The 241,527-nt window shown below is 35.2% G+C and overlaps 3 protein-coding genes and 3 long non-coding RNA genes across 18 annotated transcripts; 3 read left to right on the forward strand and 3 right to left on the reverse strand.

Annotated features, from left to right (window-relative positions):
- Positions 1–218: 218 nt before the first annotated feature.
- On the forward strand, positions 219–162,862 carry slc24a3 (solute carrier family 24 member 3). 5 transcript variants are annotated; one of them, XM_087279479.1, is made up of 18 exons: positions 219–306; positions 3,358–3,493; positions 49,380–49,520; positions 128,861–128,937; positions 137,674–137,748; positions 138,236–138,320; positions 139,766–139,869; positions 148,207–148,281; positions 149,077–149,102; positions 149,200–149,253; positions 149,388–149,515; positions 149,640–149,800; positions 152,622–152,892; positions 154,625–154,791; positions 154,885–154,999; positions 155,934–156,046; positions 158,103–158,168; positions 158,253–160,124. In XM_087279479.1, the coding sequence occupies exons 5-18, from the start codon at positions 137,677–137,679 to the stop codon at positions 158,400–158,402; spliced, it is 1,587 nt and encodes a 528-aa protein (XP_087135605.1). In that variant the 5' UTR covers positions 219–306; positions 3,358–3,493; positions 49,380–49,520; positions 128,861–128,937; positions 137,674–137,676; the 3' UTR covers positions 158,403–160,124. The 5 variants fall into 5 exon arrangements, 4 of the variants coding, with proteins under 4 accessions (XP_087135605.1, XP_087135606.1, XP_087135603.1 ...); XM_087279480.1 differs by having other exon boundaries at positions 219–286; XR_015506009.1 differs by lacking the exons at positions 219–306; positions 3,358–3,493 and adding an exon at positions 15,507–16,070 and having other exon boundaries at positions 149,640–150,194; positions 152,434–152,892.
- Positions 151,604–153,808, reverse strand: LOC147841089 (uncharacterized). Its single transcript, XR_015506049.1, has 2 exons — positions 153,573–153,808; positions 151,604–153,504 (listed from the first exon to the last, which is right to left on the reverse strand). It is a non-coding gene; the product is annotated as an uncharacterized LOC147841089 (long non-coding RNA).
- A 2,114-nt stretch (positions 162,863–164,976) lies between the features above and the next one.
- si:dkey-187a12.4 lies at positions 164,977–172,906 on the forward strand. Of its 2 annotated transcripts, XM_087279484.1 has the most exons (4): positions 164,977–165,382; positions 166,974–167,191; positions 171,619–171,778; positions 171,892–172,906. In XM_087279484.1, the coding sequence occupies exons 1-4, from the start codon at positions 165,118–165,120 to the stop codon at positions 172,107–172,109; spliced, it is 861 nt and encodes a 286-aa protein (XP_087135610.1). In that variant the 5' UTR covers positions 164,977–165,117; the 3' UTR covers positions 172,110–172,906. The 2 variants fall into 2 exon arrangements, 1 of the variants encoding a protein (XP_087135610.1); XR_015506011.1 differs by lacking the exons at positions 171,619–171,778; positions 171,892–172,906 and adding an exon at positions 169,081–170,846 and having other exon boundaries at positions 166,974–168,006.
- Positions 172,907–173,123: 217 nt separating this feature from the next.
- rin2a (Ras and Rab interactor 2a) lies at positions 173,124–240,168 on the forward strand. 6 transcript variants are annotated; one of them, XR_015506006.1, is made up of 14 exons: positions 173,124–173,331; positions 181,813–181,899; positions 199,532–199,630; positions 210,189–210,277; positions 211,324–211,522; positions 211,639–211,747; positions 214,129–214,201; positions 215,218–215,309; positions 221,030–222,301; positions 232,175–232,483; positions 233,765–233,896; positions 233,986–234,149; positions 236,633–237,698; positions 237,864–240,168. XR_015506006.1 is itself a non-coding variant. In XM_087279469.1 (13 exons), exons 3-13 carry the CDS (start codon positions 199,571–199,573, stop codon positions 236,948–236,950), a joined length of 2,817 nt encoding a protein of 938 aa, XP_087135595.1. In that variant the 5' UTR covers positions 173,124–173,331; positions 181,813–181,899; positions 199,532–199,570; the 3' UTR covers positions 236,951–240,168. The 6 variants fall into 6 exon arrangements, 5 of the variants coding, with proteins under 5 accessions (XP_087135595.1, XP_087135597.1, XP_087135596.1 ...); XM_087279469.1 differs by having other exon boundaries at positions 236,633–240,168; XM_087279471.1 differs by having other exon boundaries at positions 236,790–240,168.
- On the reverse strand, positions 173,927–177,523 carry LOC147841090 (uncharacterized). The gene is made up of 4 exons (XR_015506025.1): positions 177,483–177,523; positions 177,061–177,124; positions 176,662–176,788; positions 173,927–175,699 (listed from the first exon to the last, which is right to left on the reverse strand). It is a non-coding gene; the product is annotated as an uncharacterized LOC147841090 (long non-coding RNA).
- Positions 216,142–221,972, reverse strand: LOC137487403 (uncharacterized). 3 transcript variants are annotated; one of them, XR_015506037.1, is made up of 4 exons: positions 219,206–220,555; positions 218,987–219,080; positions 218,743–218,914; positions 216,142–217,417 (listed from the first exon to the last, which is right to left on the reverse strand). It is a non-coding gene; the product is annotated as an uncharacterized LOC137487403 (long non-coding RNA). The 3 variants fall into 3 exon arrangements; XR_015506038.1 differs by lacking the exon at positions 218,743–218,914 and having other exon boundaries at positions 218,915–219,080; positions 219,216–221,972; XR_015506036.1 differs by lacking the exon at positions 218,743–218,914 and having other exon boundaries at positions 218,915–219,080; positions 219,206–221,817.
- Positions 240,169–241,527: the final 1,359 nt, after the last annotated feature.

Below are 241,527 nucleotides of genomic sequence, written 5' to 3' on the forward strand. Positions count from 1 at the left end.
TGGCTCCATCAGACAGTCCTTCTGCGCATGTCTGGCTCCAATTTCAGCAGTCTTTTGCGACAGTTTGTGCCCGTCAAGCAGGCGTTTTGCCCTCAAGGCGTTCAATGGGAAAAAGGGCTGTCGCGTCGTCCATATTTTTTACAGTCATTGATGACAAATGAATGCTGCTGTGGTGAAAGTTGAAATCATTTTAGCTTCAGACGCAGTGCCGCACAAGCACGAGTGCCTAATGGGCACGCACCTCCATCAAACAATGGAAATATAAGATGTCTCATCTTGTGAGCTTGTAAGTCCGTCTATGAATAAGTGAGTGGCTTCTACACACACACACACACACACACACACACACACACAATGTTCAACGGTTATGGACACATTGCAAATTTCATTAAAAGAGATTTCAAGTTATGAAGCTTGAATCTTAAATCGCAATTATTATCTGCTATTTTAGGAGAGCGTTGAGCTCGTTTGACGTTTAATACACAGTTTCCACCTGTAATTATAAAGATTTGTCTTTCATTATTGTGTTTATTTTGTAGATCGCATCACAAGAAACTCTTCAGTTCTGTTGCTGATTGTAACAAAATATTTCTCTATGTTCAAAATAAACAGAAAAAGTGACTACTGCAGATTGTTTTTTCTTTGTTGTACCGTAACCCCAAGACACTCTTACATGGCTGCCATGCCACAAATCTCACTGATTTACAACTTAAAACACTTATAAATATTGTGTTTTACATCTGTTAGCCTCAAGGCCTTATGATATCCTCCACACAGTGCACTTGAACAAAGTTGATGATTAGCTCTCTCATCGAATTTTGAATATTTTAATCAACCTGGTTACACCTGTGGTGTTTGTTCCTGGTCAAAAGTGATCGCTATAGGTAATTAATGGGTATCCAGAGTATATTCATCCATTAGAAAGAAACATCCCTGTACATGATGCCGCCCCAACTCACTCACTCACTCACTCACTCACTCATTTCAGACTGAACAACGTTTTGGTTTTCAACTTTTGCAGACATCTCTTTTCTGTGCGTATGTGCCAATCCTCAAGCGTGATCTCACAAGGAAACTTTAGTATTTTACGTTTTTTAAATTTAGTTGCTAATTCGTACAAGTTCAGTTATACAAAAATGTTTGATTTTAAAAAGATGGTGTGGGCCCCAACCCCACCCCTAAACTTTCATTGGGGTTAAGCAAATCATACTAAATTGTATGAATGAGATTGTACAAATTCATAAGGATTAGCCACTAAATCAGTAAGTTATGAATTGCCGTGAGATAGCGTTGGATCCTCCCACATGAATCAACTTCTTGATAAAACAATTATATCTTCACACAGACTAGACAGGTGTCTGTTATGTGAACCAGTTTCTTTCTTTCTTTCTTTCTTTCTTTCTTTCTTTCTTTCTTTCTTTCTTTCTTTCTTTCTTTCTTTCTTTCTTTCTTTCTTTCTTTGTTCTGCCTATCTCAGGGTCTAGCAGGAGCATGTTCAGCTCAGCATCAATTATTTTATTGGATTAGACCATTAGCATCTCGCTCAAAAATGACCAAAGTATAACTAGTGCTTGTTCTGTGTCCATGCTCGCCTTTTATACCCTCAATCGCTTTTCCTTTTATTAGTACACTAATATAGCACTCAGTACACAGGAAAGCATATTGTTTTGATTGTGCTTTGCTGGTAGATAAATCATTCAGATGGATGAAAATTTCAATTTCTTTGGTCAGATACAATGATAGTTATTTTTGCGAGTTATCTATTAATAATGAAATAAAGTATTTTGACTTCTGTCATCTATTGTTCATTTTGTAATACAGTTTCAGTGCCTATTTGTATTTTCACTACAGTTATTTTATGTCTAATTCTATAAATTTATGTTAAACACTACTCAGAGACATTGTTCACAGCTAAAGAATGTTGAATGAAATTTGGTGTTGAAAAATGTTTTTTGTGCTAATATAAGAGCAGTTAAACAGACCGGTCAATTTTGACCGGGAACACTAAAGTAAGGGGCGGGATGTGAACATGACACGAGGGTTAAAAAAAAAATGAAAGGGAGGCTGCGGTGGAAAAAACCCCCTGAAAATACAGGATCAGCACTGTAAATATTGCAGCAACATGCTTTGGACTACAAACCTTCAGCTGTTGCCGCGATTTCAAAGGGAAGATGTTAATAGTATTACGTTAATTACATTCAGATAAGTTGAATTTTAAGAATTAAAAGCATATTAGGGATCAAACAAAATCACAGAGTACAGAAATATGCTTAGGTGTCCTCTTAGGCTTCAGTTCATGGCACCAGATAAACACCGTGGGGACACTTCCCTGCATCAGCCTATGTAACCTAGTGAGCGATAAAACAATGCATTCCAGCACACCCTTGTGTCATCTGTAATAGTTTTGTCTCAGTGTTGAACTATTAAAAAAACATCCATTTCCCACTAACCTTTAAGCGCCATTGAGCGTGTTCTTAAACACCGCTGACTTGCCATCGTATTCACCAGTGCTTATCAGAAATGACTTTTCAGTTCACTGCTCTTCAACAAGTGCTTCACCAAGTCATTTTTTCCCCCACTGCAACCTGTTTCGTTTTTTAAAAATGGCGGCCGCGTGAAATGCGCATATACAGAGACCATGGCTGCGTCCGAAACCGCCTACTACTCAGTAGGTACTGCATTTGAATGTAAATGTACTACTCGGCCGTTACAACAGTACGTTCTATACAGTATGAATGTGAAAATTATGAATGGAATTCGGACGTACCACATCCGCCATTTTGTCATGGTCACGCGACCTACTTGCGTCATTTGCGTCGCTTCACTCCCATTCATGAATTCGCTCGCGGGGCATCATGGGATAGCGCAGCGTGCATGGGATGCGCACTCCAGAATCTCGCCGGAAGTAGTAAGTCATCCGGGTACTTTTCGCATACTGATTTTTGAATTCTATGAATTCGGACATACTACTCGGCTTGCATACTGATTTTAGCGTACTATATAGTAAGGAAGTATGCGGTTGCGGACGCAGCGCATGTCTCCAGTGTACCGTTACACCCCTATGTGCAGTATATGTATATGTTCTGTGCCTAATGAAGAAAACTACATTCAAATTTAGGTATAGATTTTTTCAGTGACTCACTCAGCAGTTATCAAGATTGCTCAAAGAGATATGTAATCATAAATGTGCTAACACAATTAGTTTTGTTATATGTGCTCTACATGACACATTACCTTGCCAGTCAGTGTTGCATTTCCCCAAAACAGGTCACCTACTCAAATGCAAGTGACATCACCCCTGTGCATTTGCCTTACCTTTCTATTTCCATCTGTCTGTCCTACTTGTCTTTCCTCCAGGTGAAGTGTCTAATTGAGAGCCGTCGAGGGGCAGCTCAAGCACCGTCCCTTTCTTATCTGGGGGGCAAATGCTGGTTTCTGTTCCTGCTAGTCCTCTGCCGCCCGCTGTCTGTCCTTGGCTTGACTTTGGTCCGAGGTAATGTATCCTTTTCCTAATATAGAGAAACCAAAGACAATAAGACACTCTTAGAATAGAGCCTGAATTGTGGAGTCCCCGTAGACAAGTGTCTGTGCTGGTTTGTGGAAAAGCACATCATTGGGTGTAGTTGTAGTATACTCTTCTCCAAATCAATATCTCTTGTGCAGAACATACTTGTGCAACTTTGTTCGCACTCTCATAAATCCATTGATATGAATTCTGGCTTTGTAAAAATCAATGTATCTGTTATCATGCCAAAAGTGTTTGTATGTCTATATGTGGAAATGTTCGGTTCAAATTAGCCCAGATACAATATAACATGACTTGTACAGTAGATCTTGAGATGATCCTCATAGAAAGCTCATTACATGTTGATGGAGGATTTAATTAAGTTGATGATGATGATGATGATGATGATCAATAACTGTAGATTTGCACAGTAACATCACATATAAATGGCAGGAAATTCTAAGCGGTATGTTTGGTAAAGGGGGGTGTTTGTGCTACATCTCTAAATACATGAGAAATGTCTCTATTGTGCTTTGACCAACACTATGTTATCAGCATGTACTCAAATTCATGTGTTTCTACAGTTAGTATAGAAATAATACAGGAATCCGCTGTGCCTCCATCTTCACTGAGTTTGTTTTCATTTTATAACAAAGGATGAAGCTGATTGGGTGGTTGTAATTTGAGATTTGAAGATTTGAACTTTTATATGAGTGCATGAATGCTGCGACAGCTTCTATTTTGAGTGCATCGTTATTGTGCATCTACATTTAAATAAACAGGCTTGTGTGGGTCTGCGCAATATAGTCTTTTTCAGCATCGATACTGCAAAGTGCTCGTCACAGGATGAGTTCACTCTTTATACTTTGGCTTAGTTCCTGATTTATCAGGGGTAGTCACAGCGGAATGAACCGCCGATTACTTTGGCATGTTTTATGCAGCAAATGCCCTTTCGGACAAAATCTAGCACTGGGAAATACCCATACACTCTCTCAATCACACACACTCATAAAATCTGGCCAATTTAGGGCCTACTCACACTATGCCATCCGTACCGTGCTCAGGCCCGTTTCCCGGATCGTTTGAGAAGTGTGAGTGCGCTGAATCAGGCTCAAGCACAGTTTACTTGGCCGGCCCTGGCCCGGTTGGAAGAGGTGTGCCTGAACGCGGTTCACTTGGGCTTTGGCACGGTACGCTTGTGTGTGAGTGCAAAACGCGCCAAAGCCCGAAACTGAAAGCGAGACGTGACTTTTAAGGGGCTGTTTCATATGGATTTATTAATCAATCTTACTGTTCAGTGAACGCAAACTGCCGTAGTTTATTAAAGACGAGAACTCCTTACTGCACGACAGCTGCGCGGCTTCAGCAGACCTCCTCATTCCTGCAGCACGAGAGCTTTATGATTGTTTATGAGCGCCAAAAGAGGCGGATCTGTTCGGCGAAACATCTGACTGCGTGTCACCGCATCCCTAAGGACTGTTTGCCGAAATATTTGACTGCATGTCACTGCATAACAAACGACTGAAACGATATAACTAGAGAAATTTCCACTCTGCTGCTGAGTGAGAAAGCGCTTCTCAGCAGCGATGACGTAAGCGTGCCGAGGCATGTTTGTGGTGTGAGTGCGGGCCATCGGGGGAGACGGGAGGGAGGACAAGCGTGCTTTGCCCCGGTTTGAGAGAACTGTACCTAGTGTGAGTACGGCCTTAATGTACACAAATCACCTACGCCACTGAGCCACTGTGCTGCCCCGCACTGCAATGTTGAGTCTGGAATCTGGATTGTAGTTGACCAGGAGCCACAGTTCAGAGCCCATGAGATTTATGGAGTCACTGCAAAGTTTAACCATATTAGAGTGAAAGTTCATCCTTTACGTGAGTTTTATAGGCCTGTGACTGTTTGAGCATTTCAAGAGAGTTTGAAGCTTTTGGAGTTTAACAAAGCTTAATTGGTGTAGACACTGTTAGCACACTTTGATTAAACACAATTTGAAGATAAGAAACTACATATATGAAACATTTATGTCAAAAAGTTTGATGATTTCAGGGTCAACATTTATTGTAATGTACTATTCACAATAGTAACACATCATAGACTTTTTACCTTAATAAACTACGAAGTAGCTGCTTGTTTAATAGGAAGATAGTAGCTGGGTTAAGGTATTGTGCAGGATGTGATGTAAAATAAGCAATAAACAAAATCTCAAATGCACAGCTTTTCCATTCCCCGCAGAACTGCGCAACTGGAAGATTCAGCACTCATCCATCCATATCTTATTACTGGTTATTCTTACTTTTTTACATTTATTGCATCATCTATTATTGCTTAATATATTTGTAAACTAATGTGATGCATTGAAATTTGTTCACGTGTAATGTAAAAATATTCAAATATCTCACTGGACACTTTATTGGGTACACCTTTCCAACCGTTCGCAAATTTCTAAGCCCGTCACATGACAGCAACTCAATGCATTTAGGCATGTAGACATGGTCAACATGATTTGCTGCCGTTCAAACTGACAATAGAATGGTTAATAAAACAAAAAAATTAAGTGACTGAACATGGCATGGTTGTTGGTGCCAGACTGGCCTGTCTGAGTATTTCAGAAAATGCTGATCTACTGGAATTTTCACACCAAACAATCTCTTGGGGTTACAGAGAATAGTCCAAAAAAGTGAAAATATCCAGTGAGTGGCAGTTCTGAGGGTGCAAATGCCTTGTTGATGTCAGAGGAGAATGGCCAGACTGGTTTGAGCTGATAGAAAGGCAACAGCAACTTAAATAACTACTTGTTACAATCGAGGTATGCAGAAGAACATCTCTGAACGCACAACACATTGAACGTTAAGGCGAAAGGGCTACAGCAGCAGATGACCACACCGGGTGCCACTCCTGTCAGCTAAGAACAGGAAACTGAGGCTACAATTTGCAAAGGCTCACAAAAATTGCACAATAGAAGAGAAGATTGAAAAAACATTGCCTGGTCTGTTGAGCTTCGAACTCTGCTACGACAATCGGATGGTAGGGCCAGAATTTGTTGTCAACAACATGAAAGCATGGATCCATCCTGCCTACAGACTACCTGAGTATTGTTGCTGATCATGTCCATCCCTTTATGACCACAGTGTACCCATCTTCCGATGGCTACTTCTAGCTGGACAACGCACCATGTCATAAAGAATGAATCATTTCAGACTGGTTTCTTGAACATGACAATGTGTTCACTGTACTTAAATGGCCACCAGAGTCACCAGAATCAATCCAATAGACCACCTTAGGGATGTGGTGGAACAAGAGATTAGCATCATAGATGTGCAGACAACAAATTTGCAGCACTTGTGTGATACTATGTTGTCAATATGGACCAAAATCTTTGAGGAATATTTCCAGTACCTTGTTGAATCTATGCCATAAAGGAATTAGATAATTAAGAATTTAATTGTCAACATCAAGAGAAGAGATCAAGGCCCTATAATAAACTTAAATGAACAGAAAACATATGTGAATCTGAAAATACTGAAACTGTTAATAAACATATTTCTACAGTAGGAGAACAATGGTGGTTCTTCCTTTTTTTTTTTTTTTTTGAAGTTCAATAATAGGCCTTCTGCGGTAGTACTACTGACCATCTGTATTGACATTGCAAATGATGTATACGTCAATAGGTGTCTTTTGTCTGCCACTGGAGACAGGCATGAGTTACAGTAATCACCACAGATCTCTGATGTGTTAAGGGTATTGATAACTTAAACGTGAAAAATTGAGGCTTGTTTAAAAGGAAAGCAAGGCTCTTTTTCAGAAACAGAATACTTTAATGCACTCTTGAAGAAAAAAAAATGTAAATAAACTTGACAGTGAAAACTTGAAGTGGTTTGGCAGACGATGAGAGGATTTAGATGACAGTGTTATGAGACTGAACCAGGCCGAATAGAACTGAAACAAGATTCTCGATTAGGGCTATTAAGCTCAAGTTTAACAGAAATGAGAGCTGTTTTGGGAACGGTGTGGATAGAATGTTATTGATCATTTTGGAAACATCGAAATGAATCACTTGCTAATTGCTAAAGCTTTGATTGGGTATGCATGCGTGTGGGCATATTCTAAATAATAAGCAGGATATATAGACACAAAATGCTTCCATGTTTTGAATGAATTTTGTGAGGCGAGACAACAGAGGGATGAATGTGCTAGATAACGATAACTGAGTCAACGACAAAGCACCAGAGAGAGAGAGAGAAAGAGAGAATAATCCCTCAAAGCCCAGGAGGATTAAGCATCCAGAGAGCATCACACCATATTACAGAGAGATGTTTTTAACCTCAGGTCAACTACCCAGAATCCACCTCTCACTAATTTCAACACAGTAGGAGGAAGTGAAAAAGGTGTCAATTTCTGAGCAAGTACAAATAGCTGCAGTGGATTAGCTTTAAGAATGAAAAAAAATATAAAAAATAGAGACAGTTGAAAAATGTGGCGGCGTGCATATTTTTAAGACTATAATCCCAACCGTTCATTAAGAATTATTTTTCTCATCTCTTTCCATTCATGTTTTGAAATGTCTCCTTCTTGCTGCTAGTTTATGTTGGGATAGGCATATGAAGAAAGAAAGGTAATGGTTCTTATTTTACCCATTTTACAAGATGTACAGTAAGTCTTTGGTGTCTCCAGAATGTGTCTAAAGTTTCAGCTCAAAGTAATCAGATCATTTATTATACCCTGCTGAATATCTGAATTTTAGTGGAAAATTACAAAGATATTGTCGCTATTTTGCGGCCTGTGTCTTTAAATGCAAATGAGCTAGTTCTCTCTGCACAGCGTTTCCACATGCATGTCTGTTACTTGTGCTCTTTCATGCTATAAACAGCAATTAGTGACAGAGACAGGAATTAAACAAATGAAGCAGATATTAAGTTCAGAGTCAAAATATCAAGTAAGGATTTGTTGTAGAGTTTAGTTAAGCCTTTCTGCAATGATAAGTCACACAAAAATACCATACACATGTTTAACAATGCACTGGTCTCATTGAGACAAATATGATAGAATACAAGCTAAAATACACTGCTATATACCAAAGTCCCTTTAGGGCAAGTCATTTCACTTAGAAATGCATCTCGGGCAGTATGCTCAGGTATTCAGAATGGTAAACATTAAATTCTCCAAAACTGTTTACCAAGCTTTTTATAAAACGATAAAATTAAACAACAATCGTCTCATAAGTTTAGATTCTAAACTTTCAAATCAAACAAAATCTGCATTTTTTTTTTAGGTTGCCCAAGCTAATGCGCATGTGCACTTAAAAGGAACGAGATCACAACACCAACCTCATTTATGACAATGTTACACATGATAAATTTTACATTTTCTTTTCAGCTTAGTCCCTTTATTATTCTATAGCCACAGCGGAATAAACCGCCAACTTATCAGCGGATGCCCTTTCAGCTGCAACCCATCACTGGAAAACACCATACACATTCATTCACACACATATACTATGGAAAATTTAGCTTGTGTCTCTGGACTTTGGGGGAAACCAGAGCACCCGGAGGAAACCCACACAAACACGGGGAGAACATGCAAACTCCACACAGAAATGCCAACTAACCCAGCCGAGGCTCGAACCAGCAACCTTTTTGTTGTGAGGTGATTGTGCTACAAACTGCACCACCTTGATGCACATTATCATCCTCTTATTAATGATTGTCTGATTGCGCTGATCTTTGATGGCAAAACTTTTGTTTTCAAGTGTAGTTTGTTTATTTAAAAGTAGAGATTTCAAGCTTTATGTCGATATATTTCTTATGTCTGTGAAGCAAGTATTTGCTGAGATTCATGAAAACACATGTCTAATCTCAGCTTTCCCCCAGTAGAAACATCAGCCTATAGCCAATGGTTGGCTCATGTACTAGTATGTTGGGCTTCATTTGCCATATTCAAAACTTTTCCCCATTCAAAACTATACAAGTCTTTGATTGTGTGAGGGGGGGAAAACCGCACTCATACCGTATGTCATATTGCGCTGGGCCTCAAAATCACTGGGATTTAGATTCTATTTTAATGTCAGGAAATTAAAAAAAAGACACTTGTGTTTATACCACTCAAATTTTACAGTGGACACACAATACTACACACTCTGTTGAAGTTTTGTTCAAACTTCAACTTCCAAAAGTAGATTTTGCATCATAGGTGCCTTATGAAATATATTATCCTGCAATTCATGTACTAAAGTAAAACTGTTTTAAAGTGATAAAACTGAATTGCGCAAAGACCTGTGCAGAGTTTGATAGTTCTCTATCTCTATCTCTATCAGATAATCTGCCTTGTTGCCATGTAAGTATTATTTTAGCCACATAAATATTAGTGAGAGTATCATAGCTGTCATCATGTGCTCCTGTTTTCTTTCATAAACCACCAGTCAGTTCCTCCTCTGGGCACTAGATCAGAGGCAGGTGCTTCCTGAAACCTTTGCAAACAACTTTCATCTTCATCATTCTCAATGGGAAACATCTGCTATTCAATTATTTAAAATCAAGCCCTTAAATTGAAAATGACAATGACCTTATATGTTTATTACATAATGTGAATTTTAAAGGCAGACATGGAACATTCTGTAACTGCTTATATCAAAAGAGGGCCCATCAAACAACATCAAAGACAAACAGAAATTGACACTTTCTGTGGACATCACAGTGGAAATCAATACAATGCATTTGAAGTATTTGTTCTTTTAAAGGCCAAAGCAAAAACTGAACATCAAGGAGGAGAATATTGCTGAATGACATATAGCTTAGTTTTCATACACATTATTCATAACCCCTTATCAAACATATTGTATTTAATATGTATATATTTAAGTTAGCAAATAAATAAATTATCATTTGATTTGTCAACTTGCATGCAGGCATACACTGAAAATTCATTTCTGTGGCCTTTTCTCTTTGTCCTTGATGGTGATTTAGAGCACCTCTGTCTGTCCTTGGGTAATTGGTCTCAGTCTCTGTGACTTTGCCTGAATATACTGTATGTATATCCAGCAGCAGAGAGCAAAGTACCTTACAAATTGGAGCATGCTAGTAATAATATTCTTGTTGAAACACTGTTAGAATGAACGTGTTTTTCCTTAAAAGTATGTGGCCTATGCAATTCAGTCTTTTTTAAAAAGCTATTGACACTACAGTATGAGAAATCCCACAGGTGTTGTCACTAGAATATTTGACAATTCTTATTCACAATGCTTGTCTTGTTTATTAATAAAATGATGTCAGTTTGTTTTCATTATGCTTACAAGCTGATATCATTTTGCTGCCAGGCTCAGACTTCATTACTGTGAAGCAAAACTGCAGTAAATTGATAAATCCTGACCTGAAGCATGTGAAGGAACTAAAGGGATTTATAACAGTGCAGATTTTGATATATTTTGTAAAACTGAAAGCAGACAAATGAGCAAATGCATTAATAATGTTGACTCCAACATCTAATAGATGTTACCATCTGACTATAAAGACAAAGACGGAGTTGCTGAGCCATTTTTGGCAAGGGATAGAAAAGTCTGGATTGTCCTTGAAATGTGCTTTTAGTCATTTTGCTTTATAAACCACTTATTTCAATCATTGTAACTTGAAAAGACTAGAAAGTATGAGATAGTAAAGAGATAGCTATATGTTTACAAATTGAATTTAACTACCTTTGCTCTTACAAAACAACAATTTGTGTTAAAAAATTATATTTAATTTAATTTTATTAAATGTACATCTATATAGTATAGAGTGCTATTGAAAGTACATGTATTTTAATGTTAATAGTATATATTAACTTTATTTAGTAAATAAAAAGCTTCCTTTTATAATAAATATACTCTACACTGTAACACAGAATCACATTAGTCTGCATATTATGATAAAATTCAGAAAACAACAACAGCCTGTTTATTTTAACATGACTATAACACACTGTAACATAGACATATTAAAATAATGCATTACTACGAGTACTTTCTCACATATCCATTAAAGATGGTGCAACATGATCTCAGACATTTTCCTAAAGGTTAACCACATACAGAATGCAGAAAGACACTTTGAACAGTCCAAAAACGTATGCTTTTTCCAAGACTGTTAAAAGTTGACTGAATTACACAACTGTTTCTGATCATAAGACATGCACTGTTTCAAAAGTCATATACATATTAACTGTTTTAAAGAGCCATACCTAAGACAGTTAAACTATTTTAAAGAATCATACTCAAAATATTAACTGTTTCAGAGAACCACACAAGCACTGTGGACTGTTTTAGACAGCCAGAATTAACTGTTAACCATTTTAACAGTTTTAGTGAACCTTACTCATGCAAGGGTTTTTTAGACTTATTTAAAACTTAAAGGATCTGTCACAATTACAACCATAATATAGAACATAATAATGGATTGCTGTGTGTTAGTCATCTCACGTCTCTTTAAAGATGTTGCAAAGGGATCTCAAACAATAATCTTATGTTTATTCCCATTTAAAATGTTGAAGTGTACAGTTTCCGTTGGTAAATCATTGCATATTCCATTCACTGAGCCATTAAGCTGACAGACAGACAGACACACACACAGAGAGAGAGAGAGAGAGAGAGAGAGAGAGAGTAACTTTTATTGCTTTCAAATATTCTCACAAATATAGCCATACCAGTAAATATTTTTATGTCCCCATGTGGAAAAACGACTCAAATTACAAAGAATAAAGTATTTTGAAAATGTTAAAATGCAGATTGTTTCCTGTGAGGGTTGAGTTTTTGGATAAGGTTAGGGTAGAAGGATAGATTATACAGTTTATACAGTAAAAAAGTGTAAGTGAGTACAGGCCCGTGGCCAGGGGGGTTCGGGTTGTTCAGAAGACCCACTCCTCACTGACAAAAGTGCAGAATTTGCCCCATACATATCATTTGTCTTATTTTGATTGCTATGCCATCATGGTGAAAATAACATGTTGAAAAGGCTTTAAGACCAAGCAGAATCCTCTGTTGGCTGTGGCTTCGGTGTGACTTCAGCTAATCAGTTTTGGCCATTGCTAATAAATATTTTACGTAAGTCCAACATCAAGCTGTGCAAGAAAACACACAATCTGATATCAAAGAAGTCATCTTTCGCTACTGTATTGTTTGGAAAACATTTTAAAAGTAACTTTTATTTAATATCTTGGACCTTATTCTTGAAACAAAAAATGACCAATAAAAAGATGTGAAGCACCAAAAACAGCCCATAATAAAATTTATTTGAATACTAAGTCACTAAAATAATGTCACTAAAATGCAATATTTAAATTTCATAATTAAATAGAAAATGAGGCATATAATTTCAAAAAGGTCCACTTTTCAAGAAAAAAAGAACCACTCCTTTGGCCAGGATGGCTACAGGCCTGGTGTACATAGATCGAAAAACATATAGATCTGTCTCTTATTCTATACAGGCCTACTTTGTTCCTCCATGCTACTCCATTTAGCAGCATGTTCTCACTAGCATTTCTTTCTTCACATTCTTACTCTAGCCAACAGATTGTGAAGAGAAAGCTGTTATTTACCACTCATCCCATTAAAGCTTGATTATTTAGAGAGCGAGGTATTCATGCAAACGTTTAAAAAAACACAAAACTGACCATATCTGTGAATTGGAATGGAATGAATATATGTACAAAACTAATAACTATGATTCTGGCGTAGGTCATGGGGGGTTTGATCAATGGGTTTTCCATCAAAGAAATTTAACAAGACTTTAAACAGATCATCACAGTGAGTCACTCGTTTCATTATGGAAATCCACCTAAGGCATCTAACAGTCCTCATGAAACACATGCGATATTTACATAGTGATTCTGCCTGCTGCATTCAGACCTTTTAAAAATGCATACTAAAGAACTGACCATAGTGATCAAAGGTGTGGGAAAAAAATCTTTTATTTGTTGACAATTACTACACAGGTGGATATGGAACATCAAGACAATATGAGGCTAATAGCACATCAAAAGACAAACTGAATTACACACAGATTCATACCAGAGAGAAAGAGAGAGGGGGAGAGAAACAGGTGAAGCTCAGATCACAAGCTATAGATGAAAGTGCCAGAAGAAGGGGGGCTAGAAGAGCACTGATGTCGCACGGACTGGGTAAACAGTGGCTAAAGAGCTTACACTACCTTTATTTGATCCACCATCTTGAGTAAATGGTAAAATAAGCAAACAATATTTTCACACTGACTCTGCAAATAGATTGCACAACCTCACTTCATCATCCGGCTCGCTCCATTGGAGAATCTGCAAGTCTTCGGCTGGATAGAGATTACACCCAATCTGTCAGTATGTGCAGTCCAGTTTAATCCAATAGGCTCATCGCCCACTCTTTGCTTTCCTCCATGAAAAGTGCATTGTTGTCCTAGCAGTGGCATTAGGCACGCAAGCCATGCGGTCAGTGGGAGCCGGCCCAGCTGCTGACACAGTGCTCAGTATTTGACGATGGGAACACGGAGCACCAAGCGGCTCTTTGCCTGCAGTGTTTAACATATTTCAGGGAGGGGAACAAATGATTTGTGCTGTTTGAATCTATATCAAAGACAATAGCTGCAAGATTTGCAGCTGTGTGGTGTTGTGGTTTGTATGGTTGAGACATATTTGAAGAGTGTGTATTATTTTGCATTAACAGAAAAATCTGATCAGGTGCAAGGAATTGCTGTGATTTTAAAATGGTATTAAGCGGCCTGCAGTGACCTTGGTTGTCAGTTTGTTTACTGTCACAATGGAAAAAGTGACAGTAAACATTCAATTTTTGTTAATTTTCAGTGGTAAAAATGTTAAACAAAGTACTAAATATAAACCCATTGGCCTATAATTAACAAACTGTATAAATGTTTCACATTTTAAAGAAAGATGACCAATACAAACGAGACAACTTGAAAGATAATCTGAAAGATAACCTTGTCCTTAGAGCACAGTTCAACTTTTGGATGAAAATTAACTTCATTGATAACTCAGTGACATCTGAATACATTCTAGCTTCATATTACATATTCCTTATCCGACAGGAGGAATAAACAATATATCTATATATGATCAATTCCAGCATTATGGATGTAACATATGTAAAATAACTTAAAATATAAATTCACAGAGTTAACATTATATTGATACATCTGTTTATATTTTCAAGAACAACTGACCACAGAGTTAAGGGACCAAAAAAATAGCAATCTATAAACATGTCTTGTACTTTAAATGAGGAAAATAAACAAGCGTTATGAACTAGACCAAAAAAGTATGCGAGTTTACAGTATACATCATACTTTGTTGAAATTCTGTGAAATAAGCTGCTCAACCCAAAAGAAATAATGCTCATCAAAAGGATAAAACCTGTCTCTGTGGTTTTTATTTTATTTTATTTGACATTTTTGCACTTATGAGGATAAAATGTTGTTATGGATGTGTGACATCTCTTTGTTATGGATGTGACCGATGTGAAATTGGCACTTGTGTGACTTTGGTAAATCAAATATAATAGTTTAAATACATGGACAGACATTTTTTGAGAATTTCTCATCTATTGTAAAATACTTCCTTACTCAAACAAATGTAGAAACAGTTTCCATTTTTTCACGGCAAGGTTGACATTTGCATGGATTTGCTCATTTGTCTATATTAATTTTTTTAAACATTTTTATCTAAGCAGGTTTTGAACTGGACGTTGTAAACCAAATAAATACATTAGTCATTTAGTGTCATTTTAAAATGGCGTCAATGAAATAATATGTTATAAGGAGATACTTTAGTAGCCTATGTACTATTAGCTAATAATAAAACCAGCGTAATGTTACCAATAGAGGGTGGCGATGAGCAGAGTTTTGTTTGCTGTAAATCAGACTGTAGCGTAGCTCCTCCTTTGAAACCCACCAACAACTGCCCGTCGTTCCAGTCCATCTCTCTCTCTCTCTCTCTCTCTCTCTCTCTCTCTCTCTCTCTCTCTCTCTCTCTCTCTGTCAATGCGTGGACTTCATCCTAGGTAGTTCACCATTAAACCAGCGTTCCCGTTTATCCGTCTCTCTCTCTCTCTCTCAGACACTGCGTTCACTTCCTTACTTTCACCCCTCCCTCCCTCTCTCACTCTCCCTCTCTCTCCTCCACTACATCTTCAATCTCTCAGCAGCAGCAGTTTGTGTCCTGAGAGAACTGGCACCAAACTGACGCATCCATGGGGCGCGCGCAGCATCTTTATTTCAGCACATTACAATTTGAAGTCATATAGGGGGAATATTCGCGTCAACGCAACAAACACACTTCAGTCGTTTCATCTCCAAGCTTTAAACTCTCAGTCGCGCCGCATCTGTCTGTATTTTGTCTCATTTGTAGCCGTGTCGAGCTGTGGTGATGGATGGGGATGCGTGTGTTCGCGTGTGGACTCGACCGCTGCAAGTGATGCTCCAGCAAAAGAAGATCAAAGCGCGGAGGAAAAAGCGTAAGGAGTTGTTCGGGGGACAGATGTGCTTCATGGGGCTGCTGCTGCTGGCAGTGTCGGGCTTGTCCAGTTTGGCCGAGAATTCCGGTGAGTTTCGGTTCAGGATTTGTCAGGAATGTGTGTTTGTGAAAAGGCGAGGGGGGTAATGGAAAGTTTTAGGGGAGAATCATACTCGCACTCGGCACTGTTTTACTGGGGAACCGCTCTCGCAGAATTGCGCTGTTAAAGGAACACATGCAGAACCACACTCTAAACTGTTCTGTTGTTTTCTCAAACTGTCAAGAATTACACATCTGTTTTAGATCATAGTGCACGTATTTATATTAATCATATGTGTAAGTCTTAGCATGTATTTATTTTAAAGAATACTCAAACTGTGGACTATAGAGCTAAACTTCATTAACCGTTGTAGACCACCGGACTCAAACCTCTAAACCATTGTGGTCAACATTTCACATACACTGTTCTAGCTGTTCTCAGTTTAAAGAACACTGACAATCTCACTCTTTTCTGAAAACCATACTAGCATTGTTTTAGAAAAATGTTAAAGCTTTGAGTTAACGTCTATTAAGAAATGCTTTAATGTACATTAAAGACATGCATTAATCATTTTAGTGAATGACATTCATCAATTGACTTTAGAGAGGTATTCTTCAGACAAAATATTTTATAGAAATACAATCACTATATTATTCATTTTGGATAATGTTACTAGCTAAATTTAATTTAGCCAAAAAGAAAAAAAATGATAATCATTAACTGTTGTAGACGCTTATAATTATTTAAGTAAGCCTTATTACACAATAAACTTGTAGACATCCACTCTGACTGTTGTTTTTAAAGTACCTCACAATATACTCATTATGGCAATCAATTCTGAGAACAACACTAGACAGATTTGAAAAACTGAAAAAATAAAATATACTATTAAAAACTATAAAATAAATACTATAATTAAGACTGTTAACTATTTTACAGAAACATTCTCACAATATTATCAATTCAGAATTGTATTAGAAATCTAACCTGATTATGAGAACTGCTAATCTTTTGAGGGAACCATACAATTAACAGTTTTAGAGAGTCAGACCTAATAATGTTAAGTATTTTACCAAAACGCGCTAATAATATTATATATATATATATATATATATATATATATATATATATATATATATATATATATATATATATATATTGGAAAAACATAATAACACTAAACCATTTAGGAGATCTACCATTTAAGTGAGCCAGATTCTACCATAACCATTTTAGATAGTACTATTAGTTAAAGTGTTTAGACAGTCACGCTTAAAACTCTTTACTTACTCAGGAACATGTATTGTGGATAATGGGCTTTATGCACACAGGCTTTTAATTTTCAGCCAGCCAGCCTCAGCACTTCCGGTGAACTGCCTTTCCATTATAAAATTGGCATTTTTAAGGTCTGATTTCTTTAAAAAATCAGGGACCGGACAAGAAGCACTGCATTACATTGCATTTCCCTCTGCCATGTATTTAAAATATGACAGTATATTTTACTTCAATATTTTCAATTGAGCGCTCGCCTGCTGATCCTGATGTCACTATTGGTTACTCAGTCTTTCATCTTGTTTTACGCTAGAACAACTGAATTAATGCTAAAGTCTTTTTAACTGAATTTATTGTAATTACATTACAATATCGATGCTGTAAAAGGAACCTTATGAATTTGAAAATAGTCACATTAAGCTTTCGCCAAAAGTTTATCATTGGCTGATAAACACTAGCTATGCATATAGCCCATTGTAACGTTAAAAATATCCTCATACAATTAACAGTTGAGACATGTAGTCACACTTTTAGTTCACTTTTGTTTTCATTGTGAGGAGTTTAACAGGTAAAAGTTTGTGAGTATGATTTACATTCATTTTTTATTTACTATAACAACAATCATGTTATGTTGATGAAGCGAGTGGTGTGCTCTGAACATCTGTGTTTAATAATAGACTGATCTGTTGCAGGCAGTTTTCCCCAACAATTTTGATAAAGTTTTTTTTTTTTTTTGTTCCTAAACTGTCTCCCTGTAGTGGTTTACTTTCCGACTCAACAGTAAAGCAATTCATTAAGACTGAACATCAATGATTTCCATCTGACATAGCGAGCCTTGATGTTGAGTTAGTCATCTACAAATATAATATGCATCACTAATTATTAAAACTCGGACGAGGAGAATATGTCAGCCACTTTCGAAAACAGTAACAAGTGCCTGTACCTGTTTTCACTGGCTAATCTGTTAAAAGCAGATTAGCTTCCATGGTGGTGTTTCTCTAAACGTTGGCAAATTGTAGCATAAAGGCTTTTCTTATCAACTTGTGTAGATTTGTCCACTCTCTGATCCATGATACCATGCAATCTGAGTTCGTCCACATACCCTCCATATGGCCATTCATATCCCTGCAGCTCAGCACCAAAATAATGGCCCTTCATAGTAATCTAACTATTAAATGCATCACTTTAAAAGCCATTCCGTATGTGTGCATCTGTCACAGAACGCTGACATCATATAAAACAAAAGATGTTTTCATATAATGCTTTGCATGTTCACTTAAGGGCACTGTATTCGAAGATAATCTTGTTGTATAATATAATCTTGACAACTGTGCATTAAATTAAGGCTGTTGGTTGAGATGGATAGCGCATTTCATTTGCCACTACAGTGTTTTAATACATAGGAAGCTGCTCTTTTGCAAATGCCATTCGGGTGAGAAAGCAATGAGGTAGATTTGGAGGGAAGAAAAGGGATTGATGAAGGCAGGGAGAACTGTGCCGAGTGGCTTGCCATTCGGTACAGACACTGATAAGAAGTGACTGCGCTGTCAGTTGCTGACTGGCTCTGACATACATGCTTCTGGGCCAGCTATAGCCAAACCTCTGAGATTCTTTATTGTTTTCTAAACTTATTTATTTATTTGCTCTTTCTTTTCATCATTTCTCATGTTCCGCTCTTGTTCTGTGATTCTCACTACCCTTATCTCTCTTTTGCACTGTTTGAACAGGATTAGTTTTGCAAACGGCTTGAGTCAAAATATTAACGGAGGACATCTGTGATGTCATGTAGTGATTCGGACAGGATTTGGATCGTGTTTTTTATTGGAATGCTGTCATTTTACCCAGAAGGTCATACCAGAAAATCCATACTAAAGGTGTACCAGGCAGTGTCATAAGGAATTTATAATTTAGCTGTGATAAATGATATGATAATTTTTAATAAATTAATGCTGGCCAAAAATGAATCATCAATTGTGTCCAAAATGAAGTTTGTCTTGACTTAAAATATGTGTGTGTACTGTGTATATGTATTATGTATATGTACATACACATATGCATGCATATATTCTGAAAAAAAATATGTATATTTAGATATGAAACATACATGTATTGACCTTATTCTTCAATGCAGAGGTGTGCTCGTTTTTGCGGTTGTTTTAGAATTCATTGTTTCCCTATTTATTTACCTATGGAAGAAATGACTAGGAATAACAAACCGCAGAAATTAGTCAAAATGCTTTCTCTACAAACAAGTGGGCTTATATATCATTTCAATGTGGTCATGTTATTGGTCCATGAACATTTACTGCTCTTCATCAAACTATTTCATAACTGTAATTCAATCATAACTTAATGTTAAAACAGCTATCATAACATTATTTATCAATATGTGTCTCTTTTGGAATTCTCGGATCCTATAGAAAGTAAAAATGTAAAACAAGAAATATATTGGGACATTTTTTTTTGTTTACATCCCTCAAAATGGTCTATACAGACAAAGCAGAATAATATAATAAAAAATATCAGTTTGCAACTTCAAGCAGCTTAACAAGCTGTTTTAAACATCTAAAAATGATAGAAAATGAACGGGACTGAAGATCTCGAGCCAAAAAGATTCAAATAGCTGCGCAAGATTGTAAGCAAAGAATAAGTTTAAAATGACCCACATTATGCATACATTTACGGACACACAGTGTGTGTATATATATATATATATATATATATATATATATATATATATATATATATATATATATATATATATATATATATATATATATATATATATATATATATATATATATATATAAAACAATTTTTAAAAATAATTGAGTTCTTATGCATGCATGTGTTTCACACATAACTCTTATTTTGGATGCGATCAATTGCGATTAATATTTTTAATATATAATGTGTTAAATCTTTCTATTGTCTGGGATGATTTTGGCCAATACTGAAAAGTGGTTTAGCATGTTTTGAGTCAAATTTCACAAAACATTCTGTAACAAGTTGAAGAAACTAACAGAACTGGATTAACCTAATACTTTGAAGATCTAGTCATTTCCCCCAATTGCAGACTAATATGTAATGTTTGTGAGCCAGTATTAATTTATTTAGTTTTATAAATTTTGTAAGGGTATGAAAACCTGTGTAGAATCCTTTTTTTTTTTCTAAAGAAAAAAAAGAAAAAGAGAGTGCATGCTCAATTTTAAGCAATTATTTAATAAAAAATGAATTGGGACATAAACACTACCATTATTCAATATATATTTTTTTCATGATATTCTGATATTGCTTCATATTTAAAACAATTCCATCTATCACTTTTCCTCGACATTGATTCATGAAACTGAATCTTCAGTCATTCTGAATATATATGGTCAATAGATAATTAGTCTGCAACATTACTGAATTATGTTCAAATTAATGAAAGCCTTGAATGATAATCACTGTGCCACGATAAGCGATGACTTTACAGAGAAACTGTGGAGCTTTCATTTGAAACAGCCTGCTAGTCTGGGATAGCTTACTCAATTTAAAATATTTTAGAGACAGTATCAGTAAACAGTAAAGAACTCTGTTATGACCATTAGTTTTTCAGACTATAGTTGACAGAGATAGTTATAATTTGTACTTTAGTTACGTTTTCAAGCCAATACTGCATTCTCAGTAAATCTTGCAATTGTTTATTCTTGTGTAATAGCTTGGAGGTTGCCAAATGTGTGAATCAGTTCAAATTGGTTAAGAAAAATCTCATTGTGTCTCATAAAACATGTTTTTGGTTGTTTGGTATTTTTAATGTTCTTATGAATGAATGAATGAATGAATGAATGAATGAATGAATGAATGAATGAATGAATGAATGAAACTCCACAATCCTTGTAGTCTTGCTAATATTATGAACACCGTCTTTTTACATATTAGCTAATACACATGACATAACACTGTTGTTTTTGTGTTACACTACTACATCCACAAGTTAATTATTTGCAATGCACAAATATCACTATTGCTAATAACATTGGTTCAACAGGTTAATGATGTTGTACTGCTATTTTTTTCTGAACTCAGCTGCATTCAATGTGTCATTTAAAGTTAAAGTTAATTAATATAAAATGGATTTTTATTGTTATAAGTCCTGTTTCATTTAACTATTTCTTCTATTATTTAGAACTAATTATTCCACTCATAACATTATTATAACCAAACATTGTGTTTGTGTATGTTGGAATTAGCATTACTATTTTAAAGTGCTTTAACAAGTAATTTAATGTTAACTAATGCAACATTAATAAACATTTCATAACATAATTATAACCAAACATTGTGTTTGTGTATGATGGGACTAACATTACTATTTAAAAGTGCTTTAACAACTAATTTAATGTTAACTAATGCCACAAGTACTAATTAATAGTACTTTAAGTACTATTAATGAAATACTATATTAAAAATAAATACCAATAAACCAGAACTTCAGAAAATCAATAAAACTTAGGCTTGTGTAGATTTGATTTCAGCAGCTCTAATCTGGTTTCCACAAATACTGTATATATCATCTAGTTTCTGACCACAGTTTATTACACCAAAAACAACTTCATATGCAAAACATCCAGACTTTACCCCACAACTCTCACAGGGTTAAGTTCATCCCAGTCTAACTCATGCATAATAAAATCTCCAAATTTATAACACAGACAGTGTCTCCTTTCTATGGGTGACCTTGCTGCTTAATTGATTTTTCTTTCCTTCTTGTTGTTCTTAACTCTTCTCTCTCTTTCGTTCTCTTCAGACCAGCTCATTTATCATCCAAACTGGCCCACACCTTGCCTAGTCTCTGTTTGCAGCAGAGCGGTTCATTATTTTAGCTAGTTTTACAGCACGCTGGGCCACAATCCTGACAGCACACGCTAGTCCCAGATGGATGACTTGAGATGGATCAGTCTCGTAATTGTAATTCTATACTGCAGAGACAAATTGAGGGTTTGGACAATGTGTGACATATCAGAGGTCTACCGGTGTTCAGGTTACAGATTTGTGGCCACTGAAGCCCATGCGCAGGTTATTGGGTGTCACTGAAACAAAGGTGTAAATTAAGTCTTCAAGGGATTAGTGGTACTGTATATTTGGGGCATTACTGTATCAGTTATCGTCCAGTTTATTGGTAGGGGTCATAGTGTAATATGGGAGAGGAGCAAAAAGCTCCTAAAAAGCTATTTTACATCAATAGCATGGAGGAACTAAGGTCAATTTGTATGCAAAAACCCGGAAGCAAGTTAGCATTTTAGCAGTTTTTATTTATTTATTTATTTATTTTGTTTATTTGGCAGGGACAGTGTACATTAAATACTATTTCTGCAAATGCACCAGAAATAGCCAGAAGGCTAGTTTTCATCTGTTGTCCCTTGACAACCTAAAAAAAAAAAACAATACAAGAATTATACAATCAACCAAACATAGTTAAAAAGTACTAAAATAGACATGGTTATGTAGATGTTAATAATAAAAAAAGAATCTTTACAAATGAAACTAAAAAAACAACATTTTATATTAGAGATAAAAATAGCTGAAACACATTTAAACAACAGATAATTAAGATGGTAGGCACAAATGGAAACATACTAGTTTCAATCTAATAGGAATGATGACCCGTCTGATTCTCCATAAACCAGATTTTTAAATGTTTTTTAAATATATTAAAGGCGAAGTTATTAACCTTGTTTCAAAGTCAATGTTTTTTTTTTTTATGGGATTTTACTGCTTAAAAAAAGATCATTAAATTTAAAGCTTGTATTTGGCATTTGGATTAGCTTGTTATTTTGTTCAGTATTTTGATAAGTATTTTTCAGTTTGTAGTATTTTTCTAATTGGGCATTCATATTGTGTGCAGATAATGCGTTCACTCTCATGGCAGATTCTTTTGTTTTAATAAAGCTATTTTATGAAGATACTGTATTTAATAGTGCATCCTGTCTGTTTCCTGCTCTCAGCAATACAAATGCTTGAATATATTTGTAAAATATAAATAAATATTAACTAACATTTCACGTGAATGTTTTACATTAACATACAGTTCTCAGCATATATATTACACCCCTCACAAATCTCTCTTTTAAATAATGTTTTCTATAGGAAGATTTACAGTATTATATTTGTGCATACTTTATATTGGTCAGTACTGAACCCAAATCTAGAGATAATCGAACAATTTGTACATCCAAATTTATATGTTAGGGAAAAACATTAAATAAAAGATCTAAAACAAAAGAGCAAAATTCAACAAAAACAACAAAAAATATATAAAATTTTGTTGAAAGTTTGTAATTTTTCCCCAAAATTGTGCAGGAATTGAAATGTATTATCTCTTAATTTCTAAAGATGTTCAATGACTAAAATATTTGAATAAATATATCAGTTTAATAAATCTGCTTTGTTTAAATGCACCGACATATATAACAGATATTTACTGAGAAACAAATAAAAATATTCGTATAATAATATATAAAAATAATAATATATGAAATGGGGTGTGCTAAGTTATGCTGAGCACTGTCCATCTATTAATTTTTCGTCTTTTCATCTTTTTCTTCATCTGAACAAATTTAACTGTATATCTTAACTGCAATATTCACACTCCTCCTTAAATTCCTTTACAATACCTTAAAATGTATAGGTGACTGTATGGGCTACTTTTCGCTGTATTTTGTGACAAAAAAACAACATTAAATGTTGTTCTCTATCCATGATGGGACTTGCAGGCATTTGGGACTTGTACCTCATTTCTAACGTCTATGAAAAAAATATGGGATTTTTAATTGACAGCCAGTTTTTACTAAGGTAAATGGGCTGTATATGCTCGCGAGCGATACACTTATTAGGCACATTTATAAAACATACAGTATGTGCTTTAAAACTTTTACAACAACTGTAAAGCAAAACAAATGCATTTACCACAAGAAACTATGCAAAATGTAAATAATGATGCATGTTTAATACCTGTAATAATACTAAAAATACTATATTATTTTTTTACATATTTGTTTATATAGCATGGAGTATAATATAATAAATAGAGAGAGTAAATCTTTGTCATGAAACATATTTCTAAAAATAAGCCTGAAAAGTTGACAGTAGTAGGATGGTTGTGACGTAACAACCGACCACCCTGAAGTTTGTGTAGTCTGTTTATAACCTAAAGTCAGCTTCAGTTCTTGTGCTTGCATTTAGGATCCAAAAGTGATAAATATTATATTATCATGTGAGGATTATTGAGTTGGACAAAACGTGTTAGTGTAACGAACTGTGTTTGAACACAGAGCTTATTATTTGCAATCTTCGAAAAGTCTATGGGGAAATGAAGATTTTATGGGAACCAGTTTTATGCTAGCATCCGATTGGCCTATAAGGTGACATCATAGTCCTTCCACTTTATTACTGCACTAATTTATAGTACTGCATTACAGCGACGATTTAAGCTTTTAAGTTTTGTTTTGTGCAGGTTCCACAGGTTTTTTTTTTACACTTAGTACAGTATTTTATGTGTATTTCACACTGCAAACTAAAATGTTGAATTCACTTAAGAATAACACAGTTTATTTAATTAAGAGGGAATATTTGTTTTTATTGTATGTAAATTATTCATTTTATCAATTTATTCAAAAAAATTACATTTCAGCTATCATTATTGGTGTTTAACTATGAATTAACTTACTATTGATTTGCCTCTGACAAATACAATTAATAAAAAGATAATAAATACATGTATTTATATCAATAGTATCTGGATGCAGCCTTGATGATGCAAGCTGAGATTATTTCACTCAGCGATGCAATGTCAGACTCAATGGATCAAGTGACTTTACTGTGATGGGTGGGGTTGGGGTGCAGATTGCACTGCACCGAGTCTGCAGCCAGACCCCTCTCATTTATATTATATTATTTGTATTATTAATATTGTTGTTGTTATTATCATCATCATTTGTAGTTTTTTTCTAAATATGTCCTTAAGTTTTTGTCACTTATCACTTATCACTTTTTGTTAACTTTTAAACAATGAAAATACAAATAAATTTTGCCCACTTTGTAATCAGTACTTTAACTTCCGATTTGAACGTTATCACTGGATTGAATGGGCGTTATCAGTGGTTATCAGCTGATAGATATGGCCAGTAGGGGCCTTCTGCGCCTACTAGTCATCTCAGAAGGCTGTTAACATCCATCCACATGGTTAATCAGATATAGATCACATACGGCTGCATCCTGAAGTCAATGCAAATTATTTATATTATTTATTAAATTTAAAACATGTAAAACAGAAATCTGGATGTAGAGTCATTTGTATTAGTATAGCTGAAAAACCACAATGATTATTTATATTATTTATTAAATTTACCATTAATTGTATTTTATTAACGTCTACCCCAACCATAAACCCAACCATCACAGTCATGTAAAAACTGGATCTGGAGTCTTTACTATTAGTATTGCTGATTAACCATGTGGATGGATGATGACAGCCTTTTGAGCCGACTAGTAGTCGCAGAAGGCCCCTACTGGCCCATATCTACCAGTTGATAACCACTGATAACGCCCATTTAATCAAGTGATAACTTTTGAAGTGGGGGACTTTTGCTGCTAAAGGAATTTGATTCATCAGCACTTAATTATCTTTTTTTTGCTATTGCTTTTACCGTCACTGCGATGTACTGACATACACTAAATCTTTTCTGCCAGCTGTAAATACACTGACATTGTGTTTGAGCTCTCTTTCTCTTGGGCTGATGAATAGATCCAGTGATGTTGTTGTGTGGTTCACCGTCCGTCGCCTATAAGGCCATGATGCTTACACACACCATACTGGCCTCGTTCTACATGCCTTTGACAGCTAATCATTCACAATTCTGTTTGAAACACGGCTGTAAGCGTTAAAGCAGAGGCCGGCTCTAAATATACTGTCAGCAGTACAGGCTGACGTTTCTCTGAGAATTTCTGAGACGTGTTCACAGTGAATAAAAATCACCCAGTCATTTGATCAAGTGTGAAGAGCAAATAATGGCTCATCTTTCAGTACATCACAGTTGGCAATTAAGCTCCCCGTTCAAACACTGATTACAAAAATCATCTCAATGCACGCTAAATGTACAGCGGGAGGCTCGATAATGCGAATCTTTCAAGCTTAAAGATGAGGCACGACACATATTTCAAAGACTAAAATATGTTAAAAACATAAAAGCAAGCCTGTAAAAATATGACACGTAAATGCACTCAGGTCTTGTTATTTCTTAGTATTCCGTTTATATCATGAGGTGTTGGTACACTGATAAAAAGCAAAATCAACACCATCGCTAGATGCTTTGTAAAAGAAAAACAAAGTAACCATATACAGTACACTGTAAAAAAAATCTGTTAATTAAATGTTCATATCTTGTGATTGAGTTTTCCGTTTATTTATGGTTATGAATTATGTTATGGCACCTTGATCTCTTCTCTGTTGACTTTTGATGTTGAAAATTTAACTCTACAGTTTAACAAAATGACCTTTAATGACAGTTTGAAATATTATAATGCATAATAAGTAATATATAGGTTATATATGTTATATATATATATATATATATATATATATATATATATATATATATATATATATATATATATATATATATATATATATATATATATATATATATATATAAAACAAAATTTAATGGCAGTTTATTACACCACCCAGACCCAGTCTATTACACCCAGTATATTAGAACACTAACCCAGACAATAAATTGCTTTAATAAAAGTCACTTTTTCAGAATTTTTCAAGGTTAAACATTGTTTCAAGAAAGATAAAGGTTCCATACTGCAATTCAAAAGCATAAATAAAAGAGGAAAAAGAAAAGCATGAATCACAAGATAAGAAAAACTGCTACTTACGAATATTTTTACGGTGTGTCTAGTGACTTTGTAAGTATTTAGACATGCAATCCACACTGTAAAAAAACTAAAGCCATTTCAGTATAGAACAAAATGTCAAAACAAAAAATTAAGTAATTTAATTTAATATGATGTAGGAGAAACGGTTAAGATGTCTATTTAAGATATAGGTGATAAACTATTTTTATTTTTAGTTTTCTGTTTGGTCTGTTCTACAATAATTTTATTAGACACTTTTTTCAGTTATGTAGTTCTCTGACATTGAGTATAGTTTTTCTCTTTTATACTTGTATACTTACAGGTTTCTTTATGCATATATTTGTTGAACCAAGTCAATGTTGAGGAATTCTGTTATCACATGTTATCACTATTGTTGATAACCATGTTTACTAAAAGCACAATAAAGTTTAAGTCAAAAAATAAAGTCAAATGTATTTGTTTGTAAAGAAATGTAGTGCAGGCACACTCTACAAGCGGGAAACGTCTCTGCAAGGAAAACTCCAGCGTCATATGTTTTGTAGATGCCACCTGGTCTCATATTTAACAGGCTAAAGTCTTTAAATTGTAGAAATGTTTTGCTAAAAAAAATCCAAATATGGGAAATGTATATTACAGAACATCAGCGTGATAAAGTGCTGTTGTTATTGCCTATGATGAATTGTTTAGAGAAGCTAACATAAACCTTAAACAAGATGAATGCTAACAGATTTGCCTCTCTGTCAGAGATGGGCTCTATCACAACTAGACTGTTTCATTATTTAATATATATTTAAAATAGATAGGAATAAAATTGTAGTTGAAACAGTGGAGCGATTGATGGAATTGTAAAAGGCATGAAGTCAACAGGCAGTTATTTGTATCACATTTACATTGCAATATGAAATATTAGATAAATCTTTCTGCATGAAACGTCCATCTTTATTTTTACAATTTTTACATCTTTATTTTCTACTGTCTATAATCAATCAAAAAGCCCACAAATGTCATTCAGCCTTTGTTAAATTGATACATTTCAGGATTTATAAAAGTCTTTAATCTTTGAATGTTTAGCAGTACTTTTTAATATAATGTGTATTAAAAAGCATTTTACTTCTATAATGTGGCATATTTTGGAGTGAACAGATATCCATCAATTAAAAAATTTACACAAGGGCTTATGGGTTTTTAAGTTTTATTGGTACTGAACGTATTGTGTTTGGAAAAGCGGATATTACACTTTCAGAAATAAAGGTACGAGAGCTGTCACTCTGGTGGTGTCTTTTTAAAAGCTACTCATTTGTACCTAAAGGTTCCCTATTAATACCTCAAGGGTACATATATAGTACCTAAAAAGTAATCTCTTAAAATGTTTAGGTTCAAATTTAAGCTTTTGAGGTACCATTATGACCCTTTAAGTACAAATGTGTGTCTTCTGAAAAGGTACCACCCCAGTGACAGCTCTTGTACCTTTATTTCTGAGAGTGTACATAACAGAATGGAGACAGACCTGCATGAGAGTTATGGCTAAATATATTTGGTTTTGCTTAATCTAATACACGTATTTTTCAAGCAAAGTAAATTCAGAGGTAGTTTTTTGTGTTACTTTGTGTTACATCACATTATGTTATGTTATGTTATGTATCGGATAGCATTATCTAACAACTAATATCCAGTAGCAGTAACTGATATTAGCAAAATGGCAAGGTAATTTTAGAGGCAGTTATTTATTTATTTATTTATTTATTTATTTATTTATTTATTCATTCATTCGTTCGTTTGTTCGTTTGTTTTTTGTTTGTTTGTTTAATTGTTTATTTATTTATTATTCTTTATAATTGTTTGCATTGTTCAGTAAAAAATATACAGTAGTGTTATTCAAAGTGACATAAGAGAAAGTTATTTCAGATGAAGATATTTTATTCAGATCAGTGTATTTTTTACATCAGTTTTTTATGTTATTTTATGCTATACATTTAAGTTATGGAAGGGATAGCATTATCTAATAATATAAAAATCCATTATTTAAAGTGACATCAGCAAAATTTTATTTTTAAATGGATTAATTTAAAATTAATGATTAATTATATTAATTAATTATTTTATATACTTTTGTATTTTGTATTAGATACAAATAAAAATAGGTAAAAACAAGTAAAAAATCTGAGAAAGTAATTTCAGTAATTTTATTTTATTTATTAATCATTATGCAGATGAATATATTAATAGACCTGAAAGGTTTCATTTGCAAAAAAACCCAGACATCTCCTTCGATGTGTAAAATAAAAATCACATTAATGTGAAATCCAATTTTCATTTCATTCCTGTAAAGCAATCCGTCATGAACAAGATAACATCTATCTGCAAAGTAAATATACTCGGTGTCATATTTTATTTGCACTTAGTATTTAGACACTTGCACAATTTCCTCAATAACCAGTAAGAAAACGTCTCAGTAGCTTTTCAGTAATTAATGACAAGGTATTGAGTCCCCCAATAGAACGTCCCTAATTAATACAGTGGCTTTATTTTAGGCTTGCGATCTATTTTGGAATACACAAGACAATTTAGTCAGGACGGAGGCAGCTGCCGCCCTGGAGCGTATGACGAGGTGAAAAGGGGATGAAGAGAGAAAGAAAGAATAGAGAGAGAGAAAAAGCAACTCCACATGTTGCCCTCACGTGTAGCGCAGGTCATTAATTCAGAGAGGAGGGGGTGTCCTACATACCTTTTCTCCCTCTAAATATATATATATATATATATATATATATATATATATATATATATATATATATATATATATATATATATATATATATATATATATATATATATATATGGTGTGTGTGTGAGTGGGTATGGATAAAGATATATAAATATATGGCATGCTCTAAATGTCCTCATTAGAAGTGTGATTTATGATACCCCTACACTCCACCTTCTTTACGTTTGTGCTGCGGTAAGAGTGGATCATGGCCTGCTCTGCATCTGTTTTTAGGGTTTGCCAAAGCCAAAACAGCTCAGAATGGTTAAATCATATGCAATGTACAGTTCGCCAGACCACTGAACATCTCCTAGAGAGGCTTTGGCCTGCCAGAGAGCGAGTGGATGGATTGCACACAGATGTTTGAAATACTTTAGACATACCGAAATGAAAACCAGCTATGCATTGTAATGTAGCAAGGACAAGCATGTTGCAAACCTGTCAGAAAAGTTTTACACTGGACATAAAGTTCTGCAGTTATTACTTATTTATCAGCATGCTGTTTGTCAGGTATTAAATGTTTCGCTGCTGTTTTTCAATGTGATCAACTTTGCGCGGTTTCATTATGCTTGCAGACATGAACTGAGAAGACATTCCCTTGTTTCCTCTTTTTCTGTAGTTGTTGAGCACGTCACGTATGTAATGGGAAAGCATTTGAACATTTGTTGAAGTTACTCTTCTTTAATGGCATTGGTGTGCTTTAACTAAAGCTCAGTTGCTATAAACAATTTCTGTTTTGAGTTTGTCTGGAGTCAGGTAACAGATTGCTTAAGAAACGTTTTGCAAACATACAGCTGTGGATACGATATAATGATGCACTTTTTGCATCTCTTTTTGTGTCTATACATAAAACATTAGAAATGTATATTGTTTTAGGATGTTCTGGTCCTGATTTTTGTTTATCACAAGTGTAAGTTTAAATTTGATTATTATATTTTTAACCATAATGGAAAGTAAAAAAGGTAATTCGACCAGTCTGCTGATATTACTGTATGTGTTGCTGTCATTTTGTAAACAAACAAACCATACTGTGGAGTTAGTAGATTGGTGTTGGTGGAGTTGTTACAACCAGTGTTGGGGGTAAATCATTACAAGTAATGCAAGTTATGTAATAATATTACTTTTGGCCTTCGGATATTTATTTACTGTCTGTTCCTAAAGTGCGGAATGAGATTTTGAATGAGGCTTTTAAATATGCAGCACCTTTTGCATGGAATAATCTACAAACAAAGTTGCAGTTTAAAGAATTAATTTCACTAAATGCTTTTAAAAAGAGTATAACATATTTAGAAATTAAAAAACACAGGCTTGTAGACGTTTTAAATAATTTGTTTTGTCAATGTGTGATTCATGTTAATTGTTAACTTTTTTTTGTTTGATGTCTATTAGATCTATGTGACATTTATACTGCCTAATCTTGGCCAGGACGCTCTTGTAAAACAGATTTTTAATCTCAATGTGTCTTTCCTGGTAAAATAAAGGTTAAAATAATAATAACCTTTCTACTTAACAAGTAAAGTAACAGAATAATACTTGAGTTACTTTTTTGAAAATGTAATAAAACGTTATTAAATAAATAAATTGGTGAATTAAAATTAACTTAATCACAATGAATCACGCAGTCACTGAGAGGATGTTCATTGTTTTGAACGCACTGAGAAAAAAAAAAGAGAAAAGGGGTTTGTCTCAATGGACAGTAAATTTACTTCAGACAAAAAGTACAAAAGTAGCGAGCACATTGCTTTAAACTTTTACAAAGTTCTCAGATACCATCCTCAAATACATTTATGATTAAATGTGTACAAAATTTTTAAATTGCTTTTAATAGGAACTTTCCACAACACTTGGCACACCTGTTGTTATTGTTTAGCAGGTGATGTGGTACTTCATTTTTACTATTTAATCTACAGTCTAACTTCAATCCTTATTTAGTTTACTTCATATTAGGTGACTTTTATGATATGAAAGTCATCATGATCACAATATGAATATATTGTATGCTTTTCTGTCTGCTTCTGTCTGAAATTAGCATGTTTTTTAATTTTAATTTTAACTGTTTTATTTTAAAAATCTGACCCTGGATGGCAAAACATACTGCATATATGATAGAAATTCCCTAAACTATCAAAATTATATATTTTTTCTTTTAATGCCAGAAATCATTAGAATATTAAGTAAAGCTCATGTTTCATAAAGATTGTTGTACATTTTCTACTGTAAAAAAATAAATAAAAAATGTACCGATGTACAGCATTTATTAATCATAATTGAACATTTACTAATGCATTATTAACATTTAAGTCCATGCTTGTTAACATTAGTTAACATGAACTAACAATGAACTACTGTATTTTCATTAACTAACGTTAACTAACTTGAACAACTACAGTAGTAAATGTATTGTTCATTGTTTGTTCATGTTAGTAAATGCATTGATTAACATTTACTAATGGGCCTTATTGTAAAGTGTGACCATATATATATAAAACTTTTTTGCAATTGTATTGCTATTAGCATTTGTATTTTAAAAGTGATTTTCTCAGAATTATTTTTTTTTTTTATGATTCCAGATTTTCTAAAAGTTGGTACATATTGTCTTATCATAAGAAACCAGAAATCAATGGAAAGCTTACAGCTTTCAGGTTTTGAATAAATCTCAATTTCCAAAGAAATTGCACTTATGACTGCTTCTGTAATTGTGAATGATTCATTAATTCCCCAGAGGAGTGCATTAATTGGCTGTGGGAGCCATCATTTCATGATTAAAATTCAAAGATTAAAAAACTGCAATCACCTTTATTTACACATATTCATAACAGAAATAAGCTTATCATGCATCCAGCATTTGGGTTTAAATAAAATAAGTGGTTTGAAATTAAGTGTAGGTGAGTGACTTATTTATTGTCAACAAATGTTTGCTGTAACTTGAGTTTTAAGTGTTCTGAATGATGATACAGCACATTTCAAATAGCTAATACCACTACACCGTCAGCGATTAGCATAGAAGCCCATCACACACTGTGAGTGCTAGCAACTTCAGATAGCCTTTCACCTGCGCTAAGAGGAGAAGAAGAACTGATTATTTTTTTAATTGTCTGATTTAGATCAAGCGTGTGCTGACTATCATGCAGTGCACTGCAAATTATGAGAGAAGGTAGCTCATTACTTCTCACACAGGATAACCTTTCATTCAAATAAGCGTTTCTGCTTTGTTAAAAAAAGACAAATATGCTTAAAATATTAAAATCCACTATGAAAGAATAATGAGTTCTAAGCTTTTAATCTTTTGACTGCTTTGAATTTATATAAGCCCTTGTTTGATATTCTGTCTGATTACATAAAGCCGCCGTTGAAACATATTTGAAGGTGGTATGTTAGTTTAGTGTAACCTGCTGAGAATGAGAGTACCCAAAAGAGATATCAAAACTGGGGGAGATAGTTGTGTTTGCTGTCATCTCAAGAGGAACCTAGAGGCATTCACACTATTTTCAGCTAAAAACAGAAAACTGCTTATGTATTCTGGTAGTTCTATTACGCAACTGCTGAATTTTGAAAATGATTGAAGTGATTTTAGTACTGATTCTATTCTATTAGGATCTCACTCAGAAAGAGCTATTTTCCTATTTAAAGCTTGACTCTTATGTTTTCTACATCGTGTAAAACCAATACAAAATAATAAAAATTGCTTTGTCAGAACCTTTGCTGCAGGAACTTTCAATGTGACCATGTGCTTGACTTGCACAGGGAGAACGTGCCAGTCTAGCTGCCTAAGATCATTGCAGCCGCTGCACCCTTACTACAGCAGTAGAGTTTCTTGATTATTATGCCGGAATGAGAGTATAGTTCCTAACCATATCAACCTAGAAAATTGCTACTTTTCATTTTCCGTTGTTCTTAGTATACTGTGTGCATATAACTACAGAAGCATCAAGCTTTACATAGGAAAATAATTGAAACTCTTTGGTCATGTTTGAGCTAGATGCTAATGGTCTAATCAGATTAATTGATTTATGCTAAGCTAAATGATCTGCTGAATGTATAAAAAAATGGTAAATGCATTTCTACTTGTTTTTGTAAAACAATAATCTTTGTGATAATGTTGTTTCTGTAAGCAAAATGGCATCATTTTGTACTTTTTTGTCATGTAAACTTACCTTATAGCGCATTCCAAGAGTTCACACTTAGCTGATGATTTATAATAAAGTTTAATTGGCATGCTGCCCCTGGAGAGAGCCCTTAGCTCATAAGATCCTTGAGCCCAGGGCTCCCTCCCATTTGCAAGGCAAGAGGGAAGTTTGAGCTCAGGTAGATCTCAAGAACTCCCCTGCTGTAGTAGCTAATGAATAGATAGTGATTGCTCTTAAGCGATAACTACTTGCTAGAACATGTCTATGGTGCCGATTTGGATTAGTCAATTAACTTAAGTTGCATGTTTTTAGAAGGTGGGAGGAAACCAGGAAACCCACGTGAGCACGGGGAGAACGTGTAAAACCCCGCACAGAAACATCGGCTGGCTTGGTAAGGGATAGAACCAATGATGTTGGTTCTGTGAGGCTACAGTGCTAACCACTGGGCCACCATACCACCCATCTAGGAAAGGAGGAGGAGTAGGGGTGGAAGGGGGGATTCTTTAAAACGAAAATGGCTGTTATGTGGTATTTATAGTGGCTTAGAAATCATCTTAATGGTGAATCATAAATTGGATAATGCGGGGCCGGCTGCAAGCAATCATAAGCACGTAATCCTCTCGAAATTAGTTTATAAATAAATTTCACTTACGGGCCATCACCCCTAAAGAACAATGTGAGAATTTGGATAAAACAGATTGATGCAGCTGTGATGTACTGTTGGATGAGATGTTGTGCCCTAGTGCTACAGTAGCTAAAATACATTCTGTAGGCCAAAAGGACTACTTAAGTTTTGTGTGTCCTGTCAAACACTACTTTTGTACAAAAAAAGACAATAAAATATGTGACCCTGGACCTCAAAATCAGGCATAAGGTACTATTTTTTTGGAAATTAAGATGTTATATAACCTAAAAGTGGAATAAAGTTACTATTTGTTGATATATGTTAGGATAGTACAACGTTTGGCTGAGATATAACGATTAGAAGATCTTGAATTAAAACATAAATAAATAGAGATAAACTGTCCAAATTAAGTTCATAGCAATGCATATTATTGATCAAAAAAGGTTTTGATATATTTATGAAAGAACAATCACAAAATATATTATCTAATTTAGAAAACCTTCAGTCCTAAACATTTAAGACGAGACAAAAATTGTGTGAAATAATTAAACCAAAACCACATTTGAACGCTGTGTGAAGCTAGTAAATACTTGTCAAGGTTTAAATATATGGCACCTGAAATATATGAAATAGCAGGAATTAAAGTTAATATATATGGTTGTTATAAATAAAATGTTAATATGATACTCCATTGTTTATCCTATGGACTTTGACTCTCTTACTACTGGAAATAGATTGGAAACTTCAGTTTATCCTTATTGATGAAGTGATTATTATGTCTGATCAAATAAAAACTTAAACCCTTATTGTAGCAAGTACATACTGATGTGAAAATCTACTCTCAAAGTGTGGTCTTGTCTTGTATAATTAGGTTTTGCTATCACCACAATATATTTAAAAGTAAATCAAGGATTGAAAAGCAATTCCAAAAGACTTTATATATGCTTCATTCTAAGGGTGCTTTCACACCTGTGAATCGATTCAGTTGTTCCGAAACAGGGATTAAAATTGTTACAATGTTGCTCTTTGTTCTTGGTGCGGTTTGCTTTCACACAGCAAAGTTTCTAAACAGACCAAAAGAGCTAAAACAAGTCAGGTGTGAGTAAACTCTCTTCACATTGGTCAGTTTCACGGCTTATTTTGCAGAGTCCCACTCAGCTGTCAGGGGGGTGGTAGTGGTTTGGTGGTGTTTGACAGGGTGCGCGCGAAGTGTCTGAAGAGCGGGGACGGATGCGATGGGGAGGGGTGAGAAGGGTGCGCAACGTATTTGAGGACCGGGAGGGAGACGCGCGATTTCCGGTAGGCTACCACTCGTTTGCGGGCACCCGGGAGTCTCTGTGCATTTGGGATGTCTGGAATGACCTCCCGCCCTACTCATAATTCTCTCTTCATATAGCCGTATGCCTATTACATATCCATAATACACTGTGATATAACCGGGCTCGGATCGTATAGCTTTCTCACTACAATCGATTCGCTCCAGAGTTTGTTTCAATCGAGCCGAGACCACCTCATTCGAGCGATCTTGGAGTGATTGTTTTGGCGCAGATCTGAAAGCCAAATGAATCGCGCTAACTGGGCGAACGAGACAGGTTCCGAAACAAAAGTCTAGGTGTGAAAGCACCCTAAGACAATTTCATTGAGAAGTGTGCAGCACATATTTACACATTCATTGGACATTTGTGATGCTTTCTAAACAACAATGCTTTGGATTTTTTTTATGTTTTCCACTCATTTGATAAGAACCAAAGTATATAAAAATTACTATATTTAAAATGTTAGTAGTAAAAACAGCAACAACTACAACAATCATTTGACCTAAATTTGCTACTCTAGATTTCTATTTTTATTTTTTTTGTCAATTCAGCATGCGTCTGTGAATGCCCTATATAATATATCAGATGGCTTGAAAAAAATATACTCTGAAATTATATGTAAAAAGGTTGGGGAGATATTACACTGAGTATCATTCCAGAAAGCAACTGGTTTACCCAGAGCCTCAAAGCTCCATGACTGACCCTGCAGTCCTTTGAAGCCTGATTGGTTTAGATGAGGCTCTTGTCCAGCTCTTCTGGCTGACAGCAGACTTGAACAGCAGGAGTCACACCGCCAGCAGTCACTAATGAGACTATTAATGGCCTGTCACATCCATAAATGACCCATTACTGATACCCAATCACTGACTTTATATATAACCACCTTACATTCACTCCTGATTGTTTGTTTAATAATTTACCTGATAGTCTGATCATTAACTACACTGTACGATTATCTGACAAGCTCATTCCCAATGATCCATAGACTTTTTGACAAACTGCCATCAAAAATTATGATTTCCAGAGTTTATTTGGAGTTTGTGTTGATTCTCTGTTATTTTAAATGAAACAAAGCAGATAAGCTTTACTATAACTGCAGACTGTCATCTTTAATTTGAGGGTATTTACATGCAAATCGGGCAAACGGTGTAGGAAACACAACAGTTTTCATACAGTTGAAGTCAGAATTATTAGCCCCCCTGAATTATTAGACCACTTGTTTATTTTTTTCAATTTCTGTTTAACAGAGAGAAGATTTTTTTCAACACATTTCTAAACATAATAGTTTTAATAACTCATTTCTAATAATGGATTTATTTTCTCTTTACCATGATGACAGTAAATAATATTTTACTAGATATTTTTCAAGACACTTCTATACAGCTTAAAGTGACATTTAAAGGCTTAACTAGGTTAATTAAGGTAACTAGGCAGGTTAGGGTAATTAGGCAAGTTATCGTATAACACTGGTTTGTTCTGTAGGTTATCGAGAAAAAATATAGCTTAAAGGGGCTAATAATTTTGTCCCTAAAAATGGTGTTTTAAAAATATAAAACTGCTTTTATTCTAGCCGAAATATAACAAATAAGACTTTTTCCAGAAGAAAAAATAATAACAGACATACTGTGAAAATTTCTTTGCTCTGTTAAACACCATTTGGAAAGATATACTTTAAAAAAAAATAAAAATTGAAGGGGGCTAATAATTCTGACTTCAACTGTAGGTGCCGCCCACTTGTTAAGGGTCCAAAAGAAATTATTTATGAATTTGCTTTTTTTCTGGTAACATTGCATAAAAAGAACATTATGTTGTCAAATACACATTTATTTTCAAAAACAGTGGTAATAAATTTAATTTATAAAACTAAATTAGGTAATCAAATTAAATGCGAGTTTAAATGAATAAAATATAAAAAAAAGCAATTATAAACAAATGAGTATTTTATGCTGAAATTTTCTTTCTAAATGATTAATGATACTAATAATAATTGTATATGTTATTGTATATTATCATTATATCATTATCTTTATTTTGATCAATAATGTTATGATTGTTATTGCTGCTGCATCAAGACGTACAAGAAAAAGTCTTTATGCAATATTAATGGATTTCTTTTATGACCTTTTAAAGTTTTAATACAAATTTGGATTTTAGTTATAAATGTTGTTGAGTTTATGCTTGTTAAGTTTAATTATTTAAAATTACGCAAAAAAATCATAATTCATTTTATGCATACTGTATTGAAGATACCATTATTATTAAACAATATATAAATTATTTTCAATTGGTTGATTAATTCAATTTAAATTACTTTATTTATTTATTTATTTATTTATTTATTTATTTATTCATTCATTCATTCGTTTATTTATTTATTTATTTATTTATTTATTTATTTATTTATTTATTTATTTTTATAGTTTTTTCTTTATTTATTTGTGTATTTATTTATTCATTTATTATTTTTTATTCATTCATTCGTTTATCCATTTGTTTATTCCTTCATGTAATTATTTATTTATTTATTTATTCATATATTTATTTATTTATTTATTTATTCATTTATTTATTCATTTATTTATTTATTCATGTATTTATTTATTTATTCATTCATTTATTTATTCATTCATTCATGTATTTATTTATTTATTTAATTTAACACTGTTTCTCTCTGAGATTTGCTGACTCGCTAGCTGTCCCTTGAGGGCTCGTGTTCCCCAGTGTGAAACCTCTTCTTCTAATCCAAGCAGATGTTTTGTTTTCAGTTACGTCACTGATGTGTTTCCACAGAGCCTTAAATTTGACCATCGTCTTCTTTTCGGATTTGTTTGTACCTCTCCTCTCTCCCTAACTTTGTTTGACTAGTACTGTCCCATATTCAAGTTTTCACCTAATGAAGATAAACTAGGTAATTACGCTTTTGGCAGAGTGGAAGTATGCAGTGTTATATTTATCCATTCTGACAGTATGGGGTCGGATGTGTAAGGGCAGTCTGAATCTATAGGATAGAATTTCCCGGGTAGTTCCTCTTTGCAACAGCTGCTATCTGGGACAGTCTTCTGTGGGACGGGTCCTCAGGTGATCTGCTGCAGATGTGGCTGGAGAGAGCAATTTATTTTCTCGTTGACAGTGTTTAAAGTATATAGCACAAGCATCTGCAAGCTCTTTTCATAGAAACAACAGTTTGTGACAGACTTCATGTGTAAGGAAAATCTTTTTTTTTTGGCTTTTATGCTAAATAGTTTATTTTAATTTAACTACCGTTTAAATTAAGGATGTGATTTCTGATTAAATGTACAGTCTCTTTGTTGATCAACCATTGGGGTGGGTTTTGTAAAGAGTAACCTGTTTGACCAGAAATTGTTGGTAACACTTTAGTTTAGGTCACAATTCAGAGTAGTAACAAATCATTAACTAACACCACTAGCTTATTAAACTTATTAACAGATAATACTAATTATCTGTTTATTAATAGTTAGTAAGGTAGAAGTGGTATTTAGGTTTTGGGATGGATTAGGGATGCAGAATAAGATCATGCTTTATAACTGCTAAAAAGCAGTTAATGTCTTAATAATAGTCAGGTAATAAGATTATAAAGGGCTACAATAATGGCATAATTTTGTAGGAGAAACAAGATATTTGTGTCACTTTATTCTTGCGTAGCCAAGATCTTCAGACTGATGACAGAAGTTCTGAACTCCACAACAACTCTCATTGGCCAGGGATCAATTAAAAGATTATTTGAAAGTTCTAACAATTTTTTTTGCTATAGCTGTTGTATATTTATGCAATGTGCTGCAGGGTTTCGTTTTCTGTTCCGTTTTGGGCCCTGTTTTGTTCATATGCAATACTTATAATGCTTTACAGGGATGAGCATGCGGTATTAAGATATAATATGTATTTTATTTGTATGGAACCTGTTCGGGTTTTAGGGTTGCACGATTGCACACGTTCTTAAACAGCGCTGATTTGCCATTGGGTTCATGTGCTCAACAGAAATGACTGTGTTTGGCACAACAGACATGACCGTGAACGTCACCTCTTCACCAAATTCCTTGCTGTTTACTAAGCGTAAACACAAATACAGGGACACTGGAGCGTTTTAATGCCACGATTCATCAGCGGATCGCTCAAATGTCAGCCTATAGACAAACCAGCAGATTTACGTGACTTTGAAATGCTTCAGGGTCCATGTATCTGTGATTACACTCTGTAAACATTGGTTAGTTTGGTGAGCTAATGACTTTCAAATGGCAAATAAGCGATGTTTAAGAATGTGCTCAATAGCGCTCAAATGTTAGCGGGAAATGGACAGTTTAAAATTTGTTTTGTATCGATTCCAAAAAATTATCCAATTTCAGTATTGTGACAACACTACATCAGTTGTATGCAGTTTAGCAGCCAGCTCTACTGATTCCAAATCCAGCAGCTGATGGAAATGGAGAAAAAAGCTTAAGAGCCTTTGAGGGAGAAAGTGTATGATAAGGAATAATAGACGATGGGTGTGAACTCAGGTGTGCACTGTTTCCTAATAATTCAATAGAGGGGATTCAATTATTTTGCCTATAGTATACTGCAGATAACAAGCCTTAAGACACGGTTCAGATGGTAAAATTTCAAGAAAATTTCAGTTTGTTTTTGTTCTCTTAGTTCATCCTGAACATGCCATTTTTTTGTTTGTTTTTTCTGTTGAGTTTTTAGCATCACGATGGCATTGTTAACAGGTAGACCATTAAGGAATAGGTAGTCTCTTTTTGGTCAACAGCTTGTTTAGGAAGCTTGAATTAAGTGGCCCTAAATTAGTTTTGATTGTAGGTAAATAGGTTTGTTATGTGGCAAATAAATAATGGAAGACTTATGGGATTAATGATCATCATGTTCTGTGACTCTCCTTTGAGAATATGCACCAAGAGGCCTTATTATTCATTACTTCGATACTACTGAGAAGTAAATAAGACCCTGTTCCTTTAATGATGCTGTCAGTTACAGTATCATATTTAAGTAAATCTTTTATGAGCACTATTGTTGGGTGACATGTGCACCCAATGACATCAAGTATACTAAAGGTATGATACTTTTCCATTAATTTATAGTTTCTTTTGTTATCTGATGCCACTCAGGTCAACTTAGCATCCTCCTGAATAAGCACTGCAGTAAAAAAGGGTAAAGTTGCATAATCTGTCTTAGTCATGTTTGTTCTGTGTGAAATCACTTTAACATCAGGACAAGCACCTACGGCTTTTCCTCTGTAGAGTGGGGTCCTATAATGCATCCTTGTCTTTCAGCTGAATTCTTTATTCTATTTTGTTGTAAAGCACTAAGCGTTTGGGGCATGCTTATTTCTAGGGTCTGCCCGGACATTTAACATCATGCTAGAGGCTTTTTGCTTCATGACATGCACCGTGTTGCCTTTGTAGCTATAACAAAGAGAGATGGAGAACTGGTTATGTAAGACAATATATTTTGCATTTTATTCAAAAGTGGCTTTTTGAAAAATTTACCATTAAATCTTGCTTGTAGATTTTTTTGTGGAAACCTATTTTGTCTTTATATCATTTAATATTTCACTCTTTTCTATTTGTAATCTGCTTAGTGTTTTTTTTTTATTTATTTATATCTAAATATACTCTATGTATCTATATAAACACACACGGTCACTTTATTAAGTGTTCAGCTGCTTGTTAACGCAAATTTTTAATCACATGGCAGCAACTCAATGCATTTAGGCATGTAGACATGGTCAAGACGATCTGCTCCAGTTTAAACCAAGCATCAGAATAGGAAAGAATGGGAATTTAAGTGACTTTGAACGTGGCATGGTTGTTGGTGCTAGATGGGCTGATCTGATTATTTCAGAAACTGCTGGCCTAATGGGATTTTCATGCACAACCATATCTAGGGTTTACAGAGAATGGTCAGAAAAAGAGAAAATATCCAGTGAGCAGCAGTTCTGTGGGTGCAAATTCCTTGTTGATTCCAGAGATCAGAGGAGAATGGCCAGACGTTTCGAGCTGTTACAACCAAGGTATGCAGAAGAGCAACTCTGAATGCACAACGTGTCAAACCTTGAAGTGGATGGGCTAAAGCAGCAGAAAACCACACTGGGTTCCACTCCTGTCAAATAAGAATTCTACAATTCACACAGGTTCGCCAAAATTGGACAATTTAAGATTAAAAAAATGTTGCCTGGTCTGAAGAGACTTGATTTCTGCTGCTCAGGCTGGTGGTGGTGGCACACTTTGGGCTTTTTAGTATCAGCTGAGCTTCGTGTCAACACCATAAAGCGCAAATCATCTCAGACTGGTTTCTTAAACATGAGTTCCTTGTACCCAAATGGCCTCCGTAGTCACCAGTTCTCAATCCAATAGAGCACCTTTGGGATGTGGTAGAACCTTGTTGAATCTACACCAGAAGGATTAAGGCAGTTCTGAAGGCTAAAGGGGGTCCGACCAGGTACTAGTACGGTGTTCCTAATAAAGTGCCTTTATATTTTCCTGCATAAAGTCTATACACACACACACACACACATTAATGCAAAATACTTTTGTTTTACGCAGATACTTAAAAAAAAAAAACTATTTACACAAATTTTTATTTAATTTAACTTAAATCAAATTCATAGTCAAAAAACATAGCTTTGCAATCTGTGTGTGTGTGTGTGTGTGTGTAATTAAAATGTTAGGCCTATTTTAAAATAACATTTTAAAATGTATGTGATGGCAAAGCTGGCTTGTTGGATTATGAATGCCTTTTGAGCTACTTAATTTTTTGGTATTTTTGGTAATCTAAATTATTTGTAGTGTAAATGTATTTTAAGAAATGAAATTTATTTCAAACAAATGTTTTGCATTAACGTAAAAGCATTTACTGTGACAGTATTGTGTGTGTGTGTGTGTGTGTGTGTGTGTGTGTGTGTGTGTGTGTGTGTGTGTGTGTGTGTGTGTGTGTGTGTGTTTGTGTGTGTGTGTGTGTGTGTGTGTGTGTGTGTGTGTGTGTGTGTGTGTGTGTGTGTGTGTGTGTGAGAGAGACATGTTGTTAAATGATTACAAAATTATTTAACTGTTGGGATTAACCATGACCAATTTTATGTGTGTATTTTGTGTATTTTAGTTGTGACGAACTTTGATTCATCGTGTGCTTCCCTTTGTTGTTGTCCGTATATAAATAATTTAAAAATTGTTATCTAATAATCTCAAACGACCCAAAGTTGGATGAAAAGACCTTGATTGTTACGCAATACTCATTTTTATACATCACTAGGACATAATAATCCATCACCAAGCGAGTATTTTCAATCTGAGTGAGCGACGGTCTCTTTAATGGGGTCTCTCACGGAGGTGCCTTGGGCTGTCTGGTGCAGCTGCATGCTGAGACTTTCACATTCATTACTTAGAAATGCCTAAATACGTCTGCAGAGTCTCTCAAAACAATTTATGAGAGTTACTCACATCCAGTGATGCCCAGCTCCACTCTCTTATAGCAAAAGCAATGCTCTTTTGTAATGTAAAAGGTTGCACTCCTTTATGTCATGCCCAATTTTTTTTTTATTCCCTGCACGTGCACTGATTCTTGTGCTTTCCATGTGCGATTAACCGTGTTCATCTGAGCGTGATTTCGTCACTGTTCTCCTCTGCGGTTACGTCACATCTCCATAGTAACTTCCTGCCTCCCCTTTAGTGTGCATTCTGGCTCACTGCACAGGTAATGGCGTTTCTGTACAGCGTGTCAGAGAGAAACACAATATTTCAAATGAAGCTGGCACAATAAGCCAGAGCTTTGCTCGCGCTAATCTAGCTGCTACTTTCCTCTCTAACATGCGTTTGAAGATGAAACAGGCATTGTTAATTAATTTGCCACTGTGTTGCGTTTTAGCCCAGGAGAGTGAGAAATAAAGACTGGCGGCAAATGTACTAAACGCACACGCTTCATTCACTAGCTATCAATATGTTCTAAATGTGCTTAATTAGTGTGCTAAAAATGTAACCGTTTCTTTCTCGCCCGCACCTTATTCACACAATTATGTTAGCTTTCTAAAATTAGCATTGCTATTATTACCCGCAGAAAGTGGGAGGTAAACTGGAATTCATTGAAAAGAGATTCATTTTCAAATGATCGTGGAAGCAGCTGTTAATCAAATGCTGGTAAATAAAATACCTTAATTTAAATGTGTTATTTATTATTTATACATTTCAGCATTTGGATATATGTATGATATCATTTTATTGTAACATGCCTTTATTAAAGTACATTGCTCATTACTAAATGGTTAAAGACTTCATTTTACAACTAATTGTTCATTTCTGGCATGAAAGCAAAAGATGACAGTGCTTTCTCAGTCTAAGTCTCAGTCAAAACTTTGGAACACATTACCTTAACAAATTAGAGCTTCATCTAGATTAATCTAATATTAATATTTTCTTTCTTTCTTTCTTTAATTATTTATTTTATTGTGGCAAATATTGTCCTGTTTCTTTAATTGTTTATAATTTTTGTCATGTTTTCGATGCACTTTGGTAAATATTCATGTTGTTATAAGGTGCTATATAAGTAAAGTTGACCTTGACCTTGGCCTTTCTCCTGATGTTAAGGTGTATTGAAATATCTGAAATATCTGTTTTTGAGATTTCAATCTTGAACCGTTTAGTTTAATAAGCAATATACTGTACTTTAATAGGTGCATGTTACAGTTTGGTAAGATGCATCTTCAGTGATCAGATCACAAGTGGTTTAATTAGTTAAGACAGATCGTCACCTTAGAATTATAAGGTTCTATCTGTGTTCTCAATGATTTTGAGATATTGAGCTTCAAACTTTTTGATTTCCATATAGCAAACAGAATATGTGTAGCATTTGTTTGTTTTTTTAAATGAAAAAAAATTTAAAATGTAAACAACTTATAAAAAACATACCATAATGTAAATACGTTATCACTTAATAAGAATATGTCAATAACTCATTTTTGACAAAAAATGTCCTTAAAATTCTATATAAACCTTATAACTCTATGGTGACAAGATTATTTTAAATATGTTTTAATTTATTTGTTATATGAGTTCAATTAAAAGATTGACATTTAAGTTTAAGGTTTGAATGTAGACTACTGTTTAATTATGTTAAAACTGTAAATGCTGTAGTAGGATTAGGAACTCATCATAAATAATGGAAATTAAATAAAATATTTATTTTTGCTTGCATCACAAACTATTCAGCAATCAATTTTGTGTTTAATAAACGTCTAAAGGTATCTAAACGTAGACAGCTTGGCTAAAACAAGGCTAAACTTGGGCTGTCAGTAAAAATCTAATAGACATCTAAGCCCAAAATTAGACTAATCCTTAAATAGACAGAGTAGACTGACTTTATATGTGTAATCAATCATTTCTGTTTATTTGACAAATAGTGTAGTTTTGGCCTATTCTTAAATGTCTAATAGATTTTCACTCACAGCCCAAATTTAGTCTTGTTTTAGGCAAGACGACAATGCTTAAATGCCAATTAGACATCTTTAAAAAACAAAAAATGCTTGCTGGGTAAATATAGGTAATATACTGCATTTAATTCATATTTCTGCTTTAATATTTACTATAGTATTGTATCTATTACTTTACTATTGTTAAGTGTAAACCTGTTTACCAAAAACATTCGTTCATTCACTTTACTTCGGCTTACTCCCTTATTTATCAAGGGTCACCACAGCAGAATGAACTGACAGCTATTCCATCATATGTTTTATGCAGCAGATGCCCTTCCGGTGACAACCCAGTGCTGGGAAACACCTATACACTCTCTCATTCACACACACTCATATACTATGGCCTATTTAGTTTTTTCAATTCACCTACAGCGAATGTTGTTGGACTGTGGAGGAAATGGGAGCACCCAGAGGAAACAGACAGAAATGCAATCTGACCAAGCGTTGACTCGAACTAGCAACTTTCTGCCACCGTGCCACTCATTTAAGATAATTTTGCAGTGTTAGACTGAAACATTGGAAAAAAGGCAAAACATGCACCCACATTTAGACCTTCCTTCAAAAGAAAGTGATCAAAAAAAGAGAAATCCCAGTCATAGTTAAGTGTTATGTGTCTCCCTTGTCTACTTGATATCAGAATAAACTAAAGGCATCCTAACACCAGGTGTAAATAGTGCCAAAGAGACTTGAATAATTCTGCATCCTCAGCAACCAAACACTCAAAACTAGCCTGCAATATCCAAAATTGTGGTGTGAAAATTACATTTAGCATAGATTTTGTGAGCACATTTGCACCGCTACCTAATTTACATAAATCCTTTAGTGAACCCTATGCTGAGACAACAGAGGCACCACAGTCAAATAAGCGGCACAATTCGTTTTTAGTGAAAGGTTTTTGTGCTTTTTCTTGTCTCTCGTGTCCTGGACAGATCGCTGCTGTCTCTTTACTATGAGGAAGACACTAAGGTGTCATATTTTGCCAATAGTGTCACAACTTCCTTCACTTCACCGCATGATTCTTTTGACATCTCAGGGGCGATGAATTATTAAACAGTTTCCACCAGGAATGACAGTGCCACTATCCGATATTTTTTTATTTTTCCTTTTTGTTGATGAAGACAAACTCAAGTTTCCTATCAGCCACAAAAAAAGATGAAGAACAGTGTGTTCCGACACTCTCACAACCAGATCCCAGTTCTGTATCACCATTCGCATCACATCACAATGTCAAAATGCGTCACGTCATAATGCACCACGCAGCCCCGAAGCTCCATCCTGAGTGCTGTTTTTTTTTTTTTTTTTTTGATAAATATAGAGGTTTTATTTATAGAGAGTGGAGCGGTAAGTGGGGGCCAGCGCTCTGGAAAGAGTCGCGCTGGAAGACGGTGGAGCGGAGTGGCGTAAGGGCAGAGGCGCTTGAGGACAGAGCGACCCAGATGACAGTGCTGCCAGAATAATCACCCCCTCCCAGACCAGACAAGCCCGGACCGTGGCTCTGCTGCGGGAACGTTCGCCGCATGATGTCACTTTTGTTACGGCTAGGCCTCGCTCCTGCACCACAGACGGCCCTCATGAATATTTGCCAGCTGACTTCCGGGCCTCTGTTGCTCACGGTAACACAAATGAGGAGTGGAGCCTGTGAGATTTTAACAGTATGTAACACATATTCTGGCTCACTGTGTCCCTGTGAATGCAGTGCGAATAGGAGATATCACACAGTAAGACTGAGCTGGACTGGTCAATCCTGGCCAAAACAACTTTTGCGAAAAGCCCAAGTTAGATCAGTGACGATGAGACTCTGTGCTGTGTTGATGATGTTAGTGTGTGTTAAACATTTGCATTTCTTACCTTGACATTCAAGTTACATGCATCTTCAATGGGCTTCAGTAGATTTCACCCAAAGAATTTTGGCTCCAAGAGTCTTTCCGAATGTTTTCTGTTGGTTAGCCAGGAAAGTCTTCTTTAAGTAATTGGTGAAACTTGATTTTTTTAAGCATTTGAGATAAAAAAAAAAAAAAAATCTCAAAGTATTTTACAACTCTGTGTAATGTTCTGGGAAGGTTTTTGATTGCAGAAAAAACCTACAAGCAACATTTTATTCAATAATTTTCATTCAATAACCTACAGAACATATTTATTTGGTTCCACAAAATATATCAAATTGGGAACCAAAAGGGAACTGTAGGAGAATGCTGTATGTAAATGATGAGTGCTGTGTATTTGTCCTGTGAAAATTATTTTCTTTACACAAAATAATTCTTTCTTATTCCACCTTTGTTGTTTGTAAATTGTAGGTTTTAGTATATCCCAGAAAAATGCTTGGTTACAGAGTCACCATGGATATCACTCAGCATTTGCAATATGTTTATTCTTGTTTGCTAGGGAACATGTGTAAATCAGACTTGATCACTTGGTTACTGCTTCGAGACTATTATACTATAATAATAATAATAATAATAATAATAATAATAATAATAATACTATATCAGTTATCATTATTAATAGTAATATTAATAAACTTTATTTTATAGCGCCTTTAAAAACAGCATCTCAATGCACTTTACAAAAATCTAAAATGTGCAGCAGTAAAACATACATGCAAGGACGAATGCAAAAAAATATAATAATAATAAAAAAATAATAATTAAAAACATAAAATAAAAATAATAGATCTAAAAATGAAATAAAAGCTACCCTAAAAAGTAAGTTTTAAGTGAAGATAAAAATAAGCTGTGGGAAAAACAAAGGGTAAAGAGTTCCACAATTTAGGTGCCAATATTTATTTTTTAAATAGGAGTTATGTGCTCTCTTGCAAAGTATTACAATAGTCAATACAGGAAAATGCAAATGTGTTAATTTTTCAGCTACAGAAAAGGGCAGCATGGGACGAAGTTTGGCAATGTTTTAATCTTATTTACATTTTATATGAATTTATATGCCAAACTTTAAAATGTTGTGTCGGTAAGTTTTTTTCTTCATCGTTACATTTCTTTTAATCAAATTTATTCAGCATTAAAACAGTATTAAGTTACAAGAAAAAATCTATTTGGGTTCCTGAAAAATCAAGAAATCACTTTTTAAACAAAATCAATAAGCAGCAATAGTGATAATAAGAAGTGTCACTTGGTTTTGTAAAGAAAAAAAGGAATAATATAATTGAAGGAATAAATACATTTTAAAATATTATAGTAAATAAGAGTAAAAACAACAAAAAATTAACCTGGGCAGTAGTCAACAGTAGTACTGTTAAAGTCAGAATTATTAGCCCCCCTTAAGAATTTTTTTCTTTAATAAATATTTCCCAAATTATGTTTAACAGAGCAAGGAAATTTTCACAGTATGTCTGAATGTTTTTTCTTCTGGAAAAAGTCTTATATTTTATTTTGGCTAGAGTAAAAGCAGTTTTTTAATTTTATTAATTTTAACCTGCCCAGTTAACCCAATTAACCACGTTAAGTCTTTAAATGTCACTTTAAGCTGTACAGAAGTGTCTTGAAAAATATCTAGTAAATATTATTTACTGTCATTATAGGAAAGATAAAATAAATCAGTTATTAGAAACGAGTTATTAAAACTATTATGTTTAGAAATGTGTTGAAAAAAATCTTCTCTCTGTTAAACAGAAATTAGGGGAAAAATAAACAGGGAATTATTCAGGGGGGCTAATAATTTTGACTTTATCTGTATAAATATTTAAAGTAATATAAATTATGTACAAATTATATTGACAGATGCCATAAACATCACATAAGAAAGTCTTTATTTTAATATATTAATAAAGTGTTTACTTGTGTTTGAAAAATATTTAATACTAATAACTCTGCTGTAGATTAATCTGTCCACTGTTAAAGGTTATGTGTTTTCTTTGTTCCTTGCAGGTTATGGCATCCCCAGTCTCTCAGCTGAAGACAGTAAGAAGTGGGAGAGTCGCAGGCTGCTGCAGGACTTTGACATTGACAGCAACTACACTGATGAAGTGCAGCTTGGGCCCAATGCTGATAAAAACTGCACACCGCCTGGTAGGATTTAAAACAGCACACACACATAAGAGTCCAGCAGCTCTTTCAGTTCAAGCAAGAAGATGATAGTTTTTTGTTTGTTTGTTTTTCTGGGGAACATGACATGACTAATATCACATTTAATGGGGGGAAAACAACAGAATGTGATTAGGCAAGAAGTCATGCCAAGTTCCACTTGTGAAATTGTTTTTTTGATGACAGCGTTTCCACATTAGGATGTGTAACAGACTGTTATGAACATCACGTTGAGCAACATCGAGTGAATCTGGAATGAAAAGTTCTGACATGCTATGTTTGTTCCCACTGGTTTGTGAGTCCACAGAGGTGTTAGTATTGTATCAGGACTTTCCTGTCATCAGTAAGTCAGACACTAACTCTTTTGTTGCATTCTGAGTGAGTAATCTTGCTGACACAGACTTTGCTATTGTTTCTCTTGTGGCCCGCTGCCGGCACATAATGTGTGTTATAGAGACCTATGAGCAGCGACTGGGTCAAAGGTTAACAGAGGCCAAGGTGAACACATTAACATCAATAAAGAAGCTACATACTGTAAAAGTAGTGCTAGTCTAGTCATAGTCTAAAGAGCACATTTCCAGGAAATAATTGTCAAACTTAAGAAAAACAGACACAGAGAAAAGTTAATAAAGTCATTGTTAATAAAGTCATATTTTATCATTCAGATATTATGTAAAATACCATCTTTTACCATAATAAAGAACATTTTTGTGTAAAGAAACGCTGTTAATGCTGTATTATGCATGCCAGGCCATTAGGTGACAATGTCACTGCACACCTGCACACATACTGTCTTGTAGTCCAGCATTTTCTTTTAAGTACTTGTGCTTATAGACTAAACATGTACAGTAATATGCATGAGCATTGACATCGCTGTTTTTGCTCTGTCCACATAAAAATCAAACTGTTTTTCTGCACGGTTTTGCTGTTTGACTGAAACCAAAACTTTCTGAAAACTCCGGCCAGGGTGAAGATTTTCCAAAACCTTATGAATTCAGCAAGCACGCTGCTTTCTCCTTTCTGATTGGCCAACATGGCTGTGTTCATATCATATGTGGAAGACGCGAGAATGAGGAAAATTTCTTCATGTTTGTGGAAAATGCATTACATATTCTGTGTCAATCGCACCACAGGACGGTAATTTGCATTGACTTGCATGCAATTCACTTACCAAAATACTTAATTCCCCGTTTGGTGTGAATGCAGCATAAGGGGCCCATCCCAACAAACTGAGAGGCATCTTTTTAAAAATGATTTACTAGCATCTGCGATTGTTTTGTGCGCTGCTTATGCTCCCTCAATGGCTCGCGTTTTAACCATCTGCTGCGCCTCGCGTTTTTGCACTTGTGCACTATATGCTTGCAGTTGAAAAAAAAGTCAACTCTGAGCAGAAAAATCATACTATGTCAGTCGCGTCTTTTTCATTTTCCAATCAAATGAAAGCTGAGGTGGAATTTCCGTTGAGGTGAAAGCAGTGTTTATGTTGTCAAGATGACTATGGAGACTTTTCAATTCAATTCAAATCAATTCAATTCAATTCAATTCAATTCAATTCAATTGTTTATTGTCATGTGCACAGTAAGGAAACACGTTTCCCTGTACAATGAGATTCCTACTTTGCCGTCCACAGTGAAGTCAAACACACAACATACACATCATACTGAACACATCAGAAGTGACTGAAGTATGATTGTAAAATGTAAGTATATAAATATCTATGAAAGTAAACAATATATAAAACTGATTTTGGAGTAATGAAACAGATGTAAACAATGTATAGTGGTTCTTAAATTGTGCAGAAAAAAAAAATTGTGCAAACTGGTATGGGGAATGTAGTTTTGTACTGAGCAAAAGAAGAGACTGTTTATGTGCATTGGTTATCTGTGCATCGGTTATCTGTTTTAAAGATAGAGGATAGACTAGTGCTTAATGTTTCAAAAGTTCACACTTAGATATGCTCAATTATGATATGGGTCAATTAACAAAATTGGGAGACAGAGTCAGTCAATTGATTGGTCAGTCAGTCAACAGCGACCTCTGGTGGATTTACGTGAGAACAACAGGTGTGAATGGCACTCGCAAGAGAAATTTGAGATCTCAAAAAGCATACACAGCGGCCTTTCGTAGATTCAGGAAAACAAAAACTGCAAAAAAAAAAATTTTAATTACCTCCTAGGACGTATTATAGGACGCAGTCTCCAAAAATGTATAAAGAGGTATGTTTTCAGATTGAGCTTGGGTTGATAAAAAGGCATTGCGGTGTGCTGCACGTTTTTGGAACATAATTGGCCTCTATAGTGCCATTATCTCCGTCTGTTGGTGCGGTTTGCCTTTAACATTCATCACTGTACGTTTTTGCATTGTCTTGTGAATGTAGACTTTTTCGCTAACGAAAGGGGTAAAATTCTGTTTATAAAACTGCCCATGTACATGTGCACATTAGTTGAGACAATAACTGTATCATTTTCAAAAAATGATCACTAAGTGATTGGTTTCAAAAGTTTACATGCCCCAATTTGCTTGTATTGTTTCTTCCATGTTTAGTTGAAAACTTAAACAAATGCATATGGGGTATTTGAACACTACTCTATGGTTCACAACTCATATAAGCTTCTGTAACTGAGTTTCAACTAGAGTTTGGTTGATGCCTGTATCAACAACACATTCCCGTCCACTGACAGAATTCATATATGCAATAAGATTTTTTTTAGATCTGTTTAGCATTATTTTTCCTCATTGTTATTCGTTGTTTATTTGCGTGCATGGTGTAGATTTGCTGTGTAATTCAATGCATGGGGCTGCTTTGAGCTTGATGCTCTTGAACAATGTGAAGAGGCCAATTAGAGCAGGTCTGAGGGAGAGATGAAGCTGAACAAAAGGGGTCATCGATACTGTGTGGGCCTATTGATTGAGCGTTTCCCTCTTCTTTTAAAGCTCCGCTTTCCCCCCCTGCAATGCGTTTACTGTAGTCGTGGATCTACTACTGCACACCGGTTATATCTGATTCCGCTTTACTTCTCAGTTTGTTTGGTGCTCAGGAAGTTCATGCATATTCAAAAAGGGTGACTTATACATTTTAGAAATGTCTATACTGTATGAAGAGTTCTGATGCAAAAGCCTCTAAAGTCTCTATGTGCCATCTGAAGTTTTCTTTTTCTTAAAATAAGCATTTTCTTTCTTTCTTTCTTTCTTTCTTTCTTTCTTTCTTTCTTTCTTCCAGACTTATGTGTGCAGCTTCAGTCATTTCCCTTGTATGCCAATGAATAGGTTCTTTGGCATGGGAAGCAGAGAAAAATGTTAATTTTAGTCAAACTTTTCTGATGGAACTTGTATCTGAACTCTTCATATACGAGTGGCATGGTGGCTCAGTGGTTAGCACTGTCACCTCACAGCAAGAAGGTCGCTGATTCGAGTCCTGACTGGGTCAGCTGTGGAGTTGGCATGTTCTACCTGTGTTCGTGTGGGTTTCCTCTGGGTGCTCCAGATGCTGTAAAGACATGGTATAGTTGAATTAAAAAAACTAAATTGACCGTATTGTATGTGTGTGAATGAATTTGTATTAGTGTTTCCCAATACTGGGTTGCATCTGGAAGGGTATCTGCTGTGTAAAAAAATATGCTGGATAAGTTGTTCGGTCAGCTGATGAATAAATGGACTAAGCCGAAGGAAAATGAATGCAGGAACGAATGAATAAACTCTTCATATATTAACCACCAAAAAAGACTTTAAAATAAGTTCTCAGCAGCCATTACTCTAGGCTTCAGTGTGACATAATCATACAGAAATTTATGTAATATTTTCATTTGGTGCTTAAAAAAATGCATTTGTTTTGTTTTTTAAAACAATAATTATTTATGGACTTAATGATTGCAGTTAGGTTTAAGTTAGGTCCTACTTTTTTTTTTTACTGATAAACCTTTAAAGACAGACCTGTTGTGAACTCTGAGCTTGTTAATCAATTGTCTATGCTTTTGTTGATTCATGTTTTTTTGTTTGTTTGTTTTTTAGTTTATTAGCAGATTTATTGCAGAACAAAACTGCATAACTTATGATGTTGTACAGAACATTAGGCCAATTAGAAAGTCAAACCAACCAGTGTGCAACTTTTTGCTGTTTCCCAGGTTGAACAAGATGTTTCCTGGCAACAGGGTTTGACATACATGTTTTCTTGTTGGGTGGGTGTGTCAAAAATATCCATTTCAATCATGTGTCAAAAATATCAGCAGCATCATGCATAGAAACCATGGATATGTTCTTCTTTATTCTGGATGGCAAGTGTTGTCACTGTAACTTTGAGCATATTTCACTGTAATGAACACATATTTATACCAATTTCTTAAGGTTTTTTAAAAGAACACAAAGAATTGCCATCTCAGCTGCCATATTAGCAGCTCCTGTGTCATCAGAATAGTGTGTTTAGAAATGTTTTTAAAAAAGTTATAAAAGTTTTACTAAGCTCTGCCCAAAGATCATATATATATATATATATATATATATATATATATATATATATATATATATATATATATATATATATATATATATATATATATATATACATCAAAACAGATACTTAAACAGTGCTTCCCAAAGATTTAAACTATAATTGCGGTGGTGGCCAGATTGAAACACACCTTTTACACTCGGCACATAAATGGTCGACTGCATGTACCAAATAATAAATAAAGTGATTTTTTTAACTTTTATTAATTATAACACGGTTATACACCTTTTCTTCAGTGGGTTAAAGCTATTTAAAAAAGGCTGTTGAAATAAAAGAAATCCACTATTTCTCTTACTTTTATATTTAGGAGCCACGTGCTCCTACTGACAGGTAAAGGCTGCTCTCTCTCTAAAGTTGCTTTTATTGGCATGACATTTAGTATAGTATTGCCAAAGCATTTTGGATATGTATAAAGTATGTGATGTATTAACATTCAATTATTCATTTTCTTTTCGGCTTAGTCCCGTTTATTAAATAATTATTAATTTATTGTTTTTCTCACGGCTGTGCGAAAAAGTAATGCAAAAACGCATGCAGCAACTTTAGAAAGCGAAAGAAAACACGAATCCTGAACAATTTAGGAGATTTAGAAACTACGGTCTGTGTGTGTTGATTGTTTTCGTGCACACAGGACCAGTAGTAAGAAATGTGCTGAGCGAGAGAAGATCTTCAGCTGGTTAATCGATTGCGAATGTTTTGCTTTCTTGTGCAGATACAAAAAAAGTGTAAAAGGTTGGTAATACAGTAGTAGTATTATTTGTGTGTCACCACCAATTATACTTGGGTAGCCGTTAATATACCGGAGCGGCCCGCCCAAGTAAAGTCTATGTGTGGAAAGCACAGCTTATATATTTCTGTGGCATTTTTAATTTGACGTTGTCATTCGCAATGCTTCATGAAATTGTAGTTCATTCTGATTTAGGCCTTGTCTTTTTTTATTGATTTTAGCATAAGAAAATAAACAATAACATAGACAGAAACAACACAATACACAGTCGGACACAACATAATACAATATCATCCAGAAAGCACTAAAAAAAAAATTATTAAATGTAAAAAATAAATAATTTACTGAGAAATGTGTAGGCTTTACAATTCGACAAATGCCAAATCAATTCCACCTATAATGAGTTACAAGTCAGCATTACTGATATAAAACACAATTGGGTGCCAGATTTAGAAAACGTTTTGTTTGTTTGCCATCCCATATAGCATTTCTTCCATGGGTTACACATAAATTAAGCTCCTAATCCGGGCAGGCCTTGTCTTTTTGTCTGATTTTTATATACTTCTTTTCTTCAAATATGATGATTTTTAAAAAGGCTTTTCAAAAATTCCTATGGGAAACTTAATTTGAAAAATTCAGATCCAACACTGCTAAAATGTGAGTGCACCATATTGCAATTTATACAAAATACTAAACAACCGATTCTTTAAAGCAGGTAGTTTATATTGTAAAAACAAACAAAAAAAAGCCATTGTTTTGTTTCCACTGCAATGAAAGAATTCCAATATTTTTAAACGTTGCTCGAGTGTGTACATACTTTTGGACCACTGTATGTCATAAATACTGATATTTTATATGATCTGGCAAGACTTTTATATTTTATATGTAGTTAAAGTAGGAAAAGAGGGTGTTTTCGGCTTGAGGGAAGCACTTAATCTGCAGTGCACACTGAGGAATGTCAAGTCTTTTGGAAAGAGATATAGAACAAAACTTATGATTTGACATCTGTCCAGAAATAAAACAGTGGAGGAGGTCGTTTTCCTCGGAGAGCCATTGTATTTACAGTGAGCTCAGTGTGTAAAGACCTGGTTCTGCTGTTATGAGGTGTAAAGGGAGCAGCATTGCGTCCTGCTTTTGTGTGTTTGTGTGTGTGTGTGTGTGTGTGTGTGTGTGTGTGTGTGTGTGTGTGTGTGTGTGTGTGTGTGTGTGTGTGTGTGTGTGTGTGTGTGTGTGTGTGTGTTTTCTGTGGGCGGATTTGGGTGAATGTTTCCAAGTGGGGTCCTGGTGTTTTAGGAGGCTGTGTTCTTTGCCAAGCATCTCCTTGATCTCACCGTTTAAAGAGTGAGCTGTGCTCTTAAGCTTTCGCTCGTGTCCAGATGCCCCGCTTCCCCCACCCGTCTCCAACACCAGCCTGGCGCCTTGGCACAGGTTGAGGGTTTCCTTACTCTGCTGTTCAAAACTATTCGTCTTTTACTCCAGCTGGAGAATGGACACATTACACCAGAGGATCCGTCTTGCTCATGTGCTGATATTCAAAACCTGGTTTGTACTACACGGACAAAGGTGGTGGGAATGTTTACTGCGTTTAAATGCTATGAAGTTTCATAAGAGTTCATAGGAGTCTGATCTTAAACTGATTGGCAAAGTGATAAACCAACGTCAAGAATATAGTCATTCAGTATCTGGTGTGACCAATATTTGAATTGATGAGGTCCACTACTCATCAATGGCTGTGTGAAGTTGCTGCATATTGGCAGGAACTGGAACACTACTCAAATGTATGGTCACATGTGCGCCTGGCTATCTCTGTGCATTCAACTGGACCCCACCGCCACTATGCGCCACTCAATTCACAACATTAACAACAGCAAACCGCTCAACCACATAATACCATACAGCCTTTCTGCCGTCTGCCCTGTACAGTAAAAACTGGGATTCATCCGTGAGGAGTACACCTCTCCAAATTGCCAGATTGAATGTGAGCTTTGCCCACTAAAATCGGTTAAGATGGCAAACTGCTGTCAGGTTGAGAACCTGATGAGGATGATAAAAATGCAGATGAGCTATCCTGAGGACAGTTTGTGCAATGGTTCATATGTAAACCTATTGTTGCAGCAGCTATTCTGGTTCGTCTTGAAGGAGAGGATGCTGGATATGGAGTTCCTGGGCTGGGGTGGTTACACATGGTCTGTGTCTGCAGTTGTGAGGCTGGTTAGATGTACTGCTAAATTTTCTGAAACACCGATGGAAATGGCTTATGGTAGAGAAGTAAACATTCAGTTCACAGGCAACAGCACTGGTTGGCATTCCTGCAGTCTGCATGCCAATTGTGCATGCTCTTTCAAAGCAACAACATCTGTGGCATTGTGCTGTCTTATAAATCTTAGAGTGGTCTTTTTGTTTGGACAACCTAAGGCACACCTGTGCAATAATCATGCTTTCTTATCAGCATCTTTATATGTCACACCTGTAAGGTAGATGAATTCTGTCAAGACAGGAGAAGCATTCACTAACAGATTTAGGCAAATGTGTGAGCAATATTTGATCGAACATAGTGAACATAGTGATAGAACATAGAACATTTGTGTACATAGACAAAGTTTTAGATTGCTGTAAAATGGGAGAAAAACAAGTGCTGTGTTTATATTTTTGTTGCATGCGCAGTAAAACATACACTACCAGTCAAAGGTTTGGGGTCTGCTTTTTTATTTTCATGCGTTTCTTTTTAAAGAAAATTATTCTGTTTAACAAGGCAGCATTTATTAATGTTAAACAATTAATGGTTAAATATTTATTTATTAAATATTTATTTATTACTTATTGTATGTAGTTTCAAATAAAATCATTACCCCAGTCATTGTGGCTTTTTTACTATTACCATTACTGATGATGATAATAATAATAATAAAAATAATAATAATAATAATAAAATTAGTAATAATAATAATAAAATAATAATAATTAATTAATAAATTGTAGAGTGATTTCTTAAGGATAATGTAACTCTAAAGACTGGAACGATAAAAATTAATTATTAAAATTACTGGAATAAATGATTAAATTAACTTATGAACAACTCTTGAACAGTTAATTAATAGTGCAATAACATTTCACAATTTTACAAATTGTACTGTATTTTTGATTGTATAAATGCAGCCTTGGTGAGCAGAATAAGCTCATATTTTAAAACATTTAAAAATTGTACTGACCTCAAACTTTTGACCAGTAGTGTATATAATGAAATAAAAAAAATATATATACAAAATTACATTTACATTTTACATTTAGTCATTTAGCAGACACTTTTATCCAAAGCGACTTACAAATGAGGACAAGGAAGCAATTTACACAACCAAGAGCAACAATGTATAAGTGCTATAGGCAAGTTTCAGGTCTGTAAAGTCTAAGAAGGGAAGTATTAGCAGTATTAGTTTTTTGTTTTTTTTTGTTTTTTTTTGGTACAGTTAGTGTGATATTCAGAGAGGCAATTGCAGATTAGGAAGTGTAGTGGAGACTAAATAGTTGAGTTTTTAGTCGTTTCTTGAAAGTAGCGAGTGACTCTGCTGTTCTGATGCAGTTAGGGAGTTCATTCCACCAACTGGGCAGATTGAGCGTGAGCCGTTCGCGAAAGTGATTACTTCCCTCTTTGGGATGGAACCACGAGGCGACGTTCATTCACAGAACGCAAGTTTCTGGAGGGCACATAGATCTGCAGAAGCGAGAGCAGATAAGAAGGAGCAAGGCCAGAAGTCACTTTGTAGGCAAACATTAGAGTTTTGAATTTGATGCGAGCAGCAACTGGCAGCCAGTGCAAACGGACTAGCAGCGGAGTGACATGTGCTCGTTTAGGTTCATTGAAGACCACTCGTGGTCTTCAATGAACCTAAACGAGCACATGTCACATTTAAAAATTGTACTGACCTCAAACTTTTGACCAGTAGTGTATATAATGAAATAAAAAAAATATATATACAAAATTACATCTTAATGTATAATAAGTCAGATACAGTATATTATAACTGATAAACATATGTTTTAATTATAATAACATTTATTAGCATTTGCCTATATGCTTTTAAGCACATCAACTTTTGACAATATTTTCTGTCTGTTTCTCTCACTTCATTGGGCTCTCCTTGCAGATTCCTCCTCTCTCAGTGTTCTTTCATCCTCAGTGCAAGCAAAGTCCTTTAATTTTTCATGTGTTCTCCATGAATCTTCAGGAGTTGAGCCTGTGCACAGATTCTCCTCGGCACTTCCTGAGTATTCAAAAATGCATCACAACAATCAGACAAGCCATCATTATCTTGATTACGAAAGCTAATGAGCTGTTAATTATCTCCTCATCCATCAACTCCCATTGTCTGTCAAATGGCGTTTATGTTGATCGAGCAATAACAGTGACTGGAAGCAATGCCGATGGATTATGACCTCTGAACTGATGTGCCAAATGAGTTCAATAAATGGATTAAAAGGAAAAATTCATTCAGTGGAACTGATTTTGGGGACATTTTTATAAAACTGAATTCATTGAATTATACTACAGGGCTATTGAATACTCAAATCTGATTGGCTGATGATGATTTAACCCTTAAAGACCGAGACAGCCGCCCGCGGCTAAAAATAAGTATTGCTCTTAAATGTTTAATAACTTTTGATCCGCTGATCCGATTCATACAATTCAAAGATTGGCATAAAGAAGAGAATCTTAGCTTTCCAGTGCTGTATCACATAACATTCGCGGACTTTCAGAGGCTCCGGAATCAGTGCGGTTACGTCATCAAAATTTGACAACGCTGATTTGACAAAGAAACGCTCGTCACTGTGTCTCAGGACAAACCAGACATCATACATTGATGCATTGACCCTCCTCCATGCCCAGATTGGTTCAAACTCGCTATATCACAACCAATAAGCATAGGTTTCGCTTTTGTTTCTGGACCAACAAGCTTTTTGAACAACACGGAATGAGAAATAGCCATACATTTATGCGCGGCTAAATAAAACGCATGAAATAATTCTCATACTAAGTACTTTTGCATGCACAGCAGCACAGAAAGATGACAAAACAGTGACACAGCAAAGACGAACTGCTGCTCTTGCTGTTTTCAAAAGACGCAAATGAAGGTGCAGCTGTTTGTCTGCATTGCAGACAACCATAATCAAATCCATATCCACAGACAACCATATCCATGCTGGCACATAAAACCTAAGGATGTTCCATATTGAATCTAGTTTAGTTATATAACTATTTATAGTATAGTAAATATTTATATCTATTTTTTACTGAGGATTTGCACCATGTTTATTTGGACTTTGACACATTATTTATTATTTTCTTATTTTTTTATTTGTTCATTGTAAGTGGTGTTGTTTATAGTAACTGAAAATATATTATTTGGAAAAAGTGAAATTTGCTCCACTGTTCTATTATTTTGTAACATTTTTTTCTGTTTAGTTCATTCCCAGAACTTTTGGGCAAATACATTGTCAGTAAATAAATGCATTTTTTTTCCCCCATAAAAAAACGCCTTGGAATAACATTGAAATAAATCGCTATAACTTGCTCAGGGAATTGTGGATGTAGACAAAATTTATTTTGGAAGTATAAAACATCATAGCATGTATTTCTAAAGAAAGAAAAACAAACTTCATAAGGTTTTGTTTGAAATAACTAGAAAATGCCACTTTTTTAAAAAATCGTTTCTGGAAAATTCTGGAATATTTTCTGTCTGTTCATATGTTTTTGGACCAAAAAATATTTTAGACTGGACCTTTAAATGATACAGATTGAAACTTCAGGTTCTCCTGTTTAAAATGATATATGACACTTGAGGCTGACTGCTAAAATAAAAATAAAACTGCTTTTAAAAAAAATAATAATATAGGCCCATTAGGTGCCCACAAAATACCTCTAGGTCTTTAAGGGTTAAGGTTTTCTCTTTCTAGTTCTTTATAAATAGTGTTTATTGACAGTTTAATTGTTGAAGTAATTAATGGTTAAATATTGATTCTTGTGTTAACAAACAACACACATATATATATATATATATATATATATATATATATATATATATATATATATATGTATATGTATGTGTGTGTGTGTGTGTGTGTGTGTGTGTGTGTGTGTGTGTGTGTGTGTGTGTGTGTGTGTGTGTGTGTGTATTGTAATGAATATCAGCATGTCCACATAATTGAGTATAGTCACATAGTCTTAGTTCTGCCATAATCATCATTCATGCCATTATATGTTGTGCTCAGTTCCTCTAGCCGAGTAGTGCTGCTGTTTGTGTGTTTCTATGTACCCAGCTGGACATTTGTCTAGCAGATGAGTCATGTGACCTGACCTTTGAGAGCAGTGCTGACATTAGGCTCACGGCAGAGAGAGTGTGCTGGACTGCTGAAGTGTGACCACACATGGACTTTCTGGCAAATGAGAAAAAACTCACTTTTCTACCTGTTTATTTGCTCTGTTTCCTCTTTGCTTGCATCGTGATTCGTCCATCATCTGAACAGTCCAGTCACATGTTTAGGGGCATGAATAAATAATTTTGATTTTGTAATGATAACCATCCAGTATGTGTTAAGTGCCTGAAACAAAACTCTTGAACATGTTTAGAGTTTGTTGTTTCATCAAAAAAAAAAAAGTGTTTAATTGATCATAAGTGTTTTGTTTTATTGCCACAGCTGTAAACATGACAGCTTTTGTGTCATGATAGCTTTGTTTTCAGAAGGACAATTAAATAACATGACACATATACATCACTGAAATACTGTACCAGTCAACCAACAAGATGATGACTTTAAGACTTCTGAAGTATTTGCGATTTTGTGTGATTTGTGTAACTTTTAGCTATTGATTTCTGATGCTGAAACTGAATCATTATTGCTAACTAAAACTCATTAGATTTAAATAAATATTAACTAAACTAAAATATTTGAAAACCATTTCATGTTGCTCAAGCATTAACAGTGACTGACTGGAAGAAAGATGATGCATTAAGACTTTTGTAGCCATGGCAGACATTGCTTTATGGGGAAAAATACTATTTATTGAAATACATTTTCAGAGATTTTTAAAATTATTTTATATGCCATCTTTATCAAATTACATATTGCATTTTAGAATATTTATTCAAAGTCCAGTGAGTTATTTCCCCTGTTTTTAATTTAAAACCTTAGTCATTACCTAAATAAATATTGACAATATAATAAAAGTAATATTGATGAAAGCATACAAACTCTGGTGTCCATATTTGGTGACTGATTTTCAAAACAGTTGACATAGGAACAGTTCATTAATTTGCAGAAAGAATATTTTCGAACTCATACAGACTTAATTTTTTACATGAATTTTAAAAAGCAATGCACATGAAATATCATAAACGACTGGTCATGAAAGTTTGGTACTACACCCAAACAAAATCTGCCTGTAAGCTTGTTTTTTGAGATATTAACTTTAGGTTGACCAAAGATACTTCGTCCAGTAACTGAACTTTTTTTATTTGAATTTTTTTCCATTTTTGGGTGAACTATCCCAATAAATCTATGCTCCAAAGTATTCAACAATTTAAGTTGAAATGTCATATTGTTTTTTTTGTTTTTTTTTAAATAGCACAATGGATTTAAATATTAAACAGGACATACAGCATATATAAACATAATTTACTGTGGTTGCTAGGTGCTGGAAAAGCATAAAAATGCACCTGCATGAAAAGTGCTTTAATTTAAAGTTGGAAAAGGTGTAAGAACCCTGTTTAAACGCATACTATTAATTATTTCTTTATTAAAATCGTAATGATATATTCACTACATCACTTGAAATACAGATAAAAAAAGAGAAAGGGAAAATTAAAGAACTGATATAGCAATCGTAAGAAAATCTATTATTCTATTATTATCAGTTGCCAATTACTCGAACTAAATAAAACAAAAAAGGATATTCGGTGCTCAGCATGATTAAGTACATCCCATTTTGAAAATGAATATTTTTATCTATTTCTTAGTGAATAAAGGCAATGTATTTTGATGCATTTAAACAAAACAGTTTTATTAAACAGATATACTGTATTTATTAAAATAATATTTTTGTCACCAAACATATTTAGAAATTGAAAGATAAAACAATTAAATTGGAGCAAAATGTTGCACAAAAAAAAATCCTACAAAATTTCAAATAAATTTTCCCTTTTTTTGCTTCTCTTGATTTTTCCTCTTTTTTTTAAATTTGTATTTAATATTTTTTTTATAACATATAAATTTGGGTGTACTAGTTTTTGTGCTGTTAAAGTTACTTTGTTAGATAAGCTCCAGATTTGGTCTCAGTACTGACTAATCTAATATCCACAAGTATAATATTGTACAGCTTCATATTAAAAATATGAATTTAAAAGAGAAATTTGTGAGGGGTGCACTTATTTATGCTGAGCATGTAGGCACATTAATAAATATATTAATAAAGTATTAAGTAACAATTCACAACATTTAATTACCGACTGTTATTAAGATATTAACTGTTTAGCAGCACTTATAAAGTGTGCTCTTATTTTTAAATTTCTAATCCTGCCCAATTCCTAAATCCAATTACTACCTTTTTAACTATAAATGAGCAGCTAATTAGTAGTTTATTGAGATAAAAATCCTGGGTTAATAGTGTGCATTGTACATTAAAATAAAGTGTGACCAAATATATATATTTAAATTACCAAAACTTTGAAATGAAAACAGAAAATCAGAAATAAAACATTACAAATGTAATAGCATATACATCATTAATGCTAAAAGAACATACCCTAAAAATTCAATGAAAGTTAATGAGCTTCAAAACAACATAAACTTATTATATCTGTATGAACCAATAAAAATGTATATTCCACATCAGTACAAAAGTTGACAATGTCTTGCTGACTAAATTACTTTTTTCATTTTAGCATTGTGGGTCTGATTCTGAATATGTAGTGTCCCATTACGCAAGTCTAAACAAGCTGAAAATTCAATTCAGTGCACCACAGAAGAATACAGTCACATAGAATCCACAAGACACAGAATTGTTTGAAAAGAGGTGGCCAGAAAATAAACAAGAAATAGTGACTAACCAGTGGGATGCCCATGTTTTGATGCTGCGTGGGTAGTTAGACAGGCTACCCTGAAAACACGCACTCACACACAAAACAAACACTGCACATTATCAAAGATGAACATTTAGCATGTGGCTTACATGTACACACACAATCAAATACGAACATAGAGCATACACACATACGCACAGAGAGACAAATTGTTAATTTACCCACTCTCTACCACTTGAACTTTCTATAGCTGTGCACTGAAAGCTGCAAACTAAACTAACATGGCTTTTTGGCCTTTTTGGTTTTGCACAATTTATAAAAGCCTTTGTCCTGCCTGACAGTGAATGTTTTGTGGTGGGGAACAGAGTTTTCTCCTCTTGTGTCAGGTATATTTATGTTCCTCTCATAAAGCAGATCTGCTTGTCTGCATGTGTATCCACAGAAGACCAAAGAAATCGGTCGATGTGTTCATTTGGAAGTCCTGGTTTGGACTGTGCCTTTTGAACGTTGGGGTTAGTGATTTGGAAATGGCCTTTGTTTACAGTTTATACCTCCCTCAGAGGCTCAGTTTCAGATCTCTTTCTCCAGCTATTTGAGCTGCATTTGCACAATCAGGCTAAGAGAAAGAACTGAAGATGTGCTTACTGTGCACTTTACTGAAACGCCAATATCGCAGTTATGAACACAGTTTCTTTCTTTTGCTTTGACACTCACTTGTTTTTCACTCTTTGTTTGAGTGTTTTCCTAACCCTTCCCCCTATTTTTGTCTCTGTTCATACAAAAATATACTAATATAAGAATGCAACATATTGTGTATTTGTTATTTTAAATTAGTTGATCAAATATACTGTAACAATTTTATGGTTATTTCAATATATTATTATTATTTTTTTTTTGTCTAAAATGCAATTTGTTCATGAGATTACAAAGCTATTATATGCCATACATTATTTATCCATCTTTAGTTTTATGTGATTTTCAGAAATCAGTCTAATATGCAGATTTGCATATCTGCGTAGTATTTTATTTTCTGCATAAATATATTTGTAAGGAAATCCTAGATAACCATTTACATTTGTACTGTTACATCTGATAAATGTAATGTGTCCTTGTGGAATAGAACGTTCGAGGTTACTAAAGTAACCCTTCGTTCCCCGAGGAGGGGAACGGAAGCACTATAAGTGGATTTGATTTGTAAAATCCACGCATTGGGAGGTTCGGTTCAGAAGCTACTCGTCTGAAAGAGTATTGAACGGGCCAATTAAGAATGAATTGGCAGCGCAAGCCTGCGCAGGTGAGCGGCATAAGCAATCAACTGAGTATATAAGCTCACCTGGCGCCAGCAGACGCTATCCTTTTTAAGCTGAAGAGACTTTCAACAGCTAAGGGACAGTCATTATGGCGACGGAGTATAGTGCTTCCGTTCCCCTCCTCGGGGAACGAAGGGTTACTTTAGTAACCTCGAACGTTCCCCTTCGGGGGGAACTTCAGCACTATAAGTGGATTTGATTTGTAAAATCCACGCATTGGGAGCCCATTGAAAGCGCCATAATGACTGCACCTTACCAACACCCCCGATGAGGAGATAGTCAAGCAAGCGTGACGCACCCGCATCATGGGGGGCGCGGTCCTCCAACGTGTCCCTGGCCCTAATTTATCCTACTTCAACAGAAGTTTTACGGATTTAGATATATTTTTTGGGAAGTCGTGAGCATCTAGATAATTCTAGGAAATACGACAGTACGTTGGGAAGCGTGCAATCCCGATAGGGAGGACGCTGCGGAGGCCATCCGTTACCCAAGGGGGGATAGATGGCAGAATTTACATATGGACTAGCCCTAAAAAGGGGGAGTACGCATAGCAAAAGAGTGGTTAGCGGGGAGGGAAGACACGGGTCCGCCCAGGGGGGGGACTTAACCGTGGCGTAATAAGCATATGGGATCGCCTAGTGGGGATCACGCATAGCAGGCACCTTTACCCAAAACGCGGGCTGACCAGCGGGCAGACCTACAACGTAGTGGGCCAGCAAGTGACTCCTCCGCTGAGTCAGTGCTGGGGGCCACGGAGGAATCTGCAGGGCTCACCTGACGGGGAACTTTACTGACAGATAAAAAGGCGCACGTATCTCCGTGTTAGGGAAAATGGCGCAGCAAGCGTGTTTCAACACCCTACCGAATTGTTTCCTCAATCACCAAGGGTTACCTAATACCCTTGAGGAAACCGGCTCCACTCGCAGATTGTAAAACCTTGCAAATGTGTTGGGTGTCACCCAGCCCGCAGCTCTACAGAAGTCTGTTAGAGGGGCGCCGCGTGCGCGCGCTCGAGAGGATGCGCACGCGCTCTCGGGGGACGCGGCTTATCTCGGCTCTGATAGTGAAAGAAAGGCATCCACAATCTAGTGGGAACTTATTTCGGTACGGCACTTCCCTGCTGCCGACCGTTATAACAGACGAAGAGCTGCTCAGATGATCTAAACTCTGAGTGCGGTCCGGATAATACGCAAAACGCGAACTGGACAATAAAGAAGGGCTGGGTCTGCCTCCTCCGAGGGCAGCGCTTGCAGGCTCACTACCTCGTATTAAAACGGAGTGGTAGGAACCTTGGGCACATATCGCGGGCGGGGTCTCAGGACGTGAGAGAAGCCAGCCCAATTACAGGCACGAGTCACTGACCGAAAAATGCCTCCGGGTCCCCGACCCTCTAATCGATATCAACGCGACCAGCAGAGCTGTCTTCAGGGACAGAAAGATACTGAGTCGAGGATCGAAGGGATCTGACGCGGCTTGTGTAGCGAGGGCGAGATCCTAAGAGGGCATGAGAGGGGGCGGGATGGATTAATTCGCTTAACGCCCCTGAGGAACCGGATGATGAGGTTATGCGTTCCCACGGTGCTGCCAGCCACCGCGTTATGAGAGCGGAGATGGCAGCCACGTAACCTTGAGTGTGGAGGGCGACAGCCTGCTCTCCAGCTTCTCTCGGCGTAAAGAAAGCACAACGCTGATCTGGCAAATTACGGGGGTCTTCTCAGCGAGAGACACACCATTCAGTGAATAGACTCCACGTCAGGGCATAGGCGCGCTCGGGGAGGGGGCTCTAGCCCGAGTGACGGTATTAGCCACCGCAATCGGAGGTTACCTAAGTCTTCCTCGCGTCTAAAATCTCTTCAAAGATCGGCGAGGGTGCCAGGTGGTGCCCTGTCCCTGAGAGAGTAGGTGCTCTCTCGAAGGGACTGCCAGGGGAGGGCTATCGCGAGGGAGAGCTCTGACATCCAGGTCCGGTTGAGCCAGAGGGGCGCAACCAGCAACCTGTTCCTCGTCCTCTTCCTGACCTTGCACAGTAACTGCGCGAGCAGGCTCACTGGGGGAAACGCGTATTTGCGCGTGCCCCGAGGCCAGCTGTAAGCCAGTGCATCCGTGCCGAGAGCACTTGGTCAGGGAAAGAACAACTAGCAATGAGCGATCTCGGGGGAAGCAACAGATCGATCTGGGCTTCCCCGAATCGCGCCCATATCAGCTGAACAGACTCGGGGTGGAGTCTCCATTCTCCAGGACGCAAGGCTGCCGTGAGAGCGCATCGGCTGCACGGTTGAGCTTGCCTTAATATGAATGGTGTGCAGCGATTTCAGCCGCGGATGACTCCAGAGGAGCAGACGGCGGGCGAGCTGAGACATGCGGCGAGAGCGCATAACCCCTATACGGCTGATATACGCCACCGCCGCCGTACTGTCCGTCCTGACCAGCACGTGTTGCCGCTCCAGCACCGGAAAAAAACGGTGGAGAGCGAGGAACACTGCCAACAGCTCCAGGCGATATGCCAATGCAACTGGGTACCTTTCCACAGGTCCGCAGCCGCATGCCCGCAACGCACAGCCCCCCAGCCCGTGTTGGAAGTGTCTGCTGAAACGACAACAAGACTGGACGCCTGTTCTAGAGACACCCAGGCCTGTAGGAACGAGGGGTCGCTCCAAGGGCTGAGGGCGCGGCGACACAGCGCAGTAACAGAGACTCGGTGTGCTCGATCTTGAAGCCAGTGCTGAAGTGGTCTCATATAGAATAATCCGAGCGGCATGAAGCGGCTGCGGATGCCATATGCCCCAGGAGCCTCTGAAATAGTTTCAGTGGGACCACTATTTTACTGTCGAGCTCTCTCAGACAGTACAGCATCAGCTGAGCGCGCTCTCCGGAGAAGCGCGCTGCCATGGTGACCGAGTCCAGCTCCAGCCCGAGAGAAGAGATCCTCTGCACGGGGGCGAGTTTGCTCTTTTCTCGGTTGACCTGAAACCCCCACAGGTGGAAGTGCCAGAGCACTTTGTCTCTGTGCATAATCAACTGCTCCGAGAGAGGGCAAAAATCAGCCAGTCGTAAAGAAATTGAGTATGCAGATGCCCGCGAGCCGAAGGGGCGCTGAGGCACCCTCCGCGGGCTTGGTGAGGACCCGCGGAGACAGAGAGAGCCCGAAGGGGAGGGCTTTGTATTGCCAAGCTCGACCTTCAAACGCAAACCGCAAAAACTGTCGGTGGCGAGGAAGAGTGGAGACATGGAAATACGCGTCCATCAGGTCTAATGCTGCAGACCAACCCAGAGGACGAACGCACCGGAGGATGCGCTTCTGCGTGAGCATTCTGAACGGCAGCTTGTGCAGGCAGCGGTTCAAAACGCGCAGATCTAGGATTGGCCGTGACCCACCGCTCTTTTTGGGCACGATGAAGCGTGGGCTGTAAAACCCACTCTCCATCTCGGCTGGAGGGAGCGGCTCGATTGCATCCTTCGCCAGGAGGACAGCAATCTCCTCTCGCAAGACAGGGGCGGACAGGGGGCTGACCCTGGTGAATACACACCCGTGACTTGGGGGGCCGTTTCGCGAACTGAATCGCATAGCCGAGTCTGATTGTGCGTATGAGCCACCGCGAAGAGCTGGCCCGCGCTAACCAGGCAGGCAGAGCTCTCGCTAATGGACTCATCGCTACAATCGCTGACGTACCAGCAGTGGGGCAGCGCGGAGTGGGTGTGCTGATCCGGGAAGCTCGCGGGTCCCACGGAAAAGCTGGAGGTGAGATATTTGCTCTCACTCCAAACCCGAGCTCCGGAGGGGAGGCTCGAGGGGTGGGAGAAAGGAGACCGTCCTCCCAGCGCTCGTGAGCCACTGGCGAAACGCACCGAATCTGCAAGCTAGAAAGCATAGCGTCCCAGACTGGCAGATTTCGGGCTGTCACATCTGGGGAAGTGAAAAGTGCCCTTTCATAATGTTTTCATGGCAGTAAAAAGTGCCGTTGGAAATGGGGCCCCGCCCTCCAGCGGGGAAAGAGCAAGTTCCCTCTTCTCCAGATGGCCTGTCCCAGGGGCGCTTCGCGGTCCGTTGCCGGACTTAGCGGCGTTCTGGGCAGGGGGGCTGCCTGCTTCCGAGGTGCCCGACGCGCTCGCTTCGCCTGAGGCGTGTGCGGGGGCGGAGCAGCTCTCGTAGGCGGGCGCCTTCGGCGAGGAGCAGGTATGAATGGCACGGCGGGCGGAGCGGGCTACGGACCGCCGATAAGACATCACCCACCAACTACTCTCTCACCGCCTTGAATTCCTGGGTGAATTCACAGACAGTGTCGCCGAACCTGGCTGGGGATATGGGGAAGTCAAGAAAGCGGACTTTGTCGACTTTGCGCATATCAGCCAGGGGTGGCGCTCCTGGACCACTAATGTGGACATCGTCCTCCCCAACGCACACGCAGCGGACTCAGTAGTCCGAAGAGCTAAGTCGGCGGCGGTGCGAAGCTCGTAAGCCTGGGTTGGACCCACCCTCGTGCAGCTCGGCCAGCGCCTGCGCTTGGTAGCGCTGGTAGGTGGCTATCGCATGCAAGGCGGAAGCAGCCTGGCCCGCAGCTATGTAAGCTCTAGCTCCGAGGGAGGTAGATAACTTACAGGCTTTGGATGGGAGACGAGGCGGACCCCGCCAAGAAGAGGCGCCGCGCGGATTTACCGCCATCGCGCACTCAACCTGAGGAATCGCCACATACCCCCTGGCTGTTTCACCGTCAAGAGTGGTTAGGGTGGAGGAACACGCAGCACGAGCAGAAAAAAGTGCTTTACAAGACCGCGTGAGCCTACTGTGCACCTCCGGGAAGAAGGGAACGCCCCTCTAGTCGGTCCGGCCGCGGAGCTGGGGGATAAACCATCTCCAACCCACGGCCGAAGCAGCCCGGGAAAGCACGGCTAACATGTCCGTTTCAGGATCCGTAGTGACAGCGCTCACCAGCCCGAAGGGGGCGAGCGGGTCTGGATCATCATCGGACAATGAAAGCCCACCCTCCGATGCCGCGGTGGACATCTGGTCTCCGGTGTCATCGGGCGTAAGGGCTACCATCTGTTAGACGGATCGCTTCCCCCGCCCGAAGCTTGGATGGAGCGCTTAGAGGAGCGGGAGGTCCGCGGGCCCGTGGGCGACGGATTATCTCTCGCTGAAACCCTCAGATCTGCCCGAGTGCCCGCTGCAGAGCAGGGGACAACTGGGGTGGTTCACCCTTTTGCAAAGGCTAACCGCGATCTTGCGCAACAGTCATGGCATCGCAATGACGACATGAACTGCCCGCGAGCAGCGCATTAACATGCTGGACCCCCAGACATGTAACGCAGTGCCCGCGCCCATCATCCGAGGACAGGAAACCACCGCATCCAGAAACGCACAGTCGGAGCGCCGTCCTGATAAGGACGTGCTGCACGACTGTGTTGCTCTTTCTGTGAAGTTTGCAACTTTATACGCACCGCTCTGGAGGACCGGACCCAAAGAACGCCAGGCAAGGGAGAAACCCAGCTCGACCGTCTGCCACTGCGTGTACACACTCTGGACCGGGAGAATTCTCTCGTTCGCTCAGAATCGCTGGTCACAGCAGGAGGAACCCTCATCGACTCGATCAGAAAGTCTCTGAAGCGAAAAGGATAGCGTCTGCTGGCGCCAGGTGAGCTTATATACTCAGTTGATTGCTTATGCCGCTCACCTGCGCAGGCTTGCGCTGCCAATTCATTCTTAATTGGCCCGTTCAATACTCTTTCAGACGAGTAGCTTCTGAACCGAACCTCCCAATGCGTGGATTTTACAAATCAAATCCACTTATAGTGCTGAAGTTCCCCCCGAAGGGGAACTACACTGTATAGTGAAATTACAAAGTCTCTCATTAGTTAAATATGTGTAAAACATCATATAAAATCCCTATAGAAAAACAATGTTCATTATGTAAACAGAACATTTTTCATAAAATGTATTGATTATTTTTTTAGCTTTAAAACATAAAAATTCCATCAGCTAAATCAGACCTGGGTATTTTATGTTTTATATATTTTATTTAATTGTAATCCAACTGCAAACAGGGCTTTGCAATCTGCAGGTCTGATCTTGTAAGTCAACAAATGGGGACTTTCACATCGCGTCTTTTGCACACTCAGTTTCATTTTTTCAGATGGAAACGTGAGGTTTAGCCTGAAAATAGGAGGGGACGCAAATGCGGTATGTCACGCTCACGTTTTCCAGGGGCTGCATGTTGAAAAAAAATCTAAACATTTCAGAGTGCCGTGAGCAAACCACTAGTTATGTGACAGGAACCAACCATGCAGCTTCACACTTTTTATGGAATTACACAGTAATAAGGTTAGACTAATTACCTCAGATTAACGATTTAACAAATGCAGATACAGATCCTCTATCAGTGATGATCATTACATCACATATCCTCACATTCAACCTGACTTCAGTGCACTTGTTCAGCCCAACACAGGCTAGAATTCTCTCACTAAACATAAAAAAATAATAAATTAATAAATGAATAAATAAATGATTGAATAAATAAATAAAAATTAACTAAGGTAAAGCAATCAAATAAACAACAATGTTGCATTTATATGAAGTTGATATTGTGATACTTTTTGAGTAAAATTGATTCTTTTTAAACTTTAGGGTTTTTTGGTTGTAATGTTTGAGTATTTTAACAGAATATATAACAGTATATATATATATATATATATATATATATATATATATATATATATATATATATATATATTTAGGCGCATCAGCCTAAATTTAGTCGCACCTACCAATTATAAGCACCGTTACTACAAGTGTTATACAAACATATTTATAGCATTTGAAATCAACACTAATCAAACTAACAAGCAAAAACGATATATATATATATATATATATATATATATATATATATATATATATATATATATATATATATATATATATATATATGCAAGCGTAAGGAAAATTTGTCTCAAAGAAATCCCGTTATCACAAGAAAATACATTTTAGAACATAACTGAGTGAGCAAAAGATACACAGACCGCTCACCGGACATGACAACTGTTTTAAACCATTCCTGAGCGCTGCGTTTCGCGTTTCAAGTGTATACAAAGAGCTTAGAGATGCATTCTGCATGAATGTCTCCCGAATCAGCACATGTGGTGAACATTTTGCAGTAAAAACTGGTCACACACAACAATTTTAAGCACTCGCAAAAATGCTCCCAAATATATTTTGATGTCGTATAGATAAAATTTCGGGCGCATATGCGACCAAAATATATATTTATTTTATTTATTTTTTATTTTATTTTTATTTTTTTTACAAATAACTGTATTGGTCTGGCCCTCTAAAACCACCCCAGGCTGTAATTTAGCCACTTGAAAAAAAGTTAATTACCAACCCCTGATCTAAACTGACTTAAAATCCCTAATTAGCCTGTTTAATTTTTTTTTTTGCAAATTTAAAATAATACAATTCTTAAAAATAATGTTTGTACATTTTTGTCATTAAAAATATACATTTTTGTTTTAATTTTTTTTTTTTTTACTTGTGTTAATATTAAAAAATCTTATTAATTTACATATTTAAGTAATTGGTCTAAACATTTTAATAATTATCCATCAGCAAGTTTGCAGAATATATCTCTAATTAGCTAGTGAAGTACATTGTGAATCCTGAATTTTATATTTTAAACACTCCTCAAAACATGAACTCCACAGAGAGCTACAGATCTTCCACTTTACTTCAAACCCCTACACTTTGGCCCAGCCTCCCTCCTACCACAAGTACAAAGCAGAGAAAGAGAACCTTTAAGATGCTTTTGTTTCCGTGTTTTATCTTCCCCATGCTCTTTCCTGCTGACTCTGAGCAACCATCAGACAAACAAGTAAGTCAAAGTAAAAGCACATCACTCCGAATAAACAGAGGCTTTCTCAGGAGACGGTCCCTGGTGGCTCAACCTGGATCTTTCAAACTCAAAACAGATATTTGTGGTCCTCTTCGCTGTGACTAACCAGGTTTTTCCTGTGACACCGGTTGCTTTGAGGAGAGATTTCTGGGAAATGCTGAGGCAGAGGATTTGAAAAAAGAGAAATGCTTCATGTAAGCTGTATTCCCACAGGAGATGTTGTTTCTTTAAGTCCAGGCAGACTCAAAGTGTGGAAACTCTGTGTGGAAATGGATCATTCTCATCTACATTAAAGTTACAGCTCAGATGAATATTGACCAGGTTATTAAGCGTCTGGGAGTTAAGACTCTTGACGTTTTGAGTTGTTGACAGAATGTTGCTAAGCTTTTCTGAGTGCTTGTTAACATGTTGCTGATACTAGGTGGTTGCTAAAGTGTTGCTTGTTGGTTAAGTCAAATAAGTGCACCCTGAATTATATTTTTATTTATAGATTTATAAATATTTTTGCATGATAAATGGACAGTCATATGGGAATTATACTGTAAATACTTGTTTTTAATGTGATTATATAAAAATGAATTATTACCTGGCAAATAATTTGAATTGCAGTTTGTAAGTTATATTTGGAAAACAACGAGATCTAAATGTTTTCAATTCATGTTTATTTATATAGCGCTTTTACAACGTAGATTGTGTCAAAGCTGCTTAACATAGAAGTAGTAAAGTCTAGTTTTGATAGTTGAAGTATAGTTAAATGTGGTTTAAATTTCACTGCTGAAAGTTCAAACACTGAAAAGCAAATTCATCGATGCGCAACTCCACAAGTGCCGATCCGAAAAAAGCTTGTGGCAACAGTGGCTAGGAAAAAAACTTCACTAATTGATGAAGTGAAGGGAAGGTCTCCTGCTGTTTCTATGTATTCTAACATTTAAACATGCAATCAGTCTTTAGTTTGTTAATGTTTATGTTTAGTTTTGCTCAAAAAATGATCTATTTATTATTTAAGTCTTCGTATTTATTTAATCTAATTATATCTAGATTTATATTTATTTACCTCTATATCGTTTTCTCGTTTTCCTCTAAAAGTTTTTGGTTGTTGCCAAGTGTCCATATTAGTGCATCCCTATATTTTACATTTCCAATATGATCTGACAGCAATTTATTACATTTTTGTTAAATGGCTAATTTGAATGAGTTTGTTTGATCGCACATACATTTTGGAATAATTTGCTAATGCCCCAATGAAGGTTGGGTTTGCAAGCACTCCTCTTTTTAAAAACCACACTTGTTCACACAAATTAATTGTATGAATTTGTACGAACTTTTTTTTTTACAATATATAAAATAGTTGCTTTCCTCATGAGATCAATCTGTGTATTTTAGAGTATTTCCCCAAGTCTTTTGTCCATTTAAATAATAATAATAGTTGTAATGAACTTAAAAAACTTTTCTTTAAAATTTCCACTTTTGTCTTTGAAAACTTAGCTCTATATATATTTCTGAAGATCACCAATTATGTAGCCAGATGTATAATTGCACTTCGCCTTTAAAAAAAAAAAAAAATGCTACAGGGCGATATGATGCTGTTTTTTTTTTTTTTTTTTCATGCTTACCAGCTGACCGCTTACATTCGTATGAACGACTTTCCCACTGTTACCAGTTTGTCCGGTTAGCTTGCCATATATGTCGGCGTACTGGAGACCCAGAGAGGAGTTGATCACAATAACAAGGTTCAAGTCTAGTGAAGAACGGTTAAGGAAAGTGGGACAAAAACAGAATAAATAAAATAACAAAATAAACAAGTAAATAACAGGGTGAGAATGTGGCAAAATCTGAAAATGTGGTAAAAATCAGGCAAGGGGATTTTCTTTTCTGGATTGTTTTTGAAAACTGTTGATTTGGTTTATGAAAGGATGTGGGCGGGTCAATTTGTGCTTTTAAGAACACTAGTTGTGTAAAGGAAAGGCTCAAAGGCTCTTTTTGAGGCTCAAAAAGTGTATACGGCGGCTTCAGGTAGATTCGCGAAAACAAAAATAGCTAAAAACGTTGCTCCTGGGAAGTATTTTGGTCTCTTCAGAAATATATATAGGGGTACATTTTCAGAATAAACCTGGGTTAAATATCTGTCAAGTACTTTAGAGTTTTTGTCCATTTAAATAATAATATTTTTTGACCATTTAAATAATAATAATATTAAAAAAAAATCTTTAAAATTCCTAAGACTTCTGTCAATAAAACCTGCAGAATTTTTTAAGTAAATGACATTTCTGCATCCAAGTAAAGCATTACAGTTTGCGTGATATGCACATTTTGAAAGAACTCAATATGAAAGATTACAACTAAGGATGTTGGCTCGCACACAGACCGGCTCAAAATCTTAAAACCAATAATTCAGAGAACCATGATTTTAGGGTTGCAATTATTGAACAGAAGTGTAAATTATTGCATGTGGTGCTGTTTCGTTCTGTTTTCTATATGGAAAGAATCGTGTACTTACAGCGATGTATGTAAAATGACCAGCGTGTGTGTTTGGAGTTAAATAAAGCAAGCGTGTAAGTCGAGTGTGTATTTATAGTGCGGCTTGATTGTGGAGCTGTGATGTAACTCTAAATAAAGGATGGCCTGCGGACAGTGTGACAGGCTGTGGACAGTGGTAATGTGGATTCAGGAAGATGCACTGGCCCGAGGAGCTCTGTCACATGCAGAGGAGAAGGTCAGAATGTGCAAGACTTTGTGTGGATGCGTGCATGAGGGGTTACGCACATTTTGTACGGAAAATGGGTTTTAAAAATCACAATTGAGGAGAATGCACAGAGCAGCACTGGAGTTTAAAGCAAATAATGTAAAGCTGCTTTGCTGTTATGATGCTGGCGTCATGCATTATTAAATAAAAATATAAAAAAATTTGCAATATTTAGGCTTTACAATGAATGCATTTAATTGGGGTTATTAAAAAGTTTGACTTTTACTTTTAAAGCTATTGTGACAATTGCTTAGTACAATTTTTTTTTTTTGCAATTTTTGCCAAGTACAAATTTGCCTTTTTTTTCACTGAGAATTTTGATTTAATATCTAACTTTTATTCTCAGTTGTGCAAAAAAAGTAATAATTGTAAAATATAAACTTTTTAATTTTGCCTTTATAAATTTTTTTGTAAGCTTTGGTGGAATCATACTTTCATATTCTTTCAAATGTTATACTTTTTACATTTTTTATTATATATACTGAAAAAAAATCTGCAATTTATGAGCATTGAGATTGTTTTTATGTGAAGGTCATATGATCAACAGGATGCTCGAAGCAGCATGTCATTTCTCAAGTGTGTTCTGCATTCACTAGATCCGAGTTCAGTATTCAAAAAATGGGAATCCATGCACCGACACAGCCATGGCCTTGGCTTGCCTGCCCCATACCTGATTTATTTTGGAAATTGGACAGCGAGGATTAAACCAATCTATTTTTCAGGTGAAGAAAAAAAGAAAGGGAAAAATGACGTTGAGAAGACATAAGCAGAGGATAAATTTTAGCTTTGCTTTAAAGTGGTTATGATGATCTTAAAGACTTAATCTAGCACATTTATTGAAAATGGACAATAAGAGATTAATAAACTTCATCATCTACTTATATGAAATCTTTGACCTTTTCCCGGTTTTACAGACGAAGCTTACATATCACGTCTTTTGCATGCTCAAGTTTTTTTCCAAATGCCAATAGGAAATGATGCGCACGTATTTGTATGCGCCTGCAGGGCAACAGATTGAAAAAAAATTAAACTACAAAAACAAAGCTCTCACTGGTAGAAATAAAACACCAAAGCTACTCTCAACTAACGTGTTCAGTGTGATCTCTAAGCTCTCACAATGTCCAGCTGCAAGCAGTAGTTTGCCTTCTTATAACATTGTAAATTGATGCCACAAAATATTGTACAAAAAAGTAATTACAATTGCTGAATTTTTATTGTAATATTTTAGAATATTTATTATTTTTGTAGGCCCTAAAAGTTATTATTAGTACTTGTAGTAGTAGATTATTTATAAAATACTAATGTAGTAGGTGAAGTGCAATTGAAAATCATTTTACCAATTAATTGATTGCATCAATTTACAAGTTTAGGTTAAACTGGGGCTTTTACATATTTAAAATGTTCAATTGAAGGTCTCAAGCTGGAAATGTAAATGAAATAGTTTTTTTTTTTTTATTGGTAGCCGAGGTTAGGATTCTTGGACTTTAAATGGTTAGTGACAGTTGCTCTATAAGGTTGCAGAAGTAGGAATCACTGGTCCCTTTAATAAAGATTGTTTAATTAATAATTTTATAATAATATAATAGAATAATTTTTTAAGCTGCTAGTTGACAAAAACTTGTATTTTAAACTATCCAAATCATTCAAACAGTTATTAAGCAGAAGAAATGTAGCAAATCTTTAAGCAATACTTTTTTGTTTTGTTGATTGTATTTAATATGCAATATAATCATTGTGGGTCATTTTGCAATGGCTATACTCTACTATCAGCGCATTGTATGGCCCTAAAATGTTTCTGCTTAGGGCCCCTGAATCGACAGGGCTGGCCTGAGAGTAGGGGTGTAAACTTGGTGTCCTGGCCAAATTCCCTTCTTTGGCCCTTAACCGTCATGGCTTCCTTGTCATCCCTATCCACCGAATGGGCTGTATGACTGTCTCTGCTCTCCACCTATAGCTGGTGTGTGATGAGTGCACTGGCACCGTTGTCCTGTGGCTGCCATCGCATCATCAAAGCGGATGCTGCATACTGGTGGTGGTGTGGAGAGATCCCCCCCTCATGATTGTGAAGCACTGGGTGTATGGCTATACACGATAAATACACATTACATTATATTTTATATTACATTTGAAACAATTTGAGTTGAATCTAATGAGTTGTTTGGATTTTTTTAGATACATTATCTGTGATTTTTTTTTTTACTGAACAAGAGTATCTATTTTCAGGATGAATAACTGCACACAAATATATTGTTTACACACATGAATTATCTCAAAGATGTGCAGATGAATACCCTCAGATGATGAGACACTAAGAAAAGCTTATTGCATTGAGTCCAAAAATGCTCATCCCTTTATTAGAACATCTTTAATTTTATGACTCATTGTCACATTACACTTTATATTATACATTGTCAGCATGTTGAAGCTGGAGGTATGGTTTCCACTCGGTTCTATAGGGGGGATGGGAGGCATGTGGGGGGCTAAATGTCAAATTACTCAGCGCAATGATGACAAAGCCTGTTACACGCGATGTGTCGCTGCGAATCAGCATCCATGGCTCCTTCTCTAAGGGTCTATCTGTTTTTTGCGCATGTGGGTTTGTATACACACTTGAGCCTTACTATAAATGGACATAGAGATGATGTTGCACAGAGTTGCAAATTCCGCCAGTTCCTGGAATAGTTTGGAAAAGCGTGGCAAACATTGTAATCACTCATGCAAACCCGGAGTTGTAATCTCAAGACAGAGCTAGAAAAGGCTCTGATAATGCATCTGTGTAACTGCATATGAGAAGCAGTATTACTCTTTGCCTTGCGGGCGTTTAGATGACATCCACACCTGCTTGAATTCAGGGTTTGCATCATCTTTGATGATGAAATGTCGGGTCAGGCTTAGGCTTGATATACTGAGGCTGTAATCTCATCGCTCAGATATTTACTTCTAGCTATCAAAACCACAAAGGAAGTCAGTGTTCTGAGAGAAAGCAAGGCATGTAAAAAAAAATCATACCGTATGTTGTGTGAAATGCTCTTCAAGGAAATCCTATTAGAACACAATGAATGTAAATGTGAACAACATCTTTGCTTCTTCTTTCTTGGTCTGATGTGTTTGTTATTAGTGCAACAGTAAGGCAAATGTACTGTTTGATTTCACAAAAGTTCAGAAAAAATATGAAGTAAACTCGTAATGTGTAACCTACAGAAAAAATAGCAGCATAGAGTCCTCCAAATGTAGACAGTAATCGCTCTAGTGTATAATTGGTAGCTTAGAGAAGCAGCAGACCTTGATTGCACAATTATTTTCTAACTGTATTTCTGAACTTTGAGATATAATTTTTGAACAAACGTTTATTTTTGTAAAACTATCTACTTTTTAATAGAATTAAATACTATTAAACTATCAATAACCCAAATAAAATACATTGTAAAGTCCAAATATGATTTACTTCAGCTACAGTAATTGTGTGTCTATGTTGTTGTAAGTGTTTGTTGAACAGAAACAAAAAAGTAAATGTATTTGGGTATTTAAAAATCTAATAAATAATCATATTTTTCAAGCATTCACACTTAGCTGATGATTGATTATAAAGTGAGTTTGGCTTGCTGTCTTGGGATAAAGCCCTGAGCTCATAAGATCCTTGAGCCCGGGACACCCTCCTGTTTGCAAGGCGAGTTTGAGCTCAGGTAGGTGTCAAGAACTCCCCCTGTTTGTTTACAGCTGATGACAGATTTGTATTTGCTTTTTTAGATATATACTGCTAGTTAAGAGCTCGAGTCTCGACTACAGTGTTAAATTAGATTGATCAATTCAATTATGACGCATGTTTTTTGAACTGGGAGGAAACCGGAAAATCCAAGGGAAACCCACGCGAGGATGGGAAGAACATGTAAACTCTGCACAGAAACGTCAGCTGGCCTGTTAATGATTTGAACCAGTGACATTTCTGCTCTAAGGCAACAGTGCTAACCACTGTGCTGCCATATAGAGGGAAAGGTGGAGGAGTAGGGGTTGAAGGGAGGATTCTTCAAGGCGAAGTTGACTGTATTAAGAAACTCTGGTTATTTATAGTGAGTTCGGAATCATCTGATTGGTAAAACATGCATTACTTAATGCAGGACTAGCTGTGTTCAATCATAATCACGCACTCCTCTCGAAATTAATTTATAAATAAATTTCACAAAAATTGCCAGTATGAATGCTAAGTGAACCAGTTTTGTGCAGTTTTTAACAGAACAATGGTATAATGTGGTATTATAATAATTACTATTAGGAGATTACAGTAGCTTCTTTTGTTTTAAATTATTTTCTGTCTCTCTCTCTCTCTCTCTCTCTCTCTTTATATCTTAATTGTAGGTGAAACTGGAATAATTCTTATGAAAGTATGTTTAAAAAATCTGAAATTACTCAATTTAAGCTAAATAATTGTGATCAAAATGTTAAAAAAGCAAGACTAACACAGAATTAAACAGCCGAATTTAAATAAATGAACCAAACCAAACAGATATGAGGTGATATGACCCATCATTCTTAAAAATAACTTATTTTGTGTTAATTTTGAACAAGTAAAGGGTGAATAAATAATTACAGAGATTTAATTTCTGGGTGAACTGTCCATTTTATGGTTCCTCACTTCTAATTATGACTTTGTATTGATGTTATTGTGCATCCAAGTCATAAAACCAATCTTTCCAATGTAGTGTGAATGCACCATATAATATAGGCTGCACAGTGTATACAGTACGGTTAGGTGAAAGCAGGTGCAACTACACGTAATGCTCAGATCTGTCAATTATTTCTGAAAAGAGATCAGTCAGTGTCTTCTGTGGGAAAAAAAGACAAAATAGCACGCATTCTCACACAAACAGCACGCATACACATGTGAGTGCACGCACACACACCCACATGCGCAGATGTTGTGTGGCAGTGGTGTGAGGTTTTCTTGTCCTTGCGTGGGTCTGTGTTCTGACTCATGTGTAGTGTGCAGGTACCTGAGAGCTGAACCCTTCACAGCTCTTACACAAACCTCTATAATGAAGCAGTTTTTCTCATATCTCACCGTTATCTGTACTTTCAGGTACAGCAATTGCATAACAATAGAATTAGACATTCTCACACCGTGTCCTAACTACATGCGACGCAACCCCAGCGACAAGCAATTTGGCTTTCTGGCTGTTGGGTGTCTTGCTAGTTATTTATTGTTCAAGATCTGAGATGTAATATCTGGTGCTGCATTTAGAAGTACGTCAATAAATGTCATGTAAAATGGAGTTCAAACTTGCATGTAACATTAAATAAAGCACCTAATCTTTACCTGAGGAGATAATAGCCATAGTAGTTTATATTGTGTTGTTCTGCTGGGGCTAAAATAGAAATTTTGCACAACACTGTAACAGATGGGGATGATATCTTTCATCGTGTGTTGCTGTTATTGTTATCATACACATTAACACATGAGAATGATATATATATAATGAAGTATGCACAAATGATGACAGATAAACCAATAACAGAAGCTATCTTTGGACTCTATTTTAATTATCTAGGTGCAAAGTCTAAAGCGCATGTGCAAAAGCATTAAGGACGTGTCCAGATCCACTTTTGCTATTTTAAGGACGGCCTGCTCCTCGCCCCCACATGGTAACCTTAGTAAGTGGAGAAACTGAATGCTTCACTGGCGAAAAAACAATTAAACAGACCATCTGCAGTATGAGGACAAAGAACGAACAAGCCTCCTCCATTCAGCCTTTTTGCTTTCTCTTTAGTTTACTTTTACTCTTTACTCCTTTACTTTTGTGGATAAGGAAACGGTGTTGTTCACACTCCACTGAAGACAGTCATTAGCCTACATATTTAATTTTGCTTGTTAAGCGCAAAGATTTGTTTCAAAAATATTCTTAAATTCAGAGGTAATTTCCAGCAAATGAATAAATTAACAATAATAACGAAGTGTGGTCAAACAACAGAGTTAAATCCAAACACACGTCCTGTTCTTATGCCCCATATAGTGATGTATATGTTTCCAAAACCTGACAGGTGGACTAATCTAAACTTGTTTTTATTAAAACAAATATAAATATGCATATGATAAATAATACAGATAATATTAATAACATTATACAAATGCAAATTATCATGAACAAACTGAAAAAAGCCCCCCAACATGAAGAAGGCATGGAGGTAGGGGTTTTTGTAATATTATGTAGAAAATCATGAAAACCATTTTTGTAACATTTTAATTTTTTAACTTTATTTCATATGTACAGATATTTGTGTATTGCTGTACATTATGTGTGTATTAAGCAACATGTAAGCGCTTGGACTTGGTCATAGGTGTTTAACTAATGTGCTCTGCACTGGCCTTTAGATCATCTTTTAGTTGGTCAGTGATGATGCTATTTTGAAGAACTGAAATAGAATGCTAGTCAACAATGTCCCTTAAAGGGGTGGTCCACAACGATATCATATTTTAAACTTTAGTTGATTTGTAATGTAGCTGTGTGAACATAAACAGCATCTCTGAATGTAATATGCTCAAAGTTCAATGCAAAGGGAGACCTTGTTTTTTACAGAGTTAGCTTACCAAAGCCTACAATGAACGAATTTTGGGGACTACAAAAAAATACTTCCGGGCCTTGTGAGATCACAAACGTACTTTTACCGCGCACACACCTTGTGCAGCTAAGGGGTGTGGCCAGAGGCGCTGTAATGTTACAGCAGAGGGACCTAAAATGCTGTCCAAAATGCAGGCGGAAAACGTGAAAATTAGAATTGCGCTGGTCTCTAAATAGCAACAAATTGAATAGCAACAAACACATCTTGCGCCTTATTGCACCAAGTGTAAGATAGGGCTCTATATGTACAACCAAATATTCCAATAGTTTACAATCGAATTAAACAGATTATTCAAACAAAGCAGTGCATTTTCTCTACATGTTCAATGTTAAAGGGATAATTGAGAAATATATAATAAGAAAAACATCTATTAATGCTACACTTTTGGTTAACATGTTTGGGTTTGTTTCTTCTGAGTTCAGACAATGACTTCTGTTATATATTTTTCTCCTGCTATGGATGTTAATGGCTACGGGTTTTCCAGATTAGTTGTGTCTTTGCCAAATGATATTTTATCACAACATACATCAGTGGAAAACTTAATTAATTATTAAGATTTCATATGATGCATAAATCTAAAATTCCAACTCTTATTTAGTATTTCAAATATAATCAGAAATGTCATAATCTGCAGTGGGATTGGATTTATTTCAGTCGGCAGTTTTTTTTTAGTCATGCACTTTTACTCTGAATGCGGGGTGATCTCGGGACTCCAGTAAGTGAACAGGAACCACCACCGTTGTTGAACCTTGTGACATCTGCGGGGATGTTCTCATCAGTGCTGGAGCATCTAATTGGTATTTCTCGGCATGATTTGCAGTGTAACCGGAGCAATAAATCACAGTTAACATAGACATCTTTGCACACCATTAATCTCATTAATGCAGTTTTTCCTTAATAATGAAAATCAATTTTAACTGACTCTAGACATATTTGAGCTGCCTTTCCCAGGGATGCTAAAACGGATAGTCAAGGAAGGTACCTCAAGGGAGGCATGTATTTTGATAAATTGAATTCACCTCAAGGTCAGTGAGAAATATCTTGAGACACTAAACCCACTGAACTTCCTGAACTATCAAACTCCTGTTTTGTGAGGTTTTAAAGGTATAGTGCGCTCAAAAATCTAACCTATTTAAAAAAAATAACCTACTCAAAAAAAAAAAAACTATTTATATTTCTTTCTTCGCTTAAACACAAAATCCTTCAGATTATGTTGTTTGGTGTTCAACAGGAGAAAGAAATTTAAGTTCAAGTTCAAGTTCGTTTATTTATAAAGCGCATTTAAAAACAGCCACACTACTGACCAAAGTGCTATACATAAGAGTTAAATAAAGAGACAGATTATAAAAACATTCAAATAAACCAAGAGAAAGGTTGAATAAGTTTAAAAATGAAGCAATAGAAAAGATTATTAAAATAATATTAAAAGGACTTGCTGAACATGTAAGTTTTTAGGGGTGATTTAAAAACAGATAGTGATGGAGCCATTCTGATCTCATGGGGCAAAGTGTGAGTTTAAATTTAAGTTTAGAAACACTTAGGTGTGAGTAAATGGTGAGTAAATTTTTATTTTAGGGTGAACATTGATTTCCCCTGTGTGCATTAACAGGGTGTTTGCAGAAGTATGCGGAAGGACTTTTTCAGTAACCTGGGTCAAGAGCTTCTCATGTTAAACTGTATGCTATTACAAAATCGCAGTGTTTAAGGTCTGTTTTCTTTTAAAAATCAGCAATATCCACTGGCTGAGTGATATAAAATATAAAGTGGGTCTCAATGTAGCACTGCATTAAATTCATTTTTTTCCCTGCCATGTCTTTAAAATATGAACATTCATTTACCCCAGTAAATTTTTAGAGCTTCACATATATGTTTCCACTTTGGCTGTTTAACTTATGTTAATTAAACATTGTAATTTGTAACATAATTGCAGATTGAGCCAAATTGAGGCGCTGGACCACTTTTATTTCAGAAGCCATTATAAAATAAAACTAATCACTCCTTTTATTTGTTTCTCATTTATTCATGTTAAGTAAATTTATGAATATCTGAAAGAGATGAAGAGATAAAAATGTCATAATTTAATTACCCTTATGCCATTCCGAACTATTTATATTTAAAATGTGTATATCTTTTTTATAGGCGTCAAGGCTGGGTCAGTTGGCAATTCTGTGTGGAGTTTTTTATGTTCTCCACATGTTCACGTGGGTTTCCACCAGGTTCTCCGGCCTCCCCCACAGACTAAAGACTTGCGGTATAGGTGAATTGAATAAGTTAAATTGTCCATAGTGTATGTGTGTAAATGAGAGTGTATGGGTGTTTACCATTGTCGGGTTGCAGCTGGAAGGGCATCCACCCTGTTAAACATATGCCGGATTAGTTGGCTGTTCATTCCGTGGCGACCCCTGATTAATAAAGGGACTAAGTCGAAAAGAAAATGAATGAATAAACAAATGAATATCTTTATTATCATCTTTAAGTAAGACGTTAAGAATTTTCACAGGTTTTGTTTCACAGATTCTGTTGATTTTTTTTTTTTTTTCTACTGACATCCCTTTCTGTAGGATGATGTCATTGTGGAGCTGGTACTTTTAAATAAGGATGGCAGTAACTCATTCACTTTTTTGTGATCCACGACTTCTAACAATGAACAATCAATAAACAATACATTTACTGCAGGAATTAGTCATGTTTGTTAGCAGTAGTTAATGAAAATTAAGTTGTTCTTTGTTAGTTCATGCTAACTCAGTGCATTAACCGCATGAATTTTGTTTTTAATAATCCATTAGTAAATGTTAAACTATGTTTAATACATGCTGAACAAGTATTTTTCATTCTTTGTTCATGTTAGTAAATACAGTATATTAACTTCATTAACAATAATTGATAATTTATTGTACAGTGTGATCAGAGTTTTATATTTAAAGATTGCTCATTTTCAAATTTTCTTATACACATAACTACTTTAAAGGATAAAAAAATCATCAGCCACTGAAGCATTTGAAAGTTGTGTCTGTCAGCATTTGAATGCTGCATCAATACACTGACGGATCAGCTGATAGATGGAGATTTCAATTGCGTCAATGTCCTTGTAAGCACGTTGTAATCTGGTGATCATTAGTGCCAATCAATCACAGTCATATCTGTTGAGATTTTGAACACAATCAGCAGTTCTCAAGAATCCACTCAACAGCACTCAAAATGCAAGTGGGCAAACCTGCTATCGTCACATTGTTTTACATTGAAGCACAGACTCGTAGAAGTGAGTACTTCTGACAACACTACCAACATCTTGAAACATCATAAATGCCTACCTACTGTGCGGTCTTACAGCTTATAATGAATAATAATTAGACACTAATGCATCATTAAAGTACACAAAGTCCTTTGCTATTTGACCAGTGCTCACCAGGGGCTTTGGGGGCTTAAGCTCATGATGCATTGTCAAAAGCCCCTGATGTTTTGGAATATGTTGCACTTGCAAATAATGGGTTATATAACATTTATTTTGTTATCAAAGTACTTTAAATAACCACATATTTCACACACATTCCACTTAACGCAGCTTTTGTGTTGGTATTTAAATAGTTAGCTATTATAGTTAGCTGTACCTGTTTCTACCGGAAGGTTAGAGCGGGACTGTTGTCACATGGCAATTGTTAAAAAAAATTCCAGCACTACGTGAAGTTTCACAAACTAATTTCGAGAGGAGCACGTGATATGATTGTGCACTGCTAGCCACTCATCCGTAATCAGTAATAATCCAATCAGACTGATCCTAGCTTAATAGAAATGGATCACTTTCCCCTTTTTGGAAGAATCCCCCCTTCAACCCCATCTCTTCCTTTTTCTCCCCTTCTAAAGGGGGAGCGATTGAGACCTACCTGATCTCGGATCCCCTGATATGCTTCTAGACCAGGCGGGAGCCCTGGGCTCAAATATCTCCGAGCTCAGGGTTCTCTCCCGGGACAGCATGCCAAACCTGCTATAAATGCCAAGCATATTCAAGTGGGAACTCTTGAAACTGTCGTCATTCATCCATTATTTTGAGGAGCTGAAGCTGATGAGATAATAATACAACTGTTTTGCTAAACTGAATCGTTTTAACTACCGATGAAGCTTATTATTACTTTTCACAGATTAAAATGTGTGTAGTTTAGCTTAAATAACATTAATCAATAAAATGTGTCATATTAATGTAAATACATGCTAATTTTTCTGAAAAACTTATATTATACAAGCTTTCCAGATATGATATAGATATCTAGACATATTTATCTAGATATGATAGTCTGTTCTGTAATAGTTAAATCACAGTGAGTTCATGCATATAGCTTATTATTTATATTGTACTGTAATGTACATGCTATGTCATTAGCATCGGATTATAAATCAGCTTTATTCTTATGAAAATACCTAAGATGGTGGGCAGGAGGTGGTTAGCTGGGTGAACGCTAGCAACGCCCCTGCATTTAGCAGTTGTTCCCTACAATTATAGCGAGCAGATGCTAACATTGTCTTAATTTATGCTAAACACACATGAATGTGTTTAAATCTCTGAACATTTTGTTGAGAATTTAATGAACTTTTAAACAAAGTAACCATATAGCGCTATAAAATAAAGTCACTATACTTTCCCATCAATACTTAACTGTCCCATCAAAGTTAAAGATAAAAACCCTATTATTTTTTTTTTAAATGGCCACTTTGACTTTCCTATTTTGTTCAGAATGCTATGACACACTGGATGATGGAGAAAAGGACAATCTACCACACAACAGAAATGACCCTGTAGTTGAAGGGCGGCACTGAGCAGCTGGGTGCTCATTAATTTTTTGTTCTTTGTGCACGTGAGCAGCTGTGGAATTCCAGAGTCATGACACAAACACACACACACACACACACACAAACACACACACACACCAGCTTCTCCCTCATTCCTCAGTGAGGCTGTTCTGCGCTTGATGTTTTCTTACAGCTCTGGCCAGCGAGAGGCCATCATGACCCCTGCACTGTAATAAAATAAAGAAGTGCATGCCTGAGGAAAACTCTATGATAAACAGCCATCTCGCCTTCACTTTTCTGCCTTGTTTGATGCATTTATTTTTAGCTGGCCTGCTGGGACTTCATGCTCCCCTGTTAAACGCTGATACACATATGTAGCGATTAGGCTTTTTTCTCTCCTCCTTTCGTTCCTTCTCTTTCTTTCTCTCTCTATCCAGCGTGTGATGGACAGGCTCAAAGTGTGATGTCATAAATGCTGCAGGGATGCTTGAGCTCTTCTGATTATGTAACACTCTCAAACAACGGCTGGGAGAAAGCAGTGATGTCACTCGAGCTGTGGAAAAGCTAGAAGCCAGCCCTACTAATCCGGGTTACAGAGAAAAGATCACTTCGGTCTTTAATGCATGATTATTAGTGGTGGTTTGCGTGTATTTGCAGCACTTCGTGTCTAGTCTGACTGCGTAATAATCTAGTAAGTGGAAGTGTTTGTGGAAATGTTTGACTAAGACTATGCTTGGATTTTTTAGATCTTTATAAGCTCTTATAATGAACATATAAAGGCTTATTAGATGGAAATTTGATTGATGATGATGATGATGATGATGATGATGATGATGATGACAGAAAACAATAGAGGGAGGACGCATGGCAGAGCATGTGGATTACTCACCAGACCATCTACGCAGATTCAGGATACTAGATAGTGATGCACGATTTACTGCTAAGCATATTAATAATAAAAACGCAAAAGAGAAAGTTTTTACTTCTTTATTTTGATTTTTTTTTCCAACTTGCAGTGCATTGTTTAAAAAGTTTAATTTAATGTTGTTCCCAAATAAGTTTGAGCAATTTTTGTGCTTTAGTTGTCAGTGCAGTATTCATTAATATTAATAATGCCAAACTGCATCTGAGGCTGTCTCTCTGCAATGCTTAAATATATTGACACCAAACTTTAGATTCTTTATTGTCACCTAACACTGACCCCAACACATCACATTTGTATCTCTGCCACCTAGTCAAACGTTCTAAACCAATAAATCAATAATATGTTGATAGTTTTTATGAGTTTTTGATATATTAAATAAAACATTCATTCATTCATTTTCTTTTCGGCTTGGTCCATTTAATAATCAGGGTCGTCACAGCGGAATAAACTGCCAACTTATGTTTTACATAAAGCGGATGCCCATCACTGGGAAACACCCACACACTGTCATTCACACACTACGGTCAATTTAGCACACCCAATTGACCTATATCACATGTCTTTGAGCTTACTGGCCCAGGCGAGGCTCAAACCAGCAACCTTCTTGCTGTGAGGCGATTGTGCTACCCACTGCGCCACCTTAATGTCCTAAGTAAAAAATGCTTAAAATGAATTCAAAAATTCATTATTTCTCTTGGTCTGATGCTACTCACTAAACTTGTTGCTTTTGGTTTTGGACTGCTTTGCCTATTCTGCCACTGGACTGCTTCGCTTATTATGACTCTAAATGGCTTGGCCCCCTAATTGCTGCATGCAGCTATATTTTTTCAATATTTTTGTAGGTTTTAGTTCTAGTTGTACTCTCAGGAAAAAAGGTTCAAAAGGCTTTTTTTAAATTGTGCATTTGAAGAACCATTTTAGGTACCATAAAGCAGTGATCCTCAATCTTTTTATCACCATGGACCGGTCAACGCTTGACAATTTTGCTGCGGCCCGGGTTCATATGTTGTAGGTTGCTAGGTGACCATCAGCTGTTTTCTTTTCTCATTCCTGCAGCTCTGATACAAGGTTTATTTTCAACGATAATTAGTCTTGCGGGAATGTGTACATTCCATACAAAGTGAAACTAATCAGTCAATTCTTGTCACGTGACTTGTGGTGCGTTTACGGAATTCCTTCACTGTGTGCGTCTGGAAGAGTAAAGTCTAGACTGAATATTCGGCCGGCCGGAAGTGCGATATGCACATCAATATAGCAGCATTTTTTATGACACTGTATAACAATAAATAATATTTTTACAGTACTGTGGCAGTTGGGTTTCGGGTTGGGGTGCAATAGACGTTAAAAATACAATTTATTGGGTAATTTAATAGAGAGCATAAATAATACTCCGTACAACTACTGTTTTTACATTACTGTGATGGGTTTAGGGTTGGGTGGAGGTAGGCGTAAAATACAATAAATGGAAATTTTAATAAATAATATAAATAATAAATTAACTTCTGGCCGCAACCTTATCCAATCTAGCAACAATAGTCTGAAAGGCGCAAGCTCATTACATCGTTTGTGCGCAGAAGTCGCACACATCCATTGGAAACAATGAACTTGTGCGAACTCTAGAAAAGACGCAATTTGCGAACAAACCCTAAAAAGCCGCCATCATTTGTGATCTTCTTGCACAGCCATGGTGGATTCACCTGATTTGTTAACAAATGGGTTGCAGATCCATTCCTTGGTAGTGCTTCACTGGGCCTTTTGCCCTTAGCACTTTCTAAAGACGTCTGTTTCTTACTTATTTTGCTGCTTGTGGGTTAAATTTGGGCGCTCAAGTGACAGAGATCTTCAAAATAAAAGATCGTTCAGAATCAGATAACAGATCGGTGCTAATTGATCCACAGACTGGTACTGGTGGTTGAGGACCACTGCCATAAAGAACTTTTCAGTGAATATTTTTAATATTATTATTAAGCAAGTAAGATTGCAGTTTGGCTGAGTAATTTGCACAATTGATGAACTATTAATTTATGTATACTATTGATTTCAGGTTAAAGTTTGCAGCACAAATCAATCCTATATGCCATAAGCAAACCCAGCAGATCCTTGTCAGCTGAAGGAGAGTTAGGATGTTGGAGAAAGTCAGCAGGCGTGAGGCCCATGTTTGGCTCTGGAGGGACTGCTGTTTGCCTCTGCTCTGGAGAAGAGCTTAAGAGAGATGTGACAGTGAAGTGTCATAATCTCTCTACGTCTCAGCTCTAGATCCTCAGATTGAACTGGCAGCAGAGTCGTAGCCGTGAGTTGGGATGTAGATACATCATTTGCAATGAGCTCGCTGCTTAATTATTAACAATGTCTGAATAATGCAAGGAGTCCTGCGAGGCCAGAGATGTTGGCTGCTTTTATACTAGTAGCAGTTTCTGTCATAGAGCCATTAGCATATGCATGCGTGCGTGTAGGTTTGCGTGTTGCATAAACGTGTTTATGTGTCTCCGCTCTTCTCCCTTCAGAGCTCAGCCGCGTCTCTGTCCCGCAAGGGCCTCTGATTTCCATCTCGCCGAAAACGCAGCTGTGCTTTCACCTCTCTCAACTCTCCAAAACAAACTTCAGGGTGTTAATCATCGATTCCACTTAATGGGGTTCAGTGGTGAGGAGTGAAAGAGATTCGGATGAGGGATGATTAAATCATGAACATCAGATCATATCCATTAAGGAATTTTTCACAGCAGAAGTTCTGTGAAGTTTTTACATGGTTTGTTGGCTGTGCTTTAATGAAAAGACAAGATTAAAGCAGTGTAGGGTGGATTGGTGGTACACAGTGGGGGAAAGAGGACTGAACGTACTCAAGTAAAAGTACCATTACTTTCCCAAAAATGTAGTGCAAGAAAGTATGTGTCGTAAATATTACTCAAGCTATGAGTAAAAATAGTCCTTTCAAAAGTAATCAAGAGTAGTGAGTATATCACTATGAACAGCTGATGTGCTTACATGTAATGCGTGTGTAAACGTAACATTCTATAGTGCATTATTTAGTGCATTGTTTAAGGCCATTTCAGTCATCATAATATAAACATTCATCATATTCTCATCAGAATATTCTCTAAACATTCTCTAGGTCATTGCATGTAACAATTTTGGACATCTTATTGGACACTTTTAATGCTTCCAAACAGTTTGTTGCATTTACAGTATAAATGATCTTTGTCTTGAGGTAGTTTATTATGATGCGATTTACTCTCAATGTGCAATTTGATTGGACAGGATTCACAGTATGATTTTTCTATTCCCCACAGACAGGAAACAATTAAGTAGTGACTTCAGGTAGTATGGAGTACAAATACAGATACAGCACTAAAAATGTACTCAAAAAAGTAAACATTTTTAAAACTACTTAATAAATTACAATTCCTGAAAAAAACTACCCAATTACAGTAACTTGAGAATTTGTAATTTGTTAATTTACACCACTGGTGGTACAGTATGAGATGGATGTGATAATTTTAGAGCATCAAGGAGGATTTCAAAATGATCAAGATTTTGATAGTAGTTTTTTTCTTGTGGATTTATTTATTTTATTTTATTTTTATTTTTTTTAGTAATGTAAACCTTTTCACACTTCCCCTGGTTCTAGATGAAGTCAATAAAGCTGGTGGGAGAGTACCACAAATAAAATATAACTATTTGCATTCAGTCAGTTAGTTAGTTAGTTAATTAGTTAGTTAGTTAGTATATTTACTAACATAATCTAATGAACTATACTTGTACAGCAATTTATAAACATAGTTTAACATTTACTAATGAAATAATAAAATCCCAAATGTATCCTTATTAACATTAGTTAATTCACTGTGAGTTAATAACATCAACTAACATTAACAACATTGAATAAACACTGTAATAATGCAATTGTCATTGTTCCTTCAAGTTAATAAACACATTAACTAACATTAACTAATGTAAGCTATTATAAAGTGTTATCAAAAGCCCAACAAATGTCTTTCAGAAAAAGAGTAACTGATTACAGCAGCCTGAAGAGTTAACCCCATCCTGCTAGACCAGGGCTGCCCAAACTTTTTCTTATGAAGGTTCAAAAAACAAACTTGATGAGGGCCACGGGCCGAAGGTACCTGCCTTTACCTTGAGTTGCTCACTGAGGACTTCAGAATTTTGCTTTATCCTCTGAGGAACAGTATGTTAATAAAAGCAATGGATTAATTTACAACATTTAATTGAAACATTTATTTCAAGTTTTGTTTTTGTTTTATGTAGCTTGAAAATAAACTTAGCAAACAGATGGTTCATTAAATTAGAAATGACAATGTGAATTAAAAGCATTAACTCCAGTCCTCCATTAGCAACACCTTGCATAAACGTTAACCAGTTTTGTTTTGTTTTTGTAATTTGATGCAAAGATGATATAATACAAAGTACTGCTTTATAAATGTACATACTTTTAAAAACATCAAAAATATATTTAAAAAATTGTTTTAAGAACTGATGACCTTTAAAAGCGACATCACTGTCCTATGAAAAGGGTCGGTTAGATTTTAACTTCTGTTTTAGCATTTTACAACCTAAATTTTAAGTTGTTAGTCTCCAAGAACTTCTGTGAAACCAGAAATCAGCTTGATCACAGATATATGGAGAAACAACAGATATATAAATGAGTCTTTTCTATGGGGGCAGCGATGAATGATCAGTCCACATTGACATGTAGAGAGAGAGTCAAGGAGAACGAGAGGAGAGTACGACTAATGATGATATGTGCTATATTTAAACAGCAGAGATTGCAAATGGATAGGCTCTATGGCTGTTCATGAGTCCCCACGGATCGTGTTGCTTTACAGTCATGCTTTTTATCCCTCATTACACTTAAAAATGAATGAGTAGTGCTGTGGGGAAGAAGCAGGGACAGGATCAGGCCTGCTGCCTCGTATGGGTTCATTCACACTGGGGTAAAATGCTGTTACAACCTTTTGCTTTGGAGCTCTCACTGTTATTCTTCATACACTGCAGTAGACCTTGTTAATGGTACTTCACTTTTTGGCTAAAATTTATTATATTTTATTTTATTTTATTTTATTGGTAGACCTATTGCTACAATAGGTCCAATAATGTAATTTAAAAGTGGAAATAGATCAAAAACAGTAATGAATCATAAAATATGTGACACTATTATTTACAGTATCATTTTTATCCACTATATATAATTAAAGATGTTATGTTCAGTTGTAAGTAAGCATGTGCCGGTATAAGTTTCTGACGTTATGATAACTTTGGATAAAAATATAACAAAAATATAACGTTTCACAGCACAGTATTGTGATTACTGCTCTAAAATATATTCTTTTTAAATGTCTGGGTAACAAAACCTTTTCCCCCATTTAACAAAATACATTTTATTTTAGAAAACATTAATAGTATTTTGGAACAGTAAACATGTCAGGCTAAATAATTAAATTCAATGTACTTTGAATTTAATTACATGAATGTACTGTATGTTTTAGTATTTGATTGATTGGATATATTTAGTTAATTTATTTCTCATCAAAGCTATCTTTTTTGATAAAATGTCATGAAAAAAGTTGTAGATGATTTTGATATTATGTTATGTATGTTTTGGTGCCAGAATAGCTGAATTGTCATTAATTGCCACTACTTCTGTCTTCATAAAATAATTATAACAATATAGGCTAATAATATGATGTTGTCAAAACATTCCTGCATAAATCATCTTCGCAAATTGCTCTCAACTGACTTTTCCTTCAAGAAACAGTAAATTATGCAATATGCAGTATACAATAAAATTGATACAAAAAAGATCATTGTAAAATTACTTTGAATTGCAAAAAAAAATTAACAATATGTACTATACAACAATATATGCTGTGACTTATAGTTAAATATCATGTGAATTTGTACATAAATATATAAGTAAATTACTGAAATTATTAATATGAAAGTCAAGTCGGAGATGCCCACTAAAATTACAGTTAGTGTAGCAGTAGTTTATTTACAAAATAAACAAATAAATTGTCAGGCATATTTAAATCTATGAATCAATAATAATAATAATAATAATAATAATAATAATAATAATAATAATAATAATAATAATAATAATAATAATAATAAAAATAATAATAATAATAGCGACTTTAAAATTTATATATATATATATATATATATATATATATATATATATATATATATATATATATATATATATATATATATATATACACTGCTGCACTGAAAAAAATATGTTAACTGTAATTTTAAATCTTTATGCTTAATGACTATTCTTCAGACCAATAAATCTAGCCTTCAACTTGAAAATGTCATTGCCATAAAGACTGAATGAAAAGAAAAGTACATTGAGGCTTCTGGTGTGACTAATCCTTTTTAAACAAACGTGGGTTGCTGTTACATTAAGTATTCTGCCTCGCTGGTTTAGTAAATCTGTCTGACAGGGTATATATTATATTGAGAGTTGTCAAAAGTTACATCCAACAGCGAAGAGACTTTCTCTCTCCCGCTTCTCCCTCTGTTTGTTTTCTCCTTTCGTGACTCCCAAAGGTACAAACAGCTTTAAAAGTTAATAAAACACCTCTGGTTAGTCACTGGGAACACATGTCAGGAGAGAAACATAGAGAAGTCTGCGTTCTGAGGGATTCTTTTTGTCTTGTTTGCTCATTCAGCATGGAGAGATGGTGAGGTGTTCACTCATGTCACATTACATTCATCATTGCTTGGTCGTCTTTTTTAACAACATCTCCACCAAATATAGACACACCGCCTGCGTTTTCTGATCCAAGCTTCTTTTTTTGCAGACCTTTCTGGCACAGACGTTATTTCTTTACAAGCATTCCACCTCAATAAATGTGTTTGTAATTAAACACAGGCCCGGTCACGTGACCAGCCGAACATTGTGAAATGGAGCAGCAGGAATGGACGTAGCGTGGCAGGCATCGGCCTCCCACCGTCTCCATTCTGCAGAGTAAAGCCTTCACGTTCATGTGCTTCACCTCACGCCGTGCCGGATCTGTACGCTTCCCCAGAGGAAGCTTTGGCTTATCATAGGCCTTAGTCTGGGATTGTGGGGCTTAAAGGGATAGTTCATTCAGAAATGAAGAATCATTTCAGTCATCATCTACACACCTTTCCCAATGCGCACTTGTTGGTTTGTTGGTTTCCATTGACTTCCTTGTTTTCCTATACTGTAGATGTCAGTGGGTACCACATTCTTTAAATGATCTTCTTTTGTGTTAAACTTCACAAATAAACTCATAAAGGACAGGTTTGGAACTAGTAACTGAAGAGTGAAAGTTTATTTTTTGGGGTGAGCTATCCCTTTAACTCACTTGTCTGCATTGAACTGCTCTTTATGACCCTGCAGTTTTAAGTCTGTTGTGTTCGAGTGTTTGCCAGCATGTGTGCGGGTGAGAGAATGGGATGGAGTGTGTGTTGTTAAATGTTCCCACACTGTGTAAGGCAGACATGAGTGAGGGGAGTATGGAAAGAAAAGAGGGGAAAAAAGTGAGACACATGGTTCCCATTGTGCAGTTGTTTATGTTCGATGTGTATGTGCTTATGCGCTTGTGAGTTTTACTTGACAAACTCTCTTCATCAGATTTATTCTGATTGTTTCAACTTTAATGTAGTTGTATGTCTGAGTTCTTTATGTAATATTTCATTCATTCATTTTCTTTTCAGCTTAGTCCTTTTATTAACCAGGGGTGACCACAGCGGAATGAACCGGCAACTTATCCAGCATATGTTTTACGCAGCGGATATCCCTTCCAGCTGCAACCCAACACCAGGAAACACCCATACACTCCTACATTCACACACATACACTACGGCCAATTTAGCTTATTCGATTCACCTATACCACATGTCTTTGGACTGTGAGGGAAACCTGGAACAAACCCACGCAAACATGGGGAGAACATGCAAACTCCACACAGAAATGCCAGCCGAGGCTCGAACCAGCGATCTTCTTGCTGTGAGGCCATCATGCTACCCACCGTGCTGCCCTATGTGATATTTTAAAATATTGAATAAGTTATTAAGTAATTCTCGTGCCTTTTTGATGAAAGATTCTTATTTTTATCGCAGCACCACTATTAATTAGTCTTTTATTTATTTGTTTATCTTTGGATGTTGGTCTTTTAGCAGTATGTCATACAATTTCCATTTGTACTTTAAAAATAAAAAAGAACACCCTGCAGGAAGTGCTCAACGTTTCTATATTTTAATTTTAGAAAAATTCAGCTTGAATTGATCATTCTTTTATTGTATTCTTTTTCCTGTGGTCGCAATATAATCGTCTGATTGGTAGTATTTTTTAATATATGTGATGACCATGGACCACAAAACCTGTAATAAATGTCATTTTTTGGAACTTGAGATTTATACTGAATTATTTATTTTTATGTATTCATCAGGATCCCCATTAGTCCCTACCAATGTAGTGGCTATTCTTCCTGGGGTCCATTGAACACAAAACAAAATTACATTAATCCAAAGACCAATATTCATACATAACATCCAGAACAATCCATTTAACATTGTGCCATTAAATATTTCTTCAGCGATTTTTAAACCTCATTTTACTTGTTGTAAAGCATGTAATGTCTGATGGCAATTCGTTCAATGTTTTCATTCGTCTATACATTAGAGGAATGAATTACAGTCCATTGCTTTGCATTAGTTTTTGAAACGCGAAGCAAAAAAAGTCCTTTTGATGCATGCCTTGTGTTAAAATTAGGACTAGCATTATTATACAAAAGTTGATAGAACAATACACTTGGAACTCTTGACACAGAAATGTTTCTTATGAAACACAAAAGAGAAACAATAACCTGATCCTTCACCAATAACTAACATAAAGTTTTATGCATTTTTATAATGTTAATCCTTACATTATAATAAATAAGTCTTTACTTGATGCACTCGACCAAATTCTGCACAGTAATCTAAATAAGAAAGAACCATTGCCTGAACAATTTGAGAGATACAGTACTGTGGTCAAAATCTGACACATCTGTTTATAAAGTGGTTAAAAACCAGCAGACTGAGGAACAGCTTTTTCCCCAGAGCTGTCTCCCTCCTGAACTCTGCCCCACACTGACTCTTTTGCCCCCTCAATACACTCCCCACTCTCCTCTAACTTAAACTCCTTGCAATAACTGCACTGTTTAACATTTGCACGTTTAAAATTTGCACATTCACTGCACCACATTGAACTGTTTACTTATTGAACTGTACATACCCACTGCATATGGGCATTTGTAATTATGTACACATCCACTATACATATACACTTGTAATCATGCTTATTTATCTGCATACTACTGATTATTAATAGCAACCTGTACATATATTCATATATTGTAACAAATACACTTGTAATCATGTTTATCGATCCCTGTACATATATTCATATATTGTAACATATACACTTGTTATCATGTTTATCTATCTGCACACTACTGATTATTAATAGCAACCTGCACATATATTCATATATTGTAAATCTGTTCATAGCTTATCCAACCTGTATATAATGTTCATAGTACATCCATCTGTAAATATCACCATAGTTTTCTTTAACTGCACTTTATAACTTATTCCTGTATCCTGCACTTGCTGCTATTGCACTGCTGGTTAGACCTAAACTGCATTTCGTTGCATTGTACTTGTACATGTGTAATGACAATAAAGTTTAATCTAATCTAATCTAATCTATATAAAAGAATAAATAATCTTTTCATTGAAGTATGATTTGTTTGGAATGGGCAATATTTGGCAGAGATGCAACTATTTGAACATCTGGAATCTGAGAAAATGCATATTACTAATCAAAAATTAAGTTTTGATATACTCACAGTAGAAAAAATACAAAATGCCTTCATGTAACATGATCTGGTGCCAAAAGATATACCCATGCAACATTCAGTAAGGCTGATTTTGTGGTCCAGAGTCACATACTACAGTATGTAGGAATGCAGTCAGTATAAATCTGCCAACACTGTACAGTTGTGTAATGCTTCATGGTTAATATCTGCTATTAAAAATCAATCTGCATGATTAATATCTCTGCTATTAAAAAAAAACAATAGTACGAAAATTAAATTATACTACTGGAAGTGGCATCATTTTAGTAGGAAAAAGTAGGAAATCGGCAGCTTAAACATGACTGCATAAAATTTGCAATTTTGAAGTGCTAGTTGGTCAGCCTCGATTTAAGACATTCAGTCATGTTAGCTATTCCCTAAGCCATGTGTGCTGCTTCAGCTCTCTGGGAAATGCAGTTGTCTAAACCAAAGCGCTTCATCCTGCACTGATTTGCACGCTGGATCAAACAGACTGTATAATGAGGCTTATGATTATAAACCATCTCTGTTTTTGCCTTGTCGAGTGCGAGTGCGATTTGGTTTCTCTCTCTGGTCACGTTCTGTGGTGTCCTGATTAAATGCCAGGATTACCATGTGCCCTTTCTTCAGTCCCACTGGCCTACTTGGGTCTTAAACTCAACAATCCTGTCTTTCCCTTCTTTTTCGCCTTCAATCCCTCTTTTTCTTTCTCTCTCATGTGTTCATTCCTGCAACCTGACCTGATCCTTCCACCACATGATTTATGATTTGTGCATAATAGGTATGTTTCCAGAAATATGTGCCGTCTCTGTGGAGAACTACACGCTCCTGGAGAGATCGGGGGAACCCAGCATGTGACAAAGCGATTGGGTTTTATTTTGGGAGACTTGTAGGTGAGCATTGGTCTTGTTAGTCTGAAGAGAATGATGGATGGATTGATACCTTGACATTATCACAGAGAGTCTTTACATCAACATAATCCTCCATGCTTGATTTAAACATAAAGTGCGGTGCATTGCAAGTGTTTTTAAGTGAGAAAACAAGGAGTAAAATGTTAAACACAATGCATTTAGAGATTATACATCAACTCTAAAAAGGAGGTCATAAGGAGGTAATGCTTTTTAATAAAACATATTATAAGTCTCAGGTGCCCGCTAGAATTTCTCTGTGAGATTTTTGCCCAAAATACATCACAGATCATTGAATACCCCATGCTGTAAATGGCCTTGTTGTGTGAAAACAAAAACACTGCTTTCATGTGGCCCTTTAAAAGTGCAGTATGTAAGTTTGACACCCAGTGGTTGAACTAGGTATTGCATTCCTGGATCAAAACAAACGCAAGAGCAGGTTGCCAGATTTAGTACCAACAGGAGTGAGCCTGACTATCGAGCCTAAAGGCTGATTTAATTCATGGTCTATATAAAAGCAATGCCACACGACAGAAGGAATATTTTCTATATTAAAATGAGTTTTTGTTCTAACCATAGACTGTAAAATATATGGACGTAGTATCCGTGACGTCACCCATAGGTTTCTGAAGAGCACAAAAGAAGCCACAAGTAGGCACGACCAACCGTCGCCATTTTGTTTGCGCGTCATCACACCGATGGCGGGATACCAAACAAGGGCAAAGAGGTGGAGAGTGAGCGGAGCTACAGACACCTGCTGGCATTTTGCTTGGACCTGGCTTAGACACACTTTACTTTGGGAAAGCGCTTAATACTTTATCACCTGCGACTCGTTTGTGTTCTGACCACATGTGCTTGGCTATATATCAATAAAGTGTTTAGACTTTTAAAAATACTGTAGTAATACATTGAGCCACTAAGTATTGTTCTTATGACGTTTTTCTACAGGAGGAAAACTCGAATTACCTCCAAACACTTCAGATATGGTCTATGTTAGTAAATGCAGGACTATTGATGAAATCTAGCATAGCACTGTATGATAACACTTCAGATGACTGTTCTACAGTCCACATCAGACTTGTGGCCTGATAAGGTGGGCTTCTCGTTTGGTGTGTACCCTCTGAGTATTTAAAATATCTTCATGTGTAATATCTCACAGGTGTGTATAGTGTTGTTGTTTTTGATGTTAGATACCGTTAAATTGTTTTCTGGTATGTATTTGGTATCATGCAAAAACTGCATGAAAATAGCTATTTATTTATAATATGTCCCTGTAAATATCATTTGAAGAAAGGGAACAAAAGTTATTTCCATCATACTTCCCCGTAGCATTCATTTTTCTTAGAAACTGCAGTCAAATGTTGGTTTAAACATGTTTATGCGATTTTTTTAAAATATAGGCTCTATTTCCTATGAGCCTGTGAACGACATCATGCCACTACTTGTTTGTTTGTTTGTTTGTTTGTTTGTTTGTTTGTTTGTTTGTTTGTTTGTTTGTTTGTTTGTTTGTTTGTTTGTTTGTTTGTTTGTTTGGTTTGCCTATACAGGTAGAAATTCTCACTTTTTTATTTCCTTTGGTATTGCTACTAAATTAACAATTGTGTTCCATGTCTATTTTTCACTTTTGACTTAAGCATTGTTAAATTGCTCCATGAATAAAAATATAAATATGAAACTATTAAAGTACTGTTAAACACATTTATTTTTTTAATGTGTAAAAATGTTTACATCTTTACAACGTTACAACTTTTTCATTGTTTGACCAAACAAGTGGTCCCACATAAAAGCAGCATTAATGGTTAAGCTTGAACAAAGTTTCTTGGCAGCCATTTTGAAAACCCTCAGACAGCTTCTTCTATATAGTTGGTACAGTAGGCAACTGACATACATCGCTTATCTATAAAACCTGACATTTTGAAAATTGTAATTAATTGTTTTAATGAAAATTGAAAGGGCAAAATATTTTTGATCAATTAATAATATTTAATAATGACCTTATAAATCACTTTATGCTCATTGACCTAATTTTAGCTCTGCGATTCACTTTCAGTCAATATGTTTTAAAAGGATTCATCAAGCTGCAGTCATAATACTTTTCTTGGTGTAACTCTTTGATTACTTCCATCCATGTTTCAAGATAAGGTCTTCTCTCAGACACCTTGTATACATTTAGGTCAACCACAACGTAGCATGATCTGCTTCAATCTCAGTGTAATTAGTTTGAGCCACATCCAGATGTCTCTGGCCAGCTGGAATCGAGGTCTATGTCTGTCTCTTTTTCTGTTTCTTCTCCTCTCGCTCGCTGTCATTCATGCTGTGTGGCGCTTCAGATGAGGGAAGATTTAAGAGCTCTCCTCTTTGCTGCACTTGTCATTTTCTTCAGCTTGCTGAGATGATGGAAATTGCCGAGACATGCACAATCACCCCATATTTTCTGCTTGACATCAAGTTCAATTGTCAGTTTCACCACACTTTTGTGCTTATAGGTGGATGACTTTTAACTGTTAAAGCTGAAGTATACTTAATTTGCAGTAAATTAAGATACAAAAAGGCAAAATCTGCCACTGGGATGGTACCTTTTCTATTTAACAGATTCACATTGAAACTTCAGTGTACACTTTTGTACATTTAGGGTACCATGAGGTAAATTTACTTTTCAAGCTGTTTAGACAGACCTATGTGTATAGGTATAGTGTACTGTACATACCGTCATATTGGGGTGATATATACACATCCAGTCCTTTTTTTTTTCAATTTAACAACATAAAAACGGTGGACCAATTGGAGTGGTTTTGTACTTGAACCTTTTTAAATTTAGCAATTTAAAAATAAAAGTTTTGAATGGAGACAAATAAGGAAATGTCAGATTATTATAGTTAAATGTGTTTATTAAAAAATAAGTTTTTACACATTAAATGGCAGTAACAGTCAATTTGACTACATGCATTTCAGTGTCCACTAGTTTGTCCTGTGCCTTTGAATATGCATTTGAATATGCAAAAACATTTTTTTTTTTGCGTCCAAAATTGCCTGCTATTAGTAAGTACTACATTAGAATTATTTACTCGACTGAGTCTGTTCTATATAGTATGAATGTGAGTAGTATGAATAGAACAACTACAGGACGTACTACATCTGCCATTTTGTCATGATCACATGACCTAGCCGCGTTTGTTTCCTCGCTTCATTCCCATTCATGAATTCAGATGCGAAGCATCATGGGATAACATAGCGTCTATTGGATGTGCGCTTCAGAATCTCGCCAGAAGTATTAGGTTATCCAGGTACTTCTTTCATAATGTTTTTCGAATTCTATGAATATTAACATACTACTCGGCTTGCATTTTATTTTTTGCACACTATATAGTATGGAAGTATGCAATTTTGAATGCAGCAATTACTTTACTTCAGACACATTTTTTAAACAGGCGACGCAGTGGCGCAGTTGTTTGTGCTGTCACCTTACAACAAGAAGGTTGCTGGTTCGAGCCTCAAGTGGGTCAGTTGGCGGTTATGTGTGGAGTTTGCATGTTCTCCCTGCGTTTGTGTGGGTTTCGTCCGGGTGCTCCGGTTTCCCCCACATTCCAAAGACATACGGTACAGGTGAATTAGGTAGGCTAAATTGTCTGTATGAGTGTGTATGGATGTTTCCAAGAGATGGGTTGCAGCTGGAAGGGCATCCGCTGCGCAAAACATGTGCTGGAAGAGTTGGTGGTTGATTCCACTGTGGCGACCCCAAATTAATAAAGGGACTGAGCTGAAAAGAAAATGAATGAATGAACATCTTTTAAACTTAAAAAAAAAAAAATTTATGTGGTAAATCATCTTGAATCTCCTACTGTACTTCCCAGAGACACCTTTGTTGGTGGTCTAGTACCTTGTACACAATTATGTAGGATATATTAGAACATAAAACAATAATGTCTTAAGGGTAGTGACTTTACTAGATATGATGACAGACATTCAAAGCTTAATTCTAAAATCTTAATAGAATCTTTGCAAATTTGACTTGGCAAAAATTATATATGTGGCGACAAAGTGGCTCAGTGGTTAGCACTGTTGTCTAACAGCAAAAGGGTTGCTGGTTCGAGTCTTGGCTTGGCTGTGTATGGATGTTTCCCAGTACTGGGTTGCAGCTGGAAGGGCATCCACTGTGTAATTATATGCTGGATAACTTGGTGGTTTATTTTGCTGGGGCAGTCCCTGATGAATAAATGGACTAAGCTGAATGAATGAATGACTGAATGATTGAATGAATGAATGAATGAATGAATGAATGAATGAATGAATGAATAGTCTTATATGCATAGTGACAATGACTGCTATGACCATTGTAGTTTGTAGTTCGCCTTTTGTTCTAGTGTTAAAGCACTCTCTAGTTGGTCCAAAAATAACAATAATGTTGTGATTCACAAAATGTTATTTCCAATTCAAAATTTGTACATTTAGATTTATACATTTAAAACATAGCATAGGTTCACATTTTTTAAGTGTTTGTGTTTCCTGGTGTTATTGTATTAAAAGAAATCCATGCTTTTATTATTGCTATAAAGTAGAGAAAAATATGTAGAAGTATCTAGAAAAAAAGTGAATTTCTTGAATAATTTTCATTGCTTGTTCATTATACATTAGGTAATATGCCACCCAGCTTTTTAAACACTTGTAGCAAAAAAATGCTAAATGCAACCACATGTGTTTGCAGGAACTACTTTTAAAGGAGCAGCGTCAAGCATTCTGACTGCTATAATGGAGACGGCACTAGACTGATTCACATTTCTTGGAAGCTTGATGTAAATTTGTCTCGACTTCAGCAAATGCACATCTATCTCGCCTCCTAAACCCACATGGTCATTTTTAAAGCTTTTTCTTAAAATTGTGCACTCTGTGGCATAAGGACAGCCATATTTTAATAATGGGCAAAATATATTGAATATTATATTTTCAGGCTTCCTGTGCGTATCATCGTGCAACAGATTAGGACAGGATTTGAGGAGCTTAGCAGATGGACACATGCTGTCCCCAAACACCCTGCACATACAAACACAGAAACAGCAGAATGGAGGTACAAAAAGAGATAGATTGAGAGGAGAAATGTTAATGCCTTTCATATACTTGTGCACATAAAAGTGTCACATTATCCTTAGTGACTATACTAATGCATTAAAACCCTTCCTGTGCCATTCATGGATAATATATGCTTCAGAATCAGCTGTCTTCTATAGAGGGATTAGCGGCAGAGGTTGGTGGGATCGGGCCATTGTCATCTCCCATCTGACCACTAAACTCTGGGTGACGTCACAAAATAATGGGTTAGATTATGCATCACGCTTGTGTAAATGGCAAAGCATGCAGATAATAACATTTGAGAAGTTCAGAGAACTACCAGCTGAAAGAGCAGCTTCTTTGTTAGTTTTGTTGACGCGCAGTGGCATCTTTGACATTATCTGTGATAATACATGAACATTTGTTTAATGGATGCTGTGGTATAGACTTTTCTTTCTCTTTTTTTTTTGGTTGACCTGTCTGTTTGTGTATAGTTTGTATTGCAACAAGTTGAGGGATATCTTTATCAATAGATATTTCAGCGATAAAATTTAATTATCTAATTGAAATTAGCAGACCATTGTCATTCAGATTGAAATATTTTAATATGAAACTAATATATACACACAAAAAAACACTGAAACAGTGTTACAGTATATACAATCACTGACCACTTATAGGTACACATGTCCAACTGCTCTTTAACACAAATTTCTAATCAGCCAATCACATGGCAGCAACTCAATGCATTTAGGCATGTAGACATGGTCAAGATAATCTGCTGCAGGTCAAACCGAGCATCGGAATGGGGAACAAAGGTCAGTTAACTGACTTTGAACGTAGCATGGTTGTTAGTGCAATACATGCTGGTCTGATCATTTCAGAACTTGCTGATCTACTGGAATTTTCACACACAACCATCCCTAGGGTTTACAGAGAATGGTACAAAAAAGAGAAAATATCCAGTGAGCGGCAGTTCTGTGGGCGCAAATGCCTTGTTGAGGCCAGAGGTCAGAGGAGAATGTCCATCTCTTTATGACCACAGTGTACCCATCTTCTGATGGCAACTTCCAGCTGGATAACACACCATATCATAAAAAGCGAATCATCTCAGACCGGTTTCTTGAACGTGACAATGAGTTCACGGTACTCAAATGGCCTCCACAGTCACCAGATCCTCAATCTAATAGAGCACCTTTGCGATGTGGTGGAATGAGAGATGTGCAGCTGACAAATCTACAGCAACTGTGTGATGCTAACTTGTCAATATGGACCAAAATCTCTGAGGAATATTTTCAGTACCTTGTTGAATCTATGCCACGAAGGATTAAGTTTTAAGTTTTAAGATTAAGTTCTGAAGGCAAAAGATGGTCCAAACAGGTAAGGTGTACCTAATATAGTGGCCGTTGCGTGTATGTTGCTGACTTATGTTCTTACCGAAATATTTAAAAGAATGTTCAAATTCAGAGAAAGATTAAAATTGACCTAAACTTCGTCACTGTTCTAATGACATCATCATTTATTTCCGCTTTGGTTTTATAGAAAACAAGGAAAACAATAAAGCTGCTTAAATATGTTGTGTTTTGTCAGACTGCACAGAAATGCATTATAACATTCATTCATTCATTAATTCATTTTTTTGTCGGCTTAGTCCCTTTATTAATCCGCGGTCGCCACAGCGGAATGAACCGCCAACTTATCCAGCACGTTTTTTAGGCATGCCCTTCCAGCCACAACCCATCTCTGGGAAACATTCACACACACACACACTCATACACTATGGACAATTTAGCCTACCCAATTCACCTGTACCGCATGTCTTTGGACTGTGGGGGAAACCAGAGCACCCGGAGGAAACCCACGCGAATGCAGGGAGAACATGCAAACTCCTCACAGAAACGCCAACTGAGCCGAGGTTCAACCCAGCGACCTTCTTGCTGTGAGGCGACAGCACTACCTACTGCGCCACTGCTTCGCTTTTGCTGTTTCTTTCCCCATTATCACTATCGCAAGAACCATAAGCAATTACTGCCATCTAATTTGACTTAAACAGCTTTTACCCTGAGTCATTAACATGATAGTACATTTTGAATACTTTAGCTCATCCATGAACATAATCTGTGCAGGGTCCTGTAAGAAAACCTCAACTCCCATGATTCCACACTCATGTCATCATTAAAGTCTGCATGAAGCGGAAGTTGCTGAGACTTTAGGAGTGTATGTATGTTAAAATACTTCCAAATAAAATGGAATATTAAGTAGGGGGAAAGGCTTTCTTTTGCATATCATTTCCTTGTAGCAAATAAACTGTAAGAGAGGCGTGGTTAATAATATTGTGGCTAATAATAATAAATAATAGTGACTGAAGCTGTCAAACTGACATCACCAGAAAAAGAATGTGAAAATAGATCGCGCCATGTGTGTAAGTAACAGCTGATGTTGCGAGTTCAGAAACGCATTTAAATTGATAAAGGAAGAAGTATGCGTCACATTTTCAACATGGTTTTGGATGCAATATGTGAATACCTCTATGAAAATGTAACCTGAGAGATACATTACAAGCACTTGTCTATAATAGATAAGGTATTACAAGCCACATGGAGTGATTACAAGTTACAACACAGAATTAAATACATATTTTGCAAACTACAGAAAACGAGGCAACAATTTTAATTACACTGACATGTTATGATGTGGAGGAAGATGAAACTGGTCCATATGACAGTTACTGACAAAGTCCCTGTCAAAGTCTGACAAAGTGATTAGTGCACTGACATATGGTTCAGTAGCACTTCAGGGTGTCCCGAGTTCAAATCCCGGCTCAAAGACATTTCCCATCCCTACACCCTCTCTCTCTCCTACTTCACTTTCTGTCTGAAATACTGTCCACTTAATAAAGGCAAAAAGGGCAAAAATTTATCTTTAAAAAAATAATGCAGGGTTACACACAATTCAGTCATGTTGTCCCAACACAGATTGATTAAGGTAACTCAACACTTTTAACAAATTTATGTGGATTTAACATAAAAAAATAAGTAGTCCCAAGGAAATCTCAAGAATTGTGTAAAAGTAGTTTAAACGAGCAAAAAATAAATAAATATTTTTTTGAGTGTACAGGAATATTTTCTGCTCCTGCTTCCTTTAATAGCAAATGGCTGACGAATCCTGCACTGCAGGGTAGGTTATTGTATCAAAAATCTGAAAAATGAAAGGAACAAACACAGCACATGGTTGGCTATACTGTGGTATTTTTGTGAAAATTAACTATTTATTCTTTAACCCTTAATACTCTTTGGGACCTATACACCCAGCACAATGGGGCGCAAGGCGCGACGGAATTGTTGTTTGCTAGTTTCTTGGCGCAAGAGTCGTTTTGACGTTTTGCAGCATGCTGTTTAAATAGCAAATGCATTTGTGCTCATACGTGCGCCCATAGGCGTTCTGGTCTAAAAAAGGAGGCGTGTATAGGCGTGTTGCTGGCGCGTTGCTATTTTGAGAAACTATAATAGACTGTTCAATTGACAAATCCGGTCTAAAGTCCAGCGCAGAGCGCGTTAGTTGTGTGCCTCGCTTACACATTGCTTAATACACACAGGATGTACAATACGCAAATATCTTTACATATAAAAAAGGAATAAAATATTAAGGATATATAAGATTTAAATAAGAAGGATTAAAATATTATAAAACATATTATTTTCTAGCCTACATAAATATAAAAACCATAATTTCATGCCTTCTTTTTCTTGGGGGGCTTTTTCAGTTTATTCATAATAATTTGCTTTTGTATAATGTTATTAGAATTAGCAGTATTATTTATTATATGCATATTTATATTTGTTTTAGTAAAAAAAAGCTTAGATTTGTCCACCTGTAAGGTTTTAGACCATATGAGGCACAGCATGTGTATTAGGATCTAACTCAGTTTTTTGACCACACTACGGTATTATTGTTCATGTATTCGTTTGCTGGAAATTCAAACTTAATTTAAAAATAGTTTTGAAACAAATCTTTGCGCTTAACAAACAAAATTAATTATTTATTGGCTAATTGATGTCTGTGCGTACAAGAAGTTTCACTATCCACGAGAGTGAAAATGAAAGTAAATAATAGGGAAGCTCATATCTCATTCTCATGCTCTAGATCAGGGGTCTCAAACTCAATTTACCTGGGGGCCGCAGGAGGCAAAATCTGGGTGAGGCTGGTTCGCATAAGGGATTTCACAAAAAAAAGTCCTCAAATGTCATTATTAACAGTTTTAATTATTTCTTCTGAACATGAAGTGTCCTGAACATTAATAGAACATTGAGTGAAGATTATGAACAGTTCTTCTGAACATGGCATCTTTTGCCTACTTCTTGCTGCCAGAGACTTGACAGCGCTTCATCTCACAAATCTGAACCACATTTGGCTTTAGAGCGGAAGCAGTTGAGACCCTCAGTATGGCTTGAAGATGATCATCATTAAGTCTAGACCTGTACTTTGACTTATTGAAGTCCTAGGGAAAAAAGTGGGGGAACTCACTCAAAACTTCCATTCCCTCACCTAAAAAAAAGGCGTATATATGTATAAATAAAACACCCCCACCCCACTCCAGTCACATCAGTCTGTACCAGTCTGTATCTACCTATAATATCAACACAATCTCAGGCACGTGCACACATAGGGCTCAACCTGTGCAGAGCACATGCCCTTTTTAGTCTTGCATAGAAAGTGCCCTTCCAAAATGATCAAAAGTGCCTCCGCGACGCGACACACCCTCGGTCCCGCCCTTCAGTAGGCGCGCGATAACACCGCTCTTGAGTACGCGTGCGACAACACAGCTGATTAGAACGCGCGCAACAACGCGTATTGAGTGACAAGCGCGCTGTGTACGGATAGAATCAGCGGAGCAGGGAGCGCTCTCTCTCCCTCTCCGCTGATTCTGTCAGTGTACAGCGGTCGGCGCGGGCCACAAAATATTGCACTGAGGGCCGCAAATGGCCCGCGGGCCGCTTGTTTGAGACCCCTGCTCTAGATGCTCTGTTTAACTGTTTTCTCGCTAGTGAAATGCTCAGTTTTTCCACTTACAAAGTCTGTCATGTAAATAGCAAATGCGCTATGGCGCGACGCAACTGACTCTTAAAGGGAATGGGAGATGAGACTCTGATTGGTTTATTTTCAAAAACCAACTATAACTCATTGAGAAAATAAGCTCAACCCTGTTAGACTATGCGCCACGGCACAAAACGGATTTTTCCATCCTTAAAATAGCAAAAGTGGATTCTGACACACCCTTAATGCTTTTGCGCCCTGCACTTTGCACTTTGCACATGGATTGTCAAATATAGGGCCCTTTAACTCTTTATTCCCCGCAGCCTCCATCTTTCAGTAATCGTCATTTTCTCATCATGATCAGTCCCATGATTTCCTGCAATCCGCTAGTGTCTTAATGTTCCCGTTTTACCGGATCCAACACTTAATATTTGGTGATATCCAGTACCGACATTGATGCGTCAAGGCAAAAGATCCAAACTCAACACGATTCATTTATTCGACTCAGACGGTGCACTCTCTGATTTAAACCTCAGCTGGATGTTTCCATTCACTTCGAGCTGTGTTACACACTGCATGGAGATGGAAGATGATTTCATTCATTTTCTTTTTGGCTTAGTCTCTTTATTAATCTGGGGTCGCCACAGCAGAATGAAGCGCCTACGTATCCAGCACATGTTTCACAGAGCGGATGGCCTTCCAACTGCAGTCCATCTCTGGGAAACTTCCATAGACACTCATTCACACACATACACTACGGACAATTTAGCCTACCTCCCCTGTTTCTCATGTCTTCGGACTGTGGGGGAAACTGGAACACCCAGAGGAAATCCACCCGAACACGGGGAGAACATGCAAACTCCACACAATAAAAGCAAACTGACTAAGCCGAGGTTAGAACCAGTGACCTTCTTGCTGTGAGGCGACAGCACTACTTACTGCACCACCATCATAATAAGGGTTATTTAAAACCCCTTGGTTTGTTGTGAATATGCATAGCAAAAAAGTACATATTAAAAAATACATTTTGTGCCTTTAATTTCATAGACTTAAAGCATAATCTAAGATTAATTTGCAGTGTTATTGTGGTATTATTGAGATTCTTTTGTAGTTTTTATTTTTTTTTTTTAGTTTGAATCTTATTTTAATTTTAGTTGAAGAAATGCATGTAAACACATAAGAATGTTTACATTTCACATGCTCGAGTACGTCTTAATTGAAATGTTTCAGCTTCAGTCAAAGCATACAAAAAAATATGTTTTGTAGGAGTAGATGCTACATACACTACAAATAAACAGCAAGACCAGGCTGTTGGGAGGAAAAAGCACAAGTACTAAAATTGTGCACAGTCATATCCACTTCTACTTTTCCACTTTACGCAACATCTGTTCACTACGTAATGTCTTATAGTGTACATTTTGTGCATTGTTCTTAAAAAGCCTTATCTCCTGAGATCTATTTAATGATGTATAGGATTAGAAGGCATCATTTATACAAGTCTGAATTATATAATATTTGTGTGCTTACATAACAAGCATGGACGAGCACTGCTTTTTTCTGTGAGTCTGGACCCCAGTTGCTACAGTTCAGGTCAATCCTGCTTGATCCAGCGTAGATTTAAAAGTCAGGGATTTGATAAGAACTCTGCGACTGTCATCAAATATGCTTATCCCGGCCTGTTCTTCAACTATGTATGTGTGTGTGGGAGATGTTTCAGCTCAAAAAGAATGCAATTTGACCACTGCGTGCCTTTCAATATACTAACGCTTATGTTTTCAGCACGCACTATTTTTACATAAGCAGGTAGAGAACACTGCGTCTTATTTCTCTGTTGACCTGGTTTCGAAAATTCAGCTAGTTTGCTCGTGTGTTTGTACGTTTTCTGTGCGTGCTCGAAAATTCCTGTTATTAAAGACTCTTAGGTACTATGAATGTTTTATCATGCAAGGAGCCATTAGCAGCACTGTGTCAGTGTGATTGGGTGTAGTGCAGCAGTGCGGGGCTTGTGAATTGGCTTTAATTGAATCCCGGACTAATTGGTCTCAGTATCTCAGCTGTGTTTGACTGCTGTTGTTGGCATGTAAGTCATGTCCTTTATTAGCGCTGCTGAGTGTCCGCTCTCAAACGCTGCACCTGAAGCACTTGAGCACAACTCCTCGTGTTTTTACAGTCCACACTTCAGACCCTCTCCATCACAGATTCCCCTGCAGAGAAGGAGATGATGAACTCTGTCTCTGTAGCATTGGGGGGAAAGGTAAAGCAGTTGAACTGGGTCAAATGCACCTTGTGAGCCAATCATATAAACTCCCTGATCTCACTGAAATGTGTTAACAGTCAGTATTATGACAATGTTCTTAGCTTCATCTATCTATCTATCTATCTATCTATCTATCTATCTATCTGTCTGTCTGTCTGTCTGTCTGTCTGTCTGTCTGTCTGTCTGTCCGTCCGTCCGTCCGTCCGTCCGTCCGTCCGTCCGTCCGTCCGTCCGTCCGTCCGTCTTTGCTCTGGATCTTCATCTATTCTTCATTAAATCTTCATTTATTAATTTTTTTTATTCTTCTATACTATTTATTTGTTTTTATCTATGTATTTGTTTCTGGCTAGTTTGTCATAACAAACAATGTCATCTTTACCTTTATTATGTGATAACTGAGTGAATAACACTTAATAACAGTTGTCATAAGTATGCATAAACTCTCAATTATATTTATGACATGTCATGTCACGATTATAAAGGTTTTTTAACATTCTTATGAACACTCATTCAACATTATGAACTCTGTCTGTCTGTCTGTCTGTCTGTCTGTCTGTCTGTCGGTCGGTCGTTCGGTCAGACGGTCGGTCTGTTGTCTGTCAATGTGTGTGTCTGTATATTTATTGTATTATTCATTCATTCATTTGTTTGTTCATTCATTTATTTGTTCATTCGTTTATTCATTTGCTCGTTTATTCATTCATTCGTTTGTTCACTCATTTGTTTGTTCGTTCATTCATTCATTCATTCATCCTTTTGTTCTTTCAATCATTTATTTATTCTTTATTCGTTTGTTCATTCATTCATTCCTTTGTTTGATTGTTCATTCATTCTTTCATTTATTTATTTGTTTATTTATTCTATAATTTATTTGTTCATTAATTCGTTTGTTCATTTATTCATTCATCCGTTTGTTCATTCGTATAATCTTTTGTTTGTTTTTTCATTCATTCATTCATTTATTCATTTGTTCATACATTCATTCATTTGTTCATCCATTTATTTATTTGTTTCTTCATTCCTTTGTTAATTCATTCATTCATTCATTTTATGTTCATTTATTTATTAATTTGTTCATTCTTTAGTTTACTAATTTTGTTTGTTCGTTCATTCATTCATTCATACATTCGTTCATTTATTTATTAATTCATTCCTTCAATTGTTCATTCATTCATTCATTCATTCATTCATTTATCTATTTTTTCTATTTTAATTTGCTCTATCAATGTGTCTGTCATCATATTTTTTATCATTCATTCATTCATTATTCATTCGTCCATTTGTTTTTTTATAATTGCTCTATCAATGTTTCTGTCTGTATATTCATTCATTCATTCATGTTCATAAGTTGGTAGTTATTGAATATGTCTGTCTGTCTGTTTGTCTGTCTGTTTGTATTTATCTGCTCTTCATTTATTTATTTTTATTTTTTCTATCTATTTGTATGTCTCTTTTTATTTTTAACTATATGTATTTATTTATTTTTTATTTTCTATATATTCTAGTTTGTCTGTCCCTGAATTATGTCATTTATTATAAAGCACTGGATGAGCAGTTGACCAGAATTAAATGAATCAGTTATTGCATTAGAATTAGTTTACACTGTTCTTTTGTGTAACTTCACATCTGTACATAATGCTTCATCTATAGACCTGTCCTTACTAGTTGATGCTGTTTAAGGACACCGGATTATGCGTTTCATCAAAGTTTAAGTGCAAATTACAGAATTTACATTATTAAATGGACAGAAAGCAACTGCTGTTATCTATGGGAAAACTGGATTTAAAGCTCTGCATGACAATTAATGCAGCTTTATAGGGGGAAATCACTTAAGAGGAAGTGGAACTTTTTCATGGAAGCCGTCTACGACTCAGCATCTGCTCCAGCAGTTACATAATCACCACCAGCAACAGCAGTCATTATGCTGCCTTTCATATTGAAATGATTACATATAAATGACATATTTTCACTCCATAGGATTGCACTTCAGCATTACAGTAAATCATGATTAAAAGATCAAATATGAACATGGAAGGGATATTCTCTCCTCCAAAAATGAGCAGATTTCAAGGAAAGTGCACAGATTTGATAAAATGATCTGCAAAAACAGTCAAATAAAAAAAAAAAAATCTAAGCTGTCTTGAATTGATGTAATTCTTTTTTTGATCTGATTAATGTATATGATATATAATATATACTGGATATACTGTGACACTCCTATTGGGAAAGTGTTTGATTATTGTTGCTACTTTTATTATTAATTATTTATGATTTATTTTGACTTTCAGGAAAGTTTGTCCTCAGCTTGTCATTGTGGAAGAAGCCACAAGTGCTTTACATGTCATTATGCTCTTCTTGTTATCATAGTCTAGCTTGGTCGCTAAGTGAATCAGTTGTTTGACTTGTGTCTTTGATGATGGAAAGTGCGATATCTTTAGAGCTCCTGTGGGAAATTTGTTTTAAACCACACAAGCATTATAATGACAGAGACAGCATATAAAGCCCTTAGAGGGGTTTCTGTACTAATCACCAAACATAAGTAATGAAGAGCAAAACAGCATGTTTCCATAGTGCCGTGTTCTTTTTGTTATGAATTCAAACTCTGTCATTTCTATCTTATTTTCTACACCTCAAGATAATCCAGAAATGCCAATCCTTCTCTTTTGTCACCCAGCATTTACAGAATAGGCCTACATTTTATTTAGTGCTTTTAGGCTTTTCCCTTCTTGTACTGTATGTGGAGTTGCATCGGTACCGTATGTACAGTTCCCTCCACTGATTTTGCCCCCCTTGGGGAATACGAGCAAAAACGGCTGTGGAAAAAGAAAAAAAAAACTTTTTTATTGTTTAACCTGTTGATCCAAACATACTGTATATATATGTAAACCTGCTCTCTTTGAAAATTAAAAAAGTTATTTCAGGAACAGCACAGCTTTACCAAAAAACAAAAATGTTGTTAAATATGTTAGTTATTGACATCCATATAAATTCAAATGAGCACAAAACAATTACTTGCTATATGTTCCCATTAAATTATGATGATTATTTTATTTTTAGTCCTTGAACTTTTGTTTCAAAGGAGTGTATACATGATATGATGTTATAAAATAAAAAATTTGCTATTTGCAGCAATAGCAGTTGGTAAGTTAGTTAAAAAAAGAAGTTACTAATTACATCAGTAAAAATCTATTTAAATGACTTTTTAATTATTGTGAAATTTAAAATAAAATGTCCTTGTAAAAACCTTTATACGTCTGAATGCATAGATAATATAAAAATTATATGGTAATAGATAATAAAATTTAACTTTTAAGTCTTTAAATTTAAGTCAAGCATGGCATTGTCTTTATTAAACGTAAGCATTTTAATAATAATAATAATAATAATAATAATAATAATAAACTTTATTTGTATAGCACTTTTTCACCATACATGCAACTCAAAGTGCCTCACAAACAACAACAAAAGTAAACAATAATAAACAAAACTGTATTTAGTTAAAAAAGAATAGTTCACCCAATAATGACAATTCTGTCATTGTTTACTCACTTTTCACTTGTTTTAAACCTAAGTTTCCTTTTTTTTTTATTTGAACACAAAAGAAGATATTTTGAAGAAAGCTGGAAACCATTAACTAACTATTAACTTCCACTATATTTTTTCTATATAGAATTAAACAGTTACAGGTTTTCAGCTTCTTCAAAATATCTTCTGCATGTTGTGTTTAATTGAATAAAGAAAGTTATAAATACTATACTAAGCAAGTATAAATACTGTACTAATTATAGTATATACTTATTACTAATATAAATAATTACTAACAAAAATAAATACTATTACTATTTAAATACTATATGTATTAAAACATGGCATGACTATATTGTCATTGACTAAATTCTAACTTTCATAGTTTCTTAAGCATGCGTAATTTTTTGACAAATGTATCCTTCTTTTATTATAAATATTGTGCAAAATATAATGAATAATAAAAAAATTACTCTGCTTCTCTGAATTTATAACATGTATTGTCATTGATTATTTTCGGACTGCATTTACACATAAATGTAACCTTCTTTAGATGAAAAATAAAACTATCCTGCAAAAAATATATTTGTCTAACAAAGAAATACTATTATTTGGTTTCTCTGAATTTATATATACAGAACTGTATATGCACTTATATACTTATATATGCAGCTGTATATATACTTACATATACAGAGCTGCTAGGGCAAGTGCTATATAACTAACTATAATTAAATCTAAAATGAAGAGTAATAGGCTAAATGCACATGGACTTTTAATTTTCAGCCAGACAGTCCAACGGGTTCTGGTGAACTGTATATCCTTTACAAAACTGTCACGTTTAAGATCTGATTTCTTTTAAAATTATCGATCGTCACTGCCAGTTAGATATACAATATAAAGTGATTGGACAAGATTGGTCAAGAAGCACTGCTTTATATTCCATTTTCCCCTGCTATGTCTTTAAATTTGACACATTATTTTACCCCAGTATTTTAATGTAGTTTCTGCGCTAGCCTGCTTCTACTGACGGCGCTAGTGGTTACAACATCTTTCATCTTGTTTTACACTTAAACAACTAAATGAATGCTGAAGTCTATTTAACTGAGTGTATTGTAATTACATTGCAACATCGATGCTGTAAAAACAAACTTGTCAAATTGAAAATAGTCACATTAAGCTTTCACCGAAGTTTATCCTTGGCTTTCAAACTCTAGCTGTGCATAGAGTCCATCCCTTACTGTACTTTTTCAGTGGATAAGTTATTTAATCCCTTATTTTTCCTAGCACACTGTTTGGAGGATGATTTGAGTGGCCAAAAAATCCTGAAGAATCTCAGCTGCATTTTAAGAAGTTTGTTGTGTCCTTGGTCAGAAATATGGAGCTAGATTAGTATCAATAATAATTCACACAAAAAACACAATGTACACATGAGCAGCCAATGTCACATGCATGAAATTATATTTACTTGCACAGAAAAATACATAGCCATCAATTACATTTCAAAAATGCAAAACACAATTTACAAAAGCTCAATAGTGTACAAAAACGTTTTTAATGTTTAAAATGAGTTCAATCACCCTGGATTTTTGTCTTTTAAGATTTCCAGCACACTACTCTTACACAGGACACTCGTACCATTAGCCAATCAAATACACACATTTTGTTCAACCAATTATAACCTGTCTATTACACAATCTGAAATCATGTTTTGTGTGAATTATTACTGACACTATTTTAACTCCTTAGAGAAAGTCTTTAAAACTACAATCCGAGGTCACTTAAATTACCACAAATTATTTGAAAGGATTGCAAGAATAAAGTCATCAGCATCACAACATAATTTTTTTTGTTCATACTTTTAGCAAAAGCTCAAAGTTTAATAATAAAGACTTTTCACAGCCTTCTTTGCTCATGTTTACCAACAGTGCAAATCAATGCTAATCTCACAGCAATTTGTAACTTTTTGATTTAGTGGCTAATTCTTATGAAATTGTACGTTCTCTGTCGTACAATTTTGTATAATTTGCTTATCCACTAATAGTAGCCTCCTATTAAAAATGATACATTTTTATACAACTAAACTCATACCAGTTAGCCACAAAACTGACAAAACGTAAAATAGCCTTGTGAGATCAGACTGTGCAAATAGCAGAGTTCACTGTAAACAGCTACAGATATCTTCATCCTCAAACTTCAGCTCCTGTAGAAGGGAGAAATTCTCCAGTTACTGTTTGTCTTGACGACGGAAGGGCTTTAATTTCGTCAATTAGATTTAATTGACAACAGATGCTGCCTTCCTGTTGATTGGGATTACAGAGGTCTTACTCTGAGCTAAGCTGTTATGTCCAACTCTTTGTGTGTGACTGACAGATTCTCCACAGCTGCGGCTGCGTCCCAAACCTCAGGCATCTGTCCTGCTGTCTCACTGTCCAGTCACTCAGTGATTAAGCAGGCGCTGTTTTGTCTGCAAAGAAAACTGCTTTCGATTTGACTTCCAGGGCACAATAACATCATGACTAATTAGCTAAACTCAAGTGAGGTTTCATGGTATTAGATATACAGTATGCTGGAGAATATTAAGAGATTTTTTGAATATTTTCAAACCCACCGTCATGCAAAAACTTGCTCATTTTTTGGTCCGTATATTTTAGAAAGGAGTACCATGCTTAAGAAAACTGCATCTATATTTAAAAAACAGTAATAATGTGAACTGTTATTATATTTCTCAAGAATTTGAGTTTTATTGCTTCCATTTTTTTGTGGAAAATTTAAAAAAATTTTCTGCATTTTTTTTAAATACATAACATTTATTAAAAATATATAAATTCTTTGTTACAATATAAATGTATGTGATTTATTATGTGAACTCTTCTGTTTAATCATCAAAGCAATACAAGTTTAGTATTTTTTTCTGAGCAAAAAGTTAAATATAATTCAATTTAAAAATAATTTCTATTACCATTTTTAACTGGCCGTTCATTCCGCTGTGACGACCTCTAATTAATAAAGGGACTAAGTCTAAAAGAAAATGAATAGGTGAACAATTTTGAACCACGATTTACATTAGACAGCAACTAAAATGTAATTATAATACTAGTGTATTTATAAAACTATAATTTGTATACAAAATATACTGTTTGGGACAAGAATCATTTGATGAAGCATAAAAATAATAAATAATAAATATAATAAAATATAATAAAAAATTATGAAAATAATAAAAATATTAAATAATTGTAATTCTAAAACTTTACAAACCATTAGGTTTGGGTATTAGAATTGATTAATTTGACAGATGCAGTACAATATTTTAATATTTTTAAATTTATCATCATTCATTTTCCTTTGGCTTATTCTCTTATTTATCAGGGGTCCCCACTGCGGAATGAACTTGCAACTAATCTGGCATACTGTATGTTTTACACAGTGGATACTGTTCTATTCGCAACCCAGTATTGGAAAACACCCATACACACTCATTTACACACAATTTAGTTTTTAGGGATAGGGAATTTAGTTTATTCAATTTAGCTACATGTCTTTGGACTGTGGGGGAAACTGGAGCACCCAGAGAAAACCCACGCAAACACTGGGAGAACACAGAAATGACAACTGGTCCCGCCGGGACTCATAACAGAGACCTTATTGTTGTAAGGTGACAGTGCTAACCACTGAGCCACCATGCCACCCTTTAAATATATAATACATTTTAATTGGATCACTTGACCTTTTATTAATTTATTCATTTTCTTTTCCGCTTAGTCCTTTTATTAATCGGGGGGTTGCTCAGTGGAATGAACCACCAACTTATCCAGGTTATGTTTTCCACAGCAGATGTCCTTTCAGCCACAGCCCAACACTAGGAAACACCCATACACATTTGCATTTATACACCTACTCATACACTACGACCAATTTAGCTTATTCAGTACACCTATAGCACATGTCTTTGCACTGTGGGGGAAGCCGAAGCACCCGGAGGAAACCCACGCGAACACGGCAAGAATATGCAAACTCCACACAAAATGCAAACTGACCCAGTCGAGGCTTGAACTAGCAAGCTTCTTGCTGTGAGGCAATCATGCTACCCACTGTGCCACCGTGCTGTCCCCACCTGATCTTTATGTTTATAAATATATAAAAGTATATTTACATTAGTAAAAGTTATACAGGTCGATATAAGTATGATGTTTCATTATTGTGAACGATTGAAGATTATTTCACAATTTTTTTACATTTTTTATTTGAAAAAAATATGTTGGAAGAACAATTATTTTATAGGGTTTCTAAACATTTTTGCTATTAAATGCAGTTATTAAAAATAATTCATATTTTTTTATCAGCTGGACATGCTTGATTAATTTCTTTGTTTACTATTTGATCCCATACATCTTCCATCACACTGTATTTTTATTAATTTAAATTGTACAAGTCTTAAATAATGTCATATTGGATAAAGAATAATGTTGACTGTTATTTTTTGTCATCTAACCCTTGTATTCAACCTGCTAAAGCAACATTTGAACTCAGATGCCGATGCATGCCATCTTGAGGTCTGAGCCTTTGAAGTCAACTTATTCAAACTGCTCCAAGTGCATTGATGGAAACTTCCAAGTGTACAGCTGTCTGTGTCCTCGTGTGGAGTTGAGTAGTTCTCCGAGGAGGAGCAGGGGGTCGGCGCTGACAGCTCTTAATGTATGTGGACAGTCTTCATGTCCTTCCTGTCAGCCATTAGTCTCCTGGTACTCTGGAGGAGGAGGTTGTGCAAGGTCTCAGTACTGCTGAGAATCATCCCTGTCCTTCTTTATTTTGCGTTTCAAGACTGTTTCGGTCTTTCCTCACTGACTTGGAATGTAGTTCTTGCAAGCATTTGCTCTGAAAGAGGAACCAAAGCGTCATCCTTTTTGATGCAGTTGTACAATAAAAAGATTTAGAGTAGTTATGGACTGATTTAGATATGTTATACAGTATACAAGCCAATTCCAATACCAATTTATGATTTTTTTTCTCTAATTTACTACTTTTTATTTTTACATAAAACATTTAATGAGATCATTTTGGAATATAAAGTAAAAAGATTTTGATTTGGCTTTAGTTTTGTGAAATGTTGCTACATAACACATTCCTTGATTAATTCACTTTCTTTCGGCTTAGTCCCTTTATTTGTCAGGGGTCACCACAGCGGAATGAACCACAAACTTATCCAGCACATATTTTACACAGCAAAACCCTTTCAGATGCAACCCAGTACTGGGAAACATCCATACACTCTCATATACACACACATACACTTTGGCCAATTTAGTTTATTCAATTCAATTTTATTTCATTTATTTTTATTGTAAGGTGACAGTGCTAACCACTGAGCCCTAATGCCGCCATACAGAAAACATTCCTGCACAAAAAAAAAATACTAAATAAATAAATAAAATGCTGGTTTAATGCTGTAAACTAAGCAGCACTGGTAGTACTTAAAGGGATAGTTCAGCCAAAAATTAAAATTACTTACTGTTTACTCACCCTCAAGTTGTTTTAAGCCTTTATGAGTTTTTTTTTTTTTTTCACAAAATAAGATATTTAAAAGAAAGCTGTAAACATTGATATCCATAGCAGGAAAAACAAATATTAAGGAAGTCAATGGTTCAATAAAATCTTCCTTTGTGTTCAACAGATGAAGGAAACTTAAACGGGTTTGGAAAAAGTAAAAGTTGAGCTAATGATGATGGAATTTTTATCTCTTCAATATGCAAAGACGATCATTCATTCGTTTTCCTTTGGTTTAGTCCCTGATTCATCAGGGGTTACCACAACGTAATAAACCGCCAACTATTCAAGCACATGTTTTAAGCACAATCCAGTACTGGGAAACTGCGATGATGACCTACAAAAATACCATCAGATTTTTTCTGAAGACAGTTTTCTTTCTCGTGCTGACCATTTAAAAAACTTGCTATCCCAATTCAATTTTAGGATATAAAATTAAAAATAAAAAAGGGCAAAAGCCCATGTATTCATAGGGACCAAACACGTCACTTCCGCTACGCTCGCCGCCATATTTGTGTCTGATACGGTCACAACCACAGTGCATTTAAATTAGACTAAATTAAATGGACATTTTGCTAAGGTAAACAAATACTGGTTATGATGCTTCTGAAGATACCTCAAACTGTTTTGTTCCTTCAAAATTGTGACGTGTTTGTCTCAACTTTCCTTTCTGTACATTTATTTACAGTGAATTCAATCATTACCACACATTTGGATGTTATTTAAATTTTTCTTACTTTTTATAATATATAAAAGTTTCATCAATTGCCTAAACATTTAGTTATTTTCCTTCGGTTTAGTCCCTTATTTATTAGAGGTTGCCAAAGCAGAATGAACCGCCAGCTATTCCAGCATATGTTTTACGAAGTGGATGTCCTTCCAGCCACAACCCAGTACTTAGAAACACCCATACACACTCGCATTCACATACACACTCATTCACTATGACCAATTTTGTTTACCCTATTCAACTACAGTATAGTGCATGTCTTTGGACTGTTGGGGAAACCGAAGCACTGGGCAGAAACTCACACAAATACAGAGAGAACATGCAAACTCCACACAGAAATGCCAACTGACCCAGCTGGGACTCGAACCAGTGATTTTCTTGCTCTCAGTGCTAACCACTGACCCACATTGTGATGCTGCCTTGCCTAAACATGAGTTATGGAATTGCAGAAAAAATTAATGAACGAAAGTCAGTATTTGTTTAATTTGTTAAAATATTGCAGAATATTTTATTGATGCTTGGTCATTCCCATGTGGCCCCAGAGCTTTAGTACAGTACAGTGTGTCTGTTGGCACATCTGTGCTCCGTCTCTGGGCGCTGTTAACTCTGTTTACACACTTTGTAGTATAAAATCATTGCAACATGGGTTGTGTGGAAGTTCATAACAGAAAAAAGTAGAAATGCCTTGATTCCGATTTCTGTTTAGTCGATTGGTGCATCTCTAGTTTTAAGTTCACTTCAGTTTGTTTTCCTCTCTCAAAATTACAAAAGGGACCTTTCTGTAGACTCTTTCAGTATTGCCAAGTTCATCTTTCTGTTGCTGGTTATTGTGTGTTCTTCAATTGATCCGCTCGCTGTAGCTGGCTATTGTTTAGCACAGCTTTATTCGTTGGTGCAGTAATTGAAATTAGATTAAACAGAATCTCTTGTGCCTCTGTGAAGGAACCCGAACCGAGGGCCTGTGACTCTCTAATGAAGGCCACACCAACAATGAAACCCATGTGAACCAAAAGAACCAGAGCAGATCTGTTGTTTCTGGGATATAAATAGCGGTTGACTCTCGGGCCAGCATTTATTCATTTGTTTGTCATTAAGGATCTTTTTGTCTCTGGTTAAGTGCTGCTTTTGTGGGTGAAACTTTCAAGAAAATGATTTTGTCAAGTAAGATGTAATCCTGGATTTACATCAATGGTAAACATCATGGAACATTATTTTTGTTCAAAAAGTTAATCAATACTTATATCCGATCCCTAAAACCAACTATAACTGTAAATTATTCTCAGAATCAAAGGGGAATAATAGTTAGATATTAATCGTGTAGAAGTGCATAAACCAAAGCGTAAACCTAAACTTTACACAAACAAAATGTATGTCTTAATTCTGATTGGCTGATTGGAATCTTGTTCCAGGATCAACATAGATGTTAATCCAGGAAAATGTCCTACTTAGTAAAATCAGTTGATATTGATAATCAGCTCTGTAAAGGAAGATTTTTTGTAAAGGAAAGTCCAGGAGTCATTTCAGGATTTTCTTAATGTGTGGCAGAGGATGGACCAAGAATATAGTATATAAGGTGGGTGCTTGTCATACAGATGATCTAGACCAGTGGTTCTTAAAGTGGGGGTCAGGACCCCCTGGGGTGTTGCGGGATAATGAGGGGGGTCACTTGGTGATTTCCAATAACATAATAAAATGTAATGAACTGTTAGAATTACTTTATTTTATTTTATCCATAACCTAAAGAAGATTTAAAAATGTGATTTTTATAGTTACATTTAAAAAACTTGCGGTCCCACTTTATATTAAGTGTCCTTAACTACTATGTACTTGCATCAATAAATAAATACAATGTACTTACTGTGTTCATAATGTATTTCAGAACACTTGTGGTGCTCTTGAGTTGGGATAGGGGTTGGGTTATGGACAGGTTTGCTGGTATAGGTAGGTTTAAGGGATGGTCAACAGTGTATTTACAAATGTAATTACAGAAGCTAATTACAGATGTAATTACATACAGGTATTTAATCAAGCACAAGTACACAATAAATACATGTATTTACACAATAAGTACTTTGTAACAAACTATTAGTTCCTGTGTAAGTACGTATTAGTTAAGGCCACTTAACTTGCAAATAAAAAGCCAACCGCCTTTCTATTTTGCAATTACATTAGCTTTAACAAATTAGCAATAGCATCAGTTGCAGGTGCTTTGACACCTTTACGGCAATCACATACATTAAGAATAAAGGCAACGACTGTACATGGAGGGTGATCTCCAAAGGACGGTCTCCAAAATTAAACCAAGAATAGACTTATGCTGTAAACATTGTGCCCAGCACTCTCCTTAGGTGAGGTTAATATGAAAATATACAGCTTAATAAATGACTAAAAGTAATATAGTTGATAGACTGTTTCACTTTTTTGTGTTGTCAATATGCTTGTGTTTATTTAGGTCTATTGGTGTGTGTGCACCATTGTGTGCAACAATTATTTTGGCGTTTTTTTGGGAGTCGCGGGCTGAAAAGTTTGGGAGCACCTGATTCAGACCAGCGAACCACTGGCTTTCCTTTCCTAAACCCAATAAATAGTCTTTTCAACATAAAAGTTCATCTTGTCCACATAGCTTTACCTTGATCTTTCATTGTGTTTATTTATTTTGGGGAACCATGATTCACTGGATTTTGAGTCCTCTGCATTACAAGTACAACACTGTACAAACTACGTACGAGCTACTGAGCAAACTAACCACACCAGAAAAGTTGTCCATATAGAGATAGACAGTTAAGACAAACATTTTGGATTTCAAATCATTACACCATTAAGTTATTTTGTTGTATTTGATGCAAAGAACTGCATGAAAAGTATTCCTTTATTAATTGGTAATATCTAAGAATCATTAGTGGACAAGGAGCAAGTGTTTTTACCATTATACTGCCCAGTAAAAAAAATAAAAATTCTAGAACCTGCTGTCAAACATACAGTATGTTTAATATATGACACATTTTTTGTGGTTTCATAAAAATGTAGGCCATCGCACATATTTCCAATGAGTCTATGTTGGTTTCATCTGCCTGTATTAAACTAAACCACAGAGTTTTTTCTCTAAGTTCAATCACTTTACTTTGGAACTGCTCACATCAATTCGAGACTCATTTGCATCTCGACAAACCTAAACTTGTGATATACAGCTGTTAAGTGCAAATAGATAAACTGTCCATGTTGTATAAGTGAGAAACACCATTTAGTTCTACTTTGAAGCATACAGTAGATATTATACCAAACATTTATCAAACTTGTGTTATTTTATGCAGGGAAATTTGATCATTATCATGTTATCGCCCAGGCCTAATGCACATGAAAGCAATGAAAGATTAGTGTTATTAAATGCATTGTCCATACAGCGTCTGTTGAAAGCTAGTGGAGGGTAGTACGTTGTTTAGTGAATTCTTTTGGGTTGTTTGAGTTCACCTCTGTGCTGTTTTGGGCACTTGGGGCAGTGTGAAGCCTGCTGACGCATTCAACCTCCCCGGTGATCTGGGAGAGAATGTCACTGCACAATGCAGCCATGGACACGCACAAACACCATTGCAGATATTCCTGTAATGACTGCCGTCTTATAAAAATAATGTTAGGTTGATCTTTATAGCAATCTATTTGAAGCTTGTAAACTTTGTTCACTAAAATTATTTATTAGTATTAGTGTAAGTATTTATTTATTTTTTTTGTTGTTGCAGCCAGTTCTAAAAGTACTTATAATCAAAAAATTTGAATCTTATTTATTTATTTATTTATTTATTTATTTATTTATTTGTTTGTTTGTTTATATGATTATCAGTGTTTTGGGGTTTCTGTTATATGATAGTTATCATGTCTTAAAATATGGACCCTTTCATGTTTCTAGGTTTCGCAGCAGTGGAAGTCGTCACAGTTGTGTAAACTTAGACTGCAGTGAATAGGAGATTACAATAAACAATCTTTTTACAATTTTATTTGCTCAAATAATAAAAGAAAATATCAATGGCAGTGTTAAAGAAAATAAAATGTGTGAGACGGCCAGAAAAGAGGAAAATGTCAGATTTACTGTCCCGTCCATAGACGCTATATTAGAAATATCTTGCATAAGCAATAATTGATTTTATTTTATTTTTTGTAATTTGATGTAAAGGTCATATAATACATACATACACACGTAGAAATATACATTTTTTTTATCTAAATACTAAAATCTTTCAGGGATTTTGCTGATGTACATTAAACATCATTAATAACACTCTTGTAAAAAGAATCCATTAAATAAGTATTATTAAAAATAATATGTATTCAGTATTATATTTAAGTTCTTAAAAACACCTAAGATTAAATGTTATACCCTGTCTTGTCCCTCAGACGAACAATTTTACCACTAGGAAAGGTGTATGATAAGTTATTATACTCAGTACGAATTGGTTTATGTTATTCAAATGGAACAACTACGTCTTGAAACCTCACAGAAAAAGTTGAAACTACAAGGGGACCTACATTAAGACTCTTGGGAATCTTACATTTTAAATTTGTAAATCCTCAACTTTATTTCTAACCTATATATTAATGCCACTGGTTTGTAAAAATATATACATTTAACATATAGAGTATATATAGTTTTAGTCAAAATTATTAGCCCCCCTTTGATTATTTTTGTCTGATTATATTTTTTCTTCTGAAAAAAGTCTTATTTGTTTTATTTCGACTAGAATAAAAACAGTTTTTAATTTTTAAAACATCATTTTAAGGACAAAATTATTAGCCCCTTTAAGCTATATATTTTTTCAATAGTCTACAGAACAAACCATTGTTATACTATAACTTGCCTAATTACCCTAACCTGCCTAGTTAACTAATTAACCTAGTTAAGCCTTTAAATGTCATTTTAAGCTGAATAAAAGTGTCTTGGAAAAAATCTAGTCAAATATTATTTACTGTCATCATGGCAAAGATAAAATAAATCTGTTATTAGAAATGAGTTATTAAAACTATTATGATTAGAAATGTGTTGAAAAAAAATCTTCTCTTCATTAAACAGAAATTATAGTAATTAAATTATATTAATTAAATCATATTTATTTGTTCATTATTTCCTATAATTCCTTTATTTTTAACTATCAAAAAATAATAAATATTACAGCATGCTTTTGTGATTGTTAGCAAACAAAATAATGTTAAAATTGATTAAAGACAAGTCCTCAGTACCAATAAATTAATAAATCCATAAATAGAAATAGCCAAAATGATCACAAATGTTTTTACAGACACTATAGTGACAGAAAAGGGGAACCAGAGCATCAGAAAAACAATTTATTTTACCCTTTACTCTGAATCAATCTTAAAAAGTGACAGACATTCAAATATCCACATACGCTGGGCTATTTTTCTGACTTAAATCGAACTTGAAGTTTGCACAAAGAGATCAGACATTTGGAACAAAGCAGGTCTCAGGGTTCTTGACTCTTTTCAATCAGCACTGTAGTATCTTAAAGGTTGACGTCACTGTGCAGGAACGAGCACAATTGCAACACTTCAGAAAGCTTGCGGCTGACTTTGTCACTCCCACCATCTTGGAGCATGTAAAACTGGATCCAGGCAAATAAGTGGCCACTCTCACTGACCCGATTCTGTCGGCAGGCTGCAGGCTTATCAATGGAGCCGGCCGGGAGACACGCTGTGGCAGTGAATAGCTTGTTAACTGAGCAGCGATGGACTGGGATCAGGGGTAATGCCGTCGGAACAGCGCCTGAAAAATCACACCAATGCTACACTCATATAGTCGTCAGTTCTTTCTAAAGCTCGGCTCAGTGACGTCTGATGAAGTCAGTTTGTTTTTCTGAGTGATCAGAATAAAAATGTCTCGCTGTATGGGTTCGGCTGATGAATAATGAATGAAAAATGTGTTTCTTTCACTACTATAAGAAGAAAAACCTACGTCTTTTCATATGAATAAATGCAGTCTTTTATACAGTGAATGTGAATGGTGAGCAATGCTGTCAAGCAAGAGTTTGCTGTTAATTTATTAAATATTAAAGTTGATATTTAAAGAAAACCAGGGTACATTGTTGATTCACCATGCAGGCTAATGGCCAGGGACTCCAAAAAAACTAAAGTAATCCTTTTGTCTCCTTATAATATATTGAGGTTTTTGAAACAAAATGATATATTTAGTTTTTAGCAGCAAATTTTTCTATACAACAATTGAGTTTTGGTAAATTTGCTGTAGGAAATATCTTAACATGATGTTTACCTATTGTAATATTGTAATGATTTTTGCCATGAATAAAAATTCAATAATTTTGGTATATATAATGTATTTTTAGCTATTGCCTAAAATATACTCATGTAAAATAAAGCCTGGTTTTGTTGTTCACATGTCACATATATGCATACTGTAACAATTGTGCTCTCTGGCAACACAGTGCAAGTGCAAAAAATCATGTTTGTCACACATATAATAGGCATAGATCTAATTGTCGTAATATTAGAATTATATTATGTGGTGTTTTGATAAAGATCACACAATTTTACTGATTAACAGGTCAGCTTTAGTTTCCATAACACTCCAAAAAAGATTTTTGCTATTTGTTCAAACTACTTATTTAAAATGAGTTGAAAACCACAATTTCTTATGTATTTTTGGATAACTTAATTGTCTTATATTCAATCCACTTAAATATGTAAAATCGATTAAGCTAACTTAAGCAAGTTATGTTTAGAAAACATGTAGGAATTGTGTGAAGCCCAGCAATGTTTACAGTAGACTCAAAAAAAAAAAAAAAGATTTTTGCTACATGTTCAAACTACTTATTTAAAATGGGCCGAATCAATACAAATCTTGAGTTATTTGGGGGACAACTAAATTGTTTTATGTTCAGTTCACTTAAATTTGTATAAAAGATTAACTTGATTTGTGTTGGGACAACATGAAGGACTTGTGTGGGAGCCAGCATTTTTTAAAGTTTACTTTCGTTGAATGCAAGAGGAGACGATCTGACAAAAAAAAATCATCTTTAGTGATCGCCCCCTGGTGGTTGGCAGCAGTATATGCATTGTACACTTTTGGGAATTGAGCCAGCCTAACATAATACAGATTACACCTCAAACATATTTTTTCTAAACATGGGTCTATCATTTCTCAAGATTCTCATGAATATTCAGTTGTTTTTTATACAAGTTTGCTTTAACGGTGTAAGTAACTGGAGATTAATTTATTATCTGCTCATCAGCTTTATTCATCAGGGATCGCCACAACAAAATGAACCGGCAACTTATCCAGCAAATGTTTTACATAGCAGATGGCCTTCCAGCTGCAACCCAGTTCTGGAAAACATCCACTCTCATATGCACACTCATACAATGCGGCCAATTTAGTTCAATTTACCTATACCGCATTGGACTGTGGGAGGAAACCCATGCCAACACGAGGAGAACATGCAAACTCTACACAGAAATGCCAACTGACCCAGCCGGGAATCGAACCAGTGACTTTCTTGCTGTGAGGCGACAGTGCTACCCGCTAAGCCACCATGTGGCCAGAACTGGAGATGTTTCTCCCATTTTATTTTGCAGTCAACAATTGATACAGATTCCATGTATTGTATATGACACACAATTAAAAACTTAATTGAAGTGAGCGTATGCTGTATGTAATTAGTCTATGATTAAGATTATTTACTATTTTTCCTCTGGAGTGCTCCGTATGTTATCTGCATAATGTATAATTAGAAGGACTACTTTCTGAGACACTTGTGCGCTGCTCTGTGTTTTATACATGGACTCGTCATGTGCTAATTGTGTATGTGTGTGTGTGTTTTTTCTGCAGGTATTCACGAGTTCCCTGATGATATCTTCACCCAACAGGAGCGATTGGAGGGGGCTGTAGCTTTGCACGTACTGTGTGTAAGTATCTCTTCCATCTACTTTTCTTTTTGTCAGTGTTTGAGACAGTAGATTGAATGGTTTATTCTAGCTGAAACACTTGAAGTGAGAAGACTGTGTGTTTTATTCAGGCATTGGTAGTGGCAATGTCTGACCTTACCTATACAGTATAAGGCTGCAAAGGATTTTCTAAATGACCTGCTCAGTGTGCACATGAATGAGTTGATCGTGTTAATTTTCAGCTTAATTGAATTCACTTAAAGGGAGGTATTAACGCAGGGAAGGGTTTGTTCAACCTAAATTGTGTCGTGGGAGCTGGTGTCTTATCAGAATGCTTTAGCAACATTTGTTTTCATATAGTTATGTAAAAAAAGAGAGATCACTTGGAAATGTTTGGTTTCTCAGGATTAGGTGGATTTATGGGTTTGAGTAAAAGATGCTTGATTTATTCTATAAAAATAAAATTCTGAAAAATAAAACAAATAAAATGCTAAGCTCTTTTGTTGCATAAAATAATAAGAAGTGCCATGTTCTTATCCGTTTATATTCAAATAAATCATGAAATCCAGAATAAATTCATATTGTCATTTGAAGTAGCTTTTTTGTGTTGTTGTTGTTTGTTGATGTTTTATAAAATAATAGTTGGTCTTATTTATTAAGTAATTTTAGAAAATAGTGATTTCTTAACTCTTCTAATGTTAAAACATTGGTAATATTGGTATTATTCGTTTAATAATAAATATATAAACATGAAAACATGGCCTCATTTTATTATTTTGTTATATTATGTATTATATTATCTTTTTACATAGATTATATGATATGCATATTTTATTTATTTTATCTCAATTTAATATCCTGATATTTCATTATCTTAATTTAGTATTTGGAAGAAATGTCATTAGTAATTTACACTAAAGTGAAAATATTTTTACCGAAACACTTTAATTCACATAAATAAGAAATTCATTCAAATTCAATTCATTCAATTCACATAAATCAAAATTCCAGGAGAATGTTAAAGTGTTTTTTCCCCAGACCTATATGCCTGTCTTCTTTGTCCAAAAATCTGTTTAAATTGTAGTTTGAATTGTTTGCTTTTCCATAAATGGTATCAAAGATTCTAAAATTATGTAGAATGTGACGAAGCCTGTGCACATTTGCAGATTTTTTTTCAGCTATCAAATGAAACCTGAAAAACTGTCTACCACAGTAATTGTGTATATAGCAATTGTGTATAATAGTCTTTGGCAGTCAGTGCCTGATGACACAATCATTTGTTTACAGTAACACACAATAGAATTCCCTCTGCCAACAGCATTTCCTATAGTTTCTGTTCTTTCATGGATTCTCTTGGGTGTTCTCTTGGGTTTTAAAAGGAGCAAATGTTAAATAACACTAGCAGTTTAAGCAGACACTTTTTTTAGTCATGACTTGGATTCAATAAAACACACAAATAAACATATATATACTGCAACACCACAAAAGTTAAGGTTACTCAAATCGTTTGAGGAAACCGATTGCAACAAACTATTTAAGTTCAAAAACTAATCCTAATGAGTACTGTGAACTTAATCCATTTGAGTAAATGAAGCAATTTGAGCACAGTAAATCCTGATAAATGAAGATAACTCAAACCAAGTTGAGGCAACTCAAATCGTTTTAGGAAACCGACTGCAACTAACCATTTGAGTAAAAAAAAACTAATCTATATGAGTACAGTGAACTTACTCCATTTATGTTGAAATAATGAGGTATTTAATTAAGTCATTACCTTCACTGAGTTCAAAACTCTTTTCAAATGAACAGAATTATTTTTTTTCAGTCAATTTTGAATTAACTGCACTCATTTCATTTGATAAAGTTGACTGTTGGGTTTTACAGTGTAGAAAATCCTACATCTCAAAAAAGTAAATGCTGGGTTGTCGTAAGCCGATGTTAGGTAAAATAAGGAAAACCCCAACACTGAGTTATTTTATTTTATTACATATAAATCTTTTTAACCCAATGGTTGGGTTTGTCCATATTTGAGCTAACATTGGGTTGTCAATCTAGCATTTATTAAAATGTACATCAATTATACTGTCAAGTAGAAATGAAGTCAGCTGTAGTTTTATTTGTTGTTTCCAAAGAAACTAATGCAGAGTTCAGACTGCATGATTCTCAAAGTAGTCACGTCATAGATGTTTTCACACAGCATGACTATCTGGGGTAGTATTCAGTCGCTGCTGTGTTTACACTTCAAGATGATTCAGCCACACGGGGTTTCACAATGCATGACTTTATAATAGGAAGAATAGGAAAATTCAGTCGCTGCTGTGTTTACACTTTAAGATGATTCAGCGACATGGGGTTTCACATTGCATGACTTTATAATAGGAAGAATCGCTGACAGCGTTGTCTCGGTCCGCAAACTACGTCTCACAACAAGACACATGCGAGAAGTGACATGGAAGCAGCACGAGCTCAAGTGTGTATCTTTTGCTATTAACTACTATATAATGAGAAAGAAGCCTTTAGTGGGGTAGAAATTGTACTTATTGTGCTTACCTGGGTTTTGGAGGGAATTAGCAACTTCTCCTCTCCTTTTTTCTTTGTTGACCCAGTTGTGATATTGCTCAGATGACACGTTAAGCAGACACGGTTGCTCCTGCCCAATTTACACTAGTTTTTCCTCCATTTCTTGGGTCCAAATAGACTGAAAGAAGCACTTTTAACTTCTCCCCCATCCTCTCACTGGCCTGCAGATACCTATACTAGTGGATGCTGCTTTCTCATTGGCTGTAGGTAATTGTCAGTGTTATTTTCAATCAGAACTCGTTTCACACAGGATGATTTTGAATCACCGACAGCTCCATATATTTAGCTTGCAAAATATCTCACGAGTGTCGGTGACTCATCTGTGATTTTCTCAGATCTTTGATAGTTCACTGTGTGGTTGTTACTCACGTAAACAATCTGTGATTTCAAACATTTGTCTGTGATTTCTCAAAACCTGACGGCAAGTCAAAATCGGGGCTAAAATCATGCAGTCTAAACTCGGCATAAGAGATGAGTCAAAGCTGTTTCTGTGGTAACTGACATCATGCTGCAAGTGATGTTGAGAGAGCTTAATTTATATTGAACCTGAAACATGAATTATGACACTAAAGGAATTAATGTTTTATTGAACTGCCCCAATATGCTTTTTGGATTTAGCCTGTCATGTAGTGTAATGTAGCTTGTCTGTGAATGCACAAGACAAGTGTATGATAAATGGAGTTATTGTCACCCAAAACAAAGAACTGATTCTGAACTGCCTGAAATGTGTCATCAGTAAATCGAGTTTTATTTCAAGCCATTCAAGCGGACAAGCCATTCGTAGGTTTTTAACAGTGTCAGTTTTGAGCCTCAAATGCTGTAGTTGTTACTGAGTCCTGGTAGGGTTTTGTTTTGTTTTGTTTTGTTTTGTTTTGTTTTGTTTTGTTTTGTTTTGTTTTGTTTTGTTTTGTTTTGTTTTGTTTTGTTTTGTTTTGTTTTGTTTTGTTTTGTTTGGTTTGGTTTGGTTTGGTTTATTTTTATTTATTTTTATTTTATTTTACTTTATTATTTTTATTTTATTTAATGTTTATATTTATTTATTGATTTATTTTATTTTGTTTATTTTTATTTATTTGTTTGTTTGTTTTTATTTTATTCATTAATTTTATTCATTTTACTTTTAATTAATTTATTTATTTTTTAACTTAATTTAATTGTATGTATTCTTTCTTTTATTTTTTTACAGTTTTTTCTTTTCTGATGTTAAGTGCTTTGAGACATACCTTTATAGGCACTACAGAATTTATTATTATTATTATTATTATTATTATTATTATTATTATTATTATTATTATTATTATTATTATTATTATGTTCCATCCCCATCGTTGCTAGCTATCAAAGTGAAAAGCGTTCATCATGCATGAGGATCTCCTGCCCCCATAGGCCATGTCTGAGCACACTTTTAAGTGAAGCATGCCATGTGAAGCAGGTGCTGATGCAGTACTGTGTGTTCCTGCTGAAATCCCCTGCAGGCTTGGTTTGACACAGCCATTGTTGTGCGTTGTTTAGGTAGTTGCCCATGTAAGCGGAGAGTGAGTGGATGGTAAAAGCTGCAGTGAAAACCCTCTAAGACTCCCTCCAGCTGTTTACATGTTTTATTTATCTTTAGGGGCTTCGGTAGCCCGGCTCTGCCTTGTCAGAAGGTCAAGAATAAAAGGAAGGGGAGGGAATGAGAGTGGAGCGGACAGGGATTACATAATGGGCACACAGTCGAGCATGGCAGTGTGCATGGCGGCTGAATTAGATGCACTGATTGGCAAAGTCTTGGCGGGGAAACAGTTGGCAAACGGGTCCCATGGGTGAATGGAAGCTTGCTTTGACTGAATAGTGTGCGATTGTGTCCATATGTATGTATGGCAATGCAAGTACTGGGTGAATCCATGCTCAAATAACATGCAAAACGTGTATAATTAGAATTTGTTTATTTAAAAGGATAATTTGCCCAAAAATGAAAATGTCTTCATCATTTACTTAAGCTCAAGTGATTCTAATCTTTCATGATTTTTGTTTTTTCTGTTGAACACAAAACAAGATATTCTGAAGAATATTGGAACCAGCAGCCACTTTCATCCATGGCAACAAAAATAGTATGGGGGTTAATGGCTGCTGCTTTACAACATTCTTCAAAATATATATTTTTAGTTTTCAACAATCAAAAAAATAATAATAAATGTAAGTAAATGATGACAGAAATATTTGAAAATATTTCTATGTAAAATGTGCAGATTATGCCCTGTGTAATATTTATTTTCCATCAGTAAAAAAAAAATCCAGTAAATTCAGACACCCAAAATCTTAATATCTTGTGACTGTGGTGAAATCTGGTGGCTTGTGATTGTATAGAATTATCAAAAATAGCAATAGAAAGTAAATGACAATAGTTTTTGGTGGGGTCTGTGTTTTTGTAGAGGATGTTTGTCTATATGTGAGAGAGGGAGAGAGAGATTGAGAAAGAGAGAGAGATTGAGAAAGAGAGAGATTGGGAAATATTGAGCTTGCTATACAGGCTTAGACAGATGGGTTTGCTTTGTTTTAGATTTGTTGAACAAGTAAAAAAGAATGCTTAGAATTTTGTTTATTGGTTTAATGGAAAATTTGTTTCCCATCAATTTGCCATCGGTGCCCATTTTGGGGCACAGTGAGAAAATTGAGAGGATTTCTGTTTGTTTTCATTCATTCATTCATTTTATTGTTGGCTTAGTCCCTTTATTAATCCGGGGTCGCCACAGCAGAATGAACCGCCAACTTATCCAGCAAGTTTTTACGCAGTGGATGCCCTTCCAGCCGCACCCCATCTCTGGGAAACATCCACACACACATTCACACACACACTCATACACTATGGACAATTTAGCCTACCCAATTCACCTGTACCGCAAGTCTTTGGACTGTGGGGGAAACCGGAGCACCCAGAGGGTGCCCACGTGAAGGCAGGGAGAACATGCAAACTCCACACAGAAACACCAACTGAGCCAAGGTTCGAACCAGAGACCTTCTTGCTGTGAGGCAACAGCACTATCTACTGCGCCACTGCCTCGCCTCTGTTTGTTTCCACTTAAATTTATTGAATCAAATCCCCTTTTTTATGTGCTCAGATGGCAAATTTCAAAAACTAAATCTGGCCAAGTCTTGAACAGCTTAGATTAAAGAAACTATTTTTGAAAGCTAAATGATTTTTATCAAAGCTAAATGATTTTGCCCCACCCAAAAAAGTATTTTTAAAGTTTTTTGAAATGGTTAAATGCTATGAAATGGTTATTCATAGCAGTATTTTCACCAAAGATATATGCCGTTCAGGCTGCATGGTGGCGCTGTGGGTAGCAAGATCTCACAGCAAGAAGGTCGCTGGTTATAGCCTCGGCTGGGCCAGTTGCCATTTCTGTGTAGAGTTTGCATGTTCTCCCCTTGTTCGTGTGGGCTTCCTTCGGGTGCTCAGGTTTCCCTCACAGATCAAAGACATATGCTATAAGTGAACTGGGTAAGATAAAATTGACCGTAGTGTATGTGTGTGAATGAGTGTGTATGGGTGTTTCCCAAAGATGGGATGCTGCTGGAATGGCATCTGCTGCGTAAAACATATGCTGGATAAGTTGTTGGTTCTTTGTGGCAACCCCAGATTAATAAAGGGACTACGTCGAAAATAAAATGAATGAATGAATATATGCCGTTCATGCATTCTTTGGGAATTAAACCCACTGCTGTTCTTGTAGTATGTTTGTGTATACAGTACAGTACATGCACTTATACACATACATGTTGCATGTTGAGAGGTCATGACATCTGTGACTCACACACACCCATCTGACCAGAGCAGATGTTAGAGCAGCTTATCCCCACATGCAGCTCTTTTGTGCAAAAACATGTTAGACACTATATAAAGCATCAAGAATGAAGAAAAAAAACATCCCTATTGTGTGTGAGACAAAATAAACTTTAAGTCCATCACTCTGTAAAGGGCACCAGCTTCCATCAGTCTCTTTCTGTCATCGGGAGACTTTCTAAGAAAAGGTCTGCATAGTCCCAGTAGACAGACGTCCCAATGGAGGACAGATTGCTCTGAGAATAACAGAGTTTAACAGTGTCAACACTCATATACTCAAATGTGCATGCAGGAATTTCACTTTGCACACATTTTGCCCTCCCCGCAGTGGCTTCTATTTTTTTTTTTAAACTTATGTAATATGAGGCTTTATTTTATGGCATCAATAGCAATCTTATTTAAGGTGCTATTTTTTCACACTGGACCACTATGACATTATAGGAATAAAATAGAAGTCTGTCATGTTTTTTCTCACCCTTTTGTCTTTCCAAACTCAAATAGATTTGCTTTTAATAGAGAATTGTGATTTTTTTTTTTAATTCCGTAGTGGTTATTAACCTCTTTTCGCACATTCTCCTTTTGTAAACAGCATTTGACTTTTCCAGTGGTTTGTTGTTTACTGAAAAACAAATTCAATACACGCAAAAAAATATTTATTTTTTGCTTGTTCAAACTACCTATTTAAAATAAGCTGAATCAACACAATTCTTAAGATTTCATTGGGACAACTTATTTTTTTAAGTTCAATCCACATAAATTCGTTAAGTGTTAAGTTAACTTAATTTGTGTTGTGACAACATGAATGGTGTGGAACCCTGCATTTTTTTACAGTTTACTTTACAGATATTCTATAAACTAATATACATTAAAAGAAATAAAAAATAAAACAGTTGGTTTAACTTAATTTAATCATGACACACATCTCCACTCATTTCAGTTGCTTTATTTCAACTTATTTTAAGCAAATGGAGCACAACATACATTTTTATTTTTAACCAGTAATGTCAAAATCACTTTATATAAAATGTCAAATCACTTCAAATTCCCAGCTTACTGTTGTTAAGTCAATTAATCTCAATCACTTAATCCTGACAACCAGAAGTGTGTTAATTATTGTTGTTTAAATTGAACAACTCCTTCAGTAATGCTTTCTATTGACTGAGAATGATCTCAGAATAGCATCAGCACAGCCATGGGTCACTAAATGAACCAACAAGCACCAGTGGATTTTTGCCAACACACAAAACATGAGTGCTTCTCTTCTGCAAGGCAGCAATCTAAAAATTGAGTGAAGAAAACATCCAAAAATTCTTTCTTATAATTTAAAATACCTAATATTATCGATTCATACCCACGCAAAGCATGCTAGGAACTACACATCCGCTACATAGGTATTTACACCAACACAATTCCTTTATCTTCAACCAACACAAAATGATTAAGCTAACATACTTTTTTTACAAATTTGCGTAATTTAATCAATTTTAAGTGTATATGATTGGTCTTAAATCAAACTAGGCAGGTTATCAAATGGTCTGATGTGAGTTTAAAGGTCTCTGGAAATCAAATCAATTTTTTTTTTTTTTAGTGTAGGAGTATTATTAATTTTATTAGTTTTAAGGATATATCTAAAAATTGCAATTAGAAGATATAAAACTAATATTATTTATTACATAGTATATTATATATAAATCTGAAGCTTGCAGTTTGTCACTTGGACTTAAATGGATAAAAAAAAATTCACATCACCTCATACTTCAATACATACATCAAATCTTGACCAATCAAATGCTCTCTAGTATCAGACATGCCCCACCCACTTCAAGAGGCTTCTCATTTGCTTTTCATTTAGTGCGCTTGAGCTCAACCACTGTCACTAGCAGAGCTGTGATAAAAACAAAATGCTATTAGCTGATTTTAAAAAGGGGAGTAACTACTCTATGTCCCACCCTCTCTTCATATTTCAATTGAGAAATTGAATTAAATTGCACATTTCAAAGCAGTTCATTTAACATCTTAATCCCACCAGAGGTCATTAAAGCAACAAATTGCTGATTTTGGAGTAATGAGAAAATGTATAATCATAACAAATACAGCCTGTGAGTTTTATGAGTTACTTAATTTATTTGAGTTTTCCTGGTCTGGAAATAGGCTTAAATATATTCTTATTTTCACAAATACTTTAAGAAAGGTTGTATTAAAAAATTAAATATCTTGAATTTTAGTTGTTTGTACTATTTAAAGCCACCTTGAGGCCATGTGCTTTTCTATTTATTATTTCTCTGTAAATGTGTCACTGTGTTGTCAAAATTATTATGTTAAATGCTAATTGTGTTCACTCTTTCTCTCTAAAGGCCATGTATATGTTTTACGCACTGGCACTGGTGTGTGATGACTACTTCGTGCCCTCTCTGGAGAAGATCTGTGAGGTGAGACATTCACTGAGTCTTAGTTAGTGGTCTACAACTGATTAAATTATATGTATGAACAATAAATAAATACTATAAAAATATTACAAATAGACGTTTGATGGTGAAAATGGTGTGATGGAAGTTTTGGTTTGTTTTGTTAATGCTCTCAATTCTCACCTGTAAAATTTATAGTTGGAATGTGTGCACATCGCTCTGTATTTGCATGTGCAAACCACGTGTCTCAATTTGAAATAACAAACTTGAGCACACAAAAAACGTAATATATAAATGGCCCCTTATTATTTTGAGGCTGGCTCCTCGCTAAATATAGGATGTCATATAAAGAGATATACGGTATATTGACGTTTGACCACTGGCATAAGGGAGAAGTGTTTCAAATTTATATTGCTTATCATTCTGACCATTCTGTTTTGGTACACAATCCTAACTCACTCATCTTTTGTGTCTCTCTTTCTGTCATTTGTTGTGCTTGAACTTGCTTCAGCGCTTACACCTGAGTGAGGACGTAGCAGGAGCCACATTCATGGCAGCAGGAAGTTCAGCTCCAGAGCTCTTCACTTCAGTCATAGGTAGGCCCAAACAGAATCAGATTTTTTTAGGGTCTTTTTATTTACCTATGTGTAAATGTATGTGTGTATATGTAAATGTGTTTACATATATATTTATCTAACTTTTATATTTATTTCAGTAATATCATTAACTAATATGCAAATGTTTATATGATTCATCTTGTAGTGCAGTTTGTAAAGTAATATCCCAGCAAACAACTTTGTGTTTAAAAGACATCTAATAGACATCTACTTTATAGGTGTAGTCATTCTATTCTGTCTATTTGATGACTAGTCTAGTTTTGACCTATTCTTAGATGTCTATTAGATTTTCACTGTCAGCCCAAATGTAGCCTTGTTTTAGCCAAGACTACTATGTTTAGACGTCTATTAGATATCTATTAGACATCTTTAAAAAAATGATATAAAATTTTATATACAGTTGAGGTCAGAATTAATAGCCCCCCTGAATTATTGGCCCCCCTGTATATTTTTTTCCCAATTTCTGTTTAACGGAGAGCAGATTTTTTCAACACATTTCTAAACATAATAGTTTTAATAACTCATTTCTAATAACTGATTTATTTTATCCTTGCCATGATGACAGTAAATAGTATTTGACTATATATTTTTTCAAGACACTTCTAAACAGCTTAAAGTGACATGTAAAGGCTTAACTAGGTTAATAAGGTTAACTGGGCAGGTTAGGGTAATTAGGCCCTGTTGTTATTGTATAACGATGGTTTGTTCTGTAGACTCTTGAAGAAATATAAAGCTTAAAGGGGCTAATAATTTTGACCTTAAAATGGGTTTTAAAAAATTATTTTTATTCTAGCCGAAATAAAACAAATATGACTTTTTCCAAAAGAAAAAAATATTATCAGACATACTGTGAAAACTTCCTTGCTCTGTTAAACATCATTTGGGAAATATTTAAAAAAGAAAAAAAAATTCAAAAGGGGCTAATAATTCTGACTTCAACTGTATATATAATACAAGAGACTAGTTTTGTTTGCCAAACAAGTGGATCTAATTGGATTTGCATTGTAAATATAAAATAAAAGTTTAAAAAGTTATTATTTTAAAAATGATTTAGTTACTATACTCCCGCATTACATAAATACATCCTACAATAAATAAAATAAATACATTTTAATAATGTGTTTGTCAATGAGTGGGAGTTTTGCTGCTTATGTGTCCTGTGTTTTCGCAATTTAATAAAAAAGTTGCAAGTGTAAAGTTGCACAAAAGTAATATATATAAGCAGCCCCATCCCACATTAATGCACTTTTTACAAAAATTACAAAATTCTGTGCAGAAATAGCAAATAAACGTCCACAGTTTCTGTCTGGCACAGGTCATCGTTAAACATCAAGCTGATCCAAACACGACCTGCTTTTGAAAACCTGTATCTCTCACATAGACCTTCACGTGCCCCTTTGTTAGTCACCCTGTCCTGTGTGCAGGTGTATTTATCACCAAAGGAGATGTGGGAGTGGGAACAATCGTGGGATCTGCTGTCTTCAATATCCTCTGCATCATCGGAGTGTGTGGGATCTTTACTGCGCAGGTGCTCTTTAGTTTGCACATTAACACCCTCAAAAGCTTTTCACACACAAAGGTGTTTCAGACTAATTAAAATGAAAAGGTTTCTTTGTCTCTCTTTCAAATAGCATCTTAGTCAGCATAAACAAGGCAGCTCTGAAAAAAAATAAATAAATAAACTATTAAGACATTAATTGACATTCATTTAGGCAAAGTTAACACTTTCATTTTAACTCTTTAACTGGCCCACCCAGAAAAATATTTTTGGATATCATTTCTTAACTTTCTTAACTTAACACACTTAATGCATCAATGCAAGGTATCAATCTTTATTAAATGGTTGATTTGTCTGTTTATAGCGAAACTACAGGAATTAATACATATATTATGAAAAATATGAAAATATGAAGTGTAAGATCAATTAATTTAAAAATATAATCAAAATAAAACATTTCTGAATAATAAATCATCTTTATCTTTTTGAAGTATGCCATAAAATATTTTAGATTCTCATTAAACATGTTTTTTTTTTTTTTTTTTTTTTTACAATAAAACCAAAATCAAGTGTAGCAGTGCAACAGGATTGTTTGTTGGATTTTTTTGTAAACCAACAATGCTGTGTGTGTAAACCTAGGGAGACCCGGAAGGTATGACCCTGGAAGACATGATGGTGGGGAAAAAATAAGTGGGAGAAAAAAATGAGTGGGAGAAGAAAAACCAGAGTGATAAGAAAATATATATTTTTAAGTTTTTGCGTTTCTTCGCAAAGATGTTTTTTTCGAGGGAATGCAAATATGCTTTGTGAGGAAATTGTAAAGATGTTTTGTGTTCCCTTGCAAAATAGTTTTTCCACAAACACTTCCTGTTCAATTCATACATGTCAACTCTACCCTTTTTTCAGGATTCTCCCGTGTTTTACCGTTCTATCCCACTATTATCCTATCATTAACTATTTCCTCATATTTGTCATATATTTGTAATCTTGAAAGCACGCCAAAATTAATGTAAAATGTCTGCATTCACTTTCTTTCCAGTAAAGCTGTGCAGCGATCATCACCCTTCACATGCAGCCTTTGTACAGTCCATTTAAAGTGACACCTCTGTTATCAAACAAGCGAAGAGTGGTAAATTAGTCTCTTGTTCTGTTTTGATTAACAAAGGTTTCACTTTAGGAATGCACAGATCTAATGAAAGCATTTGATTACTTTAGTTACTGTTTGTGCTCATTTAAGGGAAAATGAGTTTTATTTAAAATGTACACACCCAAACACACACCCAAATTCCAAAATGTCCCACTCTTTCGCTCTTCTTTAAATGGCATGTACAAAAAGCTGATCTGGGATCAGTTTATCATACGGAGTGCGTTGATCGCTGCACAGCTTTGATGGAAAGAAAGTGAATGCAGACATTTTTATATTAATTTCAGCATGCTTTCAAGATTACACATATATGAGAAATATAGGAAAATACTTAATGATGGTAGGATGATAGTGGGATAGAATAGTAAAATACGGGAGAATCCCATAAAAAAAAAATGTTAGGGTTGACATGTATGAAGTGAACAGGAAGTGTTTGTGGAAAAACGGTTTAGCAAGAGAACACAAAACATCTTTGCGAGGGAACACAAAAACTTTAAAATAAATATTTTTCTGTCACACTTTTTTTTCTTCCACCCATTTTTTTTCCACCATCACGTCCCTTCCGGGTCTTCGCATAAACCATTATCTAAAACACAGTCATTCTTTAAATAACTTTAACATTTTTTTTATTTTAAACAGTCAAATATGGTCAACCATTTGGTAGAGCAGGCAGTTAAAGGGTTAAGTCTGAATTAATGTCAGTTAATGCACCTTCATAAACACTAATAGAATCTCTACACTTTTGCAGTAAGGCGTTATTTTCCTTTTGCCAGTCGACACAAGTGTACCAAACGAACATTATTAATTCTCTGCTTCTGTGCAAGGTTGTTTTAGAGATGAATGGGGTGACCTGTGTGTCCCCCCTACTACACCTCTGCACTAGAAAAGCCATTACTTAGTGTCGACTGACAGTGAGAAGAGCGCAGACGGTTCTCAGAGGTCACTGAGAGTAGCTGATGAGGTCAGCCATGTTAGCAGTGGAGTTGCTTTTTTTCCATCCTGTCCTCTTTGCTTTCCACTTCATTCAGTCATTCACACTGCTTTGGTTTAACCTCCTGAGACCCTCTCAATGTTAAAGAAAAGAGGATACGAGGTTATTGTGTCTTAACTGCTTTAGTTTTTTATTGTTTTGTTTATTTATTCTCCCGGTTTTCTCCAGTCGCTGTCTGGAAGAGGAAAGTCTGCTGTAACACTGTTGTTTTTCATGTAATGCTAAAATGAGAAAGAAACCTATGTAATAGTAATCATTGAATTTTACTGTAATATAGAACATTTAATACAATCTTGGCAGTTCATTCTGCTGTGGCGACCCCTGATAAATTAGAAACTAAGCTGAAGGAAAATAAGAATAATACAATGTTTGAATTTAATGTTTTTTTAAATATTGTTTCATGTAACTGAGCTAAAGCTAACTAATAGTGCAAAGCTGAATAAAGTCAATTATATAAAGTAAAACATATACTACCAGTCAAAAGTTTGGGGTCAGTACAATTACAATTTTAAAATAAGCTTCTCCTGCTCACCAAAGCTGTATTTATTTAATCAAAAATACAAAACAAATTGTAAAATATAAACACTCACTGGCCCTTTATTAGGTACACCTGTCCAACTGCTCGTTAACACAAATTTCTAATCAGCCAATCACATGGCAGCAACGCTATGCATTTAGGCATGTACACATGGTCAAGATGATTTTCTGTAGTTTAACGCGAGCATCAGAATGGGGAAGAAAGGTGATTTTGGTTGACTTTGAACATGGCATGGTTGTTGGTGACAGACGGGCTGGTCTGAGTATTTCAGAAACTGCTGATCTACTGGGATTTTCACTCACAACCATCTCTAGGGTTTACAGAGTTAATGGTCTGAAAAATACAAGATATCCAGTGAGCAACAGTTCTGTGGGTGCAGATGCCTTCATTCCGGATTTCAGAGGTCAGAGGTGAATGGACAGACTGCTTTGAGCTGATAGAAAGGCAACAGTAACTCAAATAACCACTCGTTACGACTGAGGTATGCAGAAGAGCATCTATGAATGCACACCACATTAAATCTTGAGGCAGATGGGATACAGCAGCAGAAGACCACACCAGGTACTGCTCTTGTCAGATAAAAACAGAAACTGAAGCTACAATTCACACAGGCTCACCAAAATTGGACAATGGAAGATTGGAAAAATGTTGCCAGGTCTAATGAGTCTCGATTTCTGCTGCGACATTTGAATAGTAGGGTCAGAATTTGGCATCAGGAACATGAAAGCATGGATCCATTCTGCCTTGATTTAACGTTTTTAGGCTGGTGCTGGCGGTATAATGGTATGGGGGATATTTTCTTGGCACACTTTGGACCCATTAGTACCAAATTGAGTTTCATGTCAACGCCACAGCCTACTTAACTATTGTTGCTGACGATGTCCATCCCTTTATGAACCCAGTGTACCCATCTTCTGATGGCTACTTCCAGAAGGAGAACATGCCTTAAAGCGTGTATCATCTCAGACTGGTTTCTTGAACATGACAATGAGTTCACTGTACTCAAATGGCTTCCACAGTCACCAGATCGAAATCCAATAGAGCACCTTTGGGATGTGTTGGAATGGGAGATTCTCATCATGGATATGCAGCTGACAAATCTGCAGCAATCAGATCTGTTATCATGTCAATATGGAGCAAAATCTCTGAGGAATATTTCCAGTACCTTGTTAAATCTATGCCATAAAGGATTAAGGCAGTTCTGAAAGCAAATGGGGCTCCAACCCACTACTAGTAAAGTGTACCTAATAATATATATATGCACGGTGGCGCAGTGGGTAGCATAGCATGATCGCCTCACAGCAAGAAGGGCTGGGTCAGTTGGCATTTCTGTGTGGAGTTCGCATGATCTCCCTCCAGTTTCCCCCACAAGTTCAAAGACATGCGCTATAGGTGAATTGGATAATCTAAATTGAGATTATCAAATGAAAAAAATGAGAATGAAAAAAAAAACACATTAAAAAAATAACAAAACTTATGAGTTAGTCACTGAATCATTAGTTTATTTGATTTGATTTATAACTCATTCATTCTAAAATGAAATAAATGGCTCTCTTTTTCTTTTGTTCACCCAATTTCTCACCAGTCAACTGTATGACATGTTAAGTATGTCTTGGGTGAGTGCATTAAATGCATTTACAAAAATAACACATGCGTCGAATAACTAATTAAATTAACATGTTAAATCTACAGGCGTAAAAATCCATATTTATTTTCATGTAATAATTTATTCATATTAATATGTATATGCAGTACTTAGCATTTTAGCATTTTTGTTTTCATGGCAAAATTAGCAACCTCTATTAACGATTGAGCAAATCATTCCCAAATTGGCACAAGGCCACAAGACACTTATACACTTGCACATAGAGTCCATCAGAGTCAAGGGGGAAAACACATCTGCAACAATGGTGCTTCTGGTTGCCATGGAAACACCAAGCAAAGCCTGTCACCTGTGGTGTAAGTGAAGCGGTGCTGGCGTGAGCGATGGCGCATTACTTCCGGTGCTCTGACGTACATCAATGCTTTTTATGGAAGGATCGCCCTCCACAACATGACACACATTCAATATGGATTACTTCCTGTGGTTTGGCTAGCTGGATTCAGTACAGGATGTCACATCCAAATATGGTTCCTACTTCATTCATTTCCTTTGGCCAATTCCAATTCACTCACTTTCATGCAGCATTCTGAAGTTTGCAAGCCTGGACTGTCTAACTTTTGAAAAATAAATAATAAATAATACATCTGGAAATAGTCACAGAGTACACATTATGTAAGGAGTAAAGGCATGACAAGCACATTTTAAAATCCTTTAATACCCGGGTTTGCAACTGGGAGACCGTGAATGGATAAAAGTATGCAATATTAATGTGTGGAAAAGGGATGTTTTGAACAGAGCTCCTATATTATTCTAGGCTGTATTCATACTTGACACGTTTGGCTTGATAAAATCAAACTCAGATATGATTGCTTTATTAGTTTGGTTCAGTTGAATAAGTGTAAGCTCTGCTGTCCAATCCTTTATGAACACTAAATAAGTAAACCAAGATGCTGAAAAGATTGAATTCAATTGAATTTGTTTAATTTTATAGAACTTTTACAATGTAGATTGTGTCAAAACAGCTTTTAACATATAAGATCTAGTAGATTGAAACTGTGCCAGTCCAGTTTTTAGAGTTGATGTTCAGTCTAGTTTAGTTCAGTTCAGTGTGGTTAAAATTTCACAGCTGAAAGTCCAAACACTGAAGAGCAAATCCATTGATGCTCAGCTCCACAAGTCCCAAACCAAGCAAGCCCGTGGTGAGGAACGGGCTTTGACCAAATTGACCAAAATGAAGGGAAAAAAAACCTTAAGAGAAACCAGGCTCAGTTGGGCATGAGCATTTCTCTTCTGGCCAAACTTCCTGTGCCAGTCTAGGTCTGCAGTCTGGGATAAATGCGGAGACTCGTCTCTCACTGGGGTCTTTCAGGAATTAGTCTCATGTTCTTCAATCCTCCATCAGCTCAGGATATGGCCTGGTCCAGGATTATGGATACCTTGGCATCATCTCTTCACAGGAAAAGATGGCTCCGAATGTACTCTGCTGCATTATGAATGAAATAGGAACATGAAACAGACCAAAGACATCTAAACAAACCATAAATTAAAACTGGACCATAAAAAGGAAATAACGTTCAAGCATACCAGTTTCCTCCACATTATGTTTTTAATTCTTCTCACTACAGTTCAATACAGATTTCAGAAACTGCAGACCTTAATACGGGGCCAGCAGAAAAAAATTCTGTCACTGTTTTGACCTTTTTATACAATTTATTAGCGATTGACAACTTTTTCAGCTGATAAAATACAGAAAAGTCTTGTTTTAATCTGTAGGTTCAGTTTTTAAAAACTTCCATGTGAATGTTGTCATCAAGGACCAATATTATCATTATATCAATAGAATATTGCTTGACTGTCTGCCAATCAGATTCAAAAACCACAAAGAACTGTTATATAAGTAAATATATCAAAATATTTACGATTCTGTCAATATTTTAACCGATTTAAAATGCTGCAAAAAAAGGTTGTATGCTGTACAATATATTCATAAAGTAGTAGTTTTCCATATGTTGTGCTATGCTATTATTTTCCCTCTTTATTTATGCTTTTAAAGTGCATTATGGGACCTTTTTCTTTCTTCCAACAAATTTTAACCTTGAAAAGTTTGAAAAGGTGACTTTTGTTTACTTTTTTAATAGTTTAAAGTGATATATGGGTTGGGTTGATGTAGTATATTACAGTACAAAAACCTTGTAATAAAGTGACAGTACATTTCCTATCAATTTACAGACTTATTTTTATATAATATTAATTATACTTTATATTATATTAAACTACTAAAATGTCAATAAAAGTCCCTGTGTTTAACTGTAGAGTTGATTTTTCAACAATAAAACTTGACAGACCAGAGATCTTCGTACCATAATGCAATTCACATCCGCAAATAAATAGATAAACTTGTTAATCACAAAATACGCAAACTGTTAATTAACAGATCTTTACAGTGTGATTTAAAAATCATTATGAATTGGAATGAATGGAAGAATCACAGTATTCCTATGTGTAATGGAAGTAACAGACAGGAACAGCATTGTTGAAAAAAGTTCAATTCAAGTTTTGCTTATTTTATTTTTTAATACCTGCACTGTCCAATCAGATTCCGTCCTGCCTAAAAAACACTTAAAGGGACAGATGTAAAAACTGTAATGAAATAAGCACTTTTGTGCATTGTTGTGGTCACTAATACGGTCATCTTTGTCATAAGAGTTTTTCTGTCTGAACAGTCAGGCCTGTAGCGAGCCAAGTGAAAGGTGTGGTTCTTTTTTTTCCAAAAGTGGACCTTTTTGCAGTTATTCATCTCATTTTCTATTTTATATTATATTTAAACACTGCATTTAAAGCTGGATGTTAATTAAATACCTCATTTCTTCAATTTAAATGGAGTAAGTTCACAGTACTCATATAGATTATTTTTTAACTCAAATGGTTTGTAGAAATCAGTTTCCTCAAATGGTTTGAGTTGCCTTAACTTAATGGGTTTTACAGTACTCAGTTGGTTTGAGTTCTCTTCATTTATCGGGTTTTGCTGTGCTCAAATTGCTTCATTTATTCAAATAGAGGACAGTACTAATAAAGTTCAGATTTTGAACTTAAATGTTTTGTTGCATTCCCAGAAATGGGTTGCTGCTGGAAGGTCATCCACTGCGTAAAAACGTGCTGGATAAGTTAGCAGTTTATTCTGCTGTGGTGACCCCGGACTAATAAAGGGACTAAGCCGAAAAGAAAACGGATGGATAAATATTTTGTTGCAATTGGTTTCCTCAAATGGTTTGAGTTACCACAACTTTTGGGGTTTTACAGTGTATATTTATTACATCCTATATCATAAAAAAAAAATTAAATCTGTTTTAAAGTTTTAAATTAAAAAACTGTAGCCTACTCTCATTTAGGCAGATAACAAACTGGCTGGCACATTTAACTTTCCTCAGTCAGAATTTGTCCATAAAAATAAATAAAACTTAATAATAATAACAATAATAATAATGTACAGCTTCACAATTTTTCTAGCCTCTCTTGTGAAAAAAGTATATTTGCTAATTCATGGATAATAACTGCAATAGCCAAAATAGTATTTCAATATATAGATTATAATATGAGCCGCTTTTGGTGCTTCAGACCTTTTTAATGGTCATTTTAGTTTTAGGAATAAGATCCAATTTTTAGTATAAAAGTTACTTATAAAATGTTTTCTCTATTTAGCAATAAGAAAGTAGCAAAAGATGACTTCATTTTTGTCAGATTGAATGTGTTCTTGCACAACTGAATGTTGGACTCATGAAAAGTATCTGTTAGACTTGGCTAAAACTGATTAGCTGAAGTCACACTGACAGCCGACAGAGGATTCCACTTGATCTTAAAGCCTTTTTCGATGGGTTATTTTAAACATTTATGATAATATAGTAGTCTAAATAGGACAAATTAGCTCAAGTATGGGACAAATTTTGGACCTTTGTCAATGGGGGGTTGGTCTTCCGAACCACCCAAACCCCACCCTGACTATGGACCTGACAGTCTTTTATTGTGTGTGTTTGGTGGGTAATAGTATAAACCATCTCTTCATTACCTATTCTCTCTCTCCTCTGTTGATACAGGCGGTCAGGCTCTCTTGTTGGACGTTAATGAGAGACTCTACGTACTACACTATCGCAGTGGCCACTCTGATCGTGGTGAGTACAACTTTAAGTGGCTTTTCATGCTCCCATGTTGCCTTTGGGCCTCCTCGCGCAGCAGGAGAGGAGAAGCGAGTGGCTCTCCCATGGGGCCCATGGCCTGCAGCAGGGGCCTCTTTATTTGCCCACACTCTGCATGTGTTTTTCAAGCAGATGAACAACAAACACAGATTAATAGTACACAGGACATCGAGTATTGGAGATTTTACTCAGACCACCTCATTAAAAATTGGATTCACTGGAAGTACAAACTGCAGTGCAATAGTTTATACTGTTACAGTTGAAAAATGGCATGCCTCTAACAATTTACTACATTAAATGGTTTTAAATTTTTGATTTGCATGATAGCAGTGTTTATGATTTTGTTTTGTATATATCAGACATATGTAGTAGAGTTCTAATATGTAAATGTATGAATATATATATATATATATATATATATATATATATATATATATATATATATATATATATATATATATATATATATATAAAGGCTACTGCAGATAATGTTATTTGTCACAAAATATATTATATTATATTATATTATATTATATTATATTATATTATATTATATCATATTATATCATTAGAGATTGCTATACACAGACGCACAAAAAAAAAAAACATCAAAGAAAGGTCAATTTAATGAATAAAGCCTCAGGGCTCAAATTACAGTAAGATAAGTCTGCCCTCTGGTGGTCATATGTAATGATTCAGGAAAAAAAATGAAGGAACAATTTGTTCTTTTTCTGTATAACTAAAACTTTTACTCTTATCTTTTTCTTCAAGTTCATCTATGATGAGAAGGTGACATGGTAAGGTCATTTACACCTCAACATATTCATTCATCACATTACATGTTTCACGTTCTGCCTTGTATTTAGTCCTTTTTTCTGCTTTCTCTCCTCCCAGGTGGGAATCGCTCATCCTAATAGTGCTGTACCTGGTTTACATTTTAATAATGAAGTAAGTTCTTCTTTATTCTGTCGCCATGGAAATGTTTCATTATTACACGTATTCATTGCTATTCGGATCTACTCCACATCAGTAAATTGCATCACTGCTGATTTTATTAACTCTCCTTCCTTGGTGTTAATCAGATTTAACTCACGGGTGGTTCATTTCATCGAACGGCGGAAAAAGAACCCTGCAAATCTGGGTAACGGCACAGCCAGTAACACAGACATCGATGACGGCTGCGACGCCACAGTGGTGCTGCTTAAGAAAGGTAATAATTCAATACCTCGCAGTAAGAAAGGTAATATTACAGTACATGTTTCATATGAATCATGTCATGTGTGCAACTGCTGGCTCTTCATTCTAAATTTCTGCTCTGCTGTTCTGTCCATTAGCAAATTTCCATAGGAAGCCATCAGTGCTGATGGTGGACGAGCTCTTGTCTGCATATCCTCATCAGCTGACCTTCTCTGAGGCAGGAATGAGGATTATGATAACCAGCCATTTCTCTCCTCGCACGCGCCTCACCATGGCCTCCAGAATGCTCATTACAGAGGTCAGTAATTGAACGTGCAAAATTCTCCCACCCTAAAATACTGTACTGTACCAATCTTTCATTAAAGTTGTCCTAAAACTATTGAACAACACCCATCCTTGTCCTATAGGACAATTTTTTGGTTCACTTTGAATGCCGTCTATTGTAGTTCAGTTTATTTAATTTAAAACACTTCCAATGCAGCCTAGACCATGGATGTCAGACTCATTTTCACTGAGGGCCACTTGCGTATTGCAATATTGGTTCCAAGGGGTCTTAAAAAGTAAACTTAAAAAGTTTAAAAGTCAATTTAGAGAAATGTAAGGCCATTAAAAAGAATTTAAAAGTCTTAAATGCTATTTTCTATCACCATGCTAAAGTTTGCCTGAATTTATTCTGCGAATGTCAGGATGCTGTGTAGTTTATGAAATTGGTAAAACCCTGCTAGATTTGATGTCATGCTGCTTTGTTTACTGAAGTAACCAAGGAAACACCATTATTCCTGCTGTTTTACGCGCCACCTGTTGGGTTAGCATTTTTATTCAGTATGTGAATAATGTTTTAGTCAAGGATTAGTTTCTTACAATCACTATTTAGTAAATATACTATATGTTATAATATCACCAATGTTACCAGTTGAAACCTAAAGTGGCAGTAAGGTCTTAAAACCTACGGAAAGAGTCTTAAAAGGGACTTAAAAGGTATTGAATTTCACTTTCTGTATATACCCTGTAGATCTGTGAGACTTTATGAATGTTACTGCTTCTTAACACACAATTAAACAATTATTATTAATTATAGCATATTAATTAAAAAATTCAACCAAAACTGAAAATTCTGTCATCATTCTGTCACTTGTTCTAAACCTTGATGAGTTTCTTCCTTCTGTTGAACAGAAAAAAAGATACTTTGAAGAAAGCTGGAAACATGTAACCATTGATATCCATTGTATTTTTATAGATGTCAATGGTTAGCATTTATATTATATATATATATATATATATATATATATATATATATATATATATATATATATATATATATATATATATATATATATATATATATATATATATATATATATATATATATATAAAATCTTCGTTATTCAACTGATTAAAGTCTCGCATACATGTTTGCAACAACTTGAAGGTGATTAAATAGTAAAAACATTTTCATTTTTGTGTGAAATATCCTTTTATATAACAATTAAATACATGTATTTGTTTGAATGTAACATAGGTGCTACTTCTCTGGGTTATGTTGACCCACATGATCAAAGTAAATAACAAAGACAAAAATCATAAGACACTAAACTACTGTTCTCCAAAACTTTGTCACCAGTGTTGGGAAAAGTTACTTTTGAAAGTAAATACAAATTCTGACTTTTCAGAACTTACAGGCTTTTTTTGTCTTTTTTAAATGAAGGAGATCTGCAATTAACAATGCATCATATAGCCTACACTTTTATTTACCATAAAAAAGAAAACACATCAAAAAAATAATAATGTAGGATAATTTTTTTTCTAAGAACTTCCTGACCCTTAAGCTAAATGCTGTATATACAGGTTAAAGAAAGTGTAAAGCAACATGTTTGCTCCTTTTTTAATATGTGTCTTAACAGTGAAGTACAGTCACTGTCCATTGAGACAATCTCCTTTTCTCTTTCTTTGATCCTTTCAGAATAAAAATAATAAATCTGTTCCTGCATTCTCTCCTTGAGTGAGGGATTCAGCACGACTACATTCATTTTAATTCAGCTATTTATTTTTTTATGAGCTCATTAATCAAACTAAGATGCAACTCTCATTACATTTAAAAAAAAAAAAGTTACTAATTTATTTAAAAAATAATTATTTTTTAAAAGTAATGCGTTACTTGTTACTTAGAAAAGTATTATTATTACGTAGCTTGTGTTACTTGTAAAGCATTTCCCCAACAATGTTTGTCATCACATTTAAGAGACCGTGCTTAGAAACATAATTCGGAGCTGCTAATCAGTGACAGATTGGACATTTGCCAATTTCATAGCCTATAAATCCTGCTTAGACGAGTGTTATGTGAAAACACTGCCATCTAGTGACAGAGGGTCACAAATCAAAAATGCATTATGAGAGATGGTAGTTTATTTTTAATGTACCATAAAAAACGCATGGACGCATAATGCTGGGTTATATTTTACTATATATTACTTGTGGGATACTTTTTGCTTTTTCGCCTAAGTTGAATATATTGAACTTGTGTGGAAGAAATAGCTGCTGCATTTCACATCATTTGGCTGACATCAAATCATGATGCATGTTTTTTTTCCACTTGATTTGAAGACACAGTGCAAAATTTAAGTTCAGAAAAACAATAACATCTGTACAATTTATTTTTTAAATATTTTCATTATTCTTTTATTAAAGTTAAACCTTGTCTACTGTAATATCATACATTAGATTGTTGTAATCGTAAAGGTACAGTAAATAGGTTCCATTACCATTCGGATATATAATTTCTATGATAACTGTATAAAAATTACTAGCCTGAATACAATAAGTATAAATACATTTGGACAACTGATGTAGCCCAATAACAGCAATTATTTTAATTATTATTGCATTACTCCTGTAATACTGTATAATACTTGTCATGTACATTCATGTGTACAGTATATCTCACAGTTATTCCCCAAAAGCATGGTGTTGTTACTTTAATACTACTACAGTAACCCCAAAACAGTGGTGAATGTCATACTAGTGTATGACGTGTACATGACAAGATGATTATTTTTAAAGTGTTGCAGTATAAAAAACATGTTCTGTTGTTTACTCAGGCTGATATGTTTGTGTTTGTGCAGAGGCAGCGGCTGATAAATAGTCGTTTTAGTAATGGTGACTCTGAGGTTACTGTAAAGATGCCAGGAAAGCGCGGGGTGGAGAATGGACTGGCAGGACCGGACCGAGGCCTAAATGGGCGGAAGGGAGGTCACCACGATGATGACAGAGGTGGAGCTGAAGCTGGCACTGACACAGAAAATGAGAACGAAGACAATGAAAACAATGAGAATGATGAGGAGGAAGAGGAGGAGGACGAAAATGAAGGACCATATGTACCATTCCGCTGCCCAGGTACATTTACAGCATTAGTGATGAGTGATAAAATACTCTGCCATGCATTTAGACAAAATTGTTTTCAAAAAGGTTTTTTAAAATATCTAAAAGTTTCTGTCACATGCTATTTTTTAAAATCTTTTTATTGATCTTTTGTATGATAATGTAAATTAAATATTGAGGTGTAAACAGTAATGTATTGTCCCTTGTTATTCCCATACCTTAACCTCTAATTCATTACCTTAATTACCAAAACAACAATTAATAAATATGTAAATACATAAATACTAAAATAAGTACATTAAATACATAAATAAGAATGAAGATTTGGTAACAAAAGGCTCCATTTGTTAATGTTAGTTACAGAATATATTACTAACATGAACAAACAACGGATGAAATAAATAAAAACTCACAATGCGTTCACTAATGTTAAGAAGCACAACTTTGGTTTTTATTAATGCATTAGTAAATGTTGAAGTATTATTAATAAATGCATTCATTCTTAGTTCTTATTAGTAAATTCATAAAATCACATTAATATTTGCTTTAATTTAAGATTTAATGCACCAATCAAAGTAAAAGCAAATAAGTGTTTAGATTTTACAAACAATGATGCATATAATTTATCTAACATTCTCCAAAAGAGAAGAAAATGATTTGTAGAAATCTTGACATTTAATGTTAAAGAATTTTACACATGAAACTTTTTTTTCACTAAATTTAAATAACATTTTGGCACTATTCATCTATTTTCTTTTCGACTTCGTCTCTTTATTAATCTGAGGTCGCCACAGCCAACTTATGCGGCATTTTGTTTTACACAGCGAATGCCCTTCCGTCATAATAGTATAATAAAACTAAAATAAATAAGTAAAAATTTGTTACCAAGGAAATATATTTATATAACTGGAATAAACTTCATAGACATATAAAAAAGTAATAAAAATACAAAAATAAAAACGCTAATTAAAATTAAGATGAAAAACATAAAAATAAATTCATTTAAAACTTACAAAAACATGAAATGTTTCAAACTATAAATAAAAAACTACATTATCTACTACATTATTGGCAATGATGCTAAAATCCGATCTACCTGCTTACACTGCAGACACGAGGGCACAGAACCGATTTATAATGGACACATCTGATCTACCTGCTTACACTGCAGACACGAGGGCACAGATTCGATTCATAACGGATACATTTCCACATATGAACAAGGCCTGAATCTGATTTGAGTAAATCAGAATCCATGTGATTTTTTTCCTGCTTACACGTACAAGGACCATATCTGATCTGTGCCACATGACAGAAAACAAATCGGAATTGAGTGACACACGTGGTAAATGCAGCCTTAGTGAACATCTTTCTCTTTTTAAATCAGAATAAAGCACAAACTAATGTCAAATTTTAAAATCAGCAAACAAATTGAGTCATACTGAGAAATATAAAATATCTTCAGCCTACAAGTAAAATAATAATAATAATAATATTAAAAATATTGGTTAAATTGCACATACAGTACAGTATGTCATTAGAAAGTGTGACATGCTGGAACAGAACAAGCACTCAAAACTCCAAAAAGAGTTAAACGAGTAATATTAGCAAATATGAATTGAAGCATTTAATACCAGGTTTTCAGCTTCAACCATTAGATCTGCCCTTCCACAAACATTTGCATGACATTGAATGCCAGTGTCAGGTAACAGACTGGTGACTCAGATGATGTCCTGATCTTGTGCAGGTGGAGGCATAAATAAGCTAAAGTGGCTGCTGGCCTGGCCACTCAGTATGCTGCTGTTCTTCACCGTGCCCAACTCTGCCAACCCACGCTGGGAACGCTGGTATATGGTCTCCTTCATCAGCTCCACCATCTGGATCGCTTTCTTCTCTTACATCATGGTGTGGATGGTAAGGTTTGCCACACAAATTTTGATTATAAATTCTCAAACTTAGAAATGATTTTTAGAAACATTCAGTGAGCTGTCAAATATGTCATGACAGGTTACAGTGATTGGTTACACTATGGGCATCCCAGATGTCATTATGGGCATCACCTTCTTGGCCGCTGGCACCAGTGTTCCTGACTGTTTGGCCAGTCTAATTGTGGCACGGCAAGGTAAGAATGAATTATTATGTGTTTATAGTTTAGCATAGGTGGCACGTTGGCTCAGTGGTTAGCACTGTCACCTCACTGAAAGAAGGTTGCTGGGTTGAGTCCTAGCTGGGCCAGTTGGCATTTCTGTGTGGAGTTTGCATGTGGGTTTTCTTCAGGTACTCCAGTTTCCTCCACAGTCCAGGACTCGCACTATAAGTGAATTGGGTAAACAAAATTGGCCTTAGTATATAAGTGTGTGTGCATGTGACAGTGTATAGCTGTTTCCCAGTACTGGGTTGCAGCTGGAAGGGCATCTGCTGCGTAAAACATTAGCTGAAATAGTTGGCGGTTCATTCCGCTGTGGCGACCCCTGATAAATAAGAGACTAAGCCAAAGGAAAATGAATAGACGAATGAATGTTTTAGCACATTAGTTCATTGGTGCCCACACACTTTTTTAGCGGCACTAGTATTTTTTTCAGTTGATTTGAGATTTTTAAAAAAGGTTTTGTTAAATAGTTTTAAGCCTTGAAACAAACCACCCAGTTTTGAGGTGAATAACAACATTACAAACTTTTTGAAGCAAGGAAATACTGTAGTAAATGTGAAGCTGGTCTTTTATTGCATGGGTATTTTTTGGCAATATCCATACATCAATTAACATCAAAATATATATACATTTTTTATTTTTATTCCATAAACAATTAGGATATTAAAATCAAGTTCCATGAAAATGTTACATTTTCCTACTGTACATATATCACAAATCAAAATTTGGATTATAGTTTACTAAATTTTCAAAAAGTTGTATTTCAAACATTTAACAGTTTTGATTGGTTTTGTGGTTATAAAAAAAAACAAGACTGGCAGACTGGCTAAGAAATGAAAACTCTTATAGCATATGATGCCTTTAATATTTTCCATTTAACTCTCCAGTATCTCTCTGTCTTTTTCAGGAATGGGTGACATGGCCATTTCCAACTCCATTGGCAGTAACGTATTTGATATCCTTATTGGGCTTGGTTTGCCTTGGGCCCTTCAGACACTGGCCATTAACTATGGCTCCACAGTAAGTGACAAATGTTGTATATATCATTATTCTTTCATTAATTGGTAAATGTTTTAAGAGCATTGCCAATTTACAAATTAGTCAGTTGTTTGTAACTTGTAGTCATGCTAGTTTAAGTACTAGGAGATCTTAGCAAGCTTTTGAAGGGGGCCTTAAAATGACTTAAAATAAAATAAGAAAATAATTATTAAATAATAATATCTAGTATGAAAATGGTTAATTATTTTTAAATTTGCTCAATTACATTCAACATTCTGAAGGCACATTTGTTTCCCACAACAAGTCAAAAATGTATCAAGACTAAACCGCATAATCTTACATAATGACTTTCATAACCGACAACAAAAACGTGTGATCTGGCTTGGGCTAAAGTGGGTCAAAGATTATGATTAGTGATTTCTGATTTTGGTGTTCTGATTTATGTAAGAAACACCATCAAATTATTTTTGGTAGATAAATTACTGCTACACTAAACAATAAACTCATAAAAAAAAATTCAGGAAAAAAAAAACTGCATATGTTCTAATGCAGACCATTTTATGCCCCCGGGCCACATGCAGCCCGCTGGACTTCTTTAATCGACCCGTGTAAAGTATTTATTTAATTTAAATTCAACCGCAAACAGGGCCTTGCAATGTGCAGGTCTGATAATGTGAGTCAACAAAAAGCAACTTTGACATGTAGGGTCTTTTGCAAGCTCAGTTTCGTTATATCAAATGGAAACGTGCAGGTTCAGCAGGCAAATAAGAAGGCATGCACATGCAGTATGTCTAGCTTACATTTTCCAGACGTCACGTTTTAAAAAATCTAAAAATTTCAGTATGCCACAAGCGAATCATGAGTTGGGAACCAACCAGGCAGCTTCACACTTTGTATAGAATTACACAATAATAAAGGTAGACTAATTACCTCAGATTAACGATTTAACAAATGCAGATACAGATCCTCTCTCAGTGATGATCACAACATCACATATCCACCTCACAAAATTAACCTGACTTCAGTGTACTTGTTCAGCCCAACACAGGCTAGAATTCTCTCACTGAACATAAAAAAATAATTAATGAATGAATAAATTAACAAATAAATAAATGATCCCACTTTATATTAAGTGTCCTTAACTACTATGTACTTACATCAAAAAATAAATAAGCACAATGTGCTTACTGAGTTTATATTAAATTTGAGAACACTTGTGGTGCATTTGATTTAGGATAGAGGTTGGGTTATGGACAGGTTTGGTGGCATGGGTAGGTTTAAGGTGGGTTAAGGTGTAAGGGATGGTCAACAGTGTATTTACAAATGTAATTACAAAAGTTAATTACAGATTTAATTACATACATGTATTTAATCAAGCATAAGTACACAGTAAATACATGTATTTACACAAAAAGTACATTGTAACAAACTATTAATTCCTGTGTTAGTACAAATTAGTTAAGGCCACTTAATATAAAGTGGGACCAAACAAATAAATAAATAGATAAATAAATAAATAAATAAATAAATAAATAAATAAATAAATAAATAAATAAATAAATAAATAAATAAATAAATTTATAGAGTTAAAGAGTTTGTATGAATGTTTATTAAATAGTTTTACAGATTTTTTTTTTGTAACCCTAACCCTAAAACAAACAAACTGTATTGGTCTGGCCCTTTAAAACCACCCCAGAGTCTAATGTGGCCCCTTGGAAAAATGAATTGCTCACCCCTGTTCTAATGTATTGGAGGGAAGTGGCATAATATTTTTATTAAATTTTTATTGTTTTGAAACTTAAATCTTTTTGTCTTTGGCCCAAATATAAAACTGTAGGAAATTAGCAGGAACAATTAAACATCTAATTTCACACAACAGGCAACTGGTAAACAAGCAGAAACTTTGACAAAAAGAAAACAATCACTCAAGAGTCTCTGTACATAGTTGTCTACCTCTGGCTTTAACTGAACACACATTTAGAGTCTCGGTAGAATAAACAAAGATCTTTGTTTGAAACAACATGCCAACATTCTCCATCTGAAAGCTCTAACATGTCTTTTATGCCTCTCTCCCCAGATTCACCTAAACAGCAAAGGTCTGATTTTCTCAGTTGGGCTGCTGCTGGCATCTGTGTTTTTGACGGTATGTGAGAGCATTTGAAACAGTTTTTTCGAACAAATCTCCTTCAAATCTATCTCTCACATCAACCGTCTCTTTCCCCCTCAGGTTCTCGGTGTACATCTGAACAACTGGAAGCTGGACAAGCGCTTGGGTTTTGCTTGTCTGCTGATGTACGCCGTCTTCCTGTGTTTCTCCATCCTCATCGAGTTCAACATCTTCACTTTTGTCAATCTTCCCACCTGCCGCGAGGAATGAGCTCCTTTTTCCCCAGTCCTCCCTCTTTGACCTGCTGAGGACAATAGCACAAGTCCTCGATCAGACGCAGAAAGGCTCTCCTTCAGAAGGAATATTTATTTATTGATCTAGCTGATCCTCTGTTGATCTTCTTTTTCTTTCCAATGGGTGCAATATCGGTGGAGTCTGTAGTGTTAGAAGAGGAGTGAGAGGACGAAGGAGCGCTTATGTGTGAGGAACGGTCCCGTTGACTGATATGTAGACTGCTCGGACGGGACAGGAACGTGATAAATGATGACTACTGCCTGGCTTGATGTGAATACTTTTTTTAAATCCAAAATATTTGACATATTACACGTTTAAAGATTAATGATGTAAATGTATTTTATGATGGCATTTGTTTTATTAGCTGCTAATTGATTGAAACTGAGGCTGGACTTGTTAATATTGTTTAGATTTGTGAGGGTTTGTTTATTTGCTGAAAGGTACTGGTGACCTCTAGAAAATACTTCTGTTTTGTTTAGATTTTTTTTTATTTGGGCATTATCAGTCACTTTATCAACAGTCAAGATAATAAAACCAAAAGGTTTGAGATCAGATCAAATATCAGTTAACAAATGACTTTAGGTGCGTTTACACAACACTGTTTCAAAAACGAAAACATTTTATGCATTTTGGCCATTCATTAAACCTACAAAATGGCGGAAAGCGTTCATAGTATGATACAATTATTGTCACCATGTAAACTAAGCAACAGAGTCATGCGCGTTTATAGTACTTGATTAGTCTATAGGCATGTGCGAGTACTTGACTACAAATACAAATGTTTTTTTTACAAAGTGACGTCGCCATCTACTGGCCTGGCATGCATAATGCAGCATTTTTAGTTGATCTGTGTAAACACGGATCATTTTGATGTTGTTTGTACATGAAACTTTTCAAAAAGTCAAACGAAAACGTTTCGTTGTGGTGTAAACATACCCTTAGACAGACAGCGGGCATTTGTTTGCACCTTTGTGGAAACATGTTGAAACGCTGCTAGGAGCATATTTATGTTTAGTGAGACAATATTCTCGTGTAATATATGGGGTTTCTATAGATGTGTTTCTTTTGTCTCTAACGCTCTGTATATACTGAAACAGAGAAAGATTTATTTATTAATTTATTGATAACTATTTATGCACATTACTTTCCTACGACGTACTGAAACGAAACCAACCCACAGCTGTCCCAAAGAAGAGACTGTTCTGGAGTTTCAGCCAGGCTATGCCGTTTTTTTGTCCTTCAGAGCTTGTGTGTCAGCCTTTTCTACTGGATTGCTTCTCCTTCACCTCTGAATATTATGCACCCTTTTAGATGCACCTTTGACTTGATGCTTAAAAGCGTTTCTACTATTTGATATGGGTGTGACGTGACAACAGAGGTTATTGAAGAGACTTTTTCAACACTCCGACTTTGGCAGGCGAGTAGGGGAAAAATATATGAATATATATACATATATATTTTATACTTAAACGTTTTGAGATTTAAGATCGGCCCATTCCCTATTCAGAGCGAATGGAGTGAGTGAGCCACAAACCTAAGAAGCTGATTAGCAGGAAAGTGTCCTGGTAAAATGAAGCTAACGTCTATGTAACGTTCATAAGACTGTTTTAAAGATATAAATCAATGAAATTTGCTTTTTTTCTCTCTCTCTCTCTCTCTCTCTCTCTCTTAGCATGCCGCTCTTAGAGTTTAAGAAAAGAGTTTTTCAAGAAATCCTCTCAAAAAAAACTAAAAAAAAAAAAAAAAGGATGCAGTTGATAATATGGATTTTTCTGATGTGTCCGAGGCTCTTCTCTTGGCCTTCTTTCTGGAGGATGATTGGAAATACTTTGTTTTGTTTGCCTCTGCTTCTGGGGATCGTAAACAGACATCGCCACAATGCATCACAGCTGTAAGCTTTTATCCGTGGCACAACATGTGGACTTTTTCCTCCAAGCAGAGGTTTTTAGTGAGCTGACAAAAGTAGCGATTCTAACGGACTGTTTTAGTCTAGCTAGCAACTTCATGCAGGTTTTGTAGTCTGAAGGCACATTTGCAGGGAACATTTGTGTTTTATGCACTGATACTGGGTGTCTAATTGTTTGTCATATTTTAAAAATAGAATTTAGAAGACTTAGAAAACATATCTGGAAGAGTATTGCGGCAAAGTATTTTCTATCACAAAAAGCAACTTTGTATTTTGTAAAGCGAAATGTTTAGAGTTGTTATAAAAAAAGTCTGTAGGGTGTGCTTCAAGTGAGTCTTGTTTAGCTCATACAAACTACTTTGTCAAACTGCTTTAGGCATGTTTCAGATGAAAAGATCACACTTCACACGACATTCTGGTGTAAGAAAATTAATGAACTTACAAATAAGATAGGCTGACATATATTAGCAAATATGAACTTTTCGTTTTCTATAGAAGCTCATAATATACACTGAGGCCTAGTTTTATTCCCCATTCCAAAAAAATAAATAAATATATATATCAACTGCGGGTCTAGGGTTTAAGCAATGTGATATTCCTGGTAAATATAAGCTAGGTGTAATCCAAGTAGAGTATGTAAGAACTTTGTTTGGATGCTGAAGATTGTTAGTTTGTTATTTTCTTTTTCGCAAAGCAGGGTATTATAAGGAAGGCATCAGAAAGTTTTCGTTCATGAAATGCAATAATGTTTAAATGAATTAATTACTGTGTTTGTATTTTTACTTGTAAATCCTAAACATGACAAATCACATTATTTGAGTCATATATATATATACACTTATGCTACTTAAATGAATCAGTAACAGTAGGAGTACGCTCGATACTATGTTAGGGATATTAAAAGACCCTGCAGGCACAGGACGTCAACTTGACGTCATATTGACATTGTACCCCAACATTGTTTGATTTTGTTTGGAAATGAAAATCAAAGTTGACGTCAAAACTCAATAAAGTCTGACACGAATGTCCAACCTAAAATCAATCAAATATCACTGTCTACTCATGTTACACCTTGATGTTATGTGGACGTTACCACTATGAAATCTAGCAGACGTTGAATTTTGGTCACTTTCCAACACAACCTAAAATCAACTAAATATCAACGTTTACTCATGTTACACCATGACGTTGTGTGGACATTACCACTATGAGATCTAGCAGACGTTGCATTTTGGTCACTTTCCAAACACAATGTAAAATCAACTAAATATTAACGTCTACTCATGTTACACCTTGACGTTGTGTGGATGTTACCATTATGACATCTATCAGACGTTGGATTTTGGTCATTTTCCAACACAACTTAAAATCAACTAAATATCAACGTCTACTTATTATACACCTTGACGTTGTGTGTACGTTACCACTATGACATCTATGTTGAATTTTGGTCGCTTTCCAACACAACCTAAAATCAACTAAATATCAACATAATTTGACATTGTTAATGGACGTCAAAATAACGTCCTTAGACGCTGGCAAGACATTGAATTTTGGTCACCTGATGTCACGAACTAAATCTAACCTAATATTAAGGTCTTATGATGTTGTGTGCCTGCTGGGGAGGCTTTGAGATGCAACTAAATTGGCTTTTACTGCAACTCTATAATATTCCAAAGTCTATGAGCACTGCTGCTTACGGATTACGAGAGATTAATGCCAATGTATAGGTTCATTGATTTATTATGTACTGATCAATGCTATTTGGTCATCCTCACTTCTGGAAATCAAAGTGCTGCTGTTTGTTTGTACGCACAAATATAATTAAGATGATAATAATTATAAATAATAATAATAATAATAATAATAATAATAATAATAATGAGGGCATGCACAACCAATTAGCCCACAATTAGACAAGATTCCCTCAGATTTCCTTTTCTTGTCTGCTGATATTCCTTCATCGATTCAGGCATATTTGAATCTAAAATGTGACTTTTACAGGGTGATGCATTGCTGATGTATATAATTATACATATATGAAAAATGTCTTCATAGTTTTTGTCTTTGCCTGTATATCTGTTGACTATATTTTCATAGATACTGTACAATGTTTGGGTCCTTTATTTGGTCATTTTTTGATTTTGTTGTTGTTGTGTTGAGGGTTTGATTAAACACCCTTGGTTTGCAGAATCGCATGGGATATTTTAATATAAGGAATTATTTATGTTCAATACTATTACACATTGTTGAGCACTGGATGGACAGCAGTGGAATTTAGACCTCTTAGATTCTTGCATGTTTTCTTTGTTTTATTTCTCTCTTTTTTTCCAATGGAAAACTGCTGGGCTTTTAATTCTCCAATGAAAGCATAAAGTAGATTTCATTCAGAATAACTGATGTCTTCTGCATTTCAGGAAGCGTAAAAAAGAATGGTGGTTGGCTTTATGTACTAAACTATTTTGTTCAGGTGTTTCAGTTGTATATTTTGCTACTTGAGCATAATTAAAATGATCTTTGCTGAGGTAAACACTTGTTTGATTTTTGTTTTGTCTCCATAAGGCATGCAGAGGCACACACCTTTTACTGTATAGCAATCTTACAAATAAAGTTCTTTATTGGGATTGATGCTTTAAAACAAAATATGATCCATGTGACTTTTAAACTGTCAAATGAGAATAAGCTAACGATAAAATCATCTTAAAAAGTATTGATTGAAGGTTGATAAATCAATGTAGAGAAATGTAAGGCCCTTAAAAAGTATTAAAAACTCTTAAATGCTATTTTGCAAGGTATACATTTTTGATTATGCAATGTATGGTTGTGTACTAAAGTTTGCCTGAATTAAATCTGGGAATATCAGGATGCTGTGTAGTTTATGAAATCAATAAAATTCTGCTAGATTTGACATCATGCTGCTTTGTTTACTGTTGTAACCAAGGCAACATTATTTTTGTTTTTGTTTTTATATTTGCATTATTTCTGCAGTTGTATAGGCACCAATTTTCAAAATGAGCTAGATTTAATAATTTTTTATCCAGCATATAAATAACGTTTTAGTTTTGGATTAGTTTTTTACATTAATATTTAGTAGATATACTGTAAGTTCAAATCTCACCAGTGTTTCCGGTTGAAAAGTGGTTAAAAAGGTATTGAATTTCACTCTCTGATTCCTGTATGTACTTTGTATTAGCTCTCCTTTTCTTTTTTTATTTCTCAAGTGTTGCTTAATGGGGAGATTAAATAGTTTAAACATAATAGATTTACTAATTTCTAATAACTATTTTTTGTCTTTGTCATGGTGATGTTACATAATATTTTACTAGTTATTTGGCAGTATACTAATATTCAGCTTAAAGTGCAATTTAAAGGCTTAATTAGGTTAACTAGACAAAAACGGTAGCCTAGAGGTTAGGCAAGTCATTGGTCAATTGTGTTTTTTTCATAGCCAATTAAAAGAATATATAGTATTGACCTTAACTTTTAGTCTATATCTATCTAATATTTCGCCAAACTAAAATAAATGACACTTTCTCCTCAAGAAAAATATAATATGGAATTTTCTTTAGGGAAAAAAGCCTTTTCTCTGATAAACATCACTTGAGAAATACTTGATTTTATTTTATTTTTTTCACAGAAGGGCTAATAATTTAGTCTTCTACTCCAGGCAATGTTTTCAAAAGTCTGTTATTGAATGTCTTTTATTTGAATACTTTTAATGTCATTGTCTTTCATTTATAATGCATATTGAAATTGATTATAACAATCTACTGCGGTTTGAATTTGATAAAAAAAAATGGAAAAGGATTTTTAATATCTGCAGGGTTTAGTAATAGCAAGTTGCTATTACTGAAGTCGTATAAAGAATAAAAAGTATTAAAATGAAGTACAAAAAATGAAAAAGCTATTACATTAATCAACATTCATGTAAAGAATCATTTGTATGTTTGTTGGTTTTTAAATAGTTTAGAAGATAGACTTCTTTCAAAACCTGCATTTTAAGTCAATTTTTTTTTTTATTGAACAATAAAAAATTAACATTTTGAAAAGGCCAGGGGATGACAATAATCACGGAAAAATAAAATAAAAACATGAAACTGTTACACGTAACAGTTTTTTTTTCTCAGATTATAGTTTTTATATAAAGCTAAAACTCTGACGTTAAAATAACAAATAATGGCTTGCAATCACTGTACTTGTTTTTGTGTATACTGCATTTTGCCAACAGAAGTAATAAATTGATCAAAAAGTACTCTTTGTGCAATGACCTGTTGAACGTAGGAAAACCAAATAAAACATTTTAAAACAAATTGAAAACTGGGCATAAGGTTGATTCCAATAAAAGAGCAAATCTCCAACCAAAAATTAACCAGCAGATTAACAGATAAAGTAACATAAATTTCTTTCAAACTTATTTTTAAATATTATCCCAGTAATTATTTTTTGCCAGCAAGAAATCATTTGTGAACTTGATACATGCTGTACGTTTTGTGGTGTAAATACAGAAACATATAATTCAAAGTAAATCTAACTTCGAGTCTGGGAGAAACAGTTGACGTCAGCGTTGTCCAATGCTTGTGGGAATTGTAGTTCCTTCAAAACTCCCAACGTTCTGCCAACGTTGCTGTGACGTTTGCGTAACGTGATACGTGCGCTGGCTGGGGACAGTTTGATAACCGTTTCCGCCTATTTCTCGCTCAAATCGCTATGTTTATGAAGAGAAGCATGTTGAGGGATTAAAATTTGCGCCTAGCGCTGTCTGTAAATTAATAAGTACACCCACAAATGGACCCGAACAGCATTAGTCGCACGAACTGGGCCATAAACCGGCGGGCGGAGGGTTTAGTGAGTAAACACATGGCAGACATGGCACAGAGACGCGCAGCGGTGTCTGAGGAGGATCTGCACCCTCTGCCCGGAGACTTGAGCAGAAGCGCAGAAGAAATCCCGGGGCGGGCAGAGGTGAATTTCAGCGCCGATTCACAGTCCTACAATCCTGCTGCAGGAGTGGCGGGAAAGTTGATGAACGAGGACCCGTCTACATCATCAGGTACTGTAAACAGTGGAAATTACAACGTTTGCCTTTAGGCGAACTTAAATATCCCTTTTCTTCTGGCGTCATGGACTTGGTCTTGTTTAAACTGAGATTTCTTGTGCACTGAGATTTTGATTTTAAAGTGATTTTTTTTCATAATATATTTTAAAAAATTATTTAATATACTATTATATACATATTTATAAACCTTTACAAAACGCTAACGTTAGGCGCTATTGTCATCTTTTTACTATTTGATTTTGTTACTGTTTTGGGTATTCAAGATAAATCCTTAATGTGCATCAACGTCATTTTACAAAAGTTAACAATAGCATGACTAAGTAGATGACAAAGTAACTACACTTTTTGTTTGGCTTAAAATCATACAATTATAATGTGTCTATAACAGTTCATCTGTATATCTATATATATATAGTTTAAGTCAGAATTATTAAACCTCCTGAATTATTAGCCCCACTGTTTATTTTTTCACCAATTTCGGTTTTCAACACATTTCTAAACACAATAGTTTTAATAACTCATCTCTAATAACTGATTTATTTTATCTTTGCCATGATGGCAGTAAATAATATTTGACTAAATTTTTTCATCACACTTCTATACAGCTTAAAGTGACATTTAAAGGCTTAACTAGGTTAATTAGATTAACTAGGCAGGTTAGGGTAATTAGGCAAGTTATTGTATTATAATGGTTTGTTCTGAAGACTAATGAAAAAATATATAGCTTGAAGTGGCTAATAATATTAACCTTAAATGTTTTTTTTTTTTATTAAAAACTGCTTTTATTCTAGCCAAACAAATAAAACAAATAAGACTTTCTCTTAAAGAAAAAAATATTATCAGATAGATAGATAGATAGATAGAGATATATATTAAAGGTGGAAAATATAGCAACAATGCAATCTCTATAATTATTTTCCATATTGAACGATAATGATACATATTTCGATATATGTTGTTAATGCTTCCATATTTAAAGAAGTACCCCAACAATGACTGAAGCCACAAAAATAAGAGTCCATAAAGTGGCATAACGTATTTGTGGTTGATAAATTTTCTGTGCCCAAAGATTCGGTACATCTCTAATATCAACACACTTTTAGATTCTCGCTGTTGCACATTTCTGCTGTGAGATTGGCTCATAAAACAATATGGAGTAAAAAGTCCAGAGCTTATCTTTGTTAATGATATAATTTTTTTTGAGATTTGATACAATATTGTTTATCGGCCCAGCCCTAATATATATATATATATATATATATATATATATATATATATATATATATATATATATATATATATATATATATATATATATATATATATGTATGTATATATATATATATATATATATATATATATATATATATATATATATATATATATATATATATATATATAAATTTAAATTAAAAAAATGCTGTTAAAAAAGAAAAAACTGTCTGTTTTACAGCAACACATTAACACTCTAGAAACAATTGTAGACACCAGCACACAAATGAAACTGATACAACAGTTGAAGTTGATGTGCTGAATTTTATTCTTTTGCTTGTCTCACACTAAATATAGCTTTTTGTAACTACAGAGTCAGCAGCACAGAGAAAAATCATATCACTGCTTATTGAGATCAAGGAGGAGCAGCAGAGGCAGTGGGAAGTTCTGAAAGATCTACAGGCTAGGATTCACGGACAAGTGTGTGAAGAGGAAGATGAGCCGCTCGACATCGATCTGCCGCTACGAACAATGGAGCAGCTTGATGTAACTGAACAGCATTTAGAAGATACTGAAGCTCAGAGGAGAATGGTAAAAATATATCATACACTACTGCAGCGCATGTTACAATAGTTTGCTGATGGGTTATCTCAAATACTGTCAGCTAGGTTTTGTCCTTTACACTCAAAACCTGTTAAACACAGTTCTGTTGATCTTCATAATGTCTTGTTCCCAAAACTGTATCGACAGTCCAGAGGCTGATGGAGGTAACCCGAGATAAACAGGAAGTAAGAGACAAACGTGATGGTTGAATAAGCTGAATTCATGGAAAATTTTCTTTCAGTGTTCAGTCATAATAATAACACTATATTATCTGATGAGCACAAATCAAATGAGTGTTATTATGAGCAGTAGCAAGGGAAAATTACTGCATCACATGATGTTTAAAAACCTTGAAATGGAGACATTCACTTATCTCTTACTTGTGAGGATGAATTTCCAGTGAAACATTTCCACACAAGAAGATGACACGGCATTTAAAATGTTGTATAAAAATAAAATGTAGTATTTAATGAAGTGATTATATATAGATTATTCTGAATAATTTTAAGATTAAATAGATTAAAGAAATGAGTAAATTAGAAATGAATGAAAATATAAAACACATAGCAATTTAATGCAGTGCTTCTTGTACAATCTAAGACCCAATTTATATTGGAGATCACTAAGCCAGTGGAGGTCGCTGATTTTTAAAGAAAACAGACCTTAAACGCGCTGATTTTGCATTGGCATACAGTTCACTGGAAACGATTAACCCAGGTTACTGCCAAATTAAAAGTCCTATTAGCATGCTTGGGGTTACCCTATAAAGCAATAATAAGCCAAAAAATTGTGACTAGTCACAGGTAGGGTTGTAACAATATACCGGTATGACGGTTTACCACGATTTGAACGTGCACGATTATCATACCATGAACAATTGCATATCAACGGTTTTAACCCTTAAAGACCGAGACAGCCGCCCGCGGCTAAAAATAAGTATTGCTCTTAAATGTTTAATAACTTTTGATCCGCTGATCCGATTCATACAATTCAAAGATTGGCATAAAGAAGAGAATCTCAGCTTTCCAGTGCTGTATCACATAACATTCGCGGACTTTCAGAGGCTCCGGAATCAGTGCCGTTACGTCATCAACATTTGACAACGCTGATTTGACAAAGAAACGCTCGTCACTGTGTCTCCGGACAAATCAGACATGATACATTGATGCATTGTCCCTCCTCCATGCCCAGATTGGTTCAAACTCGCTATATCACAACCAATAAGCATAGGTTTCGCTTTTGTTTGTGGACCAAGCTTTTTGAACAACACGGAATGAGAGATAGGCATACATTTATGCGCGGCTAAATAAAACGCAAAAAAAAAAAGTTTTGCATGAAATAATTCTCATACTAAGTACTTTTGCATGCACAGCAGCACAGAAACATGACAAAACAGTGACACAGCAAAGACGAACTGCTGCTCTTGCTGTTTTCAAAAGACGCAAATGAAGATGCAGCTGTTTGTCTGCATTGCATACAACCATATCCAAATCCATATCGATAGACAACCATATCCATGCTGGCACATAAAACCTAAGGATGTTCCATATTGAATCTAGTTTCGTTATGTAACTATTTATAGTATAGTGAATATTTATATCTATTTTTTACTGAGGATTTGCACCATGTTTATTTGGACTTTATTTGGACTTTGACACATTATTTATTATTTTCTTATTTTTTATTTGTTCATTGTAAGTGGTGTTGTTTATAGTAACTAAAAATATATTATTTGGAAAAAGTCAAATTTGCTTCACTGTTCTATTATTTTGTAACATTTGTAACATACCGTATACCGCGAAACCGTCAAACCGTGGTATTGTTTTAGACGATTATCATACCGTGAAAAATTCATACCGTTACAACCCTAGTCACAGGTGAAGCCATGATTGTTGATCATCTTCTAACAAGTCCATTTATTAGTGTCTGAGTAGTTTGAATACATTGTATTCGGGATAAATTGGCAGAAATAAAGATATGCAGCTTTCATAAGGGCTACATGTTTATAGGCAATTGGGTCAAAGTTAAACTTTTTCTTAAACAACAGGAAGAGATCTGTGAGAATTTACCAACAGTGGTCAGAGGGGGGACAAACTACATAACAGCATCAGGGTCTTGGGTGCCCGAAGCTCATCTGTGGAAAAAGACATCTAAGACAATCCCATCTGCTCTGAGCTAACAGCAAATCTACTGTCCTCCCACACTTCAAAGCATCAAGCATCTACAGTAAACTGAACCTTGGAGCAGTCGAGGAAGAATGCCAGGTCAAACGAGTCTTGTTTCTTTTTGCATCAGAGCATGAGAGGGTTATCATTGGAATGTGCCGGCATCAGGATGAAATGAAGACAGTGTGATCCTCAGTGTTGAGAAACTAGTCTGGACATTTATGTTGACATAAATTATAACAAACTGTAACATTGTTGAGTCCAACCCTTCATGGCAATCTTGATCTAGTGGTATAAGTGGCTTTTTTTTCCACTTACAGATGAAAGTAGGCTTTAGGTGGAGAGTATGTGGCCTTTTTTTGGCTGTTCCAATTGCATTCTTTTCCTGCCGCGATCCATACATTGTTCAGGAATGTTTTGAAAAAGATGAAGAATTCAAAGTGTTGCCCTGGCTTGCCCAAATATCTAGAGCGTATATATGATGTGCTGGACCAACAGGTTTGATCCATTGTGCCTGTGCATCTTCCAAACTCCAGTACTTAAAAGCAAGGATGTACAAACAAGTTCCTGTATGGTCACTGTCCCACAGTTGAGCTCTCACTACCCTAATTAAACAAACCTGAGGTGTATTCCAGAAAGTAAGCTTAACCTACCATCTGCTAAGCCCTGAACTCTGGGTTAATTAACCCTAAATATGCCCACACGAAGGTATACCAGATATGAAAACTTCAGTTAATTCAGAATATCCTAACCTGACATGTTCACAGAGTCCCAATGGAAACAAATACAAAATGTTGAATGAATTAAATTCGTAAAGCGTATCGCCCCCTACTGGTAATTTTATATAATTTTTGGTATTGTTTATATTTCTTCAATACTTTTTTTCGTTTTTTTGTGAAGAATTACAACAATTGTTGCTAAGATAGATAGATGCTAAATATAATATAAATTTAAATTTAACTTTTAAAAACAAATCCTTACATGAGACATACTGTATATTTTTTGTGTTGGTTTTGCTTCCATATTTGTAATAATGTGCAATATTTCTATAATAAAGTTACATAAGCAATACATTTTATTTAAAGTGACCAGTTACAAAAATGTAATTAATTATTGCAAATGCACCACACAAGATAAGAATTAATGAAATAAATAATAGTACAAATTAACATTATTTTCATAATAGCGTTTTTTTTTTTTTTTTTTTTTTGAGAAATTCTAAACTTTAAGAAATATATTAAGACACAGACAAATAATGGGCAAATAAGACAAATAATGATCTATAGGAACTTGAACACTCAAGATATTTGACTTTTTGGGAACGAAAGCTGAGGTTATCCACTTACATATCCTTAAACATATCTAGGTATGTCACATAACCTGCTTTCTGGAATACCCAACTGACATAATCAAGGTCTTCAGACTCACCAGAAACGCACGTTTTAAGTTTTGGAGCTGCTTGGAGCTAAAATGAAAGCAAAATTTGACGTAAAGGATCTGCTGCTAACATCTTGGCCTTTAGGTGTTGTAGAGTCTGTTAATTTGTGCATTCATGCTGTTCTGGCAGTATGCACAGAACCAAATACATATTTTGCTGGGTCTCATAATGTTTTGGCTCATCTTTATTCACCTTAAGTTGCAATGAACAAGTAAGTTCTTTTCTAAATGTGAATTTTTTAGACTTCAGATTCATTTGCTGTTATGTTAATAGCATATGCAAGTAATAGCTAAAAATCAGTGTTTATGACAATATATTAACAACCATTTGTTAGATCAGAAAATGGCAGTTTCCAACATCAATCAGTATAATGGGTAAAAATGAATGGAAGTGAATGAGAACCAAAGTCTTCACATTTAAGTTAAAATGTCACATTCGTTCATTAATATTAATTCGGCTTAGTCCCTTATTTATCAGTGGCCACAAACGGAATGAACAACCAACTATTCCAGGATATGTTTTACAAAGCGGATGCCCTTCCAGTCAGTACTGGCCTTTAAAATTTTACAATGTTACAATTTTCAAGTTACAAATGTTCCCATGTGAAAAACAAGTTGGATATGGTAACTATTAAAGCAACATACACACAGGTTGCTACAAAGAATCCTTACATGTCATTGCGTTCTACTTTTTATGGAAGAATCCTCCCTTCTTTACCTGCACTGTATATATATATATATATATATATATATATATATATATATATATATATATATATATATTTTTTTTTTTTTTTTTTTTTTTTAACATAGGTTTCGCACCTCTCAAGGATGGGTGGAGCCACGGTTGATGATGCAGTTCGGCGTCTTATGCACACAGTTCTGTCTTTCAGTGTGGGCTCAGAGCTCAACTGGGTTGGCAGAGGACAGAAGAGGAGCTTCAGAAACACCAGACTGCAGGGTGTTTTATTTCGTAAGCAAATCTTTTTTAAATCAAATTATGATTCAGTGCATGCACTTCTGATTTGTTGCACAGCTATTTTAGAATCTTCTTGTGAAGCACTGTTTTAACCCTGTTCTGTACAGGTGCCTTAAAGAGGACACCTATTGGAAAGGAGGCCACACATCATCAGTTTGCTGATGTAGTGAAGAAATGGTTGCGGTTTGCCCCTTTTCGACAGAGAGGAAGCGGACGAAGACCGCATTGGAAGCCTATTGAGTTCATCTGTCCCAAATATGATAATACAGTAGAGGATCATAACCCGCTAAACTTGGAATCTGGAGAGGTTCAGGTGACAATATAACATAATTATATGTAATAGTGTGTCATTAAATGACTCAAAGTATAATTATAAAATATTAAAAATAAACTGGGAAAGTGAACTTAGCAAATGAAGAACTGACCCCAGAGTGAAGGATTGCCATTCAAAGATAGTTTTTTTTTGTCATATTACGTTCTTTGTAATATAATATTGTCTTTGCAGCTTTTAAGTTAAAATTTTGAATCATTTAAAAATGTTCAAATTAAAGAATAGATATTTAAAATGAAAATAGAAACAGTGTTATATTGTCTGTTTTGCACCTACAACTATATTTGAAATATATTGTACTTTGTTTGTTTCAGTTTAAACCTATTTTAATATTCATTTTTACCCTAAAAAATCAGTTTTGCGGTTCGTTTTGCATTTTGAAAAGAATATTAATGCATTTGTTTCAAAGAACTTTTGCATTCTGACACATTTGTGTATGTGTATAATTTACACATTTTTACTTCATGTGAGAAAAATGTAATATTTTCTACACCCAACCTATATAAATACAGAAATAGATTATTGTTGTCCTCACTAGTGAATACATTCGGCTTAATGTACTTTTAGAAATTATCTCAAAACAAGAATAAAAGTATATTTAAGTATAATTTCCAATATATATAACTTTATATTAAATCATATATGATGGACAGGCTAATTTTATAGCTTGCATTTCATGTACACAAAACACACACACACACACACTATACGTCCTAATAACACCTGGAATATTGGAAAATCAAAGATTTGTAATCTCTTGTAGCTACATAATAAAAACAAGTGAAAATGTTGGTAGTGTTTGTGTTGTTGATTTTTTTAACCACTTGGGGATGAGAAGAAGAGATGTTTTATTTAATCTGTGTATTTTCCACTCTTTCCGGTTCTTTCATGTTTCTCTGAATGGCTGGTAGATGTAACAAAGACTTCTCCCTTCCAAAGACATTCCCAGCTGGAACACGTGACGTGAAAGCTCAATGCATATCAACTTTTGTTCTTCTCCTGGAGTTTGTTTTTGCCGGGAGAGGTCGCATGCTTCAACACAGCCATGAGTTAAATGAGACTTTCTTGCGAAGTACAAGGAAACAACTTCGCCTCGGTCATGCAGGAACATCTAAAACTGTTCACTGCAGCTCAGCCTTTGGAGAAACACCACCCAGCTCTTATAAATGCGTTACAGCGCTTTTGTTAACGGGTGTTTTGATTTCGTCCCGTCGAGGTGAGTCCTACGCACCGTTTATTACCGTAAGATCGCGGCGATTGTTTTGCTTTTCGAGTGTTTTGTTTTTCGGTTCCAGCTTCATTTCAAAGACGTTCAAACCGTTTTTGTTTGTGTTTTCTTTAGTGGAATTATGTAAGTTCATTTAATTGTCAATTGTAATGTTCAGGTGTTATGTTTTGTTGATATATATTTTATTAACACGTAACCCAGCCGGCATTTCAACGGTGATTCAACGTTGAATCAACGTCAGGTCTATGGTTGGATCAACGTTGAATTACCTTTCGATTTTGCAAATTGGATCAACGTTTATATAGTGACGTTGTTTCACCGTCGGACCACCACCGGTGATTCACCGTTGAAATCACAACGTTGTTTCACTCTTACCTTCTTCATGGGTGAATTGTGGTCGTTTTGTAGACGTTGAATGAAGGTTGAATTACCTTTCGATTTTGCAAATTGGATCAACGTTGATACCGTGACGTTGTTTCACCGTCATACATTTCAACGTAAGTTAAATAGAAATTACATACAAGTCCATAAATATAGCAAACAAATTTTTACTAATAAAAAATACACGACACAAATACACAACTTAGTCTGTGTATCAATTTATTTAATACACACCTCATTATTTCATTTATTCTAAATATACAGCAACATTTACAGCATACATAGTTCATTAAAACCATGCAGGTTACTATACATGCTGTACACTCAAATACAGAAAAAAGGCATACAATTAAATAGTCACTTTTTAATTAGGTTTCATGAATTAAAGTTAATGTTTACTAACATGAACAAAGAACAAATACTTGTACAGCATTTATTAATCATTTAATTAATTGAAATATGTCCCGATGCTATTAAAATCAAAATGTATGCTTGTTAACATTAATGCACTGAGCTGACATGAACTGTACTTTCTTTATATGAAAGATGCTTCATTGTTCTTTGTTCATGTTAGTAAATACATTAACACTTACTAATACAACCTTATTGTAAAGTGTTACCGTCTTCAGAAAGACAGATACTAACTAAATTAAACTAAGTAACTAAACTACGCTTCAACCACCACTGTCTCCAAAATACAATTCTGTTTACAAAGTTTACAAAATACCCATTTTTAAAGTGGCTGCAGTAAAAAAATAAAATAAAAAACATCACTCACAACTAAGAATCACAAGTGAAATACATTACATCTGTTTGAGGTTTTATAGGTTGAGAGAAACACTTGAGGTAAAAGATGGCACTGGGGACAAAGAATCAAGTGTAAAACACTAAAACATCTATATCAGTCTAGCACTTAAATACATATTTATTTCTCAAACACCAGGTGAGTTTCCTACAAAATCAATAATGAGGTTTGCTATTCCAATTCATTGTAAATGAATGGCTTCACTTTCACAATAGTGAAAACTCATGCTATAATCTAAACCTGACATTACTCCTTCACTTTGCAGGTCTGCATGCTAAATATTTAGTAGTTTTTTTTTTTTTTTTGTATAAAGTACATCTATTGTGTTTAGCATTACTGCAGCAAAACTGAGCACCTGTGACAGTGGAACATAGACAAATATTTCAGTAAATCAAACACAACAGTAAAAGCAATTTGTTATTCCATTATTACTATTAGTATCATAAAAATTGCATGTTCACATGGGTCTTATAATAATGGCTCACATTTGTGAATGTAGGACCACTATTTCACTATTACATGTCACATTAAGTGTTCATATAGGTTCTGTTATTAATTACTTGTGTCATCCCAGAGACTTGTTAATCTTCAGAACACAAACTAAAATATTTTAGATTAAATGCTCCTCATCCTCTACAGACAGCAATGGTCCCAAGATGGTCATTGTCATAATAAGGCACAAAACACATTGTCAAAACGTTCCATGTGACTTCAGTGATTTCAACTGTGAACATACCAAGCTCCAACAACACTTTAGTGAGGCAAAACAAAACAGTAAATACAAATGTGTTTGCATATATCTCTCCCGCATCAGATCAGCGTGTGTGTTTATTACGAGCAGTAAGCACACACCATGACCTGTTGTGGCAAAGGCAAACAAGTTATTTTTACAGTACTTACTGTGATTTAACCTTTATGACAAATGTACTGGACCTGTTACTACACCTGATATATCACTATCTTTTATGAACACAAATTTCACTGTAACGGGTGCTGTTGTTTTGCTCCAGTTACACCTTTAGAGAACACCGTACTAGTCAGACATCCATACAAAAGCAGAGAGTTTGGTCTTGTGTAGCAGAACTGCAATAGATGTCTGTCTGTCTAGGCTGACACTGGTTTAGGCCATCAGTATGTCCTTGATGCCCTCAAATGGAGCTTCCAGAAAACCTGCAATAAATGAAATACGAGGTTACAACTAAGTTGGTATCAGCTATTATACAAAGTGAAATTCAAATATTTATTTTTTATTGAATCCAAATTTGTCCTATAATATCGCCACACTCAATAATTTTGACTCATCCATCTGAATATTCCTAACTAAGAGAAGTGAAGAATTAGGTGTGATGTCGTCAGGAAGCCCTTCGCCACCACCGGTGCCAGCATTTCCAGAATTCAAATTTCAGATTCTCGAAAAAATTGCTTTTTTTTTTTTTTTTTTTAACCAAGGCTGCAGTAAAGAATCATGAAACATTCAACACATCTAATAATTACAACTTGTTGTAAACCATTACATGTACTGTAAAAGCTGTTTAAAGCTTTTTAGACATGGTTGAGAAAAACTCTAGAAGGAGTAGCACTTCTGTAAAAGTCTGCATGTAGGACAGAGAATAAAAGGGATAGTTAAAAATTTGTATTCTGTCGTCATTTACTGACCACGTTGAACACAAAAGAAGATATTTTGAAGAAAGCTGCAAATCTATTTAACCATTGACTTCTATAGTATTTTTTTCTACTATGGAGGTCAATGTTTACAGGTTTTTAGTTTTTTTTCAGAATAGCCTCTTTTGTGTTCAACAAAATAAACTCATAATGGTTTAAAACCATTTGGGGAGTAAAATGTGAGTACATTTTCATTGTTGGGTGAACTATCCCTTTCAGTTGGAAAACACCAGAATTCTTAAGTAGACCCTTTTCGCAAGACAGATGATGCATTTCATTTGTCATCTTAATCCTCAAGTTTTTAATATTTAGATTTATTTAAATAGCATGTTTATTTATTTGTTTTAATGACATTTAATAAAACAACTTCTCAATGACATCACATGTACTGGACCTGCTACACATGTATCACTATTTTTTTTAATACAAATTTCACTGTAACGGGTGCTGTTGTTTTGCTCCAGTAATACCTTTAGTGAACACAGTAGCAGTCAAGACATCCATACAAAAGCCTTGGTGTGGAGTAGCAGAACTGCAGTCTGTCCAGGCTGACACAGGTTTAGGCCATCTGCTTGTTCTTGATGCCCTCAACTGGACCTTCCAGAAAACTCAGAAAGTTAAAACCCATTACACCTTTTATCTGGTACTATACAAACTGTAATTTAAGCATTAATTTCTCACTAAATACATATTTGTTCCCCAATACTGTCACATAGTATAACATCACAACATGATTTCACAATAATAATATCAATATAACAATATAATATCACAACATAGCCTAACAATCAATAAACAAACAGATTAGAAAGAGAATATCACCAACCAAAGCACCAAGAAGATTTAACAGATAGTTAAAGTAAACTTACATGGACAAAGCCTTTTCCATTCAATGCTGTGCAAGTTAGTGCGTCTCTCGAGTAAGTTACATGTCTAAAAGCAAAAACAACAACAACAGTGAAACGACAGCAGTTAACTTTGTAATAATAACACTAATAATACAGCGTATAAAATGGATATTGTTTTATAACGTTGCTCAGTAACTTTAAACTGCGTTTGGAGTTTATCGCTTTGAATTTGCCATAAAAACGCTCATTTAGACTAACGTTAAACATGTGACATTACCTCGAGGTTAGCTGCGCGTCACCGGAGTGCAAACAAGACTAAAAACAAACTGGAAAGTTTTAAATGCTTCAAAATTCGAAACACTACACCTCAAAAGTCACGTTTAAGATACACTGACAAAATCGGGGGGTAAATAAAACGTTAAAGCATCTAAAAACACGCTTACCTCTGAATTCTGCTGCACTGCAGGTCAGGTGTTCGTAATTAGTGAAGCGCTGCGCGTGGCCGCGTGCGCGGAGTCCTCCAATACCATGGTAACCAAACATGTTGAATGTTGGGTGAAGCCATGACGTTAATTCAACATACAGATCATGATAAAAAATGTCAACGTTGATTTGTACAAGGATTTCTGTAACTTTTTTCAACCATTTATCATTCAACATTGTTTCAACATTAAAGCAACAACTGACATATTTTCAACCACATTTCAACGTTGAAGCCTTGTCATATGCAGGCTGTTTTTCAACCATTCAACATTAAACGTTCTATCAACATTATTTCAACGTTCAAAACACAACTGACCTTATTTCAACCATATTTCAACGTTGAAGGTCGGTCGTGTGCCGGCTGGGAATTAACCATGCTAGTAATTCCGTTTACACGTAACATGTTTAGAATTCAATGATAGTAGTTTGGCAACTTTAGTCCTACCTGATTTTTTTTTCTTTTTTTTGGACATGTATCTATATTGTTTCGTTTTGTTGCCAGCAGGTACATGTAATACAATCATGTTTATGTGCTAACACAAATGGTCTATTGGCAACTAAAGATGTTATCCTGTGCTATTTTATTGAACCGCAGCGTGATGTTTCTTAAGGAATCGTTCAAGTTATGTAGTCTTATCAGATTATTTACATCTCTGTAAAACGTTTTGATTTCTGATACCATAAACTGAATTCATGAGCATGAAGGCTGCTTTCACATCTGCTGAAAGTAGCTGTAATACACCGAGCAATGTTCGTGTGCGTTAATTGAATAATAATTCACAATTTAAAAGATCATCTTGGGACAAACTTCCTTTTATATGCTCCTTTGTAAACTATAAAAGAATGGGATAAACTTAGATTAGAGGTCACATTGTAGCTTCAACCTACTGTCGTCGTCAGGTACAATGCTTTGTGTAAGTTAATTAACATCAGAAACACGTTAAGTAGTTGTAAAATGTTTGCCAAATTTTGGCATCCTCTAAAGTTAGTAACAGGAAACAAGTTAGGTTTATAACTTCAACCTACTGTCGTCAAAAAAGGTACACTGCTTTGTGTAAGTACATCAACATCAGAAGCGTGAAGTAGTTGTAAAATGTTTGCCAAATTTTGGCATCCCATTAAAATAGGCAGAGAAACGAGTCAGGTTTGTCTGATCATAATAACCATGGATGGTAAAACCTGAAATTAACATTTGGAGGAGCAGCCAAAAACTCCCCTGTTAGAAAAATAGCTTAATAAACAAAACAAAAAAAGTAAAAGCTTATGTTAGAGGATATAATAAAGCAAACAATAGAAGTCAGTAGAAAGTCCCTGTGATGTGTTTACCTATCCGCCATTCATGCAGTATGCGCATTCTCTTTTATTGCTGTTAGTTTAATTGATGGCGTTCGTTATTTACTTGTTTCTAAAAACCATCCCACCAGACTTTTCATTTCTTCCACACCAAATAATTCAGCAGAGTCTCGAAGGCCTGTTAAGAGGATTAGTCTCAGGCAATGGGAAGTAACTTAACTGATTTTGCCCAGAACATGCGTCACTTGAAAAGAATTTCAGAGTTGTGCAGTGACTGGCATTGGATTAGTTTGACAACGGAATGTTCTGATCCATTTCAATACTCTATACATACCAATTGTATTAACTTTATTGAAGTTGTGGCTCACACCAAATTGCTGATGCAACCAAAGAATGCTTCTCAAATGCTGAGGTGTCAGCAGCTGTGATTGAAGTGTCAGGGTAGCTTCTGTGTGTGTGTGTGCTGTGATTTGTCAGAATAATTTTAGCGCCTGCTGTTACAACAAATTCAGTGAATGAAGGGGCCATGTCATTAAAGTGCTAGTTCTGTTATTGTTTACTCTCTGTCCACTTGTTCCCAACATGTTTGAGTTTTTCTTCTGGTGAACACAAATGAAGATAAACTGAAGAATAGTGTAGAAAGCAGAAGCCATTGACTTCCATTGCATTTTTTTGTTCCTTCTTTGGATGTCAGTGGCTAACATTCTTCAGAATATCTTGCTTCATTCTTCAGAATATCTGGCTTCATTCTTCAGAATATCTTGCTTCATCCTTTAGAATATCTTGCTTTGTGTTCTACAGAAGGAAAATTCATGAAGGTTTTAGAACGACTTGAGTGTGAGTATATAATGAGGAAATGTTTCTGAGTAAACTGTCCCTTTAAATAACTTGACATGCAATAAATGTGATACCAGATTATGGTCAGAGCAATAAATGCAAAGTGAGACTGATAATGTGGTAAATAGTTTAACCACTGAATTGGAAAGCAAGTCAAAGACATAAGCAGAGTGATACTGTAGTGTGTTCAACTGTCAACTTGCATGTCATTTCTTCCTTTTAGTGCAGTTGATTCTATTCTACGGTGGCCAAGAGAGCAATTTATAGGCTGCAATTAAAGAAAACGTGCAACTACAAAAAACGCCAGCAAATTAAGAAAAGATTTTTATCTGTTTGACAGCACACGCGCTGCATTTTTTCACAATGCAAACATTTTATGAAAATGTGTTTTATTTTCATAAACACAAAAAGAATGGAACACAATGGAACTGTTTTAAAGGGACCCAAAAACTTAAGAGACCCTTTCATGACGTGACTATGACTAGCGTTCTCATCTAACGTCATCATCAACGCTAAAGTTCATTTCCAAAACTCAAGACCACAAGAACGACGGACACGTGAAAGTTCCCTGATGTTTTCTTGATATCGAGGACACATCGATGCAGACTTGAGTGCAAAATTTGTTTGAGAAATCACAGAATTGCGACTGCATTTTAGACAAATGTATTATTACTGTAAGAGATAAAACTTATTTGTCTCAGAGGTTTCCCTAAATGAAACGGTGAAGCTAAACATTATCATGAAACTTTTATTAATGTTTATTTGCTGAAATTCGTATTAACACGTGTTCTATTTGTATTGTGCAACGTATTTTTGTGAGGTATTTATTATGTATTGTGAAAAGAGGAAAAACAATAAATCGTATGAACACTGTAATGTTAAATAATTAACCATTAAAAATGCGTGAAGGTCATGTGACCATCAGAAAGAACGCAGCATCTTATTTCTCACAGGCCGCATTCTCTGTTTTCATGGTCTCCATTCTTCTTGGTAACTTGGTAATTTTTCAAGAACAGTCTCCATAAGAACACGAGTCCGTTCTCAGCATTTTTGGAATTGAGATACAGCCTATGCTTAGTGAAGTTGTAGGTGATCTTTGAAAGGTGAGTTTATTTTATTATCCCGATTCAGTTGTCTTTAGTATTTATTAACATAAATAACCATAACCTAAATAGCCAGGTCCGTCACGTTTTAGAGTCCCCTTGAAACATGTCCATTGTGTTCCGAGTTATTTGAAAGTGTTGTGAAAAAATGCAGTGCGTTTACGTAAATTGTTTGCGTTGTGAGGATTTGCAGTGGGTTTTATTAACCTGTTTGCATTAAGTCAAAATGTAACACGTTTTTTTAAAAATGTTTTAAAATGGGTAAAGATCTTTTATAGTTTGCTAGCCTTTTTGTAATTGCAAGTGGTTTCTTAAATTGCAGCACGCTAACCTCTGTAGGCCACCATACTATTTTTATAATGCACTGGGGCAATTCATCATTATTATTATTTTATTATTATTACTATTATTATTAAATTATTAACCTATTATTTTTATTCAGCAAGGATTGATTAAATTGTTCAAATGTAACAGTAACAACTATTACAATTTTACAAAATATTTATCATTTAAATAAATGTTCTTTTTGGTCATTTTCCTCAAGAAATACAAAAGAATTAAACAGCATTGATCGTAGTATCACACTGTTTCTTGAGCATCAGCATCATATAATGATTCGTGAAGGATCATCTGACTCAATACTTGAGTTATGGCTGATGAAAATTCCTTTTAGCAGTTACAAGAATAAAGTACTATTAAAACACATTAAAATAGAGTGTTTAATTGTTTTAGATTTGGTATCTTTAATTGTAATATATTCTTTTTATATTTGGTGCAGCCTTGCTAAGCATAAGGGACTGCTTTAAAATTCTTACAACTCTAAATGTTTGTGTCTACACTGAATATTTTTGCCTCGTTTACATTTTGTGAGCCAATTGGTGGTTCAAACTCAGAGCAAACCTCAAATATTTGAAACACTGAAACCCACTGGGACTAGTGCTGTTTTAAAGTAGATAATGCTGACAATTAAAAAAGTAGTCAATTTCAGCCAATGTTGTCTGGCTTTGCACATCCGAAAAGGTGTTTAAAAACTCTTTTGTTTCACTTTGTTCTGCAGGAATAATGACGTACTAAGTAATGGAGGGATTTGTGATGAAAGAGGACCTGGAAGCAATACATTAAAGTAAAGGAAGCCACATATTCGGTAAGGGGAGCCGGCTTCATGTGTCTGCTGCTTCTTAAGTATGATTTATTTGAACAAGATCTAATGGTTTATCTGTCTTTGCCGCTGAAGTGTGACTGTAGTCAGCACATGCAGACCTCATTTTCGTTTGAAGCATTGTTTCAGCTAGAGTGCAGTTAAGCTCAGCCAGCAGCTTTGTGGGTTAATGTCATTCACCACAGAAAAATGATTTAAACGTCAGTTAGAAGAGCTTACAAGAGCCTTCTGTTACTTTCTTATATGATGGCAGATGAATTATAACATTTTTGTTATCGGTACTTGAACAGTATTTCGTAATTATCATAATTTGAAGATGACAACATGTGTCTTTATATTTGGAGATGTTCTTGTCTTCTGGCTTGGATTCTTTGTTTGTAAGGTAACACTAATAATGCCTAAACATTGATTTTTTTAAGCATAATAATCTGTAACAAACGTATAGGACAATTCTACACAATTGTCATAATGACAATGTTGAGATCAATATTTTATTGTCTTTAGATTAACAAAATAACAGACATTCACACAAATAAACAGGGGAGGTGGAGCAACAGACATATCAATAATTTTTCAATCTGAAAGGAGAGAAAAAAGAAAGAAAAAAAGAAAAGAGAAAAAAACATTGTATGGTCATTCCTTTATATAGTCTAAAATGTTGGAAGAAAACATTGCCATGCATTAGTGCTACTAAGTTTAGCCTTATTAATTTGTGCTATTGTACTGTTACAAGTCACTATTTTAAGGAGGCTATGAATCCAATGTTTTTGCACACATCTGTGCAAAAAAAAAAAACAGCTTTGTGTGAAAAATCTTCTTTAATGTACTTATACTGAAATACTAGAATAGTCATAAAGACATAAACCAGAATTAGACACATAATCAACTTATAGTAAAAAAGACAAAACAGAATTTACAGTTGAAGTCAGAATTATAAGCCCCCCTGAATTAATAGCACCCTGTTTTTCCCCAATTTCTGTTTAACGGATAGACGATTTTTTTTCAACCATTTTTTAAACTTAAAAGTTTTTTAATAACTCATTTCTAATATTATCAGACATACTGTGAAAGTGTCCTTGCTCTGTAAACATCATTTGGGAAATATTTAAAAAAGAAAAAAAAATTCACATTTGAGATTGAGATGCATTAACTGAAAGATAAAAAAATAGGCTTTCCATTGATGTATACTTTCTTAAAATATTTGTTCGAGATTAAACAATTTGAAAATCTAAGGGTTCAGCGGGTCTAAATGAAGTTCTTAGCTACGTATGCATAATAATGATTAAAATGACGTTTTCATGTATGACAGTTTCAATTTATCAGAACTTCTGTTTTATTGCATAAGCTGCATTACATTGTAAAAGCGCTATATAAATAAACACGAATTGAACTGAATATATATACTGTAGGAAGCATCTTATCGGAACATGACATTTTTTTGAGAAAAAAATACATTTTGATGCATACCATTTATTTTTCTCTGTTGCCAAAAAATATCCGTACAACAAAACAATCAGGCAAAAACAAAGTTTGTTCCAGGGTTTTGAAAAGACATTCCAAGTAAGCTTTTTTTTTTTTTAAGTTTGTTGCGGCTTTTAAACATCAAAATCAAAATATCATTGAATATTAATGACACAGTTAGGCGTGGTTCTGGAGCACCATCTTTATTTATATTGAAATCTCATCCAGTTTATTTTTTTGTGAAGTCTGTGAGGTCTAACAAAATATAAACTCTGAAAAGTGTTTTTTAGTGAAAAATAATAAAAAATACTGTCAGATTATTTCATTTTAAACACTGTATAAATAACCTAAAATGTGTTAAATGACTTTACATGCAGCCCAAAAGTTTAACGCTTCTGCAGACATTCTTTAGGCTTTGTATTAAAGTGAATGCTTTCTTATCTACTGTTTTCTGGCTGCTGTAATTTTAACTGAATTTCTTTTTGTTAATAATAGAAAAGTGTGCAGTACATTTTTATCTATCTGGGACTACAAAAAATAACACATGTAGTGGTAAACTGGAGGGCTTCACATGTATTTACAGTTCACCTGGTTTAATTATTTTGTAAGTGTCTTCCTGTAACCACGATATTATGGTAATTATTGTAAACATTCCTGCAAAAAATTAATTTAGAGAAATACTAAGCTATTATGTCCTAATTGTAACTGACATACATCCTCATATCTCATAGTTTCATATGATGAGATGTTCCTGGAATCCAGCTTTAGTTATGAAACTGGTTTGGCTTCTTCATTGTTGCTATTTTTGTATTTTGTAAACCTTAATAGACAGGTTTGTTGTGTTTGTTGGGTGTTACGGAAATCACAGAGATACATGTAAACATAAGGGCTTAGTCTTTGTGATCAGTACACTTATCGTGATAACCAGCTCTGGACCCTTTCTGAGACAGTAAGAAGGATAGTAATAGCTTAATGAACAAGTCGCTGCAGTTGTTTTCCTCTGCGGATGGTCATTCGGTATCCAGCCCAGGACTCTAGCAATGATATCACCTCTTGCAGTCAGGAAGCTGCCAGTCTGCCAAGAGCCTTTCCCACGGAATCACCTCACTCTTCCCACTGCATGGCTTGAATGAGAGACCTCTTTGTGTCTGACACACAAACTTAGAAATGGAGATGGAGAGACGGAGTAAAAGAGGAACAAAGGGTAAGTTCTGAGGAGTTGGAAACTTTTAAGTAGATCAAAAGGTACATTTGGAGCCAGTTCAGGGCAGGAAACTCGATGAAATACAATGAAAGATGTCCACCAAGAACTCAAATGCAAGAACAGCACGATATATGAGTCTGGAATTTGTCAGCACATGTATAAATCGTTGTTTGATCCCCATTTTGTCTGGTTATTGCTCTGGGACATGCTATGTGGGGTGGAGCTGGCCACATCCTGTGGAGCACTGGCCTCTGCCTGCTCTCTCTGAGCTTGTGTTTATTCGCTTCTCATGAACGTATGCCTAGGGATCTGATGAAGGCACCCATCCCGTGTTGTGAAGGGACCTAGATATGGTTAATATGCAATTTTGAGAATCGATAAAAGCATGGAATCGGATCTGAATGGTCATCGTTCAACCTCCACTTCTGCAGTGGCATTCAGATGGTTTGGGTTTGTTGGTGTGTGTGCTGCAGTCTGCGGTAACAAGAGGCTATATTTTAGAGTGTGCTTTCTCACTGTTTTCCCCGCTTTTGCAGCTGTGTCTGTAAATGTCGTTTTTCTGAGCCTTTCCGCAATCCTTTCAGGCATAGCAGCATGGGACTGAGATAAAAACACTTTGACATGAATAAACTGTCAGTCAGATTTCAAGGGCTTTTATTGTTGTTATTTTTAAGTTTGTGCATTTATTCTGGTTTAATGTGTTTAACTCTGGATTCTCTGTGCTGTCAGTGCGTCAGCCACTGTACTATGGGGGTTAGACTTTTCAGACAAGTTTCAAAAACAGTTCATAAAGAGTGGATGCAAGCTCACAGATGTTACTGAGAGATTCGGTTTGACTGAGTGAATGATTCAGTGGTTTGTTTATAAAAATAGTTGATCAATTAAACAATAGATTAAACAATAGCTCAGTTGAATACTGTACACTCATGATGATGTTTAGTCTTTAGGACAATAAAAAAACGTTCTATGTTCAAAAAAGTATGAATTTATGTAATCTGTATGTACTACATTCACCATGTTGTCATTATCAAGTGACCTTCTAATGTCACACAACCTACCTACACGCAGAGCTGCAACATTCTCTTCTAAGTTAAAAAAGATTTGTCCTAACCATCTGGAACGGGCATGCTTGAAGTTTCCATTTTAGAAACAATTTATTTTTCTGCAACATTGAAAAAACAGCCTAAAGTACTATGACAATGATCACCTCAGATACTGTTTATATGCTGTATTCAGTGTTAGTGTTGTTTCAAATGTGAGCTGAACACCATTTTGCGTGACATATATAGTCATACTGAAAGTGCCATCAGATAGTTTACCTCATATCTTGAATATTAAATATAGCAGATGTATAGTGTATTCATGGCTTAGTGCTAACCAACACCATTAGTCACACAGCAGCATGTATTTTTAATTAAAAATAAATGTATTGATTAGGTTACAGACCTATCTACTATAACTATGGGAGTGCAGTGCACAATTCTTTGCTTCTGAATGTCTGTGGTATTTAAGATGTTTCTGTTGTCGCATCTAAAAAAAAACAAACGGCTTGTCATTGGAATCTTGCGACTTCACATGTTGTTTGTAAATGATGTCAGTTATCCCTCTATATTATGACCAACGACAAAACATCTTCTGTGCCCTCAAAGTGTTCGTTCTATGCACTTCAGAATTCTATTTGTATTTTATTCATTTTATATATAAAGATATGCGGCTGTGTTCACATACTGTTTTTCGGCTAGTATAGTATAGTATAGTATAGTATAGTATAGTATAGTATAGTATGGTATACTATAGTGTAGTGATTTCAGCTCCAGTCAAAGGTTTAATGACTTTTTGCTTGTTTAGTTTCTGAATGAATCTGGTTTTGGAACAAATCAATTTGTAGTGAAAAATGTAAAGGGTCACAAAACACATTTTTTAAGATGTTGACAGTCATATATATATATATATATTTAGTCTTATGCTGCTAAAAACACTATTAGGACACAAATATTTCACACAAAAAAAGTGAAAATTGGTTGTTTTTGCGTTATTTTGAGCAAATTCATTCTTCCGGCTAGAAAGGAAATTTTGAAGCTGCATCATGGCCATGTGATCATTGTGTAAATTCCAGCCTGGAGACTGGATGTCTGCTAACACGCTCAAAAATATGTTTGTAGGGAACATTTTTTACCTAATAGCTTTTCTGGAAATGATGAAATCGGGATTTGCTACTCATTTCCTTTTAAAAAGATGCGGTTCCAGTTTGTGTTGATTGTCCTGTCTACAGATTTAGTAAGTGTGCGGCCAATGTTTTTTGTTTATGTTTATCGTCAGCAGTACTCTTTCAACTTTTAAAGACATACCATATCTTAATGATTTAGTTACTAAGTTAATAGTAATATCACTACAATATTATGGACTAGAAGATCTGCTGTAAATGCTGCTCTCCAAATGTAAACATGTAAACACCTTAATCAAACTATTACTGTCGTGTAGGACTTTTGCTGCCTATGATTGTCACCACATTTTGTGACAGGATAGTCTGTTTACAAATGGCTGTTTGATCCTATTCTCTGCACCTATGCCGAGAAATTACATAAAACTCTGGAGGAAATGTGGATTGCGTGGTGACGAAATGATGTTATTGGTATTATGTGCATGTAAAACGGGATCATTAAAGGAACATTCAAAAAGCAACTCATGTAAATACTTTAATTATATTATGATGTTATTCAGATTAAGGCAAATCATTTGATAACTGATGTCCATGTAAATGTAGTCACAGTCTATCTACCCTGCATCTGTGTTTGTGTTGCCATTGTGAAAACCAGCGCTTGCACGTAAAAGCTTGACTCACCCACTTTCTTGACTTTTTTAAACTAGAGATGTGAAAACACCCTGCTTAGACGGGGGGGGGGGGGGGGGGGGGGGGTCCATGACCCTTTAATTATTAGGCAAGTGTATATTTTTGGAAATGAATCAGCATTGGTGAAGCAGTGGCGCAGTAGGTAGTGCTGTCGCCTCAAAGCAAGAAGGACGCTGGGTCGCTGGTTTAAGCCTCGGCTCAGTTGGCGTTTCTGTGTGGAGTTTGCATGTTCTCGATGCGTTCGCGTGGGTTTCCTCCAGGTGTTCCGGTTTTCTCACAGTCCAAAGACATGCGATACAGGTGAATTGGGTAGGCTAAATTGTCCATAGTGTGTGAATGTGTGTGTGGATGTTTCACAGAGATGTGTTGCGGCTGGAAGGGCATCCGCTGCGTAAAAACTTGCTGGATAAGTTGGTGGTTCATTCCGCTGTGGCGACCCCGGATTAATAAAGGGACTAAGCCGACAAGAAAATGAATGAATGAATCAGCATTTTTGTATGAAATTAGTTGAGTAATGAGCAAAGACTAATTTTTAAAGAGCTTATTTTCTTTGTTAATAAAGCAGTGTATGTAAGAAGTCAACAGAGTTACCTGTTGACATTTTGTTTTGTGAAATGTTTGAACCAATCGATTGAGTGAATGATTTAATGAGTTGTTGCTTGCTTCGTTTTTAAATGAATCAGTATTTTTGAACAATTGGTTGAGTGAATGATTCATAGACATTTCAGTTGTTTTCTTTCTGAATTAATTTGTGCGGAAAAAAGACACATGAACTAATCAGTTTTTGTTTCTGAAGTAACCTTCCAGATCACAGCTTTTATCATTGTCTGTGAGTTTTGTAATGCTATGTAATGTGTGTGCATGTTGGATAGCACACTGGTGTTGATTCTGAAATGCGGTGACTTTAGTGTACAGAGTGTGGAGTGTGAAGTGTTGTTGTCCTTTAGGGCTGCTGTCCCCCTCTGGTGGGTTAAGCTCTCAGACTTTGAGCAGTACTGGATTTTGTCCAGCTGTTTTTTTTGTGAGGTGGAAGGCCATATAGCAGCAGGGTCCTAACACAGTGCCAGACGACTTCATTATACAACAGAAACACAGTCTCTATACCCTTTCCCTTCCCCTTCTCGCATACTCTCTAACCACTGCATCAGACTTGAGGGTGATTTATTTGTGTAATGCTTTGAATGTTTGGTTGTGAGATGGGCTGTAATTGTCCTAGTTACTGTCTCTCTAGCATATATCGTAGATGTTCAATATGTTAACAATTAAGTTGCCTCTAAAATATTCTCCCAGCAACACGAGGATCTCAAGAGACTTGCATAATGATAATTAAAATCTTTTTCGGTGATTTATAAACTCCCAACATTTTTTATACTGCAAAGGGACATTTTTTTATTGTTGCTTTTTTCTTTAGACCTAAATTTGTTTGGTGTTGCTCACAAATCTCATGACTTGTGCATATTGCATGTCTGGTTTCATTAGCTGTGAAACACACTTTGGGTGTCTGAAGAGCAACACATTTCCAGTCCAACAGGATTGGAAAGACTACGTCATCCAGAAACAAGCTGCGACTTCCTCTGTCAGTTACACTAAAGGAACTTGGGGAAGTAAAATTCATTTCTCAATTTCTTAATGCATGTACGTGCGTTCTGTGGTGGGGGGTTTCGCTGGGGCACTTCAGATCATTAGGGAAGGGCACTTTCTATCCAAGATTAAAAAGGGCATGTGCACTGCACAGGTTGAGCCCTATGTGTGCACGTGCTTGCCTCACAGCAAGAAGGTCCCTTGTTTGAGCCACGACTGTGTCAGTTTGCATTTCTGTGTGGATTTTGCATGTTCTCCCCGTGTTTGCGGGGGTTTCCTCCAGGTGCTCTGGTTTCCCCCACAGTCCAAAGACGTGCTATAGGTGAATTGACTCATCTAAATTGGCCAAAGTGTATGTGTGTGTGGGTGTTTCCTAGTGTTAGGTTGTGGCTGGAAGGGCATCCGCTTCGTAAAACATATGCTAGATAAATTGGTTCATTCCGCTGTGGCCACACTAGATTAATAAAGGGACTGAGCTAAAAAGAAAATGAATGAATAAATGATTGTAATAATGTGCACCTTTTGTAAAGCTGCTATGAAAACAATTAGTGTAAAAAGTACTTTACAAACAAACTTGAATTGAATTGAATAATTCAGTTAAATGAGTGTAAATGATGTAATAATTTGACTATATATAATTTGAATAATTTGACCTATACACTTATTTGTACATTTTTAGATCCACACTATTTATATTATTTATATAAATTTAAATAAATGAATAAAAAAAAGTTCAAAGGATGCTATAAAAGGCTCCTTTGATGAAAATCATCTTTTGGGAACTGTTTGGGCAGAACTGTGTGTAGGTATAGAGTGTCCATGTAACACCACGCCACCAGAGGTAGCCTCGCACGACTACTGACTCAGCTCCGCTCCCTCTGCAGTTACTTCCTGTTTGTTCTGTATTTTAGTGAGATCTCAGGCCATGCTTCTTTGCGAAGTATTGCCAGTTTACCTGCCTTACCAAGCGTTGTTCCAAGTGACTTTCATGACTGCTATCCTGTGTATGACCCTGATTGCCTTATTCACATACGTTCTCTGTCTTTGCCCTCTTGATCTGTTTTGGACTGATTGCTGTGATACTGAACTTATACCTGCACTATTACCACGTCTTCTGGTTTTGCCCCTGTGTTTGTTTGGATTGGACTGCTTATATTTTGCCGACTCTCCGCCTGTTTATCCGTTGATGTCTCTGCCTAAACTTCTGCAAATAGATTCTAACAAAGCCTCAGCCTCCTCGTTACAGTCCACAGTCATATTGGAGTGATAGAAACACAATAAGTCTCTTTTTAAAAATTTCCTGATTTTAAAATAGGATCCAAATCCCTACCACTTTGTAGCCTACTGCAACGTGGCAGGAGTGCGGTTTCCCCACCCACCAAATTGATTGACAGCCGTGAATTAACATGTCTTTGTAGTAACATGTATAATCATATCAACAAGACAGGACTTGCACAAAGCAACTGGGATTAAACGATAAGTTCAGCTCGCTGTGATCATCAATCATCATCAGATGTGAGATCAAGAATGAGTTTTACAAGTTTAAAATGATTTTAAAACAGTGTATGTTTGTAATAAACTACAGCCATTTACCATCTTTATCACCACAGTCGGATGTCAGTTATAAAAGAAGACGCTTCAATCCGGGTTTGTGGACGTTAATTCAGGTTTATTTTGTACATTAACTTACCAGATATCCATCAGTGAATATTAACATGTATCCTGTCACATTTGCTGTGCAAAAACAGTGCAAGGTTAAACGCGCGTGTTGTGTGTGTATGTGTGTATGTGAACTTTGTAACAACATTGTGTGTGACTCATCATTGCAGAAAGGCTTGAATTAGGAAAGTTCTTACTGTAATATTTGTCACAAACGTTACGTATGATCTGTTTCTTTCCTGTCTGTCACTGTGCTGTTTATCTGACGCAGCCGAGTCGGAGATATTGGTAAAATAGGTGCCCTTTAAATTGACTAACATTGACAATAAAGACATTTACAAATTAGCCAACAGTAATTAATGACTACAGTTTTTTTCTGTTCACAAAATAAGTATAATAAATAAATCCACAAAGTCTAAAATAAATATTTAATGATCTTAATAAATATAAACAATAATAAAATAAGCAGTACAGCTCAAACTTTGAAAGGGCAGTGTTAGCGTGTGTGCACTTGTAACCTAATAACAGGAAAAACACAAATAATGATCAGAATGTACAGAATGTTTTCATACGCAGACACTGAGGAATTATTTTACCTTTGGAATAACAAGCAAACCAGGTTTTATTAATTTTGTAATCTTTTATTTATAATTTTTTTTAGTCGTACTGAATCTGCAGAATTTTTATACTGTCAGTTATCTCTTTTGACAAGGTTTGTTTAGCTAAAGACAATTTACTGTCCTGCATATATATTATCATCCACTCAAAGTTCTTGTTTCATGTTTACATCAACCTTGAGAAGAGCACCAGAAAAACACAATCTGCTCTCGCATTCCTGTTATATTTGTTTTCTTTATGTCTCAGCCCCTTTAATTGCTTATGAGCTCCATTTCCTGTCAAGGCCTGCCAGGTCTCGAAAATCCTCTCTCCTGCCACGCACCTGTTATATGTGTGTGTCTGTGTGCAGGACAGAGGCGCTCTGTGCCTTGCAGTTCAGATGTGTCTTTGTGTGAGTCGGAAGAGCCCAGCTGAGTCTCCTACACACACACATATAGTTTATACACGAACTGGAGTCTTGAACCTTTTGTGGACTATAACAAATGACCCGTTTGGATGGAAACAGGAGAAGGGTTTGCCTCCAGTCTGGTGTTGGTTGCAGTTGTTGACGTTTTAGATGGCACACTAACAAAGCCTGTTCCTTTTCCACTGTAATTTTCCGTGTATCCCAGTGCCGTGACATCCCTATTGAGATGATAGAGGGGTGAGGGAGATAAATGACCAATTGAACTATCTCTCTCTCTTTCTCTCCCAGCGTGTCTGGCGCTCCACAGTGGCCAGTTAATAACTTTGCTTGTGTTTATTCTGCCCGTGCTGGCAGGCCGAGGGGTTTCCTGTTTACTCGTCTTGTTGTAAATGTGTGCGTATCTTTTTGAGTCTTTCAGAATCAGATGCAGGCACAGAAATGGGATGATGCAAGGTAAATAACAGCTTGCTTTCTCTGGTTGGCATACCGAGCCGAGCTCAACAATGGTTTGCTTGGTGTGCTGGGGCCATTGTGTGAGAGTTTTAAGAATGATGATGCAATTGTCGCTTGTTTCGTTTCCTATTTCCAACAAACAAATGTATACTGTGGGGCAAAAGTTAGTTTTATTTTCTGTAAAAAATCTATTTTTTGACATTTTAAAAAAATTATTTTGTTTGTTTGATGCTATAAAATATTAGGTTGTGAAATTGACTTTTTTGTTTTACATAATAATAATAATAATAATAATAATAATAATAATAATAATAATTATTATTATTATTATTATTATTATTATTATTATTATTATAGTCCACATGGGATTAGGGAGATCATTCCACCAGTCAGGAACAGTGAAGGAAAAAGTTCTGGAGAATGATTTATCACCTCTCTGTAATGCAAGATGGCACTCACATAACAATGACAGGATTATCATTATTTATAATGTTATAATTATAATTTCATAATTTAATTAATATTGTTATTATTGTATTATTACAGTATTTGTCATTATTATAAGTATAAACAATAATACATTATTATTATTATTAAATGCTATAAAATGTAAAATTGTAATATCTATTATTACATTTATTATTATTATTATTATTATTATTATTACATTTATTATTATTATTATTATTATTATTATTATTATTATTATTATTATCTAATGTACTTTAAATGTATTTATTATAAATCATTAAATTGTTTTATAATTATAAATCAAAAAAATAATTTATTTATTTATTCCCATTATTAAAGCTTTATTTTCAGGCTGTTACTCCAGACATCTTACAAGGATGATCTACTGTTTGAATAACATTTATTATTAGCAAACAAATCATCAGTAGAAGGCTCTCGAAAAAAGGGTAAAAACAATTTCAGCCCTGGATTGAGAAATTGTTTGCTTATTTAATTTCATATCCAAAGTGCACAGATACATAGCTTACTTCTGTAGTTTTGTTTTTGTATGCATTTTGGATGTTAACATTTATTATTTTCAGTGTTAAAATCTCTTGGGCTGCTTCATATTTTTGTGGCAACTGTATCTTTCAAAAGCACAAATAAAATGTTTTCTTTTATTCATCGAGGACAATTTTAATAGCATATTAAAATTAGCAATAGAATTTTATAACAACATTATAGCCGATTGTGCATCTCCATCTCTACTGGAGGTGTCAGTGTGGTTTAAAAAACACTATAGTATTTACTTTACTATTACTATAGTATATTTTCATGTGGGTGTCTGACAACTGAAAATAGATCTGGTAGCAGATATCACAGCCTCCGTTAGTTTTTACCTTGCTCTTTTTTTAACATTTGTTATTATTTATTTGTGTAGGATATATGTTTCCACATTCTGATTCCATTTAGATACCTAGTTATGAAATTGTTAAAATCACAGTAATTAAATGAAATTCTACTTAAGAGTAGAATATGATTTGTTTTTTGACGAGTATACTTGCATTATGATGATATTATATTGTCATTCTGGCATTATGTAATGAGTGGCATAAAATGACAATAATATCATTTATCGCAATATATTTTGGTGCAAATTATATTACAACAAAAATTAGATATTGTGACAGGACTATACTTATCCCAATCATTTGACTAGTAGTGCATGTTTATGGATGTAGGCTGTGCTCTGGCAGTGTGAGCAGAGGAAAGTGTAATTGTTGAGTCCTGCTGAGGAAAGATGAATGTGTGTTGTGATGCCTCATTACAGCAACAACATGAGGTGAAGCCCCTTCACAGAGAGGAGTAGATTAACATGTCAAACTCAATCCATATCTGTCAGCGCAGGGACGGAGCTTCACAGGAAATACCTGGAACTCACTCAGACTCTTGTAGCCCATTTTCATCTCCTGCTATTTCTGGAAAACCGACCACCACAACAACAAAATGTTAAAGCTGTATTTTTTTCCAAGCAGCTGGACAGCTGTTGTGCCCTTTGGGTTGTAAAAATGTTTTCAGTGGACAGTGATGACTGGTCAGGATGATTCAGGAGTGAAAAAAAAAAGAGAGCTGAGAATTATGGGATTTGGTTTGGAAGAGAGAAGTACATTTACATTGAGTTTTTTAGCAGATGGTTTTATCCAAAGTGACTTACAAATGAGGAAGGCATGAAGTGATTCATAGCGAAGAGGTGCAAATACAACGTTTCTGGCATTTTTAGAACGGTCTAAGGAATTGTGGATTTTATGCTAGGGATTCTGCAGTCCACATGTGATTGGTGAGATCATTCCACCAATCAGGAACAGTAAATTGAACAGGTTCTGAATGTAGGATTTAGCGCCTCTTTGTGATGCAAGATAGCAGGCACTTACATAACAATGACAGGATTATTAGTATTGATATAATTATCATTCATATTGTAATATTGTTATTATTGTATTTAGGGTTGTAACAATATACCGGTATGACGGTGTACCACGATTTGAAGGTGCACGATTATCATACCATGAACAATTGCATATCAACGGTTTTAACCCTTAAAGACCGAGACAGCCGCCTGCGGCTAAAAATAAGTATTGCTCTTAAATGTTTAATAACTTTTGATCCGCTGATTAAATGCATTGCAGACAACCACATCCAAATCCATATCCACAGACAACCATATCCATCCTGGCACATAAAACCTAAGGATGTTCCATATTGAATCTAGTTTCGTTATGTAACTATTTATAGTATAGTAAATATGTATATCTATTTTTACTGAGGGTTTGCACCATGTTTATTTGGACTTTGACACATTATTTATTATTTTCTTATTTTTTTATTTGTTCATTGTACAAGTGGACACATTCTCTCACCTCAGCGGTCAAGATTAAGTCCTGAAAATCTCAACATGCTTACATTTCTTCATCACAACCTAGACTGAAAAAAACAACGCTTTAAATACATGTTTACAGCCATAAACTTGGTATTGCACTTTTGGTCTCCCATTTATCCTGCTTATAAGGAAGGACAGTTTAAGTTTGTTTTTGTCTAATCTTAAAAGACCTTGCTTGTTTATTTCTTCTAATTTAATTTATTAAAATGGGAGATTTTTCAGTTTATTTTTATAAAAGACTTCTATAGTTCTATTAAAATGGTTCTTTCAAAAGTTTGTTGAAATAAAACCTTTGTTCAGTCAGAAAACGTGTTCCTATTCTTTTCAGGGTCTTTGCTATGAGAATTACTATTTAATACCGTATACCGCGAAACCGTCAAACCGTGGTATTGTTTTAGACGATTATCATACCGTAAAAAATTCATACCGTTACAACCCTAATTGTATTATTATAGTATCTGTCATTATTATAAGTACAAACAATAATATTTATTATTATTATTATTATTATTGTTGTTGTTGTTGTTGTGTTATTTTTACAATGTCAGCCTCCAACAACAAAATGTATATAACAAATAGTTAGTATCAAAAATATTAAACAATAAAAACAACAATAATATATTATTTTTGTTATTAAAGTTTTAAAATAATAATAATAATAAAATTATTATTATATTAGAGTGTTAAAAACAAACAGCATAACATGAAAAAATGTAAGGATAAAATTATTACATTTTATAACATATAAGATTATAATATTAATAAGAATTTGATAGACTGAAGCATTAAAAGGAACATGCAATGCTATATTTAATGGCTAATGGCATTTTGAAGGGACATGCCCAGCACAATCTCCCCATCCAAAAAAACAAAACAAAACAAAAATATGTTTATCTGGAGCTGTTGCATTGTAAATAAACAGTTAAACAGTCAGTAATATGTTTTATTATCATTATTTACAATAATTATTATTATTTACTTAGTTTAGCTTAAAATTCATAGCTATTATAAATAAATAGAATCAAGTTATCAAATCTCATTAATCTGGTCTTCACTGTATAACTTACACATTCTGATTATAGAGCAACGAATGAATCTCATTTATTTAAATTTTTTAGTTTAATTACATTAAATAACAGAGGTGTCACTTTAAAAATGCACACCTCTAATGTTATGATGAAAGCATTGAATTGCTTTCCTAACTTATCATGCTCATTTAGGACAAAATTAGTTGTGTTTGAACAAAAAAAAACAAGATTGACATCTTTAGATGTTATTAATATTAATTATTTGTATATGTCTGTTTAAACACGCACCCTAAACCCAGACTTTCTCTCCACTTCAAATCACGTGAACAGAATCTGTTTGAAAAAGCGCAGAACAGACTCACATTTAAGAGCAAGGGGTGTCCCCAGGTGGTTCAGCAGTATGGGTTGTGTGTAGGGAGGATCGGCTCTGTAATGTTTATTGCCGCCCTTCATAGAAAGATTGAAAATACGGGAGAAATACGGAAAAATACCTTTACGGGATGATAGCGGGATAGAACTGTAAAATATGGGAAACTCCCAGGAAAAACAGCAGCATTGACAGGTATGGTTCAAATGTCAATTTCCAGTATTTAGTAGATGTTGTACTAAAGGAGCCATTGTCCCCCAAGTAGAACAGTCTTTACTACACCATTGATGAGTCATCTCTATTTATATGAATTGAAGAAAGCAAATGTTTGGAAGGAGATGCTGGTTTTTTTAAAGCTTCTGATGGTCACATCAAAAGAGGCTTTGTGAGCTGAGCTCCACATGTTGGCCATGATTCCTTTTACAGTGTCAGCACCCAGACAGCAGCTTTGTGTTAGCTCAATGCATAAATTCACCTGGTGAAAAAAAGAGCTTTGTGTTTCCTTTGTCGACAGTAAGAATCAGGTTGACACCGTGCAAAGCAAGACTGCGCTGTCTGTGGAGAAAAGGCTGTTGTGCATAACTCAGACAGCTGTGCTGGATCAAAGCTTTCTGGGTGTTGGGGATCTGCAGCATCTGGAAGTGGGTCAGCGCTGGCTCTGTCTCTCTCCAGATGAGGACAGTTTTCTGCAGCGCTGCTCATACAGAGCCAACTGACCTATGGCGACCGCATGGAACCTTTAATGGCTGGATTGTTTACAGTTTACTCTGGAAGTATTTCTGCATTTGCATTTAGTCAAACATCAAAGACCTTAAATGAGTTAAAATCCAGAGTCAAACCAAAAATGCTTTAGGGGTAATTAATATGTCGGTGCATTTTTGGTGAGGGATTCTTAAAGATGTATAAAAAAATTATCAGTCCAAGACACTCAAAATGTTTAACCTACTTTTTGAGTGCCTTGGACTGATGATTTTTGTAGGCCTTAAATAAATGCTTTGAAGTCAAACTATTTAGCATTTTATGCAGTATAATACATAAAGAGCCCTCCATACTAGTTCTTCAAGCTCATTTAGGAAATCTAAACTGTGAAATGGCTTATATGGAAATCCATGTGGTATTGAGCATGTTAAAGGAAGAGTTCATCAACAAACAAAACTATTTACTCAGCAGCTCACATTCAAGTGATTACAAACCTTTGTTAGTTTCTTTTTTCTGTTGATCACAAAATATTTATTTTGAGGACGTAGCTATAGATATCTATAGTAGGGGAAAAAACAGTGGCTGCTGGTATCCTTTTCCTTCAAAATATCTTCTTTTGTGTTTAATAGAAGAAAGAGCGTCAAATTGCGTTGAACAAGTAGAAGATGAGTAAGTGATGACAAAAGTTTCATTTCTGTGTGAACTATGCCATTTTTTGTATATTCAGCTTGGTCCTCTCTGATGGATGACTTGATCAATAATCGTAGAGAGCATTTACATGTAAAATTTGATAAATGTGAATGTTTTTTAAGTGTTTTGACCCTGGCTATACTACCATTTTGAGAGTTTGGGTCCAGTAAAATTACTTTGAATGTCTCACATGCTCACCATAGCTGCATAAATCATCGGAATTGATGATATGAAATAATATTATGATTTAAAATAAGTTTTAATATACATTTCAATGTATTTAATGTTATTTAATTAATTAATTTAAACAATGTGATTTAATCTATTTACATCTGGAAAGCACACCTGTTTTCTTCCTGAATACTGATTTGGGATCATCAATGTGGAAAAACACTTAAGCTGCTCAATATTTTTGGAAATATGATATGGAAAAAGAAAAGTGGAAAAGTGATACTTTTTAAAATTTAGAAATATAAAATTTTATTTTTAAAATATAATATACTTACGTACTCCCAGGGCAGTTTATATTGATATATATTCATTCATTCGTTCATTTTCTTGTCGTCTCAGTCCCTTTATTAATCTGGGGTCGCCATAGCGGAATGAACCGCCAACTTATTCAGCACATTTTTACGCAGCGGATGCCCTTGCAGCCACAACCTATCTGTGGGAAACAATCATACACACTCATTCACACTCCTACACTACGGACAATTTAGCATACCCAATTTACCTGTACCGCATGTCTTTAGACTGTGGGGGAAACCAGAGCACCCAGAGGAAACCCACGTGAACGCAGGGAGAACATGCAAACTCCACACAGAAACGCCAACTGACCCAGCCGAGGCTCGACCCAGCGACCTTCTTGCTATGAGGCAACAGCGATACCCACTTTGCCCAATATAATATATTATATATGATATTTAAAATACGAAAAATAAGCAAAAAGTTTGTATTTATTTATTTAATGCGTCATTGGTATATTTTGTTTCTTTTATTGAAAACAAACAAACAAAATCTTTATTCATTTAGAATTTAAACCCTGCTTAATTTCCGTTACAATCTGCCCATACTTTTTTTTTCTCCAAACTTTTGACCCGTTCTGTAAATGTACATGCCATATGTCGGCATAGTTCAACGGTTAATCACCACATTCAAACTGTTTTGTTTTCAGTCTTACCTGAGTTGAGCCGTGCATTCACATACAATCAAAAGCTTTATGTTCCCCTTGTGTTCTCCTCCTCCGCCACTCTTTCTCACGGCTTGACCTTTGCCCTGGTTTTGTTTCCACCAGTCTCCCAGCTGATCCCCTCCTCCCTGTATTATGCCTGCAGCTGTTGTGAAAACTTCTTTAAAAGTGGGTTAACAAAAGGTTAAAAACACACCGTCATCTGTTTGCTCCACCAGTTCTCCCATAATCTCTTTGCAAATGCCCAGTGTTATTATTACATATAATGTAGCAAAGGTGATTATGAGCAATCAAGCACATGTGACTGTGTAGATATATAAGCAAGTATTGTATGTGTAAGCAAGCTTAGATCAGGTTACACTATTCATCAAGCAGCAAATGAAATGAGGGAGTTTCATTGATAGTGTGTTTGTATGTCTGTTCTATGAGACTTGTGTGCTCATTTCTTTGTTTGGACCATGTGTAATGGGTTGAGATTTCTTTATTCTGGCCTTCAAGTTAAAGTATGTGTCTTTGATCCACAGAGACCCAGGCTGACACAGAAGAGCTGCGTACATCCAACCATGTCTGTAGAGATGATGATGCAGTCCTGCCTTATGGACCGGAGCAGCAGCTTCTTTAAGGTGAGAGTTAAACACACTGCCACTGTCTGCTGAGATTGGCCTTGTTTGTCTATGCCCGCTTGCATGCTGTGCGTTGTGTGATTATTATCATCATGTCAGCCTCTCTAACTGAGCCTACCACATCATTTAGTCAATTTGATCCAGTTTACACCCATGGCATGTTGTATGAAGTGCTTAGATCAGTCTTGGTCATAATTTTTTTAATCAATTACATGGAAATGGAGAGGTTCTTATTTTTATTTTTAAAAGTAAAACTATAACTTAATAAGTTATAACTCATTCTTGGTGATGAAGCAGTTTCTGAGCTATAAACATCAACTAGCAGTGACAGAAACAACTTTTGCATAAATGTATCTTAGCCGTCTAGAAGAGACTCCAGAATGTTTGTGTCTTGATTGAAATCTAACAATTTTATAAAAGCTCTGCCAGTGTTTATCTTTGTTTTACTCTGTCTGTCTCTGCATATTTTGGAAAGTCTTTGAATTTTGGCTTGCACTTCTGTAAGCAAATTTGAAATGAATTCTCCATGTAATGCGTCAGCCATGGTGGTCCCAAAACGGCTAAACACATGCTGCAAAGAAAATTTTTGGCTTTTATAAGGAACATGTCAGTCTTAAAGGGTTAGTTCATGCAAAAAAAATAAATTATTGCATGATTTATTTTCATTTTCGATGATGGTGTTTATAAGTTTTTATTTTGGTTGAATTTATCAGCCAGTTTATTCTGCTGTAGCAACCCCAGATTAATAAAGAAACTAAGCCGAAAAGAATGAATGAATTCAATCGGAGTTATTTAAAGAATTATCTTCGGCTGTCGGCATGCTTTTCATAAGGCTATTGATGATCACAAGTCAAGATACATTTTAAAATAACCTTCATTTGTGCAACTTCTGACAATTGTCGAAATTTCAATCATCTTCACCTTTTTTAAGGTGTAATTTTTGTATGCACCGTCAGCTGGAAAGGAATATGTTTATCTCTTGAGTTGAAGCACAGTGAAGAGAGACCAAACACAGAATGTTCAGCTGAATAGCACTAGCAAGTTACACAGTATAGACATTATAGAGCTGAAAAAGCCTAAGATAATTAAAGAAAAAAAATGATTTAATCTGACTGAAAGAAGAGAGTCATATACACCGAGGATTCCTTGAGGGTGATTTTTTTTTTTTAATTTGTAATTAAATTATTTTTCATTTTAGGATGAAATAACCCTTTAAGGTTAGCTTTTAAAAATTGCATTCAGAAGACACTGTGTTTACATTAAAACTTGTGATTTCTCATTTCCCACAATATGGAAAAATTATTTTAAACATCACTTTGATAGATAGCAAGAAAAAAAATCAGACTTCTGACAATAAATTGTCTGTCTATCTATCTATCTATCTATCTATCTATCTATCTATCTATCTATCTATCTATCTATCTATCTATCTATCTATCTATCTATCTATCTATCTATCTATCTATCTATCTGTCAATTATATCTAATCAAATGCTTAATGAAACAGCCTCTGTACTACAAGTTGATGTAAAATTCCAGCTAAAATTAGTCATTTGTTTATACAATCACTATTTTCTATATGGGCAATGGCACTACATAGGGAGTAAATGACTCAGACAGTGTAAACATGCAAACAGATACAACACAGTTTCTCATGTCCCAAGGCTTGACAGCAAAGTGTGGATCACATGTGTGAGCCCCGCAGACCACAAAACATAAGACACTTTTGAATTCACAGAGCACTATTTTTTTATAGGGCTTTGGGAAGATGAGGTAATGGTTAGACAGACTCACCATTACTGGTTGACTGTCGCTGTCATAAGCTGTCAGATGTGGCTTTACTGAGGTCATTGACTCTGGTCAAACTGTGATATAAAGAAACACTTTTGTCATTTTAAAAAACAGGGAAGGAGAAGCTCAGTGCCGCACCATTTCTTCCTGTTTCAGTGACATTATGTCAACACGTTGAATAACGCAGCATGTTTTAAAGCACCTAAGTGGAGTTGAATTATTTGATAATGACTGATGCTCATTGTTTGCACTCCTGTAGGAATAGTATACTCAGATTATTCAGTGACCAATAAACTAGGTTAATATACCTTTCTGTCTTGAACTGAACAGATGTGACCTTTAAGAGAAAGTCTTAATGGAACACTCTACTCTTTCTTTTTCTTTTTCTTCTTCTTCTTCTTTTTTTAAAAGGCTCATGTCCCCTAGAGTTAAACGTGAGTTTTACCATTTTTGAATACATTGAGCTGTTCTCCGGGTCTATTGGGAGCACTTTTACTTTAGGCTAGCATACACAGCAAAATCCTCTGAGTAAATTTTTTTATTCGGTAGTATTCGGTCCCTCTTTAAAATAAGGCAAACAGATTAGTAATAAATAAAGCTGTTGTTTGTCGAGTTGCTCATTGATTGAGTTGATTCTCTGCTGGGAAAGATTCAATGTATTCTATCTCAGCTGATTTCATCTAAGGCTGTGACTGAAGTCAGTAGTAGTTTTGTGTTTCTCTTCTGTTTCTCTGCTTAATAACAGCAGGTGTTCATCATCAGTCCTCAATCATCACCTAATTAATCATTTCATTAGCTGCGTCCCAAATGGCACACTATACACTATGCACTCATGCACTATGTACTTATGCACTTACACACTCAACAGGATAGTACATGTATGTAGTGTTGACCCAAATGCAACCCAAGCTCATTCTGGAAACGTAGCCCCGCGGACGTTTCTGGAGACCGCGATTTACGTGGCCGGAGGTACGTAAAGGCCGTGTTTGTTTTTTTTCGAGCGAACGCTGCAGGGCGGTGTGGCGCCGCTCCGCCCCTCCTCTTCGCGCTCGCCGGCCGACGGCTCGCCTCCGAGTAGAGGGCTTTCCCGATGCAATCAGTTTGTCCACACTTAGCTCACCGAGAGGCGCCCGAGACGGGAAAAAGCGCGCACATCGGCCTCTCGCGGATCCGCGAAAACAAAAAAACGCTCGAATACGTACCTCCCGGGACGTAAATCACAGTCCGCAGAAACGTCCGCGGGGCTACGTTTCCACAATGAGCCCGGGTTGCCCAAATGGCACACTAATGTTTTTTTACTAAACGGAAATTCAAACCGTTTCCCTAATGACGTTTGACGGTTGCCAAATCAGTGAAATAAACGACCGAATTATCAAATAATACCTGCCGTGAGTATTGCCGCATTCACCATCGGGAGGCGCTATGATCACTCTCGTTGGAGAATTTTGCTTTCACCATCCAAAATAAATAAAGTTATCCAACATGTGCTACCGATAGCTTCGCCCCTTCCGCTACGTAGGCAAACCTGCAGTCGTTAAGTGCGTGAAGTGTCCATCATTACACACTTAATTTTAACGGCTGAATGAGTGCATCATCCGGGTAATTAAAGTGCACTTATTATTTTTAGAGTTTTCAGTGTGAACACACTACTTACACTATTTATACTACAAAATGGCGTAAAACAGTGCAAAAGTATGCGATTTGGGACGCAGCTATTGTCTCAGTAACTTGAGTAACTTTACCTTAATTTAGAGAGGGAACAAATACTATCTAAACTGAGTAAACTTTACTCTGGGATTTTGCTGTGACCATTGACTTAGATTAGACCATTAGCATCTCACGCACACAAAATGACCAAAAGGGTTTCAAATATATTGCTATTCAAAGCTTGGGTCATCTGTAGTTACACTGTGTGTGTACTAACATAGATGGAAAATAAATAGCTGGGAACTACATTCTTATTTTATGCTCTGAAAATTGTCACCAGCACCATGCCTTACACTTGTACCTACAGTTAGAGTTTGCATTATATCATTGCGCCTGCTACAGCCATAGTACATCAGCAAAGTTCCTTCATTATTATGCAAGAATGAGAATTTAATTCCTAGCCATATCGACCTAGAAAATAGCAATTTTTTAAAAATCTTTTTCATAGGTATTAGTACACAATGTAACTACATAACTGTCAAGCTTTAATTACAAATAGTTAGCAACACTTTTTTTTACACAAATAGTATGAACATTTTGAGCAAGATATTATAAAAGTGGTGTGTTCCTTTAGCATACTACAGTCATTTGTGCCTAAAGCTGCAATACAGTCCTTCAATCAACTCATCATTTACTGTCATGTCATTCCAAATCTAAAATATACTCACAGAATAATACACTTTAAAGAATGTTTTTTATCCACACCATCAAAATAACAACTTTTGAATCTCTGACTTTTTACTTTATGGACAAAAAAAAAGACACTCAGACATGTCTGGAACTACATGAATATAATATGACAATGTAAATGTCATATTATGAGTTTTAAGGTCAATCCCAAGAGTGTAATACCAAATAGAGTCATAAACAACTTCCACATTCAGAGTTTGAAACACACGTGACGACATGGACTACAAACATCATGAATGAACACTAGCCTTCCACAGTAATGTCTCAGCCAGCAATAAATAACATGGTGAAAGTCATCATCTCTGGGTGTGTTTGCTCTCAGCTCGTGTCCTACTTTAGAGGCAGACAGAGCCCAGGTTAGTCTGGGCCTCTGGAGACTCGAGGAATGCTGCTCCGTCCATTTCTGCTGCCAGCGCTAAAGCTGCAGAGCTTAAGAGCTTCTTAAAGGATGATAGCTCCAGTTATCTCTACAAGCTGTTCTTCCAAAAAACATAAAGAGGTTTTGTGCGATGGTTTCTGTAATTATTTTGGGGTGACCTTGTTGTTCCCTTCAGCGTGCTCGGATTATTTAATGCAGGAGGAAGTTGTAGTTGCAAGTACAAGGATTGTTACATGTAAACAATTAGATGCAGCCATAGGCAAATAAATCAGGCTTTCACTTCGACGCTAATCGGCCGTGATGAATGCTTGATAAGATTATGGACGCCAGTGAACACAAATTTATATTCCTCCTTGTTTCCTTAACAGAAAACACTTCCCTAACATCTCTTCTGTGTCATCAGTTAAGACGATCCCTCAGTGGAATGTGGACTGAATTTTACCTTTGTCATCTAATGAAGGAACAATAAATAAAATGTAGAATTCTGTTAATATTTTTTGCCCCTCCTGTTTTTTATTAACAGTGTTTTTTTGAGAAGAACATAATGTGAATTTTAAAGACTATCCTGGCCGGTCTTTTCCATTTTATGAAATATTGGATTAAATATGTGTAATATGATGCGCTATACAGAGAACTTTAAATGATATGGATGCATTATATTAAAATGTCTTAAATCAATAAATATATTTATGTTATATTCAATACTTGATAAATGGCTGTTATTATTTATTTATTTGTTTATTTAATTTATATTTTATTGATTTTTATAACCATGTAACCATCGGGAACAAAACAGATAAACACACAAACAAACCAACAAATACATACATGCATATACGTACATACAGTTGAAGTCAAAATTATTTGCCCCCCTTGAATTATTTTTCTTTTTTAAATATTTCTCAAATTATGTTTACCCGGGCAAGGCGTATTTTTTCTTCTATAGAAAGTCTTATTTGTTTTATTTTGCCTAGAATAAAACAGTTTTTAATTTAAATTTTTTTAAAGCATTTTAGGGACAAAATTGCCCCTAATGCCTCTTATAGGCTATATTTTAATTGGATAGTCTACATAACAAAACACCGTTATACAGTAACTTGCTTAATTACCCTAACCTGCCTAGTTAACCTAATTAAGTAAACCTTTAAATGTCACTTTAAGCTGTTTAGAAGAATATCTAGTCAAATATTATTTGCTGTCATCATAGTAAATATAAAATAAATCAGTTATTAGAGATGATTTATTAAAACTGTTATGTTTTGATATTTGTTGAAAAAAATCTTCACTCCAATAAACAGAAATTGGGGAAAAAATAAACTGGGGGGCTAATAATTCTGACTTATTTTGACTTAATTCTGACTTATTCTGACTTAATTCTGTACATACATACGTATATTCACAAATACAACCCTTCCACACATGTATATCTTTATGCATTCATGAATAAAAATATTAAATTAACCTCATCAAGAAAATAAATAAATTAAAAATAAAATATAATAATAGGTTGGTAAGCAAATTCCTGTAACAATGCATAACCTCTAGAAACATGTAAATGTTAAATTATAGATAATTATATTGTCGTTGTGGAGAAAGCTAGTCATTTACTCCATTTCTTTTCAAAGATCTCTATTTGTAATCGAAGTGCATGTGTCATTTTTTCCATTTCCTCAACTTCTGCTATTATTTTGAACCATTCATCTTTAGTTGGTGAGTCTTCTTTATACTATTTCCTAGTTATAACTTTTTTACTTGTTGCCAAAAATATCTTAAATAGATATCAATCCTCCCTTTCAAGTTTAATAGGAATATCTCCAAGATAAAGTACTTCAAATTATCTAGGAATATGTAGATCAAAAATATCTTTGATAGTTTAATGTAGTTTCCCAAAAATGTTAATTCTTAAATACTGTATGGCTGATATTATAATACTATACTATTTTGCTAAAAAAAAAAAAAAAGAAAGAAACCCCAAAATAAGTGCAACTTGTGTTTTAATTGCTACCAAGCAAACTTAATGTAGCATTATAATTTACAGCATGAAATATGAATATTAAATACAGGATTTGCTTCTAGTTAAATGGTACAGTGCTATTCTGTTATTAATGCTTTGTAAGTAAATTAATAATAATAATAATAACAATATGCACAACCAAATAATAAATTAAAATAAAACTAATAATTACATACTAGAGATACTAATAAATTAAGGCTGATAAACAATTGGCACACTTTATTATATTATATTATATTATGGTATATTAAATTATATTATATTATATTATATTATATTATGTTATATTATATTATATTATATTATATTATATTATATTATATTATATTATATTATATTATATTATATTATATTATATTTAGGCAAAGCATGTTCCAAATGATCAAATATGATAATAAAAAAAACTGTATATGTACACACAAAGTTTTTTTATCACAACAAAAATACCAGAAGTGTCAGCTTGGATAAGAGGGCTCCGTTAAGTTAAACCAATATGATATCATTTACATCAGTTGCATGAAAAAGACCAGCCATGATTTTCCATATTTAATGTATATATTTTTTTCACTCAATAAAGATGACACTCTGGAACAACTTGAGAGAGAGTAAATGATAAAAGTCTGTTCATTATGAATGAAGATTCTATTAACTGATTAATTCTGCTGCTGTCACTTTGAGTGTTTATATTTCACACACTCCTCTCAGTGTTGAGCCAGTGTTTTGGCTGAAACAAGCGGGCTAGTAAAATGTCAGCACATAGTTTCCAAAAGTCCTGGCTGCTTATGTATGCTGTGAATGACTTTACCTCACGGCTGGTTAAAGAGAGGCACAGATGACTGCAGTTTTTGGAAGAAATCTTGATCTCACCAGTCTCCAAAACATCAGCCAGCTCCACACAGGCATCACAGTTTCCTAACAAACGTCCAGCTGGTGAAAATACACCTTTCATTCTGCTTCATCACCTCTTTTAATGGCTCACCACTGAAGCTGAAGTCATTCTCAGCCTCTAGTTTAATTCTTCAACAGGAGGTGAATACTGACATGTGACCGCTGTCTGGCAGCAGGATTGTGTCTGTTTGCTCTATTAGGTGTAAATGATTGGAAGTTCTGTTGTTTTTTGTCTGGAAGACATTAGCTTAGATTAATCATCTTCGTAACTCCTTATCTTTCTTGTACTATAAATGTTACTACTACTTTTAAAGCTCAATAAATAAACAGATAAATGCATAATACAAAGTTTCTAATAGAATTAATATTTTCTTATGTACTGTATCAAAGGTTTCAGAGTGATATGAAAGTGTTTATGAAAATAAAATAAAATCTTATGCATATACAAAATCGGTTTTTATGTCATTAAAATATAGTAAAGTTTGTAGCACTATACAGTTTATACCATTGCTTACACACTAAAATGTAACTTTTCCCACAACTAGCACAACCTTAAATTCAGGAAGCAAAACACAAGGCTAGAATAGCACATAACTTCACACTTTTTGCAAAATATTACACACCGTGATTTACAAATCACTAAAAACACTTGTTTATATTTAACAAAGAATTTTTCATGATGTAATTTCCTTGCCATTTTAAAGCAAAGGCTTTCAAATAAACACACATGAACCAATGGATTAAACACAGCCATCAGGTGTGCAGGCACACTGGTGCAAAACTGTAGACACACCAATCAGCTGAAACCACAATAAAAAGCAATAATATTAGTGTTCAATAAATATGTTTACAGTAATATAGTTAAAATATAAGTCTTCATTAAATGTTTACAGTAGTACATTTAAAAATATTAGTCTTCAATAAATGTTTACAGTAGTACAGGTAAAATATAAGTCTTCATTAAATGTTTACAGTAGTACAGTTAAAAATATTAGTCTTCAACAAATGTTTACAGTAGTACAGTTAAAATATTAGTCTTCAACAAATGTTTACAGTAGTACAGTTAAATTATTAGTCTTTAATAAATATAGAAGGCAATGTCCTAGTAAGAGGAAGAGAAAGCATGAAAGGGAGGAAGATTGATAAACAGGAGACAGGATATATGAGATTTTTTGCTATTGAAATGTAAACATCACTAGAAAGCTGAACAAATAAGCTTCATATTGTTGTATGGTTTGGTCGGATAGGGCAATATTTAGCTATCAGTCTATCAGTGTTTGGCAAATGTTTAGTATGTTCATGTACTTTATAGCAACACCTCTGACACAAATCAAGGCCAGATTATTTCAGTATCAGTCAGAAATAATAAAAGTGTTTAAGATTGATTAAAGCGGTGTGTGAATGAAGCAAACATTTATATTAAATGAACTGTGTGTGTGTGTTCTGTACGGTGTCAAAATTGTGTTTTGTTATATTGTTGTAAAGTTGAATGAAGTGTTTCATTTAGCAATTGTGTTCTGCTGTTTGCGTGTGTGGATGTGGAAACTGTGTGTAGTGTTTTGATAATGAGCCTTAATTTCAAAATTGTGCTTAAGCAATCGTAAAAAAACGTAATACATGACATACAACATTATATGATAATAATTAAATTCAGCATCACATCATCCATTGAATCATTCTAATAATGGTTTGTATCTGAAGAAATGAGATGTTTTCATCATTCTTTATTGATAGCAAGTCTGCAAGCATTCATTTCGGTCAATAAAAAAATTTAAAAATCACAACGTTCTCTCACCAGTTTTGGATGAAACACAAACCCACAAGATTCAGTGTAATTTAGCGGCTATCAGAGGAGAAATGAAAGCTTCTGTTCTTCCTATCATTCTCCATCAACTCTGTTCATTCTCATTTTTGAATTGAACAAGCTTATTTCACAAAATTAGATCAAAAGATCAGAAAAAGCCCATACATAGCCATACTCCACAGATATCTGCCCATAGACATCAGGAAAGTGGACCAAAGTAAACAGAGATTGATTATAACAGAGGTAAAACTGGGAAATGTTTTATAAATCTACTTACATTATTAATATTAATACCAGAATTTATAATGCATGCCTGAGTGTATTTGAATTGAAATCTTAAAACTGGTTTGAGGTAATTCTTGTCTGGTTCATGAGCACAATGAGCCGTATCCAGCAGTGTGCCAGTTTATGCAATGTTGGTTTGATAAATCTTGACCTTTCAAGTGTGTAGCTCATTCAGCAATAATATACAGCGACTAAGCGCTTCAATGTGGCCGAAGCCTTTTGATTTTTTTTTTTTTGTACATTTTTACAGATAGCTTCTCTTGGCTGAGAGCTGGATTTTGAAAGAGCCAAGAGTTTGTGTGTAATTGTGGTTTGCTGACTAAGTCTGAGGATAAAGCTGGAGAAATACCTCCTGACTATAAGCGGAAAATGCTGGCTCAGAGAAAGCAGAAACACAACAGAACGTGTGGACGGGTATTTACTGTCTGGTCCATGGTTGAGGTTTTACTGTAATTGTGACTGTTGTCATTCATTTGAGAAGTTCAAGCAGTAAATACAAATGAAAGCTGAAAAAATAACAGGCTGTCCCCTGCTGGCCATCAGAAGAAACTGAAAACTCATTGATAAAACGGCTTTCTCAAATGCATTTAAAGTATTGACCTAAAATCACTGTGCTTCATTTCTGATCTTAGCGTTGGATGAATTGTATCCTGCTTTGTACCTCACTGAATACATATTTCTTTTGATAATGTGCATTTTATTTAATATTCACTGCGGTTTAGTGTTTCATCTAGCAACAATCAAAGGAAACCGAGCAACAGGGCTTTGATGTCTCTGTTTCTGAATTGTTCTCACTGTTAGTTTCTGAAAGGAAACTGACGAGGTTGCTGGTTCACTGGGAATTATTTCATGATGACTAACTCCAGACACAACCACTTCCCATTCATACAAAACATCCATGAGACACCAACACACATTGTAAAGGCTTTCAGATTTCCTGTTCTCTTCACACTTGCTTTTTTTGTTTTGTGTGTGTGTCTGTGTGTATGTATGACTACAGCTGATTGACACATTCTCAACGGAGATCTCAGAGTTGAAGCAGGAGATGGTTCAGCCAGCCAGAGAGCCGGAGACTGAAATCTTACAGGGGTGAGTTCAACTTTTATCAGTCATCTTCCTCCTCACTGGTGTTAAGGGGAATTTTAGGTTATGTTATATGATGATTTTTACAACAAAATTCTCTCTCAAATATATGATTTTAAAAGTTCACACATAGATATATCCAGCATTTATATTTCATGTTAATATTGTTATAGAAATATCAAAAATATGTTCTGTGTTGTAAATGGTAAACGACAGCAGATGTCGTGCCTCTTGCCGCTGATGTTTAGGACTGTGTAGATGAATCCGCTGGTTTGTTGTTGCAGTTCCCACGTTCTCCAGCAAGTGGAGCAAGTCTTATTTTTACACCACAGTTGCTTTTGCAATACTGCATTTCCATGAAATTAAAAGGAAGTGCAAGGAACAATAAATCCATCAAGGTGTTTCACAATAAACTTTCAGAAAAATTTGAAAACAACTCTAGTGCCAAAAAAGACTTCAACCTCTAATCTGTTTGTTTTTCAGCTTTTGAAATTGGCTTTAGTCATGATGAGTTAATTATATTGCTAAAATTCATCAACAGCCCATGAGTAATTTAAAGGCATACTGCACCCAGAAATGAAAATGTGTAGTTAAATTACTCAGCTCTAGGTGTAGGGGGATTTTTATTTATTTAGATAGATAGATAGATCGATAGATCGATAGATCGATAGATCGATAGATAGATAGATAGATAGATAGATAGATAGATAGATAGATAGATAGATAGATAGATAGATAGATAGATGACAATGTTTCAGTTTAGTATTGCAACAAGGATTAAACTCCAGTTCATTTTAAAGCAAGAGAATAAAGCAGCAGTCTGGTGAAATTAGGAATCATAAAGTCAGCTCAAAGATAATTTATTAACAGTTATTGATTACAATAATAAAATTAGCTGTTCTGCAAACTAAAATGTATTTTAAAGTTACCTTCCACCTGAAAATATTTGATAACCACAACTTCAGTCCAACACCAAGTGTTCTTTTTTTGTAATTTAGTTGTGAAATTAGGGTTTCCCTCATTTTTTTTTTTGTCTTTGTATATATTTGTAGTCTGGAAGGAGAGGTGAGTGGTCTGTTCCTGCAGTCGTCTGCCTGTGCTGGTGTGCCAGGAGTGAGGGATTCTGGATATGATTCATTACGCAGACGCATGAGCATGCTGGACAGACTGATGCAGACACACTCTGTATGGCTGCTACTGTCACTCAGCGATGATGAAGCCAGACACATTCTGCAGCCGCAGCCGGCAGGGGTAAAAACATTTGCTGATTCGACAACCGACTTATTTAATAACAAGTTCTTTTAGTTACTATCTTTTTATAATCACCATATTTGTGTTCTCTCATTTGTGTCTGTGTTTGATTATAGAGTTTTGTGGTAAGGAGGTGTTATAAACTGCAGAAAAAGGTGATTTCCCTCCGGATGGACAGTGACACATTGATTGTTCGGGACTTTCCTGTTAAAGAGAGTCAATATAGTGAGTAAAATAGGGTAGTACTTCTATTTATTTACCACTGATAGTGTGTGTATCTGGTCACCTTTTCATTTCCTCTTGTCTGGAGTTTTTTTTTTTTTTTTACCTGTGCACTTCCTGTGACTGTTAAAAATAGCCTTGCTTCTGATCAGAGCTGTTCATGGTAATAAAATTGAGACAGTAATTAATTAATTTGTTTTTGATTGATGTAGTGCAGGGGTGCCCAAACTTACTTCTTGTGGAGGGCCAAAAACCAAACTTCATTGAGTGTGGTGGGCCAAAAGCAAATATGCCAAACTCTATTGCATTAAATTTGTCATGGGTTATTTAATATGCAAAAATAACTATAAAACATGGCTTTATATTACCTAATGCATTTCAATTATATCTTTTAATTTTTGTAATAAACTTATTACAGTTAAAATCAATCTTTTTTATAACAGTCTATGGAGTTACCGTGATGTCACCCATATGTTTTTGAAGAACACAAAAGAAGCTAGAAATAGGCGTGGCCACCCACTGCCATTTGTTCACTCATCATCACACCGATACCAAATAAGGGCAAAGAGGCGGAGCTACAGACGCCTGCTAGCTTAGATGTGTTTTCTTTAAGAGAAAAGCTTAATACTTTATTACAAGCGACTTGTTTGTGTTCTGACATGTGCCTGGTTGTACACTATATCAATAAAGTGTTTAGATTTTTAAAAACACTTTTGTAATACTTTGAGGCACTAAGCACTGTTCTTATGACGTTTTCTACTAAAGGAAAATGCAAACAACTTCCAAATACTTCAAATATAGTCTGTGTTAGTAAATTCAAGGCTATTTATTAAATCCAGGCATAACAATGTATGACAACGTTTCACATGACTGTTCTAGAACCTACAGTTAATCAATCTATCAGATTCTGGAGTGCTTTACAGGCCTAAAGAAAAATATAAATAATCTTAAATAAAACAAATACATTTATAGAGCTTCATAAAGCAAAACAAAATACAATGAATATGCCAAGCTCAGCGGCTATTCAGCTGGAATCCGCTGAGGTGACGTAACGGTGACTTAAGAGAGTGGCCACACCCTTAATTATGCAGACTTAATAAAATTTAATATAAACGAAACGGCTGAGTTATAAAAAAAAACGTCACCCCCCTCACAGTTGTCAGGAAGAGTAATATTAGCTATATGAACCAAAATTGTTCTTTGTACCAGGCTGTAAACACCTTTTTTTTCTGCTGTAAAGTTGGCCATTTTAACAGTGGTGTCATAGAAATGTGCTCTATTATGGAGCCAGGACTAGCGGAATTTCGATGAATTGCAGTTTCAGTTACTTTCGTATTTTCTTTAGGAGTTACACTAATCAACCTGCTCCTGTTTTTGTCTTGATTTGCCTGCCGATGTTTTCTGCAATTTCCTCTATCTATCAAGTGATATTATTTTTGTATTTTTTTAAAATCTAATTCATTATCTAATTCAGTTTGCTTTTTTGTAGCTCAGCAAGAAAACAAAAAAGTTACGTTAAATGAAAAGTTACAATCTCTGTCAAAGATCCAGTCCTTTGTATCATTCTTCCTCTTTTCTCAGATGGGATGGTGGGCCAAATCAAAGGTTACCACGGGCCAATTTTGGCCAACAGGCCCTAGTTTGGGCATCTCTGATGTAGTGTTTTAATTTCAGTTATGCTTTTATTTCTGAGTGCTGTAGGACTGAATCTCAGTCCAATATATTTTTCTTGTTGTTTATTAATGCATTTATTAATGTTTATTTAGCATTTGAACATTTAATACGTAATGTAACAATGTAACATTTAGCAGCTGTCTCTTTTTGTTTTTAAGTAGTGTTTTACAGTGATGCTGTTTTGATTGAACAAAATCCTGGTTGTTCCGCATTAGAGAGATTTAAAAGCTTGCAGACCCTATGCTTTTGTATCATAGGTTACATAAATAACTTCTGAAAAACAGATAATTTGCTAGCAAACAAACTGTTATAATTTTTTTGCACTGTGGGCCTTATTCATGAAACCTTAGCAAAGCAAATGATTGAATTTGTATTGACTGAATGGTTTCATGGATAATTATGTTCTTCTAATGCTTCATGAATGAGGCCCAGTGCATCATATAAGTAGCTGTATTGTTAAGCTCCATTTGAGTCTATTTGAATATTGAATTCAGCTTTTTTTTTCTCTATTAACACGCTTTATTTCAGTCTGTCTGTCATCTCTATTTGTCACTGTAATACCAATGGATCAGATACTGTGTAGCTTGTGTGTAAATGTAGACATTTGGCTCTGTTTACCTTTACTTTTGAGAGAGACCGTTAGGTCATTCCACTTTTTCCAATTGCAAATTCAGTGTAACCTTCTGTTCTTGTGTTTGTCTTTGTCACAGCTTTTTCCCTGGAGGGCTCAGGAATCAGCTTTGCAGACCTCTTTCGTCTGGTGGCGTTCTGCTGTATCAGCAGGTAAGTTGATCTCGCTCTTAAAATGACAAAAACTCCTACAAAAGCACATCTTGTTTAGTTTCTACAACATTTACTGGTCTGTTTTGCATCTGAAAGAGATAAACAGAGGATATTATGTTTTGATGGTGTACATAGTATTCATTTATACGATTTTTGTCTTGAAGTCTAAACAGGTTTAGACTAAAACTAGCAAAACATTTATTTCAGACTACACAAACACAGCACATCTGCTCAACCAATGGCATCAGTTTGGGACAGTTTGTTTAGCCAGCTATTAGGAATGAAGGTCTTATTGTTTTTGCAATGCACAGAAATTATACCCTGCACTTTCTAGGTAGCCTCCTGAAGTTCTGAGAATAACCCAGAATGTATGTGGTAAAGTAAAACCAGATGAAGTTGATTCAGTTGCATTCCAGTGCTGAAGACCAACACGGATAATAACCGGAAGGAAGGGTCGAACTGGCCTCTTGTTGCTCAAAAATAAAATTTAGTCAAAGCTATTTTTCATGCATTGTTTACATAGTAGTGCGTACAAATGTACTCACCTTCAAGTGGTTGCAAACCTTTATGAGTTTGTTTCTACTGTTAAACACCAAAGAAGATATTTTGAAGAATGCTGAAAACCTATAAAAATTCTTCAAAATATATTACTTTGTGTTTAACAGAGGAAAAAACACTCATAAAAGTTTAAAAAAAGTAAAATAATTTCATTTTTGGGTGAACTATCCCTTTAATAAACCAATGACCAGCCCTGTCCCACTGTCTTGCAGAATAGTCAGTGGATAAACACAACCCTCTGTCTGCCAAACTCACCCACAGGCTCAGTTTAACAGCCGTTTCACTCTCTCTCTCTCTTTCTCTGACTCATTCTTTCTCTCACTCTCAACCAAGAGTGCAGACAGCGACTCTCAGCCCAGATATTCTTAAGCTTTTAATATTTGTAATCAGTCGGACATTCTTTTAAGGCATGTTTGTGCTGTTTTTTGCTCTTATCAACGTTCATTTGTCTTCTTTAGAGACGTTCTGCCCTTCACCCTGAAGCTTCCTGAAGCTATTGCGTCTGCAAAGACCCCAACAGATCTAGAGGAAGTGGCTAAGTTGGGAAAAGGTGAGGTTTTTTCCTCTATGCATGAATGTTTGTTTTACTGAGTTAAACTGCTGGCTGTTGAGTTTCAGCATTACTCAGAGAGCATAACCAATTCTCTCATGACCCTTGATTTTTTATGTGTGTATCATATGATTGGTTATAATGCTGTGTGTATTGTAAACCTAGATTGGTCAGCATTTTAATGGTGTCAGTATTAAGTTTAGTTGTTGTTGAGTACTCAGCAGTTTTATTTGGTTAAAGTAAAGCTTTTATGTTAGCTTTTCGTTTACAACAAGTAACCAGCAATACACACATACAAACTGCTGCTAATTTTCACAGTTTATTGCCAAATCCTGTTGCGTATACACACAGTATTCAGTCATTAACTAAAGTGAAAAATGCATCCTTCAGCCTGATTTAAATCTAAAAACTGCATGTTTTGACAACATTTACAAAACCAAACAGGCAACTTGTCGTGTCTCTCCTCTCTATATTTAATGCAAAAAATGGTCACAGGAAATGAGGTATGCCGTGACTCATTAATGTTGCTAGATCTTGCCTACTTCAATAACTACAAAAAACTGATAACATTTTGAGCCAAGCCTAAATATGCTAAATTACAGCATTAAATTATTATCACTTATAATAAGAAGACAAGGCATCTTACAAATAACTTTGCTACTGTTGGTTTAATTAAAAATCAATGAGTGTCATAATAAGTCTTTGCTGCTATTATATAATTTCTGTAAAAAATAGGAGATACCAAACATGCGGGATGGTGTTATGGGTACAATGAATGATGCCAGACATTGCAAGTTTGGCAGTGAGTTCTGCTTTGTACAGAGCCAAAGTGTGAGGAACCAAATTTGATTTATTTAAAAATAAGAACGGTCAAACAGGTTGAAATCTCAATAAAATCTGGTTGATAATCCACAATGAGTAATCTGAAAAAAAAAATTGAGAGGGCAGGCAAGCAATCACAAAACACAATACAGTCCAGAATACACACACCAGGCTAGGCAAACAGCAAGATAAAAAAGAAACCAGAACATGCTCAGAAATGTCTACAACATGGAAACATGACTTCACTCTGTGTGAATTTTTAGGTATCCTAAAGTCAATCTAATGTGGAACAGGTGAACGGTGATGTGCAACAGCTGTAATGAAGTGATTGGTGCAAAAGATTATGCCGCAGTCCCACTAGACTTTGAGCTTGCTAAATTCTGTTGTCCGGCACTGGGAAAAGGGGCGGGATTAAACAAGATGATTAGACATTTAAAAAAGCAAGCGATTGGTCCATATTTAAAATTTCTGTGCAGAGAGGTCATGTTTTGATCTTGTTTGGTCTCAAGCAGTCAAGTGATGCGATTGATTGAACTGTGAAACTTGTCGCATGAGCTTGTGTTCCCGGTCTGACGCATTCACGTTCCTATGAATGGAGGTCTATGGGGAGAAAAGTCCTGTGTGACCGCAGCTTCATACGCAGTGTAGTGATGAGGTCCCCTCAAGTGTAGCTCTTGGGGACTCCAGCTGGTGACCATGACAGATTCACTCTTATTTTATTCATATTTAAACTTCTGGAAGTCCTAAAAACAGTGTGTTCTAAGTCTTTGAAATGTGAAAACAAAACACTCTGCATATGCCTTCAGAAGTAGTGCCCACAATAAAATTCTAAAATCCATAAACAACATCCTGATGTAAATTATTTTAATAATATGGACAATAAGCAATATTAAAAATAACAAATTATTTAACAATAAACTGTAATAAGTCTTTCTAAATTTTATAATAATGTTTTTAAATGCAATTCATGCAGGCTATACAGTATGAAAACAGCATATACAACATATACACTAGTAATTACTATATTATTAGCATAATAATACTAATAAGTTAGGTACATGCCTTCATATGAAATCTAAATGTAACAATTTTGTACTGAAGTGACCAACTGTGAAAACATTTTAAACAGCCCATTAAAATCAACATAAATGTGCACGTTTTTATGTTTAAACCCAGATACCCACAGGCTGTAAGTATACGTGCTGATTGTGAAATGTGTCAACATCCAGCATATCATAAAGAACATCAGTCTTTTATATCCTGGAACATTGACTATACAGATGTTACTGTGCCAGCAAACACACAACAACATCCGACACGTGGCATTTGAGAAACAACTCATGTGGCCAACATATGTATATGATGAGTCGTTCGCTAGGTGAAATCGACCGCAGATGTGTTTGACGTTAGTAAATGTCTCTCTCTAATAGAGATCTGTCTGTGTTCTTTGTGTCTGATTCAGGTCACATGCTGTAACTTTGCACTTTACTTGACGTATGTATATGACATACGACATTCGTCACATCTTAAAAACAAAGATTGCGGTTTAGGTCTGTGAGCAAACATTATGAGGTTCTTTACAAAAGAAGATCATCTATGTGCGTTTATTGTATTTATATGGTTTATTACATGGTATATCGTCACCTTGGAATTATAAGATTCTATCTGTGTTCTGAATGATTTCGAGATATTGAGCTTATTGCATTCCATATTGCAAATAATATGTGTGTAACAGTTCTTTTCCATACATTCACATGACAGAGACCCTAAATGTAAACTGTCAAAGTTTTCTTACATTTGCAAATTGGAGTAAAAAAAAACAACGGTAAATGCAGATAGAACCTTCTAATTCTGAAAAGTCTTTTTCCGCTTGGAGTTATAAGGTTTTTTCTGGCAGACCATTAATTGAAGGATTACTTTTCAAGGAATACAATCAAAAAATATATAATTTGGTGCTGTAACAATATGTTGAAGTAAAATTTTTGCTTTCTATAACATTTTTTTATGATGAATATTTTTTGTTCAAATTAAGCATATAAGGCTGTGCTAAATATTTTGTCCAGTGCAGATGATAATTTTATCTAATTAATATGATATTATTTATTTACTGAATTTTATGCTTTATATAAATTATTATTGAATTATATTTAATGAATTATATGCCCCATGAATTAAATTAAGTATTTGCCCTTCAAGGCTTAATATTAGATTTAAAAACTTTAAAAGAAAACAGACAATAAACAGATGAGTTTATTAAACACTGAAAAATGTTTTCCTGACTATATACACACACAAATAAAAATATTTCACATTTAATCTAGAAATTTTATAAACAATGTAGAATTTAACATTTCTTCTCAATGTCAAAAAATGCTTCTAAATCTTCACATTTACACACATCTCAATTTTGTGTGGTGATTTTTGTCTTTCACAATCACAAAGAAAGCTGATCCTGATTGGTCCTTGACAAAAATTACAGATAGAACCTTATAATTCTAAGGTGACGATATGGTAATTATATGGTTGAATGATTTGATTTAGGGTCAACAGCTAATATTGTAACAATGTAGATTTTTTTTAAATCAATCCAAATCTTAAACCAGTATGTTACTTATTTAGAGTTACATGAGTGAAATAATATAAGCCTGAAACAGGTTGAAATCACACACCTGAAATCTTATAGGGGATCAGATTTCTTTGACAAATCAAGCATTTTGAACAGATAGGCGAGTCAGTTTGTGAGTCCTTCCAGGTAAGGTATTATTTCTTCTAGAGAATGCCACCTGTAATAATGCGGTTTGGCAGTAATGAATGCTGAAACAGAGTAAAGCTGAGAGCAGTTAAGGGTGTGGTACCTTCATACTAGGATCCTTTCCAAAAGGAACTCCACCAAGTCCAAATTCCAGCTGCTCATTGACTGTCTATAATGACTGGGATAGTGGGGGTGAACTGAGGACAAGAGAAGAGCTGAGAATGAGAGCAAAACAAAGACGACACAACATAATGGTAGCATTTTAAGAATGTTTACATAGAGTGTGAGAAAAGAAGAGACAGAGAAGATGAAAGAAAAGTACAGTTGTTTACACAGCTGCAGATTTCCATTTATTCCACTCCTGCACAGATATCACTTTAGCAGACCTGAGCCGAGTGACGTTAAGGCTTCCCGCTCTTGTCTCAGATGTCATCGTTGAGATGACTGAGAATGATAAAGAGAAAGAAAAAGACGGATCAGATTTCATGTGACACCTATATTTTTGTTGAAGGTTTTCAGGCTCTTTAAGTTTGCCATTGCAACACTTTCTATGTTAATGTCACCTCAGGATAAATCACTTGAACAGACTTGAGTTTTCTAAACAAGTAAATTTTTTGTGGGGAGGAAATGCAAGCAAATTTTTTTCAGCTCATTTATTAAATTTTTCTTTTAATATGTTTTTCCAATTTTTCTTTAATCAGATACGTTCTCTGTATCGTTACACTTAAGATACTCATCCAACCATTCTGTTACACGATGAGAACAATGAGGATCAAAGAGTAATGATTGAAACACCAGCTATAGATGGGCTTAATTTCAAAAAGTGCAGGGCCATTTCTCTTGACCTTTTTGAAATTAAGCCCATCTTAATTCTGAGATTATTCTGTTGTGGTGCTTAATTGTAGTTACAAATGAAGCAACCTTGTAGTCGACCAGGAAGAAATCTATTCTGGAATATGAGCCATAAACGTTAGCATAAAATGTATATTATTATATGTATATCAGTTGGTTGATTCTCAAATTAAAAAAAAAAAAACTAAATTGTCAAATGTTTAACATTTTAAACTTAAAAATATGTAAAGTGTTGCATCATCTCTTCATCCATGTTTTTATTCAGAAAATATTTCATGGAAAATGCTTTTAAAAAGTGTCTCCTGGAAGAGGTTTTAAATATTTATCTCTAATTAAATTCAACAATCTTATATGACTTTTTATCATCTTTGTTTTTGTATGATGCTATAATACATAAATATGTATTAAATGTTTATTACCAATGCTGCCATGCATGTAGTTAATGCTGCTGATATGGCATTTAAACATAAATAAAGTTAATAAACTTATTACCTTTAAATATGTTACAATTCATGAGTAAATTAATTAGCTCATTATTCTAATGTTGTACATCATCCCATGATTTTCCTTTGTTTAAAAAAATATATATTTTAAATCTGCAATTCTAACATTGATTCCTAAATACTGAAACTAGATTAAAACACAAGTGTCAATTTCCTGAAAATGCAAGATTGTGCAAGCGAAACAAAGAGGAATCGTTCTCTTGAATCGCATCAAAAGAAAACATTTGAAGTGGGCAGCCTTTAACATGAGCGAGTGCGTAATAAGAGAGGAGGAACAGAGAGCTGCAGTGCCTGAGCTCCTCCCACCTTTTCATCAGCATGCTTGACTGTGTGTGTGTGTGTGTCAGCACTACTCTACCACTCACAACTCAGACAGCGGAGATACGGCATAAAGTGTAGACGTGTACACTTATGCTCAAACTATTTACATACATTCAGAAGAGAAAGCTTTATGATAAGCAGCGTAAGTTTAATTCTTTTTTCTTGTCTAACTCTTTTTGTCGATTCTGCACTGTAAACCTTAGTTTCTGTCATGGAATTTTGTGGCTTTGTGTTTGCGCCCACTCGATTGTGTCATTCCATTCTATTTGCCAGAGCTTGGATTTGTAGGATAAGCCTTTCAGAAATATTTTCTGAAGTCAAACACTTAATATTGTGGCTTAAAATCCTCCGTAATGACTTCCTCTTTTATTTTTTTGTTCTATAATACTTTTCTGCTGCTGTTGAATGTGTTTTTTGTTCCTCAAATTCATAAAAGTCTTCATGTCTTAACTTGTGTTTATCTTGTGTAGGTTTTTGGGACTCGGAACTGTGCAATAAGAACAAGTCTTCTGTGTCTGGGGAAACTGCTTGTGATAGTTCAAAACAGAGGCTAAAAAGAAGTCCAGCCGTCCCGTTTACCCGGACCCCTTCTGAACTTGAATGCAGCCAATCCAACGGTGCACTTTGCTTCATCAATCCCCTCTTCCTGCAGACACACCAATCTAACCCTTCACCCAAAAAGCAAGAACCATCCCCAGGTGACGAAGGTGGTGGCTCTCAGCACCACCACAGAGCTCTGCACAGAACAGGTCAGCAGCAAGGGGACAGCAGCGTATTCTGCCGTAAAACACCAAGCAAACCCCACATAAGTGTGAGCAGATCTGAGAGCGAGAGATCACCGCCGCCTAGGCCTCCACCTCCACGTTTTGGTTCCAGCAGATCAGCAGTTCTTCGCAAACAGAAGACCATGCCTGAAACAGTCTGTTGGATCAAAACACCTCAGGAAAAGACCAGCCTGCTGGGGAGATTGGGATCGTCCTTCATTTCCTTATCTCCCTCCTCCTCCCCACCGAAAAAGTTCAGCAAACCCATCCTGGTGCCCTCGGCCCGCAATAAGAACTCCTCCGGTCTGCTTGATGCGGACGGTATCCGATGCCACATGGCTTTGGATGATCAAACCATTGAGGATGCAGTGTCTTGGAGTCTGGCCAAGCTATCCTCTCGTAACCCCACTGCCATGGAGAATGGCAGCCCCGCGCATGAGCACTGCTCCACCGGGCGAGAGCGTCTGAGCGACATCAGCATCTCCACCTCGTCTTCAGACTCTCTTGACTTCTCCCACAGCTTTCCACTCCCCATGGAGGCCAGTCCCTCCAAAACGGACCGTCCCACTGGCGACAGCAGCCAAGAAGAGGAAGAAGATGATGGTATCAATTTGGAGAGTGATCAAGAGGTGCCTTCACCTTTTAAATCAAAGAAGCAGAACAGCGCAGGGACATTTGTGTTGCCGCGAGCACTGAGAGGACAGTTGCGCAAGATGAGCGACGTTCTCAATTCTCTGATGACGCCCGAGAGGAGAGCCATTCGGAAGATCGTCGAGCAGTCTAGGGATAAAGGCACTTACTTTGGCTGCCTCGTGCAGGACTATGTGAGTTTCCTGCAGGAGAACCGGGGATGCCACACATCAGGCTTGGAACTGCTTCAGACACTCAGACAGTTCATGACCCAGATGAAGTCCTACTTGTTGCAGAGCTCAGAGCTTGACCCACCCATTGAGTCGCTTATCCCAGAGGATCAAATCGGTAAGGCTTCCTTCCTTCAATACAAAACGTTTCATGCAAGGAGTAATTGAACTGATTGCTCTGGTGCAAATAAATATACAAAGGAAATAGGGTTGTTATGCAGTATAGATCGCCTTTATGATAAATCTTGATTATTGTTTTGGTGATGTACAACCAGACATTTTCAGTCTAAAGTTGTTTTGCGGAAAGGCAAATAGTGACTAAATGAATAAAGTTCCAGCGAACAGTGGTGTGATTTCTGAATGCTGGCATTACGTCATTATTGCAGTGATACCTTTGGCCTGGTTCCAAAGTAATACATTAAGACCTTGCAAATACATTTCCTCTTCCAAATCCACAAGGTGTATTAGGTTAGTGCCTGTACTGTTGGTGCTTATAACAGCGCATGTTCTGTATGTTTATGCTCTGTGGTCTTAAAAGACAAATAGGATGCCCTGCAATCTCATTAACTTCACAATCATGCAGCTGCATGCCATGACCAGGCTAAACGTATTTATCACTTAATTGACATTGACTAAATGACCATTTCAGTGTTAATTAACTTAGTCTAAAGAATGAGGGTGAGAGCAAATATTTTTTCCTCTGATGACTGGCACTTTTTGACATTTTTAGTGCAGTGGTGGGTAATGTGCAGTAATAATAACTAATAATATAGGGTTGTCAAATGAATCGTTTCTTTGGTGCACCACGATGCGAACGCAGACAATTCAGTATCTTTTTAGTAATAGATGCTAACCGGTTATTACATACTAATGTCATTTATCTCAAAAGTGCTATATTATGGTAGCTTACAATGGCAAGAGAGGTAAGGAGAGCGCTCCTTAGCTATTTGCTGTAAATACTCATGCTGTTCTGTGCATGTACTTGAGTTTTTAAAGGTACAGTTAAAATATCTGACTGCTTGTATTAGAGGACAAAATTGTATTACAAATAATATAGAAATCTAAATATATTTATACATTTTTAGACAAGAATTGTTGTGCTGTGAAGTAAAATATAAATTTGTCTATGGAAAGCATCATCATTGTACAGAAATATCGAATTGAACCAAAACGATGACATGATGATTGTAACCATGCCGAACTATGAGACCAGTGTAGGTTCACACCTCTATAATGATAGATCTCATGTTGCACCTTAGGATTGTCAGTGTGTTCATACATTGATATGCATGAAGTTCCTTCGTGCAGGGGTTTTCAATCTTAGATGCCATGGATGTTAATATATGGTTATCCTTGCGGGAGGAATCCTTATCTCATAGTGTAAAAGTTATCTTTATAGTTTTTTTGCATAATGACAAAATGTATAGTCTGCAAAATAATATTATAAAAGCATAATTTGAAATATAATTATTTTGTTACATTTTTCCTAATTTTTATCACTTTATTTTAATCAAATTATTATTAACTATTTTGATCGAATCCATTTTGTTTTTTTGCAGATACGTTTATTTTTTACATTTGTATATTTTATAAAATGTGAGTTGTTTATTTGATATTTATAATTGTAAATTTGTGTTTTGTTTTGTTTTTTATGTTATGCTTTATCTCCAAGCACTTCCATGGACACCCCTGGTTTAAGTGAACCCTTAGGAATTGGTAGTTGTGCATCAGAATGTAGCTGTACTGTAGGTTGGAAATGTGACTTGAAGAGTGGTTCAAGGCTGTTTTGTTGTTATCAGACTATGGAAGAGAGTGACTGAAATTTGCTTAACAGACTGTTTACATTCTGAAACCTTCCAGTAAAATGAGGCACCACTCTGTCTCCATTGCCACAGATTTACAAGGACCCTGCAGTCCACTGTGCATGACACAAACAAAATGATCTAGCTTAGGGCTGTGCGATATAGGCACAAGAAACCATCACGATTTTCTTGAACAATATTGTGAATTTGATTCTAATCACGTTTTTGACAGACAATTTACAGTGTGAATCTGAAACATATTTCCAAAGAAAAATAATTAGATCTTTATTAAAGACTGTAACATGTCTCTAAAACAGACACGGGGCAAAAAAAATCTAGAAAAGGTGCATCAAATTTTCTCTAGAACAGACCTATGGCAAAACAATTAAATAAGCTAGTGTGTGTGTGCCGTCAACCTTAAGTAAGGCTCCGTTGTTCTGCTTGACCACATATCAGAAGTCGCTGCATGTACTTTTCTACGTGTCCACAGATTTTTTTGCCAGCCATTGTGACATAAAAATTGTGCCGTAAGGCGATTTGGAAATCACACGTTCAATTAATCGCACAGCCCTAATCTAGCTTTAGAATGGGACAATTTAAATACTATATTTTTCAATCACAGGAGATTTCAATGATATGATACAGTGGGTTATGCTGTTAAGGCTATAATCTTTTCATTTTGCTGTGTGATGGTGGAAAATACTGAAGGCACAACTTTGGTCTGTTTTTCATTATGTGCAGTGGTTATAGCCCTTTAACCCTCAAAGACCCATAGCAGCAAATTACAACCAAATGTTTCACAGAAAACATGGCATGGCAAATTCATACACATACAGTGAAAACAACATGATTGCTTGGGTGTCTGAGGGTTAAACCTGTGAGCGTGTGTGCATGAGGCAAAAGCTCATGTTTGTTCATCTCAGCCTGAAGGCATTTTACTCAGCGTGAGCGGCACACACTAGGCACATTGAGCTGAGATATACACTGGCATATTCATATGTGGGCAGAGAATTATTAGTATGGTTTTTGTATAACTGGCCGCACGCCTTTCACTGTCAGCAACGAGCAGTTATAGACTTAATACAATGACACGCTAGTGGCTAGTTCATCCAGAAAAGACAACTCTGTAATCATTTGCTCACCCTCTACCTTTTTCCAAACCTGAGTTTCTTTCATCTGTTGAACACAAAAGAAGACATTTTGAAGAATATTAAAAATGGTAGCTTTTTTATTAGTAGTAATATAAGTAACAGGGAATACATACAACATTAATTTGTGCTAATATTGTGTGACCTGAATGCAAATGATACTTATTTATTGTACATCGAGTAACACAAATAATACAAGGGATAAGGAAAAAAACAATACATGAGAGAAAAACAAATATTTAAAGAAAACATATATATAAACATATATAAAAAATATATATCAAAAGAAATATAAGATAAATATCTCAAACAATACTTAATTATTAAGAATGTTACATAGGTGTGTACCAAAAGATCTAATAATTTATAGGTGCTGATAATGATAATGTTGTTTTTTTTCAGCAGTTCAGTTGTTTTAGCAGCTTTCTTATTTTGTGATAGGCAGACAGATTCATAATAAAGTCAATACAAAATGTTTTAAAATTAGGCAAACACTGACTAACTCTACATTTGTGAAGATGGAAAAGGCCACAGAGAGTTAAAAATTTTTAACACATTGTATATTTCCCTACAATCTGACTCCCTGATCAAAAACAATACATGAATTGTAAAATCAAAAAGTTGTTTTTGTTTCGTAAGCTGAGAAGACAAGTCAAGATATTTTTGTCCAACATTTTAATACAAAATTGCATTGTAAAAATGAATGCGCTATTGTTCCCAGATTAGAATTACAGAATGTGCAATGCTTTTTACTACATAATGTTTTACTACATAATGTAATTACTGAGTAATTAAAAGTCAAGCTTTAAATAGGAAAATAGAAGAAAATCACTTTGCTAATGGTCTAATTAGATGTATGCTAAGCTAAGCTAAAAGGTTTCCCGCAAGACTTGAATATTGAACCACATTAAGAAAGACCATATTTTTTAAATATATTTGTACATTTCTTACTGTAAATATATACCTAATTTTAAATTAGCATAATTATCTAAATAAGCACTTCATTTGTACAAATTTAAGGAGGGTTTTTTTCAATATTTTATTTTATCTCCTTCATTTGAAGAGCTTTCCACAGGAGCTCCGCCTGTTTACCGACCTGTCCAGTATCCTCTCTCTTCCAGCAAAGATGACCTTATAAACACATTTACAAATCTGCTCAGCCTGTTTGTGACAGTTATGTTTGGCCAAAGTCAGACCAATACAACAACGTGGTGCAATGCACGATGATCGGCCGTGTTTTAGATGTGTATCTGATGAGTCATTTCTTGTGAATAGAGTAGGCGTATTTATAACTTTTTAAAAGGAAGCTGATATTTCCTTTGTGATTGTCATTGAATGTTGACACTTTAAATGTAAAATTTGGGGTCAGCTATCCCTTTAACTGTAAAAGCCTAAAAGATCAACATTCTGAAGCACTTTAGTTGGTTCAGGTAAATGTGGATCAGTTGTAACGTATGTAGAGTAAATTTCAGCTCAGCCGGATTTTGTTTTGGTTCTTCAGGAAATTTGCATCATCCATCGCCCTGAGCGTCTCCCTCCTTCTCCCTATCCTCCCTCTCTCTCTCACTCTCTCCCTTGCACTCTCATGAGTTGTAAACAAAGTCCCGCTCTGCTATGTGTTTTGAGGAGTAGATCACTTTCCAGATGTTCCCAGAATGGACCTCAGCCAAATAGACCAGTTCAGTTCTTTTACTATCCATCTTGTTGATTCAGACATTGAGTATGTGGGTGTCGGGCATGAATGCAGAGAAAGGGCCTGTTGTTCTGATCTTCTAACCTGAGGCAGCTGCCTATGGGGACTGACAGGTTTTGTTGTGCTTAAACAAGCCCAGCACAATGCAGACCAAAGCTATGAGATTATGCTATCTACCTTTCTGTGTGTTAAGAAAGCAAGAAGAGCATGCTTGAAGGAACAATTAATGACTTCTGACAATTTATGTCAAACGTTTTTTGTAGTTTTTTTTGCTGACATCTATTTTTAAATCAGTGTTCCGGCACTCTTAACTCAGTTTTGAGTCATAACAGGATTAAGACACTCTGCTTTATCGAGATGTGTCTGGAAAGACTCATTGTTGCTACTTCAGGCTCAAGGATTTTTCTGTTGTTGTTGTACATCTATTCTCAGTACTTCCTTAAAAAACACGTCTGAGGCTACAGATTCAGTTTGAAGATCTCATTCATTTTCCTGAAAGGCTTCATTTATTTGGAGGGGTCAATAGTCTGTGAGGGGGAGTTTTAGTTTGCTGTGTTTGTCTGGTTTGTCGTTTGTGTGTGGCTTTTGTTCTGTTCTCTGACGTGATTTGTGGTCTTTTCTTTCAGCGTATTTGCGTGTAGTTGTTGTGTGGGATGCACCAGTGGATTCACTTCTCCTGTCACTGTGGTATCTTTTTTCAGTAAGCAATGCGGACAAAGAGAGAGAAAGAGAGAGAGAGAGAGAGAGAGAGAGAGAGATGTAGGAGAGACAGGAGATTTTTTTTAGGCAAAATGAACAAGCTCTTGAAGATGGGCTTTAAATAAAGGTGGCCTTGATGGATGAGTGTTTCTAATCTAAACCACATTCCTGTAAGCATTCCTGTCACCATCTTCATCTGTGGTTTCCTGTTGTCCTGATGTCCAGTGACATGCTTGTCAAAGATTTAGTAGAGACATTTAGTTGATACATTAATACAAAATGAGAAAGTGTGCATTACAAAAAAATAAATAAATGAAAAAAAACTCTTTTTTCGTCTACCAACTATATATTTTTTGTTTAATTATAGATTTATTCAATTTGTATATGTATATTTGTACATATATTTTTTCGGATAACCAAAAATAGATTGTATAATCAAAATGATAGATTTTTTATGTCAATAAGGATTATATTAGGGCTGGGCAATTAATCGAAAAGTAATCGAGATTGACATTCAAAATTTTCCAATTTAAGTTTTTCAATTACTTTCCCTAACGTGTGGAGTGACGTGACCATACTCTATTAAGGCTACTTCATACTTCTGCGTTGAACACACAGGTATGGTCTGGTGCAGCCTTTATGCGGTCGTATACACATGCATCTACCTTAAAATGTATCTACACGTCGATGATTGGAAGCTGCGTCAGAGACAGCATATTTTTCATGGCAATAAATTGTTATTTACATTTAAAATATTTGTTTACAGCAGATTCAAGACCATTTAAAATATTATTTTCAAGATATACGAGTTATTTTATTTAGAAGATATACTGCTTATTTTCTACTTTTAATATTAACATTTTAACATTGAAAATGTTTCATTTTGTTTCCAAAAGTGCAAGTAATTTATAAGAAATGTTTGTGTTGTAATTTCAGTTGTTTAACGTTGATGTTGATTATTAATCATAGAAATGCGCTGTGTTTCCTTCAATTATTTAAAATTCAAGTAATGCACTCTTCATTCAAAAATCATATTTACTGAACAAAACTTGATAAATAAATAAACAAAATAATAATTCATTAATCGTAATCGAGTTAAAATGTTAAATTAATTGAGATTTTGATTTTAGGCCAAATTGCCCAGCCCTACATTATTGTATTAAGAAAAATATTTCATGAATATATTTGTACATTTATTACTGTAAATATATCACAATTTAATTTCTAGTAACATACATTGCTACCCACTTAATTTGAACAATTTAAAGGTGGGTTTCTCAATATTTTAATATTCATCTTTATTTTTCAGATGTTCATATGATTGTATAATGGCAAATGATTGAAATACAAACCATACATCAATGAAAAACTGATCTATAATTTATATGCGCTTTCAGAAAATGTACAGTATAAATGGCAAATTCCAAAAATCTAACCCATTATGACTGGTTTTGTGGTCCATAGTTACATATTGACATTCAATAAAGAAAACAATAGGAAACTGAAAGTAGATCAGTTTGATTGAAGTCTGTCACCTGCCTACTTAATTTGCTTCCACTGAGTCTGTGGTTATTCCACAGACCTCTTGGGTTAAACTGCAAACTAGTTCCTCAAATAGTTTATCTTCTTCATTTGAAGAGCTTTCCACAATACTAACAGGAGCTCCCTGTTTACTGACCTGTCGAGTGTCCTCTCTCTTCCAGCATAGATGACCGTATAAACACATTTATAAATCTGCTCAGCCTGTTTGTGACAATTGTATTGGGCAAAAGTCAGACCCATACAACAATGTGATAAAATGCACGATGATCAGCCGTGTTTTAGGTGTGTATCTGATGAATAATTTCTTGTGAATAGAGTAGGCGTATTTATAACTTTAACCGGGTTTAAAAGGAAGCTGATATTTCCTTCGTGATTACCATTGAATGTTGACACTTGTAGATAGCAGTTGACCGCACTGTGACCGCTGTTATATTCTCAAGAAGAAAAAAAAACACACAAATGCTGTCACTGGGGTGGTACCTTTTCAAATGGCACACACTTATACCACAAGGCTCAATATTAGTGCCTTGAAGGTCTATATTAGCACCTGAAATGTCCTAAATTGTACCTTTTAAAAAGGTACCACCCCAGTGACGGCTTTTGTACCTTTATTTCTGGGAATGTGTTTGCTTTTTTAACTTTACTTTGAGAACTCTTGAAATGAACCTTAAAAGCAGGTTTAGTTAATTGCATTATTGTCATGGTCATGAATTATACACAGATATTAGCTTTTCTAAAAGTACACTATATTGTATAACTGCGGGACAGGTTTATTATTCATTCTTGACTTCTGTACTGTCCAACTTATACACAACACCTTAGTTCTATAATTTTGTATATAATATTGTTTATACCTTTTATAAAGCTGCTTTGGAAGGATACTTATTGTGAAAAGATACAAACATAAAAATAAACTCCAAACTGAACTGAATTTTATTTAATTAATTACATTTTCCAGAACAGGTTTGGCAAGTTTTTCTGATCATAAGCCAATGAGTCACTCAAATTATTTCAAAGCTTACAGTCAAATGAAGCATAAACCTGCATGTTGTGATCATCCAAATTTATACTGATATGTATTTGTAAAAGACTCTAAAAATGAAAATGAAGCACACAGGTTGTATTAGTTTGCATTCACTTTAATATATTTAGATATGCCTGTTAAAAGCATTTCCAAAGCGTTTATGATGACGGTGTTGCTTCCCTCAGTGGTTCAGTTTGCTGACAGAAGCAACACTGTCAGCATTTTCCAAAACCAGATTAAACATTACATTCTGCTCTTTAGATCAGATGATTTAGTTACACATATACTCTATCTAGTTCATAAATGATTGTACAATTTGGGTATGATCTTCAAGCCCTGCTTGCACAATCAAAGTTACATGACAAAACTTGTTGTATTGAGTCATGTGTGAACATACAAGACACGGCTGTGTTTTCGGGAGACATTTTGTGCTCGCTAAACAGTTTTGGAAAAGCAGGTGTAAATATAAACTGAGCAGGTATTTCCCTTTAGAGGGGGAAAGAAAACGATGATCCACATCGGAGATCCCAGTCCATACACTCATGGTCACAGTCATCTCAGACATAAATAGACTTCTCCATGGACATTTTGATCATTTTTTATTCGTGTTCTGAGTGTTTATAGGTTTTATAGTTTATAGTGTTTTTAAGTGCACCAAAACAAATTTCAAAATACATAATGTGGCTATATTTAAGTTATTATATATTATTATATTATTATATATTAAGTTATTTTTATTATTGACTGTTTAAGAAGTCTCATCTGCTTACAAATTTTGCATGTATTTAAATAAAAAATCAAGTAGAAAAGGTAACAATTTATTTCAGTGATATAAAGCTGATTTTGCAGCATTATTACTTCAGTCTCCACATTCTTCACAAGATCCCCTTCAGAAATTCTGCCGTTAAACTATTTGTTTTTGTTATTCTACATTTTTAACAGTTGTTTATTCTAATTTTTGCTTTATTTTTCATAACTCATGATGCATGAACAGAAAAAAGAATGCCATTTATCTAAAATGTAAAGCTTTTGTATTATTATGTAATATCATTTAAAAGTAACAGCAATTCCATGCAAATGTCAACATTGTCATGAAAGTTTCCACCAGAATAGAGTAACTCTTTCTGAAAAAGTTTTTTCATTCATGTTCTTTTCGGTTTAGTCCCTTTATTAATCAGGGGTCACCACAACGGAATGAACCGCCAACTTATCTTCCAGCTGCAACCCATCACTGGGAAACACCCATACACTCTCATTCACACACACTACGGCCAATTTTAGCTTACCCGATTCACCTAAAGTGCATTTCTTTGGACTTGTGGGGGAAACCGGAGCACCCGCAAACACATGCAAACTCCACACAGAAATGAGGCTTGAACCAGCAACCTTCTTGCTGTGAGGTGACAGCGCTACCCACTGCGAAATAATTTTCAACACATTTCTAATCATAATTGTTTTAATTACTCATTTCTAATAACTAATTTATTTTATCTTTGCCATGATGACAGTAAATGATAATTGACTATATATTCAAGACACTTCTATCCAGCCTATAGTGACATTTAAAGGCTTAACTGGGTTAATAAGTTTAACTAGGCAGGATAGAGTAATGAGGCAAGTTATTGTATAACGATGGTTTGTTATGTAAACTATCGAAAAAATATAAAGCTTAAAGGGGCTAATAATTTTGACCTTAAAATGGTTTAAAAAATAAAAACTGCTTTTATTTCAGCCGAAATAAAACAAATAAGACTTTCTCCAGAAGAAAAAATATTAGCAGACATACTGTGAAAATCTCCTTTGCACTGTTAAATTCATTTTGAAAATATTTTAAAACGAAAAAAAAAAATCAAAGGGGGGCTTATAATTCTGACTTTAGCTGTATGTCTCTTAACATGAAAGACAAAAGCGAACAGATATTTGTGTTCCTGAAGCTTAACGTGATTACAGTTTAAGCACTGAATTCACATGAAATGTTTAGACCTTGTTTCTGGTTCTGGACTTTAAACATCTATATACTGCACTCTGTACTCTGTACAGTTGTTTCATTGTAATTACTATATCACGTTTTCGTCCTCCACAGATCAGGTAATGGAGAAAGCCATGCACAAGTGTGTGCTGAAGCCGCTGAAGCCTGTGATCGAGGCAGCTCTGCGAGACTTCCAGTTGAGCAGCGGCACCATGCAGCAGCTGAAGGAGAATCTGCTTCTGGCCAAAGCCAAGCAGCCGCAGGAAATGGGTGTAGATGGAGCTCGGCCCCCCGACCCGGTGGCCATAGAGAAGATCCGACACAAATTCAACAACATGTGCAAGATGTACTCACCAGAGAAGAAAGTGTCTCTGCTGCTCAGTGTGTGCAAACTTATCTACACCATCATGGAGAACAACTCAGGTACTGAGTACTGAGATGCTCTTGTGTGAACTACATTAGGGACAGTCGATAATGGCTATATTCAGTATATCACAATCTTTTCTGGGATTTATTGCAATAACTATATCAGCGTTGATATTTTAAGTGTATTCGTTGAGAGACAAAAAAAGTTATGTATCTCATACAGAGAAGTATTATCTTTTCTAGTTTTTAAACCACAAATAGCGTCATGTGCGCACATAATAGGTTTCATTTACTGAAATAAAGACTATAGCTGAAATTGATCAAACATGAACACAGTAAACACACAATTTTCCCAATGTATAGTTTATCTGTGTTATTCAAGCTGGGTGCGAATTACAGAGGGTTTGGGAGGGGGATTGACATCTTGATCAACACTTGATCCCCCCCTGAAGGACATCAAAGCAAGATGTGTGGGGGGTCAGCCTCTTTAATAGTAAGAAATAGCTTTCTCTGATCTCTGATATATATCTTAAATATTAATAATTAAAAATGTATAATATAAATATACATTTGATCACCCCTATAACGGTTTATACCATTGTGAATGCATAATGCGGCAATCAATGCTAGGAAAAATATCAGCAAGTCTGAAACTGGCAGTTATAGAGCAGCGATAGACTGTAAAATAGGTGTTTATATCTGCATGTAGCCTTAAAAAAAAAGAAAAAATTAGACACATTTGTATAGTTTGACCTAAAGTAACCTCTAAAATAGTCAGTAAATATCCCTTGAAACACTGCAAATGTATACATTTTTATTATTTATTACGTTTTCATTTTATTATTAAGCCATCCTGCTAATCAACATGCTGCTAATCAACATAGCTTTTATCACTGTATACAATATTACAAGTTAGGATGATTTTTTTTTTCAATCTATGGCATGAAAACACGTCTGGTCTCAAAAAGAAGTTAATTTAACCCCTCAATTTATTTCTTGAAGGGAATTTGGAGTTAACGTTTTAGTAAATGTCTTTTGATTTTGTAAACAGGCTAATGCAAATGCTAAGGCTAATACAAACTGTATTGCACACATACTAATAGTACATTTATTTAGAATTTAGAGGCTAAATTAAATTTTGGAATTAAGAGATTGTAGATTTATTATCATTATTGTGTGGGGAAAGGTTCAAATCAGATGGTTTTATGGGTGTATTACTAATAATAATAATAATAAAATTGCACCTCTCTAAACTACATGATTGATGTGGATTGTACATGATGATTGCAGAATTTGTGCACAGACTCATGGATTGTTTCTGTGTTGTTTTAATGGCAGGGAGGATGTATGGGGCGGATGATTTCTTGCCCATGCTGACATATGTGATGGCCCAGTGCGACATGCCAGAGCTGGATACTGAAATACAGTACATGATGGAGCTACTGGACCCGTCGCTGCTGCATGGAGAAGGTACAGTAGACAAATTCTGGACTCATGCTGAAGTTATTGGTTTGCAAATGTTTGACTATTATATTTGACTATTTCCCATCGGACTATAGGAGGTTATTACCTGACCAGTGCATATGGCGCAATGTCTCTGATCAAGAACTTCCAGGAGGATCAGGCTGCTCGTGAGCTGAGCTCCGAGACCAGAAACACACTGCACCAGTGGCACCGCAGACGCACAACTCAGAGAACCACACCATCTGTGGATGATTTCCAGGTTAATCTCTCATTTATACATACACATTTATGTTCTAAAATAATATGGGTATACATTTAGGCAAATTTGATCATAAATCTAAGAATAAATCTAGCAAAAATATATGATGTAAAAATCCTGTTTGACATAATTACTACTACTATTACTACTACTACTACTAATAATAATAAAAAATATGAACAGTAAAAAGTAATAAAATAATGACATGTATATAGCTGTAAGCAATAATATTTAAAACAGTATTATTACTATTAATAGTAATATTGATAATATGTAATGCTCTTACTGCAAATAAATGTATTTAGCTAATCATAGACTTACTATATATATATATATATATATATATATATATATATATATATATATATATATATATATATATATATATATAAATATATATATAGATTAAATCAAATAATATTATACAATAATAGGTAAAAATAATAATGTGTTTGCATTATTTTATATTTTTAAGAAATGATAATGTTAATAGCTAAAATAGTTTATATTTTATATAAAGTGTATTTATATAATTGTATATATTTAACTAAATTTAGTTAGCATTAATGAAGATTGGATGCTTCGATCAGGATTTTTGTAATACCGGTTCCTTGTCATGGTGATTGGGTTGCTATATTTTTCCAACTGACCTGACTTATGGTTTTCCAATAATTGACCGGAACATTCGGAAAAGTCCCATTGACTCAATATTGGACCAAACTTTGTGTCATACAGACTTAAGTTTGAGTTCATTTAACTAAGACGACCAATCTGCCAATCCCTGATCACCTTTCAACTTTCTAGCCACACCCTAGCAACAAATTACAGCACCCTAGCAACTGTCTTATAGACTCCATTGTAAAAAACTGCCATTGCCTTTACAATGGACATACTAACAACATACTAATCCATATTAAAAACATACTAACAAACATACTGATCATACTAGCAACATGCTAATTCATATCAGCCAACATGCTAATTCAAACTTTAAACATACTAGCAACATGCTAATTCAAACTAGAACCATACTAATTTATGTTAGCAACTGCCTAGCAACCACTCAGAACACCTTAACAACCTTAGCAACCTGCCTAGAACCAACTTAGCAACTGCCTAGCAACCACCTAGCAATGCCTTAGCAGTCACCTAGCAACATCTAGCTAGGTGCCTAGCAACCAATCAAAACACCTTAGCAATGACCTAGAACACTTTAGCAACCACCTAAGAACAGCTTAGCAACCGCCTAACAACACCTTAACAACCACCTAGCAACATCTTATCAATCACCTAGCAACACCTTAGCAACAATGAGACCATAACTCGCATAAGTTGCTCCAATAAACTGTATAATCAGAGGTCGCACCACATCTGTGTAAATTTTAGCTGCTATGACGCGTGTGCAGTGATCTCTCAAACCACAACTTAGGGCTTTGAGATTAATCAAAATCGAATCACAATTGCAATTTGAAATGGCTGCAATATAAAATGTATATGTATATATGTAAACAAAAATAACGAATAACATCTTCAAGCTTTGTTTCAGAAAATTAAACATGCTAGACTGTCTGCGATGGTTTTTGTGAGGCATCGCAGACATGGTATCGGTTGTCATGAACTATGCCACATTACATTAGGAGATACGATGGAATCTTGTGTCACAATGTCCATTTGTCGTTTACGGCTCCACACGAACTCTACGTCAAGGAAATTGTGCCGAATCATGTGAATCATGTGAGCCAATTGAGTGAGCACACTTTCGCTCTGCCTATCAGAATTGCGCAACTGAACTCCGCCCACAATAAAAGAGCTGACAAGTGGAATGATGGCGTCTGCTGCTTCAGAAGCATTAATAGACAAGTTAATATAACAGAAAAAACTATTGTTATATGGGAATAGTTTGCTTTTAAACTCACAGACACCGAGCAAAAACAGGTCATTTTTAAGAGCTGTGACAGCATTGTTGCCACGGCTTACAGATTATTAAGCTGAAGCTTTAATCAAATTAAAATCAGCTTGAATTAAACCGTAAATCAAATCACAATCGCAATATCTGTCAAAAAACGCAATTAGATATTTTTCCCAAATCGCACAGCCCTACCCCCAAGCATCATTAACCTCCTCACATGTTAGATTGCTGCTATCTGTGTAACCCAGATGTGCACGTGCATCCTCCTCTCCTTGTAAACACTATTGCTTCATAAGATCTGCTAGATTGGCGAGCACCGATCGAGTCATGTAATGTGATTATTGACCAATACCGATTTCCAGGCGATCGATCGGAGCATCCCTGATGGAAATTGTTATTTTATTATTATTATATAGTTTCATTATTATTACTGCTATATTTATATATTGGGTTGAAAAGTAGCTATTTACAATAATAATGTTCATGAAAATTAAGAGTCATTATTTTATTATGATAGTTAATATCTTGCTAAATTGTGATGTTTACATCTGAATTTCTCCTCATGGATATTCAGAACTATTTGCGGGTGGCACTGCAAGATGCAAGCAGCGGCTGCACAGCCAAAACCCTTCAGGTTCAGCCTTATGCCACAACAGAGGACGTGTGTCAGATCTGCGCAGACAAGTTTAAAATCTCAGACCCGGAAAACTACGCTCTTTTCCTCCTGACAGAAGAAACCACGCAGCAGCTGACGCTCGACACGCACCCGCAGAAGATCAAGGCTGAACTGCACAGCCGGCCGCAGCCACAGATCTTCTACTTCGTTTACCGGCAGATCCAAAACTTCCCCGTCCTGTCAGAACAGCTCGACGACAACACTTCAGCAAACTGAAGAAGAGCAAATCCTCTCAAAACTGAGTCCTCTGCTTCCCCAGGAACACTGCTGACGTCTGCAATGTTTTGAGTGAAAAAGCCGAAGGGAAGCGGAAAATGTGCTGGAGGGAAATAGGGAAGGAAGGATGCGTCTGACAGATGCAGCGGATTTTATGCTCTGTCTTCACTATTTTCATAAGGTTTTGGGAAGTGGCACACGAGTGTCACGAGAGAGAAGCTGCACCTAACCTGCACGTTTTATCTGCTTCATTAGAAATGTTCAAACACATTCAGGTTAGCAGAGAAAGAGCAGCGTTTGTATTGTGTTTGAGTTAGCTTTGCACATTACTCATACAATGTACAGTGCTCTCCCTTAATATTTCCACCCTTGGTAAATATGAGCAAAGAAGGCTGTGGAAAATGTCTCTGTTTAACTTTGTGATCCTTTGCTTAAAATATTAGCAGAAAAACTCAACAAACAATTGCAAACAACATATAATTTTATATAAAAAAAATATATATATTGTTGATGAATATGTGTGCTCTAATTATTAGGACCTACATGATCAACCCAGGCTCATTCTGATTACGTACCCCTATATACATTTCTGGAGAGAGCAAAATACATCCCAGGAGCTACGTTTTTTTGTTGTTTTTGTTTTCACGAATCCACTAGTGGCCGCTGTGTATGCCTTTTCAGTTTTCAGATTTCTTTTGCGAGTGCCATTCACGCCTGCTGTTCTCATGTACATCCACCAGAGGCCGCTGTCAACTCGAACCCCATTGTTGTTTTCAACTCCGCTCCGCTGCGCTTCAAGTCCGCAGATGTAAATGTCAAGCTACCAGACAAACTGGAAACAGCAGAAAAGCCATACAGAGGCAAGCAGTCAGCTGGTAAGCGATAAATGGAACAGCGTCATACCGCTCCGTAGTATTCATTTTAAAGATAAAAATTCAGCCATACGTAGTTCAGGCTACAAAACTCGTGATGTCCAGAAATGTGTATAGGGCTACATTTTCAGAATGAGTCTATGTTGTATATGATGAAATTTACAGCAAAAGTTCTTTAGTTTCAAACTATGGGCTGTGGCTTAAAAAAAGCAAATTTTCACCATCAGGCCAATAATTAAGAAATTCCAGTGAACATTGTGTCTCTCTGTCAGGAGGAGAGTTCAGATTGCCAAGACATCTTAACATTCACAGCTGGAGAAACGCAGAAGTTAGTTGCATTAATATTAGTGCGTTTTTGTTTTTAAAAATATAGGTTTAATTACGTTTACACCTGGCATCTGCACTACTCCGGCATCTTCGACCCATGAAAATGATTTAGCTCTTAAATGCTAGGGGTTCTGTTTTAATATAGACAGACTGAAACACGGGGTGTGACTATCCACAATCACTCCCTGATTGGTCTTCTGGACTAATGCTGATCGTTCCCTGATTCGCCAAGCCCCTCTAATATGACATCAGACAACCAGTAGACTGCAATTCTGACCAAATATGCACATGCCCAGTGAGATGGTCACATTTTAGGCGATAGAGTGTAGACAGAGACTGTTTTTCTGAAATATAGTACAAACACCAGTCTACATTTATAAATGAAATACACTCATGTAAATGCAGCCTTAGTTGGGGCTTGGGCCGAGAAAGTCTTGAAAACTACAATCTTTACCAAACTTTTCAACCCACGACCCCCAAAATAACAATGCCAGTGACTCATGGCCCCCAATATCCTCTTATGTGGTTATAAATATATAAACAGCACACACAAGTCTATTCCTCATTTAAACATGAATGACGTAAAGGTGTGAAAGTTTTCCATAAAATCAATGTGCTGCATCTGACGCATTTGCTGTGTTTTTATTCTAGCATAATCACCCTAGGAGTCGAAAAAAAAAAAAAAAAGAAACGTTAGGCTGATGGCTTTTTATTTGCATGTTGTTTTTTATGTAACTATTGCCTTCAAAATTTTTCTTCTGTAGGTTTTTGATAAAATATGGTAATTCTAATAGTTTAATAAAATGAATTAGATTTTGGAAATCCCCCCAGGGATCCCGACCCCCACTTTTGGACCCACTGATCTACACTACGTTTTTTTTTTTTTTTTTTGGAAAAAGATCAAAAATGTCAAACGATGTTGCCTTCTTTGTTCGTATTTACCAGTGGTGCCAGTAGTAGTGAGTGTACTACAGGACTGTACATCTCCTCTTTTAGGTTGTGCATTCTTAATTGACTGCTCTTTTCTGCAGGATGTGAGCGTTGCATTGAGGCGAAGACTTTTGTCATTTGTTCAGTAAAATGAACATCTCAGTCCTTAAGGATGTTGTGGACCATTGTTTTTTATGATACTTAATATTTTTTTGCAGTTGCTGGTAAACTGCATTCCTTTTTATATATATATGATGTATTGTTATTATAGTAGTGCATGTATCCTTGTGATCAAAAGACCAATTTAAAAAACCAGGCATTGTTGCCAGTGATGTTTTTATCATATTGCTTTCGTATGGATTCTGACCGTTATGTTTGTTGAAGTCAGTTGGGATGGAGATAGTAGAAAGTTAAAGGTTTAGTTCTTAAATACTGTACTACTACTGACAAGCTACACATTTAAGGCTTGTGGTAAACTGGGTCTCTGATGTACTGATTTTGGTTTTGATGGGTTTTCCGCAAGTTGAACAACTGGAAAGTTCTGTGTAAAGTAAGAGGAATTAAAAAAAAAAACTTTTAAAGCAGGTTAAGAGTCATTGGTAGGACCTATCAATGAACAGAAATGATTTTTGTTACTGTAAATGCTATCAGGGAAGGTCGAGTCATATCCAGGAGAATAGCTCTTTGACATTCATAACTATACTCATAACCTCAATAACTTACCAAGTATTTCATGCTCTACTAATGTACTTTACATTTGCATGTTGTATTGTAAACTCGGGGCATTGTGTGTGTTTTTTAATAAGAGACGGGGTGCTGGAATGCTCTAATCCTATGTAATGATGATATTGAAACACTAGTCACAACTGAAACACAAACTACATGTTTTAAAACGTTATTTTAAGTCCGATAAGTGTATACATATTTATATACAATCTGTGCAGGAATTTCACAGATTTGAGAAGTCTTTATTAAAAAACTGTTGTGTATTCATTTGGAGAAAAGCTCATACTCATTCTTTAGTCAGTTCTTCATATTTGCCTTTTTGTCAGTGTACTCTTTTGCACAATAAACTGATGTTGAACATTTGCCATATCTGTCATCTTTTACTACTCTACAATGTATTGGTAACTTGGCATATTGAATGTGTTGTATGCACGGCAATTTTTTTTCAGTTTCCAATAAACCTCCAGTGAATTTGAATGTTTTCATAAGGTTCCTTTTACAGCATCAATTTTGTGGTTCTTTATGAAAACCTAATGTGTGTGTGTGTAAGAGAGAGAGATAGGGAAAGAGAGAGATGATTGTCATTTATAAAGCACTTTCCATGATGGATTTTATTTCAAAGCAACTATACAGAAAAGTAAATTAATAAATAGAGTATAAATTGTAAATTTCATCTAAATTGATATCAATAACTCCCTAAAAAATATTTCCCATACAGTATTTTTTATTTTTATATGTGTGTTTGTTTGTTTGTTTAAATATATTTACACTGCTCAGCATAATTAAGTAAACCCCATATTGACAATGGAATGTATTTTGGTGCATTTAAACACAACAGATTTTTTAAACCAATATATTTATTAAATTAATATTTTAGTCACCAAACATATTTAGAAATTGAAAGATAATACAATTAAATTCAAGCAAAATTTTAATTATATTTTTCATTTTTTTTTTGCTTTTCTTGATTTTCTTTACTTCTTTTTATATATTTATATGGACAAGTGTTACTTATTTTTGGAACTAAGGTGTGCAGTATGAATGTAATATTATTGTGTGTGTGTGTGTGTGTGTGTGTGTATGTATATATATATATATATATATATATATATATATATATATATATATATATATATATATATATATATATATATATATATACTTATTTGATATATTATTAGTAAGGAAAGCTCTGCTGTGAATTTCCTTTTGCGCATTAATAGTCAAACAAATTAAATTCAAGCAAAATTTTAACAAAAAAATGTTTAAAAAAATTTACTTCCCTTCATTTTTTTTTTTTTTTTGCTTCTGTTTAAACTTGTATTCAATATTTTTTCTATAGCATATAAAATTGGGTGTACTAGTTTTTGAACCGTTATTGTAAGTTATTTTTTTAGATAAACTCCAGATTTGGCTGACTAATCTAATGTATATGCACAAATATAATATTGTATAGCTTCCTATTAAAAATATGAATTTAAAACATAGATTTGCGATGGGTGTACGCATATATGTTTGATTTATTTGTTTTCCAAAGCACATTTGCACATACTTGTAAGAATATAGGTAACCACAGGTCCCCATTAACTTCCTTAGCGTGGCTAAAGAAGTCAATGAGTTCGAAGCACTTCATGCATTATTTTCTGAATCACCTGGCAAAAAATGTCAATTGCCAGCCTGAAAAAAACTGATTTAAAACACCAGCAATTTCCATTTTCCATT

Source organism: Danio rerio, chromosome 13, assembly GCF_052040795.2.
Source record: "Danio rerio strain M-AB ecotype USA chromosome 13, GRCz13ab, whole genome shotgun sequence".
Lineage (NCBI taxonomy): Eukaryota > Metazoa > Chordata > Actinopteri > Cypriniformes > Danionidae > Danio > Danio rerio.

Bases quoted from the DNA above. Each gene is read 5' to 3' on its own strand.
- slc24a3 (XM_087279477.1), top strand. From the start codon at position 15,896: ATGGATGGGGATGCGTGTGTTCGCGTGTGGACTCGACCGCTGCAAGTG. The intron at 16,071-49,379 runs GTGAGTTTCGGT...TGTTCCTTGCAG, and splicing joins CAGTTTGGCCGAGAATTCCG to GTTATGGCATCCCCAGTCTC. The intron at 152,893-154,624 runs GTACATTTACAG...GATCTTGTGCAG, and splicing joins TGTACCATTCCGCTGCCCAG to GTGGAGGCATAAATAAGCTA.
- si:dkey-187a12.4 (XM_087279484.1), top strand. From the start codon at position 165,118: ATGGACCCGAACAGCATTAGTCGCACGAACTGGGCCATAAACCGGCGG. The intron at 165,383-166,973 runs GTACTGTAAACA...TTGTAACTACAG, and splicing joins GGACCCGTCTACATCATCAG to AGTCAGCAGCACAGAGAAAA. The intron at 167,192-171,618 runs GTAAAAATATAT...TTTTTAACATAG, and splicing joins CTGAAGCTCAGAGGAGAATG to GTTTCGCACCTCTCAAGGAT.
- rin2a (XM_087279469.1), top strand. From the start codon at position 199,571: ATGTCTGTAGAGATGATGATGCAGTCCTGCCTTATGGACCGGAGCAGC. The intron at 211,748-214,128 runs GTGAGTAAAATA...TCTTTGTCACAG, and splicing joins TGTTAAAGAGAGTCAATATA to CTTTTTCCCTGGAGGGCTCA. The intron at 234,150-236,632 runs GTTAATCTCTCA...ATGGATATTCAG, and splicing joins CATCTGTGGATGATTTCCAG to AACTATTTGCGGGTGGCACT.